General features: G+C 41.8%; 5 protein-coding genes and 2 long non-coding RNA genes across 18 annotated transcripts; 6 read left to right on the top strand and 1 right to left on the bottom strand.

The window, feature by feature from the left end:
- The first annotated feature begins 8,106 nt into the window (after positions 1-8,106).
- LOC123727126 (uncharacterized) lies at positions 8,107-11,197 on the top strand. The gene is made up of 2 exons (XR_006759082.1): positions 8,107-8,400; positions 8,524-11,197. It is a non-coding gene; the product is annotated as an uncharacterized lncRNA (long non-coding RNA).
- Positions 11,198-11,915: 718 nt separating this feature from the next.
- Positions 11,916-17,539, top strand: LOC106571503 (potassium channel subfamily K member 1). Its single transcript, XM_014144674.2, has 3 exons — positions 11,916-12,453; positions 13,385-13,789; positions 15,640-17,539. Exons 1-3 carry the CDS (start codon positions 12,117-12,119, stop codon positions 15,888-15,890), a joined length of 993 nt encoding a protein of 330 aa, XP_014000149.2. The 5' UTR covers positions 11,916-12,116; the 3' UTR covers positions 15,891-17,539.
- Positions 17,540-20,957: 3,418 nt separating this feature from the next.
- l3hypdh (trans-L-3-hydroxyproline dehydratase) lies at positions 20,958-26,684 on the top strand. 3 transcript variants are annotated; one of them, XM_014144672.2, is made up of 6 exons: positions 20,958-21,039; positions 23,409-23,880; positions 24,077-24,246; positions 24,369-24,491; positions 24,785-24,922; positions 25,430-26,684. In XM_014144672.2, exons 1-6 carry the CDS (start codon positions 21,007-21,009, stop codon positions 25,553-25,555), a joined length of 1,062 nt encoding a protein of 353 aa, XP_014000147.1. In that variant the 5' UTR covers positions 20,958-21,006; the 3' UTR covers positions 25,556-26,684. The 3 variants fall into 3 exon arrangements, with proteins under 3 accessions (XP_014000147.1, XP_014000148.1, XP_045551728.1); XM_014144673.2 differs by having other exon boundaries at positions 20,975-21,043; XM_045695772.1 differs by lacking the exon at positions 20,958-21,039 and adding an exon at positions 22,224-22,699.
- On the bottom strand, positions 26,681-163,400 carry LOC106571498 (disheveled-associated activator of morphogenesis 1). Of its 6 annotated transcripts, XM_014144661.2 has the most exons (28): positions 163,113-163,400; positions 130,265-130,419; positions 98,347-98,644; positions 82,903-82,992; positions 71,440-71,463; positions 59,432-59,503; positions 57,768-57,862; positions 56,306-56,639; positions 55,302-55,412; positions 55,042-55,145; positions 54,868-54,934; positions 54,656-54,773; positions 53,911-54,049; positions 53,439-53,497; positions 52,565-52,752; positions 51,989-52,285; positions 51,182-51,289; positions 49,864-49,893; positions 49,191-49,291; positions 42,287-42,371; positions 41,794-41,900; positions 38,802-38,890; positions 38,506-38,674; positions 38,220-38,327; positions 33,081-33,141; positions 32,298-32,429; positions 30,431-30,601; positions 26,681-29,551 (listed from the first exon to the last, which is right to left on the bottom strand). In XM_014144661.2, exons 3-28 carry the CDS (start codon positions 98,533-98,535, stop codon positions 29,342-29,344), a joined length of 3,258 nt encoding a protein of 1,085 aa, XP_014000136.1. In that variant the 5' UTR covers positions 98,536-98,644; positions 130,265-130,419; positions 163,113-163,400; the 3' UTR covers positions 26,681-29,341. The 6 variants fall into 6 exon arrangements, with proteins under 6 accessions (XP_014000136.1, XP_014000140.1, XP_045551726.1 ...); XM_014144665.2 differs by lacking the exon at positions 49,864-49,893; XM_045695770.1 differs by lacking the exon at positions 71,440-71,463.
- A 2,465-nt stretch (positions 163,401-165,865) lies between these two features.
- LOC106571501 (nuclear receptor coactivator 7) lies at positions 165,866-186,666 on the top strand. Of its 5 annotated transcripts, none has more exons than XM_045695769.1 (18): positions 165,866-166,082; positions 166,501-166,632; positions 171,037-171,182; positions 172,448-172,611; positions 177,756-177,826; positions 178,089-178,196; positions 178,283-178,384; positions 178,479-178,604; positions 178,693-178,877; positions 179,342-179,496; positions 179,695-180,294; positions 180,371-180,533; positions 180,641-180,791; positions 180,990-181,118; positions 181,256-181,408; positions 181,490-181,585; positions 183,064-183,137; positions 184,806-186,666. In XM_045695769.1, the coding sequence occupies exons 3-18, from the start codon at positions 171,145-171,147 to the stop codon at positions 184,939-184,941; spliced, it is 2,451 nt and encodes an 816-aa protein (XP_045551725.1). In that variant the 5' UTR covers positions 165,866-166,082; positions 166,501-166,632; positions 171,037-171,144; the 3' UTR covers positions 184,942-186,666. The 5 variants fall into 5 exon arrangements, with proteins under 5 accessions (XP_045551725.1, XP_014000144.1, XP_014000145.1 ...); XM_014144669.2 differs by having other exon boundaries at positions 171,033-171,182; XM_014144670.2 differs by lacking the exon at positions 165,866-166,082 and having other exon boundaries at positions 166,355-166,632.
- Positions 186,667-209,870: 23,204 nt separating this feature from the next.
- Positions 209,871-211,692, top strand: LOC106571555 (uncharacterized). Its single transcript, XR_001320944.2, has 3 exons — positions 209,871-209,956; positions 210,819-210,867; positions 211,032-211,692. It is a non-coding gene; the product is annotated as an uncharacterized lncRNA (long non-coding RNA).
- A 2,476-nt stretch (positions 211,693-214,168) lies between these two features.
- LOC106571497 (centromere protein W) lies at positions 214,169-216,079 on the top strand. The gene is made up of 3 exons (XM_014144660.2): positions 214,169-214,460; positions 214,673-214,786; positions 215,819-216,079. The coding sequence occupies exons 1-3, from the start codon at positions 214,374-214,376 to the stop codon at positions 215,843-215,845; spliced, it is 228 nt and encodes a 75-aa protein (XP_014000135.1). The 5' UTR covers positions 214,169-214,373; the 3' UTR covers positions 215,846-216,079.
- Positions 216,080-216,334: the final 255 nt, after the last annotated feature.

Here is a 216,334-nt window from a genome sequence, read left to right as displayed (position 1 = left end):
TGGTTGTCTGTTTATTGTTTTGTATTGTATAGTGTCCGTTTGATCATTAAATATACGATGAACACTAACTCCGCTGCATTTTGGTCCACTCTCTCTAAAGACAGCCGTTACAGTCGTCAGCAAACTTAATAATGGTGTTGGAGTCGTGTTTGGCCACGCAGTTGTGGGTGAACAAGGAGTACAGCAGGGGACTAAGTACACACCCCTGAGGGGCCCCAGTGTTGAGGATCAGCGTGGCATAAATGTTGTTGCCTACCCTTACCACCTTGGGGCGGCCCGTCAGGAAGTCTAGGATCCAGGTGCAGAGGGAGGTGTTTAGTCCCAGGATCCTTAGCTTAGTGATGAGCTTCGTGGGCACTATGGTGTTGAACGCTAAGCTGTAGTCAATGAACAGCATTCTCACATAGGTGTTCCTTTGGTCCAGGTGGGAAAGGGCAGTGTGGAGTACGATTGAGATTCCGTCATTTGTGGATCTGTTGGGGCGGTATGTGAATTGGAGTGGGTCTAGGGTTTCCAGGATGATGGTGTTGATGTGAGCCATGACCAGCCTTTCAAAGCACTTCATTGCTACCAATATGAGTGCTACGGGGCGGTAATCATTTAGGCAGGTTACCTTTGCTTCCTTGGGCACAGGGACTACAGTGGTCTGCTTGAAACATGTAGGTATTACAAACTCGGTCAGGGAGAGGTTGAGAATGTCAGTGAAGACACTTGCCAGTTGATCCGGGCATGCTTTGAGTACACGTCCTGGTAATCCATCTGGCCCTGCGGCTTTGTGAATGTTGACCTGTGTAAAGGTCTTTCTCACATCGGCTACCTAGAGTGTTATCACACAGTCGTCCAGAACAGCTGGTGCTCTCGTGCATGCTTCAGTGTTGCTTGCCTCGAAGCGAGTATAAAATGCATTTAGCTTGTCTGGTTGGTTCACGCTACTGGGCAGCTCGCTTCTGGGTTTCCCTTGGTAGTCCGTAATAGTTTTCGAGCACTGCCACATCTGACGAGTGTCAGAGCCCCTGTAGTAGGATTCAATCTTAATCCTCTATTGACGCTTTGCTTGTTTGATGGTTCATCTGAGGACATATAGCGGGATTTCTTATAAGCGTCCAGATTAGTGTCCTGTTCCTTGAAAGCGGCAGCTCTAGCCTTTAGCTCAATGTGGATGTTCCCTGTAATCCATGGGTTCTGGTTGGGATATGTACTTATGGTCACTGTTGGGACGACGTCGTCGTTGATGCACTTATTGATGAAGCCGATGACTAAGGTGGTATACTCCTCAATGTCATTGGATGAATCCCGGAACATATTCCAGTCTGTGCTAGCAAAACAGTCCTGTTGCGTAGCATCTGCGTCATCTGACCACTTCCATATTGAGCGAGTCACTGGTACTTCCTCTTTTAGTTTTTGCAAGAATCAGGAGGTTAGAATTATGGTCAGATTTGCCAAATGGAGGGCGGGAGAGAGCTTTGTATGCATCTCTGTGTATGGAGTAAAGGTGGTCTGGAGTTTTTTTCCTCTGGTTGCACATGTGACATGCTGGTAGAAATGAGGTAAAACTGATTTCAGTTTGCCTGCATTAAAGTCCCCATAAGCCAACAAGAAAATGCTCATCCAAAAATACCAGATAGTATTCATAACCATTGACTTTTTCCACATTTTGTTACGTTACAGCCTTATTCTAAAATGTATTAAATAGATTTTCCCCCCTCGTCCATCTACACACAATACCCCATAATGACAAAGCAAAAACAGGTTTTTAGGAATTTTCACAAAGTTATTAAACATAAAAAGCTTAAATATGACATTTACATAAGTATTGAGGCCCTTTACTCAGTAGTTTGTTGAAGCACCTTTGGCAGCGATTATGGTCTCGGGTCTTCTAGGGTATGACGCTACAAACTTGGCACACCTGTATTTGGGGAGTTTCTCCTATTCTTCTCTGCAGATCCTCTCAAGCTCAGTCATTTTGGATGGTGAGTTTCGCTGCACAGCTATTTTCAGGTCTCTCCAGAGATGTTCGATCAAGTTCAAGTCCGAGCTCTGGCTGGGCCACTCAAGGACATTGAGACTTGTCCCGAAGCCACTGCTGCGTTGGCTTGGCTGTGTGTTTAGGGCCGTTGTCCTGTTGGAAGGTGAACCTTCACCACAGGTCCTGAGCGCTCTGGAGCAGGTTTTCATCAAGGATCTCTCTGTAATTTGCTTCGTTCATCAAATCCCTCGATCCTGACTAGTCTCCCAGTCCCTGCCACTGAAAAACATCCCCACAGCATGATGCTGCCACCACCATGCTTCACCGTAGGAATGGTCCCAGGTTTCCTCCAGACATGACACTTGGCATTCAGGCCAAAGAGTTCAATCTTGGGTTCATCAGACCAGAGAATCTTGGTTTTCATGGTCTGAGAGTATTTAGGTGCCTTTTGGCAAACTCCAAGCGGGCTGTCATGTGCCTTTTACTAATGAGTGGCTTCCGTCTGGACACTCTCCATAAAGGCCTGATTGGTGGAGTGCTGCAGAGATGGTTGTCCTTCTGGAAAGTTTTCACATCTCCACAGAGGAACTCTGGAGCTCTGTCAGAGTGACCATCGGCTTCTTGGTCACCTCCCAGACCAAGGCCCTTTTTGGCCGGGTGGCCAGCTCAAGGAAGAGTCTTGGTGGCTCCATTTAGGAATGATGGAAGCCACTGTGTTCTTGGGGACCTTCAATGCTGCAGACATTTTTGGGTGTTCTTCCCCAGATCTGTGCCTCAACACAATCCTGTCTCGGAGCTCTACAGACAATTCCTTCGACCTCATGGCTTGGATTTTGCTCTGACATGCAATGTCAACTGTTGCACCTTATATACACAGGTTTGTGCCCTTCAAAAACATTTCCAATCAATTGAATTTATCACAGGTAGACTCCAATCAAGTTGTAGAAACACCTCAAGGATGATCAATGGAAACAAGATGTACTTGAGCTCAATTTCAAGTATCATAGCAAAGGGTCTGAATACTTATGTAAAGAAGGTATTTCTGTTTTTTATTTTTAATAAATGTGCAAAAATGTTTAAAAACCTGTTTTCGCTTTGTCATTATGGGGTATTGTGTGTAGATTGAGGGTGATAAATATTTATTTAGTCCATTTTAGAATAAGGTTGTAACATATCAAAATGTGGAAAAAGTCAAGGCGTCTGAATACTTTCCGAATGCACTGTATATTCCCATATAGGTACGGTTTTAAACATGCTCACACCTATCTTTTTAAATGTATCAGATTACTCAAACTCCTGATGTTAAAGTTTAAACACTGAGGTAAACATTAATGCTCAGGCACTATTTAAAGTAAAGAAAAAAAATTACAATAAAAGCTTATTCAGATGTAGAACATTTGCCTTCCAAAGAATCCTTCTTGCCACCAAAAGAATCATCAAAGAAGGGTTCTTCAGATGAAAATGGTTATTGGTAGAAACCTACAGAGGTGTGGACTCGAGTCACATGACTTGGACTCGAGTCAGACTAGAGTTACAAATATGATAACATGCAACTCGACTTTGACTTCAACACCAGTGACTCATGACTTAACTTGGACTTGAGCCTTTTGACTCGAACTGACTTGATACACTCCCCAAGCCCAAATATTAAAAATGATGCTTTTTAAAAAAGTGTGCAGCGCATCAACTCTTCATTTAACAGATTACAGTTTGAATCGGACAGCAGCCAATAAAATTGTGCCAGCTGATAAAAAGTTGCGCGTGGCAGTGCAGAGCAACGTCGGCGGGTAAATTCAGATGGAGCCCTTGGAAAGATGATACCCAAAATTATTATTTTCGGATATAAAGACTGCTGTATCAACAAAAAACGGATTACAACTTGCAAAACATGCGGGAAGAAAATGACAGACAGAGGCGCAACAACAAGACAGAGGCACAAAGAACGGTGAGTCGTGGCTAATATAGCCGACAGCTATATCATTCATAACTTTGCTAGTGTAGCATGTTGGCTAACATAACGTTAAATCAATGAGCCTCCACACAGTCAGTCAGTGCGGGAACATGATCATTGCACCCAAGATTGAGCTACAACTGGCTAGGCAGTTGGTAGCCTAAATCCTGCCTGATGTTACTGCTGTTCCTAAAGCCATTGACATATGTTAGCCTACTGTAACCACACACACAGTGTGTGTGTGTAAGGTTGGGCGATTGTGTACAAGCCTACATTGCCCAATTGCACCCTATAGCCATCCTCGATAGGCGATCGCTATTGGGGGGGATCTTTCTTATGGCTACCATGTATTTACATGGAAATATAAAGTTTATATGGAAAGTAATAAATATATTTTTAAAAGCATTCATGATGTGTAAATATAATATACTAACTATTACTCCTGTTAAAAATATGAAATGGTATTACAGTTGAAGTCGGAAGTTAACATACACCTTCGCCAAATACATTTAAACTCAGTTTTTCACAATTCCTGACATTTAATCCTAGTAACAATTCCCTGTCTTAGGTCAGTTAGGATCACCACTTTATTTTAAGAATGTGAAATGTCAGAATAATAGTAGAGAGAATGATTTATTTCAGCTTTTATTTCTTTCATCACATTCCCAGTGGGTCAGAAGTTTACATACACTCAATTAGTATTTGGTAGCATTGCCTTTAAATTGTTTAACTTGGGTCAAATGTTTCAGGTAGCCTTCCACAAGCTTCCCTCAATAAGTTGGGTGAATGTTGGCCCATTCCTCCTGACAAAGCTGGTGTAACTGAGTCAGGTGTGTAGGCCTCCTTGCTCGCACTCGCTTTTTCAGTTCTGCCCACAAATTTTCTTTAGGAATGAGGTCAGTGCTTTGTGATGGCCACTCCAATACCTTGACTTTGTTGTCCTTAATTAAGCCATTTTGCCACAACTTTGAAAGTATGCTTGGGGTTATTGTCCATTTGGAGGATCCATTTGCGACCAAGCTTTAACTTCCTGACTGATGTCTTGAGATTATGCTTCAATATATGAACATCATTTTCCTACCTCATGATGCCATCTATTTTGTGAAGTGCACCAGTCCCTCCTGTAGCAAAGCACCCCTACAACATGATGCTGCCACCCCCATGCTTCATGGTTGGGATGGTGTTCTTTGGCTTGCAAGCCATCCCCCCTTTTCCTCCAAACATAACGATGGTCATTATGGCCAAACAGTTCTATTTTTGTTTCATCAGACCAGAGCACATTTCTTCAAAAAGTATGATCTTTGTCCCCATGTGCAGTTGCAAACCAGTCTGGCTTTTTTAATTAAGGTGGTTTTGCAGCAGTGGCTTCTTCCTTGCTGAGCGGCCTTTCAGGTTATATCGATGTAGGACTCTTTTTTACTGTGGATATAGATACTCTTGTACCGGTTCCCTCCAGCATCTTCACAAGGTCCATTGCTGTTGTTCTGGGATTGATTTTCACTTTTCGCAACAAAGTACGTTCTTCTCTAGGAGACAGAATGCGTCTCCTTCCTGAGCGGTATGACGGCTGCGTGTTTATACTTGCGTACTATTGTTTGTACAGATGAATGTGGTACCTTCAGGCGTTTGGAAATTGCTCCCAAGGATGAACCAGACTTGTGGAGGTCTACCATTTTTTTCTGAGGTCTTGGCTGATTTCTTTTGATTTTCCCATGATGTTAACCAAAGAGGCACTGAGTTTGAAGGTAGGCCTTGAAATACATCCACAGGTACACTTCCAATTGACTCAAATGATGTAAATTTGCCTATCAGAAGCTTCTAAAGCCATGACATCATTTTCTGGAATTTTCCAAGCTATTTAATGGCACAGTCAACTTAGTGCATGTAAACTTCTGACCCACTTGAATTGTGATACAGTAAATTATAAGTGAAATAATCTGTCTGTAAACAATTGTTGGAAAAATTACTTGTGTCATGCACAAAGTAGATGTCCTAACCGACTTGCCAAAACTATAGTTTGCTAACAAGAAATTTATGGAGTTGCTGAAAATCGTGTTTTAATGACTGAAACCTAAGTGTATGTAAACCTCCAACTTCAACTGTACATTTGGTGAAGAGTACATTATGACTTGTTTAGGACTCAAAACTCGACTTGAGACTTGTTGGTCTTGACTTGAGACTTGACTCAGACTTGCCTGTCTTGACTTGGGACTTGACTCGGGACTTGAGTGCTAAGACTTGAGACTTACTTGTGACTTGTAAAACAATGACTTGGTCCCATCTCTGGAAACCTATCCCTCCACAAATAACCCTTTTAGAACCCTTTTTTCTAACCATGTAGCCTAGGCTACAGTACAGTGGTTTGTCCTTTAAATGTTGCAGTGTACTGTGGCACAGCTTGCATGGTACCTGAGACTTCTATGGCACGTTATTTAAGTGTCAACCACTGGTACCATTAATACTAGTTAGTGCTAGTTTGACCACCAGAGGGCATCTTTGAGAAGCATTTGATAGTCTTCAATAGTGGCTGTACTAGAGAATTGAAAACCTTTTTTTGTAAGAACAGTATATGGGACTGATTTTAAGAAATCTTGCTTAATTATTTTGATTAATATTATGGTGTTTCTATTCCAAGAAAAATGAAAAACCCTCTGGGTTTCCATAAGGATGGAATGGAAAATATGGTGCTGTACAACGTGACGGTCGTGAGTAGGCTACAGTACTGGGCTATTTAGCTAAAGAATCCCCGTGTTTTGTTCGGGCACGCGGGAGACCGAGGTTCAATTCTCCGATGGGGAGGAAGGAGTAGGCTGTCCTTGTAAATAAGAATTTGTTCTTAACTGACTTGCCTAGTTAAATAAAGGTTACACTAAGAGCATAACATTTCTACACCATAATTGTAGTCTAACCAATATCCAAACAGAGATTCAGTGAAAATAAAAATCTCATTGTTTTATCAAGACCAGTCCCCATGCTTGTCTCAGAGCAGCGCGAAACTGTGCTAAAATAGTTGTAGGCTATTGCTTCAAATCCTATTGCTTCGAACATCAATATGCTCTTTAAATAAATAAGACCTACACCACTTTTAACAGCACATTACTCAACACTAGTAAGACTCATGTTGCCTACGGTATGCCTACAGTATATCAACAAATATGACGTGACTCTCTGCCAGTAATTACATATAGAGGATAAGAGGATTTTAAATTAAAACCAAAAGCTGCCTCACGGGTCTCCCGGTGGCGGCCGGCATGGGTATCGAACCTGCATCTGTAGCAATGCATTTTGCACTGCGGGAGCCCCCATCCACTCCGGAGGCCCCTTCCACAAAGTATCAAAATACAGAGAGGTGTTGGTAAAGGTGTATTGTCCTGCTAATAGCCTATTATGGGCTATTATAATGCTGTACATGGTGTCCAGGTCAGGATAACCAAAAATGTCTTTATTAAAGACTATCAGAAAGAATGTTGGTACTTATTTATTTTGATCCAAAGCCATGAATGAGTGAGTCACTCAGCTATATGACTGTGCCATCAACTTGATAATATATAACAATATTTTAGAGGTTATTTCGTTTTTTAAAAAAGAAAGAGAGCGATGGTAATCTGAATAAAGACCAAAATAATATTTGTAAATGCCAAAACATTTATTTATATTTTTAGAGGGAGAGAAACGCTGGGCCCCATTGTGCACCGCACGCATATAAATGCCAAAATATAGCCCTTCTAATAGTCATAATGGCTCTGTCCAACGTGACGTGTGTGTTTGAAAGAGTATTTTCCAGTAAGCAACAATTTGTTTACCTTCATTAGACAACTTTGTTCCAATATTTATGTAATTCAGTGATATTTATTCCCATAGTAATTCATTATGGATCCATAACTATATAAACATTGGCATTTTGAAAGAGTATTTTTATTATTATTTTATTAGCGAAAGCATAAAGACGCTGATGAAGAAATACAGTACTGTACAGTATATGCTTTTACATTTGGATAATAAAGCATTTAAAGCATTTTGAAGATATAAGCCACCTGCATTTGTTTTTTAGGCTATAGCAGAACAGCATAAAGGTCCGGATGGCCCTTGCTTTGCCTGGTGAGCAGTTGGTAAAGTTCTGTTGTCAGAAGAGGAATGGAAATGTCAGGGTGAACCAACGACCTGATGAACCCGTCAGGTATGTTGACTCTGCCTGTCGGAGGTGGAGTTCCAGAGCTCACAGGTGTGCCTGGCATAGATTGTGACTCCATCTCGTTCCTCGCCATTCTCCGCCTGACTCTCCGCCAATGCCGCCTGGCTCTGGACTAATGCATCAGCTGTCGCCTGTATCTCTGCCCTCAGATAATGTTTCTCTTTCTACTGGTCTGCCTTCAATGACTCAATCTCGTTCTTCAAGGTTTGAATCTGATCCATGTGCACCTTCATCAGATGAGCAGAATGGTACCGCCCTGAGCCCCCATCGATTACAGTGGTCTATAAACAGGTAGGCCACAGTAGGCAACATTTCTGTAAAATTGGCCTAATAATGCTAAAAATAATGCTTAAATAAATCAACTGCTGGTCTTTACTGTATGCTGCACATTTTTACATTGTATTCCATTTCCAGCGAGACTATTGAATGAATATGATGAGCGATCGGCAAAGGCCATCTGTAATCTGATGGCATCACGGCACAACATCAACATCGCTCTAATCACAGTCCAAAGACAGTAGAAGAAACTTGTGGGGACTTATAGAAAGGCTCAGTAAGACATGTTTTTTTAATATATATATATATATATATATATATATATATATTATTTTTTTCTAACATTAACCATGTGTGTTTGCATGTTTTAAACCGTTCTGTAGTTTCGACCCGATGATTTGTCTGACAAACCAAGAACTTTGCGTCCTGCAGGCCCAGGCATGGATCAAAGCTGGCGAGACATTCATTGATGTCATCTTCACAGACAAATCAACCGTGGTCCTTGAGCAATTTGCATCCAGTTCAACCCTAACTTTAGCCTCAACCGCAAGTCTAACCCTAGCTTCATGTACACATTCCGGTTCAAGCCTTACCCTAGCATCAAACCTAAGCCTAATCCTAATCCTATATTTTAGCAGAGGCTCTTATCCAGAGCAACTTGCGGGAGTAATTAGGGTTAAGTGCCTTGCTCAAGGACACATCAACAGATGTTTAACCTAGTCAGGTCAGGGATTTGAACCAGCAACCTTTCTGTTACTGACCCAACGCTCTTACCCACTAGGCTACCTTTCACTTTCAGTCCAGAACTAGGCTTAATCTGTGTCCAGTAAACCACCCCTATACTGTATGTCTGTCTGTTCACACTAGACACTAGAGAGACTAACTCAAAATTCCTGATTTCGAAAATGTGCAAGGCTTTGCTGATGCAAATGCTTAGTTAGTCAGATCCTACATTACCTCAACTTCTTAACCAGTGTTCTTAAATGGCCTTCAGTATCAAGGTCAGGAAGTCATGTCCATTGTATGGTGTTCAGTGCCTTATGATGTGTTTTCACTGGATACCACGTTGTCATACAGCATCTTCTAGATATCCCCTTTGTATGTTTCTTCCGAACAGCATGCAAAACAGCGCCTTGGCTGGTTGCCTATCCAACAGCTAGCAAGACCTACCCTCCCTGCTCATCGCTAAGCAACTTAGCTGATGTTTTGAATAATGACTCCTCACCTCGACTATTTATACTCTTATGGGTGTCATTTGCCTACTTCCTCACATTGCTCTTGCCTTATCTCCAATGTCCTTAGTGCTCTGCACATTAAGGTTAGGAGAGAAGAAGAAAGCATATCATAGACATCTGTGGCTTTTTATAAGAATTGAGGAACATGCCTTCCAGAACATTTCATGTGTTAGGTTTTAGAGACGTTCTTTTTTGGTCCTTAGTGCATGTCTGACACTGCCTTTCATGTAGTTGTGCCTTTGCCTGATACTGTAATCCAAGCCTTAACCTTTTACTGCAGTGGGCTAAATCAGGGTCAGTGTTTCTATGTAGTCTTAAACAAACCTACTTTGAAACAAAAGTATACACCTCACACACATGGTTATGGGCTTTAAAAAAAGAAAACAAAATATAACAAGATATGTAATGTAACAGTTGAAATGTATTACATTTTGAGTTTGCATCCCAATATTACACTTTATATACGTCACAAAAGAAATATAACAAAATTGTTTGACATAGAAACACCGGACCTTCAACAGGTTTTTTTAAATAATGTTTATTAATTATGAAATTATGTAAAATATGAATTACATTCCACCCATTAGGCCACTAGGTCATTTGACTGCAAGAAAGGGCTATGCACGGTGGCTACAATAGCAATAACTTGAACTTTCATTGTTACTGTAAACTATATGAAACTTCATGTCTCGATTTTCAACCTGGACTCAGGGGTAGACGTAACATAGTAAATATAATTCTGGGATACTCCAATTAGTATATGTTATGTTTCGTGTGGTATGTATTCATTTGTGCATGTCCATCATCCATTTCGTATGATATGTTACGAATTGCAATTCGTACAATATGTTAAAAATTGAAATTCATACAATATGTTACGAATTTGAAAAACGTATATGTTACGAATTCCAATTTGTTGTGGCTAACGTTAGCTGGGTGGCTAATGCTAACGTTAGCTAGGTGGCTAACGTTATCTAAGCTAAGGGTTAGGGTTAGGAGTTAGGTTAAAGGGTTAAGGTTAGGGAGAGGGGAAGGGTTAGCTAAAAAGTAGTAGGTAGTTGCTAATTAGCTAACGTTGTCCGTGATGAGATTTGAATATGCAACATTTGGGTTGCGAGATGTTCGCATTATACGCCTACCCATCCACCCTGACCAACCACCCTACTTTTGTTTTTGCCTTAAGTAACCATCTGTCTTGTGTAACCATACCAAACATAACATATAGTATCATACTACATGGATTGTCTCAGATTTATGTACAGAATATTACGAAATGCTCTGAGACCAGGTTGGACCCTGCGATAGACTAGCCTCCTGTCCAAGGGGTGTACTTGTACATCAAGCTGCCTCTCGCTACAGAAACAGGAGATCGGCTCATAGGGCAGGAGCCTTTCTCTCTCGCACAAGCCAAGGCTCATGCAAGGTTATACTTACTGTTTTGATTTATTGTATTACTATTTATTGATTGCACTTCATACTTTAAATGTGTATTTTTAGATTATTCTATAGGGCTCATTTAAAAAAGAGACATGGATCTCAATATGATTCCCTGTTGAAATAAAGGTTAAATAAATAAATTGCAATTTTGTTGTTTTTCAAATCCCAGATTGCCTCTTTAAGATACTTTATAAAGAGATAATGCTTAAAGAACATTTTTATGGAATGTTTTCCTTGAGCACTAGTACAGATCATAACAATCAAAGTGCTGCCATGTGAATGTGATGCATTTGTTTCATTGTTGACATATTTTTTGGTGGACCACCTACAGATGGCTTCAATTGAATTGCCTGATGTGAATGTAAAGTAACAAACGAATTGTTTAAATGAGAATTCAGACAATATCTTCCAATGCACCAATCACAGGTAAAAAATATACGTATTCTGCCTCCATCTAGTGGGGGAAGAAAGGTGTAGGCAGGAATGGGCATACAAAAAAATACAATTGTTATATATACTGTATATACAACATTGTTTTAACCAACAATGTATTTAATTACGAAATAGGGTTTTGGGTGTGTGCGTTAAAAATGCTTTCATGCAGGAGAGACTATAAGGACACAGCTTGCGCTTAAACCGACTAGCCAAAACCTAAAGCTGACCCTTGCCATAACACATTCTGAAATTAAATATTGGTTTAGGCGACAGGCGGGCCCTTATAGCCTTTTCCCTGTCATGCACTAGAGCAGCAGAGTGATAACAACCAGCCCAAACAGGCAAGACCGGCTGCCCTGCAACCACACACCTCTCCTGTAAAGCCTACCTGGTCCAGTGAGAACCAACGACGTCACGCGTCCCGTCCTCAGGACAGGTCGCGCGTCACCTTGACTAGGGTTGTATCGTGGAATGAGGAAAAGAAGATCACACCATCTGGACAGAATACTTTTAGATATTAACTCTCATCGATAACAACTATCAGTAATGTGAAAATTAGACATAATAAATTGACCGCATCACAGAATTTGAAAGAAATAGTTGTAAGTCAGGTCCAGTTTCAGAATGTACCGCCAGTGCGCGTGTCTGGTGGAACGACACCGGTCAGAGCTGAGTTTCGCATTGCTGTTGTCAGGCTATGCGCTCTACCTGATTCTTGGCGCATGGGTCTTCTCCGCCGTTGAGCTTCCATATGAGCAACGGCTGCGCGAACAGCTGGAGACCGCCCGGAAAAAGTTTCTCTGGGACAACGCGTGCGTGTCTGACGAACGGCTCGAGGAGCTTCTGACCCGCGCGCTGCATGCCAATAACTACGGCGTGTCTGTGCTCGGTAACGCTAGCGAAAACAACTGGGACTTCATCTCCTCTCTGTTCTTTACCAGCACAGTTCTAACCACCACAGGTAGGTTTAGATGGGTTGGTCAGTGTGATTTTTAACCGTTGCTAAAATGTAGTTATTTAAAGTTTGTTTCACCTTCTCAAGATGGGTATCACAAAGCAGGATCACTACTAGATAACTGTGAAAACATTAAGATGAATTTAATAAGCCTGCAGCTTATGGGTTGTTTGAAGTGTCAGGTCAATGTATCCCTTCCATGCATAAGTAGGGATGTTGAGGGTGCTGCAGCACCTCCTGAAAAATCGGAATAATATATATATATATATATATTTATATGTAATGACCCGGCTGGGTCATAAAGGAAAAAGAGACGGACTCTAGGTGTGCAGGTCAGAACACAGGTTTATTCCTAAACTGGGCTATTGTTCAGGCCACAGCCCACGCCGCTAAATGCCGAACGTACACAATTATACCAAGTCTAATTAAGGTTTACTCCCATAGGAACAGATCAAGGCCCCGAACAGAAAAAAGGGAGAAGATGAGACAGTAATCCCTATTTATGCATTTCCAAATCCCGCGGGATTACCCATCATACCCCCCCAACCTGTCCCTCTGTCCTGACATATTTAACCCCTGCTAGTAGCCATGAGAACCATAACACACAAAGTAATGCACTGGGCCTTTACTAGTCCTGTATTAGTGGACTGATATGTCTGTAGCACAGGCAAAAACGTTTTAAACCCCACCAAAGTACTATGCATGGCCATTTCAAGCCTTCCTATGAATAAACACATACACTCTAAATGTAATCAGCAGCATCATGCACCTTATTTCTTTGAAGGGGAACTAATGGGAAAATTCAATATCTCTAATTCTGCTAAATATATATATATATATTTTCAGTGAAAGTGGATAAATGTACCTGAGCAGGGCTGTCAGCCTCCAGGGTAGGTATTACATTTAAAAAGATGTGTGTGTGTGCGTGTTGTTGCAGGCTATGGTCACACTGTACCACTGTCAGATGGAGGAAAGGCATTCTGTGTGTTCTACTCTCTCCTCGGAATCCCCGTCACTCTCCTCTTCCTTTCCGCCCTGGTACAAAGAATTATGGTCCTGGTGACACGCCGGCCTGTGGCGTACCTTCACCTGCGATGGGGCGTGTCCAAACCAAAGTTTGCCGCTGTCCATGCGGCATGTCTATCCGTTGTTGCAGCACTGCTCCTCTTCCTCCTACCAGCGGTAGTGTTCTGCAGGCTGGAGCCTCTATGGAGCTACCTGGAGTCCCTCTACTTCTGCTTCATCTCGCTAACTACAATTGGCCTAGGAGACTATGTACCTGGAGAGACTCACAATACCGTTCCCAACTCTCACCGCACGCTATATAAGCTGGCTATTACACGTAAGTTACTATAACACAACCATAACCTAACCATAGCAAAGCCGTGAACCCCAGCCCTCACTGCTATTTACCTTGTCAAAGATACTAATGAAAAAGCAAGATAGATCGCCTGCCCTACTGCCATGCAACAATAGAAATATAATCTGTTCAATGCAGTTTAATGTCACCTTAAGTGTATACAGTGTATCAAAAAAGAGTGCACACTGTTTCATGATTGATTCTCAATTTCGGAGGTTCTATACTTCAGGTGGATGGATGTTTCGTAGATGTAAGTTGGCAATCTAGCACCTAAATGCAGAATCCTTGGTGTAATACATGAAGGTGGTGAAGGTCACGTGATTCTGGCTTTGGCGCATGTGCTGGCTTTGGCGAATGTGCAGTCTTTTTGCGAGGGGTGGGGTAGCTGCACTACCACTGTTATAACCAGCCCTACTATCCATGATGAAACACTGACCATAACCACAAAGTACGGTGCACTACAGTCTTTAGCCATGTCCTATAAGTTATTTTTCAAAATGGAAACACCACTCAGTGGTGGAAAAAGTACCCAATTATCATACTTGAGTACAAGTAAAGATACCTTAATAGAAAATGACTCAAGTAAAAGTGAAAGTCACCCAGTAAATTACTACTCGAGTAAAAGTGTTTGGTTTTAAATATAATTAAGTATTAAAAGTCAATATAATTGCTAAAATATACTTAAGTATCTAAAGTAAAAGTATAAATCATTTCACATTCCTTATATTAATTTACGGATAGCCAGGGGCACACTCCCAACACTCAGACATAATTTACAAACCAAGCATTTGTGTTTAGTAGGGATGACCAGGGATGTTCTCTTGATAAGTGTGTGAATTGGACCATTTTCCTGTCCTGCTAAGCATTCGAAATGTAAAGAGTACTTTTGGGTGTCAAGGAAAATGTGTGGAGTAAAAATGTACATTATTTTCGTTAGGAATGTAGTGGAGTAACCAGTACGGAAAAACCAGTACGGTTAAATGTATGAAATGCATTCACTACTGTAAGTCGCTCTGGATAAGAGCATCTGCTAAATGACTAAAATGTAAATGTAAAAATGAGTAAAAGTAAAAGGTGTCAAAAATATAAATAGTCAAGTAAATTACAGATACCCCCCAAAAAACGACATAAGTAGTATGTTAAAGTATTATTACTTACTTTAGTACTTTACACCACTGGCTCCACTGTAGTAGCTCCGATGCAATAATTGATTTAACAACATTTTGACAGCAAGCACTCTTCATCGGGGTATCATGAGTTATAATAACCATAAACTAACCATAATAACTAGGGCGGTCAAACGCTAAAACATTTTTATCAAGTTATTTCCAGGATTTGCTGTGATTAAACATGATTAATCACAAATTCTGAATTAGCTTAAATTAAGCAGAAATTAAGATTTTTCATAATTAAAAAAAATATATTGATGACTTGATTTGGTCTAAGGTAATGGTTAGCAAAATTAGATAAATTGAAAAAATACTTTATTTAACCTCAAAGTGAACTTGTTTTTAGATTGCATTGTTGTTTTTAGCTGTATAGATTGGGTATTTGGGATGTTGTCCGTGTACTTTGAAGGGTTTCAGACAAGGCGATTAATCACGATAAAAAATTATAGGGCACTAAAATTACAAAAAGTTAACTCGAGTCTTCAGTATTAACTCTGACAGCCCTAATAATAACACAATCATAACCCCGACCACATGCTATAGTCTAGCCATCACTTGTAAGTTACTATAACCATAACAGAACCACCAATGAATTACTATATCAGGTTCATGTGTGATTAATCTTATTCTCCCCCGTTTCTCGTCACTCTCCCTCTGTGTTAGTGTACCTGTTGCTGGGCTTGGTGTGTCTGTTGGTGGTGGTGGAGACGTGTTGTGAGCTGCCACAGCTGAAGAGCTTCAGGAGGAGATTCTACAGAGAAAATAATGCTCCAGAGTCAGAGATCAGAGACCAGGAGGAGTTTAGCAGCACAGAACATGATCAAATGACTGACCACCTAACTGATCAGCTGACCTTCTCCTCAGTGTCCGCCCAGGCTGCCTCCCTCCGCCAGGACAACACCCCCTGGCAATAGAATAAAATAGATACTTCACTGTGTATTGATGAGAATGGAAATTTGTCTTCTGCCTTATGCCCCTCCTCTCTCTCTCTCTCACACACACACACACACACACACGTTGAGATGCAGCCGCAGTGCAGCGCCCCTGAAAGGAGAGCCATTGTGGGGGGTTAAAATGTCTTGCTCAAGGGATGGTATATAGGATCAGAAACCAGCAGCCTTCCATCTGCCAGTTCAGTTCCATTCCCACGTCGCCTGGTCCGGGGTTTGAACCAGCAACCTCCCAGCTGTTGGGCACATTCTTTTTGCATCACCTGGTGCTTTGGTTGGGTGGAGTTTGCACATTTTAAAGTAGACCATTACATTGGTCCTAAAGTGAAATCTCCACCAACTAGACAAGGGGGGGGTTTGGGTGCTCTACACTTCCTCATTCAAGCAAATTAGCTATACAGTTTGAATGAGAGATGTGTGGCTAACCAGTGTGTTGTGGGATTGTGATTACTCTAGACCAGGATCTCCCAATCTCAGTCACTTTAAAAATTAAAAATAAAAATTAAATTCAGGGAGTTGGCATTTCATGGGAGATAGTGTCTCACAGCTAAATAATGCAATTCAGTAAAGGTATAGCTTGAGTGGTAGTGGCGTTGATGGTACTGCCAGGGAGGGAGAAACATCAGTCAGACAGACAGGCCCGGAGTTTTGCATCAGGCACCTGTGTGTCTGAAGTTCACAGCTACTCCTCTGAAGGTAGGCTGAAACATCCACCACCGAATGTGTAGCACCTACCTGGGTGATGCTTCGGCAGATATAAGAGCCTGAGAGACCACCACACCTCAGCAGTAATCAGTAACAGTGTCCTACAAGTCAAGCCTCTGTCATCTCCTCACACCACAGTCAACATCCTTCCAGAAACAGGAGCAGGTGGAATAAAAAGCCGGTGCTGTATTGATCAGGCGTCGATGCATTAGTCCTGTGTGGCTCAGTTGGTAGAGCATGGTGTTTGCAACGCCAGAGTTGTGGGTTCGATTCCCACGGGGGACCAGTATGGGGGAAAAAAATAATGAAATGTGTGCATTCACTACTGTAAGTCGCTCTGGATAAGAGCGTCTGCTAAATGATTAAAATGAAAATGTTATTCAAATTAGATTAGCCAGCAAGTCAGACTTGCCATCGTCAGTCATGCAATTCCACAGGTCACCACCAGATATTTTTGCTTAACCCTCAACTGGTTATCAAAAAACCCCAAAAGTATTTAAAAAAGGAAAAAATATATAAAAACACTTCACAATTGCAAGAAATATGTACAATATTTACAGAGCTCTATGCCAAGGCTTCCTCACATGTCACGACTCCTGCCGAAGTCGATGCCTCTCCTTGTTCGGGCGGTGCTCGGCGGTCGACATCACCGGTCTTCTAGCCATCATTGATCCATTTTTCATTTTACATTGGTTTTGTCTTGTCTTCCTACACACCTGTTTCCAATCCCATTCATTACATGTTGTGTATTTAACCCTCTGTTTCCCCTCATGTCCTTGTCAGAGATTGTTTGTTGTTATGCTCATGATATTCGATTAGTGCGGACGGGTTCTTGTACCCACGTTTATTTTATTATGTACTTTGGTTTTGGAGGTTTTGTTTTACGTTATTAAACTACATTTATACCAGTTTGATTCTCCTGCGCCTGACTTCCCTGCCACCTACAGACACGGCATGACATCACAGGTGAAAATGCAGCCTCCCGGTGAGGATTGGGGTGTGAGCCGGGTGCCCTGTTCAAAGCAGCTGGCGAAGTCTGCTCAAAACAAAGTTTCGTATGTAAAGCACATGGAGAAGGGGGAGACCAAGGTTGGTTGTCAGACGGATTGGTTGTCACAGTGCTCATAGAGAGCAATGGTAATGGCGTTTTTTTTGTAGGCACTAACTCCGCCAAGGCTCGTTGGCCAAGCCTATGGGGAAATTAATTCGGCCTCAGAAATTGCAGCCCAAATAAATGTTTCACAGAGTTCAAGTAACAGACACAGCTCAGCATCAACTGTTCCGAGGAGACTGTGTGAATCAGGCTTTCATGGTCGAATTGCTGCAAAGAAAGAAAAGACTTGCTTGGGCCAAAAAATACGAGCAATGGACATTAGACCGGTGGAAATTTGTCCTTTGGTATGGAGTCCAAATTGGAGATTTTTGGTTCCAACCGCCCTGTCTTTGTGAGTACGGTGTGGGTGAATGGAGGATCTCTGCTTGTATATTTCCCACCGTAAAGCATGGAGGAGGAGGTTAAGGTCTATTTTACCAAGAAGGAGAGTGATGGAGTGCTGCATCAGATGATTGGCCTCCACAATCCCCAGACCTCAACCAAATTGAGATGGTTTGGGATGAGTCAGACCGCAGAGTGAAGGAAAAGCAGCCAACAAGTGCTCAGCATATGTGGGAACTCCTTCAAGACTGTTGGAAAAGCATTCCAGGTGAAGCTGATTGAGAGAATGCCAATAGTGTGCAAAACTGTCAAGGCAAAGGGTGGCTATTTGAAGAATCTCAAATATAAAATATAGTTTGATTTGTTTAACCCTTTTTTGGTTACTACATGATTCCATATGTGTTATTTCAAAGTTTTGATGTCTTCACTATTATTCTACAATGTAGAAAATAGTAAAAATAAAGAAAAACCCTTGAACGAGTAGGTGTTCTAAAACTTTTGACCGGTAGTATATATATATATATATATATGTGTATATATACACACACACACACACACACATTTGATATAATGTTTAGGGTGTTCAATCAAAAATGCTTATTTTGACAAATGGGTAACATACTGTGTGTTGGTTGTGTCGATACTCCTCTAAGAAAAGCCATGGTCCAAACCTCAACTCTCTATCATAATCCGTTCAAAAGTTACTGGAGAATGGACAAAACTAGGGTGACTAAATCAATGAAGAAAAAAGTGTTCAAAAATCTGGAAAATACCATTGCATCAATTAGGCTGGATGTTGTGCAAGAATTATAAGGCTACCTGACAGTGACAGGCCCCCTCCATTAAACTCGTCAGCTTTCTTCTCGAATCTGGAGGACATAAAACATTATAGAGGAAAGATAGATATAGATTTTTAGACATGACATGTAGTATTTTCATATTTTAGTATCCGCTTTTCAAAATGTGATGTTTTTTAAAGATTTCTCACAAAAACAAGTTTACCATTGTGAAATGACAACTGAGCACTGAGCGTACCGCAAGCGTTCTATTTCCAATGCCTCTTACATTTAATTCAGTTTGTGTTATGTTAATTTAGCTTTTTGCGACCGCGGAAACAACTTTGCAGACGAACACCACAACATGTAAAATCCTCAAAAGTCGCTCTGTCAACAGGTCTCGGTGCTTGTTATTGGATGTATGAATCGTGACACATGAATCGCAGCAAATTGGTTCCATTTCAGCAGTGGTGTAAAGTACTCTAGTAAAAATACTTTAATACTAATTAAGTTGTTTTGGGGGTATCTGTACATTACTATTTATATTTTTGAGAGCTTTTACTTCACTACTTTTCTAAAGAAACTGTACTTTTTACGGCATACATTTCCCCTGACACCCAAAAGTACTCCTTACATTTTGAATGCTTTGTAAATGATGTCTGAGTTTTGGAGTGTGCCCCTGGCTATCTGTAAATAAATAAAAAACACAATAAAATGGTGCAGCCTGGTTTGTTTAATATAAGGCATTTGAAATGTTGTATACTTTTACTTTTGATACTTAAGTATATTTTAGCAATTACATGTACTTTTTATACTTAAGTATATTTAAAAACAAATACTTTTAGACTTTTACTCAAGTAGTATTTTACTGAGTGACTCACTTTTACTTGAGTCATTTTCTCTTAAGAGATCTTTACTTTTACTCAATTATGACAATTGGGTACTTTTTACACCACTGCATTTCAGTCTTGTCTTTGGTCACGTTCGCATTGGTCAAACAAACAAAAAACGATGATTTGTTGACAATAGAGCCTCCCACAATGCAGGTGATGGCTACAGGATGAAGTTGTTGAAAAGCAACTACAGAACTTGGGCTGAGTCACAAATCACCCCTTCCCTTTAGCCTTCCATTTGAGCGTCCACGTGTGCCTTTGCCATCTGCACAAGTGTCCCAAAGCTGAGGGAGTAGAAATGATCTAGACAGCAAGACTGCAGGTTTCAGAGCGAAGTGTTATCACAACAAGCACTGCATGTTTGGAGTTTGCACAATTTAATCCAAAAGAATGGAGAGGAGTGTCTAATTATGTGCCACATGCTTATATGTCTGATTTTGAGACTTGACACATTTAACAGATATACTTCCCAAATTAAATGTTTAACGGTAACAGAGGTTAATATCTTGTAAACTATTTCATTCTAGTTTTATTATTTAAAAGTGGAAAATGAATTGCATCATTCAAGTCTGGAGTGTGTCCATAAGTTAATGTGTTTATTAAAGCCCATCGCCACTCTGTTAAATCATCCTTAGAGTTTCGTCACAACACTTTGGGATTCACGGCTGCAGTCATGACCTTTGATCACATTATTTTTGTAACATTCATGCAGTCGACATGTAGGCGTAAGTCCCAAAAAAAATGCCCCAGAATGCAACACACTTTGAAAGACGGTGACCAACGATGGTGAAGGACTTGACAAACGTGATCCGCTCGAATGCGTCCATGAGAAAAAGGGATACTGTTTCGTGTAAACAGTGTAATCACCCGCCTCAAACCAGTCATGCATATGCATGTTGATTTCGTCTATCCACACCAGTACCCAATCATTTCCTATTGAGTTCGGATGTAGTAGAGTTTGCAATGTAATATTGTCTCAAATGGAATCAAGGTCTTTGGAAAGTGTTAACAGCGCCGCCTGCTGGAAATATCACGTGACACCACTGCTACAGGCCTATAAATACCAGTCTCAGTATTGAATTTGTTCTTATTGGTATGAAATAATTGAGTTGAAATCCCAAATTCTTCTTGTTTTCATTAATCATTTATCACATTTGCTTGAAATAAGAATATTAGAAGCCATTGATAAAAATAAAAAATGGTTTTGACTTTTATTTTGAAGTTTCATTTGAATACCGGAAGGAAAGGAACGGAAAGTTAAGTAGAGTTCCATGAATCTAAATAGCAGGATTGGATCTAAGAAAGTAGGTAAACAACTCTACGCATGGCCTAATAGCATAGTTCGAACTACTTTTAACTTAATAGGCTACCTTGAAAAACTGTTTTGAATGGTGGTCCCTTACGGTCTATCCGTAGGGTTTTAAAAAATTGTTTTACTCAATTCAATACACTTCATTCTGAACTGAACAAAAATATAAACGCAACATGCAACAATTTCAAAGATTTTACTGAGTTACAGTTCATAGAAGTAAATACATCAATTGAAATTAATTTGTTAGGCCCTAATCTATGGATTTAACATGACTAGGAATACAGATATGCATCTGTTGGTCATAGATACCTTTTTTTTTAAAAGGTAAGGGCGCGGATCAGAAAACCAGTCAGTCTGTGGCGTGACCACCATTTGCCTCATGCAGGGCCACACATATCTTTGGCATAGAGTTAGTTGATCAGGCTGTTGATTGTGGCCTGTGGAATGTTGCCCCACTCCTCTTCAATGGCTGAGTGAAGTTGATGGATATTGCGGGAACTGGAATGCGCAGTTGTACACTTCGTTCCAGAGCATCCTAAACGTGCTCACTGGGTGGCACGTCTGAGTATGCAGGCCATGGAAGAACTGGGACATTTTCAGCTTCCAGGACTGGTGTACAGATCCTTTCGACATGGGGCTGTGTATTATCATGCTGAAACATGAGGTGATGGCGGTGGATGAATGGCACCACAATGTGCCTCAGGATCTCGTCATGCCATCTCTGTGCATTCAAATTTCCATAGCTAAAATGCAGTTGTGTTCATTGTACGTAGCTTATGCCTGCCCATACCATACCGCCACTATGGGGCACTCTTTTTACAACGTTGACATCAAACTGTTTGCCAACAACGCCATACACGTGGTCTGCAGTTGGACGTACTGCCAAATTCTCTAAAATGACGTAGGTGGCTTATGGTAGCGCAATGAACATTACATTTCTAGCAACAGCTCTGGTGGACATTCTTGCAGTCAGTATGCAAATTGCACACTCCCTCAATTTGAGACATCTAACAGCAAAATCTCCTTTAGTTTTGTTCTGTTACCAAACTTTGTATCTGCACAGTTCTTCCTGTGAAAGTGTTTTTGTAAAATATTCTGTGGAAATTGTTGGAAGTAGTCCTTGTGCACAGAACTCTATAGTTTTTTTTCATCTTTTAAATCAAATGTTTTTTGTTTGGTATACATTTTAAAGTGAAAAATATGAGTGTGTAATTCTGTTACCATGGAATTGCCGTAATAAGATGAGGGAGGGGGTAAAATCAGTCTCGTGGGTGGGGGGAGACTGATGTTCAGGAGGGGACAGGCATGTGCACAGATAGGGGTCCATCTGTGACTGAGTACCTGCCTCCTGTGTCCTCCCACTACCACTGGGTGGTGGCATATACACAGAGTATACCAAACATTAGGAACACCTTCCTAATATTGAGTTACGCCCCCCCCCTTTTGCCCTCAGAACAGCTTCAATTTGTTGAGGCATGGACTCTATAAGATGTCGAAAGCGTTCCACAGGGATGCTGGCCCATGTTGACTCCATTGCTTCCCACAGTTGTGTGAAGTTGGCTGGATGTCCTTTGGGTGGTGGACCATTCTGGATACACACGGTAAACTGAGCGTGACAAACCCAGCAGCGTTGCAGTTCTTGACACAAACCGGTACGCCTGGCACCTACTGTACTACCATATCCCGCTCAAAGGGACTTCAATCTTTTGTCTTGCCCACTCAAGGCTTAAAAATCCTTCTTTAACCTGTCTCCTCCCCTTCATCTCATCTGATTAAAGTGGATTTAACAAGTGACATCAATAAGTGATCATAGGTTTCACCTGGATTTGCCTGGTCAGTCCATGTCATGGAAGAGTTCTTAATGTTTTATATACTCAGTGTATATATTTTTGTATAGTTTTTGTCATCGTTGTTCTGAACCCACTGCCAAGTTGTTGTGACATCGTTAAGTTCGCCACTCCCCACCCCCATCTCTGAATTCAAAGACTGACCTGGAATTTGAATTAAATGGAATTTACAGAGAGAGGGAATTGAATTTGTGGAATTAACCCCAACCCTGCTATATTTTAACTTTAATTTAAAGCTTTTTCATCAAACTGTCCCATTTTCATGTCAGATGGTCCAGCACAATCCTCAGACAATTGTTTGAATTTTTTTAATGTAGTTCTAATTTCTGGATTAGGCTTCAAATACAGGATACAAATATTACTGTGTTATATAATTGGCAAAACACAGGGCCCTAACCTGAGGTAGATAAACCCATTGGATGATATTGTTGCATTCCCATTACCTAGTGATCAATTATTACACCACAGAAAATTGCATGCAAACCTTCTGGTTGAATGTTTTTGTTGAAATCAGATGGAGCTTCCACCCCACGAAGGATCGGTACTCTCTGTGGTTGACATGCACACGGGTGGAGAGCCTTTGCGCATTATCCTTAGTGGTTACCCAGAGGTAAAGGGCGAGGGTGTGCTATCCAAACGACGCTACGTGAGAGAGAATCTGGACTACCTACGGAGAGTGTTGATGTTCGAACCAAGAGGACACTATGACATGTACGGAGCCCTGGTCGTGGAGAGTGAGATACCTGAAGCCGACTTGGGGGTTCTTTTCATGCACAACGAAGGTTACAGTACCATGTGTGGCCACGCAGTCATCGCTCTTGGGAGGTTCGCTGTAGACTACAAACTTGTTCAAGAGCCGAGGTCGCCAGAGACGCAGGTGAATATACACTGTCCATGTGGCCTGGTTAAGGCATTTGTGGAGTACTCCAATGGTAAAACCGGAGGTGTGAGGTTCCACAGTGTTCCCGCGTTTGCATTTGCGACAGGTAAGTTACATTCTTTGCTGACAAGCATTTCAATACATAGTAATATTGCATATAGAGTTGCAATGAGGAAATATGGATCTGTGTTGATAATTGAACACGGACTCTAGTAGAATACAAGGTATCACCATCTCAAATTACTTTACACTGCTGGCTGCTGGTTGCCTTTGGCTATCAAGGCTAAATCTATTTTTGTCAGATGTAATTGTTGCTGTGCCTGGGTATGATGAAGTCACTGTTGATATAAGCTACGGAGGAGCATTCTACGCATTTGTAAGGGCAGAGAGATTTGGCCTGGACATCAACAAGTCCAAGACCAGGGATCTGGTGGATGCAGCTACTGCAGTGACCAACTCTGTCAAATCTCAGGTAAAGATTTGTTCTAGCCCATCTGTAAATTTGCAGTTTAACAGCCACTCAATGTTCACCACAATGTCCTGAATCCTTCAACCTAGGAGATTAATAACCCTGTGAATGTGTGGTTCCCCTAGGTAAAACTGCACCACCCAACCAGTGAGGACCTAGCCTTCCTCTATGGCACCATCCTCACGGATGGAAAAGATGCCTATTCCCAAGAGCCCACTGCTAACATGTGTGTGTTTGCAGATGCCCAGGTACAACTAACTTTAAATCTTGCCACGGTACAGTAGCCTTCAACAGAAGCCACTGTGCATGATACCTATGACACCGGTCATATCACCATATGATTTGAAGTAAGGTTTAAAAGAAAAGTAAAAGGCAAGCATAGATAAACATTGGAGACAGAAGTAGACAGTGATTTGTAAATAAGTCCTTTGATATTCAAATTAGAAGAGTTCAAGTTAATTGCAACTATAGCAAGACTTCTTTCATTAATGTGGTCTGATTTTGTTTCCTTTTTGGTTCTCTGACACGTCACATGGGCTAGGTGGACAGAAGCCCTACAGGTTCAGGGGTCACTGCCCGTGTGGCTCTCCAGTACCATAAAGGCCTCATCCAACTCAACCAGACTAGGACCTTCCAGAGTGGGGCCACAGGATCTCTGTTCACTGGCAAAGCTGTTCAGGTACTAGGGTTGTCTCCAATATATTTTCATGCCTCTCAAAGCCTTTTTGGAAGTTTTCAATTAAGATTTGTTTCATTAACACAATGATATCTCAAATGTATGATTTGTCTTGTTATATTGATGTTAATTTCAGGATAGCAGAAGGTCTGTATGCACTATGCAGACTTGACTGTGCTGCAGGTGCAGAGGAGCAAATAAGAGCATACTGTACATGGGGGGAGAAATACTGATAACTGCGACTTTGCAAAACACAGCATTTTGATCGAAGGCCACTGACTTGTTGCTGCTTTCTGCAGTTGACATCGCTGAATAATTGGTGCAATGATTGCAAAGATATGACACACACACACACACACACACACACACACACACAAAAGCTTACCCCAAACTAGTACAGTAATCGTATGGTAAACTCAGTTTTATGCAGATTCTATTTAAAGCATAAACAAAGTTCTATAATTGTCTACCTGGAATGCACCCAATTACGTTTCTCTCCATCTTGCACAGGAAACCACATGTGGAGACTTCAAGGCTGTGGTGGTTGAGGTGGCTGGCAGAGCACACTACACTGGCGTGGCCAGCTTTGTGCAGGAAAGTGACGACAAGCTAAAACATGGTTTCCTGCTGAAATAGGAGCAGCTGTCCACAACAACTTTTGAGTACATCTCCATCCAAGCAAAGCACCATATCAGATTACAAATCAATTGTAAAAAAACCTATCTCTCGTTGAAGGCCTATGTGGCATCGGTAACGGTCATAAATATTGTATGTACTGTATGCACAGAGTCTGACATGAGCCTCCACAGTTTTGTGAAATGGCAGACAAGGATGTTGGAATTCCCTCAAACATCTGCATGGTTAATGCCAACTTCCATGAGCAGGTGTCCAATATAACAAAGTTTCTTCCTGTCCTGTAGTGGTCATAAACACAAAATTGACTAAAAAGTGTTAAGTTGGCTAACTTTGGTCATAAAGTCAGTATTTTTAAGGAAACAATCTCTCAGATTTCTTGGATATTTGAGGATTGGGTTTCGATTTCAGTCATGCCCAGTCAACGCCTGGTACACAGCGATGGGAGAGCTGTGACACACTGGTCTGGACAGGAGTCAGTTTGTTGGTGCAATATACACACAAAAATTGTTTGAACTTTGATTCTCTCAAACATAATGCTTTCCCCCTGGGGGGTTGAGACCTCCCGCTGTTTGTATTTGAAAATCCAACCGTTGTATTGGATAAAAAAACACATCCCCCTTCATTACCAATGCATTGTGCCTACAACATCAGGAAGACCCTGTGTTTGATACCATTCCACTCCAGCCATTTCCACGAGCCTGTCCTCCCCAATTAAGGTGCACCAACCTGCGGTATGCACACTTTAAAGCATCTGCTAAATGGCATATATTATTATAAACCACACCCTCATGACAGAATCTCATCTCCGGAGTCACATTTCCTATGAGGAGGAAAACTGTGGTGAAATCAGTCAGTTCAGCCTCCCTTTAAGGTGATGTGCAAATCAATGTTAGTGTCATGCCAGAAGCGCTACAAAGCCAAGGGGGAACATATTGGGTAATATCACATATTGGCCTCAAGATGGTGCTATACAAACATTTTCTGCTAAAGTAGTCAAGTGACTATGAAGGAGGCTGATGTATGTAATTTAAAAAAGCATGTATCCATTCATAGACACATTTAGCTGTGATTGGGACATTTTACAATGTTATTTTCACCTTGATTTGAAATAAAAATACCACAACCTGCATTTTTTCCCCCCATTTATTAACTTTAACTTTATCATAAAATGGGAGGCCATATTTAAATTATAGAAGCCCAATGGAGGTATCTCAAATTGTGAACGAGAACTTGCCACACAGTTAAACTCTGGAGGAGGGCACTCCTGTGAAAGGGAAATAATGGTTGAGTAGTATTGCATTGACTGGATATGGTTTTAAAATAATTACATTCAACATGAAATATGGGGGGGACAAACAACCAACATTGTATGTACTGTATGCATAGTCTGACATGAGCGTCTACAGTTTAGTGAAATGCCAGACAAGGCTGTTGGATAACAACAAAGTATTTTCCTGTCCTGTAATTATTCACTCAGATCCCTGGTTACGTTGGGCGTTAATAATCTAGAAAATCACCACATACAAAATTGCCCATTCCAGCAGGGAAAAAAAAGTGAAACAAAGTTTGTCCACTCTGTAAAATGTCCTCTTAACGTCAACTTTAGTTGATCAACATACATCTTCCACTGGTTTTGGATTTCTCTTCCAAGTCCAAATGTCGTTCCAACACCCAGCCTTGAAAAATTGTTGTGTTTCCTGTACATTTCAGTCTGCCCAATGATTATGCCATTAAACACAGCATGAATAACGTCTGTTCAAGCATGAATGAGCATGCTCCAGCATGAATTTGGGGGTTGTTTAGTGAAGCTACAATGTCATTGGAAGCAGATCAATTCCATCCAGTCATAGAATATGTTTCCACAGGTTACATGTGCTATAAAGGTGTATATATCAGATGAGGTCTGAGCAAATAGACTTTCCACAGCAGTCGAGGGGCCTCATTTATAAACCGTGCGTATGTACAAAATATACCCCAAAATGTGCGCGTGCCAGTTTTCACGCAAAAAAAAATGCAATTTAAACGGAGAACGTGCTCTCCTCGTCGCTAACTTTAGACCATGCATACGTACATCTGCTAGTGGTTGAAATATTGTATCGCAACCAAGTATTTTCTGCAAATGGTGATATGACAAGCATATTCATAAACAATCTGGAAAACATATTAACAAGTATGCAGCCATTTGCCATTAGTGAGAAGAGCGAAAATCCCCTTTAATTTTAGAATTAAAATAATTAGACATAGGAATATTTTTCCTATTTATTTTCATAACCATTGTAGAATATATTCCTCACCTTTTCTGGCCGTGATGGGTTCATATTCCCGAAGGACATAGAACAAATGATCATGCGCATCTGCCATTTCATTGGGCCTAGTAGCGTCGTAAACAGACAGGCTATATGTTTTGCAATATTATAGGGAGCGCGGTTTATAATATCGGCATACAGATCTTTTACATTGAAATAGGACTACTGTAATTACACAATTCTTTGGCAGCCTGCTCTACAATGTTTTACAATTCGAACTGGCAACCTATCATATTTGTGCTCATCTGTAGGGCAGTTTGTAGAGCATGGCGTTTGCTACGCCAGATCAGTGGGTTCGATCCCCAGGACCAATCATACTTGACATGTATGCACGCATTAAAGTAGCTTTGGATAAAAGCGTCTGCTAAATGGCATATATTATTATTAGTATATTTAGGTTGTGAGGAAAAGTCGATGCAAAACATTGTTGAATTGACAGGTCCACGACAACTTGCCATTGTTTTCTCTTCCAGAAACTGACACAGTGCTTTTCCAGATACAGCATACATTATTGCTAAAGTTTAAAATATTCTGCCAACATAGTAAATAGACCGGTAGTTTATGCAAAATAATAGACCGTATGGGCAGGCTAACATTTTTTTAGTGCGATAGGAGCGCGACATCATTGCCTATTTAATCTGAGTCTATACCAAGGCAGGAAATAGAAACCCAATAATCTATTGATAAAGTAAATATCGAACAACAATTCGTATTTTGCATGCCGTGGCCTAATGCCAATAGTTCCAAATTATACAGTAAATAAAAGGCCGTTTTTGTCCCCATTTTACGACAGGTCTGATTTATAACAGGATACATGTATGTAAGGCGTGCGCTACATTTATAAATCTCATTATTTTTGTACGTTTGCAGACTTCTCAGAAATGGTGCACGCAGGAATTGTGTGAAATTTACGCAACGTTTATAAATGACGCCCCAGGTGACCTCCACACGATAGTGTTGTCAGTCCATCCTCCCATTTCGATACATTCTGAAATACAAATAACACGCGTTGTCAGAGGCCTCTTCCTGGTTTTAGTAAACTTCTTCCACCTCAAACTCTGTTTATTTGGTTATTCATTTCCAGACAAACGTCTATATCCATTTTATCCTTCTGTTCCATCTTGGGGGAAGAACAGTAGACCACCTTGCAACATTCACTATCCTGGGTCACATTCATCAATTGCTCCTATTGTCACATAGTAGCAACGTTTTCAATGGAAGTGGTGCCTCCTACAGACCTCAAAAGGTTAACAGCCTGACATGTCTCAAAATGTTTCAGAACTTTATACTGTGATGAGTGGAACCATGGTTTTACATTTCTCTGTTGGGTCAAGAACGTGCACTCCCAACGTTTTCCACCAGATGACAGTATAGGCCAAAAGGAGGGGTGAAGCAGCCTGTGGATGGCTGGGTTGATAGGCTTGTGAGATGGGCAGTGGGTGGATCAAAGGATGGAGGGCTGGGCAGGGGGCCGGACCTCTCAGAAGTTGAGCTTGGTGACTGGCCGCTCCCTGCCAGTATCTGGCTGGCTGTTGATGCGCTTGCGGTTGCGTTTCATCTTGGACAGGTCCTTGTCGAAGACCTCGCCGGAGCGCAGTGCCGACACCAGGTCGTCAAACTCTCCGCCGTCGTCCTCGCCGCTGGCCTTCGCTTTCCGTGCCTTCCGCTCCTTCTCTCTCTGCTCCTTCAACTGAGAGAGAGAGAGAGAGAGAGAGAGAAAACGTAGGGTAGATGGAAATATGGAGAGATCATGACAGAAAAGACATGGGGGAAGAAAAAGGGCTATTCCTATAAAGGTGTAACGACAACAGCTGATGTGATATTTTTCATAAAGCACCTAATTTCCTCCTGTCAACCTTGTGTTCTGCATATTGACTACGTTCCACGTCTCAGTCAAACTGGCATTAAACATTCCAAGATGATCTTGAGCCATGGGAAGTGTTAGATTGTAGCTGGGTTATCCATTGTCGAGTGTGTTCACAAGCAAATGGGCTAGGGTGTGCCAGGCTTGTACCAGCCAAGAGCACGGCTGGTACCAGCAGTGGCACCATATCCAGCCCAATATCCTGATGAAAAAGACTGATGTCCAAGTATTCTGGTCATGACGCACATTCATTAATCTAATTGAGCTTTTTATCTGATTTCTGTACTTGAATGAAAGGACATCAGGATTTTTGCCAGATGAACAGGTTGAAGGACTCAGAGGGAAAGCTGATTTTGGATGGGACCAATCTTTCCCATTAATCTGACATGTATCCCTACAGATCTCTCCTAATGCATGTTACGCAATCTAATCAGCAAAAGGCATGGAATATGAAATTGGTTAGACTCAAAAACACTTTTAAGGTACAAAAATGTAAAATCAGAAAATTGCCCTGGTGACATATCTGATGTAATAAAAATGTGATTATTGGTTGTGATAATACAGCTGTAACCTAAATCCATAATGAAATGAGGTTGCGATCTTCAGCACTAAATGCGACATCAAAACAGCACACAGATATTGAAATAAGGGAGAATTGTCAGGGTAAATCTTAATGAAATTCAGGATTAGCAGGTATGTACACACCTGAGTTTCCATTTTTGCCCTGCGCTCCTCCTCATCCTTGCGCCGGCGCATATTCTCATTTTCCTGACGCGCCTCTGCAAACGACCCCAGAAACTGGTCGAAGATGCCAAAGAACTCATCCGGCTGCATCTTCCCGGCATCTTCACCAAAATGCTTCACCGCCCTCAGGAACTTTGGGATTGAGAAGAGATTAACTAAAACATTCACTGACCCTAGAATTTTTTTTTTTACTGCAACCACACCTGACCAGAGATAAATGTGTGCATACATCCATTTCTGGCTATATGTTGTGATTTTAAGTACTGCTATTTCTGGTAGTGTGTATATAGTTATTTCTAATCCACACAGGCATTTGTTCTTGGCCAGACATTGGTTTACATTACCACTGAGAGCATTGTAGAAGAAAGGTGAGTATATTGACCGGAGATGAAATGAGAGCATATTGACCATAGTAGTATATACTGTATATCAGAGCATTTCCCAAGATGTGTTTAAATCATAGTGTGACCTGCATAACCAGAGGATGTTACTCCAGAATCAACAACAGTGCCATTATGGCAAACCGTTTATCAGCTTTATGGTGCAGCAGCAGGGCCAAAATACAGGCCAGCGTTAAGGCTTTGCAACCAACCAAAGCAAGCACAGACACACACAGAACAGCTACTAGACAGACATAATGTCATTTATTCAGAACAACAACAACAACTGTAGCCACACAGAACCACCACCCATCACAAACAACTGCATTGAGGATAGCTTGCAAAAACCAAAAGGACAAAACAAGTCCTAACCATGTATCCGTGAGAACATCGCAGATTCTCCAGACGTATAACGACAGTAAATGAGTCTGTAGTAATGTCAGCTCCTTTTCTTTGACCCACTACCCTTGATTCTATGTGTTTGGTGTCATATTATTAGCACGCCATTAAAAGAAGGAAGGAAGCCTTCTAATGCTCGGGTTTGAAAACAACAAACACAACAACGACAGTGGCGGTTAGGGTCCCGTTCTGCTGTAAAACAGTGATGTCCTGCTCCCTTAGTAGCGGAGCAGCAGCAGCAAGGCTTTGAAGCCCTCATTAACTTCCATTTCATGTGCTACTGATTACAGCTGTTGAACCTGGGCCTAGGGCAGAAATGAGAACTGGGTGCGTGTGTGTTTGTCGTAGTGTATGGGGTGAAGTGGGGGGCAGCGTTAACTTTGCTCTTCCTACTATGCCTTTGATGCGAGTACATCACTGCCATATGAGGCATGCAACGCCACAGGTGCCGGTGGGTGGTGTGATGGGGTTGGGGGAGAGGTTGGGGTTGGGGGAGGTCTGGTGTATATGGCTCACTACAACTAGAGATATTCTGTGGCCAGAGGATCTGCACAGCGCCACCTAAACATATTTAACATCTGAGAGCAAACATTAACCCTCTATAGCAAAAAGTACACAATTCTGCATGTTATATAAAAATGCAACAGTTTAATTGGAGCCAGAGCCAGCATTTCCAGGCATGTTTCCTCTCCCAGTCTCCTGAGGCCCCCTAGGGACCAATAATGAAGCCAGGGGCGGCAGCACAGGAAGCTCCCAGCATGCTGTGTGCTGATGTTACTCTCACACCTCGCAGGGGGTGGCCAGGGGGTCACGGAGGCCTGTTTCAACAGCTACTGTACCTTGTGAGGAAACTGAGGCAGCCCTAATCTGCTGCACACACGGCACGCATACAAACTCCCCTAACACAATCAGACTAAAGACTGTCACAGTCAGATACTCAGGTAGGCATGGACATGGAAGCACAGCTTTTTAGACTCCCACATGGCCCTATAAACACACACACACACACACACACACACACACACACACACACACACACACACACTCACCAGCTCTTTGGCCTCGGTGAGAGAATCCTCCACATCCGAGAAGCTGAAGCTGGCCACAGTGATGAACTGGCTCACCACTGACACAAACTTATCGCCCACCTCCTGGGGCCGCTTCTTCTGGAACTCCAACTCCTGACAGAGCGAAAGAAAAGGACAGAGAGAGAGACAGAGAGAGAAAAAGTGAGTGACAGAACAGAGGGGAAGAAATTTGCAGCTAACTTGGTCACCCATTGTTTGCTTTTTTACCTTTTAATAATTAGAAGTGATATCCCTAGAATTCCAGTCTACTTTTCCAATTGCCCTGTTCAATTTGCTCTCAAACAAAACGATCTCTTGCTTTAGGTCTGACAATGATATGGACTATGATACCTGGGAGAATATTCAGTGGTTCCCTTGGTGGCAGGATAGTCCACATCAGGGTTGCTACTGACTACAGCTATTATTACTTCAATTTCAATTCCAGTCAATTCAGAAAGTACACTGAAATTCCAATCAATTCTCATCAATGCTTTTTACTGAGGAAAATGTGGAATTGGAATTTGGTGTACTTTCTGAATTGACTGGAATGGAAATAGAATTGAGCCCAACCTGATCCACATACCATTGGGAGTGACGTACTATGAATTGAGAAAACAATCATAGAGACCAAGAGAAAGAGGACAAGAGAAAGAAAATAAGAGAAAAAAAGAAAAGGGTCATGAATGAGGAAAATATGTGGATGGGTAGAAAAAGCGATGACAGCGAGGGAATTAGGATGAAGACCGGGCCAATTACTGTACTCACACACTCAACGTTTTTCAAGCCACTGCGCAAGTTATTGATTTCCTTTTCCAGCTCAGTCATGCTACAGTGAGAGAGAGAGAGATAGAGATAAATAAAGAGAGAGGTTAAATCCTCAAGAGAGCTCTTCAATTGCAAAGTTTCCATTTCTCAACTTTCAAACTTGTTCTCACAAAATGTTCACACAACATCACACTACCAACTCAGACTTTTTTCACATGCATGGTGTTAGCCTAGTTAGAACTGTTTCAATCTAGAAATACAGTGTAGTGAAAGTGTCTCTATTCTTTCATATTTTTGATACTGAATTTTATCAGATCTTCCACCAAAACCTACAATTAGATAAAGGGCACGGGAGTTTACAATAACAAAAATGTATACGGTATTTATTTACTTAATTAACAAAGTTATGCAACACCCAATTTCCCTGTGTGAAAAAGTAATTGCCCCCTTACACGCAATAACTGGTTGTGCCACCTTTAGCTGCAATGACTGCAACCACATGCTTCCAGTAGTTGTTGATCAGTCTCTCACATCGCTGTGGAGGAATTTTGGCACACTTGCGTGCAGAACTGCTTTAACTCAGTGACATTTGTAGGTTTTCAAACAGGAACGGCTCGTTTCAGATCCTGCCACAAAATCTCAATTGGGATTATGTCTGGACGTTGACTTGGCCATTCCAAAACTTCATATGTGTTGCTTTTTAGCCATTTGTGTGTTTCGGATTATTGTCTTGCTGCACTTCAGCTCACAGACAGATGGCCTGACATTCTCCTGTAGAATTCTCTGATACAGAGCATAATTCATGGTTCCTTCTATTAAGGCAAGTCATCCAGGTTCTGGGGCAGCAAATCATTCTCAAACCATCACACTACACCACTGCCATGCTTGAACATTGGTATGAGGTTCTTTCTGTGGAATGCAGTGTTTGGTTTTAGCCAGACATAACAGGACCCATCCTGTCCAAAACATTGACCCAAGTTTGCCAAAAAAGCACCTGGAAGCACCTGGATGATCATCAAGACTCAAGTTCTATGGCCCGATGATTCAAAAGTATAACTTTTTGGACGACATGGGTCCCATTATGCCTGGCAAAAACCAAACACTGCATTCCACAGTAAGAACCTCATACCAATGGTCAAGAATGGTGGTGGTAGTGTGATGGTTTGGGGATGCTTTGCTGCCTCGGGACCTGGACGACTTGTGTGTGGTGTGGCCTTGCAGAACACTGCTCACGAGTTCTATGAGTGAATGAGGAAAAAAACACTTTTTGTATGTTTCTACTACACACAATCACGTGGAATGACATCAATGAGTGTGTGTGTGTGTGTGTGTGTGTGTGTGTTCAAAAGAGTCTTTAATTCAGATATCTACAATTGAAGCATTGTGGAGTGCAACTGATCCAATCACACACAAACATCCGTTCCTCTGGGCTAAAAGACGTAGCACATTCTTAGATGACGCAAGGCTGACTCATAGGACCAGTAGTAAAAAAGCCCATTCACTGACACACATACATTCAAACTTATCCACTACAATCGCCCCTCGCCTCATTAACTTACTACAATGAAAGCTGTGCTGGGGTAAAGCTTATAGACACAACAGCTACAGTGCCTTCAGAAAGTATTCTAACCTCTTGACCTTTTCCTCATTTTGTTGTGTTACAAGGTGGGATTAAAATTGATTACATTTGTCAACTATCTACACAAAATACTCTAATGTCAAAGTAGAATAAATATTTTTTTTTGGTAATATTATTATTTATTTTTTTACAAATGTTGGAATTGACATATATATGAAAAATAAAACACTAATATATTCAACACTTTAAGTCAATATGTTAGAATCCCCTTTGGCAGTGATTCCAGCTGTGAGTCTTTCTGGGTAAGCGTCTAATTGCTTTGCACACCTTAATTGTACAATATTTGCACATTATTTTATTTTTTTAATCCTTCAAGCTCTGTCAAGGTTGTTGATCATTGCTAGACAATCATTTTCAGATAGTTTTTACTTAAATCGGCTTGAAAATCTAACTAGGCCACTCAGGAACATTCAATGTCACATTGGTAAGCAACTCCAGTGTATATTTTGCCTTGTGTTTTGGGTTATTGTCCTGCTGAAAGGTTAATTTGTCTCCCAGTGTCTGTTGGAAAGCAGACTGAACCAAGTTTTCCTCTAGGATTTTGCCTGTGCTTAGCTCTATTCCGTTTATGTTTATCCCCCCCAAAAAACAGATCTTGTCCTTGCCGATGACAAGCATACCCATAACATGATGCACCACTATGCTTGAAAATATGAAGAGTGGTACTCAGTGATGTGTTGGATTTGCCCCAAACAAAACACTTTGTATTCACGGCGCAAAGTTTATTTCTTTGCCACATTTAAAGTTTTACTTTAGCGCCTTATTGCAAACAAGATGCATGTTTTGGAATATTTGTTGTTGATCCATCCTCATTTTTTTCCTATCACAGCCATTAAACTCTAACTGATTTAAAGTCCATATTGGCCTCATGGTGAAATCCCTTAGCGGTTTCCTTCCTCTCCGGCAACTGAGTTAGGAAGGACGCCTGTATCTTTGAAATGACTGGGTGTATTGATACACCATCCAAAGTGTAATCACTAACTTCACCATGATCAAAGGGATATTAAATGTCTGCTTATTTTCTTCTTTTTTATCTACCTGGACGACTTCCAATGCCTTCTTTCCGAGGCATTGGAAAACCTCTCTGGTCTTTGTGGTTGAATCTGTATTTGAATTTCACTGCTCAATTGAGGGACCTTACAGATAATTGTATATGTTGGGTACAGAGATGAGGTAGTCACAAAAAAAATGTAGTTAAACACTATAATTGCACACAGAGGGAGTCAATACTAAGTTAATAGTTATTATTAACTTATTTAGTGTAGCAATAACAAAGGGGTTGAATACATTTCAGCTTTTTCTTTTTTATTAATTTGTACAAAAATCTAAAAACCTAATTCCACTGACATTATGGGGAATTGTGTGTAGGCCATTTTAAATTCAGGCTGTAGCACAACAACATGTGGAAAAGGTCAAGGGGTGTGAATACTTTCTGAAGGCACTGTACATGATCAAATCGAACTGTGGTAAGGTGTTTTGGAGATGGTGGCCATTATAGCACAGAGTCTGCCTTAGCATTAGTACACATGCTATGGCAGGCCTTTGCAAGCAAGTCAAATTGTGTTTCTGTTTTGCTGTCATTAGCGTTAATGTTCTGTTGTCATTAATATTGGTGTTGACGTACATTTTGATATTGTTGTCATTCGCTAACATTGTTATTAGTAGTAGTTTATTATTATTACAACCGTAGGCTGTGCTTAATAGCTAAAAGCTGAATTACAGTACACAAAACAAACAAGTAACTTAGACAAAAACAATTTTAAAATCAGTAAGTCAGTCAGGAGCTGAAGGATGGTAATGGGAGTTGAAGCAGTTCAGTTGGTATTGAGAGCGGAGGAAGCGTTGATGTCTGAGGTAGCCGGTCAGTCAGAGTTCGAGAGAGTCAGCTCGGCAGCCGGTGCAATGCACCTCACCGTCCCCTCACATCCTCCTGGCTCTGCCTTCGTAGATGGTTAGCTGGCTAACCACTTCTTTCCACTAACACTGTGTAGCACCCACTTGAGTGATGCTACTCAGAGCCATGTATTTAGAAATAAATTAATGGATCTGATGCTACTTATGCAGACACAAAGGCGCTGGAAGTTCACCACACCATTCTTATGGTCAGAATAGCTTTGTAGATCAGTCGGCAGAACAATAGCGCTTGTAAATGCCAGGGAGGTGGGTTCAATTCCCAGGACCACCCATACATGTATGCAGGCATGACTTTAAGTCGTTTTGGATTAAAGCTTCTGCTAAATGGTCTTTACACAGAGTACAAAACATTAAGAACACACTCCTAATATTGAGTTGCACCCCTCCCTTTTGCCCTCAGAACAGCCTCAATTCGTCGACGCACGGACTCCACAAGGTGTCGAAAGCGTTCCACAGGAATGCTGGCCCATGTTGACTCCAATGCTTCCCATGGTGGTGTCAAGTTAGCTGGATGCCCTTTGGGTGGTGGGCTATTCTTGATACACACAAGAAATTGTTGAGCGTAAATTGCCGAGCAGAATTGCAGTTCTTGACACACTCAAACCGGTGTGCCTGGCACCTACTACCATACTCTGTTCAAAGGCACTTAAATCTTTTGTCTTGCCCATTCACCCACTGAATGGCACAGATACACAATCCATGTCTCAATTGTCTCAAGGCTTAAAAATCCCTCTTTAACCTGTCTCCTCCTCTTCATCTACACTGCTTGGTGCTTGCCTACGGAGCTGTGAGGGGAACGGCACCTCCGTACCTTCAGGCTCTGATCAGGCCCTTACACCCAAACAAGGGCACTGCGTTCATCCACCTCTGGCCTGCTGGCCCCCCTACCTCTGCGGAAGCACAGTTCCCGGTCAGCCCAGTCAAAACTGTTCGCTGCTCTGGCACCCCAATGGTGGAACAAGCTCCCTCACGACGCCAGGACAGCGGAGTCAATCACCACCTTCCGTAGACACCTGAAACCCCACCTCTTTAAGGAATACCTGGGATAGAATAATCCTTCTTCCCCCCCCAAAAAAAGATATAGATGTACTATTGTAAAGTGGTTGTTCCACTGGATATCATAAGGTGAATGCACCAATTTGTAAGTCGCTCTGGATAAGAGCGTCTGCTAAATGACGTAAATGTAAATGTTAACAAGTGACGTCAACATGAGATCCTAGCTTTCACCTGGATTCACCTGGTCAGTCTATGTCATGGAAAGAGCAGATGCTCAATGTTTTGTACACTCAGTGTATATACAGTATTATATTATCTTCACTAATCATCTCCACCTTTAAGGAAAATGCTAAGTAAACATTCTGAACAACTGTTCCCCTAAATCCCAGTTGGCAACATTGAGAAGTTTGTGCTTTAGCAGTGTCTACAATGGCTTGTGTGACCTACAGGGTGAATGTTAACTCAATGGGACTGATAGACCACTGAAAACCATTTCCTAAAGACATTTAATGAGAGTATACAACAAGGCCCCTTAGATCTAAACACTGGAGAGCTGTACATGTGGAGGGTGTCTTTGTGGCTCGACCTACTTGACTTTAGCGGCTTCCGGCACACTCTGCAGGTCCTCCTGGAACATTAGGACTTTGGGGTACTTCTTCTCCAGGATGGTGATCAGGTAGTGGAGGAGGGTGATGTTCCTGCATGCGCATAGACAATAGATACTTTCAGCACTAGTACCATAGCATGGGTCACATATGCACACACCCATATAATGACATCACTCCATACAACACATGCAAACAGGTTGCTTCATAGAGCGTATCACTACAGCGAACTCATCACACTCGTCATTTTAATTATAGTTCTTCCTCTTACTTGTCTATGCTCGACTTTGTGTCTGCGATCTTGTTGAGCGAGGACACTTTGAAGCCATAGGCATTGCCCCTCTGGCCTTTGTTCATGTAGTTCCCAAAGGCCAGCACCACCTCCAGCAGCTGCTTCAGATTGCGGCTGTGCAGCACCTCTTTGGAGGCCTTGATCAGAGCTGAGGAGCGAAGAAACAAAAAAAGACACCTGAACTGTAGGGTACTTCACATGTGTGTATACAGTGGACCTCATTGTGAGTTTTTTATGTAAGGGTTTGCCAAGAAGCCCCACACAATCACACACACCTTCTACTTTGGGTTTGACCCCTGCAATCGTCTCTGCAAACTTCTTTTTGAAGTACAGCGACTGTAGCTTCTGTTGGTAGTGGTTTATCCTTTGAGCAAAAGAGGGAGAGAAAGAGAGATGGATTATTAAAAAGTGCAAAAAAAAGTAAGGGAAAGAAATTGATATGTCCTGAAAGGAGGTTGGGAAAAAGTCAGATATAGGATACAAAATTGCCCAGGTCACATTGGAAACATGACAAGATCTTGTTATCTAAGTCAGATAAAAAAGGAAGAAGCCCTCGTCCCTATTGATATGGTCGGATAACCATCTCGGCGTTGGCTGGCTAGACGTGAGATACTAAGATGGATTGTTGAAGGAAGGCAGAGCAAACACAGAGCGACCCATTTGGCTGAACTAATCACTAGGGCGTAGCTATCCACACTTCAGTGCCGGGGGGGGGGTCGCCTTGGCTACAGGGCTCTCAGAAACCAAAACATTAGTTGGACTATGGTTGAAGGACAAAGCCAGTTCCTGGAAAGAAGCACCCCACGTCTCCAAACACAGGATGGGGAAAAAACGCTACTACACAATTCATTTTTATGGTGTCTAATAAAGAGGGAGTGTAGTTTCCATGGGCATGTGCTCCTTGTTTGTTTTATGATTCCCCGACTGGGACATGAGGCTGTTGTGCATCTATGACGAGTTTCCTGTTTGGGTTGAGAACATATTGATGAAGAAAGAGTGTCGTTCTTGTGGTTATATCGAACACAGTTAACAGTAAGCCTGGGAATTGCCAGGGACTTCACAATATTATCAAGATACTTAGGTGCCCATACGATATGTATTGCGACTTTTAAGATTCTCACAATTCTCTTTGTATTTCAATTAAATACTGCGGATTAATTACGATTTGATGTTCCAAACATATTGCTCACTATATGTATGCTGCAGAGAGAGAAGAGAGAGCATGAGAAAACACGTTTTGAACAGTCAGGGAAATACACTATACAGTATATACAAAAGTATATGGATACCCCTTCAAATTAGTGGATTCGGCTATTTCAGCCACACCCATTGCTGATGGTGTATAAAATCGAGCACATAGCCATGCAATCTCCATAGACAAACATTGGCAGTAGAATGGCCTTACTGAAGAGCTCAGTGACTTTCAACGTGGCACCGTCATAGGATGCCACCTTTCCAACAAGTCGTTTGTCAAATTCCTGCCCCACTAGACCTGCCCCGGTCAACTGTAAGTGCTGTTAATGTGAAGTGGAAACATCTAGGAACAACAACGGCTCAGCCGCAAATTGGTAGGCCACACAAGCTCACAGAATGGGACGGCAGAATGCTGAAGCGTGTAAAAATCATCTGTCCTCAGCTGCAACACTCACTACAGAGTTCCAAACTGCCTCTGGAAGCAACATCAGCATAATAACGGTTAATCGGGAGCTTCATGAAATGGGTTTCCATGGCCAAGCAGCTGCACACAAGCCTAACATCACCATGCGCAATGCCAAGTGTCAGCTGGTGTGGTGTAAAGCTTGCTGCCATTGGACTCTGGAGCAGTGGAAACGCGTTCTCTGGAATGATGAATCACGCTTCACCATCTGGCAGTCCTACAGATTAATCTGGGTTTGATGGATGCCAGCAGAACGCTACCTGCCTGAATGCATAGTGCCAACTGAAAAGTTAGGTGGAGGAGGAATAATGGTCTGGGGCTGTTTTTCATGGTTCGGGCTAGGCCCCTTAGTTCCAGTGAAGGGAAATATTAATGATACAGCATACAATGACATACTAGACGATTCTGTGCTTCCAACTTTGTGGCAACAGCTTGTGGCAGGCCCTTTCCTGTTTCAGCATGACAATGCCCCCATGCACAAAGCGCGGTCCATACAGAAATGGTTTGTCGAGATCGGTGTGGAAGAACTTGACTGGCCTGCACAGAGCAATGACCTCAACCTTAATTAGAACGCCGACTGCGAGCCAGGCCTAATCGCCCAACATCAGCGCCCGACCTCACTAATGCTCGTGGCTGAATGGAAGCAAGTAGCCGCAGAAATGTTCCAACATCTAGTGGAAATCCTTCCCAAAAGACTGGAAGCTCTTATAGCAGCAAAGGGGGGACCAACTCCATATAATGTCCATGATTTTGGAATGAGATGTTCAACGAGCAGGTGTCCACATACTTTTGGTCATGTAGTGTAATAGTCCCGAAAGCATGTTGGCTCACTTTAAAAAGAAGAGGGAGAACAAGCAATAGGATGAAAAATACTGGAGTTTTGGCACAGGGACTGTACAACCGACTAGCGCTTGTTAACTCTACCTACAGTAGCAAAATAATATTGATATTTGGAGTCAAATATCGTCCTAATATCATCCAAAATAATATTGGGATATGTAACTATCGATCACTAGCTAACAGGGCTTTACTACTGCTCTGTCACTGTTGCAGTAATTGCCAAATATTCTTAAGAACGACAGCTAGGCAGCGAACCCAAGTCAGGCTTTAGGGTGGGTGGTCTAAGCAGGGAAGTTCCCTATGTCTAAATTCATTTAGCAGACTCTTTGGTCAACAGTGACTTACAGTGCATAGACTAAACAGCGAGATACACTGGCAGGAACAGGTCGAAATACTACGGTGTCGTTGGCTCCTCTCTGAGACGGTGAGAATAAAAAAAACCCTTCTCAACATGGGACTTGTTCTGTTTTTAAGTAATGGTGGGAATCATCCATTTCTGTGGGAATGTGAGAACATGGGAACCAAGATCTTGTAACGAGTAAGTTAGCTTGCCTATGACCTGTAGACTTGTGAGCTCACCAAGATAATGTTGAGTCTTAACTTAACGAGCTTAACATGGACTTGTAGCACAGCGGGTTCAGGTTCAAACCCTCGACCATCACAAGTTGGAAGAATTGTGTAAAAAAAAATAAAACACTGTATGAATATTGCTAAAACACATTTTATCGAATCAGGCCCTTGGTCTACTTCTCTCTCTCAGATCATCCTACCTGCTCATCTCATAAAGGAAGCGGTCAGCCTTGGCCATGCGGTCCAGCTCATGCTTGTGCTCCTCCAGGAGGTCCACGTCACTCTTTTCTGGAATAAACTTCAGCATCTGAGGAGGAGCCATGAAAGTGACTGGCCATTCACTAGCAACATATGTAGCATAGCTAAACATTGCACTGACATAAATCTAGCATATCACTTACAATATTGCAATGGAATCTTAAACCTCTCTTTTTATGATGTTTATGAAATGGCGGTGATAATTTATGTGGATGTAATCCAAAGATGCATCCTGTTTGTTTGAAATCTCATCTATTTGATTTTGCTCACTGAGAAACAGAAAATGTCAGCCCATGTGACATTGGAGCATACCGATTACCGGTGTGCTGGACTTTATCTTTTTAACAAGTATATGTTTTGCTCCATGCACCTGGAAGCACATTTAGGTGTGCAAGTTTACTGTTTCAAGCCTATGTGATTTTGCCATAGACTCACCTGCTCCAGCATGTCCTTGGGGAGGTCCTCCTGTTCATCCATGGTCAAGATAGCCCTCTTCATCTCCTCATTGGACAGCTTCAGCCTAGACGACAATCACAGGAGATGTCAGCCACTTTCAACCCACAGGAAAACTCAAATCAACTACAGGAACTAACACTAGAACCACCATTAATACTTTAACTGTTTTTGAGGCATCATGTGATTTGTAAGTTCAAATAACTCTGCCATTGTGAAAGTTGTTCTGCCCATTCTTGACCTTAATATATGTGCGCATTTAACACGCTGATGTTGATAGAATTTAAATATCACTGACATAATTCGTTTTAAGCACTTCTAAGATTCAATTGGAATATGCCTCAGCTTTCTACTTTGATGTCAAGAGCACGTCAACAAGAAGTGCCACGAAGCCTCAACCTAAACAAATAGATCATACTAAATGTATAATTCAAATTTAGCCTGCAACACTGAACTTCAAACCACAGGAAAAGTAAAGTAAACTGTGGGAAAATCATTTCCCCAGACCACAATGAGAAACACTGCCAAATTAACTTTGCCTTATTGCCAGTTTCCAGTTCCTGGCACTTCCTAACCGGTTTGTGTTTTCAGACATGTCTTTCAAAAGTATTCTAAAGCCATGGCTTATCACAAATTCAATTTTGTTGAGTAGACTGTGTGCATGTTTTGCATCTACAAAGCTGTGTCCATAACATTCAATTAATGCCATTTATTCTTGCACAAAAAACAATATATTTTCTTTGCTGTTATTGATGATGTATTTTAGTTGTTGGTCGGAGCATGTCTCCGGAGCCGCGTGTATTAATCCCGCATCAGTCATTTCGGCCAGCAGGTTAAACTACAAAATGAACAACTCAGTCAAAAATAACGCTTTTACGAACGGCACATCACTACTAGTCTCAAGAGGCCATGGGCTACACATTAGCCAACATGTTTAACACAGGCAGCAATAACTAGCGGCTACTTCAACTCATTGTTAGTTCATCCACTGACCACCACATTTAGGAGCATAGCTAATTACAGAAATATAGCTATTCAGCGAGCTAACTTACTGGCCAGGCAGTAGCCACTAACTCATCGTGAATGCATGACCTATTCTTTGATACATTTGGGTTAACTTGGTCATATCATGCAACACATACCAGACAGTTTGTGGAAAGATAAAAATAACAGTTAGTTATATATACTGCTCAAAAAAATAAAGGGAACACTTAAACAACACATCTGAATGAAAGAAATAATCTTATTAAATACTTTTTTCTTTACATAGTTGAATGTGCTGACAAAATCACACAAAAATAATCAATGGAAATCCAATTTATCAACCCATGGAGGTCTGTATTTGGAGTCACACTCAAAATTAAAGTGGAAAAACACAATACAGGCTGATCCAACTTTGATGTAATGTCCTTAAAACAAGTCAAAATGAGGCTCAGTAGTGTGTGTGGCCTCCACGTGCCTGTATGACCTCCCTACAACGCCTGGGCATGCTCCTGATGAGGTGGCGGATGGTCTCCTGAGGGATCTCCTCCCAGATCTGGACTAAAGCATCCGCCAACTCCTGGTGCAACGTGGCGTTGGTGGATGGAGTGAGACATGATGTCCCCGATGTGCTCAATTGGATTCAGGTCTGGGGAACGGGTGGGCCAGTCCATAGCATCAATGCCTTCCTCTTGCAGGAACTGCTGACACACTCCAGCCACATGAGGTCTAGCATTGTCTTGCATTAGGAGGAACCCAGGGCCAACCGCACCAGCATATGGTCTCACAAGGGGTCTGAGGATCTCATCTCGGTACCTAATGGCAGTCAGGCTACCTCTGGCGAGCACATGGAGGGCTGTGCAGCCCCCCAAAGAAATGCCACCCCACACCATGACTGACCCACCGCCAAACCGGCCATGCTGGTGGATGTTGCAGGCAGCAGAACGTTTTCCACGGCGTCTCCAGACTCTGTCACGTCTGTCACATGCTCAGTGTGAACCTGCTTTCATCTGTGAAGAGCACAGGGCGCCAGTGGCGAATTTGCCAATCTTGGTGTTCTCTGGCAAATGCCAAACGTCCTGCACGGTGTTGGGCTGTAAGCACAACCCACACCTGTGGACGTCGGGCCCTCATACCACCCTCATGGAGTCTGTTTTTGACCGATTGAGCAGACCCATGCACATTTGTGGCGTGCTGGAGGTCATTTTGCAGGGCTCTGGCAGTGTCTCTCCTGCTCGTCCTTGCACAAAGGCGGACGTAGCGGTCCTGCTGCTGGGTTGTTGCCCTCCTATGGCCTCCTCCACGTCTCCTGATGTACTGGTCTGTCTCCTGGTAGCGCCTCCATGCTCTGGACACTAAGCTGACAGACACAGCAAACCTTCTTGCCACAGCTCGCATTGATGTGCCATCCTGGATGAGCTGCACTACCTGAGCCACTTGTGTGGGTTGTAGACTCCGTCTCATGCTACCACTAGAGTGAAAGCACCGCCAGCATTCAAAAGTGACCAAAACATCAGCCAGGAAGCATAGGAACTGAGAAGTGGTCTGTGGTCCCCACCTGCAGAACCAGTCCTTTATTGGGGGTGTCTTGCTAATTGCCTATAATTTCCACCTGTTGTCTATTCCATTTGCACAACAGCATGTGAAATGTATTGTCAATCAGTGTTGCTTCCTAAGTGGACAGTTTGATTTCACAGAAGTGTGATTGACTTGGAGTTACATTGTGTTGATTAAGTGTTCCCTTTATTTTTTTGAGCAGTATATATATATATATATATTTTTTTTTTTACACTGATCGGACAGTGAAACAAAAATAGATTGGTATACTACAGGCTTTTATTTATTTCCCAATTAATTTGGTCATTAAACTGAAGCTGGGTTTCACAAGTCTTTTTGTCGGTGCTAACTGCTCATACCGGCGGCAAAATCCAGCGAAACAGACGGCTCTGTAGCGTATTTGTGTAATTTCACGCACTCAAGAAGGCTCAACCAATCACCCGACGGGTTCTATGTCGAGAGTCATGAATATTCATACCACCATGAATATTCATAAATAGAAGAGGAGGAAAGGCAGAGAGTGGGGAAACAGGAAGTCTCGGAAAACAGGACCAGAGCAATTTCTATGTCAAAGAAAACCTGCCTTGGCAGACAGCACATTGTCGCCTGAGAACTTAAATGCACAGAACACTTATATGAACTCCATTGCTGAAATCGCACCTGCCCCTGCCATTTTAGACCAAACACAAAAGTATTTATTTATTTTTTATTTAACCTTTATTTAACTAGGCAAGAACACATTCTTATTTACAATCACGGCTTAGGAACACTGGGTAAACTGCCTTGTTCCTGGGCAGAACAACAGATTTTTATCATGTCAGCTCGGGGAACCGATCTAGCAACCTTTCCAACGCTCTAACCACTAGGCTACCTACCGCCCCTTATTATTATAATATGGTTGTTGCTAAAACAATTAACTTATGTTGCTAAGCAGGCCATTTTCTCCCCGGGACTCTAACAGGAGTGTACATGCAAGTTCAATAAAGTAAACTCAGCAAAAAAAGAAACAGCCCTTTTTTCAGGACCCTGTCTTTCAAAGATAATTCGTAAAAATCCAAATAACTTCACAGATCTTCATTGTAAAGGGTTTAAACACTGTTTCCCATGCTTGTTCAATGAACCATAAACAATTAATGAACATGAACCTGTGGAACGGTCGTTAAGACATTAACAGCTTACAGACGGTAGGCAATTAAGGTCACAGTTATGAAAATTTAGGACACTAAAGAGGCCTTTCTACTGACTCTGAAAAACACCAAAAGAAAGATGCCCAGGGTCCCTGCTCATCTGTGCGAACGTGCCTTAGGCATGAGGACTGCAGATGTGGCCAGGGCAATAAATTGCAATGTCCGTACTGTGAGACGCCTAAGACAGTGCTACAAGGAGACAGGACGGACAGCTGATCATCCTCGCAGTGGCAGACCATGTGTAACAACACCTGCACATGATCGGTACATCCGGAAATCACACCTGCGAGACAGGTACAGGATGGCAACAACAACTGCCCGAGTTACACCAGGAACGCACAATCCCTCCATCAGTGCTCAGACTGTGTGCAATAGGCTGAGAGAGGCTGGACTGAGGGCTTGTAGGCCTGTTGTAAGGCAGATCCTCACCAGACATCACCAGGCAACAACGTCACCTATGGACATAAACCCACCATCACTGGACCAGACAGGACTGGCAAAAAGTGCTCGTCACTGACGAGTCGCAGTTTTGTCTAACCAGGGGTGATGGTCGGATTCGCATTTATCGTCGAAGGAATGAGCGTTACACCGATGCCTGTACTCTGGAGGTGGATCGAGGTGGAGGATCCGTCATGGTCTGGGGCGGTGTGTCACAGCATCATCGGACTGAGCTTGTTGTCATTGCAGGCAATCTCAACGCTGTGCGTTACAGGGAAGACATCCTCCTCACTCATGTGGTACCCTTCCTGCAGGCTCATCCTGACATCCTGACCCTCCAGCATAACAATGCCACCAGCCATACTGCTCATTCTGTGCGTGATTTCCTGCAAGAGAGGAATGTTAGTGCTCTGCCATGGCCAGCGAAGAGCCCAGATCTCAATCCCATTGAGCACATCTGGGACCTGTTGGATCGGAGGGTGAGGGCTAGGGCTATTCCCCTCAGAAATGTCCGGGAACTTGCAGGTGCCATGGTGGAAGAGTGGGGTAACATCTCACAGCAAGAACTGGCAAATCTGGTGCTGTCCATGAGGAGGAGATCTACTGCAGTACTTAATGCAGCTGGTGGCCACACCAGATATTGACTATTACTTTTGATTTTGACCCCCCCTTTGTTCAGGGACACATTCAATTTCTGTTAGTTACATGTCTGTGGAACTTGTTCAGTTTATGTCTCAGTTGTTGAATCTTGTTATGTTCATACAAATATTTACGCAGTTGACAGTGAGAGGACGTTTCTTTTTTTGTTGAGTTTGTCGACTCTGCCAAATGCCAAACTCCAAATACAACTGTTATTATCTGTTTATGTAGATCTGTTAAGAGCAAAATGACATTGTATTTTCTAAAATATAATTCTACTTGTCCTACTGCTTACTAGACTGCCCATTGATGGGAGCATCTTTGTCTCTGGTGTCTTTAAATGGCATTGACCACAGCTGTTCCACAGATCATGTTTGCTCCTCAAAAATCAGGCTTCCGTCTTCTGAGGGCACCCACTTCAAAGGGATCATAGTACTCCATTCAATCCCTTTGGAGAGCGTCCGCATGGGTGGTCTCTGTTAAAGGCTTTTTGAAGCCCATTAAAAACCATTAAATGAAATGTATATAGGAGGGGCGGTTGATTTTAGCTAGAATTCTGTGTCACAGCCCTTTGACACTGGGATTGTGAATTGCGAGATGGGCCAGACTGTAACGGGAGCTAGTTTGGTGTGTGTGTGTGTGTGTGTGTGTACAGTTTTTACTTGGGAAACCTAATAAACGCATTGTAAAATAAAAGCTAGCTATGGAGCAACTTCTTCATATCACACCACATCCTCTGACTGAGAAACCTCAACCTCCTAGCTTTTGGAAAAAAATAAGTTGTACTCCTATGATCAACTCTTGCAAAACCACACCCTTTCAATAAATTGTTAGAAGTGGTCTAAGCTCCCATATAGAGAGTAATTATTGACCGGAGTTCATAACCAGGAAAACTAAAAACACAACCATCTCTCCTCCTGAGCTAAACCATTACTCTTGCATCACAACTGAATGGTCCTCCTCCACTAAACTCTTAATAAAATCGCCTTGATGTGGGACAACCCGATTTGAACACCCAAAAAGGAAGCATTAGAAGTAGTGGGTTCCATTTAGGCTTGTTTCATGGTCGTTTTGAGTCAGATTGGTCTTGATTAAATTAAAAGTTCCCCTCTGTGTGAATATGTGTGGCTTACTAATGATACCAGACCACATTCAATCATTGAGAAATCACAGCAGCTCTGCTAACAGAGCTGTTTCATGTTGTTTCAGTCAAGATTTGAGAGACAGGAATTTGTCTCCAAGTAACGTCTACTGTCAATGTATTTTAAAAACAATGACATACATGAAGCATTATCACCTTGAATGTCTTTCTGCCGCACACATTTTTAATTTTTAAGTAGCTTCTGCTCACCCTCCCGCTTCTCTCTTTACGCACCTTCTTCTGAACCCTCAACCAATTTGACTGACATGATGTTGCCTACGTCTCTGAACTGAATTTTTTTTTAAACACAGCGATTTAAAATTAAATTACATTTTTTACATATATTTTGTAGGTTAATTTTATCTGTTGCAATTTAGGATTTTGCAGTAGCACAAGCATGACTCCTTCTACACATTGCATTGGGGCAAAACAATCTGTGAACTAACCACACATTAGTGAAGATGTAATCATCAATATGCTGCCATATTGTAGCATGTTTTTAAGGAAAAGTTTTTGTAAAACTTGAAACTTTCTCTGTAAAGCTAACATTCATCAAAAGGGGGCTTTGGCTGAGAGTTTCCATGTCGGGGGGTGGAGACTTCGCTAGTCTCATTAGCATCTTCTCTCATACATATTCGACCATCTGACACAATTACGCAATAGTTTAGTTCCGGATTTTCAAGATCAGCCTTGTGTAAAGAAAGAGAGAATGTTTTGATTATGAGATAAAGTCCCACGATTCACTGGAGACTGCATTGAAAGAGAAGAATGACGCAAAGAAGAAAGCCTACTCACTGACATCAGGATCAAATCATAATTAGACAAAAAGTATTTCCCATCAACAGCATATGACATTGCAGTGCTAATATGTTACTCTCATCAGAACAGGAAATGACCTCAATAGCATGGCCCAGTTTCTGACTGCTAGTATTCACACACTCACCGCAACAGGAGGATATTACAGTTCTGGGCTCGACGGCCATCGATGACCGAGAGCTCCTTGACCTTCTTGGAGCTCAAGGAGTCCGAATCCTCACTCTCTTTCTGTGGAGAGTCGTTCAGAGGAGAGGCATTTCAGAATGGTAGGTATCTTAACTACAACAGCAGGAATACATTACACACATACAGAAAAAGTAAAGAAAGACAAACGCACAAATACGAGACACAAACTTACGAAAAGACAGTCAAGAAAAACAAGCAAATACATGGAGGAATACAGACACAGGCACCTACGTGTGCGAACACACAGTAACAGACATACACTACATTTAAAAAAGACAAGTCGCATTAAGAGTGAATGGACATTCTCATGGGATTTGTTAAAGATTATTATTTTTTTTACATACTTTAAAATAAGAGGGTATTTCCTTCACAGAAAAAAAACCATACAGTTTCTAAGCCTAAACTACTGCAACGTACAAAAGGATTTTGATGATTTATGGAAACCATAAGCTATAATTATTTCTTCATGTCGTCTACTGAAGATAAATATATTTTCAAGAGGATGAAGATGTCAAGAGGATAAGATAAGGAAAGCAAAATGTTCTAAATGATAGAAGAGGAGGAGGATGAAAAAAGTGCCACACCATTTTGGGTGTGGAAATGAATGAACTCACCTGTTTGCTGTTATTGACCATAAAGAAGTCCTAGAACGCAGGCAAGAAGCAAGGAAGATGTGGGCAGTCGTTATAATGATAGCGCAGTTGGGTGAATCCAGGCCAAAACAAACAAACAAATAGAAACAAGCTCATACAGGACATCAGTGATGAGTGAAGTGGGAGTGTGACTGGCGTAGGCAAGCAAAGGCTGATGGGCCATAAGAGATGGGTGTCGGTTGGGGGCTGGGAAATTGCCAAATGTCTATGTGTGTTTGCGTGCATGCGTGTGAGCTGATCATGAGGTGCGGGTGTTAGCGTGAGTCACAGGCAAAACAAATATGGTAACATTGGAGTCAGTTGAGCGTGATACATTTGTCATAATGTTCATTTAGACCAGGGATGTCAAAATGTTAAGGCAAATGTGAGAGCGGCCTCATCTACAACAGAGCCTTAACTATGAATTCACTGATGTTTTTAGATTGAAAAAAATAAATAAATATTCAAATCCATTTTTTTAAACATGCAAAGAAACTAGCGATGGGGACACACATGGAGGCCATATTAAATCAGACGTTGGGCTTCATTGCTTGACACCCTTGATTTAAATAGCGCAGAATGAAAACCTAGGCTACATTGTGACCAAATCTCTTGTATTAGTATGATCAAGGTGAACTCAAGCAAATTTGCATTCCATACAGAGGGCCAGTGAGTAGTGAGAGAAAAGCTATTCCCTTTGTTTGTGGCTTATGTGCTAACTAGCTGATGCTTTTAGTAGCCCTGGGTCCAATTTCATCAGGGGTTAAAGGACAAGGTCTGCAAATGTTTGTTAACACAAAAGTCCCTCGGTTTCCCCTGACGACACTATAGTGATCTGTTTGCATCATCCCACAAACATCAGTGTTGCGGTATTAGGTAATACTAAGCTGCAGGCACTAAGGGCCAGACTCAATCTTTAAGTGTCTGATGATCTTTAAGATATTTTACATTGATACTCTAGCATCATAAAAAGGTTATTACAGTGTACGCTAAGAAAACTTAAATACTGTAGTCAGTGCTCTTTTGTATTTCTGTTATTCATACATGCAAGGCTTTTATGTTACTTAGTAGTGTCAAATGCCATTAAACTGCACACTAGCCAAACAATATGGTATTACTCTACATTTGTGAGACGGCAAATAATCAGCATGAGTGAAGTCATGTTTTGTATTGGTGCATTATCTCTAACGAGAAGGGAATAAGAAGAAAAAGGGTGGAGGATGGATATATGTTGGAGGCTCTATAAAACTGTTCTCTTGATCAGCAGGACCAGCAAGAACACTTGGCCGCAGTACAGTACCTGTTGCCTCTGGTAGGCCGAGAAGGTCTTCTCAATGTCCTCCAGGTCGAGAATTTTAAAAACCTTCCCGTCGTCCACTTCTGTCCATACAGTGCCCTCCAACTTATTCTGGGATGGAGAGTGGGAGAATTGTATTTACATTTTTTGAGGTGGTGCTTTCAGAAGGGTTGGGGTCAATTCCATTTCAATTCAAAGAAATAAACTGAAATTCCAAGCAGAGGAACATTTCAGTTCACCTCATGAAATGACTGATTTGAGATGGAATTGACCCCAACCCTGGCTTTCAGTATCCTCAATATGTTCTGTAAGCAATCTCCAGCAGCCATAGTTCAATCACCGAGGCCTAACACAAGAGTATGTTATTCAAAGTTGGCAACAGAAGAATAATCCCTTATAGGAGCTAATCTAGAATCATCTTAAACGCTAACAAGAATATTCCCAGAACATACGGGAACGTTTTCATCTGGTTCCCCATTCTAAGTGCACTTGAATAACTGGGAAAAAAGTAACATTCTCCCTTACTAAACCGAAAATGTTCAGGGATCAAAATATTGTCTGCAGGTTACACAGACTAACATTTCCCTGTCGCTATCAATGATGACAAAGAGGTCAAATTGACTCTGTAGGGAATTACCAGGGTCATGTTCTTTAGGGCACGCAACGGAAACTGTTTTAAAACGTTTTGCAAGAGAACAAAAACGAGTGTTCCTTATTGGACAAGTCTAGGTAGTCTCGCCCTGTTTCAGTCCGTTGACTTCTGTTTGATCTCTAATGAACATGACCCTGTTCAAACCCATGCACTCTCACCTCAGCCAGCTTGGCCCAGTTGAAAGATTTGAGTGGGTTGGATGGCTGGGGAATGTTCTTCTTCTTGAGGGTGGACCCCAGGGGTGCCCCAGGGGGAGGAGGTATCCCTCCCATGGGTGGCCGTCCAAAAGGAGGCGGGGGACCACCTGGAGGTGGGGGTGGTGGAGGGGGCATCATACCCCCTGGGGGTGGTGGGGGAGGGAGCATCATGCCTCCTGGGGGAGGGGGGGGTGGGAGAGGCCCACCAGGGGGGCCAGGGATGAAGGGGGGACCGCCTGGGACACTGGCGATCGGTCTCTGGAAATGTTGGGGGAAAATACACAGATAAAGACAATGCACCATCACTTATCTTAATGAATCGTATTTCAATCCTTAACTTATCGTTCTCTTTCAATTTTATGTCGTAACATTGGTTGCATCAGAGACCCATGCAGTAATTTACTTTAGGTGCCTTCTATAATGTACTGTAAATCTAATAACAGTAAATGAATCTTGATGAAACATAATGAATCTACATTAAGGCATATTTGGTGACATTTTTTTGTATAAGTCTGAAGGAGTTGAAGGGTGACGTACAGAGCTGAGGTCGTGGAGCTGGAGAGAGAGATCAGCCACTTGCTGCTTGACCGCCTTGTGCTCGGTGCTCTCCTTCTCTAGCTTCTCCTTCATCTTGTTGAGGGTCTGCATCATGTCCTCCTTCTCCTGGGTCTTGGCGTCACACTCGCGCTCCTTCTTCTCAAACTTCTGCTGGAGCTCGTGGTGCTCTGCCCGATGGGGTTGGAGGTTATGTTGTGAGTGTGAACAGGTTCGGTTGCGTTTGAACTCAATTCAATTAGGACATTTGGATATCGCTCGTTCCTTTCTATGATCATTTTCTAATCATTTCCTAAGTTGACCGTGTTGAAATGTTAAATCACAACCTTTGTTGCAATCAACCCATGGGACCACAGGGTGGCTCAGAAGATGGTTGTCTGCTGTTATTTCTGATAGATCTAACAGGGGCAGGGTAACATATGGGCCAATAGTAGGCAGTGACTGGATCAATGTGCTACTGGTGAGGTAGAGGTCTCTTCAAAGACTACTAATCCAATAGTGAGCTACAAGAGATACGAATACACAATAAAAGGTTCAAATCTTGTGTTGGCTGACCAGCAAGTAGCTATATTCATATCCACAGCAGTCCAATTCACCTGATAAGCATAAAGCTTACAGACATTAAGATGAACACATTCAGAGCTTCACAACTGTGGAGAACGGTACCATTTAATTGGCATCCTCTGAAAAACCATCCCTGCCGATTTGTATTATTTGTACATATTGAAAGTAGTCAATCCCTTCCATGTGAAGTGTAAATTACATGCTGTCGATTTCTTTGTGGTCTTTTTTAAAATGTGCAATAGAGCCAAAGGGCAGAGTTTCACAAAGAAGCAGCTCAAAACATGAAACTGACCTTTTCGCATTTTCTCCGCCTGCTCTTTCCACTGCTTGACCTCATTTTCATTGACCAGCCTGTAAGGAGAGACACACAAACAAAGTTATCGGAGGGTCCTCAATGTGAGCATTCTATGACTGATGCATTGACTTATGTTAAAGACAACATGCAAACAATCAATCCTGTGGAAATGGAGCTGAGCTCATTTCTATTATGGGAATTAAAATACAGTTTTCATACTGAAGCAGTGCAGACTAACAGATTTTAAATACATTTTCTAAGAAGCCTCCAAGGGACTGAGGTTCCCTACAGTATTGAAGTATTGATTGGAGGGTCAGTTTGGAAATTATTTCATTTGACAGTTCAATTATGAATTTTCATGTCTTTCCTAGGCCTATATCATCCCAGCTCATCCCAGTCAGTTGAGCTCAAGCAGGACGTGCTCCCTCTCTCCCTTGTCATCTTAAGGGGTTATATGGAGAGCACTCACATCCGCACCACGTTCTTAACATTGAAGTTCTCAAGGGGTGTGACGTCGGGGTCGTGGCCCTTGTCGTTCTGCAGGACCATCTGCTGGACGATGCGGTCCAGCAGCAGCCAATACTGCACTGTGTTCCCACTCCTTTTATCTGGGGGGGACAGTGAGATCATCAAACACAGCCGATACAGAGAAGTCGTCGAGTAGAAGAGGCCTCTCTGCACAAGTAGATATTTAGCTAAGGACAGAAAGAGGTATCCACAATTGATTTATACAGAGTGTGGCTAGAGGGCAAGATGCCGTCTTGGTTTGCAGGCAGATCCTCATACAGATAAAAATTCATTTAAAGTGCACAGACACATGCACACTCAAACACGTGCACCCCCACACGTGTGCACCCCCACACGCGTGCACCCCCACACGCACAGCTAGCAGGAAGAAGACAGCAGGTCAGCTCTACTGGAATCATGGGAGGTTGACTGGCACCTTAATTTGGGAGGACGGGCTCGTGGTAATGGCTAGAGCGGAATCAGTGGAATGGTATCAAATACGTCAAACACATGGTTTCCATGTGTTTGATGCCATTCCATTCGCTCCATTCCAGCCAATATTATGAGGCATCCTCCCCCCAGCAGCCTCCACTGACTGGAATAGGGAAACACAATATTCTGGGTAACTTCCAAAGTCACAGCGCTAAATTCTTACTGACCAGGGTCAACGTTAGCAGCAGGTCAGGAATGCAGCAGGGAGCACTTACGAGGCATGAGGAGACAGTGGTGCAGGACGGAGATAAAGTGAGGGTATGCGTCAGTGTGGTTCATCTTCTTCCGGATGAGGTCAAATACTTGGGAAGCACTTTTAGTGTCTATGTGCACCTGGGAAAAGAGAACACGTTGACAAGTCACAGTCCTTATCAAGCACAAACGACGATGGAATTCAGGAATGAAACAAGAATACGTTTTTACTTACCGACTCAAAACGTCTTGACATAGTTAGCTCGTCCTCATTGCGCAGCATTTCAAAGTAATCCAAATGCCTGGGGGAGATTAAGTAAAGTGAATAGGGTCATGCATGGTCAGCGATCAAGAGAAAAAAGGGACTTGTGTCACAATTCAGGTTAACGGGAACTGGGCTTCAACTCACCGGTCTAACGTGGAGTTGTCATGGGAGCGAAGTTTGTCAATGACTGGCTGAATTCCTAGCATCAGGAACTCGTAACGGAGGTGGATGCGGAACTCTAAACTGGCCTGGGAACATAAGATGGAGGATCAAAAGTAGGTGTCAATAAAGTTAAGTCAGATTGAGGTGCAGCACAAGTTCGATTGAAGAGAAAATCAAATTGAAGTATGGTGCAAGTGTGGAGTTAGGAGACAAGCGATGCAAAGGTTGACGGCTAATTTTACCTCTCCGGCGCCTTGGCTGAGGACAGCATTGATAAAGGACATGATGGCTGTCTTCAGGTTGACCTCATCCCGGTATCGACCCGTACTCCGGTCCAGATCGTTCAGCAGGGTCTGGGTGGTGAAGGAGAGGAGATGACCACAGTTATGGCTCGTCGTTCAGAGAGCAATCATATTGTAGACACAATTTATATTGCAAACACAAAGTTGCACAAATCATTGGAGCCAAACCACTTTAGCCAATGTAAAGCGTTTACTGTTGCAAATGGCCAGCCAATCGTGTTATTTGAATAAAGGGCGGATGTTTTAAGGAAATATTACATTATTCAATTCTTCTTGTGAAAGCGCTGAAATTAATACCTATAACTGGGTGTCTACTATATACTGAGTGTACAAAACATTAGGAACACCTTCCTAATATAGAGTTGCACCCCCTTTAGCCCTCAGAACAGCCTCAATTCACCAAGGCATGGACTATACAAGGTGTCTAAAGTGTTCTACAGGGATTCTGGCCCATGTTGACTCCAATGTTTCCCACAGTAGTGTCAAGTTGGTTGGTTGTCATTTGGGTGGAGGACCATTCTTGATACACTAGGGAAACTGTTGAGTGTGAAAAACCCAGCAGCGTTGCAGTTCTTGAGACAAACCGGTGCGCCTGGCACCTACTACCATATCCCGTTCAAAGGCACTTAAATCTTTTGTCTGGCCCATTCACCGTCTGAATGGCACACATACACAATCCATGTCTCAATTGTCCCCAGGCTTAAAGATCCTTCTTTAACCGGTCACCTCCCCTTCATCTGCACTGATTGAAGTGTATTTAACAAATTACGTCAATAAGGTATCATAGCTTTCACCTGGATGTTTTGTACACTCAGTGTATATAACCCAGCCAAAAGTCAAAATGTTACAATATTAAATGGTACTGAATGTTCATTCAATACAATTAAGGGGATAGGTTGCTAACGGTGACTAAAATATTAATTCATAACCCTCCCCTTGCCCACCTGGAAGCGTGTCCTCTCACAGGCGAAGCGCTGGTAGTGCAGCATGGCCTCCAGGATCTTCCGATGCCCGCCAGGCACAAGGCACACAGCGCCCATGATCTCCAGCACCGCCACCTTGGTCTTGACGTTCTCGGTGGCCAAACTCTGGGCAATGATGTTGATGCTTTCCGAGTGCGAGAGCACATGGGCGCGCCCCTGGGAGTTGTTCATCAGGGCCTTGATGCAGCCGATGAGCGAAGTGTGGATCTGCGACTCGGTCGTCTCATAGTCCATGGTCTTCAGGAAGTTGAGGATACAGGTCAGGCCATCCAGGTCAATGAACCTAGTCACAAACCTGAGGAAGGTCATGGGGAAACGGGATATCAATAAAAAAAACTAAGTTAAAAGTGCAAGTGCCAGTTGGAGCAAAGAGGCTAGTCTATGGGATCTCATGTAGTAATTGTCATTACTTCCACTTGAAATAGGGTATAAAGACTATAATCCTACGCACTGGAAATATCCAAAATAGTAATTAGGTCTGACATGCTGAGAAAATGGTCAACCTCTGTGTGTGTTATCAAAGTTGTTAAAAAACAACGGCCTGAAGAAATAAAAGGCCAGTAAGTGACCAAGTGCCACCATAACCCCTGAGGGTGAAAGTCTGACACCTGATCTTCAGGTCGCACGGGGTCATTAAACGGTGCAACACACACTAATGTGAAAGAGACAAAAAAACATGCTACACACAATGCAGCCAGAGGGACACCATATGTTCAATCAGCAGATCAATCTGGGTCGTGTTCATTAGGCACCAAACGGAAGAAACAGACAAACAGGGAGGGGTCTACCTGGACTTGGCCAATAAGAAACACTCATTTCATTTTCCATTTCAAAACATTATACGTTGCAATGAACGCTACCCAGGTTACTGCCCCACAGCAGTAAGTATGATTAACGACATAATAGGTGATTTGAATGAAAGATTAGGTGTTCTGGGAAGGACTGCCTGAAGCGTTAGAATAATAAAGCCTACTTTTATTAAGAGCAGTTACATAACTGCTCCACATAGCATTTGTACTGTAACTAGCGCAGCAGAAGGACCATATCATTTATGACATGTGTGACAATATCCAAGAGTGGTGTTCCAGCCTAGCCATCTACAGTACAGTGATGAATTACTGGGTCGTTGTTCATTCTGGTCTGCATATACACTTCTATAGGTCTGTAACTCCAATGGCAATTACTCCCTGTAGGGCCCTGTTATTTCAGTTATTGTAATTCAAAGCTCTGGTGTGCTATGAGTATATTGAAATTGAAATTCATTTCAGAAAACAATCCTGTTCCCTCCTGTGTTTATTCTATGTATGGTAGCTACAGGTCATTTCTGAAGAGGGTGTGTGTATATAAGTCTATTTAAATGAGTTTCTTTAGCGACTGCATGCACTGTACAGTGAAGTGTATGGACGTTTGAGAGCCAGGGCACCTCATGGGTTGCGTCCGCAAAGCAGTCTTCAGGCTCTCTATCGTTTTGTTCCTCTCCTCCTCATCTTCCTTCTCCAGGGCAAGGAGTGTCTTCCTCTGTGCAACATAAATATAGCGTTACCAAAGCTGTTTGAACAAGTCAAATGCCGTGAATTTGTTAGACTACTCCTTGAGCCGGGTGCTGTATTTTCAAGACACACTAACTGTGAACAGTATTAATAGAAACAGAGACAACGGAGCAAATGCATCCCATGATATTTCCACGATACAGTATATCTGTAGTGCTCAATGGATGACATTCTATGAGAGCAACATTACTGTTTAAGCATGGTTCGATTCATACATAAATACAACAAAAACATGAAGTAAAACATGAAGTAATAGGTCTTTCGTTATTTGGTTACATAAAAAGGTAGGAAAGTTGTACTAAACTGATGAAGGTATTTGTACTGTAAGTCATATTCAAAATAAAATGTGTATAATTCATGTATTTAATTACTGGAAATCTTATTATTTTGCTTGACCAAATTGCTTAAATGTCTTCACGCTTTTTGCACATGTGCAGCTAAAAACCTATGCTGCTTATAAAGCGTATGGAACAGCTGGGGAACGAGCACCTGAAAGGGACTCCATGTTTGGATCCGATAACAAGCCTCCCAGCATGTGCCAGCAATTTCTGTGTTCAGTGGCTTTTAATATAAATTAAGTGTAGTGGAGAACGTGCCATTCAGATAAAGGAGAAAGGTCTCGAATCTGTGGCAGGTTTTTGCTCGGCTGTTTGAATCCAAAAGGAACCGTTGTAGATAGTTGAGTCGGCTGGATGTGTCTAGGCCTGAGGCATGCCTGTGCTAGATATTGCCTGTCTTTCTTTGGAACTTACCCAGAACCTCTTGCACCTGCCAAAACTGCAATATTATTACCAAAAACGTATCAACATAGCACGTGCCAGGAGTTAAAATGCTGACAATTGCGGTCCTCTGCGATTACATTTTAATCTAACATGAATGCAGAGTTAATCTGATTTAGGATTGATCTGAGAGGAGCTACAGATTACCGATGTAATTATAACTGTTTGCATTTGTTTCGTACATTGAGAATTTAGGAATAATTTAAGTTACTGCACATGCTTTTTATCACCTGATCAGGCTTCAATCAAGGATAATCTCAAATCAGTGCAAAAGTTGGTATAGACACAGTGACCCTCCATCCTGCTCTTGGAGAGCCGCAGTACTGCAACTTTTATAGGAAACGCACACCAGAACCATGAACGGCCGAGTGCAACCGAGTGGTCCCTATAACACACTGCAGCGACAGAAAAAAGGACGGCCACCCGCAGCTTTTAGCCGTTCATTGTCGCAGTGTATTCAAAGCTTTAGTCCCAGCTCAGTAGATCAGTTGAATCAGGTGTGATGCCACTAAACTGGGACATAAACCTGCATACTGCATATCAGGTTTTAGGATCACTGATATCAAGCATGTAAATGATAAAGTTAAATGTTTATATTTGACAGTCAAGTCTCTTCCAGATCTGTTTAAGGAGTGTAAAAGTGAAATTCAGTACCACAGTAGACTCTACACTCACTTTGGAAGTGTCAATGACAGAGATTGATACAAAATCATAGTCAAGAGACCAAGAGTAAAGAATGACAAGGAGTCATTACTTACGGCAGCCATGGAATTGAGCTGGTCAATGTAATACTCTGGCCAGCTGGTTGCACCTTTGTTCTCCTCTTGTTCCTAAAAAGAGGAGAAGAGAATATGTGTTTGGTCGGTTTAGAGTCGTCCACTAGGGCTGCGTCCAAATTCTCCACCATTTTCCAGAAGGGTGCACTTGTACAATCTCAAATGATTGGTGTAAGCAACGGCCGGACTGAGTTTCCACCATTGTTAAGTCCATGCAAGAAAGTGTGCACACCACGCTGGACACAGCCGGAGACTTGTAAAGAGACCGGGAGCACAGAGGAGTTGAGAACAAAACACAGTAATGGAAGCATATTGTTTTTAATCATCCTCAATCCAATAAATCATGTGGCCTACTTAAGCTGAGAACATCCTCAACAATAACAGGGTAGGTAGAATGATGAAAGTAACGTAAAGCATGAAATTAGTGGGAATTGTATAGTTGGAATAAAATGCTCATAACACAATGTGGGAATGATATATTCTGAATGAGAACCATAGGAATAACACATTTCACATGCCATTGCAGCCATCACGACAAGGATGTCCTCTTGAAAACAGAAACAAATGTAGCATTTCAACAACAGATTTGTCAACCCCATTCAGAGCCCTGAGAGTAAATTATCTAATTTACACACAATTCACACTGACCTAAACAGGCATGTGTGCACAGACACAAAAACACACAACATAAACACAAAAAATATGAGCACAAACACACTCACACAACTTGACACAAGAAACAGAATAGATCTAGTATAGTGAATATATGAATAGTCCAAACTGAAACAGAGCAGAGACAAAGTAGGACAGTGCCGATAAGGGGGCCTAGTTTATCATCAACTCGTTACTGAGAACTGTGCCCAGAACACAGAGGAAGAAAACCAACCTTTATGGCCATAGATTCTGCCTGGCTACATACGAAAGCACAAGCTTGATTAAAACCTTAGGAGATTAGTGAACAAATGTTCAAGTTGTGCATTGGGGACATTTCTCGAATTTGGCAGGCTACATCTGCCTTGCAGGACTGAAGTCCATTAATTACAGCGAGCTCCAAAAGTATTGGGCCAGTGACAATTTAGTTGTTGTTTAGGCTCTGTACTCCAGCACTTTGGATTTGAAATGATACAATGACTGAGGTGAAAGTGCAGATTGTCAGCCTTAAAGGAAAGGTTCACCCATTTTGAATGCTCTATGTTTTTATGCATCTGTGAGTGATGTTCTATCGATTCCCTGGGTCATTTCAAGTTTTCATGTGTATCCGAGTTATTGGCGTTCGGACAGTGATAAATCCGTCCTGTATTACGTAGCACCGTGCTAAATCGCTCTTACTACACTGGTACTTCATAGGAATACAGCTTTTAGATCACAAAAACGTCTATCATACATGTCAGATTTCAATACTGGCCAATGTCATAACTCAGGAGGATGTCTTCTCTCAAATGAGCCATTGATCATATTTTTGTGATATTCCTACCTCGAGAAATGTGTAATTTAATGAAAGGTCTAGCACATTTCTCCTATTTGTCTGCCTCTTTAGTCCAGGGTGCATTGTATGGTGCATTTGTCAGAGATATTATAGAAAAGAGATCCAATGAACAAAGGAACGTATATCGCCCCAATAAGCAGACTATCGACCAATCGCGTTCACGTTGTCGCTAGGCTAATAGTTACGCAATCCCTTCTCAAAGTCAATGTAAACTCAGCAAAAAAAGAAATGTCCTCTCACTGTCAACTGTGTTTATTTTCAGCAAACATAACTTGTGTAAATATTTGTATGAACCTATCAAGATTCAACAACTGAGACAAACTGAACAAGTTCCACAGACATGTGACTAACAGAAATGGAATTTGTCCCTGAACAAAGGAGGGGGCCAAAATCAAAAGTAACAGTCAGTAGCTGGTGGCCACCAGCTGCATTACGTACTACAGTGCATCTCCTCCTCATGGACTGCACCAGATTTGCCCGTTCTTGCTGTGAGATGTTACCCCACTCTTCCACCAAGGCACCTGCAAGTTCCCAGACATTTCTGGGGGGAATGGCCCTAGCCCTCACCCTCCGATCCAACAGGTCCTAGACGTGCTCAATGGGATTGAGATCCGGGCTCTTCGCTGGCCATGGCAGAACACTGACATTACTGTCTTGCAGGAAATCACGCACAGAACGAGCAGTATGGCTGGTGGCATGCTGGAGGGTCATGTCAGGATGAGTCTGCAGGAAGGGTACCACATGAAGATGTCTTCCCTGTAACGCACAGTGTTGAGATTGCCTGCAATGACAACAGGCTCAGTCCGATGATGCTGTGACACACTGCGCGACTCGTCAGTGAAGAGCACTTTTTGCCAGTCCTGTCTGGTCCAGCGATGGTGGGTTTGTGCTCATACAAGCCCTCAGTCCAGCCCCTCTCAGCCTATTGCTCAGTCTGAGCACTGATGGAGGGATTGTGCGTTCCTGGTGTAACTCGGGCAGTTGTTGTTGCCATCCTGTACCTGTCCCACAGGTGTGATGTTCGGATGTACCGATCCTGTGCAGGTGGTTACAAGTGATCTGCCACTGCGAGGATGATCAGCTGTCCGTCCTGTCTCCCTGTAGCGCTGTCTTAGGCATCTCCCAGTACGGACATTGCAATTCATTGCCCTGGTCACATCTGCAGTCCTCATGCCTCCTTGCAGCATGCCTAAGGCACGTTCACACAGATGAGCAGGGACCCTGGGCATCTTTCTTTGTGTTTTTCCAGAGTCAGTAGAAAGGCCTCTTTAGTGTCCTAAGTTTTCATAACTGTGACCTTAATTGCCTACCGTCTATAAGCTGTAGGTGTCTTAACGACCGTTCCACAGGTGCATGTTCATTAATTGTTTATGGTTCATTGAACAAGCATGGGAAACACTGTTTAAACCCTTTACAATGAAGATATTGTGAAGTTATTTGGATTTTTACGAATTATCTTTGAAAGACAGGGTCCTGAAAAAGGGACGTTTCTTTTTTTGCTGAGTTTATGTGTTGAGAAATGTGCCTATTTTCCTCGAAAGTACGTAATGTCCTGATTCCAAAGCTATACGATGCTACAGATAGTAAGTGAATTATCTCACATCTCAGAAAAGATTTGTAATGTTGTACTTTTGTTCACAAAATTCATGCTAATGCTGGGTTTTTGAGCTAGCGTCCAATAAACTCCCATTCACGTCTTGTCCCAGAATCGACCAGAATGCACCACGCAGCCCATTAACGTAGGTAACGTTTCCCATCTCCTTAAAACTATATCTGCCGTTGCGAATGTTAGACTCCACTCTGTGAGGCACATTGATATGCAGGTTGAACATGGAGAGATTGTAGACTCCTAAATTTATAGTGCAGTTTGTTTAGACGATTTTACAGCTAACTAGCTTTGTTACTATTGTTTGTAGCCACGTTTGCTAGCTAGCTAGCCAGCCCATTGCAGATTTTGCAGTCGACTTGAGGTGCAACAGATTTCATCTACGATTTTCCATGTTGCTAACAACCTTATAACACCAAAATTAAATATTTGTTCACAAAAATGATTGTTCTCACATAGTGTTATTTAACACTGTAAATTAAACAAATTAGTGGCTCTGGGTGGATTTGTCCTTTAATTTTATGGTATTTTCATTCATATTGTGTGAACCGTTTAGAAATTACATCACTTTTTGTACATAGTCCCGCCATTTTAGGGAACCAAAAGTATTGGGACAAATTCACTTGAGTGTCTTAAAGTCATCAAAAGTTTAGTATTTAGTCCCATATTCCTAGCACGCGATGATTACATCATGCTTGGGACTCTACAAACAGCCAATGCATTCAACAAGTTTGTAGAGTCCCAAGCATGATGTAATCATTGCGTGCTAGGAATATGCTCATTGCGTGCTAGTAATAAGCTTGATGTAATCATTGCATACCAATAATATGGAACCAAATACAGAACTTTTGACTATTTTAATACACAAGTGAATTTGTCCCAATACATACTTTTGGTCCCCTAAAATGGGGGTGGGAACTATGTACAAAAAGTGCTTTAAGTTCACCCGAAAATACCTTCAAATTAAGGCTGATAGTCTGCACTTTAACCTCATAGTCAGTGTATAATTTGAAATCCAAAGTGCTGGAGTACAGAGCCAAAATGACAACAGTCACTGTCCCAATACTTTTGGAGCCCACTGTAATTAATGGACAAGAGCCCTGCAAAGCAGATATAGCCTGCCAAATTTGAGCAATGTCCCCAATGCACAACTTGAGCATTCATTCACAATTCTCCCAAGGTTTTCATCAAGCTTGTGCTTTCGTATGTAGCCAGGAACAATCTATGGACATAAAAGGTTTGGTTTTCTTCCTCTGTGTTCTAGGCCACAGTTCTCAGAGACAAGTTGAAGATAAACTAGGCCCCCTTATCTGCATTGTCCTACTTTGAGTCTCTGCTCTATTTCAGTTTTGGGACTACAAGTAGGCAAACCAAATGGCATACAACCTACAGTCACCTCCAAAATGATTGGCAGCCTTGATAAAGATGAGCCAAAATGACTGTATACAATAAATGATAATACTGAGCTCAAAACATTTGGAAAATGATATTATTTTATACAAATACAATTGCTCAGACAATCAGAAATCAAAAACCGTGATTATATATATTTTAAAAAATGAAAACAAAAAAACGAACCAACCTCAAATCCAACATTGGCAAACATTGTTGTTTACGCCATACATAATGTGCTACATATTGCATTAGTCGAGACAGATTTGATCTTGTGCAGTTCATTGTTAACTTTGAGTGAACTCTAAGCTGTCTGCTTTTTTAAATGATTTTATTGGAATTTTATTGGAAATTTGGTTAAAAACTGCCGTCTCTATCCGGCACCTCCAGCACTGACCTTAAGATGGAAAAACACATTGGTGGCCAGCAGCCCTCAACCTCCCTTCAAGGTCATGTTGACCAGCATGGACTTACAAAGATTTACATACAATATAAATTAGAGGTCGACCGATTAATCGGAATGGCCGATTAATTAGGGCCGATTTCAAATCGGTAATCTGTATTTTTGGCCACCAATTTGCCGATTTAAAAAAATATATATATATTTACACACCTTTATTTAACTAGGCAAGTCAGATTAAGAACACATTCTTATTTTCAATGACGGCCTAGGAACGGGGGTTAACTGCCTTGTTCAGGGGGGATTTGGGGATTCGTTTTTGCAACCTTCCGGTTACTAGTCCAATGCTCTAACCACCTGCCTTACATTGCACTCCACGAGGAGCCTGCATGGCAGGCTGACTACCTGTTACGCGAGGGCAGCAAGAAGCCAAGGTAAGTTGCTAGCTAGCATTAAACTTATCTTATAAAAAACTATCAATCAATCTTAACATAATCACTAGTTAACTACACATGGTTGATGATATTACTAGTTTATCTAACGTGTCCTGCGTTGCATATAATCGATGCGGTGCCTGTTAATTTCTCATTGAATCACAGCCTACTTTGACAAACGGGTGTTGATTTAACAAGCGTATTTGCGAAAAAAATCACTGTCGTTGCACCAATGTACCCAACCATAAACATCAATGCCTTTCTTGAAAATCAATACACAAGTATAGATTTATAGATTATTTAGTTAATATTGCCTGCTAACATGAAATTGTGTCACTTCTCTTGGGTTCATTGCACGCAGTCAGGGTATATGGAACAGTTTGGGCCGCCTGGCTCGTTGAACTAATTTGCCAGAATTTGCCATAATTATGACATAACATTGAAGGTTGTGCAATGTAACAGGAATACTTAGACTTAGGGATGCCACCCGTTAGATAAAATACGGAACGGTTCCGTATTTCACTGAAAGAAAAAACGTTTTGTTTTTGAGATGATAGTTTCCGGATTCGACCATATTAATGACCTAAGGCTCGTATTTCTGTGTGTTATTATGTTATAATTAAGTCAATGATTTGATATTTGATAGAGCAGTGTGACTGAGTGGTGGTATGCAGCAGCAGGCTCGTAAGCATTCATTCAAACAGCACTTTTGTGCGTTTTGCCAGCAGCTCTTCGCTGTGCTTCAAGCTGTTTATGACTTCAAGCCGGGTGGGTATAATTTGTGGAACGTTCCAACAGGAATCTATTCCAAAAACTTCGTAAATAACAAGGTTGCCAAAAAACAACGCATACAAAGTTGTATAGCGGCAGAATAAGATACCGGGTAGGGAGAGGTCTATTTCATTGCGTTTTTCACTCATCACGTTTATTCTGAAAAATGTCTGTCCTCACTCTGGTTGCCTATGGACAAACATTAAGAATAAGCTACGTGGTGAGTTGATGCCTATTCGGCAGCTAGTTAGCTAGGTTTGTATGCGTTGCTACTTTGTATGCGTTGTTGGTTGGCAACCTTTTACTTTACGTTTTTTGGAACAGATTCCTGTTGGAACGTTGCACAAATTATACCCACCCCTTCATGCTTATCAAATCCCAAGATTAGGCTGGTGTAACCGATGTGAAATGGCTAGCTAGTTAGCGGGTGCACGCTAATAGCATTTCAAATGTCACTCGCTCTGAGACTTGGAGTAGTTGTTCCCCTTGCTCTGCATGGGTAACGCTGCTTCGAGGGTGGCTGTTGTCCATGTGTTCCTGGTTCGAGCCCAGGTAGGAGCGAGGAGAGGGACAGAAGCTATACTGTTACACTGGCAATACTAAAGTGCCTATAAGAATATCCAATAGTCAAAGGTATATGAAATACAAATCATATAGAGAGAAATAGTACTATAATTCTTATAATAACTACAACCTAAAACTTCTTACCTGGGAATATTGAAGACTCATGTTAAAAGGAACCACCAGCTTTCATATGTTCTGAGCAAGGCACTTAAGCATTATCTTTCTTAAATGGCACATATTGCACTTTTAAGTTAAAATAAGTGTTCATTCAGTATTGTTGTAATTGTCATTATCACAAATAAATAAATAAATACAAAAATCGGCCGATTAATCGGTATCGGCTTTAAAAAAAAAAATCCTCCAATAAATCGGTATCGGTGTTGAAAAATCATAATCAGTCGACCTCTACTATAAATACAAAAGTATGTGGACACCCAAGCTTACAGAATGGGACCACTGAGTTTTGAAGTGCATAGCACCTAACAATAGTCTGTCCTCGGTTGCAAAACTAACTATTGAGTTCCAAACTGCCTCTGGAAGCAACGCCAGCACAATAACTGTTTCTTCGGGAGCGTCCAAACCTTAAAGTGCCAACTTTAAAGTTTGGTGGAGGAGGTATAATGGTCTGTAACTGCTTCTCATGGTTCGGGCTAGGCCTCTTAGTTCCAGTGAAGGGAAATATTAACGCTACAGCATACAATGACATTCTAGATGATTCTGTGCTTCCAACTTTATGGCAACAGTTTGGGGAAGGCCCTTTCCTGTTTAGCATGTCAATGCCCCCAAGCACAAAGCGAGGTCCATACAGAAATGGTTTGTCGAGATCAGTGTGGAAGAACTTGACTGGCCTGCAAAGCCCTGACCTCAACCCTATCAAACACCTATGGGATGAATTGGAACGCCGACTGCGAGCCAGGCCTAATTGCCCAACATCAGTGCCTGACCTCACCAATGCTCATGGCTGAATGGAAGCAAGTCCATGCAGCAATGTTCCAACATCAAGTGGAACTCCATATTAATGCCCATGATTTTGGAATGCGATGTTCAACGAGCAGGTGTCCACATACTTTTGGTCATGTAGTGTATATGCCAGAGTGTTTGTCTCATGTAGCGTAGTTCAGCTAGTCATAGCTAGCCTAGCTTTGCACAGTGACTTTACCTAATCTGAGACCTGAAATAAGGGTCCCCCCCAAACCATGACAGCTGGTGGTTTTCTGGCATTGGCAGTTAACTACAGAGAGCTGGTGGGAGCATCATAACATTTATTTATTTAACCTTTATATCAGGGATATCCCATTGCGACCAAGGTCTCTTTCAAGGGAGCCCTGCTTCATAAAAATGCAGAAAACAACGTAAATAATAAGGATTTTTAAATTTTATTTATTTTTTTAAACACTAGTGCATCCAATCGTAAGGTATTCTGAAATGTGTTCAAGTATGTGGCTCATAAGAACTAAAGGCTAAATCGTTGGCGACTAGGAATTTCAAGAGTTAGCCATTCCTGTGAATGAGTAATGTATTTTGTACTTCTGTAAATTAGGAGTGATGTGAGGTAACACAGTATGGTAGTTTTATCAGTCACCCATAATAAAGCGTAGAGCGCTATGATAAACAGTATCCAATGGTTTTTAACAACAGGAAGCAGTCATTTTGATTGCTCATTAATTAAAAACAATTTATTACTCTGTTATTTTTTAAGTCATGCCTCACGCCATCCTTGACTTTTCCTAAATAAGTCTATATAACACACTGTTGTTAGAATGTTTAATATCACCAACAAAATGTGAGTTCTACCCAGTTTTAGGAGGGCATGTGATATTTTTTAAATGGTTTTCCCCCATTATCTCTCCTTCCCCCGACAGTAAGGCCTGCTCCACACCTTCTCGCTGTGCCCAGTTGATATTCACATTGATAATTGCATCGAAACTGAACCAAAACTAATTTCACACATAACAAAGAAATGAAGTAAAGTATGATGGGGAGAAAGGGGGAGAATGCGTGAGTTGATGAGCGAGGGGAAGTGAATCATGCATAATTGAGTAATCACCAATTGTGAATGAAGAACAAGGTGGGCCATTTTATTGTATTGATCTATTCTAATTGTAATCTCAAAATGGAATGTACCCTACTACATCAGTCCATTGAATCCAAGCAGTCTTATCAGTCTACTCTGCCCTACTTGGAGTACAGAGTGAGAGAGTGAGCAATTTACAATGGCAAGAAGACCAAGAAGAATGGATGCACATGCCGCGTTAGCGCTGCTACAAAACCGGAATGAAAACCAATCAGATGGTGGGGAAGAAATGAATCATGACATTTCTGATGATTCTTCTTCTTATTCTGAACCTTCACCTCTGAGGCCAGAACCGTGCGCACTGAGCAGGTGCCCGTGCCACCAACAAATGAAACGGTGAGACAAGAAACAGGAAAGGATGACATTGGTTGGATAGAACAAGCCGGTGACAATGCTACGGTCAGATGATCAGAATATCGACAGCTGTCAAATTATAATGATATTATTGCTTTTGTAATGCCATTATTAATTTTGTGCTGATTTTCACTTTATCAAGCACAATTGGCGCTTATAAATTATGTTAAGGCTTCTGATGTTTTCATTATTTGACCGTGCGTCTTGCTGAACGTGCGTCTTGGTGGTTGGGCTTTTTATAATTTTTGTTGTTGTCAAGAAGCTGTTACCGTGTTCCAACACATATGTGTTTTGTTTCATAGTTGTAACAAATGTACTCCACAAATAAAACTGACTGAAAACTTGAACTTGTTTTTTTTTTTTACATAATAGCCTACAGTAAAACTAATGAAAATACTATTGTGTTATAAAAACATTATTAAAAATGTATTCTAATGTTACCTAAGATAGTCATAAACACAACCAACTGATAATTTTTGCAATAGCATATATGAATGTATTAATTACACTGCTAGAATTTTGCAGTCAAAATGACTGCTCATTAGTTTGAAGGGGGGGTCCCTCGAGGCCCAGCGGTTGTAGTGTTAAAGAAGTGGCAGCTGTGTTAATTTAGATTATGTTGCCATAGTCTAGGGCTGACAAAGTTGACAAACTAAAATAACAGCAAATACACAGGATTCCGTATAGCAAAACAAAACTTCCTTCACCCAAACATAATCTGTGGTATGCCTCTGTGTGTGAGTGTGGGTGTACATGTGTACTTTCACCTAGGACATAATCCAGAATCTGGAACAAAATTTAGTGGTATTGTGCCTAAATTCACTTAGTGCACCCAGGGAGGTAACTATAATAACTTTTAATGCAGATTGCCAAAGTGCAAAGTGAATTTGACCAAAAAAATAAAATTATTTATTATTATTATTATTTAATTTTTTTGGTGAAATTCACTTTGCACTTTGGCAATCTGCATTAAAAGTTATTATAGTTACCTCCCTGGGTGCACTAAGTGAATTTAGGCACAATACCACTAAATTTTGTTCCAGATTCTGGATTATGTCCTAGGTGAAAGTATATATATATATTATTTTTTTGGTCAAATTCACTTTGCACTTTGGCAATCTGCATTAAAAGTAAATAAATAAATAAATAAATAAATAAATATAAATAAATATATTCGAACAGAAAAAAACAAGCATCCTTCATTTTGTGTGTTTCAACTGCAGATCCCCTGCTAACAGAGCAGCTAAGCAGGGCACCTCCTGATTAACAGAGACAAATACAGAGGAAACCATATTAAATTAAATGTGGAAAGAGATTGATGCTCTCCAGCATGACCTCATCAATTCAGGTGGCCGAACCAAAGTAAATATTAAATTCATTCAGAGAGACAGCGCCGCTGCTAGCCTACCATCCGTTGCTTGTTCTGCGGAACTTGCGGGGGATCGTGTTTACTGGATAACTGTTACCGTATCGAAGTCCTCTGGAACACAAAGGCTCCATAATGAACTGGCTGGCTGTGAAGGGGGGACTGAGAAATGAGTACCTCCTCCCTCATCCCCCTCTCCCTCGAAAACAAAAGCTGCACCTGCCAAGGGAAGGCTTTCCTGTTTGCTTTGGACGACTGAGCACTTCCCTTACAACCCCCCACCCGCTCTGTCTGTGAGCTTTAGGCCTTTGGGGAGCCATGCCAAGCCCTTGCTAGCTGGGCCCGGGCCAGGCTCACTGCTGAGTCTGCATTACTGACGTCCCGCTGCCAAGACTCCCCTCTCTCCGCGGCCAACTACCTCCCAAAGGCCATCCATCCATCCCCTCTCCCCGCTTCCCCTTCCTCCACACTGGCTCTAGGGGTTTATCCTCCTCCAACTCTGCTGATTAATTGTGCCCAAACACACTACCCTGCTTTGATCCTCACTGCAACACGGGTAAAAAATCCCAGCAAAGTCCTGCTGATCCACTCTTCCTCGGACCACAGCTAAGCAAACATACAGAAAGAATCAAGTGAAATAGGGAGAGAAAGAGAGAAGAATAAAAGCAACATAGTGAAGGGAAAGCAGGTTGGATAAAGTGCAACTGCAAGCATTTCTCACATTTATAATAATGAGGGTATGGAGACATTTTTGGCTTGTTTTCAGATGTAGCGAGACCCATTTAGGCTAGTCCAGGCCCCAAGATGATTCTTAATTAGGCCACTAATTGGGGCACGACACATGCAGTAGTGTAAGTAGTTTCGCCGTCAGGAGTGGACAATCGCGTTTTATCTGCCCGACTACGTAAGGAGGTGTGAGGGAAATCACAAGCCGACTCTTTAAAAAGTCTGCAGCCTAGGTCTGGCATGGGTCAGCCTAAGAAATGCATAATTACACACTCATAGGCACAGCATAAGTTTACACAATACAGCTATAACTGGTTAGGGGAGAGAGTGACACTGCATCTGGCCGAGTAGGGAGCGACGTAGGGTAAGGCAATCAGAATCTCCCACTGGCCTCCCGTTCATGGGATGCTGAAGGCAATGTTAAAATGTAGAGTTTCTCCCCCACATCATTTACATGTGGAATGAATGAGCATTCCACAATGTTGGGCAGACCACAGTGACCAACCTGGCCTGCACAAGAGCAGAGCAAGAGAGACCCGTCCATAATCGAAAAGTAAAAAGCGGGAGAAGCAGAGTACGAGTTCTTCCTCTCAGATCTGAATGGACTGGATAGGGTTAGAAAAATGGTGATAGGCACACTAATCAGAGGGCTAGGTAGATCTAACAAAAGACAGCCATGCATATTACCGTCCATCCACAATACATCTCCGCATAGCCTTTCACATATGAAGCATGAGAGAAAATGGACAGAAGGTAATAGAGCCCGCCAGCTTGTAATCAAAAAAAAAAAAAACTGAAATTAGTTAACATTATTTACCTTTGGTTCATTCGCCATTGATTCCTATGGGGGAAATGAAATGGGGAAAGAATGGGATTTTGGGATGAATGCCAAAAATAAGGTCTGAGGTTAACACAGGTTTAGGAGATATATGTTTGTTCTAAAATATAATATCAGTCAGTTAACATGACCTTAATGAATTATTAAGCCTTTAATTTATTTTAAAAAGTAACTGCCTTGTTCAGGGGAAGAACAAAAGATTTTTACTTTGTCAGCTCGGGGATTTGATCCAGCAACCTTTCGGTTACTGGCCCAACGCTCTAACCACTAGGCTACCTGCCACCCCCTTTATGTGCTTATTTTGATTTACATAAATGCTTCAAAATGTATAAAAAGTGACATTAGCTGATGAAGATAATCAACCCCCTTCCCCCCCAAAAAACAACATAAGATCTCCTAAGCCTGTGTTTACCACCAACTTAATTTGATCAGTTTATCAACAACAAAAAAATCTAACTCCCATTCATTTCCCCATAGCCTTTGGCCAACAAGCCATGGCGGAGTTAGCCTCTTATTGCCAACAAAAAGTCGCCATTACTATTACCATCTATTGGAGAAATATTTCACTGCTAGTCACCACAATCTTCATCACTCAATCGATAATAGACCCAGTGTATTCTGCCAAGGAATCACAGCACCATCTACAGTGCCTTCAAAAAGTATGAATTCCTCTTGACTTATTCCACATTTTGTTGTGTTACAGCCTGAATAAAAATGTATTAAATAGATGTTTTCTAACCCATCTACACACAATACCGTATAATGACAAAGTGAAAACATGATTTTAGAAATGCTTATTGAAAATGAAAGACAGAAATATCTTATTTACATAAGAATTCACACCCGAGTAAACACTTTGTAGAAGCACCTTTGGCAGCGATTACAGCTGTGAGTCTTTCTGGTTAAGTCTAAGAGTTTTGCACATCTGCACTAAGCAATATTTGCCCATTATTCTTTTCAAAATTCTAGATTTTCAAGTAGATTTAAATCAAAACTAACAACTCGGCCACTCAGGAACATTCACTGTCTTCTTGGTAAGCAACTCCAGTGTCGATTTGGCCTTGTGCTTTAGGTTATTGACCTGCTGAAAGGTACATTTATCTCCCAGTGTCTGGTGGAAAGCAGACTGAACCAGGTTTTCCTCAAGGATTTTGCCTGTGCTTAGCTCCATTCTGTTTATTTTATTCCGAAAAACTCCCCATTCCTTAACGATTACAAGCATACCCATAACATGATACAGCCACCACTATGCTTGAAAATATGGAGAGTGGTGCTCAGTATTGTGTTGTATTGGATTTGACCCAAACATAACACTTTGTATTCAGGACAAAAAGTTAATTGCTTTGCCACATTTTTTGCAGTTTTACTTTAGTGCCTTGTTGCAAACAGGATGCATGTTTTGGAATACTTTTATTCTGTACAGGCTTCCTTCTTTTGACTTTGTCATTAAGGTTAGTATAGTGGAGTAACTACAATGATCCATCCTCAGATTTCTAATATCACAGCCATTAACTCTCTGTTTTAAAGTCACCATTAGCCTTATGGTGAAATGCCTGATCGGTTCCCTTCCTCTCCGGCAACTGAGTTAGGAAGGAATCCTGTATCTTTGAGAGACTTGTTGTATTGATACACCATCCAAAGTGCAATTAAAAACATCACCATGCTCAAAGGGATAATACATTCTCCTTTTTTTTAAGCCATCTACCAATAGGTGCCCTTCTTCGCGAGGCATTGGAAAATCTCCCTGGTCTTTGTTCTTGAATTTGTGTTTGAAATTCACTGCTCGACTGAGAGACCTTACAGAGATGAGGTAGTCATTCAAAAATCATGTTAAACACTATCATTGCACAAAGAGACAGTCCATGCAACTTATGTGATTGGCAGAAACACACAACCAGTCAAAAGTTGACACACCTACTCATTCAAGGGTTTTTCTTATTTTTTTAATTTTTTTTTACTATTCTCCACATTGTAGAATAATAGTGAAGACATCAAAACTATGAAATAACACATATGGAATCATGTAGTAACGAAAAAAAGTGTTAAACAAATCAAAATATATTTCATATTCTTCAAAGTAGCCACCCTTTGCCTTGATGACAGCTTTGCACACTATTGGCATTCTCTCAACCAGAATCACCTGGAATGCTTTCCAACAGTCTTGAAGGAATTCCCACATACGCTGAGCATGTGTTGGCTGCTTTTCCTTCACTCTGCGGTCCAACTCATCCCAAATCATCTCAATTGGGTTGAGGTCGAGTGATTGTGGAGGCCAGGTCATCTGATGCAGCACTCCATCACTCTCCTTCTTGGTCAAACAGCCCTTACACAGCCTGGAGGTGTGTTGGGTCACTGTCCTGTTGAAAAACAGATGATCATCCCATCTGGTTTGCTCTTAGTGGGACTGTGTATCGCTGCAGAATGCTTTGGTAGCCATGCTGGTTAAGTCTGCCTTGAATTCTAAATAAATCACAGACAGTGTCACCAGCAAAGCACCCCCACACTATCACACCTCCTCCATGCTTCACGGTGGGAACCACATACGCGGAGATCATCCGTTAACCTACTTTGCGTCTCACAAAGATACAGAGGTTGGAATCAAAAATCTCAAATTTGGACTCAGACAAAAACAGATTTCCACCGGTCTAATGTCCATTGCTCGTGTTTCTTGGCCAAAGCAAGTCTCTTCTTATTATTGGTGTCCTTTAGTATTGGTTTCTTTGCAACAATTCGACCATGAAGGCCTGATTCACGCAGTGTCCTCTGAACAGTTGATGTTGAGATGTGTCTGAACTCTGTGAAGCATTTATTTGGGCTGCAATCTGAGGTGCAGTTAACTCTAATGAACTTATCCTCTGCAACAGAGGTAACTCTTGGTCTTACTTTCCTGTGGTAGTCCTCAAGAGAGCCAGTTTCATCATAGTGCTTGATGGTTTTTTCAACTGCACTTGAAGATACTTCCAAAGTTCTTGAAATGTTCTGTATCGACTGACCTTCATGTCTTAAAGTAATGACGGACTGTTGTTTCTCTTTACTTATTTGAGCTGTTCTTGCCATTATATGGACTTGGTGTTTTACCAGATAGGGGTAGTATACAGAAGATAGCCCTACCTTGTCACAACACAACTGATTGGCTCAAACACATTAACTTTTTAGGGTATAGGGGGCAGTATTTTCGATTTCGGATGAAAAGCGTGCCCAGAGTCAACTGCCTAATACTCAGGCCCAGAGTCAAATATTTGCATATTATTAGTAGATTTGGATAGAAAAAAACTCAGAAGTTTCTAAAACTGTTTGAATGATGTCTGTGAGTATAACAGAACTCATATGGCAGGCAAAAACCTGAGAAAAATCCAACCAGGAAGTGTGGAAATCTGAGAATTGTAGTTCTTCTTCTGAATCCCTATCTAAACTACAGTGTCTGTGGGGTCACGTTGCACTTCCTAAGGCTTCCATTGGCTGTCAACAGCCTTCAGAACGTTTTTCCATCCTTCTCCTGTTACTGGGCAGAGAATAGTAGCTCAGTCAATGAGTGTGACTGCCTGAGGACAAAGGGCTTGGTGATGCGCGAGCCCCTCCTTTTTCTTCTTGAATGAATACGCTATTGTCCGGTTGGAATATTATCGACGTTTTATGTTACAAATACCCTAAGGATTGATTGTAAACGTTTGACATGTTTCTACGACCAGTAATGGAACATTTTGACTTTTCGTCTCTGGTACTGCACTCGCGCGTTATGCCTTTGGATAGTGATCTGAACGCACGAACAAAACGGAGGTATTTGGACATAAATATGGAGTATTTTGAACAAAACAAACATTTCTTGTGGAAGTATGAGTCCTTAGAGTGCATTCTGACGAAGATCAGCAAAGGTAAGAGAATATTTATAATACTAATTCAGAGTTTTGTTGATGCCAGAACTTGGCAGGTAGCTGTATAGCTTGCTTCGATGGCTGAGCTATGTACTCAGAATATTGAACAATGTGCTTTCTCCGTAAAGTTATTTTGAAATCTGACAAAGCGGTTGTGTCAAGGAGTAGTGTATCTAGAATTCTTTCAAAAACTGTTGTAAATTTTATCAACGTTTATGATGAGTATTTTTGTAAATTGATGTGCACATTCACTGGCAGTTTTGGTGGAAATACATTTTCTGAACATCACACGCCAATGTAAAATGCTGTTTTTGGATATAAATATGAACTTTATCGAGCAAAACATACATGTATTGTATAACATAAAGTCCTATGAGTGCCATCTGATGAAGATCATCAAAGGTTAGTGAATATTTTAGCTGTAGTTTTGGTTTTTGTGATGCATGTCCTTGCTTGGAAAATGGCTGTGTGGACTTTCTTGTGAAGTTTATGTCCTAACATAATCTAATTTTATGCTTTCGCCGTAAAGCCTTTTTGAAATCGGACAATGTGGTTAGATTAAGGAGAGTCTTATCTTTAAAATGGTGTAAAATAGTTGATTGTTTGAAAAAATGAAATTATGAGATTTTTGCTGTTTTGTATTTCGCGCCATGCTATTTCACTGGCTGTTGAATAGTGTGGGACGGTCACATCCCACCTAGCCCAGAGAAGTTAAGGAAAGAAATTACGCAAATTAACTTTTAACAAGGCACACGTTAATGGAAATGCATTCCAGGTGACCTCATGAAGCTGGTTGAGAGAATGCCAAAAGTGTGCAAAGCTGTCAAGGGAAAGGGTGGCTGGCTACTTTGAAGAATCTCAAATATACTTTGATATGTTTAACACTTTTTTGGTTACTACATGATTCCATATAGGCTATTTTATAGTTTTGATGTCTTCACTATTATTCTACACAGTAGAAAATAATAAAAAATAAAAAAAACGAATGAGTAGGTGTCCAGACTACCTACCTACCCACCCACCCACCCACCCACCCACACACACTTGAAGTCGGAAATTTACATACACCTTAGCCAAATACATTTAAACTCAGTTTCACAATTCCTGACATTTAATCCTAGTAACAATTCCCTGTCTTAGGTCAGTTAGGATCACCACTTTATTTAACAATGTCAAATGTCAGAATAATAGTAGAGAGAATGATTTATTTCAGCTTTTCTTTCTTTCATCACATTCCCAGTGGGTCAGAAGTTTACATACACTCAATTAGTATTTGGTAGCATTGCCTTTAAATTCTTTAACTTGGGTCAAACGTTTCAGGTAGCCTTCCACAAGCTTCCCACAATAAGTTGGGTGAATTTTTGCCCATTCCCCCTGACAGAGTTGGTGTAACTGAGTAAGGTTTGTAGGCCTCCTTGCTCGCACATGCTTTTTCAGTTCTCCCCACAAATTTTCTATAGGGTTGAGGTCAGTGCTTTGTGGATGGGGCCACAGTGTCTTCTGATCCCTCCTGTCTCAGCCTCCAGTATTTATGCTGCAGTAGTTTATGTGTCGGTGGGCTAGGGTCAGTCTGTTACATCTGGAGTATTTCTCTTGTCTTATCCCTCACGACGCCAGGACAGCGGAGTCAATCACCACCTTCCGGAGACACCTGAAACCCCACCTCTTCAAGGAATACCTGGGATAGGATAAAGTAATCCTTCTAACCCCCCCCTTAAATATTTAGATGCACTATTGTAAAGTGGTTGTTCCACTGGATATTATAAGGTGAATGCACCAATTTGTAAGTCGCTCTGGATAAGAGCGTCTGCTAAATGACTTAAATGTAAATGTAAAATTTTATCCGGTGTCCTGTGTGCTCTCTAATTCTCTCTTTCTGTCTTTCTCTCGGAGGACCTGAGCCCTAGGACCATGCCTCAGGACTACCTGGTATGATGACTCCTTGCTGTCCCCAGTCCACCTGGCCGTGCTGCTGCTCCAGTTTCAACTGTTCTGCCTGCGGCTATGGAACCCTGACCTGTTCACCGGACGTGCTTGTTGCACCCTCGACAACTACTATGATTATTATTATTTGACCATGCTGGTCATTTATGAACATTTTAACATCTTGACCATGTTCTGTTATAATATCCACCCTGCACAGCCAGAAGAGGACTGGCCACCCCTCATAGCCTGGTTCCTCTCTAGGTTTCTTCCTAGGTTTTAGGCCTTACTAGGGAGTTTTTCCTAGCCACCGTGCTTCTTTCACATGCATTGCTTGCTGTTTGGGGTTTTAGGCTGGGTTTCTGTACAGCACTTTGAGATATCAGCTGATGTACGAAGGGCTATATAAATAAATTTGATTTGATTTGATTTGTGATGGCCACTCCAATATTTTGACTTTGTTGTCCTTAAGCCATTTTGCCACAACTTTGGAAGTATGATTGGGGTCCATTTGTAAGACCCATCTGCAACCAAGCTTAAACTTCCTGATTGATGTCTTGAGATGTTGCTTCAATATATCCACATAACATCATGAGGAAGGGAAATTATCTATTTTATGAAGTGCACCAATCCCTCCTGCAGCAATGCACTCCCACAACATGATGCTGCCACCCCCGTGCTTCACGGTTGGGATGGTGTTCTTCGGCTTGCAAGCATCCCCCTTTTTCCTCCAAACATAATGATGGTCAATGGCCAAACAGTTCTATTTTTGTTTCATCAGACCAGAGGATATTTCTCCAAAAAGTACTATCTTCGCCCCCATGCGCAGTTGCAAACCGTAGTCTGGCTTTTTTAATGGCGGTTTTGGAGCAGTGGCTTCTTCCTTGTTGAGCGGCCTTTCAGGTTATGTCGATATAGGATTTGTTTTACTGTGGATATAGATATGTTTGTATCCGTTTCATCCAGTATCTTCACAAGGACCTTGTGTTGCAGTGAGGTCCTGGAATTGATTTGAACTTTTCACACCAAAGTACGTTCATCTCTAGGAGACAGAACGCGTCTCCTTCCTGATCGGTATGACGGCTGCGTGGTCCCATGGTGTTTATACTTGCATTCTATTGTTTGTACAGATGAACGTGGTACCTTCAGGAAACTGCTCCCAAGGATGAACCAGACTTGTGGAGGTCTACAATTGTTTTTCTGAGGTCTTGGCTGATTTCTTTTGATTTTCCCATGATGTCAAGCAAAGAGGCACTGAGTTTGAAGGTAGGCCTAGAAATACATCCACAGGTACACCTCCAATTGACTCAAATGATGTCAATTAGCCTATCAGAAGCTTCTAAAGCCATGACATCATTGTCTGGAATTTTCCAAGCTGTTTAAAGGCACAGTCAACTTAGTGTATGTAAACTTCTGGCACTATAGAATTGTGATACAGTGAATTAGAAGTGAAATAATCTGTCTGTAAACAATTGTTGGAAAAATTACTTGTGTCATGTACAAAGTAGATGTCCTTCCAGATTACCAAAACTATAGTTTGTTAACAAGAAATTTGTGGAGTGGTTGAAAAACGTATGACTTCAACTGTATGTATGTGTATGTGTATGTATATATACACATATACATACAAACACGTTCAAAAGTTTGAGGTCACTTAGAAATGTCCTTGTTTTCCATGAAAACATACATGAAATGAGTTGCGAAATTAATAGGAAAAATAGACGTTGGCAAGGTTATAAATAATTATTCTTAATTGAAATAATAAGTGTGTCCTTCAAACTTTGCTTTCGTCAAAGAATCCTCTATTTGCAGCAATTACAGCCTTGCAGACCTTTGGCATTCTAGTTGTCAATTTGTTGAGGTAATCTGAAGAGATTTCACCCCATACTTCCAGAAGGAGCACCCATAAATTGGATTGGCTTAATGGGCACTTCTTAAGTACCATATGGTCAAGCTGCTCCTACAACAGCTCAATAGGGTTGAGATCCAGTGACTGTGCTTACCATTCCATTATAGACAGAATACCAGCTGACTGCTTCTTCCCTAAATAGTTCTTGCATAGTTTGGAGCTGTGCTTTGGGTCATTGTCCTGTTGTAGGAAGAAATTGGCTCCAATTAAGCGCCGTCCACAGTGTATGGCATGGTGTTGCAAAATGGAGTGATAGCCTTCCTTCTTCAAGATCCCTTTTACCCTGTGAAAATCTCCCACTTTACCACCACCAAAGCACCCCCAGACCATCACTTTGCCTCCACCATGCTTGACAGATGGCGTCAAGCGCTCCTCCAGCATCTTTTCATTTTTTCTTCATCTCACGAATGTTGTTCTTTGTGATCCGAACACCTCAAACTTAGATTTGCTTGTCCATACCACTTCTTTCCAATCTTCATCTGTTCAGTGTCTGTGTTCTTTTGCCCATTTTAATATTTTTTTTTAATTGGCCAGTCTGAGATATAGCTTTTAATTTGCAACTCTGCCTAGAAGGCCAGCATCCCAGATTTGCCTCTTCACTGTTGACGTTGAGACTGGTGTTTTGTGGATACTATTTAATGAAGCTGCCACTTGAGGACTTTTAAGATGTCTGTTTCTCAAACTAGACACTCTAATGAACTTGTCCTCTGGCTCAGTTCAGTACTGGGGCCTCCCACTCCTCTTTCTATTCTGGTTAGAGCCAGTTTGCGCTGTTCTGCGAAGGGAGTAGTACACAGCGCTGTATGAGATCCTCAGTTTCTTGCCAATTTCTCACATGGAATAGCCTTCATTTCTCAGAACAAGAATAGACTGACGAGTTCCAGAAGAAAGTTATTTGTTTCTGGCCATTTTGAGCCTGTAATTAAATCCACAAATACTGATGCTCCAGATACTCAACTAGCTTCTTTAATCAGAACAACCGTTTTCAGCTGTGCTAACATAATTGCAAAATGGTTCTCTAATGATCAATTAGCCTTTTAAAATTATAAACTTGGATTAGCTAACACAATGTGATGGTTGCTGATAAATGTAGATATTCCATAAAAATAAAAAATCTGCCGTTTCCAGCTACAATAGTCATTTACAACATTAACAATGTCTACACTGTAATTCTGATCAATTTTATTTTATTTTAATGGACCAAAAAAAATGAGCTTTTCTTTAAAAAACAAGGACATTTCTAAGTGACCCCAAAGTTTTGAACGGTAGCGTATGTGTTTTTTTTCCCACCCTGTCCCCTCACCCACATTAACCCTTCAACCACAACCGTGCCAGACATGTTGTTAAAACAGAGGCACAACTTCAGGCGTCTGTCCTCTGGTACAGGACACGTTAAGGCTTGTGTGTGTGACATGCTGACCAAACCTTGCTTTTCTTTCAAAAACAAGGACATTTATAAGTGTCCCCAAACTAACTATCTAGAGTGAGAGAGCTTAATTTAGAAAATCTGTTTCCAAGTTCTCTCACAAATGAGATCGTGTCTCAATGTAATCAGGGTATGAAATGATTTTATTTTCAAATACAACGTCATTTTGCCTTTAGTTGTGGTACATTTGAAGTGTACAAATTATTATGATCATGTTCCGGCCCCCTGACTATTCGCTCCGACATTACAGTGGAGAACTTGTTGTCTGCCTGCCATCTGGACCAAATTAAAATCCTAATTGTTGGAGGCTGATGGGAAGCATCAGATAAAATGGCCACCTCGCCTTTCCAGAGCGTCGAAGAGAGTTAAAGCTTGTGTTTGGTGAGGCTGCAGAGAATGAGGGGTGGGGTTATTTTTTTAACCTTTATTTAACTAAGCAAGTCAGTTAAGAACAAATTCTTATTTACAATGACGGCCTAGGAACAGTGGGTTAAACTGCCTTGATCAGGGGCAGAACAACAGACTTTTACCTTGTCAGCGTAGGGATTTAAACTAGCAACCTTTCAGTTACTGGCCCAACGCTCTAACCACTAGGCTACCTGCTCCCCAGCTTCCTTGTCAAGATAATATTAATACCTTAAAGCAGCATGTGACAAACAGAATATGCTTTCTGCTACTCTAAACAGTGGAGTCATCCATCTTCGGGCTAAGGAGGGAGGCAGTTCTTTCTTCCAAATAATTTTCCCAGGATCATGCGGCTTCGAAGGTCCTGGAATTAAACCATGGCAACCTGTTGTTTGAACAAGCCTAAACTCAGTAAGCAAGTGACAAACATTGGATATGAAAGAGGCAGTGTAGGGGTTTTATTGTCCATATAAAAAGGACCATCAGCCAATGCTTGAGGATGAGTTGTACAGACAGGTCATGGAAAGGTCATTTATGTCACAAGACGAGAGTCCAAAAAGTCCAGCAGTAAGCAAGCAGAGTGTGGATGGGGTCAGAGAGAATACATGTCAAAAAGCTGATGAGGTCACCAGTTGTGACTGGATGTGAAATGTGGCGTGTCCTTATCAACTCCCTAGACTCACTGTGAGAATACAAACCATATTTTCTAAGTTATTACTCCAACAAAACTAAGCTGTCTCTCACCACTATCATACTCCATTCCAGACATTGAGCGATCTATCATCTTGTGTCAAACTCCGGTCTCCCTTAAAGAGCATTAAACCAAATACAGCTCAGACCAAATACAATTCATATCACAAAAACTCATGCAGTTAATATATCCTTTTACCTACGATTATAAATCTGCCAAAATACCAGCACGGACAATTCTACAGCTGAGAATACCAGCACGGACAATTCTACAGCTGAGAATACCAGCACGGACAATTCTACAGCTGAGAATACCAGCACGGACAATTCTACAGCTGAGAATACCAGCACGGACAATTCTACAGCTGAGAATACCAGCACGGACAATTCTACAGCTGAGAATACCAGCATGGACAATTCTACAGCTGAAGTCTTTGGAAAAGCAGCTGTGTGGTCATATCCCTGCAGGATGGTTCATTTTGTGTATTATCCTGGTCAGCGAATTCAACTCCCCTGCCTCATCACCTGGAGTTAACGATGGTATATAGCAACAGATTTGTGCAACCTACACAGCCTCCAACTGGCTAAGGGTATCCTGCACTTCGCCATGGCCTTAAAACAACTAAAGTGCGGGGATGACCTACAGCTGACTGTTCTTTGCCAGATGGGCAGCATCTCTAAATGGCAACAGGCTCCACCCAAACAACCTCTCATAGGGGTCAAAGAGTACAAGAAAATACTAAACATCCTCTTATAGACTTTTCTCCACAGAAAGCGGCTATCCTGCATTTTAGCTGATTGAAACCCTTGCACTGTATCAGGCGACTGAGAAACTTTAGCAAGATTTATTATGACCGGTACAGGGGGAGGGGGGCACATTAATATTGTGGGCCGTTCCACTCGATGAGAAATTTATTCACTGCAGCTCTTTGGTTAAAGAGATTAGATGCTTTGCTGAGAACATCTTCATTAAGTGAAGTGGTCCTCTAAAATGTTTTGGAAAAGTTGGTGCAGGCTTCTGTTGAAATTAACCAGTGATGGATTAGTTAAGCTAAAAGGGCAAGATGCTTGGACTTGCATTATGCCCTCTAATGGGGCACAGAATTGCACTTATACCAAGATTACTACAACAGGGAGACCGACACAAACATGCATATGCACGCAGACACACTTGAATTACATGACAAGCACACAACGATGCGGTCAGAAAACCTTACCTTTTTCTTGCTGCAGTAGATCTGCCATTTTTTCTCTGCAGGCAGGTTGAACATGGCCTCCCTGTGTTTCTCTGTGAGGTCAAGTTCATCCTGCAGAGAGTGAGTGAGTGGGGAAAGGGGGAGAGAGAAAATGGGTCTGTGAGAGTAGCCTAAAAATACAGTAAATATTATAATCTACACACAAACCCTTATTGATTAATTAACGTGTAGACAATATATAATTCACAGTTGTACATTAATGTGGAATACAACTTGTAGAAAACAGTAACAGGTGGCTGATCATTTTAGTGAGTTTTTCACCACCATTGCCAGCAACCTTGTTGACCAACTCAGAGAATGCTCTGTAGAATTTGGAAACCCTCATACTCAAACCTATTATTCAGCCAAGGGCATCTTCGAAGGACAGTTTGCCTTTTCCCAGGTTTCAATTTCAGATGTTGCAAAGATGCTTCAAGATCATGACAAACAAAAAGACACCTTGGTTCTTGAGTGATGCTGCCGATCGTACAGGTGCCAGAGGAGTACGGATGGGCATTTTACCTTTGACTGGTCGAGTACTCACATGATTATTTTTCCGAGTACTCAAATTAAAATAAAAAGCTATTCTTTGAACATGGGTGGCACTGGATTTTTTTGTTTGTGCATTTATCTATATGCAAACAGTGAGCAACAATGCCTAATGTATCATACCCATTACAGATAACGAATGCTAAATTGGCTCATTTACACTGAGTGTACAAAATATTAAGGACACCTGCTCTTTCCATGACAGACGAACCAGATGAATACTACAATCCCTTATTGATGTCACTTGTTAAAACCTCTTAAGGTTCGGACCCTTTAAAAAAAATGCTCACCTAAAATGACATACCCAAATCTAACTGCCTGTAGCTCAGGACCTGAAGCAAGGATATGCACATTCTTGATACCATTTGAAAGAAAACACTTCGAAGTTTGTGGAAATGTGAAATTAATGTAGGATAATATAACATAATGGATTGTGTGTGTGCCACTCAGAGGGTGAATGGGCAACAAAAGATTTACAGAAAGTGCCTTTGAATGGGATATGGTAGTAGGTGCCAGGCACACACATTTGTTTCAAGAACCTCAACGCTGCTGGGTTTTTCAGGCTCAGTTTTCCATGTGTATCAAGAATGGTCCACCGCCCAAAGGACATCCAGCCAACTTGACATAAGTGTGGGAAGCATTGGAGTGAGTCAAAATGGGCACCATCCCTGCGGAACGCTTTTGACACCTTGTAGAGTCCATGCCCCGACAAATTGAGGCTGTTCTGAGGGCAAAGGGGGGTACAACACAATATTAGGAAGTGTGTGTGTGTGTGGGGGGGGGGATTCTGCCAGAACAGAACCTGAGCAGTAAACTTTTATAATGTCAGCAAGTGGTTGTCTGACAACAAACTGTCTCTGCATTTAGGCAAGGTGGAATGTATCCTGTTTGGTTCCAAACACAAAGAAACCATCCCAACTTCTCAGTCAAGTGTAATGGTGTAGCGGTGAAGGAGAAATGCTCTGTTACATACTTGGGATGTGAACTGGACCAACACATGACAGGTACTCATGGCTCTGAAGGTCATTGAGGGGTTCACTCCAAGACAAAGTTCCTGGCAAGGGTGGCCATCACCCTGCATAAGAAGACTAGGAGGACCCTGGGAACACATCTGATCCAGTGTCACTGTTCAGAGCAATGACAACAATTCTGAAAGAAAAACTTTGAGCGACTCAGAACAAACTGATAAGAATTATACTCAAGCTCAGCCCCAGAATGGACATTGATCCTATTCATTTCAGGGAACTGCATTGGTTTCCAGTTGACCTTCCATCATACCAGAGCCAGCGTTGCCAACGTCAGACTGCTAGACTATAAGAGAAAGGCTGGAAAAAACTTTTTCCTTAACTAGGACTGTGGTGGTCATGACATTTTGTCAGCCGGTGATTGTCAAGCAAATCACTGCCAGTCTCACAGTCATTAACCATTAATTAACATAAACACATTTAGCACCTCCTGGCTTCCACACATAGCCTACAAGCCACTGATGCAGACCTTTGGAACATCTACATTTTATTTATAAAAAGTATAAATCAATGTAACATAGCCTACACCTTCACAATAAATCCAGTATTTATTTTAGACAGGTCTACAGAACATAATATGAAGAAAATGTCCAAACATTTACTGAGGTAGTGCGCACAAGCGGCTATTCTGTGTTAACAATGACACAGGTACTCCTATATGCTTAATTTAGAGTTATTTATGTAACTTTAGTTGTGATACAAATGTTGGGCTACATGTTTTGATTTTTATACATTCTAAGGCTGCATGATGCGACCCTAATGTTGATTTGAAAAAAGTCTCTTGAAAGGCATGAGCTCTGCTTTGTTTTTTGCACAGGCTGTACACACTACATCAGTCTCTCATTCACAATTTGACAAGCACTTGATAATGCCTCAAATTTCCCGGCTGCATCCCCTTTGTGCCCGTAACGCCCCCCTAAAAAAAAAATACATGCCTTTTGCGGCCAGTGGCCGTTGTGCCCTTGGGCTTAATATAATAATTATAATTCCCTTCTCCCGGCTGCGTGCCCCTCACTCACATGGCTCTCAGTCACGTGATCGATACATTGGGGATGCAACTGCGCGCGTCCTTATCCAATTCTGGAGGCACATATTGAAGATATTGGAAGAACTGTCCACATTTACTTTGTCAGCCAACAAGATGAGTAGGCCTAACAAACATAGTAGCCTATGTCAATCTACTATCCCCCATAGTACAAAAGTCAACCTATTTTATTCTGTGCGAGACAAAAATACCACAAACATAGTTTGGGACAGGTGTTGGATGCGATAGATCCCAAATGAATACAACCACGAGCTTAAAAAAGCTTAAAATAAACTATTAGGCAATTTAAAACACACACACACACACACACACACACACACACACACACACTCAAAAGTTTGGACACCTATTTATTCAAGGGCTTTTCTTTATGTTTTTAAATGTTCTACATTGTAGAACAATAGTGAAGACATCAAGACTAGGAAATCATATAGCAACAAAAAAAAGTGTAAAACAAATCCAAACATACACTACCGTTAAAAAAAACAGGGTCATTTAGAAATGTCCTTGTTTTTGAAAGAAAAGCAACTTTTTTGTCCATTAAAATAACATCTAATTGATCAGAAATACAGTGTAGACATTGTTAATGTTGTAAATGACTATTTTAGCTGGAAAAGGCCGAATTTTTATGGAATAACTACATAGGCGTACAGAGGCCCATTATCAGCAACCATCACTCCTGTGTTCCAATGGCACGTTGTGTTAGCTAATCCAAGTTAGGGGGGTTGCGGTTTACAGTAGGTGCACTTGATTGCTGCCTTGTGTGCCGGGTAGTCGAAGTGATCACATTTAAAACCATTTCAAGTGTCTTAAGGGAACAAACTACGCCTACCCAGCGAACCCTGAGAGCAAATCAAGTGCACCTATAGGCCTACTGCTGGCCAATCAGATATCGCAGATCCCCGTGCAGCTTCCATGAGCCCACAGCGAAGTTCATACTGTGAGATTTCAAAACTTATAAAACCATGACTAGCGAGAGACTGCCAGCGAATACAGCAAAGAGCAGCTGTGAGTTCACGTTTCTCCCTATCCACTCGCACAACATAGTGTATCGACAGACTTGCGTTATTATTAGCATCTTGTCTTTCTTAATAGAGGAATATTTCACATTTTCTGGTCATTGGAGTAACAACATAAATTGGTGTGCGGTAGAAATTAATGACGTGCGACTGTTTTGAAATATAATTTTTATTGTCTGAGAAGAACCACAGTGTAATGCATGGGGTTAAGTTTAAGTAATGTTTAAAACTTTTTTCATTAAAGCTAGTCAGTGGTTCCTGCACCACATTGCTTTGGAGTAGTTAAAATAATGTTTAGATATTTCAATATGATCAATCGATAAATAATCTAGACCTACATGCAACAGTATCTCGTGCTTTTGACGATGGTTTCACGAGGCCCATTTCACATGATATGCCTAAATCCTTATAACCACTAGGCTAATAAATAAAACACCTTTTTTTTCGATTATTTAAATGACCTACATCATGTTATTTCAAGTTATCCATTTGGAGCACAACATGCCGTTGTTAAAAAATATGTCTAAATTGGGCAATTGAAGGAACACTACATGATCAAAAGTACATCTAATTCCTAAGTTATGGTCATTAATATGGAGTTGGTCCACCCTTTGCTGCTATAACAGCCTCCACTCTTCTGGGAAGGCTTTCCACTAGATGTAAGAACCTTGCTGCGGGGACTTGATTCCATTCAGCCACAAGAGCATTAGTGAGGTCGGGCACTGATGTTGGGCAATTAGGCCTGGCTCGCAGTCAGCGTTCCAATTCATCCCAAAGGTGTTTGATGAGATTGAGGTCAGGGCTCAGTGCAGGCCAGTCAAGTTGTTCCACACCGATCTCAACAAACCATTTCTATATGGACCTCACTTTGTGCATGGGGGCATTGTCATGCTGAAACAGGAACGGGCATTCCCCAAACAGCACAGAATTGTCTCGAATGTCATTGATATGCTGCCCTAGCTCGAACCATGAAAAACAGCCCCAGACCATTATTCATCCTCCACCAAACTTTACAGTTGGCACTATGTATTGGGGCAGGTAGCGTTCTCCTGGCATCCGTCAAACACAGGTTTGTTCATCGGACTGCCAGATGGTGAAGCGTGATTCATCACTCCAGAGAACGCGTTTCCACTGCTTCAGAGTCCAGTGGCGGCAAGCTTTACACCATTCCAACCAATGCTTGGGATTGTGCACGGTAATCTAAGGCTGGTGTGCGGCTGCTTGGCCATGGAAACACATTTCGTGAAGCTCCCTACGAACGGTTATTGTGCTGATGTTGCCTTCATTAGCAGTTTAGAACTAGGTAGTGAGTGTTGCAACCGTGGACAGATTATTTTTATGCGCTACGCACTTCAGTACTCGGTGATCCCGTTCTGTGAGTTTGTGGCCTACCACTTCACGGCTGAGCCGTTGTTGCTCATAGACGTTTCCACTACAGAATAACAGCACTTATTGTTGACCAGGGAAGCACTAGGGCAGAAATATGACAAAATGACTTGTTGGGAAGGTGTCTATGGAAATTGCATGGCTGTATGCTCGATTTTATACACCTGGCAGCAACGGGTGTGGCTGAAACAGCTGATCTGATCTTCATCTAGGTCACAACAATAGACAAACACAGTCTGCTTAAAGTAACACAAAAACAATTATACATTCATGTCTTTATTGAACACCGTGTAAACATTCACAGTGCAGGGTGGGAAAAGTATGTGAACCCTTGTATTTAATAACGGGTTGACTCTCCTTGGCAGCAATAACCTCAACCAAACGTTTTCTGTAGTTGCGGATCAGACCTGCACAACGGTCAGGAAGAATTTTGGACCATTCCTCTTTACAAAACTGGCTCAGTTCAGCAATATTCTTGGGATGTGAACTGCTCTCGAGGTCATGCCACAGCATCTCAATCAGGTTGAGGTCAGTCCAGAAGGCATATTTTCTTCTGTTGAAGCCATTCTGTTGTTGATTTACTTCTTTGTTTTGGGTCGTTGTCCTGTTGCATCACCCAACTTCTGTTTAGCTTCAATTGGCGGACAGATAGCCTAACATTCTCCTGCAAAATGTCTTGATAAACTTGGAAATACATTTTTCCATCGATGAGAGCAAGCTGTCCAGGCCCTGAGGCAGCCCAAAACCATGATGCTCCCTCCACCATACTTTACAGTTGGGATGAGGTTTTGATGTTGGTGTGCTGTGCTGTGCCTTTTTTCTCCACACATAGTGTTGTGGGTTCCTTCCAAACAACTCAACTGTAGTTTCATCTGTCCACAGAATATTTTGCCAGTAGTGCTGTGGAACATCCAGGGACACTTTTGCAAACTTCAGACGTGCAGCAATGTTTTTTTTGGACAGCAGTGGCTTCTTCCATGGTGTCCTTCCATGAACACCATTATTGTTTGGTGTTTTTTTTAACATTTGTTTTTTACCAATTCTGATCATCAAGTCATTTGACGATTTCTAAAGTTGCATACAATGTTTGAAAGGGCTATAATTTACGTTGAACTAAAATCAAAGTTAACATACAGTGGCATACCATGGTCATGAAGGACCCAGAACCCGCAAGGTGAAAGCTGTTCGTTATTTTAGTGTTAAAACAGGTTTGAACCTTTTCTGAGATGTTTTTATTTGATTTATTTGACCATTTGAAAACAATACAACCACGCATATGGATACAATACAATGCCATTAAAATCATTGAGTATGACACAAAAAAGTTTTAAAACGTATTTCTATTGTGGCCCACATGAATACATCTCATCAATAGGGAGGAAACTGTAAAAGGAATAGCATAGATTACCATGTAATGTTCATGGAAAACAATTAAACTTTCTTTAAGCCTGTGCAGTTTTAAAGCATTTTGCCCATAAACCATTTCTTAAGGTTTATCTTAAAACTCCCTAGCGTAGGGATAGATTTTATATGGTTTGGTACACCATTCCATTCCTCTGCACCAGGGTTAAGGAAAAAGCTTTTTCCTGACATGCTCCAATAGCGCAGCAGTCTGATATTGGCAACACTGGCTCTGGTGTGATGGCTATGAGAGTCTCTAATGAAATTAAAATAGCCAGACAGGTAACTGGGGGAAAGGTCATGTACAACTTTAACAACCATCAACAGTTTGATCTGCACCACCCGGAGATCAACTGGAAGCCAGTTCAGTTCCCTGCAATGATTAGGACAAATGTGCATCCACGGGCTGAGCTTAAGTATAATTCTCATTAGTTTGTTTTGGGCCATTTGAAGTTTGTACTTCAGAGTTTTTTTTATGCCACTGAACCATGAGATACAAGCATAGTCATAGTGGCAATGTATCAGAGATGTTGCCGTGGTTCTCATAGTCTCTGTATCCACAAACTTGGCTACCCTTGCCAGGATCTTTGTCCTGGAATGAACATTCACAATGACCTTCAGAGCCCTGGGTTCATCAGTCATGTGTTCACATCCCAAGTATGTAACAGATCATTTTCCCTTCACCGCTACACCATTACACTTGAGAAGTTGGAAAGGTTTCTCACTTTGTTTTTGGAACCAAACATGATACATTCCGTCTTGCCTTAATGCAGAGACAGTTTTTTGTCGGATAACCACTTACTGACTTTAGTCATTTCGCAGCTTAGGGTGTTTTCAACGATCTCCTTATTCTTATGTGAAACCAAGAGGACAGAATCATCTGCATACAGGAACAGAGGGCATGAACAAGCAGAATCCATGTCATTTATGTAGAGCAAAAAAAAAGCAAAGGCCCCAAAATGCTCCCCTGGAGGACACCACAGTTTATCTCCTTAGCATAAGACAGTGTCCCGGCTACATCCACCCTTTGGACCCTATCAGTTAGGTATGACTTCACCCATAATAAGGAGTTAGTGCAAAAATCAATTGCTTTCAGTTTGTACAACTAAATATCATGGTTCAAAGTATCAAATGCTTTTCTGTCAAGTATAGTAAACAGGTATCGGTAGAATAAGATTGTCTACAACCGGACTGAAGGTCATATAAAATGTCATGGTCATCATTGTACTTTATGATGATCTGTTCATGGAGTGATTTTTCTAAAACCTTTGACAACACACCCAAGATTGACACAGGTCTGTAGTTCCCTTGTTCAACTTTGCTTCCTTTCTTGAATAAAGGAACTCTTCGACTCGTGATACCTTTCATGTTGAATGGAAAGGTTGATGATGTGTGTTACATAAGGTCTGTTACAATCAGTAGCATCACTCAGGAATCTAGCTGGGATGTTATCCAGTCCTGTGGCTTTCTGTTTGTCTAGATCTTCAAGCATCTTTGATGTTTTGTGGATACGGGTCCTGGTCATGTGAGGAAAAATACCATGATTTTCAGTAACAACAATCAAGATTGAACATGCATGCAATTGACCACAGGCCAGTGAGCTACAGTTTTATGACTGTCCTGAAAGAAAACCTACTGCATGGTATGAATCAAAATTAGTCTTTCATCAGGTACTGCAGAACTAAATCTTTGCCACAAACCTGTGATAGCAACACCGACAAGACTAGAGAATGCATTGTTCTCTAAATGTATTTTATCCTAGAAAGACTTCCTACCTCAGTGAACAAAGTGATCAACAAAGCCAGGATATACTTATTGTAAGTCAGTCTTTGCCCGAGTCTGTCAAATTATTAAAATGTCATGTGAATTCAATAGTGTCTGTGTGTCTGTATACATCTATGTGCACTGTTTGTGAGTACTAATTATGTCAGAGCATGCATGCAAGTCTGTGTAGAAAATGTGTGCAGCCATATGGTCTTCGTGGGGCGGAGGGGTGTGGTGGGGTGTGAGAGAGTCAGCTCGACTATTCAACTATAATTTCTGCATGCAACCACATTTGCAGCAAACAGGCGCTCTCTCTGGAACTGAACACTGTCTCGCATGTGTTCATAGGGTTCCTATCTGGGCAGGGAGCCACTGGGAAGGGATGCAGGGTGGGTGGAGGAGCTCTTCCTCTGAAGTATTTTTCAGCTACGGGCAGTGGCGGACCCGTGGAATTGTTAAATTAGTACCTGCGCTGTTGTGTAACAAGCAATCCAAATCAGACGCAAGCCAGATGTTTTGGGTGCAAGATTAATAGCGTCATGTTATGGCTGGGCGATATATAGAATTCATTCCAATGTATGTTTCAGTGCGATGTTCCAAATGCCCGTATCGCAAGAATCAATGTTTATTTTATTTTTATGTGCACTTTCCCACTCACACACAGACACCAAGCCCCTCCCCCTGTCACTCACAACAACGATGAAAGAGAACTGCTTGTTGTCAGAGAGGAATAAGTTTAAACTCTCTATTTACACGAGGTTTGGTCCAACAAAAACGCTTAGAGACATTTTACTGTAATAGACGAGAAATTAACCTTTTTAAAAAAATACATTTTTTTTTGTCTCAACTCCCAAAATATAGAACAGAGCAGACCCTATTAAAACGAGAGAATCAATGTTCATTGATAGTGTCAAATTAATGCTCAGTTTGTTGTGCGTGGAATTGTGGTACTGTTAGCAGCATTTCAGTGAACGTTGCATATACAGTTGAAGTCGGAAGTTTACATACACCTTAGCCAAATACATTTAAAAACTCAGTTTTACACAATTCCTGACATTTAATCCTAGTAAAAATGCCCGTCTTAGGTCAGTTAGGATCACCACTTTATTTTAAGAATGTGAAATGTCAGAATAATAGAGAGAATGATTTATTTCAGCTTTTATTTATTTTATCACATTCCCAGTGGGTCAGAAGTTTACATGCACTCAATTAGTATTTGGTAGCATTGCCTTTAAATTGTTTATCTTGGGTCAAACATTTCAGGTAGCCTTCCACAAGCTTCCCACAATAAGTTGGGTGAATTTTGGCCCATTCCTCCTGACAGAGCTGGAGTAACTGAGTCAGGTTTGTAGGCCTCCTTGCTCGCACATGCTTTTTCAGTTCTGCCCACAAATTTTCTATAGGATTGAGGTCAGAGCTTTGTGATGGCCACTCCAATACCTTGACTTTGTTGTCCTTGGGGTCATTGTCCATTTGGAAGACACATTTGCGACCAAGCTTTAACTTCCTGACTGATGTCTTGAGATGTTGCTTCAATATATCCACATCATTTTCCTCCCTCATTATACCATCTATTTTGTGAAGTGCACCAGTCCCTCCTACAGCAAAGCACCCCCACATCATGATGCTGCCATCCCCGGGCTTCACGTTTGGGATGGTGTTCTTAGGCTTGCAAGCCTCCTCCTTTTTCCTCCAAACATAACGGATGGTCATTATGGCCAAACAGTTCTATTTTTGTTTCATCAGACCAGAGGACATTTCTCCAAAAAGTACGATATTTGTCCCCATGTGCAGTTGCAAACCGTAGTCTGGCTTTTTTACGGCGTGTTTGGAGCAGTGGCTTCTTCCTTGCTGAGCAGCCTTTCAGGTTATGTCGATATAGGACTTGTTTTACTGTGGATATAGATACTTTTGTACCCGTTTCCTCCAGCATCTTCACAAAGTCCTTTGCTGTTGTTCTGGGATTGATTTGCACTTTTCGCACCAAAGTGCACCAGGAGACAGAACCAAAGTGCATTGTTTTGCTGGCTTATAGTACTTTTTCAGCAGACCTTTTCATACAAATATATAAACACAAGGTTCACTATTTATTATAAATGATATGGTCTTAGTCTGTTGTCAACAATTACCAACAACGTCAAATGTGCCTAAAATATAATCGCAATATATACACTTATATTGCGACAGAACGCGTCTCCTTCCTGAGCGGTATGATGGCTGTGTGGTCCCATGGTGTTTATACTTGCGTACTATTGTTTGTACAGATGAACATGATACCTTCAGGCATTTGGAAATTGCTCCCAAGGATGAACCAGACTTGTGGAGACCTACAATTTTTTTCTGAGGTCTTGGCTGATTTCTTTTGATTTTCCCATAATGTCAAGCAAAGAGGCACTGAGTTTGAAGGTAGGCCTTGAAATACATCCACAGGTACACCTCCAATTTACTCAAATGATGTCAATTTGCCTATCAGAAGCTTCTAAAGCCATGACATAATTTTCTGGAATTTTACAAGGTGTTTAAAGGCACAGTCAATTTAGTGTATGAATTATAAGTGAAATAATCTGTCTGTAAACAATTGTTGGAAAAATTACATGTGTCATGCACAAAGTAGATGTCCTAACCGACTTGCCAAAAGGATATTTTGTTAACAAGAAATTTGTCGAGTGGTTGACCTAACCTAAGTGTATGTAAACCTCCGACTTCAGCTGTAGGACATCTATTTCTGGTTAGGTGGTGGCCAATGCATTGCAAATAGTTGTGCAATGCTTAAAACAGTGCTTGCATTCTAAAATGTAGGACGATTACATTAAAGTAATTTAGTATTATTTGCCTGTGTTACCCTGTGGAGGCAGTCATAGTAACAGGTTATACTTGTTCTAAACTAGAAGTATGTCATTGTCGGCTCTGGTTGGCTTTGCATGTCATTCGTATGCAAAGCCAACCAGCCAAGCCGGTTCATCTGAAGTACTAGCATAACGATAACAAGCTAGTGTAATGCTTCCCAAAGGCCATCTCCATTTCAGAGCTTAAACTGTGTAAACAAAAACAAAAATGGCAGACAGGAACCCAAAGCTCCATCAACCAACCTCTATTTCAAGCTCACCTGACAGCACTCCCGTCAACATACCGCTGATCAAAGGCAGGACTCGGTCAGCTGAGCCTCATACATATTGTATAATAGTCGCTAACCCTAGACAAGGATTTGCTTCTACACTTAGACTTACGACTTATGACAGGCACAAATGTCCTTACCACAGTAATAAGGAAAGAGTTAAACTTCATTTAATTTCAAACAAATCCATTGATAAGATTAAAATGATAGAGGATTATAGCCTTACATATCAAGATCTATAGTTTAGGTGTGTGTTAACACTAGCGACATAACACATTCATCAGAGTCATCTGATCTTCATTGCGATGTGTCATGGTCATTAAACATGTTATTTATTATCGCAGGGAGAAATTCTAGGGTTTACTTCCTTGGGAATACTGCTGGGGGGACGGGGGGAGACGTTCAAAAGGTGCCTGCCATGACAGACGTCTGGCAATGGCCTTAGTGGGCTTTATGCAGACTATGTGTACAGGGCCAGAGAGTTCCCATGTTGTGTATAAACGATTGCTATGAAAGATAGCATGTTGAGGGAAACCAGAGCCAATAGAGCTTAAGTTAACTGTCATAAGGCAGGGAATAGCCAAGCTACAAGCTGATGAGTAGTGTGAGGCTGAAGGCCTCTAGATGACCTCACCAGATAGGCCTCTCCTACCTAGCTCCAGTAGCCTGTCCTCCTAGGGCCATCAGGAAGGGGTCTGTTCTGAATCAACTACCATATAGTGCTAGAGATAACAAGATACAGACAAGCCAAAAACAATGCCTGAAAATTCTAACGATCAATTTCACTCTTAGACGTACAGCAATAGACATTTGAAGAAAAATACAGCAACAAAGACTCACACTTTTACTTATGTCACTGCTTATGTCTGTGCATTGCTACATGTCCAATTTAATCCTGTCCGGATGCGTTTTGATTTCTGCGGTAGCATATAAACAAACCCATTTTTCCTGTAGATCAAATAAAATCTGTGTGGTTTTGTGTTGAGTACAGACAAAGAAGGCTCTTCGTACGATGCTTCCAGTTTCAGTATAAGACTTTGCTGCCTGGCAGTAGCTCGTTGCATAAACAAAGGAACTGCATAAACATTGCTGAGGTAGGTTTCCTTGAATCAAGGTCTAAATATATTTTAATATGACAGTTTGTTTTATTCCATTTATAAAGACCAAGAAAAGACACGGCTCTAGTTGGTTGGCCTTTTAAATCCCAAATTAATCTGAGTTTAACATTAAGCATACAGTTTATGGCTCTTTCAGTATTTCCCTAATATGGTATTCCTTTTGAGGTACAGCTGTAGTTCAGAAGAACAATTAGGTTACTCTCTTTCGTTCCCCAGGGAAGAGTCTATTTGGGCCTATAAAGGCAAAGCCTAATTATCAGTACTACTATGTTTAATGTATTTTCTCTCCACAAAACAGCACTTGTTGCATGGGATGCAACATTTTGGACATTGTAAAAGAAAATACAGATTACAACGATACATTACAAGATGCTTCCATGCGACATTCATGGCTAGAGACAACAGGACACAGCTTGCCATTGAGGTCTAAAGATGTTCTGACCCAATCTAAGATGGGACTGGCAATGTCTCCATGCTCTGTGAGCTGCTCAGTGAAGTCGCCAGACCTGTCATTCAGAAAAGCGCCTCAGAGCCTCCACCAAGGAACACTATAGCCTTTGGGAAAATCCCCACATTTATTCAGCATCCGCCTTCAGACACAAAACATTAAAAAGACGCAGTGAAAGTGCCGTAAAATACATGTCCATTTTAGTTTTCCTAACCGTATTAGCACAGGCGCTACGCTAGTTATAAGGCCGATGGCTACTCAATTCATATGCCCTGTGATTCAACTTAGCGACTCAAAAGGGTCGTTCTGCGAAATGAGGCCTTTTGCATCCTTTTGATATATTAAGTAGAAAGTGTGCACCGATATTGAATTTTAAAAGCCCTTTAAGATGGACCACATAAAACATTATATAAATGGGCTTTGTTTTACATGAATAAAGACTTGCTACAATTCAGCATTTTGGCATATCCCCCTGTGTACCTACCCTCTTACCTCGAGGAAGATTGTTGACCTACTTAACCCCCAAACTCCTCCAAGTTTTCACCATCATTGTAAAGCACTAGTTATATTGTTGCTTTGACAAAGTCATTTCTGGAGGTTATTTATTTCAATTAGTGATTCATAAAAATAAATAACTGTCCCTCATTTTAACGTCAATCGTGTTATATGAACTGAACTCTCATTTTATTATGGTGAAACTATTCCTCTTGAAATATATATTTTTTAAAGAAACAAACATCTAATAGTAAAATCAGTGTAAAAGCAGGTGAGATGGTTCTACTCTTTTTGGGCATTTTCTGGTGTTTTGTGGTGGAAAACTGAGCGGGTTGAGCTTAACACGTCAACCCTGTTACCCATGGAAAGAAATGTTTAAGACTTGCATTTAATTGCCTCTCCCTGTTGCACACAACAAGCTTCCATTCCTCCTGTCACTATTTAGGTCTGATTTAAGGTGAAATCGTCAACCCCATTAAGGTCAAACCTGTTACTTAATTTGGCACTTACTACAAGCATTTCGCTACACTCGCATTAACATCTGCTAACCATGTGTATGTGACAAATAAAATTTGATTCGACTTCAGTCATTTTTATATTTAATCTCTTGAGATGGGAAAACATGTTTTTTTATTAAGTTGATGTGCTCTTTATGACAGAATGTTAAAATATATATATCTTTTTTTTTACCAAGTTACACTACTCAAGAGACTTCGTGTAACAACCCAAAAGACAAAGGACAGAATTGTTACTGTGGCCGTGGCATGCGGACTGAATTAAATTACAACAAGAGAATAGAGTGCCTCACCATCTACAATCTATCTATTTGACTCAAGGAATCAATTCAGGTTCTACAAGGAGAATGACTGCTGCATTGTTATACATGAATATTATAATTAGCTTTCATGAAGGGGACAATCATTCGTTTTATTTAGAGTCGACATACTAAACCATGTAAATACCACCCTACAGCTCTGTTGGCTTGCCTCTAAAGCTAAGCAGGATCTGGCCTGGCTGATCCCTAGACGGAAGACTAAATGCTGCTGGAATAGTCTCAAACAGTTTCCTTCATACTTTCTAGCCCCATGACCAATGCCAGGGTAGTGGTCACGAGCTTGTCACTGGTCAAAGGGAAAGGACACCCGAGATAAAAGATGTTCAAGACTACAGGGACAACCAACTTGGTTGCCCTCATTATACAAGCGCAAACAATCCCCTTAATGTCGACAGTTGAGCAGAATATAAATCTGTTAAATAAGGTAATGGTTTTTATAGGTGGCCGCCAATCTCCCTGCCAGCCCTGATCTTTTAAAGCTTTTTCACTAAATTACCTCCGAACCAGACAAATGAGGGTTTATCGGGCAAGTGGATGGCTTGTGTCTATCCCTCAGTGAAAACATAGCGACTGGAAGCCCCCTTTGTCGTCACACTCCACTTATTCAATCCAGGCTGGAGAGAGGGAGGGCAGGCCAGACAAAAACAAGCAATTAGCAGAAGGAGGAGGCCGAGACACAGGGCCTCTCAATAGGGGTCTATTGATGTGCAAAACGATCTGGTGGCGGCCTGCATAAGTGTGGCAACCATGTCAGAGGACGTCATAGGCAGTGGATGGCAGATTAAAGAAGTGAGAACAGACTGAAAGGATGAGAAAAGGCAGCTATACTGAGACGAGAGGAAAATGATTGCACAACGAAAGTAAGCTATACTCTGAATCACTATTCACATCATGAAGAGCATTTTACTGGTTGTAGTTGAAGTGATTTAAGTTTAATGCAGTTGATTGGCGACGATTACAAAAACATTATATTAAGCAGGATATTCAAACCTTACAATCCAAAAGTAGTGTGAAACTCACTCATAAGCAACATGTAAATGTAGGCTTTTTTTTGCATGTGGTTTATGAGAACTCCCCCGTGTTTTCCTCCACAGTGAGGAAATTGTGAATAGCGACCCGGAGTATTAAACCCAAGCTAGCAACATAGCTCATTTTCAACTGTGGCCCATGTGAAGAAGATAAATCTTGACAATAATACCAAAAAGGACACTCCGGTCGCTACGTACCACCAACTCGGAGAACATGCCGTCCAGCTCATCATAGCCTGGCATGGGCAGTGAAGGCTCCATGGTCTGCAGGGCGAAGTCCTCACGCAGCTGGTAGGTGATCTCTGGGTGGTCGCTGCCACTCTGGAAGCAGCAGAAGATGAAGGAGATTCCGGCGCCGCCGCCACCACCACGCTTCCTGGGGGCCATGGCTACCGCTGGTGCAGCAGAGGGTTCAGGCTTGGGGGGAGAAGGGGGTGAGGCTCTTTCTGCAACACCTGCCTCCTCTACCTCGGTGTTTCAACTCCTTTAGAGAGCCCTGTGACGGTACAAAAACGGAGAAGACGGGGTTAAACACAATATCTAAACAATACAACATCCCTGGCTTACACAGCATGCATTGATCATAAGTAGGGCTAGGGTTTTTTCCTACTCTAGGCCCAATTCTTTTTTCCTGATAAGGAAAAAACTTTTAGTTAGCAAGGGCCAGAGATTTTCTGAGCCAAATCACAGAAAAATAGCCATAATTAAAAAGGCTTTTAGTGGCTTGATAGAAACCTCACACTTAAAATGTGAATATTTAAAGAGGTGTCTGTTAATAAAAATCAAAGGGGTGGCACACTATCGCATTTCACTGGTTGTAAATGCACAGCCACTTGTATTGATTTACAACACAGGGTAAAAAGCAGATGGTAGGTGAAATCTAGACCCTCTCCCTCGGGAAGCATCAGCTTTCCTCCCAGGACGTAATGATTGTGTTCAATCAAATTTCAAATCAAATGTATTCATAAAGCCCTTTTAACATCAACCGATGTCACATAGTGCTGTACAGAAACCCAGCCTAAAACCCCAAACAGCAAGCAATGCAGATGTAGAAGCACGGTGGCTAGGCAAAAACTCCCTAGAAAGGCAGGAACCTAGAAGAAACCTAGAGAGGAACCAGGCTATGAGGGGTGGCCAGTCCTCTTCTGGCTGTGCCGGGTGGAGATTATAACAGAACATGGCCAAGATGTTCAAACGTTCACAGATGACCAGCAGGGTCAAATAATAATAATCACAGTGGTCATTGCAGTCTAAAAGTTGCATGTGTAGAGGTCTAAAACAGTCAGTGAAGAGCATGAGAAACACCACAGACATATGGTTCATAAATGCATTTCAACCTCAGGCCTTCTGAGCACAGGTGCTATATAACTTAATCAAACCACAACAGCTGCTCAATGCTAATGAAAATTCTAGAGATACGGTAATATCACGCACGTAATATATGTCTGTCATTTTTATGGGGGAAAGAAACAGAGACAATGTTGTGTAAGAAAGAAAAATTGCATATGGTCAATTCTGTGGGAAAGTCAACTTGAGAATGCAAAAATAGTTATTCGTTTCCAAATGACACCACATTTGTAATTATTTGTTTGAGTGAATGCTTTAGTTCACCAGTTTTAGTAAGACATTTGATGAATTTTGGCCATTACGGAGTAGGACGCCAAGTCTCAAATAAGGCTTTTCAGTCAATCATATTTCATGGCTTTTGGAAAGGGCTCACAGAGCTTCTATTTCTTTCCCCACTTACAGCTGTCCCCCAGTGTTTGTTATGAAGTTGACATCATAATACTTCATTGAACTGTCCTGAGTTTTATTTGAGAGTTCTACAGTCTTTTAGGAAAATGAAAAGTTTTTGTAAAACATGCACCTTTCATCAGATCATCTTGAAACTTACTCTGTTAAGCCAACTTCCATCAAGGTTTTATATGGTTTATAATTGGTATCCTTTCATTGTCAGTATCCTTTTTCAGCATTATGATATAGTCACATCCACACCGGTTGTATGGATACGGATGCATCGTATTCTTGGCTTCAGAAGCATGTGCATGCACCACATTTTGTGTGCTTCTGAGAAATACTCTCCAGACTTTCGAAGAAGCAAATTGTTGATATCATGAAAATTCTGTGTTCTAGGTAAGATTTTCTTAAATGCATTTCTCACACATGGCAGTAGCTTCGTGATAGATTTTTGATAGGTGTTTATCCACAATCTGTGAATATTCCTAGATTGTGTTATTCAAATTAAACACACCCAAAATATGCTGACTTCATCCATTGTCCCTAAACGTGTATTGGCGGTGTAAGCATTTGTATAGTATATTGCCTCATTTGCATGTTTTATTGGAATATTTCAGAAAAGGCATAATACATAAAAAAAAAAAAAAAAAAAAAATGTGTGTCTACATTCAACTGTCCGAGGACAATTTCGATGCATGTGAAGATAAAAAAATGTTTTACCTATTAGGGTATGTTGCCTTCCTGTCCTTAGCCTATGTAGTATACTATTCTGGCTACCTGTAATAATGTAACCCTAAAGTACTCCGCCTTCTGCTGACATTTTTAAAACATTCCAGATGACAACTAATCGATTTTGATCGTGAAATCCGACTATTTCAGACTGTCACATCCATAACAAAGAGCGTAACATCCATAGCGATCGTATTTCCTCTCTAAAGTAATAATGGATATGACAAATCTTTTCCTTCAAAATGGCTATGAATGTTTTAACCTAAGAGTTAAACGCAATAGTTTTCTAATAAGTGAAGTCTCCCGTAAAGCTTTATTTTTTTTTATCCAACATGCTTATATTTAGGAGCCAGTTTTTTGGGGTATACACTCCCCCCAAGGGGAACTACAGACACATACGTCAACATTTTAATTTATGTTTTGTTAGTCCATTATGTGAGACATTCAATTTGTGATTTTGCATGCAAATGTCACATCCATAATGCTGGAATCGCCAATATAGGCAAAAATATCATTTTCTTTATACTTCCATAGTATGCCTCCCCAAGTCCTCCAGAAAGCTATACGGGTCAGCTGTCTCAGCTACAATCTATGATAGCCCTTTGAGCTTGTAACAATTTTCACTACCACTGTGCTACTGTCTATAGCCATACACCAGTCTAGGATCAGAGATTTTATCACAGGGCGGGCCAAGACATGGGGCAGAGGTCACCGCCTCACTCAGAGCTGCTGAAATGTGCACAATTTAGAGACGCAGTCTTATGCCAGCAGAAGATGCTGGGTAAACAACACCTGGCTATATGGGCTCAAGCCATGCCTCACATAGCCCTGTGCTAACGTCTGTTTCCACATTTGTCGCAAAACAAAAATGTGAGCATTCCAGGCGTTGCTCTGTGGGGACATGAACCCTGTGTAGCTTTACTGGGGTGGGTTGAGCCTATATTTCAGATTAATTTTCCTGTACACGCACGGAAGGGATTTGTCATTAACAACTAAAGGATCACACCACCCCACAGTTCATCCAGTCAGCTAGAAAGTTCAAGTGGTGTAACACAGCAGGGTGATCCACAAGTGTAGCATTACTCATGCAGAAGCAGGGAGTGCACACCTGTGCAGAGTGAGGATATAATGACAGAGGTGAGGGCGGCGGTATGGTATCTCAGCCCAGCTGCTTAGCCCGAGGGCTGCGGACAATTGTTGGAAAAACACGGTAGGGTTTCACCTCACCTCGGTGAATGTGTCAGTGTAGCCCAGATAATGAGTTTGCAAGGACAAAGCATGGGGCAAGGAAAACATTTCAAGTTGTAGAAGGTGGAGTCCTGAGTGGTAAAGTTATACACAATAGAGTAAATGTAGGGTCTCAGAGGGAATCGTCCACATTTCCTCTGAGGGGGCCAGGGCTGTGCTGGCATAGATGCCTGACAGACTTCTGGCCACACCACAGTGGCACAGCTGAACCTCAAATCTCAGCTAATCTGACGCCGGAGAGGAATTCCCAGCTGCCTCTTCTTTAAAAAAAAAAAAACTGTCAGACTGTGCTCAGGCCGTGTCTAGACATGCAGCTTTAGTATTCTGATCATAGTGTTCTGATCATGGAATCCCGAACGCGTCATGCATCTACACTTAAATGTGTCTGTGTCCATTGTGTCCGGATTCCCTTTTCCTGTGCTATATTCAAATGCCAATATGCATTCTACAAAACGGTGGAATAGGCAAAATATGATAACACAACAACTGATGGCAGTAGCTAACTACTGTAGCTAACTAGCCAGCAAGCAACGCTAAAGGGATTGCAAAGAAGTTAGCATAACTCTAGCCAAACAAAACAACTTTTTTCCTAAATATTAGCTAGCTGGCTAGCATTTATGAGGCCAGCAAACACATTAATCACATGTATTTCTTCCAACGTTATAATGAAAAGGTGGCTCTCGGTCCCAAAACACACATTTCTGGAGACTTGTGGGAGGAGTGCTGATGACGTCGCCCACTGTATTACACCCAGACGGAGGAGAAATCAGCACACATCCCTACCGCGCCTTCTTATCCACGCCAAACTTGGTGCAAAACCACGCCCACGAGTAACCTAGCAACACTCAAAGCCGTGCTGATTGGTCAGAGTTCGGACTTTCCCTGTGACAAAGTAAATGAGCGTGAGAGAAGAACACTAGAGGGAATCCCCGTGAACAGGGAGTTCGCTCGTGCCTGCCATGCCACGAACCGAAGGAGATGCGCAGTTTCGCGGCCTCGTTTGAAATGATCTAAACAAAAGGCAAGCAACAACTGACTCTGTAGATAGCTAACATTACATGATTGTCATTAATAGTGAATCAATGAAGCTAGCTTTGCCCATTCAGCTTCTTTAATTGTCAGCTAGCACAAATGTCATGTAGCTAAATATCTCAATAGTCCTTTCGTAAACACTTAGATAACCACACTAAGCTAACGCTAGACGATGCACACTACTAGACAGCTTCAGCCCAATCGACATTGTAAGATAAAGAGAACACTGATATAAATCACAGCTTACTTATCTCCAAAATCAATGCCAGTATCCGTGATGTCAGTGCTATCCATTTGATCAGGCTGCCTGCAATTACTCACTAATTGGTCTGATGGTCTGAACGCATCAGACCAGAAAGCAACTTTTTTGCGTCTACACCTGTCTTTTCAATGTGATCTTCGCATTCTGATTGCTGAAGTCACATGTAAGTATCAAGTGTAGACACGACCTGTCTACACTTGACACTGTGATCCTGTAATCTTTAAGTGAAAAGAGTAAGCACCTTTGCATAATGTTACGTATTAGAGCACTCAGAATTGTTGTACACATTCTTAGTAGAGATTCGAACAACAACAAAAAAATACAAAAAAACATTCCTTATGTACATATGATTGTGAATGCAAAATCGGAGGGATGCTAAAATATTGCTGAGGGATAAGACAAACTTCACCAATGTCGACAAGTGTTCAAACACAACCCCTCCTTTTGGGGCAGTCCACCACAGAACGACCAGCTGTGATCTAGCTGTGCATCTCTCGATACTCCAATAGGGTTGTGTGGAACATCCTGACATAGATACTGCCCAATACCAGTGAGAGAAAAAAAAATATGGTCTGGCCGCCACCCGAACTGTGCAAGCAGTCAAGGGTCACCATGCTTTCCTGCCCGCAGCAGCAGCATCAAAACATGGCCAAAACATGCGGCGAACGAGCGAGAGATCTGTCAGCAGCTGTCTCTAGTCCCTGCTGGACCTCCGTGATCAAGCACTTCAATCCAGCAGCAGAAAGTGTGGCTCTGAACGATCGCTGCAACAACAAACTGTAATTTATTGTTGAGTACAAGTGCAGTGCGCAGGTGCATGTTTGAAGCAGACTCAAGTCCAAATGGGAGCAAGCTGGACTCTTAAAGCCAGAGCAAAGCATCTGGAAACGATTCCTACTATCCCTTTGTATAGTCTTTGGTGCATTTTCATATTCTACCATCTCCATCCCTGTGGAAGCTATATTTGCTCCAGAGTCTTGGACACCTGGTCCTCTTGGCTGAACTTATGACCTGTGATATTGTGGTTTAACCAAAAGGGGTGGTTTGGAGAAATGGTTTTGTGGTACCACCTCATTGGTACTGAGCAGTTCAGAAAACACATCTGACAAACACACAAAAAAACACAGTACTATTGAGTCTGCCAAAACAATAATCTCTCTGTGGTAATAGTTAAATACTCTGATACAGGATACCCAAAAGAAAGAGAGACAAAAGTGTGTCCAAAGATAGTCACCCAAATGCCACCAGCCATTTGAAGACAGTCAAAGCCTATTTATTTAGATACAGTACACTATATTGATGCTCATAAGGCAGAGGAGACTAAGACACACAACAACAAGTCTTAAATTGAGTAGGACAAGCTCAACGATGACAGGGCTCCAGAGTGTGACCCTTTCACTCGACTGTGCGAGTTCGATAGGCTATAGCCTAAAGTTTTAAATATACTACACATCGAAACATAAGGAATTGTTTTTTTGATAATTTGTTATAGGTAGTCTTGAGGGACACGTAACTCTGGCTCATTTGGCCAATATCACTCGTTTATTTTTCACATTCATTTTTATAAACTTTATTTCCACAGGGAAAATTATCACATTCCTCAGCAAAGAGGTCCTTAAATCAACAATTTGAACTGCCCCAGAGGCACCATAACATCAAGTTGCAGGGAACTCTGTCCATCATTCCATACATGGGGTGCAAAGAAACTGAAAGCAGATTTACCTTACTCAATAGAGATCTCTAGAGTGAGCCATCCCTGAGACCAGGTCTAGTAGTTTGTACATCTGTAGGTTAACAATGAAGTAAAGTAGGATGGAGGTTTGTGCAAAAGGGCTTTAAACAAAAAGAGTGCAATGCATCTATGTACAAGACTTCAAAAGAGGCCCAGCCTACTTTCTGATACAGAATACAGTGATGTGTACTGAACCTGTTGCACGTAATAAAGCGTATTGCGCCATAATAAACTGCGTCCAATGGCTTCAATACAGTTGCAGCTGCATTCATATAGACCAGGGGTGTCAAACAAAATTTTGCCCCAGGGGGCTGCATTCATTCATCAACGAGTTCTGGAAGGCCACACTGAAAATTGGTTACATTTCCTCGCCATCCAAATTTGCAAAACATGGATAGTTCTCTATCGTTTTGGAATTTTCTATACTCCCGCCTGTCTACCGTAAATTCCGGACTGTAATCCGTAACTTTTTTCCCACGCTTTGAACCCCGTGGCTTAAACAATGACGCGGCTAATATATGGATTTTTCCCGCTTTCAAAAAAAAAAAAAAAAAAAAAGCTAAGCTTTCATTAGACCAATGAAATTGCCGAACGGGTTAAGGTCAAACAACTTTTTTGTTTACTGTTTAGATTAAATCGAGCGCTCTCAAACTTCCCATCATTCTGATTACGGTAGTCATTTTGTCACCCTCATCATGGCAAACACATGGAGAAATGCATATGATGCAGCTTTCAAGTTGAAGGCGATTGATCTGGCTGTTGGAAAAGGAAATAGAGCTGCTGCATGGGAGCTTGGTCTTAATGAGTCGATGATAAGACGTTGGAAACAGCAGCATGAGGAATTGACTCAGTGCAAAAAGACAACTAAAGCTTACTGCTAATTTTTTATTTTTGTTACAAGCCGTGTTTCGTTAAAGCCCGTGTAAAGTTCATTTGTTTAAATTCAGTGGGTGCGCTTAATAGTCCGGAAATTACGGTAGTTTAATTCCAGTGATTATTAGCGAGCTGAACACAGTCAATAAACTGTATAAATGTAGGTTCATTATCATTATTTGACACCCCTGATGTACACAATATCATCATAGACTATAACTGTTATGAATGTTGACAATGATTTTTTTCCCCCCCTGCTATTTAAAGGGCATGACATTGATGGCACTGGCTACGCCAGGTCAGGGGTTTATTTCTCCATTTCGTTCTACTCTCAGATCTGAATGAGTCTCTTACATCCACATGGGTCTGTTTGAGTCTGCTTTCCATGGGCTTTTTTGGACCTCTAGTTGGGAGACCTTGTGAGTTTTAAAGAGCGTGAGTGCAAAAGCAGGAGAGTGTGAAAAATTGTGGGAGAATGTGGGGGTGGGGGAATGTAATAAAGGGAGCGTGAAACGAGGGAGAGAGAGTCTGTGTGCGCCAGATTAGCAGTAATGTCACCGTAAACCTCAGAGGGTTTGCATGTTTACAGTCATTTCATTAACCTGACTCTGGCCCCTGAACTTGCCCCTCTATAAGGTTGTATGTGAAGCGGTCAAGTTCCCCCCCTCCCATTGGCTTGTCAAGACAGGATCACATTCCACTCATATTTTGGAGTGCTCAATGACCCTGAACAACTTCAACACAACAACACCTATCAGCTACTCTCACCTCATATTACTAGTTCTCCCACACTCTTGACCACATTATTACTTGCAATAACATCGCTCTCTTCGATACATGCACACAATTCCACAAACTAACCAAAAACGAATTCTTATTCTGATAGGCAAGTCTACTCCTGGCTTGGTGCGGAGTTTCTGTGTAGAGTAGCATCAAATCTTTGCAGCTTGAGACAAGGGCACAGTACATACAGTACTTGTATCTGAGATTAAGCCCAAGAAGCCTTCACCTATATTAGGTCTTGCAGAGAAAATAAACAGAAGAGAAAAGCCCTAAATGTGGGTGATGCTCATGTTCCTAAACCATGTACCTGACTAAGGAAGGTGATGGATGAATGTGGACAGAGGTGTATCATCGCTGGCAGTCTGGAGGCAACCCCACAAAGGAGGCCTGCTGTGCTACACACATCAAACGAGAGCTGGCACCTTCACTCCAGCGGCCTCCCTCCCTTCTGGCTCCCGCTCTCACATAACCAACCCTCTTCTCGCTCTCCTCTTTCATCCGCTCTCACATAACCAACCCTCTTCTCGGTCTCCCCTTTCATCGCGCTCTCACTTGCTTCTTCTCTCTCCCTCGATCCCCTTCCTCTCTCCCCTGCCTCGCTCAGTTTCTTTGAGATGTTCTGTTTTATCTCTTGGCTTGCTCAAGCTTCAAACACTGTGCCAGATGACCTTTATGGGTAAAAACAAGGAGAGGACTTCGTCTCCATATCGCTTATAACCGTTCCTTCCATTCCATTATGAAAAGATGTTACCATCTTGAGTGCACAGTCCTATTAGCGTATGTTCAAAACTCAGTCTTCCCTCATCCCTTCCCTGGACCAGAAACTGATATTTGATTCATTAATCCAGTCTGGTCCGACGATTCGGCTACCGTCGGGAAAAGGGGAAGTAAAAGTGTATTTTCAGTTTCTGGCCCTCTGGGGCATCGAGAGATTAAATGGCATCCCATTTGCTCCTCTTTCCACAAGACATGTCATGACATCACGTTGACTTTGGCTCACTCAACATGCACTTCTGCTTGCAATTCAATCTGAAGGTGAACACAAAAATCAATGGCTTGGCTAGTGGCTAAAGCGTCGGTGAGCGCATGCTCCATGCTCACACAGAAAATGAATCGCTTGAGTCCAGCACAAGGAAATAACGTTGCGGATAAAGTTCGAAATGACACAATTTCATGTCCACAACATCTAAAGACCTGCATCACTAGCCTATACTAAGAGCGTTGCCCTTTCTAAAAGGCCGTATTTGGGTGTTTTGGGAGCTCTTGTTCATGTTTTATCCACGTCCTGGCAATGCAGAATGAGCATGAGGAAGTCTATTGCCGGTTGGGGTAAGTTTCTCAAAACCATGCGAACTCACCCAAAAAGTGTCTGGAACAGGGTTTCCATTAGCCGTTAATAGCCGGCTTTTGGCCGATAAAAAACCCCCCAAATAAAATTGGGGCCAGCCAAATGTGAAAATGCATTTTAGCCCATTCATTGATTGGAATACCAGTCAAAGCGTAAGAGCTGCTGCTACAGCTCAAAACAGCTTGTTTGTTGCTGATAGAGTGAAATGTGCTTTTATAAGCCCAATCATTGCGCAACAATTCTAAACGCAATCACATCTTAAAAACAGTTTATGGCCACGATTAAAAATAGCAATTTTTATTTCTCAAATGGTAAGTGAAGCACACTTCCCATTCGCCATTCAAATGAATAGGCAACTAAGCAGGCTTCAGCGTGTCACACCACTTTGCAATGAGCTGGATGCAGTAAACATTTTGAAAACATACTTTAAAAACCTGAAAATATCACTACTTTATTGTGAGGCATGTCTTACCTTGCTTCAAAGTAGCTTAGCCAAAATCCAACCAAACATGAAGGCAATTATTTTATCAAATACATCCATTTGCCATTGAAGCCTGTAGCTAATTCTCTATTGGTTTTCAAATCAACTTTCTTTCATTGTCCAGAAGCCAAAGACACAATCCTAGTCATATTAGCAAACCATGCTAGTTGTTGTACTTTCAGATCTCCCCTCTTTCTAAATTTCTAATTGATATTTTCATCTCCATCTCATGAAACAGCTTGCATATGTGGTGCCCTTTTAACAATGGTGTTTCCCTGCTAATTGCGGGAACATTTGCACGTAACCTACTGCCTTGTGTACATTGCTGCGCTTATAATATTAAGAAATAGTAGTTTGTCAACATTTTAAGCTAAACGTTCTGATCTGTTGCATGAGCACCATTGTTTTTTAATGTTTTTAGGATGTAGGCCTACAGGTTGTATGAATTTGGGATCTATTGTCCCACAACTGTCCCAGTCTGTTTGGAATAGGCCATTTCTTGCTGTCATTCTGAGCATCCTGGGTGGACGCCATAATCAGGTTACGCACCCAATGCATATGGGTCCGGTAAATTTGGTTGGATAAATATGAACTTTTCCTTTAATAAAGCAACAAACTGTACACCTAATATGGATATAACCCTAGACTTCTGACTCAAACAACTAAGTGCTGTAAATACATAAGCTATAACACTATGTACTACGTTACCATAACAGCAATTTGGTCCGTTTTAAAAGGGGACTAACCCCGAGTTTGTAGAGTATAACATAATTGCACACGTGAGTCTCGTGAGTGTATGGCAAGCCCCGAACACAAAAGTAACAGAGTTCTTATGAAAGTGTTTGTGTGACAGGGGAGCAGTGTCTCTGAAGTGTGAATGTCACATGGGCGAAAGCCCAAGGTGTTCATGGGAGTGGCGTCTGAGATCCTTCTCAGATTACTGGATTAACAGAGAGAGAGAGACAGAGAGAGAGAGAGACAGACAGAGAGAGACAGAGACAGAGACAGAGACAGAGACAGAGAGAGAGAGAGAGAGAGAGAGAGAGATTTGCTTGGAATTGACTTTGGCTAGTGTTAGGTGAATCAGTGACTGTTGGGAAAAACACATTTGATTTGGGTAAATGGCTTAAGGCCGTCTTTAACCGAGAACACATCAATGGGGCGACAGCTCAGTCATCAACACTTAGTGTCATGACCTAGGACGAGAAAATGCATTTATTTCACTGGCCAACTACGACCGACGGTTCTAAACTCCAATTGTATATAGTCAAGGCTGGACTAGGCAGCTGTAGTACACTGAAAAGTTACCTAGGGACTGACACTGCAGAGTACAGCATGTGATCATATCGAGGAGGTGAAGAACAACAATATGAAGACACATTACAAAAAAAATTGCCTTTTTAAAATGGCAAAATACTGCAGTAAAAAATTTAAAAATGTTGGACAGAATTTGTAGCATACCGCAGTTATACTGAAAACTTTTTTGTAAGGGAAGGAACTCCATTTATCCAAAGACTGTTGTTTTCCAGAGAGTATGAGCTGAGCTCCAAAACGAATGCATGGCATATGGTCTGAGCTTGTGTTCCACATGGAGACCTCTGTACGGTGCGTGGTGAAGTATCAAACTGGTTACAGAGTATGTTTATTTGAGTATAAAGCCAACCCTAGTCTTTCCCCTTACAGAGCCATGGTAAGGACAGTGCATTTGCCCACTGTGGTCACACAGCGTGAGTAAAAGACAAAATCAGGTTCTCGGGTAAACTCAACACGGGTCAAATTCCACACTCCCTCCTGACTGGGGTAATTTAGGGAGTGAGGATAAAAGAGCTGGCTGAAAGACGGGCAGGGTTGTCAATCTCAACAAGACCTGTCGTCCACCCCCCAGTCTAAACTTCACTGCGATGAGTTTGCATTCTTTCCCAGGTCGACCTTCAAATTGAGGTTAAAGAAATGGAAAGCGTTCGGTACAGAGGTTTAACTGCTTTGAAAGTAAACCTGGCCTGAAGTGCTCTGGTGACTCCCTAAATATCATTCATATTAGGGATGGTGCGGCTATTAGAATATTCAAATTGATATTAGTACTCAAATACTTGTGAGAGTAATATGTTAAAAAATGTTAACACTAAAAAGGCTTGTTCAAAATTAAATTAAAATAACCATGTGACATTGTTACATACAAGGTAGTCTCGTGTTTTGGAGAATTTTGTATTGCCAAAACGGTTTAAAATGGTCCACTGGCTCCCTGCGGCAAAATTTGTATTGGATGTTACATTTCAAGAACCCGCCCGTAGAAGCGGTGCTGGGTGTTATGTGCGTCACAAAATCTGGAAGATTGTCCTTACAAAAACAAAATAAATGGCAGTGGGAGAACCTATTCAAGTAAGTAAATACATTTTTTAAATGTAAAAACAAGATGTATTGTTAGCTAGCTGGCTACAGTAGGCCACTTACTAAGCTAACTCAAATGAGCTGCTAGCTAGCTAACTATACACACGGTTTAGCTAAGTGAATTAAATGTCATCAGCTAGTTAGCTAGCTAATAGGTAGTTCTTTTGATGTAATCATTGTAAATTATAAACAGTCTCTAAATGCATTTGTAGATAACAGCCATCTAAAAGGGTGAGATTGCAGCTCCAGCTGTCAGTAAAGTGAGGGTGTAGGCTACAGGATACCCTTACAAAAGAAAGTTGCAGTCAGAGTGCAGTATAATTGCAGTATGCTGCAAATACTGCATACAAAACAACTTTTTTTACTGCAGCAATTTTGTAGTGTAACTGCAGTTACAGTGCAGTAGAACTGCAGTTCAACTGCAGTACACTGCATTTGTTCTGCAATTACTGCGCCCAAAATGCCACAGTCGACTGCAGTTACTGCAGTTTCGAAACTACAATTTTTTTTGTATGGGTAAGGCAGGTAATTTTGTGGGAGGATATTATGAAAAGATTCTCCAGTTACAGTCCCTGGAGGGGAAAACTTTGAGTACGGCGAGATCCAGTAACAGCACTGAAATATTATGTTGCCATCTAATTTTAGTATAATGAAGCCTGTTTCTTTGTGACGTTTTCTGTCCTCATATGGAAAGCTGTGACAGCCTGTTTGCAGATTAAGAGAGTGGTCCCAATAGATGCCTCAAGAGACTAAGGGTATATCCTATATGCCATGGGTTATATGTATAGGCCTACCTATGTAAGCAAATGCTGTATACAAAACAAATACAGTTAATCACACACAATTGGAGCAGGCCAACCCTGCTGGGGTATGCAGGGTTCTGTTTTAGCCCAGCAATAACACACCTAATCCAACTTATTAAAACTTATGAGTGTGCTATTGCTGGGCTGGAATAGAAGTCTGTTCACCATGTAGATCAGGGATCAGTGGAGCAAGGTTGGCCACTGCTGGTATGGACTTTTATTTTGTTCACCTGAAATGATGTCTACATGTTATTTCTCAATTATCTATTGTTGTTTAGACTAAGATATGTTATCATCTTTACATAAAAGTTAGCTTATTTGTACATTTTGAAGTGATGATTCTTTGAAGTTAAGTGTTTAAACTTGTTTGAATTGTTCAACAATTATTCAAAATGAACTAGTGTCAATGTTGATTAATCAGATCACAATCCTGAAATAAAGTGGGGAAGGGGTTGTCTCTAATGTATGTGTTTCTCAAATAAACATTTCATTTTTATCTAGTTGTAAGATCTCAAATCTGTTTTATTTGATTGTCACCCTCTCTCAGTATTAAGATATGGCAATCCATTTTGCAGCTTATCATATGGCATGCATTGCCAATGCAGCCATAGAACTACAGTATTATGGCATTACTGGGCCTCTGTCATCTGAAGCAGAGAATAGCTAAACTCACACACAGTCTAAATGTTGAGCTATAGGTTCTCGATTTAAAATAACACCAGTAGACAATGTATTTGAGGAAAACCATATACAGCACGTGTTGACATACAAAATTGTTTAGTGCAAATCCAACCCTTGTAATTGAAGTACAGGTAGCTTAGCGGTTAAGAGTGTTGGGCCAGTTACCGAAAGGCCGTTAGTCGACTCGTTGATTCGAACTAAGTGGAAAAAAATCTGTCGATGTGCCCTTGAGCAAGGCACTTCACCCTAATTGCTCCTGCAAGTCGCTCAGGATAAGAGCGTCTGCTACATGATTAAAATATATATAAAAAATATATAAAATAAGGAGATTACGCTACAGGAGATTAGCATTACAGATGACATGAGGTTCATCTTATTTTAGCAATGTTGCTTGCAAAAAGGTTGCAGTTGTTCCACATAGACAACACATGGTTGATCTATGTATCACTGACCCTGGATAAACTACCGACTGTCCTAACACAGCTAAACTTTTAGTTAAATAATATACTGTTTTTATAAAAATGTTGTTGGCCTTATAATCGTGAGAGAAATTGAACTAGCTAGTAGCTAGCTAGTTATACCTACAGTTGAAGTCGGAAGTTTACATACACCTTAGCCAAATACATTTAAACTCAGTTTTTCACAATTCCTGACATTTAACCCTAGTAAATATTCCCTGTCTTAGGTCAGTTAGGATCGCCCACTCTATATTAAGAACGTGAAATGTGAGAATAATAGTAGAGAGTGATTTATTTCAGCTTTTATTTCTTTCATCACATTCCCAGTGGGTCAGAAGTTCACATACACTCAATTAGTATTTGGTAGCATTGCCTTTAAATTGTTTAACTTGGGTCAAATGTTTCCGGTAGCCTTCCACAATAAGTTGGGTGAATTTTGGCCCATTCCTCCTGACAGAGCTGGAGTAACCGAGTCAGGTTTGTAGGCCTCCTTGCTCGCACATGCTTTTTTAGTTCTGCCCACAAATTTTCTATAGGATTGAGGTCAGGGCTTTGTGATGGCCACTCCAATACCTTGACTTTGTTGTCCTTAAGCCATTTTGTCACAACTTTGGAAGTATGCTTGGGATCATTGTCCATTTGGAAGACCTATTTGCGACCAAGCTTTAACTTCCTGATTGATGTCTTGAGATGTTGCTTCAATATATCCACATAGATGGCATCATGAGGGAGGAAAACTATTTTTGCGAAGTGCACCAGTCCCTCCTGTTGCAATGCACCCCCACAACATTATGTTGCCTCCCCCGGGCTTGTGTTCCTCGGCTTGCAAACCCAAACCTCCCCCTTTTTCCTCCAAACATAACGATGGTCATTATGGCCAAACAGTTGTATTTTTGTTTCATCAGACCAGAGGACATTTCTCCAAAACGTACGGTATTTGTCCCCATGTGCAGTTGCAAACCGTAGTCTGGCTTTTTTACGGCTGTTTTGGAGCAGTGGCTTCTTCCTTGCTGAGCGGCCTTTCAGGTTATGTCGATATAGGACTTTACTGTGGATATAGATACTTTTGTACCTGTTTCCTCCAGCATATTCACAAGGTCCTTTGCTGTTGTTCTGGGATTGATTTGCACTTTTCGCACGAAAGTACATTCATCTCTAGGAGACAGAACGCGTCTCCTTCCTGAGCGGTATGACAGCTGCGTGGTCCCATGGTGTTTATACTTGCGTACTATTGTTTGTACAGATGAACATGGTACCTTCAGGCATTTGGAAATTGCTCCCAAGGATGAACCAGACTTGTTGACGTCTGCAATTGTTTTCTGAGGTCTTGGCCGATTTCTTTTGATTTTCCCATGATGTCAAGCAAAGAGGCACTGAGTTTGAAGGTAGGCCTTGAAATACATCCACAGGTACACCTCCAATTGACTCAAATGATGTCAATTAGCCTATCAGAAGCTTCCACAGCCATGACATCACTTTCTGGAATTTTCCAAGCTGTTTAAACGCACAGTCAACTTAGCGTATGTAAACTTCTGACCCACTTGAATTGTGATACAAGTGAAGTGAAATAATCTGTCTGTAAACAATAGTTGGAAAAATGACTTGTGTCATGCACAAAGTAGATGTCCTAACCGACTTGCCAAAGTTTGTTAACAAGAAATGTGTGGAATAGTTGAAAAAACGAGTTTTAATGTAAACTGTGTATGTAAACTTCCGACTTCAACTGTAGGTAGCTTACAAGTAGTGATTGGAGGGGGAAACAGTTACATATCGGAATATTATTTTTTACGATATTATTTTAGCAATATCACAATATTATTTTTGCAGTAGTTGGCACCATAACTCCAGTATTTTTCCTTCATAGCTTGTTTTCCATCTTCTTTTCAAATTTGGAGCCAATTTGTTTTCAGCACTTTTATCTCCATGACTGATCAAAACTTGTTCTCATGACTCTCTCTTGTACCTCCACAGCAGACATGTGGCGAGCAATATGTTTAGAACATCATCGCAGTATCGAATCGCAATACATATAGAATCTTGAGAACCGCAATACATATCATATCGGCAATTCCCAGCCCTAGTGTGCAGCCATGACTCCAAAAATGACTGTTCTCCTAAATTCCTTCACTTTAAGCAAACATTAAAACTGCATTACTTGACATGCCTCTAGAGATTCATTACAAGCAAAGTCCTCCAGATATTAAAATTCCAATGCAGAGAGACAATAGTCTATCCTTTCCACACTCCCAGAAGACTTAAACAGGGGGGTTGCTTGTTGTCACAATGTCTTCATGACATATTTCATAGGGTTTTATTAATATAGTTTTTGGCAAAGGACCACCTCAAACAAGGCCATAACTGTAAGATTAGTGCAAATAGTAGGGAAGGGTTGGGAGGGACATTAGTGTCCTAACATGCTTGGTCAGGTGGGTGTCATCCAGGCAGTGTATGTTTGTTTGTCCTGGCCAAAGGGCCTATGAAGGGAGAGGGCAAAAAGGGAAGAGAAAGAAAACAGGTGGAGTCAGGGGGAATCCTTGGAGCTTTGAACTAGACCCTTAGAAAAGCTCACAAATTGCTCATTTGAATCCCAAACAACATATTCTCTGGTTTTCCAATCCACTAAACTGGTCACCGTTCATGCAACTATTGAGCACTATTTCAAAGCAATTCTGTGTACAATACATAGGCAGATCCAGGGGAGAATGACTGCCCCCTCTCATTGAAGCCATAGAAGTTCAAGACCTACTGCGGTGCTGCAGGTATTGTTAGCAGAAAACAGGATCCCCATTATAGTGAAGGGAAAAATGGCAATCTTCATTGTCAATCTTTGTGTAAATAAATAAAAAAATGTGCGAAGACAATCAAGGTACCAATAATTGCTTCTAATACACCAGGTGCATGTCCTTGAACAGCTTCTTAAAAATCGCACACAGAAGTTATAAGGATAATTTAGTTAGCCTGCAGTACCCGGTCGGCCTTCAACTAGAGTTACTCAGTGAGAGAGGCCAGCACTGAGATAGCCTGCAACATCACTTCCTGGAGTAGCTCAAGCTGTGCATGTTATGTCTCCATGAGACACCATCTTATCCTGCAATGTACAGTTTCAAACTGCGGAATCCTCACGATGCCTCAGTTGCCTTGACAACGCCAGCTGGGTGACTAGTTAAAGCTTTGTGTATTATTTAAAATCTCATATTCCACATATTGCCTTTTCTTTAATCCTCCGTTTGTCGTCATTTGTGGGGAGAAAAGTTATTTCTTCCAAATTCGCCAGACAAAATCAAACAAACACAGCTTTAAGGATTCAAAGCAAATTGGATTTGAGAAGGCAACTACTCCCTAAGCAGAGGCCATGCCTACATATTGGCTTAAAAACTAGTAAAGGTCTAATTCTCTGTCATATCTCACACGAAAGTATGGATGTTTAGTATCTTACCTTAAATGTTTTGATGGGGTTTTAAAAATACCCCCAAAATGGATAGATGTACTGTCTGGATGGATGGACTGATGAGTTCTAGGAACTGCCATGACAACCAGCTTGGGGATCCCACTCTCATACACACACACACCTTAACATTACAGACTGATGGGGCAGGGGCAGAGGGGAGGTGAGGAGAGGGATGAAAACCAGAGGAAGGGCTGCACACACATTGGAGCTAGGTTACACAGGAGTCTGCACCACCATTCTCAACTGTTAGTTTCAATCCCTTTCACTATCTCGCCATGTTACATCTACGTAGGCATTAAGTTGAACTATTTGTTCCTTGGATTTGCTGCATCTCCTATGGGCATGTTGATAAAGCAACATTAATTGAGAGAGACCATATGAAGAGTGGAAAATAGCATGCCTGGGAGAGAGAACGCTTGAAGAGACTTCTCTTTTCAAGGTGACTTTCCATTTCATTGACCTCCTTATCTGCATTGCCCCCCCCCCCCCCCGATAAAAATGTATGCCAGCTCATCTCCCTCGCACACGCACACACAGCTCTGCTCTAAGGCTGCATACTCTAGACGAAGCTTGTCATTACGGGGCATTCCCCCGCCATGCAGAGGACAGATCTCTACATTACGAACTGCCCAAGGCACCCCCCCCCTCCCCAACAAACCGCCACCTCCCAATTAATTATACAAGCAGTCACACCTCCCAGCGAGTGGAATAACACACTGAGTGAGATAGCCAACTGAAGGGTTAACAGTCCATCAAGGCCTACACCCCTCGCAGAGGTAACAATCACATGCTGGCATCACACCATCTTATCGGCAGAGATAACAGACAGGCTCGCTGACTGGACAATGCTCAACCCCATTTCTCTCACATCATTACGGGGGAGAATGGTGGGATATCAAATTTAGCGTTTTCTTACCCCCTATTGAAGTGAGTGAGAGTTGCTGTATCCCCTTTAAGAGTCCACGTTGCTGCAGTATCCAGTTTTGCACACGCACATTACTACAGAGCTGCTTCCATCACAGCTTACCAGCGAAACGCTGTTTCTGGGAGCCGTCAGTATCCAGGTAACACACTGATTGGATCTCAGCACATGATTAAAAAGCCTCAAGTGACAAAATTCCCGAAGGTCTGTCCACAATGAAAGGGAGGAAGAATATAGGCCAGCTCTGGTTGGATGTATTCCCAGAGCCCGGTTTGTGGGAGGTTAACAGCACACAGCAAAAGAAGACGTTCCTGTTCTTCCCCAAGCCGGCCGGCAAATGCAGCCTCTCCCTACTATTCCAGAGAATTTGCGAAAACAAATGGTCCATCCCTGCCTCGCTACGTCATAATCTCTCTCCCTCCCCTCTCTCGCTCTGTTCCACCAGCATGCTGTGGGGGCTGAGGGTAAAGGCACAGATGTTACTGGCTTTAGACCACACCCCTTTTCAACAGCCAGAACCATTATAGGACTCAGGCAGTTTAACTCCCTTATGGTTTGCTAAAGTGTTTAGGGTTTGTTTAGAGAAGGGTTGTGAGAAAACGAAGCCTAGGTGTGAGCCTGTGTGTGTGTGTGTATGTGTCTGAGAGTGTGAGCAAGAGAGAGTGGAGGAGAGAGGACTGAGTGTCAGTGAGGGAGTAAAAAATATAGCAATAGATAATGTTACTAAATAATGTGGATGGGTATTTACATACACTACTGGTCAAAAGTTTTAGAACACCTACTCATTCAAGGGTTTTTCTTTTCTTTTTTACTATTTTCTACATTGTAGAATAATAGTGAAAACATAAAAATCATGAAATAACATATGGCATAACCAAAAGTGTGTCAAACAAATCGAAATATATTTTATATTTGAGATTCTTCAAAAAAGTAGCCACCCTTTCTTTACCTTGTTGACAGCTTTTGCACACTCTTGGCATTCTCTCAACCAGCTTCATGAGGTGGAATGCATTTCAATTAACAGGTGTGCCTTCTTAAAAAGTTAAGGAAAGAAATTCCACAAATTAATGTGTTTGAGCCAATCAGTTGTGTTGTGACAAGTTGGAGGGGGGAGGGAGGGGGGTAATACAGAAGCCCAACTTGGTAAAAGACCGAGGCCATAATATGGCAAAATCAGCTCAAATAAGCAAAGAGAAATGACAGCCAATCATTAGTTTAAGACATGAAGGTCAGTCAATACAGAAGATTAAGAACTTTGAAAGTTTCTTCAAGTGCAGTTGCAAAAACCATCAAGCGCTATGATGAAACTGGCTCTCATGAGGACCGCCACAGGAATGGAAGACCCAGCGTTACCTCTGCTGCAGAAGATACGTTCGTTAGAGTTACCAGCCTCAGAAATTGCAGCCCAAAGAATTGCTACAGAGTTCAAGTAACAGACATCTCAACATCAACTGTTCAGAGGAGACTGTGTGAATCAGGCCTTCATGGTCGAATTGCTGCAAAGAAACCACTACAAAGATGAGACTTGCTTGGGCTAAGAAACACCAGCAATGGACATTAGACCGGTGGAAATTTGTCCTTTAGTCTGGAGTCCAAATTTGAGACTTTTGGTTCCAACCGCCGTGTCTTTGTGAGACGCGGTTTGGTGAACGGAAGATCTCTGCTTGTATATTTACCACCGTAAAGCATAGAGGGGGGGGGGTTATGGTGTGGGGGTGATTTGCTGGTGACGCTGGCAGTGATTTATTTAGAATTCAAGCCACACTTAACCAGAAAGCTACCACAGTATTCTGCAGCGATACACCATTCCATCTGGTTTGCACTTAGTAGGACTATCATTTGTTTTTCAACAGAACAGTGACCCAACACACCTCCAGGCTGTGTAATGGTTATTTGACCAAGAAGGAGAGTGATGGAGTGCTGCATCAGATGACCTGGCCTCCACAATCCCCCGACCTCAACCAAATTGAGATGGTTTTGGATGAGACAGCAGAGTGTAGGACCGCAGAGTGAAGGAAAAGCAGCCAATGAGTGCTCAGCATATGTTGGAACTCCTTCAAGACTGTTGAAAAAGCATTCCAGGTGAAGCTGGTTGAGAGAATGCCAAGAGTGTGCAAAGCTGTCATCAAGGCAAAGTGTGGCTACTTTGAAGAATCTCAAATATATTTTGATTTGTTTAACACATTTATACTTAACTCATGTGGAATAATGTAGTATTTCATAGTTTTGATGTAGTCACTATTATTCTACAATGTAAAACATTTTTAAAAATTAAAGAAAAACCCTTGAATGAGTAGGTGTTGTAAAACTTTTGACCGGTAGTGTATATGGGATCATTACACACACACACACACACACACACACACACACACACACACACACACACACACACACACACACACGCTAGCTGAACCCTTCCTCTACAGAGGTTCCTTCTGTGGACAGGTTGTTGTTTTAATTAACTGTAAACATGCTTTTGGCATGTCAAAAAGTGCCCCCGGGACCAAAAATGGCTCCCTCTTAAGAACAGAACAAAATGGTAAAGAAAACTATTACCATAAGGACAATTCCAGCGGTATGGATAGAGCCAAAACGTTTAACTTATGGTTTCACTGTCCAAATACATATGGTGGGGACTGTACATGTGCCTATACCACCAACCTATTTTCTTCATTACGCAGTCAACTTTATAATAAACAGTTTGGGACAGCTGTGAGTGGCAAAACTAGCTTTGTGAGCCTGCCCCCCCCCAACAAAATATGATTGACTAAAAAAAGTGTTGTTTGACACTTGGCATCAATAGGGTGAAAAAATGTAATCATACAATTTCCTACTTACCCTGTTATAAAAAGAGAGCAACTCAACAATATATACAAAGTATGTGGACACCCCTCCAAATTAGTGAATTCGGCTATTTCAGCCACACCTGTTGCCGACAGGTGTATAAAATCAAGCACACAGCCATGTAATCTCTAGACAAACATTGGCAGTAGAATGGCCTTACTAAAGAGCTCAGTGACATTCAACGTGGCACCATCATAGGATGCCACCTTTCTAACAAATTTCTGCCCTCCTAGAGCTGCCCTGGTCAACTGTAAGTGTGGTTATTGTGTAGTGGAAACATCTATGAGCAACAACGGCTCAGCCGCAAAGTGGTAGGCCACACAAGCTCGCAGAACGTGACCTGCTCCAGGTCATGGTCGATTGAGTCTTCCGTGGATCTGTCAGGGTGGTAGGCGAATTGGAGAAGGTTGAGTATGTCGGGGAGGGACGGGAGTACGCTTGGGGCGGAATGTACACAGCCATGGCAATAATCCCTGTGTACTCTCTCGGAAGGTAAATAGGAAGACATTTTATGAATAAGTATTCCAAGTTGGCAGAGCAGAAACTCGCAAGTTCCTGTACGTTTCCCGCGTTGCACTGTGTAGTAGAGCCCACCACATTTGCCAAAGAGAGCCCGCTTCCTTTCCGCTCAAAAAGTATTGTTGCAGGATCTGATGTCCTTCTGGTAGGAGATCCTCGCTCTGAGTTCAAGTTTGTTAATTAATGATTGAACTTGGCGGGTAGTATGCTCGGTAATGGAGGACTAAAACCCTGCAACATCTGCCTCTCTGTCGACGTCTTCACTTCCTACTCTCCGGTAGGACTCCCAAGAAGCTCAGCACCTCGCCAAAGAAGCTAGTCCATTGTTCTGCCATCTCAGGGAATTCAGGGAGGTCAGGTGGACGTTAAGTACCCAGCAATTAGTATTCAAAAGTTCTACCCGGGTGTGTGTAGTATGATCGGTGTCCAAAAATGCCGATTACCAATTGTTATGAAAACTTTAAAATCGGCCCTAATTAAAAATCGGTCAACCTCATATATAAGGTCGACCGATTAATCGGAATGGGCGATTAATTAGGGCCGAGGAGACTGCGTGGCAGGCTGACTACCTGTTATGCGAGTGCAGCAAGGGGCCAAGGTAACATGAATTTCTTTTAACTAGGGAAATTGTGTCACTTCTAGGGTATATGCAGCAGTTTGGGCCGCCTGGCTCGTTGCGAACTGTGTGAAGACTATTTCTTCCTAACATAGACAGCCAACTTCTCCAAACGGGGGATGATTTAACAAAAGCGCATTTGCAAAAAAAGCACAATCGTTGCACGAATGTATATACACACACATACATATATTAAATCTCACACACACACACACACACACGTTCATATGTTTGGGGTCACTTAGAAATGTCCTTGTTTTTAAAAGAAAAGCAAATTTTTTCCCCATTAAAATGCGAGAAATTGCCAAGAAACTGAAGATCTCATACAACGCTGTTTACTACTCCCTTCACAGAACAGCACAAACTGGCTCTAACCAGAATAGAAAGAGGACTGGGAGGCCCCGGTACACAACTGAGCCAGAGGACAAGTACATTAGTGTGTCTAGTTTGAGAAACAGACGGCTCACAAGTCCTCAACTGGCAGCTTCATTAAATACTACCCGCAAAACACCAGTCTCAACGTCAACAGTGAAGAGGCGACTCCGGGATGCTGGCCCTCTAGGCAGAGTTGCAAAGAAAACCCATATCTCAGACTGGCCAATAAAAACAAAAGATTAAGATGGGCAAAAGAACAGACACTGGAGAGAGGAACACTGCCTAGAAGGCCAGCATCCCAAAGTCGCCTCTTCACTGTTGACGTTGAGACTGGTGTTTTGCGGGTAGTATTTAACGAAGCTGCCAGTTGAGGACTTGAGGCGTTCCTCAACGTAGCCTATCTGAAATCTTTCCAGCTCTCTCCCTTTTGATAACCATTCCACATGAAAGGGTTAAAAAAATAATAATAATAATAATAATAATAATAATAACCATTCTCTGATCCGGTGGAAAAGTCATAAAATAGGACTACCTGATTACTTCTTATCCCTTGCGCAAATAGCCTACAGCTTTGTCTGTCTGTCCGGAGCTCACTGGCGCAGGAAACTGAGGGCCCAGAATATTTTATGCAACTTTGCGAGCACGGGCTTCAGGGCTGGACCAAGTTAATAGTTGATACCGTTTTTCAAGTTCCGTGCAGACAGGCCATGGGTAGCCAATGTGATTTATAGGATATTTATTTTTAATTAGGATATTTTCTACCTGCGGGCTGCAATGTGTTTTTATTTGTTGGCTTTAATGGTTTGTTTCCCTCAATCTACACACAATACCAAATAATAACAAAGCAAAACCAGGTTTTTAGAAATACCTTATTTAAATAAGTATTCAGACCCTTTGTAACGTGACTCGAAATTGAGCTCGTGCATCCTGTTTCCATTGATCATCCTTGAGATGTTTCTACAACTTGGAGTCCACCTGTAGCAAATTCAATTGATTGGACATGATTTGGAAAGGCATACACCTGTCTATATAAAAAAAGGTCACACAGTTGACAGTGCATTTCAGAGCACAAATCAGCCATGAGGTCAAAGGAATTGTCTGTACAGCTCTGAGACAGGAGATTGTGTCGAGGTACAGATCTGGGGAAGGGTACCAAAACATTTCTGCAGCATTGAAGGTCCCCAAGAACACAGTGGCCTCCATCAATCTTAAATGGAAGAAGTTTGGAACCACCAAGACTCTTCCTAGAGCTGGCCGTCTGGCCAAACTGAGCAATCGGGGGAGAAGGGTCTTGGTCAGGGAGGTGACCAAGATTCCGATGCTCACTCTGAGAGCTCGAGAGTTCCTCTATGGAGATGGGAGAACCTTCCAGAAGGACAACCATCTCTGGCCAGACGGAAGCCACTCAGTAAAAAGAGCGCTCAGGACCGCAGACTGTGGTGAAAGTTCACCTTCCAACAGGACAACGAAACTAAGCACACAGCCAAGACAATGCAGGAATGACTTCGGGACAAGTCTCTGAATGTCCTTGAGGGGCCCAGCCAGAGCCTGGACTTGAACCTGATCGAACATCTCTGGAGAGACCTGGAAATAGCTGTGCAGTGACGCTCCCCATCCAAACTGACAGAGCTTGAGAATGGGAGAAACTCTCCAAATACCAGTGTGCCCAGCTTGTAGCGTCATATCCAAGAAGATTCGAGGCTGTAATCGCTGCCGAAGGTGCTTCAACAAAGTACTGAATAGAGGGTCTGAATACTTATGCAGATGTGATGTTTCTTTATAAATGTGCAAATATTTCTAAAAACTTGTTTTTGCTTTGTTATTAGGGAGTATTGTGTGTAGATTGATGAGGAATTTGTTTTATTTAATCAATTTTAGAGTAAGGCTGTAATGTAACAAAATGTGGAAAAAGTCAAGGGGTCTGAATACTTATTTCGTATTTTATTAGGATCTCCATTAGCTATTGCAAAAGCAGCAGCTACTCTTCCTGGGGTCCACACAAAACATGAAACATAATACAGAACATCAATAGACAAGAACAGCTCAAGGACAGTACTACATACATTTTTAAAAAGGCACACGTAGCCTAGATATCAATCCATACACACAAACTATCTAGGTCAAATAGGGGAGAGGCGTTGTGCCATGAGGTGTTACTTTATCTGTTTTTTTTAAACCAGGTTTGCGGTTTATTTGAGCAATATGAGATGGAAGGAAGTTCCATGCAATAAGGGCTCTATATAATACTGTGTGCTTTCTTGATTTTTTTCTGGATTTGGGGACTGTGAAAAGACCCCTGGTGGCATGTCTGGTGGGATAAGTATCATTTAATTAACAAGTATTAGGATACTAAAAGAAAAGCAAGAGTCAGAAAGAGATGGACATGGCATAGCACAAACCCTTTGTTTTTATGGTGTATTGAGCATTTGTAGAAATAAAATGGAACCAACAGTGAGGCTGGTCTTCACATTTGTTTATTTGAAGAAACAGTCTTGTCAGGCCAACACTAGTCACAATGCAGAGGGATGAGCTCTGCATTAAGCCGCAGCTAGCAGCATTCTAGTCTGGAGCAGAGGTTACATAATTTACAGCAGGATAAATAAATGCTCAAAGGAACGTACTTATATTGATCAAAATGTGTCCAACACGGAATACCTTTCTAATTAACAAATGTCCATAATGTAGGGTCTCCTATTGGAACTGACATGTAATTGACCCCCAACTCAAGCAGCCTACATTGTTTTCCTTTGTTCATCACCATTCTAGTTGTGCTAGTAGCAATATAGTCATGTAAGCGATGTACCTAAAGCAAAGGGCATGTGTTGAACCAATGGATAACACAAGGAGTTATCTTGTTCTGGGATGCCGCCTCTGAAAAGGGCCGACTGCAGCTGGAATAACACACAGGTCCGGTTTCATGGAGAGCGGCCCTGACTCTCTCTGGGCTTCTGCTCTGCAGTGTGAGGGGCAACTAACGATCCGGGAGGGGGGGGGGTAAAGTTCCATTGAGTAAAGTCTGATATGTGCCCTGCCTCTGAACCAAGTACACTTAACCACTAAACTATGTGGGGGTGTGCATCATGTGTGGGGGGTTCTACATAAAAGCCCAGTTGTCCCATTCCAAACCAAAAGGAGTGGTGAATTCAGGGATGGGCCGTATCCACAAATTCCATCAATACAGCCCCCCTAATTTGGGACCATCGTGATCACAAATTAAAAGCTTGGCGTAGAGAGGGTTGTGTTAAGAGGGGTGGGAAGGCCTAAGGGCCTTGTAATTTCCGCCTGGCATCACTCCGGACACCCCACGAGGAGCCTTGCCACGCATTTTGTCCTGTAATCTACCCTGAATGCCACTGAACAACTGGAGCTGTGAAAAAAAAGGGCCGCTATCTCGCCAAGGCAGGGAGCACCGCTTTTTAAATCTGGGATCCAAAATAAAAGGAGAAAAGCAACTGCTCCTCCTGTTCGTGGTCAAAATAGCATTTTATTCCATGCAGCTGTCTTTTGAACTTCAAAAGAAAGATAAAGTGAGAATGGGAAAGAGGGAGCGATTGAGAGTGGGAAATATGAGTAGAAGAGAGGGGAGGGAGCTTGTGTATTTAACTTTCAGAGGATCCCAGTCTATTTGCATTGGTGGTCACCTCAAAAGGTTTTAGGCTTTCCTGATTGTCCTCTCCAACTCAGAGGACAGCCTTGGCAAAATCTGGATTCTGCTATCTGATATAGGGACGTGAAATACTTTCCAGTTTAACTGCTTAATCTAAATAATTAACAAGGTTGTTATTGAATTTGTTCTCAATGACTTACCTGGCTAAATAAAGGATGAAATCAAAATCAAATCAAAGAACCAATTCTAAGCTGGGAAGGTACATCAACCACACAAAACATACTTAGTGCCTGTCTGGCTCGCACATTATGTTTCAAAAGAGACGTCCTTCCATGGGAGCTTTGCTTGATGTGTTGTGCGTGTTGTGCATTAAGGAATTCCAAACTTTTAATGGGAGAAAGGAAAGAGCAAGGCAAAGGGCTGCAGCTGTTGGGGAACGTGCTTGCACTGGATTTATGGAATTTGGGGGTTAACAGTTCTGGTTTAGGGCCTAACTTGTTGATCCCCCCCAGATGTGCCTCAATGCTATGAAGAGCTCAAGCAACCATTGCTGATTTGTGGAGAGAATGAGAGAGGGCAGACAAAGAGACTATCATAACATGTACTTGATCCTCAGCCAGATCTCAATTAAGAATTAATGGGAATTTAGGCCTATGCATATCCTGAGAGATATAATAAAGCAATAAGGCCGAGGAGGTGTGGTATATGGCCAATATACCATGGCTAAGGGCTGTTCTTATGCACAATGCAACGCAGAGTACCTGATACAGCCCTTAGCCGTGGTATATTGGCCATATATTCCAACCCCAGAGGTGCCTTATTGCTATTATAAACTGGTTACCAAAGTAATTAGAGTAGTAAAAATAAATGGTTTTGTCATACCCGTGGTATACGGTCTGATATACCTCGGCTGTCAGCCAATCAGCATTCAGGGCTCGAACCACCCAGTTTATAATCAAGTATTGGCCATAGTAGGAAATTGATCTAATGGCATGACTCCTTTTTTGACTAGACAGACATGGGCTATCAAAATTGTACTTTAGGAGGCTAAAACAATATGGCTGTATACATGTCATGTGACGATAAAACAAGTTTCTGGGTGTAAAAGCTCACTGACAGAGTGGCCACTGATTGATGCTGTCTCGATGGCCTCTTGGCTTGACCACTAAATACCACCATGCAAATGCTCTCTGTTCCAATTCCTACTCTAACATGCAGACCACACCACTTGCGTCATGTGCGCGAGCATTGCAAAAAACATGAACACATACATGTTCATACACATACATGCAGTATATACCCACGTGGGTGATTGAAAAATGAACTAAGGTCCACACTCCGGTAGGTTGTGGTAATGCTGTGAAGTTTGTTGCCAACCGCCATATAAAGTCCAAAGAAGAAAAAGAAGCCTTAAGGATGGAGGAAAGACGACGAGAAACTAATTCAGTTTACCGTTTTATCTGTGGATTAATTGTCGGAGTTGAGGAACTTGTGCATTTCAGGTAAAATAACAACCCAATGTTTATATACCAGGACAAATTAGCTAGCAACAGCAAGCTAGCTAGCTACATTTCCATAAAATGTTTAATGCTTTTTGACCTGTCCCCAAATTAATATAATTGGTTCACAGTTTGTTTTGATATTTCAACCTGCATGTCCTGATCGCTTCTGGTGTGGGTTAACAAAATCAATGTGTGCGCGTCCGGTTTGGTCAGCATGTCACACACACACACACACACGTCCTGCACCAGAGGACAGACGCCTCACGTTGTGCCTCTGTTTTAACAACACGTTTGGCACAATTGTAGTTGAAGGGTTAAAGCGGGTGAGGGGACAGGGTGGGAAAAAAACACATGCTACCGTTCAAAAGTTTGGGGTCACTTAAAAACTCTCTTGGGTATGTGGGTCGTGACCGTCCCACCTGCGGGACACACTATTCAACAGCCAGTGAAATAGCAGGGCGCCAAATCCAAAAGGACAAAAATCTAAATTCAAATTTCTCAAACATAGAACTATTATATCCCATTTTAAAGATAAGATTCTCGTTAATCCAACCACATTGTCCGATTTCAAAAAGGCTTTACGGAGAAAGCATAGCATTAGATTATGTTAGCACATCACCTTGACAAGAAAAACCAAAACAGCCATTTTCCAAGCAAGGAGAGGCGTCACAAAAACCATAAATACAGCAAAAATTAAGCACTAACCTTTGATGATCTTCATCAGATGGCACTCATAGGACTTCATGTTACACAATACATGTATGTTTTGCTCGATAAAGTTCATATTTATATCCAAAAAACCCATTTTACATTGGCCCGTAATGTTCAGAAATGTTTTTCCTTCAAAAACTTCCGGTGAATGAGCACATCAAATTTATAGAAATACTCATCATAAATGTTGATAAAATTTTAACTGTTATTCAAAGAAGTATAGATAAACATCTCCTTAATGCAACCGCTGTGACAGATTTCAAAAAAGCTTCACGGGGAAAGCACACTGCAATAATCTGAGTACGGCGCTCAGAAAACAACATCAGGCAATACAGATACCCGCCATTTTGGAGTCATCTAAAATCATAAATAACATTATAAATATTCACTTACCTTTGATGATCTTCATCAGAATGCACTCCCAGGAATCCCAGGTCCACAATAAAATTTTTTTTAATTATTTTAACTAGGCAAGTCAGTTAAGAACAAATTCTTACTTTCAATGACGGCCTAGGAACGGTGGGTTAACTGCCTTGTTCAAGGGCAGAACGACAGATTTTTACCTTGTCAGCTCGGGGATTCAATCTTGCAACCTTACGGTTAACTAGTCCAACGCTCCAACCACCTGCCTTACATTGCGCTCCACGAGGAGCCTGCCTGTTACGCAAATGCAGTAAGACGACAAGGTAAGTTGCTAGCTAGCATTAAACTTATCTTATAAAAAACAATCAATCATAATCACTAGTTAACTACACATGGTTGATGATATTACTAGTTTATCTAGCGTGTCCTGCATTGCATATAATCGATGCGGTGCCTGTTCATTTCTCGTGTAATTTCGTGTACCTAACCATAAACATCAATGCCTTTCTTAAAATCAATACACAAGTATATCTTTTTAAACCTGCATATTTAGCTAAAAGAAATCCAGGTTAGCAGGCAATATTAACCAGGTGAAATTGTGTCACTTCTCTTGCGTTCATTGCACGCAGAGTCAGGGTATATGCAACAGTTTGGGCCGCCTGGCTCGTTGCAAACTAATTTGCCTGAATTTTCCGTAATTATGACATAACATTGAAGGTTGTGCAATGTAACAGGAATATTTAGACATATGGATGCCACCCGTTAGATAAAATACGGAACGGTTCCGTATTTCACTGAAAGAATAAACGTTTTGTTTTCAAGATGATAGTTTCCGGATTTGACCATATTAATGACCAAAGGCTTGTATTTCTGTGTGTTATTATGTTATAATTAAGTCTATGATTTGATATTTGATAGAGCAGTCTGACTGAGCGATGGTAGGCACCAGCAGGCTTGTAAGCATTCATTCAAACAGCACTTTCGTGCGTTGTGCCAGCAGCTCTTCGCAATGCTTCAAGCATTGCGCCGTTTATGACTTCAAACCCATCAACTCCCGAGATTAGGCTGGTGTAACCGATGTGAAATGGCTAGCTAGTTAGCGGGGTGCGCGCTAATAGCGTTTCAAACGTCACTCGCTCTGAGACTTGGAGTAGTTGTTCCCCTTGCTCTGCACGGGTAACGCTGCTTCGAGGGTGGCTGTTGTTGATGTGTTCCTGGTTCGAGCCCAGGTAGGAACGAGGAGAGGGACGGAAGCTATACCGTTACACTAGCAATACAAATGTGCCTATAAGAACATCCAATAGTCAAAGGTATATGAAATACAAATCGTATAGAGAGAAATAGTCCTATAATAACTACAACCTAAAACTTCTTACCTGGGAATATTGAAGACTCATGTTAAAAGGAACCACCAGCTTTCATATGTTCCCATGTTCTGAGCAAGGCACTTAAACGTTAGCTTTCTTACATGGCACATATTGCACTTTTACTTTCTTCAACACTTTGTTTTTGCATTATTTAAACCAAATTGAACATGTTTAATTATTTGAGGCTAAATTGATTTTATTGATGTATTCTATTAAGTTAAAATAAGTGTTCATTCAGTATTGTTGTAATTGTCATTATTATTATTATTATTATTAAATATTTTATTTGTATATATTTTTTCTTTTTCTTTCTTAAACCGGCCGATTAATCGGTATCGCCTTTTTTTTGGTCCTCCAATAAATCGGGATCGGCGCTGAAAAATCATAGTCGGTCAACCTCAAGTCTCAACATCAACAGTGACGAGGCAACTCCGGGATGCTGGCCTTCTAGGCAGAGTTCCTCTGTCCAGTGTCTGTTCTTTTGCCCATCTAAATATTTTATTTTTATTGGCCAGTTTGAGATATGGCTTTTTCTTTGCAACTCTGCCTAGAAGGCCAGCATCCCGGAGTCACTGCTTCACTGTTGACGTCGAGACTGGTGTTTTGCGGGTACTATTTAATCAAGCTGCTTATCGGGTCATTCCATGTCATTTCAGCAAGCCTTGACACCCACCATCTCAGATTGTTCTGAAATGGTTTCTGCAGTTAGACAAGATAAGAATTCCTGTATCATTATTTTGTTTAACTATAATTTCATTGTTTAAGTTTATTGATTGCACCCATATTGCCCATTTTAATTGATTGGATTCATATAATATTAAATATAGTACCCAACATCCGATTTGGACTAGACTTCTTCCCAACAATGATTAAAACATAAGGAATAAAAAATTTTTTAAAGGCAAGCCACAGACGGATCCCCCAAACCAATCCTATCCCAATGGCCAGTGTCAGTTCTCTATGTCTGAAAAATAGTATGAAGCTGTGGCTTGGAGTATTGTTTCTTCATACTAATGTTGTGGAAAACTCTATCCAAAGAGTAGGAAGAGATTATGGGAGAATAATAATGAACCTTTAATCAAGCAGCTGCAGGGGAGATCAGGGAAGACACTCACAGCGGAGATGGTTGCATGTCCCTCATATATCGGGAGGTGATAATACAATTATATTGTTTACATAAGTTAGTTTATACAAGAAACAGTTCCAGAACACAATGGCCTTAAACTGCATTTCTTAGACAGCCCCCTCATCACAGAACATAAACATTGAAAAATTACAACAGCTTACCTTTCCCTTTCCCCAAATGTTGCCACCACACTATGTAATGTATTCCCAGTGAACCTAGTGACTGTTTAGGAACAATCTGAGATGGTGTCAAAATCCTCTTTCTTGAGCTCCTTTGAGGTGGAACAACCCAAGCTCAAAGTGTGTCACGTTTAAATCTGAAAAACAAGAGGCAATGAGGTGATAGTAAATATACTGTCTCTTCTTCATAACTTCTACTTCACCAGATTCACAAGACAAAAATCAAGACTTTAATAATTTGGGGACAGCTGGTCACAAAATTCTGCATGTTTTGTTTTTATGAGGGAGAGAGGTGGAGGAAAGGATATTGGGAGGATGTTGACGAGGCCACCTGCTGTGTAATAGGATAAGTCTCTGATGTACTACACACAGAAGTGCATACACAATTATGCCTCGCAGAAGGGCTGGGCAGTATACCAAATTTTACGATATACTGGTATTGATGTATGGACCGGTTTTGGGGGTTTTACTTGACCTTCTATAAACGGTATTTGAATGTTTGGTTTGTTAAATGTGATACACCGTGTGTAATGTCAATTTTTATAGTTTACTCCTCGCTACTTCAGTCATCTCTCCGCTCTCGCTCTTCATGCCGCTTTCTTTCCACAGACCTAGCCCCGCACCTCAAGGAACACATTTGTTGGTCCTCGACCACAAGATACTTGCGTTCAGTATGTATGGTTAATGCAGCACATGCAACAAATGTTGATGACGACGATGCGGTTTTCACTTTGCTTCTTAATATAAATCCACTAGAGCTCTATAATTACACTATTAGTTTGTGTTTATTACATCTTCAAATGGCTAGTTTGTCTTTTCTTAGCAAGTTGGGCCTAAATCGTGTTAACTGCTAATCGCTAGTTAGCTGGCTAGCTAGCTAATAAATGTACTGAGTCAGAGCAAACTGGCTATACAGCCTGATAATACCAGCGATGGTGTAGACCTAAATCAGCATGTGGTTTGTGCAACGGTATCTTCTAAAGAGGAATTGGCGAAGCATCAATATGTTTGCTACATGAAGCAGCTAAGAGAAAACATTCAAATGTAGCCAAAGATTATAGGGTTCCCTGCCACAATAACTCCTCCCTGGCATTTTTCCATTCATTGTCATGTCAAACACTGTATTCAAAGTGTCCACTATTATATTCCAACTAGAAGTCGACCGATTAATCGGAATGGACGATTAATTAGGGCCGATTATAAAGTTTTCATAACAAATCGGTAATCTGCATTTTTGGACACCGATTGTGGCCGATTACATTGCACTCCACGAGGAGACTGCATGGCAGGCTGACTACCTGTTACGCGAGTGCAGCAAGAAGCCAAGGTAAGTTGCTAGCTAGCATTAAACGTATCTTATAAAAAACAAATCTTAACATAATCATTAGTTAAACTAGTAATATCAACCATGTGTAGTTATCTAGCTTGTCCTGCGTTGCATATAAATCGATGCAGTGCCTGTTAATTTATCATTGAATCACAGCCTACTTCGCCAAACGGGTGATGATTTAACAAGCGCATTCGCGAAAGAAGTACTGTCGTTGCACCAATGTGTACCTAACCATAAACATCAATGCCTTTCTTAAAATCAATACACAAGTATATATTTTTAAACCTGCATATTTAGTTAATATTGCCTGCTAATATGAATTTCTTTTAACTAGGGAAATTGTGTCACTTCTCTTGCGTTCCGTGCAAGCAGTCAGGGTATATGCAGCAGTTTGGGCCGCCTGGCTCGTTGCGAACTGTGTGAAGGCCATTTATTCCTAACAAAGACCGTAAATAATTTTCCAGAATTGTACATAATTATGTCATAACATTGAAGGTTGTGCAATGTAACAGCAATATTTAGACTTAAGGGATGCCACCAGTTAAATAAAATACGGAACGGTTCCGTATTTCACTGAAAGAATAAACATTTTGTTTTTGAAATTATAGTTTCCGGATTTGACAATATTAATGACCTAAAGCTCGTATTTCTGTGTGTTATTATGTTATAACTAAGTCTATGATTTGATAGAGCAGTCTGACTGAGCAGTGGTAGGCAGCAACAGGCTCGTAAGCATTCATCCAAACAGCACTTTCGTGCGTTTGCCAGCAGCTTTTCGCTGTGCTTCAAGCATTGAGCTGTTTATGACTTCAAGCCTATCAACTCCCGAGATTAGGCTGGTGTAACCGATGTGAAATGGCTAGCTAGTTAGCGGGGTTCGCGCTAATAGCGTTTCAATCGGTGACGTCACTCGCTCTGAGACCTTGAAGTCGTTTTTGTGGAGCGATGGGTGACGATGCTTCGAGGGTGGCTGTTGTCAATGTGTTCCTGGTTCGAGCCCAGGTAGGGGTGAGGAGAGGGACGGAAGCTATACTGGTACACTGGCAATACTATAGTGCCTATAAGAACATCCAATAATCAAAGGTATATGAAATACAAATGGTAATGAGAGAAACAGTGCTATAATAACTACAACTTAAAAGTATCATCACATTTCAAAAGGTGTAACCAAGAAAAGGATCCCGCACTGTAAAATAAACAGCAATGGTAGAGAAATGAGGGAAGGAACACATGATTCTGAAAGAGAAAGGCAGAGAAGGATAAAGACCTATATAGAAGAGAGGAGGATGAAATAAAAAAGTAAATGGGGAAAGTGAGGTGGGTTAATAGAGGTCTTGCCTACTACACTGAACAAAAATGTTAAACACAACAATTTCAAAGATTTTACTGAGTTACAGTTAATATAAGGAAATCAGTCAACTGAAAAAAAATTCATTAGGCCCTTATCTATGGATTTCACATGACTGGGAATACAGATATACAAACACTTTTCCCGCATGCCAGTGGCCTTTTATTGTACCCAGCACAAGATCCACCTGTGTAATGGCCATACTGTTTAATCAGCTTCTTGATATTCCACACCTGTCAGGTGGATGCATTATCTTGGCAAAGATCTTTTTTGAGAAATAAGCTTTTTTGTGCGTATGGACAATTTCTGCAATCTTTAATTTCAGCTCACGAAACATGGGAACAACACTTTACATGTTGCGTTTATATTTTTGTTCAGTATATTTACTTAAAGCCATTTCTACTTTTTCAGTTTAAAAACCAGGAAAAGGTTTTAATTTGGACAAGGTTGTCTAAAATAGGGAAACCACTCCACTGCCCATTGTGCCCCCTACTGCTGGTCAGGTGTATTTATATGAATAATAGGTATGCTGTGCAATTAATAGATTTTAATTTCACATGAAAGCAATGGTTCGTTTTTAAGGTTAGGGAAAAGTGCAGTGAATAGTGTCACTTTTAAGGATGTCAATATAAATGAATGTCTAATTTTTCTTTACCTTTATTTAACTTGGCAAGTCAGTTAAGAACAAATTTTTATTTTCAATGATGGCCTAGGAACAAATTCAAGGGCAGAACAACAGATTTTTACCTTGTCAATTTATTGTTGTTTGTAGTTTTGTCTTGCCTTTTAATCATTATATGCGTTACAGTTTTAACCATCGACCATTTTAACCAACTTTGGAAACAAGTGTTTTAATTAATACTTTCAAGCAGAGGTCGACCAATTAAATCGGCATGGCCGATTAATTAGGGCCGATTTCAAGTTTTTCATAAGAATCGGTAATCGGCATTTTTGGACGCCGATTACATTGCATTCCACGAGGAAACTGCGTGGCTGGCTGGCCACCTGTTACGCGAGTGCAACAAGGAGCCAAGGTACGTTGCTAGCTGGCATTAAACTTATCTTATAAAAAAACAATCAATCTTCACATAATCACTAGTTAACTACACATGGTTGATAATATTACTATGTTAACTAGCTTGTCCTGCGTTGCATATAATGAATGCGGTGCCTGTTAATTTATCATCACAGCCTACTTCGCCAAACGGGGGATGATCTAACAAAAGTGCATTCGTGAAAAAAAAGCACCATCGTTTCACGAATGTACCTAACCATAAACATCAATGCGTTTCTTAAAAACAATACACAGAAGTATATATTTTTTAAACCTGCATATTTAGTTAAAAGAAATTCATGTTTGCAGGCAATATTAACTAGGGAAATTGTGTCACCTCTCTTGCGTTCATTGCACGCAGAGTCAGGGTATATGCAACATTTTGGGCCATCTGGTTCGTTGCGAACTAATTTGCCAAATTTTACATAATTATGACATAACATTGAAGGTTGTGCAATGTAACAGCAATATTTAGACTTGGGGTTGTTGCCCATTTGATAAAATACGTAACGGTTCTGTATTTCACCGAAAGAAAAAACGTTTTTGTTTTCGAGATGATAGTTTCCGGATTCGACCATATTAATGACCAACGGCTCGTGTTTCTGTGTGTTAATATATTATAATTAAGTCCATGGTTTGATAGAGCAGTCTGACTGAGCGGTGGTAGGTGGCAGCAGGCTCGTAAGCGTTCATTCAAACTTTACCGTGTTTGCCAGCAGCTCTTAGCAATGCTTGCTTCACAGCACTGTTTATGACTTCAAGCCTATCAACTCCCGAGATTAGGCTGGCAATTCTAAAGTGTCTATAAGAACATACAATAGTCAAAGGTATATGAAATACAAATGGTATAGAGAGAAATAGTCGACGCGCCATAATTCCTATAATAACTACAACCCAAAACTTCTTAACTGGGAATATTGAACCACCAGCTTTCATATGTTCTCATGTTCTGAGCAAGGAACTTAAATGTTAGCTTTTTTATATGGCACATATTGCACTTTTACTTTCTTCTCCAACACTGTTTTTGCATTATTTAAACCAAATTGAGCATGTTTCATTATTTATTTGAGACTAAATAGATTTATTTATGTATACTGCTCAAAAAAATAAAGGGAACACTTAAACAACACATCCTAGATCTGAATGAAACAAATCATCTTATTAAATACTTTTTTCTTTACATAGTTGAATGTGCTGACAACAAAATCACACAAAAATAATCAATGGAAATCAAATTTATCAATCCATGGAGGTCTGGATTTGAAGTCACACTCAAAATTAAAGTGGAAAACCACACTACAGACTGATCCAACTTTGATGTAATGTCCTTAAAACAAGTCAAAATGAGGCTCAGTAGTGTGTGTGGCCTCCACGTGCCTGTATGACCTCCCTACAACGCCTGGGCATGCTCCTGATGAGGTGGCGGATGGTCTCCTGAGGGATCTCCTCCCAGACCTGGACTAAAGCATCCGCCAACTCCTGGACAGTCTGTGGTGCAACGTGGCGTTGGTGGATGGAGCGAGACATGATGTCCCAGATGTGCTCAATTGGATTCAGATCTGGGGAACGGGCGGGCCAGTCCATAGCATCAATGCCTTCCTCTTGCAGGAACTGCTGACACACTCCAGCCACATGAGGTCTAGCATTGTCTTGCATTAGGAGGAACCCATGGCCAACCGCACCAGCATATGGTCTCACAAGGGGTCTGAGGATCTCATCTCGGTACCTAATGGCAGTCAGGCTACCTCTGGCGAGCACATGGAGGGCTGTGAGGCCCCCCAAAGAAATGCCACCCCACACCATGACTGACCCACCGCCAAACCGGTCATGCTGGAGGATGTTGCAGGTAGCAGAACGTTCTCCACGGCGTCTCCAGACTCTGTCACGTCTGTCACGTGCTCAGTGTGAACCTGCTTTCATCTGTGAAGAGCACAGGGCGCCAGTGGCAAATTTGCCAATCTTGGTGTTCTCTGGCAAATGCCAAACGTCCTGCACGGTGTTGGGCTGTAAGCACAACCCCCACCTGTGGACGTCGGGCCCTTATACCACCCTCATGGAGTCTGTTTCTGACCGTTTGAGCAGACACATGCACATTTGTGGCCTGCTGGAGGTCATTTTGCAGGGCTCTGGCAGTGCTTCTCCTACCTCCACAAAGGCGGAGGTAGCGGTCCTGCTGCTGGGTTGTTGCCCTCCTACGGCCTCCTCCACGTCTCCTGATGTACTGGCCTGTCTCCTGGTAGCGCCTCCATGCTCTGGACACTACGCTGACAGACACAGCAAACCTTCTTGCCACAGCTCTCATTGATGTGCCACCCTGGATGAGCTGCACTACCTGAGCCACTTGTGTGGGTTGTAGACTCCGTCTCATGCTACCACTAGAGTGAAAGCACCGCCAGCATTCAAAAGTGACCAAAACATCAGCCAGGAAGCATAGGAACTGAGAAGTGGTCTGTGGTCCCCACCTGCAGAACCACTCCTTTATTGGGGGTGTCTTGCTAATTGCCTATAATTTCCAACTGTTGTCTATTCCATTTGCACAACAGCATGTGAAATTTATTGTCAATCAGTGTTGCTTCCTAAGTCGACAGTTTGATTTCACAGAAGTGTGATTGACTTGGAGTTAGATTGTGTTGTTTAAGTGTTCCCTTTATTTTTTGGAGCAGTGTATTATATTAAGTTAAAATAAGTGTTCATTCATTATTGTTGTAATTGTCATTATTATTTATATATAATAAAAATCGACGGTATCGGCCTTTTTTGGTCCTCCAATAATCGGTATCGGCGTTGAAAAATCATAATCGGCCAACCTCTACTTTCAAGTGATATCCTCTGGGTCCACATTGTATATTTTGTTGAATATGTCTGTTAACCAAAATAAACTCAATTCAATACTGTGTACTAATTTAGAACATACTGTTTAGTAAAAATGAATACACTAAGCAACAAATATCAGCATGCAAGGCTCATCCTACTGAGAATGCGTCATCTTATGCACAATTCTGTTGATTTCCACCTTTGTTCATTTTGGTACAGCGCGTCCCGTCAGCTGATTATCAGCTGTTGTCAAATGCATGTGAGTCTCGAAAGACGATTCTCTTCCTCAAAAGTGTGCATTAAATTATACTAGATGAAAACCCAAAATGACATCCTGGCATTTAAAGCATACAAAATGTTTGAAATTTCACATACAGTACCTTAACTTTTTTAGCATACCCATAATAGCTACTATTTAGAACGCAAGTACGGGTATTGGGACTCGACCATTGTCCTCATTCAGTTATAAGCTCCCTCAGGCTCAACAACATATCAGAACAAGAGTTTGTTGTCTGCTAGGTAGGTCACCATTTTGCTTGAGAGCAGTGCAAAGCAGGTAATGCTCCTCCAAACAGTTACAGATAATCCCCTGCTGACAACGGTCTGCTCGCCTCAACCCATTCCCTGACCTGCTGGAGACTACCATTGTGTTTGGTTTCTAAGGAAACACTCGTCAGAATGGATTACTGCTGCCCTCATCGACAGCACGTGTCAATTGTTGGTTCTTCATCTCTAAATAACATGACAAAAAACAAATGGAGTAAAGGCTAAATGCCCTCAGACTAGTTGTAGGAAAGGCTAATAATCTGAGAAGTAGTATGAAATGTCGCTGACGCAGCCCAGATTAACTGCTGCATCGAACATTGTCAACTGAAAGCTCTGGCACCATGAAAGCATCCCTTTCCGTGTGATCCCAGTGTAACCTGAATACAGCCTAAATTCCATAGCATTCTACCCAAGGCCAATATCTGCACTCCATCCTTTAGCTACAATTGTGTGACCTGGAGACAGACTTCGAACAGGGACTTCCTAGTTATGAAATGCATACACCAAGCCCCTTATCACCCCCATGGTCTTGTCACGGCTTCACTGGAGCCAGCTGACCCCCCCCCCCCCACCCGACCACCACTCTTTGTTTGCGCTGGGTGTTAGTGGTGCACGCCCTCTCCTCATCGCAAGGGCTCTGCAAGCTGTTCATTTGTGAATTATTTGTTCATTATCATGGTAATCTAGGCCTTGGTTCCGCTTCTGGCTTCTCTCTGGCTTCTCTGGCAGAGCAACTGTCGCTTGGGGACAAAGTGACACTTAAAACAGGCCATCGTTTGACACAGACTGCAGTGGAGAGGGAGTTGCTGCAACCCTCTTAAAAGGGGACTTTCAATGAAAAATATTTGTGCTTATAACCCTACAATTGAATGGTTGTGTCAATAGTGCTACATTGCTAGACTGTTGGAGTCACCCTAATCTCTTTAGCGAAGGCCCTCTGCATTCCATTTGTCACTTAAAATAAACATTTCATTTTACATTATCCTGTTCGGGAAGCCCAGTCGATTATGAGATGAGCTTTACAGACAGTTTACACACGGAAACTGCATTGTTTCCAAATCTGCATACTTGAGCACTCCACAGGGATGCCCGATTCAAGTCAAAAAGTTTTCTTGATTAAATACAATTCTTTATAAAAACGGCAGTCAGAGATAAAAGCTGGCACACATTTAACCCTTTAGGAAGTAGGCTACAGTCCATAAAGTATTTTGGATTAATTGTGAAACTGCTTAACTACATTCCTGGGACGTGGCCTACATTAAAGACGCTTAACATTTAAAAAGACTACCAAACTATTTTCCCTATTCAAAGAACTAAAACAGTCTAATATTTGTATGTGTTTTTGCAGGTCCTTGAAGTGCCTCCACTGAAGTGAAACCAGAGCGGGTGGCACAGTTACACCAGAACTAGAACATCCTGTGCCTTTGACTCAAGGACACATCTAAGAATTTCAGTGGCACAAAAAACTATTACATGGGTCACCCATTTCTACATCTCCAGTATATTTATAGTAGTATAAAGTAGAGTGCAGCTACAAGGGTTACTTCTCTTGGGAATATGTGAAGACTTTTGGGTGTGTTATTTGCATTTAACCAAGAAAGTGCATTACTAACATTAAAAAGCAGAAGAGTTGCAAGGAACATACATGACAGGTTGCAAGGAAACAAAGCAATGAGATCTTGTCCTATTGCCCTTTCACTTCACCCTCTTCAAGTTCATAGATACCTAGTAAGCCACACAAGCATGAACATCAGCATGTCTAAGCATGATATGATCAGAGGGGGCGGGTGGGGGGCTGGTCCTATATAGTCACAGGCTTAAAGGTGCACTATGCAGAAATCACTCTGCCATTTCCTGGTTGCAAAAATTCTAATAGTTTTCCTAATTTCAGTTTGTGTGATAAAATAAGCAACTAAAGTTTAGAAAATCATTGGACCATCTAAAACACTATGAAATATATTTTTCCTTACCAAAAATATTGTGTATTTTCAGCTGTTTGAAGGAGGCATACAAAACCAAAAGTAAGACATGAAAACGAAACTTAAGAACAGGAAGAATAGGGCACATAGAACAGTTCTACTGCTTCTTAGACTTGTTTTCAATGACAGATCTATAATTCACATTTTTATGTGAATTTTATCAGGTCGCCCAAAAAGGTTACATTTTGCAGATTTAAGAGAGTAAACTCAAAAGGCTGCTCATCTCCCCTTCTGGGTGAAGGAGAAAATGCTCTGAACTGCACGCCATTCTGTGCCCCATTTCAAGAGCTGTACACAGGTCGCTGGTGACGCAGCTCATTTTGGTCAGTGTAGCTAGTGTTCCACATCCTTTTTTCTTGTACTATTGACCACACTTGCAAAAAGTATTCCTCCTTCAAATCAAATGGCATGTCAAAATATTCCAAAGAACAGTGCCACTGACAGAAAACAAATTACAGGTAAACAACTGAGCAACTCTAGATAATAATTAAGAAAATACCACAAGCACATCCTGAACTGGAGACAAGTTGAGCAAACTATATATTTTTTCAGGGTTATTGTAAGACATGACAGAGTACATACAGTATCTTTACGCTGGTGCTGAATACCCAGGAATAGGGAATGGACAAAAACTGAAGGCCAGGTAATGAAAAGAAATACACATGGTACATCAGTTTTGAGATAATCACTGGGCTAGCCTACATGTGGACTTAATGGTTGCATAATCCACTTAATTCAAAACACCTCCAATCTTAATGGGAAACCAATCAGAAGGGGTCTGGTGGGGACAATCAGTTCAAGCGCTGAGCAAATGAATATCCCTTCATTTTCTATTTCACCATAAGAGTAAGCGGTAGACAGAAAGAAGATTTATGAGTGTTCAAACCTGCCGCCATGTTGCTCCCTTTACCCCGAAGACACATGAAATCTAGTGCTTTCCCGACAGAGCAAAGTTTTCAAATAAAAAAAAAGGGCCTCTTTTCCAGCATCAGTCATCGCACCAATAACTAGCGGAATACTGTAAATTTCAGGGCCCTGAATAGCAGCAGGGTTCAGGACAAGCCAAGGTAATCTGTGTTGCTGCTGAAGCACTTTTGGTAATTGGATGATGCCTCCTGTCTCGTCATTTTTCTGAAAATGGCTCGGAGAAACCCAATGACTATCAAACCAGACATATGGTGAAGATATCAAATCCTTCAAATGTGGGGGGGAAAGCCTTTTTTAACAAGGAAGGGCTTTTTGGAATCCAGGGGGAACAAATGGCCCCATGACCCTTATACTCCCTGTCCTCTTAACCCAAAGAGGCTGATTTCTTGTTTGAAGCTTACTCTCTGCACACGTAGTTCCCTGTGTCAGATGTTGCTCTCGCAAACAATGACGAACAAGACAATGCCTTGTCACAGGTAACAAAAGAAAGGTGAACAAACGGGTGTGGAAGCAAAGTAGAAAAAAGCATGGTGGCAAAACATGAGGCATCTCTTGCTGTTGATAGAGGGGATGGTCTTCCGATGGGAAAATCTAATGATAAAGGAATCTAACAGGCACGTACATTCTGACTGAGAAAACCTAACAAGTCATGGCTTCCAGGAGGAAACCACACATCCTACGCATTAAGAATTTACATTCAAAATGTACACGGAACAAAAATATACACTTGAAGTCAGAAGTTTACATACACTATGCATGTGTATGTAATGAGTCATTAAAACTCGTTTTTCAACCACTCCACAAATTTCTTGTTAACAAACTATAGTTTTGGCAAGTTGGTTAGGACATCTACTTTGTGCATGATACAAGTAATTTTTCCAACAATTGTTTACAGACACATTATTTCACTTATAATCCACTGTATCACAATTCCAGTGGGTCAGAAGTTTACATGCACTAAGTTGAGTGTGCCTTTAAAACATCTTGGAAAATTCCAGAAAATTATGTCATGGCTTTAGAAGCTTCTGATAAGCTAATTGACATAATTTGAGTCAATTGGAGGAGGTGTACCTGTGGATGTATTTCAAGGCCTACATTCATAATCAGTGCCTCTTTGCTTGACATCATAAGAAAATCTAAAGAAATCAGCCAAGACCTCAGAAAAACAATTGTAGACCTCCAAAAGTCTGGTTCATCCTTGGGAGCAATTTCCAAATGCCTTAAGGTACCGCGTTCATCTGTACAAACAATAGTGTGCAAGTATAAACACCATGGGCCCATGCAGCCGTCATACCGCTCAGGAAGGAGACGCGTTGTCTCCTACAGATTTACATTTACATTTTAGTCATTTAGCAGACGCTCTTATCCAGAGCAACTTACATTGCATACATTTTTTTTTTTCTTCCCCGTACTGATGAACGTACTTTGGTGCGAAAAGTGAAAATCAATCCCAGAACAACAGCAAAGGACCTTGTGAAGATGCTGGAGGAAACAGGTACAAAACTATCTATATCCACAGTAAAACGAGTCCTATATCAACATAACCTGAAAGGCTGCTCAGGAAGCAACTGCTCCAAAACTGCCATAGAAAAGCCAGACTATGGTTTGTAACTGCAGAGATCGTACTATTTGGAGAAATGTCCTCTGGTCTGATGAAAAAAAAATTGAAATGTTTGGCCATAATGACCATCTTTATGTTTGGAGGAAAAAGGGGGAGGCTTGCATGCCGAAGAACACCATCCCGACTGTGAAGCACAGGGATGGCAGCATAATGTTGTGGGGGTGCTTTGCTGCTTGAGGGACTGGTGCACTTAAGAAAATAGATGGCGTCATGAGGAAGGAAAATTATGTGGATATATTGAAGCAACATCTCAAGACATCAGTCATGAAGTTAAAGCTTGGTCGCAAATGGGTCTTCCAAATGAACAATGACCCCAAGCATACTTCCAAAGTTGTGGCAAAATGGCTTAAGGACAACAAAGTCAAGGTATTGGAGTGGCCATCACAAAGCCCTGACCTCATTCCTATAGAAAATGTGTGGGCAGAACTGAAAAAGTGTGTGCGAGCAAGGAGGCCTACAAACCTGACTCAGTTACACCAGCTATGTCAGGATGAATGGGCCAAAATTCACACAACTTATTGTGGGAAGCTTGTGGAAGGCTACCCGAATGCAACCAAATACTAATTGAGCGCATGTAAACTTCTGACCCACTGGGAATGTGATGAAAGAAATAAAAGCTGAACTAAATCATTCTCTCTATTATTATTCTGACATTTCACTTTCTTAAAATAAAGTGGTGATCCTAACTGACCTAAGACAGGGCATTTTTAATAGGATTAAATGTCAGGAATTGTGAAAATCTGAGTTTAAATGTAGTTGGCTAAGGTGTATGTAAACTTCCGACTTCAACTGTAAATGCAACATGTAAAGTGTTGGTCCCATGTTCCATGAGCTGAAATCAAAGATCATAGAAATGTTCCATATGCACAAAAACATATTTCAGATTTTGTGGACAAATCTGTTTACTTCCCTGTTAATGAGCATTTCTCCTTTGCCAAGATAATCCATCCACCTGATAGGTGTGGCATATCAAGAAGCTGATTAAACAGCATGATCATTACACAGGTGCACCTTATGCTGGGGGCAGTAAAAGGCCACTATAAAATGTGCAGTTTGGTCACACAACACAATGCTACAGATGTCTCAAGTATTCAGGGAGCGTGCAATTGGCAAGCTGACTGCAGAAATGTCCACCAGAGCTGTTGTCAGAGAATTGAATGTTCATTTCTCTACCACAAGTTGTCTCCAATGTCGTTTCAGAGAATTTGGCAATATGTCCAACTGACCTCACAACCACGTGTAACCACGCAAGCCCAGGACCTCAACGTCCGGCTTTTTCACCTGCGGGATCATTTGAAAACAGCCACCCTGACAGCTGATGAAACTAAGGGTTTACACAACTGAAAAATTATGCCATCGTAACTGACTTCAGTGGGCAAATGCTCACATTCGATGGCCACTGGCACGCTGGAGAAGTGTGCTATTTATGGATGAATCGTTCTCATTCTGAGAAATAAGCATCTTGTCATCAGGTAGGCAACTTGATTTCAATAATCTTAACAAAGTGAACAGGCTGTTGTTCAAACAGTTGGAGACTGACAGGAGGGTGTATTCATAACAGTTAAAACTGTTCTACCTTGTTAGCAAGTACATATCTAAAATGAACAGACTTTAAATATAAAGATTAGCCCGCTACTCACTAGCATGTGGGCTTGAGCTTATTAGAGGTCGACCGATTATGATTTTTCACCGCCGATACCGATTATTTGCGGACCAAAAAAGCCGATACCGATTTATCGGCCGATTTTTTTTTCTTTATGTGTAATAATGACAATTACAACAATACTGAATGAACACTTATTTTAACTTAATATAATACATCAATAAAATCAATTTAGCCTCAAATAAATAACAAAACATGTTCAATTTGGTTTAAATAATGCAAAAACAAAGTGTTGGAGAAGAAAGTAAAAGTGCAATATGTGCCATGTAAGAAAGCTAACGTTTAAGTGCCTTGCTCAGAACATGGGAACATATGAAAGCTGGTGGTTCCTTTTAACATGAGTCTTCAATATTCCCAGGTAAGAAGTTTTAGGTTGTAGTTATTATAAGACTATTTCTCTCTATACGATTTGTATTTCATATACCTTTGACTATTGGATGTTCTTATAGGCACTTTAGTATTGCTAGTGTAACAGTATAGCTTCCGTCCCTCTCCTCGCTCCTACCTGGGCTCGAACCAGGAACACATCGACAACAGCCACCCTGGAAGCAGCGTTACCCGTGCAGAGCAAGGGGAACAACTACTCCAAGTCTCAGAGCGAGTGACGTTTGAAACGCTATTAGCGCGCACCCGCTAACTAGCTATCCATTTCACATCGGTTACACCAGCCTAATCTTGAGAGTTGACAGGCTTGAAGTCCTAAACAGCGCAATGCATTGCGAAAGCTGCTGGCAAAACTCACAAAAGTGCTGTTTGAATGAATGCTTACGAGCCTGCTGGTGCCTACCACCGCTCAGTCAGACTGCTCTATCAAATCATAGACTTAATTATAACATAACACACAGAAATACGAGCCTTAGGTCATTAATATGGTCGAATCTGGAAACTATCATCTCCAAAACAAAACATTTTTTTCTTTCATTGAAATACGGAACCGGTCCGTATTTTATCTAACGGGTGGCATCCCTAACTCTAAATATTCCTGTTACATTGCACCACCTTCAATGGTATGTCATAATTACGTAAAATTCTGGCAAATTAGTTCGCAACGAGCCAGGCAATGAACGCAAGAGCAGTGACACAATCTCATGTTATCAGGCAAAAGTAACTAAATATGCAGGTTTAAAAATGTATACTTGTGTATTGATTTTAAAGAAAGGCATTGATGTTTATGGTTAGGTACATTGGTGCAACGACAGTGCTTTTTCGCAAATGCGCTTGTTAAATCATCACCCGTTTGTGGAAGTAGGCTGTGATTCGATGAGAAATTAACAGGCACCGCATCGATTATATGCAATGCAGGACATGTTAGATAAACTAGTAATATCATCAACCATGTGTAGTTAACTACTGATTATGTTACGATTGATAGTTTATAAGTTTAATGCTAGCTAGCAACTTACCTTGGCTTCTTGCTGCCCTCGCGTAACAGATAGTCAGCCTGCCATGCAGGCTCCTCGTGGAGAGCAATGTAAGGCAGGTGGTTAGAGCATTGGACTTGCAACCGGACGGTTGCAAAAACGACTCCCCCCTAAACAAGGCAGTTAACCCCCGTTCCTAGGCCGTCATTGAAAATAGAACGTGTTCTTAATCTGACTTGCCTAGTTAAATAAAGGTGTACATTTTTCTATTTTTTCTATTTATAAAAACAAAAAATATATTTTTTATTTATAATTTTAAAAAAGCAAAAAAAGTTAAAGTATAAAAAAAAAAAATATATATAATAATATATAATATATATATATATATATATATATATATATAAAAAAATAATAAAAATACAAACAAAACTAAAATCGGCCAAACATACCGATTGCTATGAAAATTTGAAATCGGCCCTAATTAAAAAAAAAAAAAATAAATAAAAAAATATTAAATTAAAAAATAAAACCATTAAAAATATTAAAAAAAATACCAAAAAATATTAAAAAAAATACAAATCGGCCATTCCGATTAATCGGTCGACCACTCCGAGTGGCGCACTGGTCTAAGGCATAGCATCACAGTGCTAGCTGCGCCACTAGAGATCCTGGTTCGAGTCCAGGCTCTGGCGCAGTCGGCCGCGACCGGGAGACCCATGGGGCGGCGCACAATTGGCCAAGCGTCGTTCGGGTTAGGGGAGGGTTTGGCCGGCAGGGATGTACTTGTTTACATGCACGTTGAATTGGTGTGGCTGGCTTCTGGGTTAAGCAGGCATTGTGTCAAGAAGCAGCGTCGTGTTTGAGTCGTGTTTCGGAGGACGCACGGCTCTCGATCTTCGCCTCTCCCGAGTCCGTACGGGAGTTGCAGCGTTGAGACAAGACTAACTACCAATTGGATACCATGAAATTGGGGAGAAAAAGGGGTGTAAAAAATAAATAAATGACAACAATTTTTATAAAAATAATGTTATAGACCGACTTGAAAGCCAGATCAGTGATTATTACAAAAAGCAGATTAAACTATACTGATAATATAATTTAAATTATTAGTGGATCTTATGGTTGTGGAAGGCTTCTATTTAGCCTAGGTATAATTTCACATGCAGAGTTTTGACCTTTAAAATTGTGCAACAAAGCTTATTTAGAGAACATACATACATACATCACATTATTATACATACATACACACACACACACACACATACACACATATATATATATATATAGTGAAATCGAGTTGAAAAATCTAGTTATGAGGCCATATCGCCCAGCCCTACCCCTCACTGCTTTCAATGAGATCCTAAAACCTTGTAAAAAAATAAATAATAATAAACAACTAACTCACATTTCAACACAACAGGGCTGAATGGCTTCCAAAATACCTAAAAACGACCATGCGACGCATTTCTTTTGGGACATGTGCTCTCACCATTCTGTGTGTAAGGAGAGTAATGCTACCTGAGTTTCTTTACAATTGGGGTGTCGCCGCAAGGCTATCTACTAGTGTTGTCAGGATTCCAGAATTGTGACTTTGATACCAGGCATTTTAGCCAAAAATCACCAAATGGCACTTGGTCCAAATAGAAACTCAGCTACTGCTCTGGCATCTTTTGAGTTTCGAGTAGCAAACTACATAATTGTAATGATTTATTTGAATGGTAAATCTATTGATAAATGGTAAATCAAGATGTAGCCTAGGCCTATCCACAATACAGGTGAACACATATTCAATAGGAGTGCATCCATTGGGTTAAAGCTTGTTTTGGCTGATTTCATGGAGCTACAGATAACCCAAAAATATATTTCCCGTTCCATTTGAGACTTATTTTATGATACTGATCAACAACTGCATAGAAGTAGCTTATTTTATAAAAATATGCGCTCTCTCTTTAACCAGTAATGACATCATTCATGAGGCAGTCAGTTTGCTGAGGCAACAGATAATCTTTGGGAGAGACATGAAAGAGACCGAATAAGTTCATTTTGGTGGTGTTCAGCTTCGAAATCAGCATATTTTGCATTATGGTTTGCATATTCAATCAGAAACAAAGTACTAGGGTAGTGAAGTGATGTTAGCTTTAGCTGTCAGCTAGCAAGGAAAGTTAACCTACAAAGCTGGAAGCTACCAGTGTCTTCTTCCATTAGTGCTGAGCAATTAACCGACATAACGTTTTTTTGTGGTGTTATTAACTACTAATTGACTGATGTCAGTCCATTTTGTGAGCCCAATGCGCTGTTTCTATAGAGAGAAATCAAATCCTTCATGAGATAAATCCTGTGAAGAACTACGTGGGATGCTGGGCTGAAGTGAGTTTTAATTAAGCGTAAGAACATGGTAATGAACTACAATGACCAAAATCCATTTTGCCTGTTTTTTCCGGCTGTCTGAGATGGATCTACTTTTACGCCTGCTATGTTAGACACACACAGACCACATGAGAGAGGAATGTAGACAACTATGAGAGGGAGACAGTTTGTGAAAGTATGCCTTATCTACTTTTAAGAACTAGTAAAATGATCGTCAGACAGCTCTGCAGCATGCTTAGCCAGGCTAGCCTAGCTAAGTAGGATGACTAAAGACAATAGCCTACAGTATGGGGAGAACAGAGAACATTGTCTGGCTGTTTGGCTGCCTCTGCCTGAGCAGAGATCAGATGATAAAGTAATCTAATAAAAATGAGTAAGTAATATAAATTGTATTATTTCTGAGTCATTTCCAATTTTTCTATTGATGTCTACCCAATGTGGACCTGACAGAGACAATGGAATATTTTCTGTTTTGGCAATTGAATGTTCACTATTTTTGGCTTTGGAATTTCCATTAAAAAGCTCTAAAATATTTCATAATGCATTTAATATGTTAAAAAAAAATACAATCAAAACCAAAAACCGTGATTATAATTTTTTATAAATGAACCAAACTCAAAAAGCACTTGTCGCTGATCACTATCTTCCATTGTAAAGTGTTGTAGTCTTCACGGACACTGTTTTGCAAACAGTACTTAACAGTTTCAACATACCTAAACTGAGTGGGGAGCCAACATGATGCAGCTCAGACTCCCAGTACAGGCTAGCAATGAGTAAGTGTGCACTTTGATAAGGGGTCGGCTGCGCTGATGGACAGGCTTGATCCGTGTGACACATTTGACAGAAGTACCAAAAATAACACTAATTCTATCAAGGGTTGGAAGTGATTCAGGAAACAGAACCTAAAATATTTTTAATCAAGGAACAGAGCCAGGAACGAAAGTGATCCATACTGTTCGATAACAGAACCGTTATATTAAAAGCATGGAAACTGCTTAAACTTTATTTTACGTTCAAGGCATTTTTTTCTAGTCCCACAAAAAAACGCAACAAAGTGCCTATGCAAAGCCCTCACTGTCACTCAGAAATGTATTCCAGCGTCTGCCTGCAAGCTGAAAATCTTTGCAGATGTGTGTGCGTGTTTAGGCTACCTCTGAAGCATAAACTACAAAAAAAAAAGTAAGATGTGTTAATTCTGGTGCCGCTCTGCACACACAAGCTTGTTAGCTTGCTAGCGCAAAGGACATTCAAAGTTCTTTCATAGAAGCCACTCATCCTAGGTAGAATTCTGTGGACCTAATTCATGTCATAAGATGTGAGCATGTCAAGCCTGCTCATCAACCCTCTCGCTCTCTCCCCACCCTTAAAATTTCAGTCACATCTTTCGCCATAGGCTACACTTGTTTGTCCATCACGCATATAAACAACTATTTTGCCTGCTCTATCCACACAGATTGGTGAAGTATTTTGGGGTTCGAATTGGTTGAATTGGCTTACATTCGCTGTCCAAAATTCTAAATGTTTGTTTGTTTGTTAGGATCTCTGAGCCCACCAAGGGCTAGTCTTCCAAGACTAACTGTCATTTCCATGTAAAAGGACCCTTGAGCACCAAGTTCATAGAAACATGTCAAATCTGGTGTCAAATATTAGCTAAGAGTCTATATTTTGTATAAATGATGGCATCATAAATATTAGGAATAAGCAAAGGCTTTGATTTCTGATCAAACAGATGGAAAAGGGGTCTTAGAAAACATCTAGCAGAAAAAGTATTAGAAATGGAAAGTATAGACCCCTGCCAACAAATAAACACATTTCATTTTGGATAAATTATTTGCCTTGTGTAAGTTTAACATATTTTCAAATTTCTCTCCCTCATAAGGGTAATAAAATTGCACAGAAGTAACAAGGTAGACCTAACAATTAGTTATAGAATACCCAAATATACAAAAGGAGGATATTGCATAGGTATGCCTTTGTGTACCTATTTAGGATACGTCACCATAAAGAGAATGACATTAATATCCATAATAATTCATTTCTGTGAAGTAGAGATTATGCAAATTATAAAATCCCATTACTGCAATACTGTTAAGGCTTATAAATCCACTTCATTTAATGTAGTTCAATAACATATATTTTTTTATAAGTCAAGGTGTCACCCCATTCTTTCTGCAGCCATCTTTGAATCTTAATTTGGGGCAGATATATAGGGAAAATGTGGTCATATTAAAAAACAGGGAGATTTTACTGAAATTCTGTTACCAAACTTTACATCTGTACAGTTCTTCCAGTAAATGTTTATTTTTTTAGTTTTTTTTTAAATGTTCACTGTAAATTGTTCAAAGTAGTACTTGTGCATATAGTTGTATGGTTTGATAAAAAAAAAACATTGATTTCAAAGTTTGTTTGGTATACATTTAAGTGAAAAATCTGATTTGACGCAATTCAGTTACTGTGGAATTGCCATAATATGTTAATGATATTCAATAAGTTTCTTTTTAGACAGGTTCGATGGAGAGACTGCAATTATTTACCACACCAGGAGATGCAGAATTCTGAGCAAATTTATGGAAGGCATTCCAAAGTACCCCGGCCTATACCCATTTTCAGGAGTTTCAAATTCCGAACTGCACCAGCAACGCCAATAACTCACATTCCGAACCAGTCAGGCATTTATTTGATCGCGTCAAGCGAGAAAGCCTCAGAGAAAGCCTCACATCTGGTGAGGCTCAGGTTGAAAGAAGGGGGACATTGAAGAATTTCTGCCTCCATGGAAGGTAGGAAAAGCCCCATTTGAACTTGGAGTGTCCACATCCTCCACAAGGTTATTGAAATTGCAAGCTAATGCACAAAACAGTGGGTTGGGTCCCTAGGGTGCTAATTAACACCAAGCAGCAGCAAAGACTTGAGAAGAGCTCTTTTGGACACATACAAGGTCCCCCATAACCAGGAGTTTGAGCACGACAACGCCCATAATTTAACTCTTTGGAAAGTTGGGATGAAAAGCGTCCCCAGAGTAAACTGCCTGTTACTCAGGCCCAGAAGCTATGCATATGCATATAATTAGTAGATTTGGATAGAAAACACGCTGACGTTTCCAAAACTGTTAAAATAAATGTCTGTGAGTATAACAGGACTCATATGGCAGGTGAAAACCTGAGAAAAAGCCAACCAGGAAGTGGGAATTCTGAGGTTTGTAGTTTTCAAGTGAAAGCGTATCGAATATCCAGTGTCTGTGGGGTCAGATTGCACTTCCTAAGGCTTCCACTAGATGTCAACAGTCTTTAGAAGTCGTTTCAGGCTTCTATTGTGAAAGGGGAGCGAATAAGAACTCCTGGAAGTAGACGACTGAGAAAATGACATGAGTTCAGTGGCGCGCCCTCACGTGAGAGTTAGCTGTGTTCCTTTTCTTTTTTGAAGACAAAGGAATCGTCCGGTTGGAATATTATGGAAGATTTATGATAAAAACATCCTAAAGATTGATTCTATACATCATTTGACATGTTTCTACCAACGTAAATCTAACTTTTTATGACTTTTCGCGCTCGCTTCCTGCATTTGGAGTAGTGGACTAAACGCTCGAACAAAAAGGAGGTATTTGGACATAAATGATGGACTTTATCGAACAAAACAAACATTTATTGTGGAACTGGGATTCCTGGGAGTGCATTCTGATGAAGATCATCAAAGGTAAGTGAAAATGTATAATGCCATTTCTGATTTTAGTTTGACTCCAAAATGGCGGGTATCTGTATTGCTTGTTGTTGTCGTCGTCTGAGCGCCGTACTCAGATTATTGCAAAGTGTGCTTTCGCTGTAAAGTTTTTTTTAAATCTGACACAGCGGTTGCATTAAGGAGAAGTGTATCTATAATTCTTTGAATAACAGTTTAATATTTTATCAACGTTTATGATGAGTATTTCTGTAAATTGATGTGCTCATTCACCGGAAGTTTTGGGAGGCAAAACATTTCTGAACATTACACGCCAATGTAAAATGGGGTTTTTGGATATAAATATGAACTTAAACATACATGTATTGTGTAACATGAAGTCCTATGAGTGCCATCTGATGAAGATCAAAGGTTAGCGATTCATTTTAGCTGTATTTCTGGGTTTTGTGACGCCTCTCCTTGCTTGGAAAATGGCTGTGTGGTTTTTCTTGTCTCGGCGCTGTCCTAACATAATCTCATGTTATCCTGTTATGGATAGGGGGCAGTATTTTCACGGCCGGATAAAAAACGTACCCGATTTAATCTGTTTATTACTCCTGCCCAGAAACTAGAATATGCATATAATTGTTTGATTTGGATAGAAAACACCCTAAAGTTTCTAAAACTGTTTGAATGGTGTCTGAGTATAACAGAACTCATATGGCAGGCCAAAACCTGAGAACATTCCAAACAGGAAGTGCCCTCTCTAACCATTTCTTGGCCTTCTTTAGCCTCTTTATTGAAAACAGAGGATCTCTGCTGTAACGTGACACTTTCTAAGGCTCCCATAGGCTCTCAGAAGGCGCCAGAACGTTGAATGATGACTCTGCAGTCACTGGCTGAAAAACAGTAGCGCATTTGGATAGTGGTCGATCTGAGAATAATGAGACGGGTGCGCGCGTGTACGTGAAGAGTCCATTTTACATTTTCAGTCTTTGAACAAAAACGACGTCTCCCGGTCAGAATATTATCGCTATTTTACGAGAAAAATCGCATAAATAATTGATTTTAAACAGCGTTTGACATGCTTCGAAGTACGGTAATGGAATATTTTGACATTTTTTGTCACGATATGCGCTCGCGCGTCACCCTTCGGATAGTGTCTTGAACGCACGAACAAAACGCCGCTATTTGGATATAAATATGGATTATTTGGAACCAAACCAACATTTGTTGTTGAAGTAGAAGTCCTGGGAGTGCATTCTGACGAAGAACAGCAAAGGTAATCCAATTTTTCTTATAGTAAATCTGAGTTTGGTGAGTACCAAACTTGGTGGGTGTCAAAATAGCTAGCCTGTGATGGCCGGGCTATCTACTCAGAATATTGCAAAATGTGCTTTCACCGAAAAGCTATTTTAAAAATCGGACACCGCGATTGCATAAAGGAGTTCTGTATATATAATTCTTAAAATAATTATGTTTTTGTGAACGTTTATCGTGAGTAATTTAGTAAATTCACCGGAAGTGTTCGGTGGGAATGCTAGTTCTGAACGTCACATGCTAATGTAAAAAGCTGGTTTTTGATTTAAATATGAACTTGATTTAACAAAACATGCATGTATTGTATAACATAATGTCCTAGGAGTGTCATCTGATGAAGATCATCTAAGGTTAGTGCTGCATTTAGCTGTGGTTTTGGTTTTTGTGACATTATATGCTAGCTTGAAAAATGGGTGTCTGATTATTTCTGGCTGGATACTCTCCTGACATAATCTAATGTTTTGCTTTCGCTGTAAAGCCTTTTTGAAATCGGACAGTGTGGTTAGATAAAGGAGAGTCTTGTCTTTAAAATGCTGTGAAATAGTCATATGTTTGAAAAATTGAAGTTTTTGTATTTTTGAGGAATTTGTAATTCGCGCCACACCTATCATTGGATATTGGAGCAGGTGTTCCGCTAGCGGAACGTCTAGATGTAAGAGGTTAACTATCGATTATGTTAAGATTGTTTTTTATAAAATATGTTTAATGCTAGCTAGCACCTTACCTTGGCTCCTTGCTGCACTTGCATAACAGGTAGTCAGCCTGCCACGCAGTCGCCTCGTGGAGTGCAATAAAATCGGCCATGATCGGTGTCCAAAAATGCCGATTACCGGTTGTTATGAAAACTTGAAATCGTCCCTAATTAAAAATCAGCCATTTCGATTAAATCGGTCGACCTCTAGATTTACATTTAAGTCATTTAGCAGACGCTCTTATCCAGAGCAACTTACAGTAGTGAATGCATACATTTCATACATTTTTTTCTGTACTGGTCCCCCGTGGGAATCGAACCCACAACCCTGGCGTTGCAAACACCATGCTCTACCAACTGAGCCACACGGGGCTCAGTGGGATGTTCAAAGTTTCAGATCTTTTTTTATAACTCAACCCTGATCTGGACTTCTCCACAACTTTGTCCCTGACCTGTTTGGAGAGCCACTTGCTTGGTGATGCCCCTTGCTTAGTGGTGTTGCAGACTCTGGGGCCTTTCAGAACAGGTGTATATGTACTGAGATCATGTGGCAGATCATGTGACAGACTGCACACAGGTCGACTTTATTTAACTAATTGTGTGACTTCTGAAGGTAATTAGTTGCACCAGATCTTATTTAGGAGCGAATACATATTATCCACCACTTAAAAAAAAAAATTTAAACAAGTAATTTTTTTAATTTCACTTCACCAATTTGGACTATTTTGTGTATGTCCATCACAGGAAATCCAAATAATAATCCATTTAAAATGAGGTTGTAATGCAACAAAATAGGAAAAATGCAAAGGGAGATTAATACTTTTCCAAGGCAATGTATATCTCATTTGCCTGACGACTCAAACCGAATTCTTCCACTGCTCTATCGTTCGCTACATACTTCAGTCGGAGACGGCCATCATTGAAGTTGTTTGTGGGGACGTCAAACGAGGGGTGTTGTACAAAACAAAGTCAGAGATTGGATCATCTCTAACCAATGACACATTTTCAAAACACCGCTTTTCCCAAGTTTGTTCTGCTCTGGCCCAACCCATTGGTTTCTGGGACCAATCAGAAGGTCTAGAATGGATTTCCATTCTAGAAATCATCGGGGAGGTACTCAGATCAAGACTCATTGCAGAGAAGAAACTTATGTCCCTGGGCGTGGCGTAGAGTTTGGCCAGCTGAAGGGGTTTGGGAAGCCAGGCAAATAAGTCATGCATGTTCACATTTAAGTTTAGGCAATTCATAACCACACTACCAATTTGCAGAAAAGACGGAAAATCATGCGGCCTAGAAAAATCAAATACCAGCATTTCTAAAAGACAATCGTTTTTTTGGTAATCTTTTCATAGCAACATTTAATAGGGCTAAAATTATATCAGTAATTCAAGAAATATTCGTCTATAGCATCAAACAATGGCAAAAGAAAAAGACGCAAATATAATCTAGGCCTAAATTGCTGGGAGAGTCCAGATAAAACAGTTCAGTCAAGCTAAGCTCTCATGCAGAGCTTGTAATAATGATACTTCCACATGAATGCAAACAAACAGTGCAATTGAAGAGAAAAATGAGGGAGATGGAGGAGAAAATAGCAGAGGGGGAGGGTGAGGCGGGGCAGAAATCAGAGGTAATTACAGTCACCCGGCTTGGTGCATAATCCTATTTTAGCTGCAAAGAACAGAACGTGATCGGAGGGAAACAAAATGGAAGAACAAGACAAGAACTACTCTACTTTTCCTCCACGTTCTGAATACAAAAGTAACAGGCCCATATACCATGTACAGTATTAACATGGGTGTGGTGCCGATTGACAGAGGTCAAGACCGTTCACTAACCAAATAGGCAAGTTTTAGCAAAAATTCTAGCCCGTCTCCATCTTGGGGGTCACAAAAACTACATCCATGTGACAAACTATTTTTGCGTATCTATATTTTTCATAGCTGTCTATTTACCACCACAAACTGATGCTGTCACTAAGATCACACTTAATGAGCTGTATAGGGACATAAGCAAACAAGAAAATGCACATCCAGAGGTGACGCTCCTAGCGGTGATTTTCATACAGCGGAACTGAAATCCCTCTTACCTTATTTTTACCAGCATGTCACCTGTGCAACTGGAGCCGGGGGGGAAAAAAAAACAAAAAAACACACAACCTCTAGATCACATTTACCCCACACACAGAGACGTAAACAAAGCTCTCCCTCCCTCGCATACAAAGCTCTCGCTCGCCCTCCATTTGGTAAATCTGACCATAACTCTATCCTCCTGATTCATGCTTACAAGCAAAATCTCAAAACAGGAAGTACCAGTTATACGCTCAATACGGAAGAGGTCGGATGAAGCGGATGCAAAGCTACAGGACTGTTTTGCTAGCACAGACTGGAATATGTTCCGGGATTCATCTGATTGCATTGAGGAGTTTACCACATAAATCCCTGGCTTCATTAATAAGTGCATTGACGAAGTCATCATCAAAATGACGTACATATCCCAACCAGAAGCCATGGATTACAGGAAACATCCACACTGAGCTAGAGACTAGAGCTGCCACTTTCAAGAGTGGGACACTAATAAGCCAACAAACAGTGGAAACGTCAATACAGGAATAAGAGAGGGTTTGCAAACACTGCCACATCCAACAATCACAGATTATAAAAGGAAACCCAGCCATGAGCTGCCAGTGACCCAAGCATACCAGATGAGCTAAATTCCTTATATGCTTGCGTCGAGGCAAAAAAAGATGGGTGCAGTGAAATGTGTTGTTTTACAGGGTCAGCCATAGTAGTACGGCACCCTGGAGAAAATTAGGGTAAGTGCCTTGGTCAAGGCAAGACCATTGTTTCAATATATTCTCTAAATATTATTTGTTTACGAAGTATCCCTAAAGTGTTATCCCATCTTAGGGTCAGGTGTGGTCAATTCAGTGTATGGTCCGTCAGTCCCAAGCGGACAAGGCGAGACAGAGCGAGGGCAGGGTGTGGTGGGAGCACCCTGGTGACAGACAGGGACTCAGTGGATAAGTGATGCTAAATGAAACCATTGTCTGTCCCAAGTGAAGCACACTGTGCAGAGAAAGAGACATTCAAACAGCCACACAGGCCCATTGTTGTTTCTATTGCCAACAGGGTCCTATCGCATAGGGTATGGTGGGCCTGCACAATGTTGGTCCTCTGAAACTGCTGTAGTACTGAACACCAGTCAGATGTAGTAGTGCCATACATCATCTGCTAAATCACTTAGAAATGTTCCACTATTTATCAGGGTTTCTCAACTCTGGTGTCAGAGAACCACTGTTGTTTCATAAAGTCTCAATACATTATGAAAGTGGATGGGCCAAACATCCATATTTTGAGAAATGAGAGCATTGTTGCTCTGGCTAACTTGAAGTGGGTTAAAGCTCTTATACTCTGAAACAAGGGAAAGGGGGATACCTAGTCAGTTGTACAACTGACTGCATTACTTAGGTGTCTACTCTGATGTTCAACTGGAGTGTAGTCCAGTATTCAATGGCTCCAGGACCAACAATGATAGACTGGAGTATGCACCCATTAGAAAGTCCACTTTGTAGCCCCCGCTATGTGTTATCAGTCATTGTTGGGAATATCCATTTATGAATTTAATGTCAAATTCTGTCGTTATTTTTTGGACTTGGCGAGGACTGTAGATGGTTTATTACATTATGCATACATTGACGCATAATGTAATAAATCATCTACAGTCCTCTCCCAGCGGAGAAACATTCAAACCTGGCATCCTTTGGTGCATCAGATCTGCACGCTCATCCCTGTCATGTCGTGAATGCATGCTCTGAAGCAAGAAGCTTTCCCTGGCTGCATGCACTTACCCTTAGTTATTTTGATAACAGTGAAAATACATTGATCAAATCATGCATCATAAATTCGAATGTTTTCTAATCTATTAAACCTTGGTAGTAGTTTCATTACTCTTTCAATGCATTTCTCTGGAAAGATGGCATTGTAGCCAGACAAACACATTGGAAGATGATTGTCAACCAGATCAGAAACACTATGCTCACAACCTGTATCTCCTAAATGGTATCGCTGGTGTATTTTGATAGAATTTAGGAAAGTTTTGCACAATGGACTAAGGTTTTTGCCAGGGGCACGTCCATCCATTTATACCGTTCATGAATCGTGACACAACATGCATAACTTATGTGATCGAGAAATGTATACCGCAAACTTTCACCCACTTTTTAGAAAATAGAACTCTACCTTTGTTGTGTCAACCATCCATCCAAAACAAATAATCCCATGTGTGCACCTTGTCTTTATAAACTTTCACACATATTCCATGATATGAGATTATCCAATAGGCAACACTGCAGCTGTTGATTGCCAGCGATCATAATTCATCACGTAGGAATATGCTATAATCAACACACACCTTTCATGGAGTAGAACATTTTATACCAACATATAAAAGTATAACATTTCCATTGTATAAAATTACATTATCACATTCGCTTGCCATTCTATTCTCATGAGATCATGCATGCAACTACTAGAATACACCTGCAACAACCGAACTGATGGACAATGTTGATTGGCAGGTGGAATTATGGACAATAAGGTTGCAAGGTTAAAGTGGGCGGCGGGATCAGGTCGGCAGAGTATTGTCCAATGAGGTTGCGGGGAGAGCCCAACATGGACACCACAGTTATTCCCCCCCAAAAATGTACTGTCTTTGTGCACCCAATATGGGGGCTTGAGAACAATGACGTGATGTCGTTGTACACAATTTTTGGGGACCCTTTCAGGCTCTTGAGCGCTACTTTAAAAACTACTGCCTTATAAGTATACAAAATCTCAGTTCAATCTCTATAAAATAACTGAAAAAAAGCTATCTCAGTAGCAATCCCCTGTGGCAACAACACGATGAACGTCAATAAGTGCCCCCATTCTTCCTTATTCTCCCAAAGATGCTCTCCCTCAGTGTTGTGGCAGAAATCGCAACCTGCACTCTTATACAAACAGGGGCATGAACATTTTTTCTTGTACTGTTCCTCCTCCTTTCGCATAAATTACAAGGGAACCAAACAGAGCAAAGTCTCTGAACAGAAGCAGTACTAAGCGAGGCAGTCACTGCAGATGGATTTTCCTGCTATTGTCCGGCTAATCCAGCTCTACAACTCAAGGCCAGGCAGTTGAATGGAGTGGAATGGAGCCTGTGGAAGATGGAGAGAGCATCCCCGCATTGCTCCCTTTCCCCTCCCCACTTTCCCAAGGTCGAGCCAGTTGCCATGGCGACGGGCCCGGAGGCGCACACAGGATAAGGAGAAAGGGGTATTGGTTATAAATACCCGAAACCCGAAACAGTCAAATCAGGGGCTTTAAGGAGCCTGACCTTTCTGAGAGCATCTCCAATGAGCTGTCTGTCAGAAGAAGAAATTAAGAGACAGGTGGCAATGGCTGTGCTCAGGAGAGGAACCTTGAGACTCTATAGAGAAAAGTTATATAATCATCACTCTAAAAAGAGCCCTGCACCTTCGTTGGTAGCCAGGGTCTAGTCATCGAGTGACTGCTCATTCTATAAGCATAGAATTTACTAGTCTACTACTTTTTAGCATGTGATTCATAGACTTGGTCATGAGGTGTATAGATGGCTTGTATATTTCAGAAGAAAACTGTACCCACACCAAGGCATACTGTAGCGAACTCCATTACACACAATCCTTGAGACACAGGACATGCATGGGTGATTTAGGGGTGTATGCCAAGCCACAGACCTACATCTCATATAGTACATTCACTGATGCCCATTTAGAGGTATGAAAGATCACTGAAAACCACAGAATATAAAATGTATGATAATGTTTTTTGAACCGTGCAGCCATAATAGCCTACTAACCTTCACTGCACTTAATAAAATATTGCACTGATGATACCAAGATGATTTCATAAACTGCTGTGGGCCTATTCCCTTATGTAACCAAGACTGAAATGGCTTGCAAAACGTATTCAGTTTAATGCACCACACCATCTAAAAATAAGCTGAATACATGTATACAGAAAACACCAAGATATCCAAGGCTGCTGACGATCACCTACCTTTCAGTAGGTCGCCGGACATGAGTAAATTGCCTTAACATTTTCTCCAGCTCTGCTAATAAATTGTCCACCAAACCAGAATACACTTGCAGGCTTTAGTAAGAAATCTGCGGGATATCCCGTGTTCCATCTCATACAGATCAAAAAAATAATGTTGTCACATGCTTTGTAAACAACAGGTGTAGACTAATGATGAAATGCTTACTTACGGGCTCTTCCCAACAATGGAGAGAGAAATTTAAAAATATATATTATAATAATAATAATAATAATAGCATGAGGAATAAACATACAATGAGTAATGATAACTTTGCTATATACACGGGGTACCAGTACCGAGTCGATGTGCAGGGGTACGAGGTAATTGAGGTAGATATGTACAGTGGGGGAAAAAAATTATTTGATCCCTTGCTGATTTTGTACATTTGCCCACTGATAAAGAAAGGATCAGTCTATAATTTTAATGGTAGGTTTATTTGAACAGTGAGAGACAGAATAACAACAAAAATATCCAGAAAAACACATGTCAAAAATGTTATAAATTGATTTGCATTTTAAATGAGGGAAAATAAGTATTTGACCCCCTCTCAATCAGAAAGATTTCTGGCTCCCAGGTGTCTTTTATACAGGTAACGAGCTGAGATTAGGAGCACACTCTTAAAGGGAGTGCTCCTAATCTCAGTTTGTTACCTGTAAAAAAGACACCTGTCCACAGAAGCAAGCAATCAGATTCCAAACTCTCCACCATGGCCAAGACCAAAGAGCTCTCCAAGGATGTCAGGGACAAGATTGTAGACCTACACAAGGCTGGAATGGGCTACAAGACCATCGCCAAGCAGCTTGGTGAGAAGGCGACAACATTTGGTGCGATTATTCGTAAATGGAAGAAACACAAAAGAACTGTCAATATCCCTCAGCCTGGGGCTCCATGCAAGATCTCACCTCGTGGGGCTGCAATGATCATGAGAACGGTGAGGAATCAGCCCAGAACTACACGGGAGGATCTTGTCAATGATCTCAAGGCAGCTGGGACCATAGTCACCAAGAAAACAATTGGTAACACACTACGCCGTGAAGGACTGAAATCCTGCAGCGCCCGCCAGGTCCCCCTGCTCAAGAATACATATACATGCCCGTCTTAAGTTTGCCAATGTACATCTGAATGATTCAGAGGACAACTGGGTGAAAGTGTTGTGGTCAGATGAGACCAAAATGGAGCTCTTTGGCATCAACTCAACTCGCCGTGTTTGGAGGAGGAGGAATGCTGCCTATGACCCCAAGAACACCATCCCCACACTCAAACATGGAGGTGGAAACATTATGCTTTGGGGGTGTTTTTCTGCTAAGGGGACAGGACAACTTCACCGCATCAAAGGGACGATGGACAGGGCCATGTACTGTCAAATCTTGGGTGAGAACATCCTTCCCTCAGCCAGAACATTGAAAATGGGTTGTGGATGGGTATTCCAACATGACAATGACCCAAAACACACAGCCAAGGCAACAAAGGAGTGGCTCAAGAAGAAGCACATCAAGGTCCTGGAGTGGCCTAGCCAGTCTCCAGACCTTAATCCCATAGAAAATCTGTGGAGGGAGCTGAAGGTTTGAGTTGCCAAACGTCAGCCTCGAAACCTTAATGACTTGGAGAAGATCTGCAAAGAGGAATGGGACAAAATCCCTCCTAAGATGTGTGCAAACGTGGTGGCCAACTACAAGAAACGTCTGACCTCTGATTGCCAACAAGGGTTTTGCCACCAAGTACTAAGTCATGTTTTGCAGAGGGGTCAAATACTTATTTCCCTCATTAAAATACAAATCATTTTATAACATTTTTGACATGCGTTTTTCTGGATTCTTTTGTTGTTATTCTGTCTCTCACTGTTCAAATAAACCTACCATTAAAATTATAGACTGATCATTTCTTTGTATGTGGGCAAACGTACAAAATCAGCAGGGGATCAAATACTTTTCCCCCGCTGTACATACAGTGCCTTCAGAAAGTATTCAGATCTTTACTTTTTCCACATTTTAGAATAAGGCTGTGACGTATTAAAATGTTTTTTCCCCCTCATCTAGACACAATACCCCACAATGACAAAGCTAAAACTGGCCTCGAATTTCTTGCTTATTTATTTAAAAGAAATAAAGACCCTTTACTCAGTACTTTGTTGAAGCACCTTTGGCAGCGATTAAAGAATCGAGTGTCTTGGGTATGACGAGACAAGCTTGGCACATGTATTTGGAGAGTTTCTCCCATTCTTCTCTGCAGATCCAATCAAGCTCTGTCCGGTTGGATGGGGAGCGTCGCTGCACAGCGATTTTCAGGTCTCTCCAGAGATGTTCGATCGGGTTCAAGTCTGGGCCACTCAAGGACATTCAGAGACTTGTCCCGAAGCCACTCCTGCATTGTCTTGGCTGTGTGCTTTGGGTCATTGTCCTGTTGGAAGGCGAACCTTTGCCCCAGTCTGAGGTCCTGAGAGCCCTGGAGCAGGTTTTCATCAAGGATCTCTGTACTTTGCATCGATCCTGAGTAGTCTCCCAGTCCCTGAAAAACATCCCCACAGCATGATGCTGCCACCCATGCATCACCATAGGGATGGTGCCATTCCTCCAGACTGACGCTTGGCATTCAGGCCAAAGAGTTCAATCTTGGTTTCATCAGACCAGAGAATGTTGTTTCTTATTGTCTAAGAATCTTTAGGTGCCTTTTGGCAAACACCAAGCCGGCTATCATGTGCCTTTTACTGAGGAGTGGCTCCCGTCTCGCCACTCTACCATGAAGGCCTGATTGGTGGCATGCTGCAGAGATGGGAGAAACTTCCAGAAGGCAACCATCTACACAGAGGAACTCTGTCAGAGTAACCATCGGTTCTTGGTCACCTCCCTGACCAAGGCCCTTCTCCCCCGATTGCTCAGTTTGGCCAAGCGGCCAGCTCTAGGGAAAGTCTTGGCGGTTCCAAACTTCTTCAATTTAAGAATGATGGAGGCCACTGTTCTTGGGGACCTTCAATGCTGCAGACATGTTTTGGTACCCTTCCCCAGATCTGTGCCTCGACACAACCCTGTCTCAGAGCTCTATGGACAATGCCTTTGATCTCATGGTTTGGTTTTTGCTCTGACATGCACTGTCAACTGTGGGACCTTACATAGGCAGGTGTGTGCCTTTCCAAGTCAATGTCCAATCAATTGAATGTACCACAGGTGGACTCCAATCAAGTTGTAGAAACAGCTCAAGGGTGATCAATGGAAACAGGATACAGCTGAGCTCAATTTCGAGTCCCATAGCAAATACTTACATAAGTAAGGTATCTGTTTTTTTCTGCTTTGTCATTGGGGTATTGTGTGTAAATTGCTGAGGATTATTATTATTTTAAATCAATTTTAGAATAAGGCTGTAACGTAACAAAATGCGGAAAAAGTCAAGGTGTCTGAGTACTTTCCGAAAGCAAGTGACTAGACAACAGGATAGATACTAAACAGTAGCAGCAGCGTATGTGATGAGTCAGAGTTAACGATAAAGGGTCAATGCAGATAGTTAACCAATAGCTACCCGGACTAACTACCGGTATGTACCAGTCTCCTCTGCTACGCCAAACAGTACCTAACCTGTAACTGCTAATGGAGCATCAAATTAGCCCGTTACAATCTGCTAGCTAGTGAACCAATTGAGTAGGCTAGCCTACGTGGGTGTTTATCATACATGAGATGAAAACAGCACTTGCAAATTACTGACATACTGACAGGCTTTGCGAACGACATAGAAACTGTTGATAAACAATTGATCACAGAGGCTCTCGTGAGCGTCGAACTACAACACTAGGTATACAAGTTGGGGAAATAAGAGCAAAGAAAAAGTTAACACAGCAACAAAAAATAATACGCAGGATGTAACCACGTTACACATCAACATAATGAAATGCGTCCTACATTCAGTAGTCTCTGATCATTCTAGCCGGTGTCACTGCCTCTTTCTGCAAGACAAACAGCACAATAGAATTTCTAAGGGGCCTATCGAAGGTTCTGCACGGATGCATGAGCGTATTCAAGAAACTCGCTCAAAAGTCTGCACCAAAACCATTCTTACCTCGTGTGGGTGCACATTTTTCTGATATCCACAAGTACTCCCAGCAAACAATATACTGTTTAATATTGCGCTACCCGTAGACTCGGTATTTTGGGGATAATCTCAATTGCATTGGCATTCTCCTCGCCTCCTACTCAAAAACCATTGGATTAAAAACAAAAAAAGAGGTCCCGCCCTTCTGACCTTATCCTCCAATCGGTTTTGAGAAGGAGGCGAGGAGATATGAGAGGAGAGAGGACGCGAGGAGAATCAATAGAGATTGTCCCAGTGACATCATCCCCTTTGCGATTATCAAAAAGCCAATGTGCATGCTTATAGAGATGAACGTTTTCTGGGAACTGTAGTTGGCCAATGCTACCATCTAGCCTTCTCTCGTGAGTATTACAAAAACATAATATTATTTACCCTTAAAGAGCTTCACTGGGCGGATTCGATTATGCTAAGCAGCAGGGCACCGGTCTATGGCCCGTTATACGTCATAACGGGATAACGGGCAAAAACGGTGAGGAGCACCATTCTCAAATCGATCAGTAATCTTGCGCCACTCGGCCATGTTGTCAACAAGGCAGCATAGTTTGAGCCGAATTCGTCGTGGGCTTTGAGCGGGGCACCTGGCTTCGCCCGGGAGGCAGCCTTGTTACAAAACGAATGCAATCAACTTTCACCCGGTGTAAAACACGTCTACAAGGGGGCCCGAGACAGGTTAATCGAATCACCTCACTGCTATATCTTTCTGTTGTGGCTTTTGATATATTTTCCCAGGTTTATCAAAATACCTAGGCTAAAATCCCTATTATAATAATCAATAAAACTATGTTTTTTATGTTAGGCTATCTGGTCTGAATATTGTGACAGTATGTTCTTGTTTATAAGTCAGTAACAACACCAAAGTAGTTGTAGAACTTGCTTACTATCTCAAGTCAATTTATTGCCAAACTAATCAAACGATTTCATATTTTCACAACCTGCAATTTTAAAGAAATGTATAATGCACTGCAAAATACTGTATATTGATCATTCAATCTGTCTACAAGAACCTCTACTGAGGGAGCTGGGTTGTGAAAGAAAATAATTATCCAATAAGCTTTCTTGAAATACATATTTTTTTTTATTCAACATGGCCTCTTTTAGCCATACAGCTTTTAGGTTATTCCACAAATAGTGTCTTTCAAATCAAATGTTATTGGTCGCATACACATATTTAGCAGATGTTATTGTGGATGTAGCAAAATGCTTGTGTTCCTACTTCCAACAGTGCAGTTATATCTAGCAATACACACTAATATACACACATCTAAAAAGTGCAATAATGGAATTCAGAAATCTAGAAATATTAGTGTGTGTGTGTATTGGGATATATAGGCAATATGGATAGAATATGTAGCATATCTGAAGAATACGTAGGATAGAATAGCATATAGTTAAACAGGATAGGCCTTGACTAGAATATACAGTGTATACATATGAAATGGGTAAAACAGTATGTAAACATTATTAAAGTGACCAGTGTTCTATTACTATGTACATAGGGCAGCAGCCTCTAAGGTGCATGGTAGAGTAACCGGGTGGTAGCCGGCTAGTGACAGTGACTAAAGTTCAGGGCAGGGTACCGGCTAGTGTTGACTATTTAACATTCTGATGGCGTTGAGATAGAAGCTGTTTTTCAGTCTCTCAATCCCAGCTTTGATGCACCTGTACTGACCTTGTGTTCTGGATGGTAGCGGGGTGAACAGGCTGTGGCTCGGGTGGCTGAGGTCCTTGATGATTTTCTTGGCTTTCCTGTGATACCAGGTGCTGTAGATGTCCTGGAGGGCAGGCAGTGTGCCCCCGGTGATGTGTTGAGCAGACTGAAGAAGAGAGTCCTGCGGATGCATTCGGGGCTATTGCCGTACCAGGCGGTGATACAGCCAAACAGGATACTCTCAATGGTGCATCTGTAGATGATAGTGAGGGTTTTTGGGGCAATGCCGAATTTCTTCAGCTTCCTGAGGTTGAAGAGGCGCAGATTGTCAGTGGTGTACACCGAGGAACTTGACGCTTTTCACCTTCTCCACTGCTGCCCCGTCGATGTGGCTGGGGGCATGCTCCCTCTGCAGTCTCCTGAAGTCCACGATAAACTCCTGCGTTTTGTTGACATTGAGAGAGAGGTTATTTTCCTGGCACCACTCCACCTGGGCCCTCTTCTCCTCCCTGTAGGATGTCTCATCGTTGTTGGTAATCAGGCCTACCACTGTTGTGTCATCTGCAAACTTGATGATTGAGTTGGAGACATGCGTGGCCACGCAGTCATGGGTGAACAGGGAGTATAGGAGGAGGGGAGGTGTTGTTGCCTACCTTCAGCACCTGGGGGCGGTCTGTCAGGAAGTCCAGGACCCAGTTTCACAGGGCGGGGTTCAGACCCAGGGCCCGAGCTTAATGATGAGCTTGGAGGGTACTATGGTGTTGAAGGCTGAGCTGTAGTCAATGATATTCCTCTAGGTATTCCTCTTGTTCAGATGGGATAGGGCAGTGCGATGGCGTCAACCGTGGACATTGTGTGTAAATCTGGATAAAACACAACATTGTACGGTTGGATCACATGCATCTAAGCTCTAACTAAACCATGTTGAAAAAAAATCCAATAGTGGTGTGTTTTCATTAAAATAAATTAGTTGTTTCTATGAAAACCCCCATTTTGGCTAGCCTAACCAGCCGCCAGATGGCATGGCACTATTATTACAAATGACGTAAAAGGAATAATAGGGCCATCTGGCGACCGTTTGGGCTACATTTTGGCATGTCCCACGTCATGTTTGTTCAAAATCGTTGTATGGCCATTGTTATTTTGTTTCTTTGACAAAGTCAGTTCTGAAGATTGTTATGTTTAATGTGATGTGATTAATTTACGTTTGTTCCTCAGGTGATTATTTTAGCACCAGAGGGCGCTGTGCATTCGTAATCAGAAAAAGGTTGAAAATACCATGGCATGAGGTAAGGTAAACTGGATAGGTTGTATTTGTGTTCGAAGTATAAAAATGTAGCTAACATTGGATGATATATGTAAACGTTTTATGCGTGCATGTCCACTATTTGGAAATCGTATCTAGCCTGAATGCTATCTGGGAGGCTTCGGACGTCCCTACCGCCATTGAAGTTGAAATGTAGCTGAAATGGTTATGGTAAAAGGTACGTTAGGGTTTAGGGTAGGGACGTCCCAAGGATCCCGGATAGCAAGGCTCGTAAACAAACTGGCTAATAAATGTGCCTACGCAGCCACAGACAACGTAATCTTTGACGAAGCTAGGCTAGCGTTAACGTGCTGAGCCAGCATCAGCTCAGCTGTCAGTTGTGTGTGGACCTTGTCCCTTCTGCGTAGCTGAAAGTGTCCCCTCTCTCTCTCTCTACACAGTTTCACGCAGCATCCATCCAGACAGTCAGTAGACTCCGGTTGCATAAGGTTACATAATTATCGGGAAATCTCGGTATTGCTGCACCAGAAACAAGCGAAGCAGCCAAAGCAAAGGATGTAGCTAGAAACACGGTGGGTAACGTTAACTTAACTAGGTAACGTTAGTTGGCTGTTAAAGCTAGCTTTAGCATGTATGAGCTAGAAACCCTGACTAGCTACCTAGTAAGTTAACGTGGCTAGTTATAATTCGAGGTTAGCTAGTTACTACGTCAACAGTAATTTAGTTAGCGAACGATAACTGTTAACGGAAAGGAACATTTGAGCTAACGTTTTTTCGTGTTGTTGTTTAGCTAGCTATTTGACACTAGATATATTTTGTTTGCCAATATCAAAGGCTCAATGTTGGCTGTTTAATTTCTGCTGCACTTGTTAGCTACAGTCATAAAATGTATTGTATAAAGTACCTAGTTAGCTAAAGGAGATGCCCTGTCTTGAAGAGAGTAGTCAGTATCACCTTGAGATCTAATGCAGTTGCTCAGTTACTACCAATGTGTATAATAAAACATTGGTTACTACAGCCGTTTGCCAAGCTTTTCATTGTGAGCTGTTGCAGTGGTTAAGGATAATATGCACCCATAATCACCTATTCATACCCACCCACTAATCAAAAGGCAAATATTAAACTCACACACACTGGGATTTGAGACGGATAAGCTATGCAGTATGCTTTGCAAATTAGCAGATAACATGGCAAACATTAACGGCATGAGACAATGTAATTGCAACCACGATGGTAACATGCAACTGGAAAAGACTGAAGGTTGGTAGCTACATCAAATTGTGAGCAGAATGACTAGGGTCATTTACTTTAGGAAGCCAAGGGATGTGCTGCTACTGAGTCAGTCACCGGATTCATGGAAAAATGCATAGATAATGTGATACCGATTGTGTCTTTCAAAACTTAAACTGTGGATTGATGAGAAACTGAAGGAGAGAGATGCTGCTTAGAAATACGGCAAGGTGACCAGGGACAATTGCATGGTTAAACAGTACAAATATGACCTATGCAGATAAATCAAGATGACAAGACACAAGTGTAGGTACAACATGGAGGAGAAATTAAGCGGTTTGGATACTCGGTGTATGTGGCAGTGGCTTCTAAACATCACGGATTACAAAAAGAAACCCAGTTAGGTCGTGGACACCAACGCTGCCCTACCGGACAAGCAAAACGTATTTTTGTCACGCTTTGTGAAAACGACTCTGAGCTGCAGAGAGCCCCTGAGGACCACGAGGCTACGTGCTTAAGGTCTCCACGGAGGGCGTATGTACAGTGGGGGAAAAAGTATTTGATCCCCTGCTGATTTTGTACGTTTGCCCACTGTTAAAGAAAGGATCAGTCTATAATTTTAATGGTAGGTTTATTTGAACAGTGAGAGACAGAATAACAACAAATAAATCCAGAAAAACGCATGTCAAAAATGTTATAAATTGATTTGCATTTTAATTAGGGAAATAAGTATTTGACCCCCTCTCAATCCGAAAGATTTCTGGCTCCCAGGTGTCTTTTATACATGTAACGAGCTGAGATTAGGAGCACACTCTTAAAGGGAGTGCTCCTAACCGCAGCTTGTTACCTGTAAAAAAGACACCTGTCAATCAGATTCCAAACTCTCCACCATGACCAAGACCAAAGAGCTCTCCAAGGATGTCAGGTACAAGATTGTAGACCTACACAAGGCTGGAATGGGCTACAAGACCATCGCCAAGCAGCATGGTGAGAAGGTGACAACATTTGGTGCGATTATTCGCAAATAGAAGAAACACAAAAGAACTGTCAATATCCCTCGGCCCGGGGCTCCATGCAAGATCTCACCTCGTGGGGTTGCAATGATCATGAGAACGGTGAGGAATCAGCCCAGAACTACACGGGAGGATCTTGTCAATGATCTCAAGGCAGCTGGGACCATAGTCACCAAGAAAACAATTGGTAACACACTACGCCGTGAAGGACTGAAATCCTGCAGCGCCCGCCAGGTCCCCCTGCTCAAGAATACATATACATGCCCGTCTGAAGTTTGCCAATGTACATCTGAATGATTCAGAGGACAACTGGGTGAAAGTGTTGTGGTCAGATGAGACCAAAATGGAGCTCTTTGGCATCAACTCAACTCGCCGTGTTTGGAGGAGGAGGAATGCTGCCTATGACCCCAAGAACACCATCTCCACCGTCAAACATGGAGGTGGAAACATGCTTTGGGGGTGTTTTTCTGCTAAGGGGACAGGACAACTTCACCGCATCAAAGGGACGATGGATGGGGCCATGTACCGTCAAATCTTGGGTGAGAACATCCTTCCCTCAGCCAGGGCATTGAACATGGGTCGTGGATGGGTATTCCAGCATGACAATGACCCAAAACACACAGCCAAGGCAACAAAGGAGTGGCTCAAGAAGAAACACATCAAGGTCCTGGAGTGGCCTAGCCAGTCTCCAGACCTTAATCCCATAGAAAATCTGTGGAGGGAGCTGAAGGTTTGAGTTGCCAAACGTCAGCCTCAACCTTAATGACTTGAGAAGATCTGCAAAGAGGAGTGGGACAAAATCCCTCCTGAGATGTGTGCAAACCTGGTGGCCAACTACAAGAAATGTCTGACCTCCGTGATTGCCAACAAGGGTTTTGCCACCAAGTACTAAGTCATGTTTTGCAGAGGGGTCAAATACTTATTTCCCTCATTAAAATGCAAATCATTTTATAACATTTTTGACATGTGTTTTTCTGGATTTTTTTGTTATTCTTTCTCTCACTGTTCAAATGAACCTACCATTAAAATTCTAGACCGATCATTTCTTTGTAAGTGGGCAAATGTACAAAATCAGCAGGGGATCAAATACTTTTTTCCCCCATTTGTAAGTCATTCAATCGTGTAAACCCACACAAGGCTGGCCCAGACGACATCCCTAGCCTCAGAACATGTGCAGACCAACTAGCTGTTGTGTTTTCTGACATTTTCAATCTCTAGTTCAGGCTGTTATTCACACTTGCTTCAAGATGGCCACCATCATTCCTGTGCCCAAGAAAGAGAATGTAACTGAATGACTACCGACCAGTATCTCTCATGTAATGAAGTTCTTCAACAGGCTAGTCAATGAGTAGGTCACCTCCTCCCTCCCCGATACACTTGACCCTCCAATTTGCCTACTGCCCAACAGATCCACGGACTACGCAACCGCCATTGCACTGCACACTGCCCTCACCCACCTGGACAAGAAGAATGCATATGTGAGAATGCTGTTCATCGTCTATCGCTCAACCTTCAAAACCATAGTGCCCTCTAAGCTCACCACAAAGCTCACAGCCCTGGGACTTACCTCCCTATGCTACTGGGTCCTGAAATTTCTGACAGGGAGCCCCCAGCTGGTGAAGGTAGGCAACATTACCTCACTGATCCTCAACATGGGGCCCCACAAGGGTGTGTCCTCAGTCCCCTCCTGTACTCGCTGTATACCCACTACTGCGTGGACTCACACAGCTCCATCATCAAGTTCACTGATGACGACAGTAGTAGGCCTCATTTGCCTACAGGGAGAAAGTAGGCACTCTGACCGTGTGGTGCCAGGTAAACAACCTCTCAACATCAGCAAAACAAAGGAGCTGATTGTGGACTAAAGGAGGAACCAGGCTGGGCATGCCCCCATCCTCATCAATGTGGAGACGGTCAAAAAGTTCCCTGGTGTACACATCCAAGGAGCTGAAAGAGTCAAACAACACAGACCCCGTGATGAAGGCACGATAGCGAATCTTTAACCTCAGGAGGCTGAAGAAATTCGGTCTGTCCCCGAGGACCCTCAGTGTTCTATGGGAGCATCATCAAGCATACTGTCGGGCTGCATCACAGCTTGGTAACTCCACCGCCGCTGACCGCAAGGCACGACAGAGGGTGGTAGGCTCAGCCCAACGCACCATTGGGTGCACACTGCCTGCCCTCCAGGACACCTACAACACCAGGTGTCGCAGGGAGGCTAAGAATATCATCAGGGACCTCAGCCACCCGTCACTCAGCCACAGGCAATATAGAAGAATCATGGCTAAAACTAACAGACTGGCCTATAGCTTGTACCCCCAGACCATCAGGCTGCTGAATATCCACCAGTAGTTGTCGTCATCCCCCAACAGATATCTACCCCGCCCACACCCCAATGGACATTATCATGTCACAGTTGTAAATATGTATATATTTTTTGCTTCGTTCACACCTACGCTGTTGGCGCTCGGAGCGCAAGTATTTCACTATAGACTGCAACTACATCTGCACCCTGTGCAGGTGACAAAAAAAAGATCCTCTGACCAGTAGATTAGATTGTATCAGCTGAACAGCATGACTAATGCTCATTTGATATGATTTCAGCACTCTGACTACGCTGTGGCATTAACCTTCAGTCAGCTCGGTTGGCGTCTTTGGCTTGCTGTTTTGGTATGCAGATATTTAGCCAATTCCCTTCAATAATTTTTTTTCTTCTCCCCCATGATAAGGAAGTGGGAAGATTGTGGAAAGGGAGAAGAGCGGGATCATTAGGACGTTGTGCCCACAGGCTCGGAGCGTGTGTGTGTGTTGGGGTGCATGCAGCTTTAGGATACCGCACTGATGGAGAAGAGGGACAGGAAGCCGGGCTACTTTGCCAGGTAAGTGAAAGGTTCTTCTGTGTATAGCCTCTTTTAGGTCTATGCCAAAGTGTTTACAGTGTTGCGTCTTTAGAGAGCCTGTGAAGTGGGTTTTAGTGTTACCAGCATGTGGCAACAGTTTTGCTTCCCTGTGTGCATAGCGATTTGAGGGAGGACGGGATGTTTTGTAGCACCACTAACTGATGTCCCACTATGCCGTTGTTTGTTACGGTGCATTGAGTGACTGTCCACTTTTAGTCTGACTAGCATTGTGTTCACTGAGTAGTGCTCTGTAGCCATCTGGCCCTCACTGCACTGGGTACACCTGATACTAGCACTGATGCAATAGAGTTATGCGTCAATGCTCAGGCACAGTAGAGTAGCCGACTGGATTTCTATCCCTGTAAGTAGCTGAAGCATGAGACATCCAGTAGTGATGATGTATGCTTGAGATCCTGGCTCTGTCTACTCCTGGGATAAGGAGGTTGCTGCTGTTTTTGGACGAGTTGTTTGTTTTGCTGCGCTTGAATGAGTACGCAGGCAGACTAGCTTTTTCCTCTGCTACCAGGATAGAGAGAAAGCAAGAGGGGGATAAAAAGGTAAAGCGCCAAAGGAAATCTCTACATTCCGCTCTTGTTAATGTCCCTGTGTGAAACAGGAGTGTGCTGTTTGGAATTTATTGGTGGAATCCAGAAATGTTTACCAGATGTGTGTATGGTCTGCTGCTGTGTTTGTAATGGATGAGAGGCTATTTGAAGGCCAGAACTGTATCTGTCTGTCTTCTTTCCAAACCTATTGATCCAGTGCTCCTCCATTACTCTGTCGCTGTCAAGCTCTCTCTTTAGTCGTCTGCTTCTCCATTTTCACATGTCCTTTGCCTGTACAGCAGCTGTTTTCCTTGAATTTTATTTCCCTGCCCCACTCTTTCACCAGCTTTTTCTATACTGGGCGCACACAGCCAGGACCTTGTTTACAATCCATTTCAATCCGACTCTAGAGCTACATGCTGCCATGTCGGCTTAGTTAGCTGCAGCTTCCCCTGTTAATGAACCCAGGCAGGCGGGGGTGGGAGACTCCATGACATCACCGCCTGACCTATCAATAATTAATCAGGAAAAAGGACAGAGGAGCAGAGAAAGTGGGCAAGCAAAAGACAGTGATGTTTTGGATTTCTGTTTTTGAGTTTTTCACAACCGAACAGGAAACTTTCATTAGTAGTGAAATCCAATGTTCATAAGCCTGATTGGAAGTAAACAGATTGACCACCCCTCCCTCCATATCCTCAGGTTGAAGAGACGGCGACAGCTCAAACAGAGCCAATCAGAGAAGGCTATGGCTGAGCAGAACCCGTCGGATTCGTCCTTAAAAACGCCCGTCATCTCCTGCCCATCCCTCCCTGCTTTTTCTGACCCTCAGGAGAGGATAAAACCAAACCCACCTGAAGGTTTAGGTAAAACACGCACCACACACACAACCTTTCTATAGGCACAGGGGCACATTAACAAAGGGTCAGAAGTGCACTACATGACCAAAAGTATGTGGACACCTTCTCGTCAAACTTCTCATTCCAAAATCATGGGCATTAATATGGAGTTGGTCTCCCCTTTGCTGCTATAACAGCCTCCACTCTTCTGGGAAAGCTTTCCACTAGATGTTGGAACAGAAATTTGTGTTAATGTTGGGTTTTTGAGCTAGCGTCCAATAAACTCCCATTCACGTCTTGTCCCAGAATCGGCCAGAATGCACCACGCAGTCCATGGGAAACGTTGCCCATGCTACGCCAATGGGCCGCGTGGTTCATTCTGGGCGATTCTGGGACAAGACGTGAATGGGAGTTTATTGGTCGCTAGCTCAAAAACCCAACATTAACACAAATTTCATCAACAATAAGTACAACATTACAAATCTTTTCTGAGATGTGAGATAATTAACTTGCTATATGTAATATCGTATAGCTTTGGAATCTTGACATTCTCTACTTTTGAGGAAAATAGGAGTGTTTCTTGACATACACTGACTTTGAGAAGGGATTGCGTAACGATTAACATGACCGTGAACACGATTGGACCACAGTCTGCTGGGTGAGGCATTATACGTTCCTTCATTCATTGGATTCAGACTCCACTCTGTGAGGCACATCGATCTGCAGGTTGAACATGAGATTGTGGACAGCTAACTACCTACTTTACATGCTGGTATTGTCTTTGGTTGTTGTGTTTAACTACGTTAGCTAGCAAGCCAGCCCGTAGCGAGATCATTGCATTGTGGATTTTGTAGTCGACTTGACCTGCAACAGATTTCAACGATTTTCCATGTTGCTACCAACCTTATTATAAAGGGAAAATTAAACATTTGGTCGCAAAAAATGCTCATATTTTAAAGGAATGGTGGATTTTTTTCCTTTTAAGGACAACTGCTCTTTCCATGACAGACTGACCAGGTGAATCCAGGTTAAAGCTATGTTCCCTTATTGATGTCACTTGTTAAATCCACTTCAATCAGTGTAGATGAAGGGGAGGGGACAGGTTAAAGAAGGATTTTTAAGCCTTGAGACAATTGAGACATTGATTGTGTATGTGTGCCATTCAGAGGGTGAATTGGCAAGACAAAAGATTTAAGTGCCTTTTGAACGGGATGTAAACTCAGCAAAAAAAGAAACGTCCTCTCACTGTCAACTGCGTTTATTTTCAGCAAACTTAACATGTAAATATTTGTATGAACATAACAAGATTAAACAACTGAGACATAAACTGAACAAGTTCCACAGACATGTGACTAACAGAAATTGAATAATGGTTCCCTGAACAAAGGGGGGTTCAAAATCAAAAGTAACAGTCAGTATCTGGTGTGGCCACCACCTGCATTAATTACTGCAGTTCATCTCCTCCTCATGGACTGCATCAGATTTGCCATTCTTCCTGTGAGATGTTACCAACCTCTTCCACCAAGGCACCTGCAAGTTCCCAGACATTTCTGGGGGAATGGCCCTAGCCCTCACCCTCCGATCCAACAGATCCCAGACGGGCTCAATGGGATTGAGATCTGGGCTCTTCGCTGGCCATGGCAGAACACTGACATTCCTGTCTTGCAGGAAATCACGCACAGAATGAGCAGTATGGCTGTTGGCATTGTCATGCTGAAGGGTCATGTCAGGGTGAGCCTGCAGGAAGGGTACCACATGAGTGAGGAGGATGTCTTCCCTGTAACGCACAGCGTTGAGATTGCCTGCAATGACAACAAGCTCAGTCCGATGATGTTGTGACACACCGCCCCAGACCATGACGGACCCTCCACCTCCAAATTGATCCCACTCCAGAGTTTAGGCCTCGGTGTAACGCTCATTCCTTCGACGATAAACGTGAATCCGACCATCACCCTTGGTGAGACAAAACTGCGACTCGTCAGTGAAGAGCACTTTTTGCCAGTCCTGTCTGGTCCAGCGACAGTGGGTTTGTGTCCATAGGTGACATTGTTGCCGGTGATGTCTGGTGAGGATCTGCCTTACAACAGGCCTACAAGCCCTCAGTCCAGCCTCTCTCAGCCTATTGCGGACAGTCTGAGCACTGATGGGGGATTGTGCATTTCTGGTGTAACTCGGGCAGTTGTTGCCATCCTGTACCTGTTCCGCAGGTGTGATGTTCGGATGTACCGATCATGTGCAGGTGTTGTTACACGTGGTCTGCCACTGCGAGGACAATATCTCCTTGTAGCGCTTTCTTAGGGGTCTCACAGTACGGACATTGCAATTTATTGCCCTGGCCACATCTGCAGTCCTCATGCCTCCTTGCAGCATGCCTAAGGCACGTTCACGCAGATGAGCAGGGACCCTGGGCATCTTTCTTTTGGTGTTTTTCAGAGTCAGGACACTAAAGAGGCCTTTCTACTAAGTTTTCATAACTGTGACCTTAATTGCTTACCGTCTGTAAGCTGTTAGTGTCTTAACGACCGTTCCACAGGTGCATGTTCATTAATTGTTATTGGTTCATTGAACAAGCATGGGAAACAGTGTTTAAACCCTTTACAATGAAGATCTGTGAAGTTATTTGGATTTTTATGAATTATATTTGAAAGACAGGGTCCTGAAAAGGGGACGTTTCTTTTTTTACTGAGTTTAGTAGTAGGTGCCAGGCGCACTGGTTTGTGTAAAGAAGTGCAACGCTGCTGGGTTTTTCCACTTTGAACAGATTCCCATGTGTATCAAGAATGGTCTACCACCCAAAGGACATCCAGTCAACTTGACACAATTGTGGGATGCATTGGAGTCAACATGGGCCAGCATCCCTGTGGAATGCTTTTAACACCTTGTAGAGTCCATGCCCCAACGAATTGAGGCAGTTCTGAGGACAAAATGGGAAGGTGCAAGATCTTCAAGTTCCTCTGTGTCCACATCACTAAGGATCTATCATTGTCCAAACACACTAACACAGTTGTGAAGAGGACACGACAATGCCTCTTCCTCAGGAGGCAAAAACGATTCAGCATGGGCCCTCAGATCCTCAAAGTTCTACAGCTGCACCATTGAGAGCATGTTGACTGGCTGCATCAACGCTTGGTATGGGCAACCGCTTGGGATCCGACCACAAAGCCCTACAGAAGGTAGTGCGGATGGTACGTCACAAAAAATTGTCAGACTGCAGCCACCCAAGTCAGAGACTGTTCTCTTTGCTACCGCATGGCAAGCGGTACCGACGCACCAAGTCTGGAACCAACAGGACCCTGAACAGCTACTACCCCCAAGCCATAAGACTAAATAGTTAGTCTGGGTAGCTATTTGGTTAACTATTTAACAATCTGCATTGACCCTTTTTTGACTCATCACATACACTGTTGCTACTGTTTACTAATATCTGTCACTTTATTCCTAGTTTATAAGTACATATCGCTCTACCTCAACTTCCTCGTACCCCTGCACATGGACTCGGTACTGATACCCCTTGTATATAGCCATGGTATTGTTAATCAATGTGTCTTAATACTTTTATATGCTTTACTTTTCTATTATTTCTATATTTTCTTTCTCTCTGCATTGTTGGGAAGGACCCGTAAGCAAGCATTTCACTGTTAGTCCACACCTGTTGTTTACGAAGTGACAAATAAAATTTGATTTGAAGTAAACAACATTTGCAAAAATGTATTTGCGGGAATACACTGCCCTCAAAGACACATGATGTGAGTCGTTTCATGTGACAGATTAACATTTCCATAGTTTTTTTCTGGGTACACCACCCAAAGGACATCCAGTCATGGTTTGGGGGGCGTGGCCACTGGTGCTGTTGCTGATTAGAAATTTTAGAGGCCCTCCTGTTGGCCGCAGTGACAAAATGTAGCTGTTTTTAAAGCTAATTTCCTGTAATTCTACACATTTTGCCATGGCTCATGCTATCTGACTGACTCAAACATTATAGCACAATCAATGGGATCCCCATGCCATGATAAATATTCTCAAATGCATAATTTTTTACATTTTAGATGTACCTGAATGTCAAGCTTTTGGTGATTGTTGGTTCTCAAAAATCATCTTAAAGGTCCATTATATTTTCTACATACTTTATATTTGGTTTTAGTCATTTGTTTACCCCTAAAATTATTTTCTATTTACTGTTTGGACATGGGCAGCCCCTAATTATTATTTATAGTAAATAAACTTTTCTTTACAGAAAACCCTGATCTTCGTTATAAACTTAGAGGGAAAATCTAAATATGCAACAACTAGGACAGGTGTTTAATGACTAGGATTGTCCCTTTTGGCTTCTGGACAACGAAGAAAGTTGATATGAAAACCAGTAGTGAAATTCTGAAGCTTTTTTGTTTGCTACTGCTAGCTTAGCTGCTGAGTGCTGCTCCTCTCTGTCTCTCCCTCTGCTCCACTGCTGCAGCCTGTGTCTGTGAGTTGCCTAGCAATGAGTCTCCTCTCTGGCGAGACAGAGCCATTTAGTTGACACATTAAGCAAGCTACTTTTTTACTCCATACACTCACTATACATTGCTAGTCTGCAGCCTTTTTAATCCTGAGGATGTTGCGTAATGACAATACAAACATGTTATTAAATCCGAAAAGGTAGTCATCCTAGTTATGCGCTGACTAAGGAGTCTATGTAGGCCTACACTGCATTAACAGAGCAACTTTTAATCTATATTGTGACTTTCTCGATCTGATAAAGCTACCACTCACTAGTTAGTACAAAGACCTAATGAGTAAGTGACCGCTCTTACCAGTGGTAAATTCTGTGTGGATGTACAGTGACCCACAGCTGGACTCTTCACAGCCTGCTGTACAATGCTGAGTCATTCCTCCAGTTTCTATAGAGGAGCTGGAGTAGAGGAAGTAGGGGGAGGGTGTTCTAATGAACTGGCTCTGGCAATAAGAAGTGCTGACTATGACTGTAGTGTAGAGAGTTCACTAGGATACTAGCTAGCCGTGTGTGTTTGCGAGCAAGGGTTATGCTTTTAATATAATTCAATTTAAAGCGGTGTGCGCTAGTTTTTGTGTATACATGCATTTGTGTTTCTGAATGAACGGAGCAATAATTGTTTTTGCTGTTTTCAGGCTATCATCTCTATACTGTGTCACTGACCTATTTCTCTCTCTTTCAGATGACAGCAACAACATGAGCAGCCAGGCCAAGAAAGAGAAGAGGAGGCCCCCCGGGACAGTGGAGTATACTGTGAGTACAGGCTGCCTATGCAATGCCTCACTACAACTCCCACATGGGGTTCTGACTCAGACTCTAACTTAGGTTTGTCCACATTGCTTTCCTAAAGTTTTTTTACATTTTTGTAATGAAATAATATAGCAAAAAGGTTGCATGCTATTCAGGGAGTCAAGGTTTCTGCTTTCTAATTTAGTCTTTCGTGCTGCATTTTGGCTTGGATAGATTGATACTTTTGGTAATAAACATTTACCAAGGATGTAACTTCATGTTGCAGGTGGGACCCCAAGAATCTCTAAACAGCATTGCTCTGAAGTTCAACATCACCCCCAACAAATTGGTGCAGCTCAACCGCCTCTTTTCCCGCAGTGTCTATCCGGGACAGGTGAGCTTTCAGCACTTAACACACCACATCCTGCTGTCAATCTTGGCTTTCTGATTGGCAAACAAGCCTGTCCGTCACCCTTGCAGAAGCTATTTGTTCCTGACGTGGGCCAATCGGAAGCCGAATCTCAGTCTGTGGGTTCCTCTGACCCCACCTCAATCAAAGAGCTATCAGAGAAGGTGTCACAGGTAAGTCAGTTATCCTTGATAAGAAAAACCCAGACTAAAGTAATCAATTTGATCCTAGTTCTGCGCTCATCCCTGTTGCCTGGCAATGTTACAGGATGGAGACTTCAGCGGCAGGTCAGTAAGACCGTTACGACGTGAGCGGTCTCCCCTGTCCGAGGATGAGAACCCCGCCATTGTCAAGTTCATCAAGATGAGCTGCAAGTACTTCACTGACGGAATGGTGAGTGGCCACGCCGGAGGCCATTTTGAGATGAAAACAACCACCACAGCAACAGAGATTCAAACTCATGTCTTTTATTGTCTCCCAGGGTGTGGTGGGAGGGGTGATGATCGTGACGCCCAACAACATCATGTTTGACCCTCACAAGTCGGACCCCCTGGTGATTGAGCACGGCTGTGAGGAGTACGGCCTGATCTGCCCAATGGAGGAGGTGGTGTCTGTGGCCCTCTACAACGACATCTCCCGCATGAAGCTGAAGGACGCGCTGCCGTCGTAAGGACCCACCCTGGCATCCTGAGATTCTTTCGCACTGTCAATTCATCTTTCACTCCCTATTTAATCCCTTTTCCCCCTTTCTTGATCTTATCTTAACCTTACTTTTCTTACTTATTTGTCAAGTGTTGCATTCTGTCTGTCTTCCTCTTTCTGCACTCTCCCGTGTTCTTTCTTTCTTTGGGGGTGAAAATGTTAACTGATTTGCCGAGCTCATGCTGTAGGGTTTCCTGTACCAGATTGTAGGGGCAGACATGACTCCATTTTTTTCTTTAGTTTATCTGTTTCATTTTGTACTGGTTCATTGTTTAGTTAGTATTATTATTTAGCCTTTTTTGAATTCTCTTTTATTTGTGTTCTGTTTTTGAGTTGCATTTTCATTTTGTTCATATATGATTTGTTAAAATTTTCCCATCCTCCGTTGTGATGTGCGTGTGGTGCCCCCTGACTCCTGGCCCGCACAGAGACCTACCCCAGGATCTGTGTCCTCTGTATAGGCCCGGGGAGTGGGAGGAGCTGCCCTCAGAGCGCGACCTCAACCCCTTCAGCCGCTACGAGGCGCTGGATCCCAAACGACCCATCGTCCTGGACGACATCGACTCTGCCCTGTCAGAGATGGGTATGACTGAGAGATGACGCACAATGACTTGTATTGGATCAGGATGAATCAGAGAAAATCAATATACATCATAGTGAATCATTATACATGTGTAGTTTAAGAGAAATCAAAACCAAATGGCTTATGCAGAATAATAATTTAAGCATTATTTAGATCCATGGTAATTTTTGTAATACCTCATGGTTTCTTATATCCCAGTCATAGAGAGGGCAGAGTGTGAGCCAGCAGACCAGTCTCCATCAGACGAGGGTTTCACAGAGCTGGAGCTTCCCTTGAACGGGAGCGCTGAGGAACCAATGAGTGGATCCAGATCACCTGCCATTGCTACCAGCCAGGACCAGCGGGGAGAGCTCCCAGGATCTAGTTCCCCTAAACAGGTGGAGTCCCAGGACCAGTCCCTCTCTGACCCAGTTCCACTGACCTCGCAGAGAGGAGAGGAGGAGGACGAAGGACTGGTACAGAACCGCTCCATCGAGGAAACGACCCAATCACTGCCTGTCCTTTCAGAGACTGAGAAAGACGGTGAACTGTTGAAGGAAAAGCCTGCTAGCCTAGCCACACGCCAAGCCAAAGACGGGAACTCTTCAGGGCAACTGGTGAACAGTGTTAGCGACCACTCAGAATCAGCAATGGACCAAAACAGGAAGCTGAGCTTGAGTGAGACCGCTTCGGGGAAATTTAGTTCTCAGGAACCCAGCCCTGCAGAGGAGCGGCTGAGTGAGGAAGAGAAGCGAAAGAGGAGCAACAAGGCGGAGGTGAAGTCTTGGCTGCTGGAGAGGATGCAGGCACCTATCCAAAGTGAGTGTTCACAAGCGGTTTGTGCGGTTTCTTGTATTGCATTGTTTCAATATTACATTTCTCTCTCTCTCTGCAGACATGCTGCTCTCCACAGAGGAGAAGAGTAAGACCCCGCCCATGTTCCTTTGCTTCAAGGTGGGCAAGCCCATGAGGAAGTCCTTCATCATTGGCCGGACATCCAGCCCCGCCCACACTCGAGGAAAGCAGCCAGAGTACTGGTTTGCTGTGCCCCAGGAGAGGTGAGAGGTCAACCAATGAGAACAGTCACAACCTCTTTGAGAACTGGGGTGTATTCACAATGCTATAAATGTTGAATGTTCTGAAACATAAATGTGGTGTGTTTCAGGGTGGACCACCTGTATGCGTTCTTTGTCCAGTGGTCTCCTGACGTGTATGGTAAGGAGGCCAGGGAGCAGGGCTTCGTGGTCGTGGAGAAGGACGAGCTCAACATGATCGATAACTTCTTCAGTGACCCCAAGTCTTCTCGCAGCTGGGAGGTGCGTTCACACGGCATGACCTCAGTCTGTGTGGTGTTGTATGTTCGCATTGAGGTCAAGTGTTTTGTGACTTTGTGGTTGTATGCGGGGGTTTTTTGTGTTTGGCCCAAGCTGTGTTCAATGTTTTAACCATGCATTGAGTTTAGTATGTTTTGACTGTACGTTGAGGTGTCTGACCGTACATGGTTGTGTTCGTAGATCATCACCATCAACGAGGCGAAGCGCAGGCAGAGTTTTGGCAGCTATGAGGGGGAGGAGCCTTTTGGGGATCTACTGCCCATGCTCAGTGACCCCAGCGCTCTCCTGCAGGACACACACATAGAGAAGGTAAACACAGAAATGCCATGACACACAAAACACTTTCAATCAAGAAAACATACCCAGTGTGACTTCACCTACACAACCTGCACACAAACTCCGAAATACACATTTACACACTGAATCACGTGTCTCTCTCCTCACAGCTTGCGTGTCGGCTGCCAGCGCGGGTGCAGGGGTATCCATGGCGACTGGCTTACAGTACGGTGGAACACGGGACCAGCCTAAAGACCCTGTACAGGAGCCTATTAGAGGTGGACAGCCCTGTGCTACTGGTCATCAAAGACATGGACAGCCAGGTACTCACACACTGAACATGGTGCTCAATTTGTATTGGGCTCTTGAGTTTTATTCACTCTCTTTATCTCCCCCCCTCCCAGTTGTTTGGGGGATACTCCACCCATCCCTTCAGAGTAAGTGAGCACTGCTATGGCACGGGAGAGACCTTCCTCTTCAGTTTCTGCCCTGAAATCAAGGTCAGACATAATCTCATTTATACTCTGTGTTGTATCCACATACCTACACTACCGTTCAAAAGTTTGGGGTCACTTAGAAATGTCCTTGTTTTCCATGAAAACATACATGAAATGAGTTGCAAAATGAATAGGAAAGAGTCAAGACAGTGACAAGGTTATAAATAATGATTTTAAATTGAAGTAATTGTGTCCTTCAAACTTTGCTTTCGTCAATGAATCCTCCATTTGCATCAATTACAGCCTTGCAGACCTTTGGCATTCTAGTTGTCAATTTGTTGAGGTAATCTGAAGAGATTTCACCCCATGCTTCCTGAAGCACCTCCCACAAATTGGATTGGCTTGATGGGCACTTCTTACGTACTATACGGTCAAGCTGCTCCCACAATAGCTCAATAGGGTTGAGATCTGGTGACTGTGCTGGCCACTCCATTATAGACAGAATGCCAGCTGACTGCTTCTTCCATAAATAGTTATTGCATAGTTTGGAGCTGTGCTTTGGGTCATTGTCCTGTTGTTGGAGGAAATTGGCTCCAATTAAGGGCCGTCCAGTGTATGGCATGGCGTTGCAAAATTGAGTGATAGCCTTCCTCCTTCAAGATACCTTTTACCCTGTACAAATCTCCCACTTTACCACCACCAAAGCACGCCCAGACCATCATTGCCTACACCATGCTTGACAGATGGCGTCAAGCACTCCTCCAGCATCTTTATTTTCTCTGTCTCGCGAATGTGATCTGAACACCTCAAACTTAGATTTGTCTGTCCATAACACTTTTTTCCAATCTTCCTCTGTCCCGTGTCTGTTTTTTTGCCCATCTTATTTTTTTCTGGTTAGAGACCGTTTGCGTTGTTCTGTGAAGGGAGTAGTACAGTGTTGTACGAGATCTTCAGTTTCTTGGCAATTTCTCGCATGGAATAGCCTTCATTTCTCAGAACAGAATAGACTGAAGAGTTTCAGAAGAAAGTACTTTGTTTCTGGCCATTTTGAGCCTGTAATCGAACCCACAAATGCTGATGTTCCAGATACTCAACTAGTCTAAAGAAGGCCAGTTTTATTGCTTCTTTAATTAGAACAACAGTTTTCAGCTGTGCTAATTCTTTTGCAAATATGTTTTCTCATGATCAATTAGCCTTTTAAAATGATAAACTTGGATTGTCTAATTTAAGGTGCCTTTGGAACACAAGAATGATGGTTGCTGATAATGGGCCTCTGTACGCCTATGTAGATATTCTATAAAAAATCTGCTGTTTCCAGCTACAATTGTCATTTACAACATTAACAATGTCTACACTGTATTTCTGATCAATTTGATGTTATTTTAATGGACAAAAAAATTTGCTTTTCTTTCAAAAACAAGGACATTTTTAAGTGACCCCAAACTTTTGAACAGTAGTGTACGTTTACGTTTTACAATTCATATGACCTCTGTCATTGCTTCGCTGCCTGACTTGATGTGGGTTGCTTTTCTTTTGCTCAGGTTTACCGCTGGACTGGGGAGAACTCCTACTTTGTGAAAGGCAACATAGATTCTCTTCAGATGGGAGGAGGAGGGTGAGTGTATTTGAATATACAGTCCCTTCAGAAAGTATTCATAATACCCTTGACTTATTCCACATTTTGTGTTATAGCCTGTATTCAAAATGGATGTAACATCATTTTCTTCTCACCCATCTACACATAATACTCCATAATGACAAAGTGAAAACATGTTTTTAGAAATGTTAGCAAATGTATTGAAAGTGAAATACAGAAATATAAAATCTACATAAGTATTTACACCCCTGAGTCAATACATGTTAGAATCACCTTTGGCAGCGAGTACAGCTCAGTCTTTTTGGGTAAGTCTCTAGGAGCTTTGCACACCTGGATTGTACAATATTTGCACATTCTTTCAAAAAAATCTTCAAGCTCTGTCAAGTTGGTTGTTGATCATTCCTAGTCAGCCATTTAAGTCTTGCCATAGAGTTTAAGTCAAAACTAACTAGGCCACTCAGGAACATTCAATGTCACATTGGTAAGCAACTCCGGTGTTTATTTGGCCTTGTGTTTTAGTTTATTGTCCTGCAGAAAGGTGAATTTGTCTCCCAGTGTCTGTTGGAAAGCAGACTGAACCAGGTTTTCCTCTAGGATTTTCCTGTGCGTAGCGCTATTCCGTTTCTTTTTATCCTAAAAAACTCCCTAGTCCTTGCCGATGACACACATACCCATGACATGATGCAGCCACCACCATTCCTGAAAATATGAAGAGTGGTACTCAGTGATATGTTTGGGGCAAATTCAACACCTTGCATTCAGGATATAAAGTGCATTTCTTTGCCACATTGTTTTCAGTTTTACTTTAGTGCCTTATTGCAAACAGGATGCACGTTTTGGAATATTTTTCACTCTGTCATGTAGGTTAGCTTTGTGGAGTAAGTACAATGTTGTTGATCCATCCTCAGTTTTCTCCTATCACAGCCATTAAACTCTAACTGTTTTAAAGTCACCATTGTCCTCATGGAGAAATTGCTGAGTGGTTTCCTTCCTCTACAGAAACTGAGTTAGGAAGGACGTTTGTATCCTTGAAGTGACTTGGTGTATTGATACACTATCCAAATTGTAATTAATAACTTCACCATGCTGAAACGGATATTCAATGTCTGCTTTATTATTATTTTTTACCTATCTAACAATAGGTGCCCTTCATTGCGAGGCATTGAAAAACCTCCCTGGTCTTTGTGGTTGAATCTGTGCTTGAAATTCATGTTCTACTGAGGGACCTTACAATTAACTGTATATGTGGGCTACAGAGATGAGGTAGTTATTAAAAAATCATGTTAAACACTTTCACACAGGGAGTCCATGCAACTTATGTGACTTGTTAAGCACATTTTTACTTCTGAACTTATTTAGGCTTGACATCATAAAGGGGTTGACTCAAGACATTTCAGCTTTTCATTTAATTAATTTGTCGAATTTCAAAAACATAATTCCACTTTGAAAGTATGGGGTATTGTGTGTCACTGCCCTACACACAATCTCAATTTAATCATTTTATTCTGGCTGTAACAATAGATGGAAAAAGTCAAGGGGTGTGAATATGTTCTGAAGGTACTGTATGTGGTTGAGCAATGTGAGACTATCTTTGCGGGACCTGCTCTCTCTTTCTGTTGAAGTCAACTTGTAGTTATGAGTCTGTCTGACTTTTCCCTGTCTCTCTTTCTCCTTCCCTCCATCTAGAGGTCAGATAGGGCTGTGGCTGGATGCTGACCTGTATCACGGCACCACCTCCAGCTGTGCCACTTTCCATAACCAGCCCCTCTCTACCCAGAAAGACTTCATCATCCACAGTGTGGAGGTCTGGGCATTCGAGTAACCTCCCTCCACCTCCTCCAGTCCCCTCCAAAACCCACCCGGGGGGGCGACCAGGACCTAGCTTCAACGCCCACCCCTTACTCTACCAGAATGGGAAGCTGATGGTGTGTCATGGTTTATGACAGTTGGTTTGATGTGGTTTGTCCTGAGGGTGGCAGAGGTGTGAGAAGCTGTGGCTGGTGTATTTCCCTCTTACTCTATTGGCTGCCTTATACCTCCCATGCCACCCACAGCTATCCCAGCATGCAGCCTGCCTGCAGAACTCAAAACTTCTACCCAGTTGGAGAAGAGCGACATGTTCCTGGAGGATCAAAGAGGCAATTGTCCTAGCTAACGGAATCAGTCATGAGTTAATTTCAAACACAATATCAAAACATAGGCAATGATATGTGAGATTGTTGTATTAGGGATGTGGGTGCAATGCACATCAAAAAGGAACAAGGTATCTGGTTACAGGTAAGTAAACACGACCATCAATTCTCTACAAACGCAGCAAATCAGAATATTCCTGTTGATAAGTTCGTAACATGTCAGGGGAAAAAACTTATGCGAAAGGTTAGAAGTTTTAGGTAGGCATTTTGTGACTAATTTCTCTTCCAAAACACATCTGCCCCAAAACCACTAAATATAGGAGTAATTGTTTACAAAGAAGAGGCTTACCTTGACTGAAGGTTGTCTTGTTCTTATGTCTCCAGTCCTAAATAGACTTAATGAGAATGTTACATTGCATTTCAGAGCATTCCATGTCTCGCTTTCCAAAACAACTGTCAACTAAGAAGGGAACATAAAGGGGGTTTTGCAATGACCAAATGTCGTTTTATTTTACTTTTGTATGTTTTTTGTTCGTTTCATCACATTTTATAATTTTTCTTATGATTTATTTGTGCAAAGAATGTATGCTTTTTGAAATAGTTTCACTTTGTTACAGAATTTTATTTTTTGGTGAATGTGTTTTGTTTTCTGTTTTTAGGTAAGTCCTGTGATTGGCCACAAGGTTGATACATCCAAGCACTAAATAGATTGAAGAATCTCAAGGCAGTATTAGTCTGTCACATCTTTGACCAACTGTACCTTCTCTTTGTTTTAAGGTGTGTTTCTGTAAGTAGAGTGAGTTACTGCAGAGTGAGAGTTTAGTCTACTCAAGTGTTCATTAGAACACATGAGCCAAGGGAAGTAAGACAGTTCAATAACTAACTCCAAGTTGATTGGTCTGGTCTGTGGAATTAACATCAATCATTTGTTTGTGTATAAACCTGTCACTATTGTCATTTTCTGCCACTACATAAGGGAAGGACCGGTGACTACTGAAATTTTGGGAAAGAAGGGGATATACCATTTGTTTTTTTTCTTAACGTGTTCTGTTGAGATCTTATACCACTGTTTTCCAGACCAATGTTGATAAATGGAGTGTTTGTTTCTGTCTCAAGTTACCATGAGCTGACTAGACCTACTGCATGATATACAGAAAATACTGTAACTGTAATACAGACAATACTGCTTAAATATGACATTCCCCTTTCTGCATCCTACTATTCACAAATCCTTATAGGTGTGGCTTTGTTTGTTTCTGTGTAATAGATGTTGAGTGTTGTTCTCATTGTGAATGTTCCTAAAGTGTTATTTCCTGTGAATCCAAAACTGTCATATTATAGGTGAGTATCACTGAGGATATTTATTGTATTGTTATGTTAAACTAAATAATAAACATAATACAATTCCGGCCTGAGACCTTTTCCCCCCACATCCTCTTGCTTACTTTTCCAAGGTTTGCTTATTTACTTTTAGGTAGGCTACATAGGCACATTTACGATAGGTAAAGCTGACTGTTTCAAAATAGTTTAGGATTTATAAAATTGCTCAACATCTAGCAGGTGTAGGTGCTTGAATGCTATTCATTGACAGCTCAGCGTTCAACACCATAGTGCCCTCAAAGCTCATCACTAAGCTAAGGCCCCTGGAGCTAAACACCTTCTACAACTGGATTCTGGACTTCCTGGCGAGCTGCCCCCAGGTGGTAAGGGTAGGCAACAACATCTGCCACGCATGATCCTCAACACGGGGGCCCCTCGGGCGTGCTCAGTCCTCTCCTATATTCCCTGTTCACCCATGACTGCATGGCCAAGCACGACCAACATCAGCATTAAGTTTGCAGATGAGACAGCCTATAGGGAGGAGGTCACAAGACCTGGCAGTGGTGCCAGGATAACCATCTCAACGTGATCAAGACAAAGGAGATAATCGTGGACTACAAGAAAAGGAGGGCCGAGCATGCCACCATTCTCATCGACGGGGCTGGAGTGGAGCAGGTTGAGTGCTTCAAGTTTCTTGGTGTCCACATCACCAACGAACTGTCGTGATCCAAACACACCAAGACCGTCGTGAAGAGGGCACGACAACATTCCCCCTCAGGAGGCTGAAAAGATTTGGCAGGGTCCTCAGATCCTCAAAAAGTTCTACAGCTGCACCATCGAGAGCATCCTGACTGGTTGCATCACCGCCTGGTATGGCAACTGCTCTGCCTCCGACCGCAAAGCACTATCAAGGGCAGTGCGTACGGAACAGTACATAACTGGACCAAGCTTCCTGCCATCCAGGACCTCTATACCAGGCCGTGTCAGAGGAAGGCCCTAAAAATTGCCAAAGACCAGCCACCCTAGTCATAGACTGTTCTCTTTGCTACTACACAGCAAGCGGTACCGGAGTGCCAAGTCTAGGTCCAAAAGGCTTCTTAACCACTTCTACCCCCAAGCCATAAGACTCCTGAACTGCTAACCAAATAGCTACCTGGACTATTTGCATTGACCCCCCCCCCCCAAAGTCATTTTACTTCTACCTACATGTACACTCATCTCATCTCGGTACCTAATGGCAGTCAGGCTACCTCTGGCGAGCACATGGAGGGCTGTGCGGCCCCCCCAAAGAAATGCCACCCCACACCATGACTGACCCACCGCCAAACCGGTCATGCTGGAGGATGTTGCAGGCAGCAGAATGTTCTCCACGGCGTCTCCAGACTCTGTCACGTCTGTCACGTGCTCAGTGTGAACCTGCTTTCATCTGTGAAGAGCACAGGGCGCCAGTGGTGAATTTGCCAATCTTGGTGTTCTCTGGCAAATGCCAAACGTCCTGCACGGTGTTGGGCTGTAAGCACAACCCCCACCTGTGGACGTCGGGCCCTCATACCACCCTCATGGAGTCTGTTTCTGACCGTTTGAGCAGACACATGCACATTTGTGGCCTGCTGGAGGTCATTTTGCAGGGCTCTGGCAGTGCTCCTCCTGCTCCTCCTCGCACAAAGGCGGAGGTAGCGGTCCTGCTGCCCTCCTACGGCCTCCTCTACGTCTCCTGATTTACTGGCCTGTCTCCTAGTAGCGCCTCCATGCTCTGGACACTACGCTGACAGACACAGCAAACCTTCTTGCTACAGCTCGCATTGATGTGCCATCCTGGATGAGCTGCACTACCTGAGCCACTTGTGTGGGTTGTAGACTCCGTCTCATGCTACCACTAGAGTGAAAGCACCGCCAGCATTCAAAAGTGACCAAAACATCAGCCAGGAAGCATAGGAACTGAGAAGTGGTCTGTGGTCACCACCTGCTGAACCACTCCTTTATTGGGGGTGTCTTGCTTATTGCCTATAATTGCCACCTGTTGTCTATTCCATTTGCACAACAGCATGTGAAATTTATTGTCAATCAGTGTTGCTTCCTAAGTGGACAGTTTGATTTCACAGAAGTGTGATTGACTTAGAGTTACATTGTGTTGTTTAAGTGTTCCCTTTATTTTTTTGAGCAGTATACTTTAATACTTGTTTTTTTCTTAACTGCATTGTTGGTTAAGTAAACATCCCCCTAAGGTCTACAGCTGTTGTAATCGGCGTATGTGACAAATAACATTTGATTTGATGTCTGTTGAGCTGGGTTATTTCCTTACACCAGATGGGAAACATGACAAAAGACACCTTTATGCCCAGGGGTTGTCTAGGACTCGACTTGCCGCAACCTTTCATTGCCTACTACACTATAGTTCTTATAAACAGGGCAATACTGCATAAACTATCATAAGATACGGGAGCTATACAAAGCAGACAAACATAGAGCAACTAAGTCAGCCCAGCAGGAAGGAGGACTCTGCCATGGATCCAGGACGGCGTGGTGAGAACTCGATCGGTTGGAATGTGAAGATAAGATTTATTTCCAACACTTCGTAAACTACACTTGAGTGGGCAGAGCTAGGCATAATTCACTTGGACACGTTTCAATATGGAGAAAAGCCTAATTTTACAATGGGTCCGCCGTGGTTCTGTGTAACGTAGTTATATTTGAGACCAGTGTATTCCAGTTACTTTCGTCTGATTTAAGTAAAATATATTTGAGAAGGAATCAACGAGTCCCAGACTGTTCTCAATAGAACATATGAGGGTAACCTGGTCTCAGAGCATTTCATATTATTCTGTACGTAAATCCGAGACTCATTTAGTATGATATGTACAGTGGCAAGAAAAGTATGTGAACCCTTTGGAAATACCTGGATTTCTGCATAAATTGGTCATCAAATTTAATCTGATCTTCATCTAGGTCACAAAAATAGACAAACACAGTCTGCTTAAACTAATAACACAAAAATTATACATTTTCATGTCTTTATTGAACACACCGTGTAAACATTCACAGTGCAGGGTGAAAAAAGTATGTGAACCCTTGGATTTAATAACTGGTTGACCCTCCTTTGGCAGCAATAACCTCAACCAAACGTTTTCTGTAGTTGCGGATCAGACCTGCACAATGGTCAGGAGGAATTTTGGACCATTCCTCTTTACAAAACTGTTTCAGTTCAGCAATATTCTTGGGATGTCTGGTGTGACCTGCTCTCTTGAGGTCATGCCACAGCATCTCAATCGGTTTGAGATCAGGACTCTGTCTGGCCCACTCCAGAAGGGGTATTTTCTTCTGTTGAAGCCATTCTGTTGTTGATTTACTTCTTTGTTTTGGGTCGTTGTGCTGTTGCATCACCCAACTTCTGTTTAGCTTCAATTGGCGGACAGATAGCCTAAAATTCTCCTGCAAAATGTCTTGATAAACTTGGAAATTCATTTTTCCGTCGATGATAGCAAGCTGTCCAGGCCCTGTGGCAGCAAAGCAGCCCCAAACCATGATGCTCCCTCCACCATACTTTACAATTGGGATGATGTTTTGATGTTGGTGTGCTGTGCCTTTTTTTCTCCACACAGTGTTGTGTGTTCCTTCCAAACAACTCAAATGTAGTTTCATCTGTCCACAGAATATTTTGCCAGTAGTGCTGTGGAGCCAACGAGAGCGTCCAGGTCGCAGCGGTGGGTAGTATATGGGGCTTTGGTGACAAAACGGATGGCACTGTGATAGACTGCATCCAATTTGTTGAGTAGAGTGTTGGCGGCTATTTTGTAAATGACATCGCCAAAGTCGAGGATCGGTAGGATGGTCAGTTTTACGAGGGTATGTTTGACAGCATGAGTGAAGGATGCTTTGTTGCGAAATAGGAAGCCGATTCTAGATTTAATTTTGGATTGGAGATGCTTAATGTGAGTCTGGAAGGAGAGTTTGCAGTCTAACCAGACACCTAGGTATTTGTAGTTGTCCACATATTTTAAGTCAGAACCGTCCAGAGTAGTGATGCTGGGCGGGCGGGCAGGTGTGGGCAGCGATCAGTTGAAGAGCATGCATTTGGTTTTACTTGCATTTAAGAGGAGTTGGAGGCCACGGAAGGAGAGTCGTATGGCATTGAAGCTCATCTGGAGGTTAGTTAACAGTGTCCAAAGAAGGGCCAGAAGTATACAGAATGGTGTCGTCTGCGTAGAGGTGGATCAGAGAATCACCAGCATCAAGAGCGACATCATTGATGTATACAGAGAAGAGAGTCGGCCCGAGAATTGAACCCTGTGGCACCCCTATAGAGACTGCCAGAGGTCCGGACAACAGGCCCTCCGATTTGACACACTGAACTCTGTCAGAGAAGTAGTTGGTGAACCAGGCGAGGCAGTCATTTGAGAAACCAAGGCTGTTTAGTCTGCCGATAAGAATGTGGTGATTGAAAAGCCTTGGCCAGGTCGATGAATACGGCTGCACAGTAATGTCTCTTATCGATGGCAGTTATGATATCGTTTAGGACCTTGAGTGTGGCTGAGACCTGATTGCATAGCGGAGAAGGTACGGTGGGATTCGAAATGGTCGGTAATCTGTTTTTTAACTTGGCTTTCGAAGACCTTAGAAAGGCAGGGTCGGATAGATATAGGTCTGTTGCAGTTTGGGTCTAGAGTGTCTCCCCCTTTGAAGAGGGGGATGACCGCGGCAGCTTTCCAATCTTTGGGAATCTCAGATGAGGGAGATTAGCAACAGTGCTGAACTTTCTCCATTTATAGACAATTTGTCTTACCGTGGACTGATGAACATCAAGGCTTTTAGAGATACTTTTGTAACCCTTTCCAGCTTTATGCAAGTCAACAATTCGTAATCTTAGGTCTTCTGAGATCTCTTTTGTTGGAGGCATGGTTCACATTAGGCAATACTTCTTGTGAATGGCAAAATCAAATGTTGTGAGTGTTTTTTAAAGGGCAAGGCAGCTCTAACCAACATCTCCAATCTCATTTCATTGATTGGACTCCAGGTTAGCTGACTCCTGACTCCAATTAACTTTTGGAGAAGTCATTAGCCTAGGGGTTCACATACTTCCAACCTACACTGTGAATGTTTAAATGATGTATTCAATATAGACAAGAAAAATACAATAATTTGTGTGTTATTAGTATAAGCAAACTATGTTTGTCTATTGTTTTGACTTAGATGAATATCAGATCAAATTTGATGACTAATTTATGCAGAAATCCAGGTAATTCCAAAGGGTTCACAAACTATTTCTGACCACTGTATATTTGATATGGTTACATAAGACAGATGGATACTCAAGGCAAAGATGAAATAAGGGTGGTTGGATGGGTGGGAGTATAACACCAATGTCTAGCAACTCAAAAGGTTGTAAGTTTGAATTTCATCATTGACAACTTTAGCAATTTTTCAACTACTTACTACTTTTTAGCTACCAGCAACTACTTGAGGCGTCGTTACAGACCCGGGCTGTATCGCAGCCGGCCGCGACCAGGAGACCCATTGATGCAGTGCACAATTGGCCCAGCATCGTCCGGGTTAGGGGAGGGTTTGGCCGACCGGGATTTTCTTGTCCCAGCGCACTCTAGCGACTCCTGTATCGGGCCGGGTGCATGCACGCTGACACGGTCGCCAGTTGTATGGTGTTTCCTCCGACTCTGGCCATGTGACCAATACAATTTGATTTGAATCTCTCCTGGCTCAAAGTGGAGGAGAGATTGACTTCATCACTACTTTTATTTGTGAGAGGTATTGACATGTTGAATGCCCCGAGCTGTCTGTTTGAACTACTGGCACACAGCTCGGACACCCACGCATACCCCACAAGATATGCCACCAGAGGTCTCTTCACAGTCCCCAAGTCCAGAACAGACTATGGGAGGTGCACAGTACTACATAGAGCCATGACTACATGGAACTCTATTCCACATCAAGTAACTAATGCAAGCAGTAAAATTAAGATTTAAAAACCGGATAAAAATACACCTTATGGAACAGTGGGACAATGAAGCAACACAAACATAGACACATGCATACAAACACACGATAACATGGATTTTGTGTTGTCGATATGTAGTAGCTTGAGGGTACACACTTAATGTTTTGTGAAATCTGTTGTGAATGTATTGTAATGTTTTTAAAATTGTATAACTGCCTTAATTATGCTGGACCCAAGGAAGAGTAGCTGCTGCCTTGGTAGCAGCTAATGGGGATCCATAATAAATACAAATACAAATAAGAACTGGACATTGCATCCAAGATGTCTGACTATTGTTTTGCAAGGTAATCTACTCACATTCTCATGGACCGTCTATATCCGGGTTGCATACGGTTTATATGGACTAGCACTCAGTGCGCAGCGTGAGCAGCGATGACATCATTACATGGCAGACATTGGATGAATGTAAAATGTTAATCTCTTCGGCTGTGATTGCTGAAGAAAAAAAAAAGACCTCAGTGACAATTATTTTATTCATTGTTTTGTGCACAAAGGTGATGACTAAAGTGTCTTATTAGGAATTTTCTAATCTGACTTTCTATGTGGCCGTCTATGGAAATTGTCTTTCTGGGCCTGGTGTCAGTTAAACTGCAGTACTGAAGCAAAACTTTAGGAGCGGTTAAAACTGTGCTTCTAGACCAGAACCCTGGCCCTGTAGCAGGCATAAAACGATTCCTGAGCAGAGTTCCCACCAGGGGCGTTGGCCCTCCAACTGGGGAGCCAGGCCCACGCAATCAGATTGAAAAAATAAATAAAAATGATATGCGCTTTACTTGTTTTAAAATGTTTTGCTGATTTCTGTATTTTGACAGTTACATATCTTGAAAACTTGAGTGCTGACATGCAAAACATTTTGGGTTTATGTAAACAATGGACTAATAACACAAATACCAAATTATACACTTAAACAACACAAATGTAACTTCATGTCAATCACACTTCTGTGAAATAAAACTGTCCACTTAGGAAGCAACACTGATTGACAATACATTTCACATGCTGTTGTGCAAATGGAATAGACAACAGTTGGAAATTATAGGCAATTAGCAAGACACCCCCAATAAAGGAGTGGTTCTGCAGGTGGTGACCACAGACCACTTCTCGGTTCCTATGCTTCCTGGCTGATGTTTTGGTCACTTTTGAATGCTGGCGGTTCTTTCACTCTAGTGGTAGCATGAGACGGAGTCTACAACCCACACAAGTGGCTCAGGTAGTGCAGCTCATCCAGGATGGCACATCAATGCGAGCTGTGGCAAGAAGGTTTGCTGTGTCTGTCAGCGTAGTGTCCAGAGCATGGAGGCGCTACCAGGAGACAGGCCAGTACATCAGGAGACGTGGAGGAGGCCGTAGGAGGGCAACAACCCAGCAGCAGGACCGCTACCTCCGCCTTTGTGCAAGGAGGACCAGGAGGAGCACTGCCAGAGCCCTGCAAAATGACCTCCAGCAGGCCACAAATGTGCATGTGTCTGCTCAAACGGTCAGAAACAGACTCCATGAGGGTGGTATAAGGGCCCGACGTCCACAGGTGGGGGTTGTGCTTACAGCCCAACACCGTGCAGGACGTTTGGCATTTGCCAGAGAACACCAAGATTGGCAAATTCACCACTGGCGCCCTGTGCTCTTCACAGATGAAAGCAGGTTCACACTGAGCACATGTGACAGACGTGACAGAGTCTGGAGACGCCCGTGGAGAACGTTCTGCTGCCTGCAACATCCTCCAGCATGACCGGTTTGGCGGTGGGTCAGTCATGGTGTGGGGTGGCATTTCTTTGGGGGGCCGCACAGCCCTCCATGTGCTCGCCAGAGGTAGCCTGACTGCCATTAGGTACCGAGATGAGATCCTCAGACCCCTTGTGAGACCATATGCTGGTGCGGTTGGCCCTGGGTTCCTCCTAATGCAAGACAATGCTAGACCTCATGTGGCTGGAGTGTGTCAGCAGTTCCTGCAAGAGGAAGGCATTGATGCTATGGACTGGCCCGCCCGTTCCCCAGATCTGAATCCAATTGAGCACATCTGGGACATCATGTCTCGCTCCATCCACCAACGCCACGTTGCACCACAGACTGTCCAGGAGTTGGCGGATGCTTTAGTCCAGGTCTGGGAGGAGATCCCTCAGGAGACCATCCGCCACCTCATCAGGAGCATGCCCAAGCGTTGTAGGGAGGTCATACAGGCACGTGGAGGCCACACACACTACTGAGCCTCATTTTGACTTGTTTTAAGGACATTACATCAAAGTTGGATCAGCCTGTAGTGTGGTTTTCCACTTTCATTTTGGGTGTGACTCCAAATCCAGACCTCCATGGGTTGATAAATTGGATTTCCATTGATTATTTTTGTGTGATTTTGTTGTCAGCACATTCAACTATGTAAGGTGAATTAATCTCCCAGTGTCTGGTGGAAAGCAGACTGAACCAGGTTTCCCTCTTGGATTTTGCCTGTGCTTAGCTCCATTCCATTTCTTTTTTATCCTGAAAAACTCCCCAGTCTATAACGATTACAAGCATACCCATAATATGTTGCAGCCACCACTGTGCTTGAAAATATGGGGAGTGGTACTCAGTAATGTGTTGTATTGGATTTGTCCGAAACGTAACACTTTGCATTCAGGACCAAAAAGTAATTGCTTTCCCAATTTTTTTTTGCAGTATTACTTTAGTGCCTTGATGCAAACAGGATGCATGTTTTGGAATATTTTTTATTCTGTACAGGCTTCCTTCTTTTTACTCTGTCAATTCGGTTAGTATTGTGGAGTAAGTACAATGTTGTTTATCCATCCTCAGTTTTCTCTTATCACAGCCATTAAACTCTCTAACTGTTTTAAAGTCACCATTGGCCTTATGGTGAAATCCCTGAGCGGTTTCATTCCTCTATGGCATCTGAGTTAGGAGGGACGCCTGTATCTTTGTAGTGACTGGGTGTATTGATACACCATCTTTCCTCTGCCTGTTGGCAAAATGTGTACAATTGCAGGAAATTTGCTTTAGAACAGCAACATTTTCTCTCAGCCTCATGGCAAAATGTGTAGAATAGGATGAGATAACTGCAGTTTTATAGCTTTCTCTTCTCCCCATGGCAAAATTGCATGAAGTTATCTGCTGTCCCCCCAAAAATAATAATAATCTTTATTTTTATAATTTTTGGCCCACCCAAATTTCTGAAATTCTGCACCAATGAATTCTGGCTAGAGCACTGGTTCCCACATCAGTTTTTCAGGGGAAATGGAAGCTAAGTTTAAAATACTATATCCCTGAAAAATGGAAACATCTGCTTTCTTTCAACCCTGCGGAGTGTTAAATCAAAGATGTTCTACTTTGCTGTCCTATGAAACATTAGAAAAGACCCACACTTTATCCTGTCCTATGAAACATTTGAATAAAGACACACACTTTATCCTATCCTATGAAACATTACAATAAAGACCCCACTTTATCCTATGAAACATTTTCAGTTGCTGCTCTCTTAAACCTGATTGATATGTTGAAGCTCTGCTCTAATGCTACACATGGTGTATGTCTTTCTTTTTTGGACCATTTTCCTATTGAGGGGATGCATGCTCAATGTGTTCTTCCAGGTTGTGATCAAATGCTCTACTTTCATGGTTTCAATATGTTCTATATTTTTCACCATGTTACCAGGCATTTAATAAATGTACAACCTTTGAGTTGTCTATTTTCTGAAGATGCATTAAATTATAGTATACTATATTGTGTGGTATTCTAACTTAATTTGATCATAGGGCAACAGAACATACGTAGTTGCCTATACAATGTTTTACAGACATCTCCCATAATATAAGAGGTACTTAATGGTGTTCTACATCTCGATAAATGACTTTGCAATGGCCCAGTGTCACAAATGAGGGTTTCTTTTGATTGTGCAGCATAACCTGGGATGGCCTTAGATGTAATATGGCTGGGCACATTGGTAAACTACCGTTAGCTAGCCATGCTGCCTCATGCTAGTTGTGTTAAACCCAGCTATAGATTTGTTTCATTACTAGTAGCTAGCATGTTTTATCTATCAGTGATCATTGCTTTGGTGATTGAATCGATGGGTAGTCATGAATACAGCACACCACTGATTACACAGCCAACGACGTGTGCCTCACCACGCAATTACTCCAAATGCATCTTTTCATTATTTATTCCATACCTTTCAAAGTCTGTTGGAAACTGGAAAATAGTTTTTTTTTTATTCACAGAAGGAGTACTAGTAGTGGGAGAACTTGCAAAGATATCGATTTCTAGCTATTTAAGCCAAGTACGTTTTATGTTGTTGTTTTTTGTATGTAAATTAGCTAGCCATCTAGATATCTACTTGGGACAAGCTAGCTACGGCCAAGAAGAGGATGAAGACCATTTGTGCCTTACTGGATATGCATGAAGTTCATTAGGAAAACGCCCACTATCTAGTGAACTTGTCCTAAACAAAGTAATCTCTATAAACAATTAGGTAATTCAAGTCTACTAAACTTAGTGTACTCTGTTTATTATAGATTCTAGTTTTGGAAACAGAAAACTGTATGGAGATCAAATGTTTCATTTCTGAGAAAATTTGCAGAATGTTGGCCAAAATCCATCTTGCTCAATCTTCTCCCACTGCCATATTTGGTAGTGAGAGGAAACGCCAACCGGATGTCTCACATTTATACATCCAGTGAAATATCTGTCTCATCTATCTGTGGTTAAATTGTCAATGGTTTCCGTAATTAATACACATCAGTAGTGGAATTGCCGGTTCACCTCCAAAATAAAAGTCCCCCATTGAAACCGAAGCAAACGGATACGATACAAATAATGGATAAATGCCATAATTGGACTGGATAAAGCTAAAGGTTGGAATGTAATTACATAAATTCAACAAAAGACAATAAATAATTAATTTGACAATAAACAGTTGAAATCCCACTGTAGATGTACTAGACTGCATATAGTGCCAAGGAGGAATTCCGCGGACCCTTCATGTCTGGAAGTAATTTAGCAATTCATGGTAGCCATTGGCACTCTGTAGAATTGATATTTTCTCGTAGTTTTCTTGTGTCAATTAACTCGTGACATTCCTGGATTCCAATTTCATCAACAAATACGATAGTCAGTTGAAAAAAAAGTTAAGGGTACAAGACTATGTACATATCCCTACATATCCCATCAAGCCAAGCAGGGAGAGGCTACCCCTTGTCACAGTTCCAAAACCAATCAGAAACGTCCAGCTAACAGGCTGACTACACCGCTCGCATCGCACCCACACTGCTCGCGCGCGCCAACGAGTGTCTGCGTTGGCAAGGGCTAAAATAGAAGTCAGTTCTATTTCTGATGCAGATTGTGCTGCAAGTCCTGCCTCTCCCATCTCCTCATTGGTTTATAGAAGCAGGTACCCATGTGCCATCTCCTCATTGGTTATACCCACGTGGGTGACTGAAAGACGAACGAGGTCAGTGGTGGTAATGCACATCATTTATGGAAGTTTCCAATCGCAATATAAAGTCAAGAGACGAAAAAGCCTGGAAGGAAGAGAGATGACTAGAAACGATTCCCTTGACCATTTTATGTGTGGATTAATTGGAGGAGTAGAGGACCTTGTGCATTTCAGGTAAAACAACTCAATGTTTATATCCCAGGACAAATTAGCTCGCAATAGCAAGCTAGCTAAATAGGACAAATTCGCTAGCAAGTGCAAGCTAACTAGCTAAATTGCCATAAATGTTTAATGCTTTTCGACCTGTCCCCAAATTAATATAATTGGTTCAGAGTTTGTTTTGATATTTTAACCTGCGTGTCATGATCACGTTTGGTGTGGGGGGACAAAATACATTTATGCACGATGGCGCACGCGCTAAGCCGGTTTGGGTTCCATGTAACCATACGCCAATGACCCTGGTGGATCTCAAAATGGAACTTTGATCTGCAATGATATCATTCGCCACCATTGTCTTATGACGCGACAGATGACTCAAAGCAGTTATGACTATTCAACAAAACAATAAATAATTTTCACGTTTATTTTCAGCTAATTTCTTAGTTACATGATTGTGTATCTAGCAAAGAAGTTTTGAAGTTGAGGGTGCAGTATTTATGAAGTTTGGCAATGACGACAAAAACTAGCATAGTTCAGTGAAGGAATCCAGGGAAAACAAGCTCGGGACAGGCTATAGCTGGGCGCACATGTGCACGAAAGCGATTTCAGGACAGATTTTTTTTAGACCTTTATTTAACTAAGCAAGTCAGTTAAGAACAAATTCTTATTTATAATGAGGGCCTACAGGGGAAAAGTGGATTAACTAGCATTTTCAGGGGCAGAACGACATATTTTTACCTCGTCAGCTTGGGATTCAGTTGCTGGCCAAGCGCTCTAACCACTAGGCTACATGCCAATTGACGTTTTTATGCCCTCAAACCTGCCCTTCCTGAGTAAGCTCCTTGAACGTGCTGTTTCTAGCCAATTCCAAAAACATCTCACCACTCACAACCAACTCAAATCCTTCCAATCGGGTTTCAGAGCTAAACACAGCACCGAGACTTCCCCGGTAAGGGTCACCAATGACCTTCTTGTGAATTCTGACTCTGGGGCTACCAGCGTCCTCCTACTGCTGGACCTCAGTGCAGTATTCGTCATGGTCAGCCACACCATCCTGCTGGAAAGCATGGAGAAGCTCCTGGGCCTGTCAGACACTGTCCTGGACTGGACATCTCACTGATCCTGGACATCTCACTGATCTCTACCAGTTTGTAGTCATCGGTCCTAGTAGTTCAGACATATTTGTGGTCTGACAGGGGGTCCCACAAGGCTTGATCCTGGGGCCCTTACTGTTTTGTATCTACAGTGGGCTCCAAAATTACTGGCACCCCTCACTGGCAATGCACAAACAAATATAAACAATATAATTATAGAGATGAACTAAAAATACGAACATGTGAGAAATACTGTACTTTATTAATGTTTCAATGGAACCAACCAAAATAATTTATTGATTTAATTAAAAATCAATGTCCTCCAAATCAAGGTTTCACAATTAATGGCACCCTTAAAGATTATTGTAAATAACATCTACCAAAATTAAACCACAAATTAAATTCCACTTATTTAAGTTTATCTAAGTCTTAAGGAACTATATTGAGCCATTACATCACTTCCTGTTTCACTAGGGTATAAAAATGAGGTAACACACATGCAATATCCCGCTGTCATCCAACACCTTGAAGAAAACAAAAGAACTAGCAGTTCACAAGAGACAGATGGTCATAGACCTTCATAAATCTGGTAATGGCTACAAGAAGATCCACAAACAATTGAATATACCACTGAGCACTGTCAGGGCAGTTATTAGAAAATTCAAAAGATATGGAACAGTTGAAAACCTTGCGGGTTGAGGACGCAAATGCAACAAAATCCCCAAGAATCACTGTGAAAGAATTGCTGGCCTTTGTGGCGTCTTGGGGTCACCAGGTTTCAAAAAGCACCATCAGACGCCACCTCCACAACCACAGGCTCTTCGGAAGGGCTGCCAGAAGAAAGCCCTTAATGACCCCAAGACACAGACGCAAGTGCTTGGAGTTTGCCAAACGTCATTTAAATTATGACTGGAAGAAGGTGCTCTGGTCAAATGAGACCAAAATTGAACGTTTTGGTCAGATACAGCATCGGCATGTTTGGTGTCGAAACAGAGATGCATAAAAGGAAAGGCACTTCATACCCACAGTGAAATATGGAGGGGGGTCAGTGATGTTTTGGGCTGTTTTAATTCCAGAGGTCCAGGGGCACTGGTTAAGATTGATGGCATAATGAATTCTACCAAGTGTCAGGCAATTTTGGCTGACAATCTGGTTGCCTCTGCCAGAAGGCTGGGACTTGGCCGTAGGTGGACTTTCCAACAAGACAATGACCCGAAACATACCTCAAGATCCACACAGAAATGGTCCTGTGACAACAAAATCAATGTTCTGCCATGGCCATCTCAGTAGCCGGACCTCAATTCAATCGAAAACCTGTGGGCTGAGTGGAAGAGGGCAGTTGATAAGCGCAAACCCAAGAATGTGAAGGATCTTGAAAGGATCTGCATAGAGGAATGGTCCAAAATCCCTCCAAATGTGTTCCTTAACCTTGTCAAACATTACAGGAAAAGACTCCATGCTGTTATCCTTGCCAGAGGTGGTTGCACTAAGTACTAAATGAGGAGTGCCAATAATTATGAAACCTTGATATTGGTAACATTTATTTTGTATTAAATAATTGTATGATTTTGGTTGGTTCCATTGAAACATTAATAAAGTACAGTATTTCTCACATGTTGGTATTTAGAGTTTCTCTCTAATTATATTGTTTATATTTTTAAAGTATTGTTTGTGCATTGCCAGTCAGGGGTGCCAGTAATTTTGGAGCCCACTGTACATGCTGCCACAGGGAAACATCTTGCTGAAACATGTACTGGGTTTTCACTTTCATGCTGATGATGCTCAGCTGTATGTCTCCACAAGCACTGACACTGCCAATGCATTCCTGATGAGCTGCCTGCAGGACACCAAAGCGTGGATGCAGTTAAGTTTATATTGTGGCAAGCACAACATTACAGTTGGAACTTTATTTGACCAACTAAAATGTCTCAACAGAATTAAACAAAACACATGTTTCATATTTAGGGAACTGGTTTAAACTACCACAAAGTTTTGAACAGGCTAGGCCTATATTGAAGCAATTACCAACAAAGGCAAGTGTTTACTGTAGGCATACCCAACAAATGACAGCAATAGGCTAATGTTATTTATTTTCCAACATGCCTACTGTTAACATACATACAAAGTAAAAATGTAAAAGACAGTTCGAATTCAACCCCATCGAACACCTTTGGGATGAATTGGAACGCCGACTGCGAGCCAGGCCTAATCGCCCAACATTAGTGCCCGACCTTACTAATGCTCTCGTGGCTGAATGGAAGAAGTCCCCGCAGCAATGTTCCAACATGTAGTGGAAAGCCTTCCCAGAAGAGTGGAGGTTATTATAGCAGCAAAGGGGGGGGGCAACTCCATATTAATGCCCATGATTTTGGAATGAGATGTTTGATGTTTCATACTTTTGGTCATGTAGTGTTTGTGAAAATTAAGCATTTTTATGTTTTGTAGTAAAAAAGCGGAAGATAAGTGTTTCCAATGTCATCAGTGGTGTGCTTCGTGTGATTTTAACCAATTATGAGTAGGCATTTCCTACTAATTGCTAACTAATTCGTTGATGATGTCATTGGAAACACTTATCTTCATCTATAATTTTTACTACAAAACATAGAAACATGCCATTTTCACAAATGTTGATGTTGGGGTGCTGCTGGAGATGATGAATATGAAGTTGTAAAGTGGTGAAATGTTCCTTTTAATTTAGCCAACAAGAATGTCTCAACACTATGAAACAAAACAATTTTATCATATTTAGTTTAGATTCCTAAATAGCCTTATAATAATAATAATAATGATATACAATAATAGTAATGACAAAACAAATTATAATAAATACGAAAATAACTCAATTAAAGTTAGAAACTTGTATCAAACCTAAATAGCGAGTTGCACACTTGGGAGTCCATTTGGCCGTGCCGACGTTCTTCTCATCTTTCTTCACAACAATATTAAAACTTGTCTCTGAGGACATTCCCCTTGTTGGCTTCTTTTCACTGTACTCTTTCTTCTCTAAATTTTACTTCAATGAAAAAAGACTACATCTTCGCAATCAGCCGTAGCCTAGGCCAAGGCTACTTTCACTCTCCCTCTCCTCAGCAGCAGGTGCACGTGAGGTGAACAGCCGTAACCAGTTTCAGCTCGACAGCTATACGTTTTATTGAGTTGCAATTAACTGACACAGATAACAAGCAGTTCTCATCACCTCACACAGTCAGTAAATATATTTTAATTGCACATACCCGAGACCTTGGCAATTATATCAGACCCGATCAAGATCTGAGACAAAAGTCCGCATCACCCTCTGTAGCGCCTTCCGATTGAAGGCGGTGCAGTTGCCATACCAAGCATTGATGCAGCCAGTAAAAATGCTCTCAATGGTGCCGCTGTATAACTTTTTGAGGAACCTAGGGGCCATATGAAATCTTTTGAACCTCCTGAGGGGGAAGAGGTTGTGCCTTCTTCACAACTGTGCTGGTGTGAGAGGACCATGTTATTTGAAGCTCTCGACTGGTGTGAGAGGACCATGTTTCTCCATTACAGCCCCATCGATGGGGTGTGCTCGCCCCTCCGTTTCCTGTAGTCCACGATCAGCTCCTTTCTTGCTGACATTGAGGGAGATGTTGAGGAAGAGGTTGTTGTCCTGGCATATCATTGTCAGTTCTCTGACCTCCTCCCTGTAGGCTGTCTCATCGTTGTCAGTGATCAGGCCTAACACCGTTGTGTCGTCAGCAAACCTGATGATGGTGTTTGAGATGTGCGTGGACACATAGTTCGGGTGAACAGGGAGTACAGGAGGGGACAAAGCACACACCCCTAAGGGACCCTCGTGTTGAGGGTCAGCGTGGCAGATGTGTTGTTACCTACCCTCACCACCTAGGGGTGGCCCATCAGAAAGTCCAGGATCCAGTTGCAGAGGGAGGTGTTCAGTCCCAGGGTCCCGAGCTTGGTGATAAGCTTAGAGGGAACTATTGTGTTGAACGCTGAGCTGTAGTCAATGAATAGCATTCTTACATAGGTATTCATCTTGTTCAGGTGGGAGAGAGCAGTGTGGATGCAATAGAGATTGCATCATCTGTGGATCTGTTGGGACTGTATTCGAAATGGTGTGGGTCCAGTGTATCTGGGATGATGGTGTTGATATGTGCCATGACCAGCCTTTTCAAGAAAGCATTTCATGGTTACAGATGTGAGTGCTACCTGCTGTTTAGGCAGGTTACATAGGAACATGGACAATGGTGTTCTCCTTGAAACATGTTGGGATTACAGACTGGGACAAGGAGATGTTGAAAATCTCAGTGAAGACACTTGCCAGCTGGTCAGCGCATGGTCTGAGAACGCGTCCTGGTATTCCGTCTGGCCTAGCAGCCATGCGAGTGTTAACCTGTTTAAAAATCTTACTCACATTGGCCATGGAGAGCCAGATCACACTGTCGTCCGGGACAGCAGGAGCTGTAATCCATGGCTTTTGGTTAGGGTACGTATGTTTGGTCACTGTGGGGACGTCGTCGATGACTTATTGATAAAACGCATGACTGACGTGGTAAACTCCTCAATGTTATCGAATGAATCATTGAACATATTCCAGTCTGTGCTAGCGAAGCAGTATTGTAGCTTAAGTGTCCGCTTCGTCAGACCACTTCCGTACTAAGCGCGTAAACAGGATGCAGGAGGATGGAGTCATTGTGTGACTTGCCGAAAGGAGGACGAGGTAAGGCCTTGTATGTGTTTCTGTGGGTAGCGTAAAATTGGTCCAGTGCTAGTGCCTCTTGTGGTGCAGGAGACGTGTTGCTCACTGAAAACGCTGCCTCAGGGTGAGCATTTTCTTGTTTGTTTATGGCCCTGTAAAGCTCAAGACTTCTGGACAGTTCCTTCACACTTGAAGCAGTGCACCAGTTGTTGTTTACGAAGAAAGCACACAAACCATGGAGAAACCCTTGAGTATTACAGTGTGTCCATATCGCCCAACAATCAAGTTTCTGAAAAGCATTGAATATTACAGCTTTATAGGTTCCGTTGTTAGGAAACTTTTGAACGGATCACATCCATCTTGTTCTCAAGTGACTGGAAATTTGCCAATAAAATGGGAGTGTTGGACGATTTTCTCTGCGTCTGAGTCTAACAAGGACTCCAGCCCTCCTTCCGCATATTTGCTTGTGGCGCTTGGGTATCCCGAACAATGGGGTAGGGTCCGGTGTAAACAAGGGAACAGCTGAGTGGGAGATGAAGTGAACCCAAATTTTGGTCAAAATCGAGGTTAGTTGCTGTCTTTTCGTAGTTCAAATGTACTTGGCGGTCATAGGTGATAATGGTGTGAGCTTTCTGTAGCAAAAAATTAAGGATAAACACAAAAAAGTCACAAAGTAGCAAAGTCGGGTTGAAGCACATAAGATGTCGACCATCTCGACCAGCGCCACCTTATCACACCAACAACAGTAGAAATGTAGCTAAGCTTTAGCTAAATAAAACGTTTTGAACACTTACCTGTCAAAAAGCACATCATCCGACTGCAGTTGAACAGAGAGATATTGAGAACTTCCAACGCAAGTGAATGCCCTTTTTCTCGCTCTTCAAATTGTCCCGCAATTGGTGACATTTCCCATTTCAACCAATCCAATGGCTGCTGTGGCTATGTTCCATTGCTCAGATGATGGATTGCGCTGGAGCAGCTGCCCCTCCCTCGCATGGCTGCCTCACCTAGATCAAATTTAGAGATTCCTGTTTTTCTACAGTCAAAACACTACAATAGCCACAAGCCTGTTGACAACCAAAGAAACGATGGGCAAGTTCCCTTGCTCCCTTGTAGTGAACATGTAAACTCGAGAGATCAGGCGGCCTTGCGAGGCTATGCCTGCCTCACTTGCGACAACTTTAGAGATTCCTATTTTTCTGCAGTCAAAAGCAGCCCATTGGATTCCATGAAAATGCTACACCTAGCATTGGGGTGAGTAGCTACCAGAAGTGTTGTGGAATCCAATGGGTTGTTTTAGCATTAGCTAGCCTAGCATGAGGATGAAAAAAGCAGTTTAATTAAAAACTAGCAGTATTTCAATCTTCTCGATTTGTTACTCTGGATAATGGGATAATTAGAAGTATAGCAACATCTTCCACCCTGGATTGAAGTACGTTTTGGAACCATATCCCGCGCCGTCACCATGGTGCAAACATTTTACCATGGCAGTGTTTCGACTTGGAGAAAAATATCTTCAAGTTGAAAGGTTTTGGCTAGTAATTAATGGGTTCTTACTATCCTGTAAGTCCTTAGCTCGAGCAGGCACACTCCAGCATGCTAACAACAGCTGCAGGAGATGTAGTTCATAAGTCTTTTTTAACTTTCGTAGATGTCTTAATTCATGAACGCCAAATATCTTGATTAAAGGCATTGGAGTAAATCAATACATGAATACTAATAGAATTGTATATATATCTGAGACCACATTTTCATGAATTTGATTATATAATCAAAGCCCATTCAAAAGACCTGGGACATGACCCTGGAAGTATGATTTAGGATGACGTCACTTGCACATCATTTTCTCTTGAACCCTCTTCCCAAAATCTGTAGCTTCTGCACATGTGCAGGATTCTCTACTTTATGCACAGTGTTTGCTCTACTTGTTCGGCTGCCCAGAAAACAAGCTATTCTGGCGAATGGTGCTTGTTTAAAAAAGTTGTGAGGTCGTTTAATAAAGTTGAAGAAAAGGGCTTTTTCTGAGTGGCTGTCAATATAATAGCATAGAATAACGTTACTGTAAGACAAAAACACGACCTGATTTCTTATGAAATTTTTGGATAATTGTGCGAATGGTTGCCTTTTTCTCTCATGCGGCGAAAACTCAACAGGACGTGGCACTAGGCAAAATATTTGCTTTGATTGAAACAAAACACAGGTATGCTACAGTTTGTTACCACCATCTGCTGCAAAATTCACTCATTGTACATAATGTACTGTATATCAAAACAACACTGTAGTTTACTTAAAAACAACACTGTACATAACTCAAGAAGATCTAAATGCATATGGAAAATTCCACGGTAACAAGTTAAACAAACCATACAACTGTATGCACAAGGACTACTTTTAACAATTTCCACAGAAATCTTTACAAAAATAAATGCACTTGAAGAAGTTTCGTAACAGAATGGTTTGTGCTGTTTGTGCCGTCATTCTGTTACCAAACCTTGTGCATTTCTTTACTTGAGAAATACTGCATAGGGTTGCAAAGGGTCGGAAACTTTCCGGTAAATTTCCGGAATTTTCCATGGGAAGTTAAGCCCGAGAATTTTGAGAATTTTGATTAACTTATAACAGTGAATCTTCAATTCTAGGTCTTGTGACAGTTTAACCAAAATATCCCCAATTCAATGGAATTGCAACCCTCTGCATGCACAGTGCATTCTTTCTTCACATGTGCAGCTGATTCTCAAGATCTTGCACACTAATGAGATGCTATTGAGCCCACACTACTACACTGTCTGAGCCACGGACTACATGCTTTCTGGTAAGTTTTGATTACAATACTGGGTAGGGTGAATATATTTTATATGACATGATTTTGTGTTAACTAGTAAATAGTAGCCTACAGCAAAGTGTGCTTAAATAATTTCTAACTTGTTAACAATTTCTGCTAATTAGTTTTTGCTACCATGAGGGTTTTAGCTTGCTTGAGCCTGCTAACTGAGGAGTGTTAATTCACCTGTTCCATACATGTTTCATTTTAAAACATTTATCTTACAAAGGAGTTGTTTAATCTAACTGCTTAACTATTTATCTGTACATGGAATTGTATTTGGGTTTTTTACTAAATATTTTCTAATCTTTACAAGAAAATGCCACGGTCACTATCTGGTGTGGAGACATTTCACTGCAGCTAATGTAGAAGGAAAAGCTGTGTACGTCACGCCCTGACCATAGAGAGCCCTTAGTTCTCTATGGTGTAGTAGGTCAGGGCGTGACTAGGGGGTGTTCTAGTTCAATATGTCTATGTTGGTGTTTTGTATGGTTCCCAATTAGAGGCAGCTGGTAATCGTTGCCTCTAATTGGGGATCATATTTAGGTAGCCATTTTTCCCACCTGTGTTTGTGGGATATTGTTTGTTTGTGGTGGTTCTTGTTACGTCACGGTGTGTTGCTTGTTTATTGTTTTGGTTGAAGAAGTTTCACTTTAAATAAATATGTGGAACTCAACAAATGCTGTGCCTTGGACAATCTCTTATCAGCAGCGTGATAGTACATGTGCAAATACTGTGCCAAATCATATGTGAAGAATGCAACAAAGATGCAGAATCATCTGGCCAAGTGCACCAAGTTCCCTCAGTGCTCACAACAAGCAACCTCTGACAGAAGTCCCTCTACTTCTATTCGAGGTGAAAATGATGAATCAGACACCTTATCGATAGCAACAGCTCATTGTCCTCCTGGAATCAGAAGTTTTTTTTACTCAATGGAGGAACATAGTAAGAGAAATGCTGATGAATGACTTGCTCGAGCTGTGTATGCAACTGCTTCACCATTGATACTCACAGGCAATGTGTATTGGAAGAGATTTCTGAATGTTCTTCGTCCAGCATACACCCATCCAACCAGACATGCTTTATCTACTCATTTTCTGGATGCAGTGTTCAACAGAGTTCAAGTGAAGGTCAAGCAAATCATAGAGAAAGCAGACTGTATTGCAATCATCTCTGATGGGTGGTCGAAGTTTTGTGGCCAAGGAATAATTAACTACATCATCTCCACCCCTCAACCAGTATTCTACAAGAGCACAGACACAAAGGACAACAGACACACCGGTCTCTACATTGCAGATGAGCTGAAGGCAGTCATCAATGACCTTGGACCACAGATGGTATTTGCACTGGTGACAGACAATGCTGCGAACATGAAGGCTGCTTGGTCTAAAGTGGAGGAGTCCTACTCTCACATCACACCCATTGGCTGTGCTGCTCATGCATTGAATCTGCTCCTCAAGGACATCATGGCCCTGAAAACAATGGATACATTCTACAAGAGAGCCAAGGAAATGGTTAGGTATGTGAAGGGTCATCAAGTTATAGCAGCAATCTACCTCACCAAGCAAAGTGAGAAGAATAAGAGCACCACATTGAAGCTGCCCAGCAAATCCCATTGGGGTGGTGTTTTCATCATGTTTGACAGTCTCCTGGAGGGGAAGGAGTCTCTCCAAGAAATGGCCATATCACAGTCTGCCGATATGGACAGCCCCATCAAGAGGATCCTCCTGGATGATGTATTTTGGGAGAGTGGTAAGCAGCCTGAAACTCCTGAAACCTATAGCAGTAGCCATTGTAAGGATTGAGGGAGATTATGCCATCCTGTCTGATGTTCAGACTCTGCTTGCAGATGTAAGAGAATAAATCTGTACTGCCCTGCCCACTTCACTGTTGCTCCAAGCAGAGGAAACTGCAGTTCTGAAATACATCAAAAAAGTGTGAAGACTTCTGCCTGAAGCCTATACACGCTGCAGCATTGGACCCCAAGTATGCTGGCAAGAGCATCCTGTCTGGTGCAGAGATCAACAAGGCCGATGGTGTCATCACCTCTGTGTCTCGACACCTTGGCCTGGATGAGGGCAAGGTTCTTGGCAGTCTGGCGAAGTACACTTCCAAGCAAGGACTTTGGGATGGAGATGCAATATGGCAATCATGCCAACCAATCTCATCAGCCACCTGGTGGAAGGGACTTTGTGGATCTGAGGCTCTTTCCTCTCTTGTCTTCATCATCCTCCAAATCCCACCAACATCAGCCGCCTCAGAGCTCAACTGGTCCTTGTTTAGGAACACACACACCAAAGCACGCAACAGGCTGACCTATACAAGGGTTGAAAAATTGGTGGCCATCCGGTCAAATTTGAGGCTTTTTGAGCCCGACAACAAGCCATCCTCAACCAGGTTGGAAAGTGACAGTGAAGATGAGGCCTCAGTCTGATGTTCAAGAGGTGGACATTGAGGAGGTCCAGGGAGAAGACATGGAAGCCTGAGAGGAAGACAACCAAAGCTTTAGTTTCTAGTCTATCATTTTACAGATGTATGTTGAAAACATTTTTGGGAGATGCGATGGATCATTGGGATCATTCAATATTCCCTTTCTTTTGTTGTTCAGTGAAATCATCCCATGTGAAGAGTCAACTAATTTAATTAAAGTTCAATTCGTAATTACATTTTTTTTTTCTATTGGAAGGATTTAATCATTTGCAATTATGTCTACTTATGATAAGGTAAAAGCTTTATGTTTCTGTCTCCATATGATATGGTAAATATATCCAACGCAAAAAGCATCTACATTTAAATGGTATTCATATTAATTTGCATATATTTCCATTAATTCCCATATATTCCCGTTAATTCACATATATTCCCGTTAATTCCAACGGAAGGTTTCCACCTCTAAATATTCCCCAAAATGTGCAACCCTAATTACTGCACCAAACACCTTAGTTAGATGTAAAATTGTGCAAATGAAACATCCTCTGCAAAAACATCAAAATTAATTATAGATTTCTTACAATTATCTTAGATTCATTCTGGGGATTTTGAGGAAGTGAAATAGGTTTCTGCATCTATAGTGTCTCATTGGGGACAAACATCATTAACCAAACACGGATCGGTCAGGAAACACACCTCCAAGACTGAAGTCTCGTTTTTCTAACGAGCAACAGACAAACACGTGCCAATCGGCATGTTCATTTGCTCTTTAAGGTAAAAAACAACAACCTGTCCCTCATTTTAAGATCAACCCTGTTACCTGAACTGAACTCTCGTTTTAATATGGTGAAACTATTCCTTTTTTTGTATATATATATTTTTTCCAAATAAACATTGAATATCTAATAGTACAATAATAGTGTAAAAGCAGGTGAGATGGTTTTAAACTTTTTGGCCATTTTCTGGTGTTTTGTGGTGTAAAACTGAGCGGGTCGAGCATAACACGTCAACCCTGTTACCCATAGATGGATAGGCTACAAATGTTAAAAAAATAAATAAACATTACAAACGATGTACACTCATCAATGGGGCAGAAGTCCATGTGTTGATGTGATTCTGGATGGCCAGATAGCTAACAACAATGACAAGAAGCTGCCATGTGGGGAATCGTAGCTGGCTTGTTTCAGCTGGTTTTTATCTTGTTCTTGATACCATATCTTGTTTGAGGTGTTTTGACTGATGTCACGTCTATGCTAATATGGCAAAAATTCGCTAGCTAACAAACAACTCTAACGATGTATTTGAGAGACAACAAGTGCTCATTGAGCACATTTATTAATGTTTTCAATAAACAATTGAGACGGAATATAGTTTGTTAACATTCCAAGCCAACCGCGTCTGTTTTGCCCCAGAGTTGCGAACGTGTTGGTTTTGTTGCTAAACAACCAACCCGTCTATAGGCACTTACTGTAGCCATTTTTTTTCTATAACCTCTTGAGATTACCTAAAACATTAATTAAATGTATAAAATACAAATATAGAAGCACAAATTAATTGGAGATAAACCCATATTTTATCCTCTGATATGCTGTGGACACAATCACATGAGTATTGATAGGCTGTTTGTTATTTGCAGTGGAGAGGATGGAGGAGATTGGAAAGAATATTGCAGAAGGAAGAAAAAGGTGACTGACCTGGATGACGTAAAGGTCTACATTATGATTAGTCATGTCATTGAGACAGAGCACACTGACTAATTCTGACCTCAGCCTTATAGATTTAGAGTACACACCCATATGTGTTGCAATTCTGAGGCTCCTAACTGGTTCCCTTGTTTTGTCCTCCATAGGATGGGGTTCCACATGCCCCCCTTCTCCTCAGTCCCTCATCTCCAAGTCATCGCTCCTGCCAGTCAGATGAGCATCAGGTCACTCAGTCACTATGGGCCGCAATCCTATTGGTTCATTACCGTGAGTGGAGCAGTAACCCCTCCCACTTCACCATTGGGGGTTCTTCATTTTTATGTCTATGTTTACCACATTCAAATGTGTCTTTGCTCTATTGTTGATGGACAGAGTGGTTCAGCAGCTGAGGACCCATAACCAGGTCAAATAAGAATATACCTGGTTTAGCAGGACACAACAGCACTGGGCTTCCAAGATCCATGTCACAACTCTGACATGGCTGGCAGTGGCTGCATTCCCGCCTTATACTTGACATGCACGCTCACTAATCTGAAGGACTGGTTTAGTTCTATTTATGTGTTTTTACTAAACCTCTGTATTTTTGTAAGTTCTGATGGGGTGTTACGATATGCATTTATTATTATACACTAAGGGATAGTACACTAAGGGGGGGGGGGGCTTGTACAACTCAAGGTGTCAACAACAACAAAAAATGCACCGCTCTCCCCAATGTAAAAAATATTTTCACATGACACTCCCCTTGTACTGTAAAACAAAAATTGCACACCCTCCCCCCTCATAGAATTAACTCTAAAGAATGTTTACGACCAGAAATAACAATAACTGTAGTGACCTTGTGTTTATAAACGTGGATATCGACTTTGCCCCTTCATGCTTTTCTGGCACAGCCGATGCCACGCAGGGCTACGGGCCAGAAGGTTAGGCTACCACCACGGACGAGCTCACTCTCCCTGTACAAAACATTAAGAACACCTTCCTAATATTGAGTTGCCCTCAGAACAATTCGTCGGGGCATGGATTCTACAAGGTCTCAAAAGCGTTCCACAAGGATGGTGGCCCATGTTGACTCCAATGCTTCCCACAGTTGTGTCAAGTTGGCTGGATGTGCATTGGGTGGTGGACCATTCTTGATACACACGAGAAACTGTTGAGTGTAAAAAACCCAGCAGCATTGCCGTTCTTGACACAAACCGGTGCGCCTGGCACCTACCATACCCTGTTCAAAGGCACTTAAATCTTCTGTCTTGCCCATTCACTCTCTGAATGGCACACATACACAATCCATGTCTCAAGGCTTACAAATCCTTCTTTAACCTGTCTCCTCCCCTCCTCCTTCATCTACACTGATTTGAAGTGGATTTAACAACTGACATCAATAAGGGATCATAGCTTTCACCTGGATTCACCTAGTCAGTCTGTGTCATGGAAAGAGCATGTGTTCTTAATGTTTTGTACATTTTTGCAACAGGTTTCTGTGCCAATACACCACACAACCAATAAACAAAGCATACCGACTTTGGGCACTTTAATATCATGGTTTGCGTTTTCAACGCCACAATAAATCTCGACAAACAGAAAATACATCCCTGCCTACCTTGTAGGCCTACCCAGTATCGAAGGCTTGACTTGACAATCTCAGAATGGCATTAAACTTTTTCATCAAATGGTTACTACACAGTTTGGATTGATTCATTTTATTTGTCAGTAAAACAAAATACATACAGTACAAAGATTTTTAAAAGGGACTGGAATTGTGCAATAAAGTTGGGGAGTTATTTCCATTGTGGTCCCTATTTTATAGATAAATACATATACAATTACATAGATACAGACACATTACAGATATCCAGACACATTACATAATACAGACACATTACAGAGATACAGATATACAGACACATTACATAATACAGACACATTACAGAAATACAGATATACAGACACATTACATAATACAGACACATTACAGCGATACAGATATACAGACACATTACATAATACAGACACATTACAGCGATACAGATATACAGACACATTACATAATACAGACACATTACAGAGATACAGATGAAAAAAGGTGCTAGTGTCATAATTTGACATTCTTTTTAAAAGTGGTTATGGTTGGTATGGCTTTGAGTTGCTGTGGTAGTTTGTTCCACTCAACAGCGCCAGTATATAAAAACTTGTTCTTACCAGATAGACTCTTATATTTGACATAATTTGACAGAGATACAGATATACAGACACATTACATAATACAGACACATTACAGAAATACAGATATACAGACACATTACATAATAGACACATTACAGCGATACAGATATACAGACACATTACATAATACAGACACATTTCAGAGATACAGATGAAAAAAGTTGTTAGCCATAATTTGACATTCTTTTTAAAAGTGGTTATGGTTGGTATGGCTTTGAGTTGCTGTGGTAGTTTGTTCCACTCAACAGCGCCAGTATATAAAAACTTGTTCTTACCAGATAGACTCTTATATTTAAAAAAGTGAATATTCAAGTCTCTATTATGCTGGTGGACATCTCTAACAAATTTAAAAATTGTTGGATAGGTACCTGGGGGCTGAGTCCGGGATAATTCTGTGGACCAGATCAAGTTGAATTAATACTACTATTTTTTCCACAGATAGCCAACCTAGCTGCTTAAAATGCTTGACCTCCAGATGAGTATCAGGGGGGAGTTTAAGTACATGTCTTGTTTTGGCTGGTCTGAAGCTTCTTCTTTAGATGTTTAGGGCTGCTGGTGAAACATGATTTGCAGGCATAATCAAAGTGACACTGGACAAGCACACTTGCTAGAGTCTCTAGGGTGTCTATCAGTGGAGGCTGCTGAGGGGAGGAGGGCTCAAACCATGTGTTTGATGTATTTGATACCACTCCACCTATTCCACTTCAGCCATTACCATGAGCCCACCAACCTCCTGTGGTGTCTATAGCTAGGTTTCCATCCAATTGGCGAGAAATGTTCATTTGAATAAAAACAAAATGTGCATTTTCCCATCAAAAGTCAGTGCGTAAAAACAACAAAACATTATTTATAAAAAGTACTCTATTAATATGTTTTTGAACATTATAATTTTTTACAAGCATGATAGATGTACTTTTAGTTTATGGTTGACGCAGCTTGTTTGCCATTATCGAATCGGCGTTTCTCAACTAGTTCAAAGCACTTGAATGCATCCAACTAGTATTTATGACTTCTTAACTGGTAATTACCACCTTCCCACTTGGCTATGAATGCAGCATTAGATGGCCATCACCTCAACTAAATAAATATTACATTTATATTTTCAATTGAGAGAACCAATAATAAGCAAAACTTTGAGCATTATTTAAAATCCCGACGTCACATTATGCGCCGGTAGTGAGCAAAGCGGGAGATTGAAAAACGTAAACAAACAACTGTCACCGTGTTGAGGATAACTAGCTAATGTTGTTAACAACAAATTTGGCAATATGTTGAAGAGGGTACCCAAGGCTACATTAAAGTCTCTAATGAAGAAGAAAGACAACATTCGTATAGGCACAGCCGCAGATGCAATGGTACGTTTGTTGAAAATGCTCTCGTAGCTAGCTAACATGCTAACGTTAGCTAGGCTAAACGTTACAATACTGTTTTAAAACGAACAGCTTTCAAGCGCAGGTAAACATGCAATACGGCTAGCGTTATAGTAGCTGTGTAACTTAACCTAGTAAGTAGGATAGTTCTCAAATGTTCATGTGTTTCAGTGCCTGAATTTGAATGTCCCTCTTAGGTTGAGCTGAACGTGCTGCTATTTCTACATAGCCTCGCAGAAGAGGCGAGGACGAAAGCTTTTGAGGAGAAATCGGCTACAATCAAAGCACACCACGTCAAAGCAGTATCCAAGGTATGGGGATTCCCAGCAACATTGGGGGCAGAACACAGGGTGCATATCAATGGGCTAAAGGGTCTTTCTCTCCTTCATCACCACTGATCTGAAATAACCTGGACAGGTGAAAGCAAATTCCCGCCAATGTGATGGGTTTTCAGATCAGTACATAACAATAGATGAGGCAGGAGAGGCTTTTGAATTGTTAAAAACCTTTGAAAAAAATATTTTATAGACGGGGGCAAATGTCTGTCGTTGCTGTATAGACATGATATATTTTATGGTAGTGAGTTAGCCCTACAGGCCCTTCGTCATATACAGTTATTTAAACTGTAATATTCTGTCTTAGGGCATACCTTTGGAGTGGCGTGTGAGATATTTGCCTACCTGTGCCTGTTTAGCAACGTGGACAAATATCTGTGGACGGTTCTGATGGGAAATCGTTGTTTGCATCGCCAAGCAGTACCAAGGAAAGAATTCAATCCAATTGTTAGATGCTACCCCTCCCCCCTCCAAATCCAAACCAAACATGCTGCCCAGTTGCGAGGCTTATTAGCTAGACAAACAGGTGTGAAACAGACAGGTGTGCGTGCTAAAAATATAATCATAATAATATGCCATTTAGCAGAAGTGATGTTGTCATGCATGCATACATTTTATGTATGGGCAAGACACACGTGAGCAAGCTAAGCAAGACACAGCATGGAATCCACATTTGGTTTTGATTTGGGCGGGGGGGTAGCTTCTAACAATGGGATGCAATTATTTTCTGGGCACTGCTTGGCGACACAAATAACCATTTCCTCGGGAACAATCCAAGGATATGCTCTCTCCGACGTGGGAAAAGTGTTGCCGGACAGGTACCCATCGGCAAATATCTCGTAAGGTGGCTAAATGTTATACAGCTATAGTCGAGTCATGTGGATTAATGGATATCCTACATTGACATGTCCTATTCCTTTAGTTCATTTGCCAGAGGATTGTCTTATGTTTCCTGACTTTATCATGCTACTTTCCAAATGTCAATGATGATTTCTTGTCTTTCCTTAGAAACTGCTAAAACAAGCCCGAGGGTGAAGAGGAGAGACCTTTCCACAAGAACATGATTCAACAACTGATTTTGTCAGATTGGCCTGAATTATATATTGAACCTATATTTTTGGTTTTATATTCAGTTTTAATCATTACTTTTCTTCGGTCTCTTGTTTTTGTCTGTATGCATTTCATCTGTTTTGTCTGTCATTTTGTATTTCCACAATACACAGAGATTTTTATATGCTGTCCAATTAAATTTTGTGTTCTGTAGATCTATCTCTGGTGTAGGCCTTGTTGTCCCTGCCATGTTCCATCAAGCTGACTAGAATGTTTTTTTTTCCTGTTATACTAGCCTAGTTCACTGTCAGAGAAATGTACTTATTTTGAGAGGAGTGACACAAAATACCGAGACTGGCGCCAAGGCTGCCATCATCCAGACAACTTGACACAACTGTGGGAAGCATTGGAGTCAACATGGGCCAACATCCCTATGAAATGCTTTCGACACCTTTTATATAGTCCGTGTCCCTG

Source organism: Salmo salar, chromosome ssa15 (assembly GCF_905237065.1).
Source record: "Salmo salar chromosome ssa15, Ssal_v3.1, whole genome shotgun sequence".
Taxonomy (NCBI): Eukaryota; Metazoa; Chordata; class Actinopteri; order Salmoniformes; family Salmonidae; genus Salmo; species Salmo salar.
Note: the sequence above shows the minus strand (reverse complement) of the source record. Positions and strands in the feature narration are given on the sequence as shown.

What these genes read in the sequence shown, in the direction of transcription:
- LOC106571503 (XM_014144674.2), top strand. Translation starts at nt 12,117, where the DNA reads ATGTACCGCCAGTGCGCGTGTCTGGTGGAACGACACCGGTCAGAGCTG. An exon ending in CACAGTTCTAACCACCACAG is followed by an intron (nt 12,454 to 13,384) that starts GTAGGTTTAGAT and finishes GTGTTGTTGCAG; the next exon opens with GCTATGGTCACACTGTACCA. An exon ending in ATATAAGCTGGCTATTACAC is followed by an intron (nt 13,790 to 15,639) that starts GTAAGTTACTAT and finishes CCTCTGTGTTAG; the next exon opens with TGTACCTGTTGCTGGGCTTG.
- l3hypdh (XM_014144672.2), top strand. Translation starts at nt 21,007, where the DNA reads ATGAATCTAAATAGCAGGATTGGATCTAAGAAA. An exon ending in GCAGGATTGGATCTAAGAAA is followed by an intron (nt 21,040 to 23,408) that starts GTAGGTAAACAA and finishes TGTTGAAATCAG; the next exon opens with ATGGAGCTTCCACCCCACGA. An exon ending in TCACTGGCAAAGCTGTTCAG is followed by an intron (nt 24,923 to 25,429) that starts GTACTAGGGTTG and finishes CATCTTGCACAG; the next exon opens with GAAACCACATGTGGAGACTT.
- LOC106571498 (XM_014144661.2), bottom strand. Translation starts at nt 98,535, where the DNA reads ATGGCCCCCAGGAAGCGTGGTGGTGGCGGCGGCGCCGGAATCTCCTTC. An exon ending in TTGCGGACGCAACCCATGAG is followed by an intron (nt 56,640 to 57,767) that starts GTGCCCTGGCTC and finishes GACCTTCCTCAG; the next exon opens with GTTTGTGACTAGGTTCATTG. An exon ending in AGCTCCACGACCTCAGCTCT is followed by an intron (nt 52,286 to 52,564) that starts GTACGTCACCCT and finishes CAACATTTCCAG; the next exon opens with AGACCGATCGCCAGTGTCCC.
- LOC106571501 (XM_045695769.1), top strand. Translation starts at nt 171,145, where the DNA reads ATGGAGAAGAGGGACAGGAAGCCGGGCTACTTTGCCAG. An exon ending in CTCTGCCCTGTCAGAGATGG is followed by an intron (nt 179,497 to 179,694) that starts GTATGACTGAGA and finishes CTTATATCCCAG; the next exon opens with TCATAGAGAGGGCAGAGTGT. An exon ending in AGTCTTCTCGCAGCTGGGAG is followed by an intron (nt 180,792 to 180,989) that starts GTGCGTTCACAC and finishes TTGTGTTCGTAG; the next exon opens with ATCATCACCATCAACGAGGC.
- LOC106571497 (XM_014144660.2), top strand. Translation starts at nt 214,374, where the DNA reads ATGTTGAAGAGGGTACCCAAGGCTACATTAAAGTCTCTAATGAAGAAG. An exon ending in GCACAGCCGCAGATGCAATG is followed by an intron (nt 214,461 to 214,672) that starts GTACGTTTGTTG and finishes TGTCCCTCTTAG; the next exon opens with GTTGAGCTGAACGTGCTGCT. An exon ending in ACGTCAAAGCAGTATCCAAG is followed by an intron (nt 214,787 to 215,818) that starts GTATGGGGATTC and finishes GTCTTTCCTTAG; the next exon opens with AAACTGCTAAAACAAGCCCG.